At 34.8% G+C, this 288,358-nt stretch overlaps 14 protein-coding genes across 14 annotated transcripts; 5 read left to right on the forward strand and 9 right to left on the reverse strand.

The window, feature by feature from the left end:
* Positions 1 to 5,287: 5,287 nt before the first annotated feature.
* On the reverse strand, positions 5,288 to 6,781 carry LOC131844027 (dolichyl-diphosphooligosaccharide--protein glycosyltransferase subunit DAD1). The gene is made up of 2 exons (XM_059192811.1): positions 6,478 to 6,781; positions 5,288 to 5,418 (listed from the first exon to the last, which is right to left on the reverse strand). The coding sequence occupies exons 1-2, from the start codon at positions 6,683 to 6,685 to the stop codon at positions 5,288 to 5,290; spliced, it is 339 nt and encodes a 112-aa protein (XP_059048794.1). The 5' UTR covers positions 6,686 to 6,781.
* Positions 6,782 to 10,846: 4,065 nt separating this feature from the next.
* LOC131844031 (uncharacterized) lies at positions 10,847 to 15,536 on the reverse strand. Its single transcript, XM_059192816.1, has 5 exons — positions 15,277 to 15,536; positions 13,971 to 14,192; positions 13,061 to 13,198; positions 12,054 to 12,273; positions 10,847 to 11,407 (listed from the first exon to the last, which is right to left on the reverse strand). The coding sequence occupies exons 1-5, from the start codon at positions 15,520 to 15,522 to the stop codon at positions 10,896 to 10,898; spliced, it is 1,338 nt and encodes a 445-aa protein (XP_059048799.1). The 5' UTR covers positions 15,523 to 15,536; the 3' UTR covers positions 10,847 to 10,895.
* A 634-nt stretch (positions 15,537 to 16,170) lies between these two features.
* Positions 16,171 to 17,020, forward strand: LOC131844021 (proteasome subunit beta type-1). The gene has a single exon (XM_059192806.1). The coding sequence runs from the start codon at positions 16,280 to 16,282 to the stop codon at positions 16,976 to 16,978; it is 699 nt and encodes a 232-aa protein (XP_059048789.1). The 5' UTR covers positions 16,171 to 16,279; the 3' UTR covers positions 16,979 to 17,020.
* A 315-nt stretch (positions 17,021 to 17,335) lies between these two features.
* On the reverse strand, positions 17,336 to 20,878 carry LOC131844011 (trafficking protein particle complex subunit 11). The gene has a single exon (XM_059192795.1). It carries the CDS (start codon positions 20,727 to 20,729, stop codon positions 17,415 to 17,417), a length of 3,315 nt encoding a protein of 1,104 aa, XP_059048778.1. The 5' UTR covers positions 20,730 to 20,878; the 3' UTR covers positions 17,336 to 17,414.
* Positions 20,879 to 21,703: 825 nt separating this feature from the next.
* Positions 21,704 to 23,035, forward strand: LOC131844019 (SAP30-binding protein). The gene has a single exon (XM_059192804.1). The coding sequence runs from the start codon at positions 22,015 to 22,017 to the stop codon at positions 22,879 to 22,881; it is 867 nt and encodes a 288-aa protein (XP_059048787.1). The 5' UTR covers positions 21,704 to 22,014; the 3' UTR covers positions 22,882 to 23,035.
* A 1,148-nt stretch (positions 23,036 to 24,183) lies between these two features.
* LOC131844017 (zinc finger TRAF-type-containing protein 1 homolog) lies at positions 24,184 to 38,056 on the forward strand. The gene is made up of 6 exons (XM_059192801.1): positions 24,184 to 24,601; positions 26,854 to 27,092; positions 34,416 to 34,627; positions 35,006 to 35,166; positions 36,448 to 36,650; positions 37,337 to 38,056. Exons 1-6 carry the CDS (start codon positions 24,401 to 24,403, stop codon positions 37,362 to 37,364), a joined length of 1,044 nt encoding a protein of 347 aa, XP_059048784.1. The 5' UTR covers positions 24,184 to 24,400; the 3' UTR covers positions 37,365 to 38,056.
* A 7,825-nt stretch (positions 38,057 to 45,881) lies between these two features.
* LOC131844016 (WD repeat-containing protein 89) lies at positions 45,882 to 52,897 on the reverse strand. Its single transcript, XM_059192800.1, has 7 exons — positions 52,624 to 52,897; positions 50,749 to 50,972; positions 50,306 to 50,481; positions 49,262 to 49,525; positions 48,000 to 48,091; positions 46,749 to 46,851; positions 45,882 to 46,033 (listed from the first exon to the last, which is right to left on the reverse strand). The coding sequence occupies exons 1-7, from the start codon at positions 52,776 to 52,778 to the stop codon at positions 45,890 to 45,892; spliced, it is 1,158 nt and encodes a 385-aa protein (XP_059048783.1). The 5' UTR covers positions 52,779 to 52,897; the 3' UTR covers positions 45,882 to 45,889.
* A 555-nt stretch (positions 52,898 to 53,452) lies between these two features.
* LOC131844013 (translin-associated factor X-interacting protein 1-like) lies at positions 53,453 to 70,493 on the reverse strand. Its single transcript, XM_059192797.1, has 13 exons — positions 70,362 to 70,493; positions 69,956 to 70,090; positions 67,881 to 68,018; positions 65,475 to 65,656; positions 64,048 to 64,223; positions 62,727 to 62,853; positions 61,503 to 61,611; positions 60,500 to 60,669; positions 59,617 to 59,812; positions 57,653 to 57,805; positions 55,857 to 55,922; positions 54,534 to 54,645; positions 53,453 to 53,625 (listed from the first exon to the last, which is right to left on the reverse strand). The coding sequence occupies exons 1-13, from the start codon at positions 70,491 to 70,493 to the stop codon at positions 53,453 to 53,455; spliced, it is 1,869 nt and encodes a 622-aa protein (XP_059048780.1).
* On the reverse strand, positions 68,348 to 69,649 carry LOC131844018 (uncharacterized). Its single transcript, XM_059192802.1, has one exon. It carries the CDS (start codon positions 69,473 to 69,475, stop codon positions 68,459 to 68,461), a length of 1,017 nt encoding a protein of 338 aa, XP_059048785.1. The 5' UTR covers positions 69,476 to 69,649; the 3' UTR covers positions 68,348 to 68,458.
* A 414-nt stretch (positions 70,494 to 70,907) lies between the features above and the next one.
* Positions 70,908 to 135,385, forward strand: LOC131844030 (ran-binding protein 9). The gene is made up of 13 exons (XM_059192815.1): positions 70,908 to 71,129; positions 100,490 to 100,555; positions 114,985 to 115,149; positions 116,484 to 116,674; positions 117,391 to 117,575; positions 119,292 to 119,404; positions 121,331 to 121,482; positions 122,252 to 122,378; positions 123,421 to 123,534; positions 129,213 to 129,290; positions 133,926 to 134,095; positions 134,562 to 134,673; positions 135,242 to 135,385. Exons 1-13 carry the CDS (start codon positions 70,937 to 70,939, stop codon positions 135,373 to 135,375), a joined length of 1,800 nt encoding a protein of 599 aa, XP_059048798.1. The 5' UTR covers positions 70,908 to 70,936; the 3' UTR covers positions 135,376 to 135,385.
* Positions 135,386 to 149,097: 13,712 nt separating this feature from the next.
* Positions 149,098 to 180,384, reverse strand: LOC131844012 (uncharacterized). The gene is made up of 6 exons (XM_059192796.1): positions 180,211 to 180,384; positions 175,770 to 177,055; positions 174,890 to 175,063; positions 165,203 to 165,314; positions 150,146 to 151,410; positions 149,098 to 149,701 (listed from the first exon to the last, which is right to left on the reverse strand). The coding sequence occupies exons 1-6, from the start codon at positions 180,382 to 180,384 to the stop codon at positions 149,476 to 149,478; spliced, it is 3,237 nt and encodes a 1,078-aa protein (XP_059048779.1). The 3' UTR covers positions 149,098 to 149,475.
* Positions 180,385 to 189,369: 8,985 nt separating this feature from the next.
* Positions 189,370 to 213,349, reverse strand: LOC131844039 (juvenile hormone esterase-like). The gene is made up of 4 exons (XM_059192823.1): positions 213,234 to 213,349; positions 201,889 to 202,074; positions 195,057 to 196,342; positions 189,370 to 189,648 (listed from the first exon to the last, which is right to left on the reverse strand). The coding sequence occupies exons 2-4, from the start codon at positions 202,060 to 202,062 to the stop codon at positions 189,423 to 189,425; spliced, it is 1,686 nt and encodes a 561-aa protein (XP_059048806.1). The 5' UTR covers positions 202,063 to 202,074; positions 213,234 to 213,349; the 3' UTR covers positions 189,370 to 189,422.
* A 3,350-nt stretch (positions 213,350 to 216,699) lies between these two features.
* LOC131844038 (esterase FE4-like) lies at positions 216,700 to 232,919 on the reverse strand. Its single transcript, XM_059192822.1, has 4 exons — positions 232,812 to 232,919; positions 221,271 to 221,527; positions 218,842 to 220,118; positions 216,700 to 216,911 (listed from the first exon to the last, which is right to left on the reverse strand). Exons 2-4 carry the CDS (start codon positions 221,442 to 221,444, stop codon positions 216,740 to 216,742), a joined length of 1,623 nt encoding a protein of 540 aa, XP_059048805.1. The 5' UTR covers positions 221,445 to 221,527; positions 232,812 to 232,919; the 3' UTR covers positions 216,700 to 216,739.
* Positions 232,920 to 249,107: 16,188 nt separating this feature from the next.
* LOC131844040 (esterase FE4-like) lies at positions 249,108 to 254,866 on the forward strand. The gene is made up of 4 exons (XM_059192825.1): positions 249,108 to 249,204; positions 249,936 to 250,184; positions 250,570 to 251,846; positions 254,680 to 254,866. Exons 2-4 carry the CDS (start codon positions 250,005 to 250,007, stop codon positions 254,849 to 254,851), a joined length of 1,629 nt encoding a protein of 542 aa, XP_059048808.1. The 5' UTR covers positions 249,108 to 249,204; positions 249,936 to 250,004; the 3' UTR covers positions 254,852 to 254,866.
* Positions 254,867 to 288,358: the final 33,492 nt, after the last annotated feature.

The following is a 288,358-nucleotide window of genomic DNA, read 5'->3' on the forward strand; positions in this document are numbered from 1 at the left end:
TATAGTTAAATGTATCGATGTAATTTATATTATTTATATGTATTGACAAGACGAGGAAAAATGTTGAGCCACTTGATACGGCACAATGATTTCATGAAAATTATTACTGAGGGGAAAATAGAAGGAAAGAGGGGGAGGGGAAGACCAAGGCACAGCTACATCAAACAAATTAAGAAGAAAATGGGAGTTGTGACGTATCAAGAATTAAAGAGCATGATGGAAGATCGCGGAAAGTGGCAAGAGTTGCACCGACAAGAGCGTAGCTCTTATATTATGAATGAATTGACAACACACGAGCGAGTAACGTAAAACTTTATGTGTATATTTATAAGGTTTCAAAATTGTTAACAGTGAGATTAAAACCACAAGTGACTCGTACACGATTTGACGTGGCTATATTATAATCTTTTGTCCGTAGTATTGTCGTTATTGTATCGCCGCATAAGGGCATATTACACTATATGTTGTCGTATAGAATAATAATATGATAATGTAATGACTTTAAAGTAAACGCGTTTACTGACGGCTCGAATTGCCACCCGATTTGCATAATCTCTGCGTCGAACTGTCAACTTTATAAATTCAACATGATCATCAGTCCACTGCAGTCCACTGTTGGAAATTGGCCTCTCCCAAGGCATGCCACTGGGCACGATCTTCAGCCCTTCCCTTCCAGTTACCCGCAACCCTACATATGTCATCGCTCCACCTAGCTGCGGTGCGTCCTACACTACGTTTGCCAACTCGCGGTCTCAATTATAAATTATCTTCTTGACGCCAGGGGTGTCTCGTGCGCATTACTCGACCCTTAAGAAACCTTCAAAATATCCCCACACTCTAGAGAAAAATTTTTCCTGGTATTTATGTATATTACAAATTAATATTTCGATAAATCTATATGCCAAATTATAACCACTTAAATATAAACTGATTATAAAATCTACGAGTTTTGCATTGTATCATAGGTATGGACGTTTTAGAGGTACTCGGGATCTTTCATCCCTTACCCTAAATATGTGGGGGTGGCGTGAAGGAACCAGTCTCGCATGTTATACTCCAGTTAGAGGCATTAAACGTTTGTATTGTGATCCAGTGATGACAGACAGTTACACAAGCAAGCCACTATAACTATCTATATCATTGAAATTAAATTGAAAACTAAAATTACGTAGAAAGCTATAAAGAACTAGCATCCCACTAATCTTTAAATTTCTCGGCTTGTTCTATACTATAACAAGCATGTATTATATATAAAAATCTTCGTCTTGAATCACTCTATCTATTGCTGAAAACTGCATTAAAATCTGTTACGTAATTTAAAAGATATAAACGAACAGACAACGTTTGTCACTTTGTTTTATACTATGTAAAGATACTTGACTCGATGTCCCTTAGCGTTGTAATTAATAATTGTTTTATTTTAATATTTTACAGCCATAATTTAATTTAGTATATATATGCTTCATGATTGTGATATTTTAATTAGAAAATGATTGTGATTTATTGAACACCTCTGACTAGCCCTGTGGGTGTGAAATGGTGAATAACATTGTTTTATAATTAGATATTTAAAGGTGGTAGCAAATTATGTGCATTCCCTGATGTATGCATACTGCTTAAGATTTATTTATTTATTCTTTTGCATACAAAATTGTAAACATGGCGGACTTACTGCCTGATGGCATTCTCTACCAGTCAACAGTAGCGGTGATCAGAGATATGGGGGTGCACTTTAATAATAGATATTAATATATAAATACAGATAAATAAATAAAAAATATTTATAGTAATTTCACACCTTGGTACTGTAAAATTATTTAAAATATGTACTAAAATTTCGTTAATTGTTGTTTATTGATAGTTGTTTAGTTGAAATATAAATACAGATCAATAAATACAAATTATTTATACATTTATACTAATTTCACAAGATGAGTATATAAATATAAGAATTTGTTACATTATTTAGAAAATATACTAACATTTCACACACACACACACGTCACTATGTATGTATATACATAATATATTTATTTATGTATTTATTAGAAATTTATTGCATTGTACAATAGGCGGGCTTAATGCTATTAGCATTCTCTACCAGCCAACCTTAGGGAGTGCAGAGATACTCGAAGGCGGTTAAGTTAATTAAATAATTAACTATAACTAAATTTAATATATTATATATATGTATATAAAATGATTTTGTTGGTTGTTTGGTTATTAAGACTTAGTTCATTCATTCCTTACACATAAGCATGCTATAAGCGAAACAGCTGCAGCTGTTTTTAAAGGTCAGTTGACAAAACTTTTATTTGGAACTAGCTGTACTGTTTCACCCACATGAAATGAATGTGCCTATGTGTTATTCTGATGTATAAGCTATATTACTGTGAAGTCTCATCAGAATCAGTAGTTTTTGCGTGAAAGAGTAACAAACAATCACGTTTGTAATATTAGTAAGATATTGTTTTTTATTTAGAACAATTAGAAACTAAATTCTACCATTTTACATAGGATATTTTTTTTATTTTAAATAATTAGATACCAATTTCCACCATTTTTTTTTGGTATGTTAATGGAATGTGGCACCCGCCTGCGCTAACGGTTTACGCTGGTGTGGCACCAGTGGAGGATGATAAAATGAGCATGAGGTCAGGTCAGTTAGTTCATCGTGACAAATTCACCAGGAATTTATCACGATGGTGTCCAGGGAGTGTGGAGGTCAACCTGACATGCTACCTAGCAATGGGGTCAACAGTCCACATTACTAATGACCCCTTTTCCCCCAATTTCCATCATTGTACTGTACCAAAGCTAACAATACTTGCTCTACAAAAGGGAATGCATATAATTTGTCAGCACACTATATAGTGTAATATATATTTTAGTTACTTTACAATCACGTTGGCGTGCGGTGTACATACCGACGAATTTAAATTTTAAGTTGTATATTTAATTGTTTTTCGACTTATTCTGAAAGCATACGCCACGTTGGAATGCCATTCAGTCGTACTGGGCCCTAACAACAGTGTTGCTTTATATTAGCGAACTCGTTATTTTTATACTATAATACCCTTGAAAATATATTTTTCTATTAATAATACTATAACTATACTAGGTACTTTATAATATTTATAATTAACAATATGTACTTATAATAGTTGAGCTGTAACAAATAATAATGTAATTTATTGTAATGGGAATAGAGCTCATTATTGTATCTTAATTTATTGATGTGATAACAGTGTAAACTATAAATATATATGGCAACTCCATTTTTTAGTGTTACCACAGTTAATAATACTATATACTGTTAAAATTACGTGCAGTGGTGCAATGTTTGAAGTACCCACGTTTTAAGTTTTCTACGTGGGTACCTGCGTCTCAACTATTTCAGCCGAGAAACATCCTGTATTGTAAGGTGTTTCGGTTTGAAAGACTTCCGGAATGACAACGTATGAGAACACCATGTATATAGGCGACGGTTTCTTTTATTGATGATAGTGGAACTTGCTGAGTGAAATGGTATACCTGCCTTCGTTATCAGTTTACTCTGACGAGGCACCAGTGGATGGTAAGACAGACACGATTTCAGGTCAGATAGCCCATTATGAACAAATCACCAGGAATTTGGCATTATGGTTTCCACTTGGAACTGTGTGGAGGTCATGATATGGTACATTGGTAGCAATGTGGTCACCAGTCCACATTACTAACAATCCCCTTTCGCCTCTATAGGCGGCACTTACCGTTTACCATCAGATGGTGCATCATATCTTTGGCAACTCAAATTATATCATTTTCGAGAGTAGTAAGGAACAAGATGGCGGCCTATGAACAGTGACTCCAAGACATACGAGCAGCCCGCGAACGTAGCGTCGTGTCGTGAGCATGTCTTATAATTATATATAACAGAATGGCAAATATCTGGTGGTAAATGCTAACCGATGTCTATACACATGAAGAACGCTACGTATATCACGTCATCACGTTACGACCGTGATACCGCTCATGCAATTGCCATTCTAGAGGTCTTGGATTTTATGACTGTTGTACCCTGTACTATAATTCTGTGTATTATTATATTTTTAGTAGATAGTATATTCTGGATGGTTGTAATAAAATGGACAACATGAGCAGCCAGACAATGTATTATTTATACTAAGACATATGCATGTAATCTGTACATTGGCTACCAGTAGATAATTATTTAATTGAATGTACTTAGTGGATATTTATTATTTGTAACCGATATCATATTGACATTATAACAGGAACTCTAATATCTTATAATAAATCTACGTTGTTGATGTATACCAGACATAATAATTTTAAATTTAATTGAAACTAGTCAAATAAAATGTAACAAATTGATTTTTTGTTTCACTATACATACTTTGATATAGAATAGAAAATCCTTTATTCAAATAAATTTAATTTAAGCACTTTTGAACAGTCATGACAATTTTTTAATCTACCGCTCATTAGGAAAGCTATCTCATCACAAGAACGAGCAAGAAACTTGTGTTGCTCTTTTAAATAATCGTTGTATATATGTATTTATCTATACATGTAAATAAAATTGTAGTGTCTGTCTATCTGTCTGTTTGTTCCGGCTAATCTTTGAAATGTCTGGACCAATTTTATGGATGTAATAAGGAGTAACGTAGGCTACTTTTATTTCAGAAAAATAATTTTAAATTCCACGCGGACGAAGTCGTGGGTACAGCTGGTAGTTAATAAAAATCATGGGTAATTCACACCGCGTTATCTGTGGGCTAATTATCTAACTTCGTTCGCAACGATTTTCGTATGTAACGTAGTGAAAATGACGTCATCTGTCAATAATGCGATTATGTTGACGCCATTTGACGCTGTCAACTAGCATTGCAACGGACCAGAGTTGCGTTTACAACTCTGGTCCCAAGCTCTAAAGTACTAGAGAACTGATAGAAAAATAAAGTATTTTTTAAAATAACAATACCCAGACAGATACAAATTATCACACTCATATATACAAATGTTTGCATTGTGCAAAGAATCAAACCCACTATTGCAAATAAAGTCGTGTGCTTAACCGTTACGTTTCATGTTGGTGTATTACAGGGTCTTATGATATGTCAAATCTACCATCAGTTCGGAATGATCTCGTGATGAGAAGAACTGACAAGAAACTCAACTCGTATTTTTCTTTAAATAAATGTTGTACATGTTTACAATAAAGACAAAACAAAATGCAGTTAAAAAATTATTTAATATTACAGCAAATTAACGTAATGTAAAGTTAACCTATGAAATTGATAACTACAATGTGCAGAACAAGGTGTGCGAAAATGAAATCGGCAAATCCCCGCTCGGCACTCAGCCCTTGGAACTCATTCTTGTTTTCTGGATTCACTTGTAATCTCAAACAGACTGTAACAAAGGATAAAATCAACCAGTAACATGTAGAAACACTGATCTTCAAATCTAATCTAACATGAACATGGTAGTGGAATTATACGACTGCAGAGGTTACAGGAGTAGCTTTGGGGAAAAATGGAGTCTTAAATTGATTTAAACAATAAAAATGTACTATGTAGGACTTGTCCCAAAAGAGGGATTTCTTCCTGTCATTCCCGTTTTTGAGTGACTGAAGGGAATTGTGGAGTGGTGGATACATGTACAATAAATAATATGTGTCACAATGTAATATTATGTTAACAAATAAAGTATTTATATCAGTTGTCTAGTACATAACACAAGCTGCTTAGCTTGGGACTAGATGGTGCTGTGTGAATTGTACCGACATATTTTTATTAGAAACGGTAAAGCATGTCTATTTACCTTTTGATGACTTAACAGACTTCAATGAAATTAGATGAGAAGATAGCACTAGGCGAGGTCTAATTTTTACTCGAAAAAAAATCAGACAATGTCATGTATAACAGGTTCCAATAAATTTTATATAAGCACTTTGGAATAGTGATATATTTTTTAATTACTAGATTAAAGCATATTTATCACAAGGCTCTTATATATAAATGTTATTCAGCATTACATTTTTAAGATTTCGTCTGAATACAAAGTGTGAAATGAAATATAGCTACTAGAGTAACAAAATAAAAGTCATAGTAATTACAGCAGACCAGTCCCTACAAGCAGCACCCATTCACGAGTATAAGAGGTGAGCCAGCAATCACTAACTATATTTTACAGGGCTCCAATGAATCGTGCCACCACGACAGCTAGATATTTAAAGTGAACATGACTCATAACACTCAACCATGTTACAACTCATTACTATGTGAAAGATCTGGTAATTGGTATAGTGAGATAGAGGTATCCACATAAATTACTTCAGACAAACTCCATCAATTACATACAGATGAAAGCCGGCATCCGGCGTTACAAGGGAACCACACTACGATTACACTGTATAAGCGATGTGTAGTTTTTCTATATGATACTAATATTCAAACAATATATACTCACCAGCAAGAACAAATGAGCTGACGGTAGATATGAAGCCGCTCAAGAATGAGTTAAAAGGAAACGTGCCGACCAAGCAACAGTATACGAACTGTATGACGGCGGTCAGAAATATGTAGAGTAGATAAGCATCAATGATTTTCAGTTTCTTCGAAGTTTTACTTGTGTATTCTTGGTACAGTTTAGGAATAACTGATACTAAAGAAGTCATTATGCCAGTAAATTTTATGTAATTTTATAATTTACAAATAATACGGTGTTTTCTAAGATACACGTCAGTAAAAAAGTTTGTGGTTTTAACATGTCAATGTCAACTGACATTTGGGAATTGACAGTTATTTTTTTTTTATAAATTTTTATGGCTTGTAACGAACTGTATTAAACGATTATATTGAGATGGCATAGCATATTTTTACATCTTATATCATACGAAGATTTTGTCATACTACTGTAGAAATTATTTTTTATTTAGTATTCTACGTTTCAGTCATAGTTTACTCTTTAGTGGTAATAGTGGTACCAAAGAGTAAAGTAAATATACCAGAAATACCTACTTGTGGTACATCAAAATACGTATCACAAACTATTTTCAGAAACATGTTTTTATGTCATTTTAAATAATATATTCCATTTAAAAGCTTGGTTTATGACCTAGAAACAATTGTGTAGTAATATTTTATACATTAACAGGATATTTATTACTAGCTACTCACTCCGTCTTGTACCTATTATATATATAAACCTACTTCTAAAATCACAATCTATTTAAAAAACCGCTTCAAAATCCGTTGCGTAGTTTTAAAGATTTAAGCATACATAGGGATGGACAGACAGCGACAGCAACTTTATTTTATATTATGTAATGATTATTTACATTAAATTGTCAGCTGATCATATCTGTTGTTGAACCGATGGTTGCTGGGCTTGGAGTATGTCGTCCACCTAGCGCGGGACGCCCGCTGCTGGGTGGACGCCATACCGCAGAGTTGTGGGTAACTCAGTTCAGGCTGAAGATCGTGCCCAGTGGAGTGCATTGGGAGATCTATGTCCAGTAGTTGTCTCTAGAAGCCTAATGATGACGATCGAATTAAATAAAATACGTGATTATAAAAATATTCTATTTATTATTCAAATTAATACAAACAACACTTAGTTAAAACTGGGCAATATATCACAGATTAAATTCACAATGTAGTATTTTTATTTTAATTATCATTTACCAGCGAAGATGACTAAATAACTATTGTATGTATTTACATAATATAAAGTTATTGATTTAGAAAGGGCCTTTGCTTAAGAATTGCAATGTCAAGGACTGCAGATGTTATGGAATAGCTATTTTTATTATTTACCGAAATATTTGTTTGACTAGATAGCGCTGTAGTTATTTCATGGTTATTAATTGAATATAATTACAATAATTGTGTTAAAATTAAACATAAATTATAAATCATGATTATCGAATAACTCTCTAATTTTCTATACTTTTTTTAATTTACCTTTGCATTTCCCGTGTCTTTTTTTGTAATGGTTGATGATGTAATAATTATAACCATTTATAACTAAACATATGATAATATCACCAGGAATTTAACATGATGGTATCCAGGGGTGACAGCGTGGAGGTCAACCTGACATGGTAGATACCAATACTACCAAGCCATTCCCCCATTTACCATGTGTGGTAAGCAGCATATTGGGAACTCAAACTTTTAAAGTTGTATAACTACTTATACCACATAGCTAGACAGAGGGCGTAGTTAGGGAGTAATTAGTAATGGCGGAATTACGGATACGAATTCCCCTTTGTGGGGGCTGCTTTGATGCCAAAGAAACGGCTCACGTAATCCTAGAGTGCTTGCAGTGGCCACACAACGAAAACAAATCCGCGGAAAGGTGAGGTCGCTCCATAAAGCCTGTGAAGATACCAGACTTCTGCGGTTTTGGGAGGAGCTTGGCTGGCTACTTTAGTAGTCTGGCTCTACACGCACAACGGCCCGAATGAGATGCTAATTGAGGAGACTGGACATGGTCCAATTTACATTACATTACTGTAATGGCGGATAACATAGCTAGAGCGCGTAATGAATCCTCCATTTAGTATCTGAGTTATCCCTCTAATAACAATGTGCCATGTCAGATTAGTCTCCACCTTTTGGAAACTATCAGTTATTTCCCGATAAATTTCTTACCATCCTCTACAGCTGCCCCGCCAGCGCTGGCGAGAACAGTATTCCATTATCATCCATTAAAAAAAGTACTATCCAAAGCACAGTATATTATCGGTATCCTATTTTAGTATAAAAATTAATTACTTTAGCAAAGTTAGTCAGCAATTAAAATATATACGCATAATTGTGATGAAACCACACCTTCTTCACCCTATAGTCTGTTTTTTAATACCGGAGATAAATTTGACGTTTCCGATGTTGCCATGTTTTTGCATTTTTGCACTTAAATAGGGTTATGGCACTATCGGAAATTGATATTAATTAACATGTTTATAGGTAATTCATAAAAAATGTGTGCATGTGTTTATATAAAACGAATTACCACAAAATTAATAAAGTATATGTATTAATAAATTGGTTGTTGTATCAAAATGGATTTTTTTATTTTTCACTAAAATAAAGACTAACTGCCTTTTTTATAATGTCATATATGATAAGACAACAGCAATGGAAACACATTTTCAACACACACTCAAAATTTAAAATTCTGCCGTGGAAACGTCATTAAAAGCTTTAAAACTAATATGTTAAAATAAAAGTTTCCGATTAAACAAATCGGTATCGCAGGTACACCACTACCCCGCTACAGGTGGTATATTCTTTAAAAATTTGACATTTACACCTGTCAATTTAGTCTCCGGGATTAAAAAACAGACTATAATAGGGTGCGGATGATCCGTACGATGTCATATCACAAATTTGTGATAGCTACCAAACTGTATACCTTATTATAACGTGTAAAACAACGTTTGAAAACTTAAGTAATAATAATCTTTTAAAATTATAATTCTCATTATAATCAGTTAACCTGCCACAGGCTTATATTGTAATTAATTTAGAACAGAATCGAATAAATGTATTACAACACACGCTAACAATAAAGAGGGGGAGGAGAGATTTGTTAGTAATGGGAACTAGTAATTCTTATTGCTAGCAATGTACCGTGTTAGGTCGACCTTTACGCGGTTCCTCCTGGAAACCATCGTGATAAATTTCTAGTGAATTTGTCACGATGGGCTAACTGACCTGACCTCATGTTCATCTTATCATCCTCCACTGATGCCCCGCCAGCAATGTACTACGTCAGGTTGACCTTCGCGTAGTTACCCCTGGTACCCATCATTAAACATTTTGGTGAATTTGTCATGTTGAGCTACCTGTCGTCGTCCACTGGTGCCCCGCCAGCATAAACCGTTAGCGCAGGCGGATGCAACATTTCATTATCATCCCCAAAAAAAAAAGATAACGACGCTCACAGATAAAAAAGAAAATACCAGTAAATTATTATTTATTAGTAACAATTACATTTGAGGGCCTCGGTGGCCTAGCGGTTTAGTACACCGCTTTACGTTCGATGGTCGCGGGTTCGATTCCTCGCATGGTACGTCTGGGTGTTTTCTGTGTACATTATGTATGTATTTAGAAAAATAAAGTATTTATGTATTTATATCAGTTGTCTAGTACCCATAACACAAGCTCAGTTTAACTTGGGACTAGATGGCGCTGTGTGAATTGTCCAAAGGTATTATATTAATTTATTAATTACAAAATAAATTATAATGCTTATAGTTATCTACTACTTGCAGTATCGCGACCGCGCGTAATATGTTGTCTATGGATCCCATTACAGCATTATGCCGTGACACTGATGCTCAGTGAATCCCGAAAAAAAAAACAATAATAATAAGTGACTTAGTTATTACAAATCCACAGTTAGTTACATTATTTATATTATTAACTGGGTCTTAACTTCATTTTATGGCAAGCTGTATTCGCGACTTCATCTGTTGTTCGATTTAACTTATTTTTCTAAAATAAAAGTAACTTAAGTTACTCCTTATTACATCAGCTACCTGCCAACAAAAGTCCAATCAAAATCGGTCCAGCCATTTCAGAGATTAGCCGGAACAAACAGACAGACAGACGAAAATTGGAAAAAATGATATTTTGGTGTATGTACCGTATTTATATTCATATGCATGTAGTAAAAAAAGTTTTTTTCAATATTACAAACAGACACTCCAATTTTATTTATATGTATAGATGTATAGATGAAGGTACGGTAAGTTTTACCTCTCTCAACGTTTCATTAATTTTTTTTTTACACGTTAACCTCTTTTATTCATGTTAACACCCAGTTAATAATATAAATAATGTATATTAAACACGAAAGTTTAAAAATAATCACAGTTATTTCTTTCTATGTGCATCACCACTGCCATCTATAGTCCCAATTGTAAACTTATCACATTTTCTTTTAAATCCGCTAGTGGCAGGTTCTGAAAATCTTTTTTCTTCAAACGACATGTTAGGAAGGCGTCCAGTGCTGGCAGATCTGCGTATCACTGGCTCTTCAGCACCACGTGACATTATTCTTGGTCTGTGCTCATTATTATGAATATTTGGCCGCTCGACACCACTTCCTAGAGCACGGCTAACAACATCTAGGAGCTTATCGAGGGTAGCTCCACTAACGTTGTTGCTACTCCCAATTTGTTGCACTTGCTCTGCATTACTCCGTTGTGTGGGGAATATCCTGTTACGTTGCTTTACACCGATACTCAATAAACCAAAACTTAAATTAAATGGAGTGTTTAGAATGAAATTAAATATTACCATTACTAGGAGTACCATCAGTAAAGCATTAAACGATACAATGAGAAGACCATAGACTATTGCGTCAAACGGCGGCCATAGACCATCTGAAAACAAATTAAAAAGCTTTACGATATATGTATTTTTTAATTGTATTATGTTATCTAAGATTTAGAACGACAACATTGGTGGTCTAGAGGTTTAGCACACCGCTTTACGTCCGGTGGTCGCGGGTTCGATTCCTCGTATATTCGTATGATTGTTGATATCTGTCTGGGTGATTTCTATGTATATTATGTATGTATTTACTAAAAATGTATTTCTATAGAATTGAATAGAGAATAGAAAATCATTTATTCAAATAAACTTACATTGAAGCACTTTTGAAGTCATCACATTTTTTTAATCTACCGCTCATTCGGAAAGCTGTCTCATCACAAGAAGAACGAGCAAGAAACTTGTGTGTTGCTCTTTTAAATAATTTATTCTTACTTACAATTTAAGTTTAAGTGTGTGAATACAAACTACCGATTATCACTAATTCAATTAAATAATCAAATAGAAAAATATTGTATACACAACAACTGGTTAAACAATTAATAAGAGGAAATCAGTCATAGTGATTTTAGTTTTTCATCATTATTTACTTGAAAGTGTTACCTGTATAAAAGGGGTTTGTTCAGTATTAGTTAGTATTATTATTATAAAAAATGTGTTACAGTTACTGTCTGTTCATAACATGTTAACTCTTACCAGTAATACCAGCGACCATTGTCTTGACTGTCCCACTGAGAGCAACCATGGGCTCCGATACTATAGACGTGAACATCCTTAAAGCAATTTTAAGAGGATTCATGTGCTTCATAAAGACAATTAGATCCGGAGATGGAATATCACATTCCGATTTCCAGAACTGCCATTTGCAGGTTTCCAGAGCCGATAAAAATTGTTGTACTTCTTTCTGTTCTGCTTCCTGTAATTTTTATTATCATTGTCATTATGCTTACAACTTTGGTGAAGTGCATTAAAGTCATTAACATCATCCAGAGGGCCTAAAATATTACACTCAGAGGACGGTATTGAGTGTCCCTTGGTACATCACCAACAACGAAATTCACAAAGAACTGGGCGTGCTACAGTCAAGGAGGAGCTCCTCAATTGCAAAGCAAAATATAAAACTCTACCCTAAGTGACAGTAAAAATGCGACATTATGTAATGCAGTAATCTTAAGGAACAGATCCTCCCGTTGAGGTGAACACTCCATTCCCAGTTCCCACAACCAAAATATCTGCTCATAGTTCCGGGACTGATTGCACATAGGAAAGGAAAAATTTGTCATTACAAATTTTTTTCATTATATTTTATGGAAAACTAACTCTGACCCGGACTTTGTAGACAAACTTACACCAGTTTATTTGTCTAAATAAAAACAAAATATCTTTATTCAGGAAAATCTATCACAGACTTTTATGATATGTCGAATCTACGGTCAGTTCGGATTGCTTACGAGAACTGACACGAGTATGATTGTATCTGCCTGGGTGTTTTCTATGAATAATATGTATATGTATGTATTTATGAAAAAATATATATCTATGTATTTGTATCAGTTATCTAGTACTCATAATACAAGCTGTAACTTTTTAGCTTAACATGAGTCTAGATGGCTCTGTGTGAATTGTCCTGAGATTATTATTATTATTACGTTTGCTTATAAATAATGGTGACCAATTATTGACAAATATAAATTAATTCATACCTTGTAGGATATAAACACTTCATATACATATACCATAACGAATATTATGATAACCACATGTTTATGGGATATGTGCATCCAAAGCCATATGAACAGGGTCGTCGCCCCCAACGAGCCCAGAACCCATGTTATCTGTGTCTGAAACATGAAACGTTACTGAATAATTCTAAATGAAATTTAAATACTTTTTTATAGCATAGGAGACAAACAAGCTAGCGTCACACTTGTCACACTTGTCAACACTCGTCAACTTTTGTGTTTAATATACATTATTTTTATTATTAATCGGGTCTTAACATGAATAATTTTAAGGCAAAGGTATTTCTACATAATTTCTACATCTCTCAATGTTTCGACTAGATCGCACTTCATGGTAACAAGTTGACTTACTCAAGTTAGTCATTGTAGAACAACAGAGAGGATGGCTTAAAATTATCTTCTGTTTGGAATCTTAAATCTGTATTGTAAATCTTAGGTTGCACTAGTGGTGCTCTCAAACTGACTACATTAAGTGTGACATGCTTTTTGAACCTTTCAGCTATCAAATTGGACTCTTATTTTCTGTGTATTTTTGGTCAATATAAGAGTTACCACAATATTTAACTATATTAATAATGTGCACTTAATATGAAAGTTTAAAAATAAGTACACTTAGCAATAAGTGCAGCCCAGGGTCCCGTGGATATAAAGGGCCCACTTGAAAATAATACATTGAAATAAAAAAAATCTAAAACATTAAAAAGCCTATCATAAGGTTGGCAACCCTGAGATTAATAAACTCATGCTCCTATATAGAACGGAATGGGGACTTCCCCGTAGCTTATTTTTTACTTGAGCAATATAATTAGGTAGGCCCTATGTAGTTTTAGGCCAGGGCCCAACAAATTCAGGATCCGCACCTGCTTATTACCTTATACTCCACAAGATAACATTGGATGTAATCACTCCAGGCCATTTTAATATTATCAAGCAGTGTCGATTTATATACAGCATCTTCTACATAACTCATGGACCGTCGGAGATTTGTTTCAGTGATCACTGTCTCGGGCTTTAAGATATTCTGCAAACTGGCCCATCTCTTCGCATCAAACTTCATTTGCAATATTACATCAATACTACCATCAGTGTTTTCCTGAAAATTGTAGATAATTATTTATTTATATAACATTTTAATTTACAATAACTACTTATGTACTAGTGAGAAGAATATTACTAATAAATTAATTTTTCGTTTTGAATACTGCATAATTGGCAATCAGCTTTTTATATACAACAGCCCAATCTGATGACTCTTTTTCTTTAATTGTTTTTTTCCTTTTAAATGAATGATGAGGCTCAATGAGTCAGTCTTTAGGCATTCTCTGTGAATCTTTCCGCTAGTCCCTGTATGTCATGCTTTTAAGTCGAGGGAATCGTAGACTCCCCAATCAATGCAGTTGTGCAGCCAGTTCATTTCTGTGTCCATTTAGTCTAGACTGGTAGCTTCTACTGTAGGCTTATTCTATTTCCTGTTTGACAGTGTTTAAGTTTATGTCCATATACATAAGCTTGTTATTTATCTATTGCGGAATATTGAACATGCTTCAAAATATTAAAGTAAAATTAAATAAAGAAGTACTTAATTTTAACATACTTATACATATAAATAGTTAGGATTAAGTCAATATCAATAATAAAGTTGTATAATGTTGTTATTGTCACACTCACTATCATAGCTTTTTATCAATTAAGTTAATTATAAGTAGGTACTTAAACATAGTAATGTGTCAGCAACAATATGATTATTCACATTAAAACATGATTCTTATGTGTAAACATCTTTTAATCCATAATAAATACTACCCTAGTATGATTAATCAGTCATTTCAGTGGGTGGCTACATGGTGGCTTTGGAACAATAGGTTTGCCGAACTAATTTATTACACAGAACCAAACACTGTTACTAGATTTATATTAACGGCCTCTGTGGTCTAATAATTTAGCACTTGTACCACTGTACCACTGTACCACCATACTTCCGATGGTGATGAGTTTGACTCCTCGCAGTACAAATATTTGTATTCATGAGCATGATTGTTTGTATCAGTCTGAGTGTTTTCTAAGTATACTTACCGTGGGTCTAGATGGCGGTGTGTTAATTGTCCAGGGTTCTTTATTTAATGTTATAATATATATATAGCAATAAAAGTGAGACTGTACATACTTCATAAGTTTACCTTAAGTTGACCGCCTTTTAGTACTATTCCGAGCATTCTTCTAAAAAATATATCTCCAATTCCAAAATTATTTTCTTTGGACGCATGTTTCTTCGGAACATATCTTAAATCAGGTGGAACATCATCGTTCAGGTCCGGCACATCATTGCTATTATCGTCCCACGGATCCGGACCAGTTTGGTCGTAATTAGTGACACAAGAAACAGAAAAACTTAATAAAAACAACACAATTTCACATTTATACATTATAAACAATTGAATATTTTTTATATTTTAATAATAATATATTATACAATGAATAAAAAACTAAACATATGAGAATATATACAAATTCTGTTATTTTAAATTATTTAACAGGCACACAATATTAGAGTATATATTAAATTAATTTATAATTTATAGAAGATAAAGAGATAAAATACTTAAAAATATAGATAAGTTTTTTAAACTTCTTAGCAAAATATAATTAATACTCTGTAGAAGTAATACAGGTTTGACTTTAAAAAAACATCGCTATTGACTTCGACGTATAAGTATCGATAAACGATTAATTTCAAATTTATCGAATAATAAATATCTACGTGTCTCTTTGGACTATCTGATACAAAGTCATCTTACGTTTTGTCTTTTTTAGTTTTGTTTTCTGTAATTTTACGCATTGAATTATTTCTACTAATACAAGCCTTTTGGCTGTACGCTGTACGGTAAGAGGATATTTTCTCCCTTATACATGTTACGATACTTTGACCTACAATAATTGCTAAAAATGGGAAAAAGTTATGAGAACTTTTTTGCTACGTTTCCACAAACTTTTCGGTACTTATTTTGTTTTATATGTAATCGAATACTCACTATCGATATTTGATGTTACGAAGACTTGCTATCGATGTCTGTCGAACATCCCTATACCATAATAAGCAAATGTGCATGTCATGTCATTTTCTCTGAATCGTACATAATTTGTTTTATTTGTGAGAATCAAGCGATATTGAATAGAATAAAAATGTTGAGTGTAACTGAAAATTTTCCCGAGTATGCCGTACCAGGCGCTAAACAGGTTCGTTTTGAGCCGTACGCAGACAATGGGGGAAGCATAGTCGCGATCGCCGGCGACGACTACGCTGTCATCGGTGCTGATACCCGTTTGAGCACAGGCTTCTCCATCTATACCAGGGAGCAGAAGAAGCTGTTCAAGTTATCAGAGAGCACGGTACTCGGCGCGACAGGATGCTGGTGTGACACTCTAACCCTGACCCGTTTGCTCCAAGCCCGCATGCAGATGTATGAACATGAACACAACAAGTCGATGTCTACGCCGGCCGTCGCGCAGATGCTGTCGACCATGTTGTACTATAAACGTTTCTTCCCGTACTACGTGTCTAACGTACTAGCAGGTTTGGATTCAGAAGGCAAGGGATGCGTTTACAGTTACGATCCAATTGGACACTGTGAGCGTTCTAACTACCGCGCTGGGGGCTCCGCGGGCGCACAGTTGCAGCCATTGCTAGATAATCAGATAGGTCTAAAGAATATGCAGAATGTGACAGCAGCCCCAATCCCCAGAGAGAAGGCACTAGCTCTGCTGAAGGATGTGTTCATCAGCGCTGCAGAACGTGATATTTACACTGGTGACAGTATCTACATACTAATCATTACAGCTAATGGTATTCAAGAAGAGAAATTTGAACTCCGTAAAGATTAGTGTAATTAAATATAAATAATAAAATGTCTATTACTTCTATAACATGGGTATTTTTTATTTCACTTGCATATCATAACTAACTGTGCCCGCGACTTCATCTGCATAAAATCACAGTACTTCCATATAAATTTTCAACCCTTTCTTCGCATTAAAAAGTAGTGTCTGTCCATTGTCAGGGTCTAGACTATCTGTGAACCAAATTTCATTTAAAAAGGCTCAGTAATTTTGGCATGAAATTGAGACAGACAGAATTACTTTTGCATTTATAATATTTTATAATATAATAGGAATAAGAATGAATAATTAAGAAATGATTAACAAATAACCAATTTATTTAATTAAAAATAATTACAAGGTAACCATGATATAACTTATACATTTTGTTCAAAATTATTTACATTTATTTGCAATAAAACAGTAGCAACATATAATACAGTTATTTATTGTACTTAGGCATAACAAATATATTCTGTGGAAAGATTTTCTCAAACATTTCTTGCACTACTTCTTGGATTGAGCTGTCGCCTATCACGGTGGCTTTTAACCTGGGCGGGCTGGTGTTACCGGCTACCAGCGGGTGAATATTATAACACAGCTCCACTTTATCTTTAGGAGGTATTGTCACTGTGAGTTTTTTATACCCAGAGAACATATATGCATCAGTTCCCTCAATGGTGAGACTTAGTCTAATTGGAGTATTTGATTGGCCAATTAATGTACATTTTAGAGACACTGAAGTTTGTAGTTCTACCACTTCTGGATAATTGACTTGGATTGCTATTGGACATACATCTATAGGGAGACCGGACAGTGCTGTGCTGCTCATGACACAATGGCCATCAGTGTTGCTCCTCCGCTTCCAAGTTATATTATATAAACCCACTCGGGTTGGATTGTCTTTTGGTTTGTATTTTGCTTGTATGCATACAGCATCTGAAGCTATATTTTTCTCAGCTACTGCTAAATTATTTATACAAGATGCTGCTTTATCATCATCTAGGTTTATAAAGCAATCAACTACTTCTAATTCTGTATTCAATATTAGCAAATCCCATGGACTTAAAATTTTTAATTGTGGCATAACAATAAATGGATCAGTCACAAAACATTTGGTAATGGGTTTGAAATTCATAGCAACAAAATTTGTGGTTACTTCAAAAGGCTTTATAACAGTTATTTTTGTGGTAAAATCCTTTACACATTCTAACTTTGATATCTCTGGGAGGTCTATATAATATGATACTCTAATTTGGACAGTTGTAGTAACAGTTCTATTGGTTTTTAAATAAAAAGTGGATGCATGAGCTGTTAAGTGAGCAAGATTTCCTACTCCTATTAAAATTGGTTGTGCTTGCGATTGTCCTTCTTTTAAACTCAGTTCTGTCACAGATTCTGGATTTGGATTGTCAGGGGAGCTTAGTAGAGAGAGTGCAATCTTAACATCATACAAAGAGGTAGTTTCATTATTTGTTATTGTAAAGTTTGTTGGGAACCATTCTCCCTGCAGTGCTGGACTAGCATTGTTTATATCTATTGACAATTTGCACTCCCTTGATGTTATAGTTGCTACAGGTAAAGGTACAATACAGTCAAATTCATAATCTGTCTTAGGACTTAAAATGAAATGTAATAGCTCTGGATTTATTGCAGTGTCTGTAGTTTTGTTTTCTCCTATTTTAAAATTCATTATGATTTTTCGTTTCTTATCAGAATCTAGGACAAAAGAAACATTTTTAATAATTAAATCTGAGCCATTGTCTTGTGGATTTGGTTTGAACTGGCACAGGAATCTCTTTACTTTGTGGCCTACTAGAGAAATTAAACTATTTCCATCTTCCGTTATTGGAATCTCAAGAGTCTCTGTAGGACTTGACACCGTTATATAGGCCTGTACTGATTCTAAGACCGTCTCATAAGTTAATCTTACATAGAGCTCCACTTCCACCAATTGATCCATTCTGTATTTTTGCTGTTTGAATTTTGGTTTTACTTCCAAGAAACTGGAAATATTTGACATATCAACAGCCACAGTAAAAGGCTCTTTCTCAATGGATGACTGCCAAGCCTCTAGTGCTTTGTTATGTGAAGAGACAGGCAGGTCTGGTTCTGGGGCAGGAATATTCAGGTTGAGTACTGACATTATATTTCTAAATATTCTGTCCTTGTCTTTATTTGGCACCTGTATGTAGTTTGACAATGCTTCTACAGATAATTGTATGTAATCTTGTATTTTTCCTGATAAATACGCACACTGCAAAGCTCTGTTAAGTACATATGATGCAAGGAACCACCATTTCTCTTTTCTGTAATCCCAAAGCATATGTGTCAGCAATGTTAGAGCCTTCCCGTAATCAGCAGAGTAGAAATATTCATTGGCCATTTCAACCACAAGTTGTTTCCTCATTCGAGGTGAATGGAATGTTTTGAATTGTGAAATAGCACAGCCCAGAAAACCAATAATCATTAAAGAGTGATTAAAAATTCTCTCATTATATTGTAATGCTAGAACTGCAGCCTGCTCTTTTTGAGGGTCATGAGGGTCGGCGCTGAGACGGCCCGGCCGCCACGGTCTCTGTCCATAGAATTCAACATTGCCCTCTAATGGATCAGGAGGTGGGGGGTATTCTAATACTTCAGTGCACACTGATCTCATTGCCTGTCTTCGTTTTACTGTAAACTGTGCTGCATGCTGGTAATAAAATCCAGGATGCTGCGACTGTATTGCTGGAAGCCCGGCTTTTATTGCTTCATCAAACAACTCTCCAAAGGCACTGTATTGTCGCGCTATCCAGGCATAATGTTCAAATAGCAATTCCGTAGATCCTACTCTGCTCTTGTACCTTTCAATGTGTGCCTTAAGTTGTGCTATTGCATCTCGCGGCAAATTTAAAGCAAACAATAACTTGCAAAGTTTGTAGTTAATGTATCCAGCAACAGTTCTCACTTCGTGCATATTGGTGTCAACTGTTCTGGTCTCTAGTAAATTTGTGTATGCATGCATGTAGTGCTTGTGAGCTGTACTCAGATCCTGCTTCAATTCGTTGAGGTACCCCAGCTTGAACTGGTGCCGCACGAACAAATACTGATGTGTGGTTTTATTCAAGTGGTCCCGGTGCTGCTTTATATTTTTTGTTTCATGGTGGTAATAGTTCTGAGCTATATCATAAAAAGCATTTTCTAAACGAATTATGTAACCTATCAGATGATCGCTATGAGGAAGAACAAACAGTGATTTTGATTGTATTTCACAAGCAGCACAGAGAGCTTGCGCCCGCTCCGCTCCGAGCATGTACTCTGACGGTGGGGGCGACTGGCCGCTCTGTAGCACGACTACCGCGACGCGGGTGGCGTGCCCCTCCACTGCTGCACGAATAGACTGCACCTTAGAAGCACACTCAATAATTTTTTCATTCCATTGTGGATCATTCCATTCCATATCGTAAAATATGACGACCACGGCGGGTATTGAAGAAACTCGTTTCTGAATCCAGTTTTTCTTCAGAATACCTTTCGGTATGTACCATTCATATGAGTTTCTTTTAGGCTTTACCACTGGGAATTCAAATGTGTTGTTGAGTAGTTTGAAACGAACTGACGCGCGATCTGGCCGCCTGTTGTTAGCGAAGGCGTCCCATATTTCCTTGTGCACTGCATTATTGACGGCGTCTAGTCCGGACAGGCCAATAAGTGCCAACGGCTTCAAGATTATCTCGGGCGGAAATTCTGTGTAATCACTTGGCTGTGTCGCCATAGTTTATTCTGTACAAGACAGGTAACAAGATATAATTGTGGGATTTCCTTTACTTATTCATATCACAGCACAGACAAAACGAACAACCTCATTGTCTTTATTCTAAAAAGCTGCATTCAACACAAAATTCGTCCATTGCTACAGTCCATATGAAATTGTCAATACGAGTCTGTCATAAAATACAATTGGTAAATGTCAAGTTGACATTTAAACGTATAATTAGAGATGTCCAGACCGATTGTAACTCAAAAAACAAATTGGATCGACGAATTGACTAACAATAATACATATTATTTGCATGTGTGCTAAGAAACAATGAAATTCAGTCGAAATGTATACATTATCTGCGAAAGTTTGTGAGTATGGATGAATGTTCGTTACTCTTTCATACAAAAATTACCGAACGGATTTTAATGAAACTTTGCAGTAATATAGCTATAACGTATAATACAATATATCGTAACCACATCCGAATAACACATAGGCTATAATTACGCGAAATCTAATGATAAATGTTAAGTAAATGTGATGCAGACGTTAAGAAGACGAAGTTATGCGGGGCAGCTAGTTTAATATAATAATACTTTCAACAAAGCTCAAGAATACCTATATACCTATATGAATATATAATAATTATATCTTTAATTTAATCGATATTTTTAATTAATATCGATGATCGATATTTCGGCGCTCTCATGTACACAAGTACTTCACTGTCAGTCAGTACATTTTTGGCAATCAAATTAAATCATTAAGTTAAATTGTCACTTAAGAATAGATGAAAGACCAACATTTCCATAACCTGAAAGTAACAATTGTTTTCCAGATTTTGTATATTGGCAAATGCACAGAAATGCCATGTCATAAAAAAGAGAAAAAAAAACCCCAAGCAAACATGGCTGTAAGGCCAGTTTCCTTTAATGTTTCTTTAAAAAGGTAAACAGAACAAAAAAAAAAGAACGAACGAATGAAATTATGGATGACAGGAAATGTTTTGCATTATAAAATAAATGCCAAATCGAAATTTAATGTAATATTATTATTTATCATTAGTTTAAAATAAATATATACAGTAGGAATCTCTAAAACATAGCTGGAATACAAAAAAACGTGCTAGTTTTATCTGCTTCGTAATTGTAACAATGTTTTTAACAAATCTGAATTATTAACCAAAAAGTGTGAAAATATGAATTTTGAACATAGAGTTCTTGTGATATTGAAATTCGGAGTACTATAATATCTGTCATATTAAATTTTAATAATCAATTGAATAAACTCGAACGCCATGACATCAGAAGCACTAGCGTCACTCACAGCAACCTATACTGATTCAGAAGGTGAGGAAGATATTATTGAAGATGAACAGACACCAGAGAAGGAAGAGCCTAAGGTTATACACTCGGCACCAGCCAGTCCAAAGAAGCCGGATGAGAGTAATAAACCGGCGTCTGCACCTGTGTCACCGAAAAGAAGGTTAGTATCTTATGTGGACGACACTATAGTCTCTGATGAGGAACCTATGTCTCCCGCGGCTGACAATCAGGACGACATGCGCCGCCTGTCCATGGAAACAGATACAGACGAGGCTGTACCGAGATCTGACCCAGACGATTCACAAGATGGACTCAGTATACCCCCAGAACCAGCCGGAAAGTGTCCTAAAGAATTACAAGAAACAATAGCTAGGTACTATAGTAGAATGCTGAATGAGGGACTAGATATGAATAAAATGATTCAGGACAAAAAGAACTTCAGGAATCCTAGTATTTATGAGAAATTAATACAATACTGTGATATAAATGAGCTAGACACGAATTACCCGCCTGAAATTTATGATCCATTGAAATGGGGGAAGGAGTCTTATTATGATGAATTGGCGCGTGTACAGAAAGTGGAGATGGACCGACGAGAGAAAGAAAAGAAAGAAAAGTTAGCTAAGATAGATTTTATAACAGGGGTAGCTAAGAAACCGGAGAGTGATGATGAGAAGAAGAGGAAGTCGAAGTGGGACCAGGCGGCACCGAACATGGGCTCCAAGCCAACTATCAAGCAGCCGGGCCTGGTGCAGCAGCCTCTCACCAGCAATGTCACTGGGACTAAAGGCACCATCATTTCAGCATTTGGTTCACTGCCAAAGAAACCTAAAATTTGACTAGAAAAGAGTAAAAGTAAATCTGTATTGAGTAAATAAGTTGTAAATTATAGTAAGTATATATCTTACAGTGTTTTATTTATGGATTTAATCCATATTATTTAATAATCACCTAAGAACATTTTAACATGTATGGTTTATACAGTATACCACTAAAAAGGAAGCATATAAATCCATTGCAGAACTACATAAAATGAAATATATACCTATATTTTAATTATTTATAATTTTGTGCTGATAATAAAATTAGAGTTGGTTTTGTTTATTTAATATTTCTCTGTCTAGGTTCATAAGCTTAGCCTAAGACATAGGCCCTCTATAAAAGACTCCATGTTCAGAGGAACATGGAGTCTTTTGCCTTTTGCCTGTCTTTGGATAGAGATCCAACACTTTCCTTCTTGCCCCCTTCCCCCTTTCATGTTGGTCCAGTCACTGACTTATCATCCTATATATCATATACCTATACAGTGTAATCATATTATAACATACTAGGTACCAAGTACATTATCATATTATGCAGATGTCTGTTTGTTGTTTTCAGACTTTAAAAAGATTTGTTCTATTAAAGATACATTGGCTATTTTTTTATTAGGCCATAGCTATAGTATGTTTCATTCTGGAGGTCAATACCTCCAGGTTCTTTAGTCCAAGTCCAGGTTCCTTAGTCTATGGAACCTAGTACTAGCAATGTAGCCTAACTTCTTTAGGTTAATCTCCAAGCAGTTCTCCCTGGAAACCATCGTGACAAGTTCCTGGTGAATTTGTCATGATGGCCTAAATGCCCATATTATCATTTACCACTGGTAAATTGCCCCGCCAGCGTAAATTGTTACCGCAGATAGGTACACTATTCCATCGTCATCATTAAAAAATATGTAATTTATGCTTGCTATATATCGCAAGCGTGAACTATTGTAATTATGAGACTGATTTAATACTTCATTTTCATCTTTAATCCTTATCTAAATTTATATAACTCAAAGGTGACTGACGTAGTGATCTATCAATGCACAGCCGAAACCACTGGACGGATCGGGCTGAAATTTGGCATGCAGATAGATGTTATAACTTAAGCATCCGCTAAGAAAGGATTCTACCCCCAAAGGGATAAAATAGGTGATGAAAATTTATATGAAACTGTCAATTTTAAACTCTTCGGGCTGAGACTTTGCATGCTTAAAGCTATTATGACGTAGGCATCCCCTAAGAAATGATTTTGATAAATACCACCTCTAAGGGGAGGGAGCGAGGGAAGCCGCGGGCAAAAGCTTGTATTTAATAAAACTGAATCCCCATACTTGATATTGTAACATTCCCCTAGGAGTTATCCGCCATCATAGAATGAGGTCGGATCGGTCAGTCATTCGTTCTTTCATTTGTTTGTCGATGTCAAAAACAGTTCTGTTTGTGTCTTTGTTTGTGATTCCGATATTTATTTTTGTTCACTGTCGTGCAGTGTCAAGTCGTTTGGTAGTTTTCGCGTATTTTGATATATATTCTTTTATTAATAATATTTACAATGGCCGAAGCGCCGCAAAATGATCCCGTGCCGTCATCTAGTGAGAATGTGATTGTTTGTAATGAACCAGATGACGAAGATGAGCCGGTGGCAAAAAAGCGCAGAATGTCTGACAAAGAGTCCGACAAGCTCGAGCACAGGCTCGGGGGCATTCTGTGCTGCGCAGTTTGCTTGGACCTGCCCCGGGCAGCCGTGTATCAGGTATTTCAAAACAGCTGATAGCAAATACGCTGATCAGCTGTTTTACCATTTATTTTGTTCAATAAATACATAATACGTAAAAGTCAATATTATTATTTTTTTAATTGGCACAGGTCAACTTGTGTGCGAATAAAGTGCGTCGTGATTTTGTCGATAATAAACAACTGCACGACGTATTTTATCGATATAGGTATATTTTATTATTACATAAGGCGTTATTGTATACGTTAGTGAAATATTTGTGTGCCCCGGCCCATTGTTATGGCGGTTCTTTGTGTTCTATAATAATGTATGGGGGTGAACTGGCCACATAGAAAATGTACTTGTAATTTATTCCTGTTATTGTCGATTTGTGATACTTTTATATTTATTTTAAGAATAATTTGTGAGATATATACTTAACTATGTATGATTTAGTGTGTATGACGATGTAGCAAGTAAATAGCTTGTATATACACTTGTAACATTTCACTTAAATAAAGAAATGTTTCAGAGATATAATTCTTTCTTTATTCTGTACTTCCCACAACATTCCCTATCCCACAAAATTAAACAACAAGGTCCTAAAAATATAGACAAAATAATTACTAGTTTTCACTCTGAAATGTCATTACTCATATATTTATTTCATGTATTCATTTGTTTATAAAAAAATTTTATATATTTTAAGTTAATTATTAAGAAATGAAGCTATTACACAATTATTTAAATTATCTTACAATTTACACAAACAATTATTTTAATATTTACTAAACTAGCACATTGGACCTATTAGAAATATATTTTAAACATAAATATACCTCCATTTTATTTTATGAATAAAATTGAAATTAGAATATTAGTAGTTCTTTATTGAAACTGCAAAAAAAAACGATTCACTTATATTGCATAATATTAAATTACATTTGTTTTCTGTTACAGCAATATTTATTATGTAATTAGTTTGTTTACAGGAGCAACATGTGATCACAGTATGAGGTAGAAACATAACAATAATAAATAACTTTTGGTTATTGTTATTGAATATTGCATATTGCAACACAAATTACACGATTATTAGTATTACCAACATGACAACAAATCTGAAAATATGAAAAAAATCCTATAAAAAAATATTTATATTATCTGTGATTAAAAAAAAAGTTAGAACAATATACTAATATTATAAATATATCATGTGTTTCTGTCTGTTTGTTACCTAATCACAACTATCCTGCTCAACAGATTTTTATAAAATTTAATGTAAGGATAGAATGATAAAAGTAGAATAGACATAGTCTGTCTTTTATGTTATAAGCAGTCAAAGTCGCGGGTGAAAGTTTTTTTTTATATTTCTGTATAAAAAGTAACTAAAATAATGATTATTAGAATTTGTTGACAAGAAATTATTTGGAATATTTAATAGCAATATTGAACAAGCTGTAGAATAAATATTCAATAGTAGATTCTTTCTCAATGGTTGCACCTAACCATTCAGAAATATTGAAATTTACTTTTTTTAATTGGTACATAATCCATAGATAACATGTTGTGATACAAACAGTTAAATAGGTATTACTGAAATAAATATTTACTATAATTTAATTAGGTATTAAGCATTAAAATATCAGACTTTCTGGTATTAATAGTACAAATTAATTATAATAAAAATCTGTATATTTAATATTAAAATATATTAAATATACAGTTTTCAGAGTGACATTATATATTTTCAATATTTTTGTTATAAAAAATAATATACATGGTAAGATGTAAAGGGTATATATGTATACTAATTTGAAAGCCACTAATCATAAAAACTGAACAACTTTCCCTAAGTAACAAAGTGGTACAACAAAAAACTGCACCATCACACGATCAGTTTAGTATCATGATTCAGAATTGAATATGTAATGAACATAAGGTTAAGTTGTTCAGTTTAATGAGTCCTGTTCTGAGTTTTTATTTTATACCCTTTATGACTAATCTATCTTATGTATTGTGAATTACACAAATACTGACCACAAATTACTGACCAATTGAATAATTGCAATACAGTTATGATTAAATATTATGGTAATTTGTATACACACATTTCAACTTAAAAATGTAAAGTTGCAACTAAAGTATTTAAAAGAACAACAGTTTCTTGCTCATTCTTCTTGATGAGACAGCTTTCTGAATTAAAAAAAAATAAATGAAGACTTCAAAAGTACTTGAATGTAAGTTTATTTGAATAAATAATTTTCTATTCTATTATTATTAAATTTCAGTGTAGCAATGGGCACCTGATGTGTGCGCCTTGCTTTACACACTTGCTCGCTGACGCGCGGCTTCGTGACGAGGCAGCCACCTGCCCCAACTGTCGCGTTGAGATATCCAAGACATCTGCCTCAAGGAATTTGGCAGTTGAGAAAACTGTATCGGAGCTGCCCTCCGAGTGCAAATATTGCACTAGAGTGTTCCCCAGGCATTCCCTGCAGCACCACGAGGACAACACGTGTGACGAGAGGTAATTATTGCTAACTTTACATTTTACTAGTTGTTTCCGCGGAGTTACCACCGTAAAATTTATAGCCTATATCTTCTTCTGATGTATAAGCTATATTATTGTAAAGTTTCATTAATATCTATTCAGTAGTTTTTGCGTGAAAGAGTCACAAACATCTATCCATCCACACTCACGAACTTTCACGTTTATAATATTAATTAGATGTGATTACTTCGGTGATTACTATAGTGAAGTAATCACCGATGGAGTAATCACGAACATTGTTAACTGTTGATATTCTGGTGAATGCAAATATTGAGATGCTCACATTTCGCGGTGTTACTTGAATGATCGTGTCGAGGTCAGTTTATCTTTACATAGTATAAAATGAATGAATGAAATAGTCGCTTGCGCTGTCTGTTCGCAACTACGTAACGAATTTTAATGCAGTTTTTAGCAATAGTTAGAGTGATTCAAGAGGAAGTTTTATATATAGTATTCAAATTAAATTAAAATTCAAAATATCTTTTTACATGTAGGTCTCATGTAGGTCATTATAGTATGTATAATAAATAATCTGTACTTAGAAATAAATTTGGTTTGATATTGGTGTTTTCATCATCGGAGATTCAGTCATTTTTATTAATGTTAATGAATTGGTGAAATGTCTCTGCTCTAACGACATATGCTGGCGGGGTACGTGTGAGGATGTGGTGAGATAGCCCATTGTGGTGAATTCAGCTTCAATTAACCACGACGATTTTGAAGTGACCATGTTCGTTGACCTGTTAGGACAGATTTTTAGTAATGGGGCTAACTTGTTCCGATTTCTACCAATCCCTCTTAAGGATTGGTATAAATGGTTAGTTAAGGTTAGTCAGTTAGATAAATAAATTAATACCCAATCTATTTAGAATACCGGCCGAATTGAAGCCGTGACCTTAGAAGTCTAGACGATGGCGCGATGGCCACAATGCTCAGAGGAACCAGTTGTTTTTTTATAATCTCGATTTTTATGTTGGTACTACCTGATCTACGTTGTTTATAAATTAATATTCGCGTTAAAAAATTAAGGGTTGATGCTAGAAGGGTAAAAATTTAGGGTTGTATGTATTTTTTAATGTCACATTATAATAAAATAAACATTTCCTCCAAAAAAAAAATGTTAGGAGAGGACAAGCCTTATCGTACATTATAGGTATGAAAAATAGATAGTAGCCGATTCTCAGACCTACTGAATGTGCATATGACATTTCATTAAAATCGGTCAAGCCTCAGAGGAGTATGCTAACTAACACTGTGACACGAGAATTTTATATACAGCTATTATTATTTTAATGCGACGTTTTAAAATAATAATTTGACATGGTCATCATTTATACGTATAATTAGCAAATCACGGGATCTTCACGTTTTATATTTATTGAGTTCCCGATATTTCGGTAATGTTTCAAACGCCATGATCACGGGTAAACTAAAGAGCAGCGGGTAGTAAACAAAAAGTTTTTTTTATACTTAAAAACTTATATAATAAAACGTGGTAAAATCCCGTGATTTACTAATTATAGGTATTATTAGTGCCTATTTTTAGTCCATTAAATCCTGAATCTTCGCTGTATAGTACCCAGATTTTGTATCCATCCTATCCGCGCCGCGCAATCATTTCCTTTGTAACTTCATACATACAATAGGTACACTCAATGAAGATCACCGTCTACTGTATAGCCTTGCCCTAGTTAAATCGGTTGCAGCAAATGTATAATAATATCTTGCAATGTTTATCATATTCACTGCTGGCGACAATCATAGCCAGGTGTACGTTTTAGCTCGTAATTGAATATTGAAATAAATTGACGAAGTGTAAGTGTCAACAGACAGAATTTACTAGTTTTATATAATCTATACATATAAATAAAATTGGAGTGTCTGTTTGTAATATTGAAATAACCGTTTTTTACTATATGCATATGAATATAAATATGGTAAATACACCAAATTGACATTTTTTGCAATTTTTGCCTGTCTGTCTGTCGGTTATGAATACGGTACATACACCAAAATAACATTTTTAATTTGTCTATCTGTCTGGTTAATCTCTGAAATGGCTGGACCGATTTTGATGGGACTTTTTTTGGCAGGTAGCTGATGTAATAATAATAAAGTTAAATTCCACGCGGACGAATAGGTATAATATAATTAATATTAATGCATCGCTTCTATTGGTCATAGCGTAATGTTATACATCTTTAAGCCTTCCTCGACAAATGAACTATCCAACACAAAAATAATTTTTCGATTCGAACCAATAGTTTCTGAGATTAGCGCGTTCAAACTAACAAACTCTTCCGCTTTATAATATTGGCATAGATTTCATTGTTCATTGACGAAGTCTCGAAGACTTCGTCAATAAACAATCAAAATGTACAAATCTAGAATTGAGGCCAAGTATTGATCTAATATTATAATGCCTGCCTACGTCTACAAGTATCTATAGCTACAATCTGCACTGCAGTGATGTCGCAGTGTCACTGATCTATAACGACCACAAATAACGATGTCATACTGGTAACGATCATTGCAATTTCTGTCAGGGTTAGGGACGTTGTACTTGTACACAATCTTTATGATATACTAGCTGTCCCGATTGTCTTGCCACATAAATTAAAATCGTTGTTAAAAATAGTTGGTGACAGAAATTTAGGATTGTATGTATTTTTTATGTCACATTATAAAATAAAAATTTGTCTTAAAATAAATGTTAGAAGTGGTCAACGCTTAACACTTAGAGGTATGAAAATCATATTAGGGGTGGACAACCCGAAAGTGAAAAAAATATCCAAAACATAAAAAAAAGTTAAGGGTGGACACTTAGGGGTATGAAAAATAGATAGTAGCCGATTCTCAGACCTACTGATATTCAGTATCATATAAAATTTCATAAAAATCGATCAAGCCGTTTCTGAGGAATATGGTATTAACATTGTGACACGAGAAATTTATATATAAGATTAATGATTTCAGTATCACTTATTCGATAATTCATAAATTAAATTTATATTGCGTCGTATGAATTTTCCAGGATTATTATTAATATTATAATTATATCCAGTTTAAATCAAATCAAAATATCTTCATTAATGTAGGTCTATTACAAACATTTATATGTTAAAAACAACCGTCAGTTTTGATTCGAGCTAAGAACCAACATGAAACTCAGGTCGTATTCTTACAAATGTGCTTGTACATGTATACAAAAATCATCATTCATCATCATCATTGCCTTGCCTTTATCCCATTATTTGGGGTCGGCGCAGTATGTCATTCTCTTCCACTGCTCTCTATCGGTCGTCATATCTGAACATACTCTTCTTTTATTCATATCATCTTTCAGACAATCCATCCATCTTTTCTTAGGGCGTCCCCTCCCTTTACATCCATCCACATTCATATTATACACTTTCCATAAGACATGGTCCTCATTCCTCCGCATAACATGCCCATACCAGCTCAATCTGTTACCTCGCAACTTTTCTATAACCGGCGCAACTTTCAAACTTCCTCAAAATTACGTAGTTTCTTAGTCAAAGTTTAGTATTATGAGTACTGTACCTGGCTCTTGGCTTGTTGTACCCCTTACAACAGGGATGCCAACTGAACGCGGATACTCTATTAATACGAGATTTTTGGCCTTCGGTAGAAAACCAATTTTGCCCTCTCATAAAAATTTGTATGAAATTTGGACCTACAAAGGTCGATCAAAATACTCTCAGCTAGTGTACGAGATTATATTGTTTTTTATTTCTCATGTACGAGGCCTAGTCTACCTTTAAACTGACACAGTATAGTTCATTTTTTTAATCGTTCTTGTAGACTTTGAGGTTATCCATTACAGATATAAACAAAAAAAACTCTGCTGTTTAACAATATTAGCTAATAATTTGAACCTAATTGTTCTTCTCCAGGTTATACAAGTTTGCGCAAATCGTTGTGAATTTTAGTACTTTTTCATTAACCTTTACAAAGATATAAACAAAAAAACCTCTGTTGTTTAACAGTATTAGTATATATAATAATTTGAACCCGAGCTGTTCTTCCCCAGAGAATACAAGTTCGCGCAAATCGTAGGGAATTTTAATCCTTTTAATTAACAATTACAAAGATATGAACAAAAACTTTGCTGTTTAACAATATTAGTATAGCTAATAATTTGAACCGAGCTGTTCTTCTTCAGGGAATACAAGTTCGCGCAAATCGTAGTGATATTTAGTACTTTTTGATAAACCATTACAAAGATATGAAGAAAAAATCTTTGCTTTTTAACCATATTAGTATAGCTAATAATTTGAACCGAGCTGTTCTTCTTCAGGGAATACAAGTTTGCGCAAATCGTAGGGAATTCTAATACTTTTTAATTAACAATTACAAAGATATGAACAAAAACTTTGCTGTTTAACAATATTAGTATAGCTAATAATTTGAACAGAGCTGTTCTTCCCCAGGGAATACAAGTTTGCGCAAATCGTAGTGAATTCGTCTGCGAAGCGCCCATATGTGGATAGTTTGGTTCGCATTGTGTCGAGCGTGTATGCGCTGCTGGTGCGCGCGTTGCGTATGCTCTACCTCGTGTCTGAGGAGTCGCAAGTTCCTCGGCCGCCGGCCAAGCGCCGTAGGCACCACAGGTGTGTGCCAACCTCTCGCCACATATGTGCTAGATTTTTGATGTATCTATATCTTTAGTTACAATGTCTCTGACAAGATCCAGACATCATTATAATAATAATTTATAGTCATACAACGTAGTCCATTTTGTTAATAACAATTACTTAACCTGTGTTAGGAAATAACAATTGTGGGACAAAGTATGACCTGTCTTAGAATGGGACAGTCTATTGTACAATTGCCTTCAGGACACTGTTGGAATTTGCCGGACTCTGCCTAATATGGATGTTATTCGTTTCTGGTGTATGGTATAGAAGTCTTTGGTGCGCACTTACGCAAACAGTACCCTAACAGTGCTCTCCCAATAGTGCCCTAAAGGCATTGTTATGTTGAACACGAAGAGCATTTTTGTATAAAACTGACCCACAAGCTGCCGGTGTAGAAAACTTAGCAGTGCTTTAAAAAGATTTATTAACTTTTGACGTTGTGATGAGCGAAACATATAACATGCCTACATTTCGCTCGCAATCTTCGCATCCACTCAATATATTTTAATGTGGCAAAGGGCGTGCCTTCAGCCGTCTCTCGTATTAATTTGGTATTTCCGTTAGCGGAGACTCCAAGATGTCAATTGGCAGTTCTCTTTGTGTTGGCGAAATTCGACCTTACGATCTTTACATCGTAGTCACATTTGGGTAGAAAACTGCTAGTCTCCTAATTATTATCAAAAACAATATATTTACACTTATCGGCATTTGCCTGCTTACTCATGCTTTCACGAAATGTACAAAATATTTAAACGTATATATACTTGACAACATATATATGCTTAAGTTACGTTTGATTTAGACATATACATAAATAAGATAATCATGATTAAAATAAACTTTATGTAAATAGGAATAGAAATCGTTTAAATGTTTTGCTGTATCATTATAACAGTCATCTTTGTTTCTAACACCGTCTAATGTTATGTAGTTGGTGGCGTAGCTACTTGATTACAAAAATACAAAGTAATTTTTAAATTCAATCAGGGAGAATGTTGTCTCCACTCATGTGCTATTGCATCCTTGTTCAAAGATTTGTCAAATAACCTGATAATACATTAAATAAATTATGTTATTTTAAATTGAATACCGATTTAAATTTAACTAATATTAATTTATTATGCTCTTTACACCTATTTAAGATCACCTAAATAAGAAACCTTACAGTGCAGGATCACTGTAAGGTTTCTTATTAAAAAACTGACTAGCCAAGTAGGCTTACATTCATTCATCCATAATTTAGTAGCCGCGCTCTTGTTGGTGGAGCTCTTGCCATGTTCCACGATTTTCCATAAATCTCTGCTGATATGAGTCGACTCCAAATGTAGCTGTGTCTTGGTTTTCCCTTCTCCTCTATCCTTCTATTTTTCCTTCGGTAATATTTTTCATAAGTTCGTCGTGTCGTATCAAGTGCCCCAATATTTGTCCTCACGTATTCACAATAATATCTATGACCTGCCTCTTTTCTTTAACCATTTGTAGTGCTTCTTCATTTCTTATTTTATTGTTCCAAAGAATTTTTTCTATTCTTCTTGCACTTGCTTATACCACATTTCACAGGCCAAAGCTGTACTCCAGATGTAGGCCTACATGTTATTATTAAATATATTATTTTATTAAACAATCTGCCACAGTCTTACGAAGCTATAGGTGTCACATATAAAAATCCGCAACACGAATTTTAATAGTATTCCCTAGTTACGCCACTGAACGTAGCTTGATTCACCAGATGCGATGCGAACCGAATTCATCCACGTATTGTATGCATGATGGCCTGAAACTTACTGAACCTGTTACCTAAAGCTGTTTGACACAAATTATTAGCTAACCCTGTTACTGTAATAAGCTTTCTATTTTTGAATTTACTGATACATTGACAAATATATGTTAAGTTTGTTTATTGAAAGTATATTTCACGCAGGGGGAAATGTTTTCTCTAATGATAGAATTGGAATTCCGCATCGTAAATAATTACGAATTAACTACGATAATGGTGATGATGAAAGCGATGCTTTTTAGGATAAACTGACTGTTTTTTATGGATGATGTTGGAATTGTGCTCCTGCGCTAATGGTATTCGTTCGGCCAGCACTAATGGGAGATGACAGTATAAGGAACGGGTCAGTTCAGATCGTGACTTTAATTTGTGGCCAATACGCTATGATAGGTAACATAGTGGATTGATCACGACTGTTTTCAGAGGAGCAAGCTACATAGTGGATTAACCACGAATCAATCAGGACTAGATACTAGAGCGGTCGGGGTATTCTCTCTATATTATTAATGGGGAATAATCAGCTGGCACGCCATTGTTAACAATGTTCTATGGAAATAATTGCGGACAATTCGTAGTGAATTCCCCACAACAATGGTCTGAGTGATCCTCCACTGGTGGGTCCCGGGTTGGATGAATGTGTGATTATACTCTTCTTCCTGTTTGGGCTGCGTAATCCTTGACTGGTGTGATCGCTGGTTCCCTGGGCGCACCAGTCGAGGATCACGCTAGATGAGCGCAAGAGTATAAAAGGCGTGCGGAGTGCACCCTTCTCCCTATATTTCGGCTGCGTGATCTTCGACTGTGTGCCTGTTAGACACCCGGGCGGGGTGAGCGCGAAGTATAGTGGGGGTGCGGGTGCAGGCTGACGGGGTGCCGGTACGCGTGCATCGGGTGCGGGTGGCGCGGGCCGGCGCACGAGGCGGCTGCGCACGAGGAGCGGTGTGCTCTGCCGCGGGGCGCGGCTGCTGACGTGGTGGCCGTGCTCGCCGACCACGAGCGCCGCGCCGCAGACGCGCTCGCCGTACACCGCCAGCTACTCGACCTGCTCTCCTGCGAGCAGATCACTATCAACGGTCAGTACATCTCTAACTGCCCATCCTTTGTAGCTGTATTCAGGTGAGGAAGATTCAATATAGCAGGATACTCGGGCATCACACCTTAGACCTCAAGAATGGCATCACATGATGCGTGGTATCCACATGGAGACGATTTTTTTAATTTAGGATAATAATGGTATTGTGCACTCATTTGCGATAACGATATACGATGACGGGGCACTAGTGAAGGATGACCATGAAGTTAGATCAGTTAGCCCACGGGGCACCAGTGAAGAATGATAGCATGAGCATGAAGTTAGATCAGTTAGCCCAACGTGAATATATTAATAGGAATTACCAACAATAGTTTCTAGAGGAGGTCGTATTTTAAGAGCCAATTTACACAACCTGCAGACCTGCAACTGAAGCCGTACCGCACTGAGGAGTTTGTGCACAAGCTGTACTACGAGACTTCGCGGTTCAACGCATTCAACCTGCAATGGGTGGTGAAGGCATTCGTGAACAAGAACCAGCGCGATCCCACGCAGAGCTCGCAGCGGGAGATCACTTACCAGGTACTCACATTCACGTGCATTCAATCGCTCTCTTGGAACGAGGTCAACCAGTTATTTTTTATTATTTGCGATGCGAGGTCTGCGTTCAATTAATTAAATTTAAAAGAATATGTTTTAGGATAATAATGGTGACCTTCATAATTTTTTTTGATTTTGAAAAATTGATTTTGAAGAGTCAATTTTCATTGTTTATATCTATACATATAAATAAAGTTGGAGTGTCTGTTTGTAATATTGAAATAACCGTTTTTTACTACATGCATATGAATATAAATACGGTACATACACCAAAATAGCAGTTTTTACAATTTTTGTCTGTCTGTCTGTCTCTTTCTTCCGGCTAATCTCTGAAATGGTTGGATCGACTTTGACGGGAATTTTTTTGGCAAGTAGCTGATGTAATAAGGAGTACCTTTGGCTACTTTTATTTTAGAAAAATACAGTTAAATTCCACGCGGACTAAGTCCCGGGGACAGCTAGTTTTTCATAAATATATCGGAATAGAACAAAGAAAACAGAAACGTAGAGTAGTTTCCCTCAGACTAGAGCTAGCGTCCGTCAGGCAGGAGTTGGTTTTCAGTCGCTCCATAAGTCCTTCCGCGTGCGTACTCGTTCCTTATCGTTTGGCAAAGCTGTAAAGACGAACTGCAAGTAGCATTAGAATAATTCGATAATTTTATTAATATAATTACAGATTTTAGCACAAATACTTTGTCATAGGCCGAGTCACCTTATTTGGTTCACATATCCCGTCGAGCCAAATTTTCCACAGTGGCGGTTCTGACTGGTACTGGTCTTCTGCGTTCACTTAAGATGGTGGAGGTTGGGCCTGGGGCGGACCATTTTATCTCGGCTCAACTCGGGGGCAGTAACCCTCGAGTAGCTGGGTCTTCTACACCCCCATAAGGGGATTGGGCTCTCGGGGCCCCTTTTGCACCGGCATTTTGGGGCCGTTCAAGTATTACGAAAGCACTGTTCGTCTTTATTTAGCTTATTTTGGATGGATGGGGAGTCTAGATGATGATTACGTCATCAATAGTTATTTACTTTTTTAAACGAATGAAAACCCTCACATTGTCTTTGTTAAAAAAATATATTAATTGAAAAATGTTTACCTAAGCAGAGGGGGTACAAGTTTTGCTCACTTTTGTTGACAAGGGGGATGGGGGGGTCAATAATTCTAATAAATCTGCTTATGTAAAAGTACCTCGATACGACCCTCGGGTAGCTAGGCGAGGTGGTAGTGACGGAGCGTGTGTATGTGCCGGCGATCACCCGCAGGTGATCCTGAAGAGCAAGCCGTCTTGCGCGGTGGGCGTGCAGTGGGTGTGGCTGCGCGGGCCGTACGGGGAGGCGCGGCTGGTGCCGCGGCCCGTGGCGCACGCCTTCAGCGAGGCCGACCCCGACGCCCCCGCGCAGCCCCTCCCGCTCGCAGACCCCGGGGACACCAACCGCCTGCTCTCCAACAAGGCCATACACTTCAGGTCACGCCAATTTATTTTTGTAACACAGGGCGCGAACCAGCCTGCGGCTCACCTGATGGTAAGTGATTACCACAACTCATGAGCACCCGCAACACCAGGAGAATTGCGAGTACGTTGTCGGCCTTTTAAAAAGGAATAAGCTCTTTTCTTGAAGGTTTCAATATCGTATCGGTTCGGAAATACCATTGCTGGAAGGTGATTCCACAATGTGGTTGTGCGTGGCAAAAAGTACGTTTTTTTATGGATGATAATGGAATGGTGCACCCGCCTGCGCTAACGGTTTACGCTGGCGGAACACCAGTGGAGGATGATAAGATGAACATGCAGTCAGGTCAATTAGCCCATCGTGACAAATTCACCAGAAAGTTTTCACGATGGTTTCCAGGGGGAACCGCATGAATGTCAACCTGATATGGTACATTGCTAGTAATGGGGTTAAAAGTCTACATTACTAACAATCCCCTTCGTTTCCCCGTTTGGTAATGGAGTACGGACCAGACTAGGGGGGTCCTAGGTAATATAGCACCCCTGGGCACATACCCAGTGTACCCAGTGGGGACTTATCCCCACTGGGCATTGAGTACCAGACCCCTTAGAGTCTGGTACTCAATTTAAATAACACGACGCTATGAAAGTACCAAACTCAGTAAAGCAAATATTGAAATGTTATTTTTGTTCTCTTGCAGGCTCACCATGTTTCTGATATCAAAGTGATCTCCCAAGATGACGCCGGCTTCCGGACCCTCACAAGCCAGCCGACTACATCCGCTGTAACTGTAACCAAAGAATGCTATATTACCTTCGTTTTAATGCACTCATTTGCACCACGCTCGCAACGATCTCCAACGAAATTTATATGCTAAAGTACAGCTTTATGACTGTAGATGCTTTTACCTCTTCATGCAAAAGGATGAAAATCTTATATATATAAAATTCTCGTGTCACAGTTTTCGTTCCCATACTCCATCGAAACGGCTTGACCGATTCTCATGACATTTTGTGAGCGTATTGAGTAGATCTGAGAATCGGCCAACATCTATTTTTCATCCCCCTAAATGTTAGGGGTAGTCCACTCCTATTTTTATTTTATTTTAAGGCAAAACAACGTTTGCTGGGACAGCTAGTCTTATATATAAAATTCTCGTGGCACAGTTTTCGTTCCCATACTCCTCCGAAACGGCTTGACCGATTCTCATGAAATTTTGTGAGCGTATTGAGTAGGTCTGAGAATCGGCCAACATCTATTTTTCATCCCCCTAAATGTTAGGGGTAGTCCACCCTTAAATTTTTTTTTTTTTAAAGCAAATCAATGTTTGCCGGGACAGCTAGTTATAAATAAATTTGCGGAGAGAGACGATTTAAACACAAGGAGCAGCTTTGTGTTTCACTCGTCGTTAATCCAAATTCAAATTCAAATTCGATTTTGATGAAATTTTATTATCTTTATTTTGTTTTATACTATGTAAATTCAAAATTCAAAATATTATTCATATAGGTCTATTACAGACTCTTATGATATGTCAAATCTACCGTCAGTTCGGAATGATTTCGAACCTCCTCTCTTCGCCTCTATCTCTATTACTATTGGTGGCGGCATAATCGTGACGTCACCAACATCACGTGACTCGCTATGGTTTTAAATATGAAATGTAAGTAACAAATTAGTCAACGAGTGTTCTTTATGTATTGAAGCTGAACTGTACATTGTGTTGGTATGTCATAATTTGCACATTGCCTCAATGTTGTACAGTAATCGTGAATAGCTTATTTACACTAAGTAGAGTATATATACTGAAGTCATTGAGGTATTACGTACGAAATGTTCTTATCTTCTCTGAACATTGAATTGTAGCGTATAAGCCGCACTCAATTTGATCACTCGTGTAATATCCTAATTACATGCTTAAAAGATTAATAATATGAACAATAAAGGATGCAATTAAATAAATGTATAGAGTAATAAAAATGTTTTTTTTTTTAATTTGTTTATTCATTCTTAACATGTGTCGAATTTAACAAATAATTGAATTATGAGTATTTGAATCTAATTCTAAACAATGTCCAAAAATTTATACAAATAATAATAATTTCCAAATTAAGCTATAGTATTTGTCATTAATTAAAAAAAACTCATCATTGGACTAAAAGGATTTCTTCAATAAAAATTTATGAAGCTTTGTTTTGAAGTTGCTTTTACAAAGTATATCTAATTTCTATTGGGATAAGACCGCAATTCAATAATATGTTTTAATTTCTAACTAGTTTCTTTAAACAAACTAATAGATATGTTATGGTGTTTTATTTATTTATTCTTTTGCATGCAAAATTGTATATTAAACCAATACAGTTATTAGAGATAGTATAGCGTTGTGTATCATCATCGTGTTCTATCCTATGCCGCAAGAAGTCGCAATTAAATCAATTAGTACGCTATAGTACAATCATCTTGTTTCTAACATATGACACAAAAGGTTGGAACAGCGTCTTATCTAGTACGTTGGTTATAATACCTCAATGTATATCCTATGAGTTACATTCATAATCATGTTCCATCACTTTTGTATGTACATTGTATAACTTGACAAGTTGCAAGGATCATTGCGAGCGTGGTCTCACGTGTACCAACGAAACATTATAATTATATGACGTCTTGGTAATATTCTGAGCCTGTACCATTACAGGATAATCATTTATAAGTCTTCTTTAATAAGATACCGATTTTTTAATTTATTTACTTTTCATGTTGGATGATTATGGAATGGTGCACCTGCCTGCGCTAACGGTTTACGCTGGCGGGGCACCAAAGGAGGATGATAAGGGCATGAGGTCAGGTCAGTTTGCCCATCGTGAAATAACCAAGAATTAACCACGATGGTTTCTAGGGGAACGCGTGGAGGTGGTCCTAATATGGTACATTGCTAGCAAAAGGGACACTAAACTCCATTGCTAACAATCACCATGTATTCACGGTGCCGGATCCATCGTGTGGCAGAGAGGGAAACTCCGAGCAGTTCCCGGGACTTGTAACCCGGGTGTAGGTTTAAGGGGCCCCTTGACGACATACGTAGCTCACCGTCACCGCTCATGTTACTCTCCCTGCCTAGGCATCTGGTAGGAGCCTGCTATTGTAATTTTCGATTTTATTATAACAATACTATCTTATGGAAAATAATTTGAAATTTAATAAAACCCACTCTTATTAAAGAAGTCTTAAAGTAAGTATTTGTTCAAATTAATTGTGAGATTTATAATAAGTGGTGGCTCTAATATTAGAAATGTCAAGTTGGCGACTGGATTACGCATTTAGTTAGTAAACTGGCGTTTTCTCAACTATCTACAAATGTAATAATTATATTGTACCGTAAAAAATATTGATTTGTCTATGAACGCTCTGCTAAAAGTACTAATGCCATATAAGGTCATAATATGTTTGTTTTTCGGACTACTCTAATGCTGATAGCCGCAGCTGGCCTTTACAGCTTCACCGGACGATAAGGGGTGAAAACAGATGCACTCCAAACGGACGGACTTATGGAGTGGCTAAAGGTCAACTCCGTCTGAACGCACTAGCAGTGAGGTTCAGATCTCAGATAATATGTTAAACGTGTCTATAGCGTAAGTCTTGTCTATGGTCGCAGATTGACACGAAGGTCCCTAACATTGTCAAAAATTACTGTGGTGTTTATGGGACACAGTCACCTAGATACATCAATTATTATTTTGATGTATCTCGGTGACTGTGTCCCATAGTGTTAATTGCAACTGGAAGATTAGTAAGGTTTATAAGATGAAATAAAGTTTATTTTGTATCATAAGGTTCATATATATATGGGTCATTCACTTCCCCCCCCCCCCCCCCCTCGGTTTTTTGATAGTGGAATGGTGCACCCTTCTCCGCTGACGGTGTACCCTGGCGGGGCACCGGAAATGGAAATGATAAAATGAGGTCAGGTCAGTCAGCACATCGTGACACATTCACATTCGTTTATCAGGATGGTTTCCAGGGGGAACCGCGTGAGGTCAACCTGACATGGTACGTTGCTAGCAATGAAATCAGTCCACATTACTAACAATCCCTTTCCCGCAAGTTAACCTGTATGAAACAGCAAGTGGATTCTATTGACGAATCTATTATATATTTAATTCTTCATATAGTTCAGTCGCCGGCGAATGATTACAATTCCAAACACAAGTGTTCGAGATTATTATTGAGTACAAATTTATATTGTTTTGAAGACATCGATTGTAAATATTGTATGCGATGTCTGTATAGAAATTTGGCTGTATGTGGTAATCAATTCGCATTCCGTTGCTCTCTGCAGGTAGTTTTTAAAAAAGTAACATTCTGTAAGTATCTGTACATCGTCACTGCTCTGTGAAAATCGAGTAATAAACCTGATTGACTGTGAAAAACTTTTTATATTAAGTTTATTTGAATGAAGATTATTTCTATTCATATTTGATTACGCACGGAAGTAGGGTTAAAAAAATGTATAAAAACTGAAGTGTGTAAATGGACTAAATGTACTATATAAATATATATTCGGATTTTCTGAAGAGGTTGAGTTTTCTACAAAATATTGTGTAGTGAATTTTTTTATAATGTATTTTTTCTAATGTATGTTAATTCAATTATTTATGACAAATTTGTTTTAACGTGGAGCTATGAAGTTTTTTTATTAAAATATTTTAATATATTAGAATAGAAAATAATTTATTCAAATAAACTTAATTTAAGCAATAGTCATAACAAATTTTTATAATCTACCGCTCATTCGGAATGTCTCTGTATTGTTTTCAGGTTTTCACAGAATGGTAATGATTTTAATTTCGACTCCACTCTTTCCGTTGATTGATAGTTTAAGTTTTTTTTTTAATTAAATTTGAAAATATCGCAAAATGGCGTAGATTATAACGAGTTTTAAACGACCTCCTTGGCGCTGTGGTAAATGCATAAATGGCGGCTGTTTGTTCTCCGTTATCACAAATTTATACTCTGTGCGCTGTTGCAAGGTGCGAGTGAAAGTTAGTATTTAATCGAATTAGGTGTTATTTTGCGGAAGTCCTGTACACTCATATAAGGTTTATATAATTTTGTTTATCTAAATCTAACAAGATATTCTGTACAACGACCTTCTCAATAGAAAGTCTAACAATGTCAGCACGTTTCGCCTCTTACCATTTAATATTATTTCTTGCAATTATAGATTCGTAGTCACACACTGTTAATTGTAGCGGAATTAAAAAAATAATCTATTGAATAGTGACAACGTTATAATTATTTACAATTGAACATCATATTGCTCTCTTTAAGCAAAAATGTTCTTTGAAACAAAAGTGACAATATCAATATTATACTTTTCTAAAAATAATTGTTAAATTAACTCGCTGCCGGGAAAACTTTGTATGTTCTGATGAACAATTATTAATTCTGATTGTTTTCCCTTTGTCTTTGTGAGCAGTTTAAATAAGTCATAATTTGTAAATCACGGCCACTTTTAGGAGTGAAACGAAACGTTAATCAAACTTTGCTACAGCGCACATTGTATAGTTCATTTAATGTTAGACATAGACACCTATATAAATATACATTGTAAATAAACTGTCTTTAAAAAAAACAATTGAGTTTCTTGCCAGTTCTTCTCAATTGGATCTATATACTGAACTTGGACGGTAGGGAAAAAATTATAATGTAAAAATTTTTACATTATAAATGATTTTTGAATTTGAATTTTAAATTGATGCGAATGAGAATAGAAGTCAGGACTGTCATTACCACCGCGTCACTGGGTTCGTCGATATTTTGTAAATGTATATTTTATAATAATGCGTACGAATGTGTGAATAGAATATTAGATTTATTTTTAATTTTATTAGTTTAATGAATTAATTGATAATTAATTTACCCGAGTGTTTTAAATTAATAAATTAATATTATATTATATTTTTAATGTAAGCCCACCTCGGCGTGAGGTGTGCCATATTTTGAATTAGCAAATTATATTATTTCATATTTGTTAACATTTATTTTTGGAACTCAATAATAAAGAAATTAAGTTATTGTCAATGAATTTGGTATTTCATTTTGAGTGACCACACACTTTATTATTAAACTTAACCTATACCTTATATTGCATCTCTGTGCATTTCCTACCGCATATATCACGGGGAGTGGTCTGAGGAATTGTTCGGATTAATACCGGCTGCTGAGTTTCACCACTGTACCACCCGCCAGAAACTGAAATACCATCCTGATCATCTGGATGAATGGCGGTCCTCCACAGTGCGGTTTTTTAGAAACTTTTTGCCACACACAACCACATTGTGGAATCACCTTCCAGCAATGGTATTTCCGAACCAATACGATATTGAAACCTTCAATACAAGCGTTTATTCCTTTTTAAAAGGCCGACAACGTACTGGCAATTCCCCTGGTGTTGCGGGTGCTCATGGGCGGCGGTAATCACTTACCATCAGGTGAGCCGTATGCTCGTTTGTCCCATGTTATAAAAAAAAATCTTGCTACTACCTACCTGCTTCTGCGCTTTTGCCTTTGGGAGGAGCTCGGCTGGCTACTTTAGAAGTGGCTCTACACGTACAACGGTCCAGATTGCGGAGAATGGAGTCCAATCTACATTTACATTCACAACTAGCTGCACCCGTGACTTCGTCCGCGTGGAATATAACTTTATTTTTCTAAAATAAAAGTAGCCAAGTTACTCCTTATTACATTACCTACCTGCTAAAAAAGTCCCGTTAAAGTCCAGCCATTTCAGACATAAGAATAAGAATAACATTTATTTCATAAAATATAACTTAAGTAACATTGTAACTATGACTCCACACCAGGCTATGCCTGTATCGTGGAAATCAAAGCAGGTTTGACAGTTAACGTTACATTGGTACGGCTATCAGGGTGCATATAAAAATTTAGTGTTTATATAATATTAATACTAGTAATATATGACAAAAAATAAAATAAAATAAAGAATAGAATAATAAAAATTACAGATATGTATTTGTTAGTCGGCGAGTGTGTGTGTGTGTATGTGTGTACGTGTGAGTGTGTATGTGTGTTTGTGTTTGAGTGAGTAAGAATGTTATTTGGAAGTGTTGTAAATTCATATAGAATCGTTAGAATATTTCAGAATTGTCTAAATTTATATTACGGAACAAACAGACAGACAAAAATTACAAAAATTGATATTTTCGGTGTATGTACCGTACTTATATTCATATGCAAGTAGAAAAAACGGTTATTTCAATATTACAAACAGACGCTCCAATTTTATTTGTATGTATGTATAGATTATGAAAGAATTTCAAGGTAATATTATTATTATTCGTGAGTTCTGCCTCCATTAAAATATGCAATCGCCTTGGACAATTCCTGTTGATTTATTCATGATGTGCTAATTGATTTAACTTCATTATAAGTATTAATATTGCCGACCTCGGTGGTCTAGAGGTATAGCACACTCCGATGGTCGCGGGTTCAATTCCTCGCACGGTTTATATTCATGAGTGCTGCTTGTAGGGACTGGTCTGCTCTAATCACTACGACTGATTTCCTCTTATTAGTTGTTTAACCAGTTGGTTGTATATTTAATATTTTCAATATTTTCTGAATTAGTGCTAATTGGTAGTTTGTATTCACACACTTCAACTTAAAATGTAAAGTAACAATAGAATTATTTATAAGAGCAACACGTAAGTGTCTTGTTCGTTCTTCTTGTGATGAGACGCCTTTCCCAATGAGCGGTAGATTAAAAGTGAGGACTTCATAAGTGCTTCAATGTAAGTTTTTTTGAATAAATGATTTTCTATTCTATTCTATGATTGTTTGTATCAGTCTGGGTGTTTTCTATGTATATTGTATATATATTCCTCACGAAAAAAGTATCTAAATATTTATATCAGTACCAGTCCTATCAGTGTCTTCTGACACCAAAGGATGAGACACTTTAAATTATTGAGCTATTTGCGAACAAATTTCTTATTTGACTTTAGGTATATATTAGAGTTCACAGCAATATTATAGAAAAATCTTATATTTTAAAAAGATATTAAAAGTAGTACTAATGAAGTACCCAATGTGAAGATTATTACAAATATTGTAAATAGCGCCATCTAGTATTTATAGACCGAACTACTACACTGACTGGTCTATAAATATGGAGGTCGGTAGTTGAATAATCCTCTTTCGTTGAGTGAGCCCCGGCATTCAGTCGACGAGCGCAGAGCGTGCCGGTTGTTTTGGATACTAAAGTGAATTGTATTAGAAATGTGTTTATCACGGTCTTAGTTGGGCCTGGGGAGAAGCTGCAAGTAGTGAAGGTGAGAGGTGAGAGTTAATGCATTCTAAAAGGGCCTTTTAAACCTACACCCGTGTCACAAGTCACCGGCGCTACTTGGGGTTTCCCTTGCGGTAGCCGGCTTCAAAGCCTAAGTCGTCATCATTCATTAGTGCTTCTGAGTAATGTGGACTCTTGACCTCATTGCTATCAATGTACTGTCAGGTTGACCTCCACGCGGTTCCCCCTGGAAACCATCGTGATAAATTACAGGTGAAATTGTCACGATGGGCTAACTGACCTGACCTCATGCTCATATTATCACCCTCCACTGGTGTCCCGCCAGCGTAAACCGTTAGCGCAGGCGGGTGCCGAATTTCATTATCACATACAAAAACAAAAATTAGTGCTTTTTACTTATATAGTAAGATGTATAACAGAAATAGAAATAGAAATAATCTTTATTCAAATAAACTCATTACTAGCACTTTTGAATAGTCATATTTTGATTCTACCACTCATTCGGAATGCAGATTCATCACAAGAAGAATGAGTAAGAAACTTGTGTGTTGCTCTTTTTAATAGATTTTTTTTATATAAATAATTACAGTATAACAAGTAAGAGGTATGCGATAATCAACATAGAAATCGCTACGCACTCATTATTAGTGTAATTAGATAATATTGTCAGTGCTATGGATTTAAAGTTTTTCTATAAAAACATTATTATCGTTAACGAATTCTTCAATTTTATAGTAATCTTTTTTACAAAGGAACTGTTTTATTTGACATTTAAATCTTTTTTCTGGCAGATTTATAACAGACTCTGGTATTTTATTGTAAAACCTTACGCAATTGCCATAAAACGAATTACTAACTATAGCCAAACGACATTTAGGTTAACGTAAATAAAACTCATTTAATTAATTAACACTCAATTGTATATTAATAAGGTTTATGTCTGTTTGCATGTAGTTTTTTGAGGGAGCTGGTCAATTTGCTGGAAGCTCCGCCGTTCACTGCCGCGGCGGTTGCTCCATGCCATACACTTATCACACCGGACTCTCCAGTAGTCACTAGGATGTCACTCTGACAAATGAGAAGCAATTTATTATTACATATTTGGCGTCGGTCAAGCATTACGTAAGCAGATTTATTACAATTATTTACCCCCCATCACCCTTGTAAGCAAAGCTGTTACCCCTAATGCTTACGTAAACATTTTTCAATTAATGTATTGTTTTTTTACATAGTCAATGTGAGTGTTGCCATTTGTGTAAAAAAGTAAATTACTACCAATGACGTAATCATCATCTAGACCACCCTACCCCCAATGTCATCCAAAATAAGCAAAGTAAAGCCACCTCATAGTGCTTATGTCGTTTATTTGACGACCTCAGTGGTCTAGCGGTCTAGCACACAGCTTTACGTCCGATGGTTGCGGGTTCGATTCCTCGCACGGCACAAACATTTGTATTCATGAGTATGATTGTTTGTAACGGTCTGGGTGTTTTCTATGTATAACATGTGTGTATTTACGAAAAAAAAAATCTATATACTTGTATCAGTTATCTGGTACCCATAAGACAAGCTTTAGCTAGCTTAACTTGAGTCTAGATGGCGCTGTGTGAATTGTCCTGAGATTATTATTATTATTATTATTTTACATATTTGTATTTATTTCTTTGATGAGCTAGCAACTATTTTAATAGACTATCTAAAAGTAAGACATCAACGTTTATTTATTCCCCTGCACCCCGTCTCCCAATATGTTTAGCACTGGTGAATACAGTTGGAAACTTACGTCTTTCTCGTACCAGCAGCACCGCACGATCTGCTTGTTCTCCTCGAAGTTGGTGTTCGGCTGCAGCTTCTTCTCCGTTATTCCCACCGATCGTAATACATTACTGAAATAATTATAAATAAAGTTTTATAAACATCAAGAATTCTGGGTAAGTCAGTTACAGATAATCTGTAATATTGGTGTTATCTGTAGTATAGTAATTGATATATTTATTAATCGACTTCCTAAAAAGTGGAGGTTCAAAATGTTATTGTTTCTATCACTCATTCGAAAAGCTGTCTTAAAACAAGAAGAACGAGGGAGACACTTGAGTGTTGCTGTTATAAATAATCATTATAACTTTACATTTCCAATTCGAAACCTGCTAATACAAATCACCAACTAGCAGTAATTTATTTAGTAATTTATTATTAAATACACAATAGGATTAAACCAGTCGTAGTGTATTCAATTTTATGATACCTAAGGGCACTTTATTTCTTTTTTTTGTACATTTTTTCCGTACCTCAATTATGCTATGTGCTTGTACATAAGTAGTGAATATATCTATCTAGATATCTAACTCTATCTGTCTGTAAGAATGTTATTGTGGAAAAGAGTACAAAGCTCAACCAATAGGTAGGCCCCTCCTCCCCTGGCACGTGCCCAGGGCCCCGCGTCGGATTGGGGCCCCTAATCTATCTCGGGCACCCTTGTCTAGTCTAGTCCCTACTCCATTACCAAACGATAACCGATAATGAGTCTACTGAAAATCAGTCCTAACAAATGCTTACAGACTATGGTCAATTTGTTCGTTTTTCTTAATATTTTATAAATGTACATGAACTTGAACCACTCATCACATAATTACTTTTTAAAATTATTTTTGCCTTAATCTGAAGGTAGGGCATCCCTGTTGTTACGGAAGGATGGACTGTATTAAGGCTGGTTAAAAATGAGACAAACATTTGTATTGAGGTAAAATGTTTGTAATCAGCTCGCTAGCAAAAATATAAAGACAATATGGCATAAGAAAACAAACGGTATATAAAAACAGAACGTCAAAATATAAAATTCAAATATATATAAAAAACATAAAAACTATCAAAAAGGTTGCCATCGGCAACACCTGTATAGATCTCTAAAGACATGTTCAAAAATGACTGTCTATTCTAACTAAATACAGCTTTATTACAATAGTCATAAGGACCCAAGGCCTCTAATAGTTCAGCTATAGAGGGCCCTGCCAATAGGATATGTGTGTGGACTTACCCGTTGCCTGCACAGGAGCCCGCCAACAGAACTGGCGTGTTGTCTGCTGACATAAACGTATCCACCAAGTAGGAGTCGTCTCCTTTACTTCGCTGTGAAATAAAAAAAAATATTATATGGATAATTCTAGTCCATAATACATAATTAGTTTCAGTGTGTAGTTACGTTTGATGTTTATTTATATATGGTAGTATGTCGTAATGCGTAGGAACGAGGATATTATTTTAAGAAAGATGTTACAAATGAATGTGGATGGTTATAAGGACAGAGGAAGGCCGAAAAAGAGATGGATGGACTGTGTGAAAGATGATATGGTAAGAAAGGAAGTAAATAACGAGATGACTGCGAACAGGGATGAATGGAAGCGAAAAACATATTACGCCGACCCCAAATAAATGGGATAAGGAAGAAGCAGATGATGATGATGAGTATGTCGTAAATGTTTACTCTGTGTTATCCGCCTAGATTTATGTATGTATGTGTATTATATTATTATTTTATTATATATGAAGGCATCCGCTGAAAACCAGCGTCGTGGCACCCCGTCACGACATATGCTGTGAGCGGAGACCTATTTGGTACTGTAATTATTAATATAAAAATGTAAATTAAAATTTAAAAAATATTTTCAGTGTACCAAATGAACAATTTTCTTTTCTTTCTTTCTTTCTTATCTTTCTTATATCAAAAGCAGTAATTTTGTAGATCAATCATCGAAAGTCCTTTTTTTTCAAATTTTAAAACAATTTATTTCATAAAGCTAGCATTCTTAGTCTCCGAGATTTATGGCTGAGTGGTTGAGAGATATTAGTTTTAAAATTTTCTATATTTTTACTCTGTAATATGATCAGGGATGTTATGGATATGAAATATCGGATACGGATAGGTTTCGGATATAGGAATGATTATTATACCGGATACGGATGCGGATATGAAATTATTTCGGATCATCCGTCAGTTTCGGATCATTTCGGTTACGGATATGAATTATATTAGGAATTTCAAAAGTAAAATACAAATAGCTAATAAAATGGTTACATAACGTGTGTCAATTAGGCTCCGCTCGTATCTGATATTGGTCTCTTATCCGAAACTTTTATTTCGGATTTACGGTTATGAATATTTTTTTATATATCCGATATAAAAAAATATTCATAACCGTAACCGAATCCAAAATAAAAGTTTCGGATAGTTTCGGTTAGAATCCGATAGTTTCGCTTTCGGTTGCGGAGCTCCGTATCATCCCTGATTATGATACATACCTTGATGCTCTTAGCAATTTTGTCTCTACTATAACTTCTAATCAGGTCCCCAGTATCCGTGTCCCACACCTGCAGGTCATTTGACTGCGTCACACACGCCACCTGCGTCGCGTCCAGCCACGATATCTTTTCAACTGAATTCTCAATATTCAGTGAATATAACAGTGCATCGTCTTCATTTTGTTCCATAATATTGAATACATTTGTGAGACCATCCAGTGATCCTGTCGCCAATATTTCAGTTTTTTCTTTGTGGAATTTGACCTGTAAATTAGTTTTTATTTATATATTTTTTTTAAATAATAATTAGTAAGAAATTTAATTGAGTTTCTTGCCAGTTCTTCTCATTTGAACCTGATACTGAACTGTATGGTAGGGAAAAAAATAATATAAAAAATTTTACATTCATAAGTGGCTATAAATGTCCAGCACGTATAAATGATTTTTGAATTTGATTTAAAATTCAAAGTCTTTATTTATGAAGTACAGGTAACAAAGGTTTAAGTTTAAGAATAGATAGTAAGTTTCACTGTCTGATGTCCTGTCCATTGGTTTATTAACAAATTATTCTACAACTTCAGTGATCACACACCTTAATTTCTGATGGTCGCAAATTCAATTCCTCGCTAGTACAAACACTTGAATTCATGAGTATGATTTTTTGTATTAATCTGAGCTTTTTCTATGTATATTATGTACAAAGAAAATACGGTGTCTATATCAGCTGTTTATGTTTATCAGTGTTTATGGGTACCATAACACAAGCTCTGGTCAGCTTGGAACTAGATTGCGCTGTGTGGCTAACCACCCACACCACACGGTGCAACTGAAATATTAGAGTATTCTAGAGGTATTACTATTATTATTATTTCACTAAATATCATCATCTCAGCCCGGAAGACGTCCACTGCTGAACAAAGGCCACCCCCATGGATCTCCACGACGATCGGTCCTGCGCTGCTCGTATCCAATGCCTTCCAGCGATCTTGACCGGATCGTCGGTCCACCTTGCTGGAGCCCTTACCACTTCTTCACTAAATATACCTGAGATATATCATCTGTGTGGGAGTTCCAGTAACCTCCGAGTGGACTGGTGTTCCTCTGGTCCCAGAATACAAGATAGGCATCGTCCTGCACGACCTGACTGCCGGCACACATCACTCGTCCGTTACAGGACACATCCATACAGTCATATGGCTTTGTGAACTCCTCATCTTCATCTAAAAAATCATTTATTCAAATAAACTTACATTGAAGCACTTTAGAATAGTCATCACATTTTTTTTAATCACACAGATCTCAAATTATATTTTATGTCATCTAAACAAACGTAATTTTTTTTTATCTGTACACCTACTGCTCTTTTTGGATAACTACTTCAATTGAAAAGAACTAGCTAGAAACTTAATTACATACATAATTATATTTTGTATGTGATTATTAACACTTTCCATAAAATATGTTACAAATTCATTAAAAAAAATAACCTTTATACTCCTGTACACAGCTGCCACTAGTCCTCGTGTCCCACATCTTCAGTAGTCCGTCTTGACCTGCTGAATATAATATGTGGTCCTCCTTAGGGCTAAACACCACCTCCGTAAGAGTCTTCTGGTGCCCGCTGAGCCGACAAACCTTCAGTAATGATGTGTTATTCAACTGATACACTTCAATACTATTATCTGATAAACCAACAGCAAATTGTAGAGATCTGAAGTTGAGAATAATATTTTTTTTACTGCACAATATCATCTGCTTCTTCCTTATCCCATTTATTTGTGGTCGTTGTAATATGTTTTTCTCCTCTATTCATCTCTGTTCGCAGTCATCCTGTTATTTACTCCCTTTCTCACCATATCATCTTTCACACAGTCCATCTATCTTTTTTCGGTCTTCCTCTACCTTTATAACCATCCACATTCATATGTAGAGGTCTTTGGAGAAAGTAAGGGAAAGGGCATAATAGATAAGGAGACATGGTGGTGGACTGAAGAAGTGCAAAAGATATTAAAAGAAAAGAAGAATGCTTTCAAAGTTTGGCAAAAGGTAACTATAGAGAATGATCCTCTGAAACAAGAGAAAAAGATAATTTTTTAATGCACAATAAAAGTGAACAAAAGGTGAGCTTAATACGATATGGCTGGGGGAATAGGATTGTTAGTAATGTGGACTGATGATCTCATTGCTAGCAATGTACCATGTTAGGTCGACCTCCACGCGGTCCCCCCTGGAAACCGTCGTGATAAATTCATCGGGAATTTATATTATGTCACAAAGGGGTAACTGACCTGACCTCATGTTCATCTTATCATCCTCCACTGGTGGGGAACCAGTGGAGGATGCCAGCATAAAACATTAACATGCATGCATGCATTTTTTTAATAGATGATATTGGGATGATGCACCCACATCATCCCAATATCATCTATTAAAAAAATGTGATATGGCAAAAATTATTAGAAACTTGTACCTGTGGTGATACAGAAAGCAATATCACAGATTCTATTCATCCATAGGATGCTAGGTAAGGGGTTCTTAAGGGAAAGAAGCAAACTACACCTCTATTCTTACAATTACTAATTTTTTGTCACCAGATTGGACTATTGTATGAAAAAAACATATTGCCAATTAATAATAGAATTCAAAATAAAAAAATAGTATTATTTGTGCCTGCCACTGCAATTTCATTCAGTTACTTAAACATCAAATAAATCAACAATCAAGTTCTTGGGGTTAGATTACTATTGTACTCAGTGTTTAAGATCATTTAGTCACCTAGGGTGGACTGGACTGGCTGGCGTGGACACTCCATTCTTGGTTCCCACATCCAATCAAATCTGCTCATAGTTCTCAGACTGATTGTAGATAGGAAAAAAAAGTATTTATTCGGGCCCGCCACTGCAACTTCATTCAGTTATCATAAAGACTGGAGTTTTAGTTTACTCAGTTTTTAAGATCACTGTTTGGGTTCAGAGGATGAAAAATATACAACAAAATGAGAAATCAATGAAATGCTGTTACTCACACTGACTTTAAAGATACAGATAGATCCTACATGAAGATGTCTGGTTTTCATTTCAGATAATGGTATATAAGTAAATTAATATATTATAATAATTGTACAGACTCCTTACATTCAAGCCGCTGGCTGGTATGACAATTCCTAATTTTTAAATATTTATATTTTTATATGAATATTCGGTTGCTATATTTTTGTTATTATTCCTTCTGTTGTTCGTTGCTTTCTTATATAGTTTTGTTTAGTTTAGTTGGCTGCACCGACCCCAGCGCTCTATACACAGTGCCACACAATAATAATATATGTAATTAAGAGCATTATTTTATCATAATAAAGTACTTACTTGACACCAGATAATTTATTCAGATACGACTTCTTGAGAGATACAGCGGTCTCACACATTAAGCTATATTTTTTATTAAAAATCTGTTCTAAATCCTTCGATTCTACAGTATCCTTGTCAATTTCTTCATTATCTATTATATCAGCCATTGTCATTAATAATTATTAGAATTAATATTATTTATAATAAATATCACAAGTAAAACATAAATCAAGAAGACTGTTCTGCTCTAGAAATAAAATATTTAGCAAATATATCGAGTTTTTAATTTTTAAGAATAATTATAGACGACAAGTGATAAGAAATAAACAACACAAACACGTGTTTAATTGTTTATTCATTGGAATGAGCGAAGATTGACATTTCAATTGACTTAATTATGACATTTATATTCAACTGTCAATTAAATGTACGAAAATATGTCTGTGCAGTTCCCTTTGCCTTATTTATTGAAGGATAAATAGAATAAAAAAAGCGAAGGAAAATTAAAGAATACGAAATTTATTTTCTATTTGGTAAATACCAACGAAACCAACGTGCCAAGCCATTAAAAAGAAAAAACAAACATAAATAGGCATAGCCATGCCTATTTGTTTTTTTTTACAGCCGTATTGGCACAGTACCGTTGTCTATAACCTATGTATTTGGATACTCAAGGCGGGTGATTCCTCCTGGAAACCGTAGTAAACTCGAGAGAACGCATCTTGCAGTAAACAAGTTGCAGTAAGATGGAGGTTTCTACGCATACGACTTTATACAGTCCCTGCACTTCTTTGTTACCTACAATTACTACTTTAATAATATAAAAAGATATCGGTTTGTATATAGTTTATTTATAAATGGTCCGCCTATTAGTGCGTCGATATCGTGCTCCGACGCGCTCGATGTCACCAGCAGCGAGGCGGGTGGCCACCGTGCGCAGCGGCAGCGGGCAGATGCTCCTCAGCTCCGAAGTCTGGTCGGAGAATGCCCAGCGGATGTACCGCTCCATACGGATGTGATCTTAAACAATACGTTATAAAAAGTCTGAATTACGGCATTAAATCTAATTGATTTTATACTAAAACCTAAAACTGATACACAGCCTTCCTGAAACAGTTAATGTAATTCGTTGACAATCGAATGACAAAAAACAAAATGGCGCTAAACCTAGCGCGGGAAAATCAGCGTGCACATTCGTAAGGGATTGTATTTAACTTTTTTTTCGCACATATTTTTCATGTTACGTCTCTTTGATTTTTTTTCATTTTTTTTTCCAAAGTCACGTTTAAAAGATGTAACGAGGTGAAAATGTCTGTTTGCGAAAATGTGGTTTCAAGTAAAAACAGCTGCAGGAATACTTTCATATCTTCAACGGTAGATTACAGCAAATGGACGGATTTTTATCTCAAAAAACAGTCGAAGTTCCAGTACTGAAAGTTTGTTTGATCAGTTGTTTGTAGTATCAGAAACTACTGGTTCGAATTGAAACATTCTTTTTGTGTTGGATAGTCCATTTGTCGAGGAAGGCTCTAAGATATATAATTACGCTACGACCAATAGGAGTTGAGCTGTAATGAAAAGTATTGCAAAAGGTGGAGAAATGAAACGCAAACGGAGTTGCGCGTGTCAGCTAGTCTATACATATAAATAAAATTGCAGTGTCTGTTTGTAATATTGAAATAACCGTATTTACTACATGCATATAAATACGGTACATACACCAAAAAAACATTTTTTACAATTTTTGTCTGTCTGCCTCTCTGTTAGACAGACATTAGTTTCGTCTCTTTCGTCGAAACTTTTTTTGGCAAGTAGCTGATGTAATAAGGAGTAACTTAGGCTAATTTCATTTTTGAAAAATAAAGTAAACTCCACGCGGACGAAGTCGCATGTACAGCTAGTATTCAATAAAGTTTTAAATGTTTTACCAATGGCGGGGTCGATGATAGCAAATGCTCGTTTCACGTTTTCCACTGTGACGATCTTGTTGGCGCCATGTTTCCCGCCCAACTCGTTCACCACCTCGCGTATGTATTTGTCCTGAGGGAGTGCCATCAGATTGAATAGAATAGAACAGAACAGAACAGAATAGAATAGAATATATCTTTATTGCTAACTGTGTGGGTACATTTTTTTGTAGGTGGTATAACAATATATGTAGTTTTTTTTTTGTGGATGATAATGAAATGGTGCTCAGAATATATCTTTATTGCTAACTGTGTGGGTATATTTTTTTGTAGGTGGTATAACAATTTTTTTTTTGTGTATGATAATGAAATGTTGTTCTCCCTGCGCTAACGGTTTACGCTGGCGGATCACCAGTGGAGGATGATAAGATGAATATGAGGTCAGGTCAGTTAGCCCGTCGTGACAAATTCACTAGGAATTTATAACGATGGTTTCCAGGAGGAACCGCGTGGAGGTCGACCTAACATGGTACGTTGCTAGCAATGGGGGTTACTAGTTCCCATTACTAACAATCCCCTTCCCCAATATATATTGTTATACCTTGACGACCTCGGTGCTTTAACGGTCTAGCACACCGCTTTACGTCCGATGGTCGCGGGTTCGATTCCTCGCACGGCACAAACATTGGTATTCATGAGTATGATTGTTTGTATCGGTCTGGGTGTTTTCTATGTATAATATGTATGTATTTACAAAAAAAAATGTGTACTTGTATCAGTTATCTAGTACTCATAACACAAGCTTTAGCTAGCTTAACTTGGGACTACATGGCGCTGTGTGAATTGTCCTGAGATTATTATTATTATTATTATTATATAGTACATGTATCAACAGTTACACCCTATCGGGCATGCAACAATTATATATATAAATATATATAAATTACATTAATTAATTATGTAATGGTATTATTATAAGTATATTGTTAAGAAAGTCTATGAACGATATATTATTACATGTTTTAAAATGATTACGTTATTGTACTAAAATATTCGATTAATTAATATTTACGATTAAGTCCTGTCTGAGACCATAAATGTGTATTAACAATTGAAATAATAAACCCACTGCTAGCAATGTACCGTGTCAGGTTGACCTACACGTGGTTCCTTCTAGAAACTATTGTGGTAAACTCACAATTTATCACGATGACTTCCAGGTGGTAATTGACCGCACCTCATGCTCATCTGATCATCCTCCACTGGTGCCCTGCCAGCGTATACCGTTAGTGCAGGTAGTTGCACCATTCCATTATAAAAAAAAAATATTATAACGAAACCTACCTGTGCCAATTGGCGTTGGCGATATAACTCTCGAGCAAACTCAACTCGATCGAAACCCTCCTCGTTCTGAAATGGCGGTAAATATCTAGAATGTTTTTAAATTTAAAAAAGGGGCTGTTCAAGAATAAGCAGATTTATTTAAATCCCCCTTGTTTAAAACCCCCTCCCCCCATTCGTAAACATTTTAAAAAATCATTTATTCGTGTAAAAAAGTAAATTACGACCGATTCCCCCACCCCCATGTCATCCAACATTATATAATGCCCCAAATCAAATTAAAAAATCATTTATTCATGTTAGACATTATATAATGTCAATTTTTTAAAATTATAATATTTTCCCTACCGTCCAGTTCAGTATACAGATTCAATTGAGAAGAACTGACTAAGAACTCAATTGAATTACTTTTTTTTAAAAGCCAGTTTACTTACAATGTGTATTTATAGTAGAGCAAGAGCCCACGACGTCCAGACATACGTCATATTAGTAAACGTGAAAGTTCTTGTATGTGTGTCCCCAACACAGGTAAGAACGATCCCCAAACATGAAACCTGGATCGTGGCTCCTTTGGCAGGTAATCGGTAACAAAGGTGTAAATAATTTCATATCAAATTCGTGATTTTAAGAAGCTCCATATTTTTATATATTGTTCGTAGTATTATTATAACTTGCGCTGCTTATTGCCAGACATTTAGTGTGGTTCCAACACCCCGCCGGACCCCCATAAACTATACTATTTTATAAATAAACTTACGCCATTTTAATAAAGCTGAACTTTATATATATTATTGAGAGAACTATTAAACTGAGTTTCTTAAATTGCCAGACATTTTTCTTGGTTCTTCATCCTACCAGACTCATTGAAACCGTATATTGGGTAACTACGGTGTATATAATTTCATATCAAGTTCATTAATTTATGAAACTCAATTTTTTCATATATTGCTCGTAACAGTATTATAACAGGCGCTGCTCATTGCCAGACACGATCCAGGTTTCATGTGTGGGGATCGTTCTTACCTGTGTTGGGGACACACATACAAGAACTTTCACGTTTACTAAAATGACGTATGTCTGGCCGTCGTGGGCTCTTGGGCTATATAAGTGTCTATGTCTAACATTAAATGAAAATCCCGTGCATGAACAACTATTGCCATGCACGCTCGTCATTCAAGTAATCGTTTAGTGAGTACAGGCCTTGCTCAGTAAATATGATTTGACAGATGATTTTAATTTATTTAGAGTTAAAAAAATGATACTGTTTTATAACTTAAAATGAACATAAAATAATATCAAATAAAATAAAAATAAAATCAAATAATATGAATTTAACTAGAACATACTATATTTCCGTATTCCGTGACCATTGTTTCAACTTCTACTACTTCTATGAATGTGGATGGTTATAAGGGCAGAGGAAAGCCAAAAAAGAGATGGATGGACTGTGTGAAAGATGATATGGTAAGAAAGGAAGTAAATAACGCGATGACTGCGAACAGGGATGAATGGAAGCGAAAAACATATTACGACGACCACAAATAAATGGGATAAGGAAGAAGCAGATGATGATGTTTCAACTTCTACCTCTCGTGATTTGTCTGCGTTCCCATGGGTATTACCCATTAGAAATGAAATGATTAAAGAATGAGTTGAAAAAAAAACTTGCGTGTTATTCCTTTAAATAAATGTTGTCCAGTTCGGAATTTTGTGTGAATACAAATTGCCAATACTTTGACACATACATTTTAAATTTGGCCTAATTTGAACCGTATTATATGGAAGTTGTTATCACGTACCTCCTGAAACAGCTTGTCCAAGTTGATCTCGTTGCTGGTGATCTTGAGTTTGAGCTGCTTCCTCACCACGTCCATCAGGTTTTTGATGTCCACCTCGCTCTTCAGTGGGAAAGTTACTTTTGCTATTTTCTCAAACTCTTCCAGAGTAATTGTCTTTCAGAAAACAGATAATTTTTGAATTGAATGATGAATATATGGTATACCCACCTGCCCTAATATTACGCTGGTGTCATGGGGAACAACACCAGGGAATTTATCCCCACACGTTGGAACCTAACTGGTCTCGGACAGTGCGGTTTCAGATGAGCTTCCTCCCGCGTACACTTAGATTGTATGAACTTCCTGCCGAGGTTTTCTCACGAGACTACAATATGGGGGTTTTCAATAGGGGTATATTAAGGTTTCTTAAGAGTTGGCAACACGTGACACCCCTGGTGTTTCTTTGAAATAGAAATAATCTTTATTCAAATAAACTCATTACAAGCACTTTTGAATAGTCATATTTTGATTCTACCACTCATTCGGAATGCAGATTCATCACAAGAAGAATGAGCAAGAAACTTGTGTGTTGTTTCGGTAACCATTTACCATCAGATCGGCCGTATGCTTGTTTGCCACCATCATAGTATTAAAAAAAAAACCAAGAAACCAGTGGAGGATGACAAAATGAGCATGCATAATGGCATTCTCTACCAGCCAACCGTCGCGGTAATCAGAGATAATAAGGCGGTGCAATTTAATATTAATTTAAGATAATCTTAAATTTATTACTAGTATTTACATAACCTAATTGTACAACTAAGAACCTAAAATTAAAAAGCTTAAAATAATATAATATGATGACTAAAATATATTATTAAAAGGGGTCCCTTTAGGCAACGTTCCGAAGATACTGGCAGCGTTCCCTCTTTGAATAGCTAAACTAATTCTTTGTCCAAGGTAGCTGTCAGCTCTTCGGTCTTCTGTGATGTCGATTAACCTTTTCGTTATTTCTTTGAAAAGTCTTATAGCGCTAGGACCCCACGGACCAAGGGTCTGAATGGGAATTATTATGAAATGTGTATTGTTACGTCTGTCTATATTAGTTCGAACTTTAGAAATAGCAAAACAAACTAATATATATATCGCGTATACATATACAGTACTAGGAACATGAGGGTCGTAACTGTTCGCCATTCTCGACGGCCTCGGTGATCTAGTGGTTTAACAACCCGCTTGGTCACGCCTTCAATTTCACGTACAGCACCAACTTTTATATTCAACAATATGATTGTTTATCTGGATGTTTTCTATGTATATTATAAAGGTATGTATTTACAAAAAAACTATATCTATCAGTTGCCTAGCCATAACACAAACTCTGCTTAGCTTGGGACTAGATGGTACTGTGATTTGTCTAGAGATATTATTAAATTATCGTAATTTCCATCACATCAGATCTTTTAAATCGGAGAACGGATTACGAAGCTAAGCTTAGTGACAAATAGATGGCACAGGTATGTCATCAGTGACTTTAAAACTACGAAAAGGATTATGAAGCGGTTTTTTTTAATAGATAGAGTGATTCAAGAGGAAGGTTTATATGTATAATACATGTACACCCGTGCGAAGCCGGGGTGTGAACTCAAAGGTGACTGACATAGTGATCTATCAACGCACAGCCCAAAAAACTGGACGGATCGGGCTGAAATTTGGCATGCAGGAAATTTGGCATAAATGTTATGACGTTGGCATCCGCTACGAAAGGATTTCCCAAGGGGATAAAACAGGAGATGAAAGTTTGTATGAAACTTTGTCAATTTTAAACCGATCGGGCTGAGACTTTGCATGCATAAAGCTACTATGACGTAGGCATCCCCTAAGAAAGGATTTTTATAAATTCCACCTCTAAGGGGATAAATTAACGCGAGCGAAGCCGCGGGCAAAAGCTAGTATAAAATAAAGTGTTTAAGGTACCTACTTACCTCTCCATCCTTGCTGTGTTTATACAGCAACTCCTTGAGACTCTGCCACTGCGCTCGATGTCCCCAGTAGATGCGCTCACTGAGGTGACCGTGCAGTACGCCCCAGAACAACTTCACCTGCGGCTCATCTAACATTTGTTCAGCGCCTGCGCACAAATTGTACGCCCATTCTGCACGAACGGATGGTTGTTGATACCTATAGAAATAGAAAGAATCTTCATTCAAAAAAACTCAACACAAGCACTTTTGAATAGTCAATTTTTTTAATGTACCACTCATTCGGAAAGCATATTCATCATAAGAAGAATGAGCAAGAAACTTACGTGTTGCTCTTTTGAATAGATTTTTTTTATATATATAACTGGCTACTCGGCCCGGCTTCGCACGGGTGTGTATCATTACATAGTATAAAACAAAGTCGCGGTCACTGTCTGTCCGTCCCTATGTATGCTTAAATCTTTAAAACTACGTAACGGATTTTGAAGCGGTTTTTTTTAATAGATAGAGTGATTCAAGAGAAAGGTTTATGTATATAAATTATACATGTACACCCGTGGGAAGCCGGGTCGGATAGCCAGTTATATATATAAATAAAATATCTTCATACCTACTATTATAAAGTACCTAAAAACCTACATATAGATAAAGTGACTCAACATGAAGGCATGTTGAGTCACTTTATCTATAAAAAAAAAACCGCTTTAAAATCCGTTGCGTAGTTTTAAAGATTTATGCATACATAGGGACAGACAGCGAGAGCGACTTTGTTTTATACTATGTAGTGGATGATGATGATGATGATGATAGTGATAGTATGTAATATTATGTTATCTGTGGTGATAGTGACACAGAAGTTTAATTAATTTATAGCCATGATACCAGCCTGTCCTCGAAATAATTGGTGACGTAATCCTGCATGGACATGTCCTGGCCGTGCTCCAGCTTCCCCAGCCAGATGTCGTTGATGATGACGCTCACTTCCCGCCGAGACAAGCGCAGGTTCCTCACTTTACCTTCGTGCCGCAAGTACGGGGGGATCACCGGGTCTGTACCCTGAATGTGATAACTTACAGTGATGCTTTATACATTAGTTTTTATTACGGCCCCGGTGGTCTAGCAGTTTAGCATGTTGCCTTAATACCAATGGTCGCGGGTTCGATTCCTCGCACGGTAAAAACATTTGTACTCGTGATTATGATTGGTTGTATCGGTCTGTGTGTTTTCTATGTACATTTAAAATAAAAAATGTATCTATATTTTATATAAGTTGCCTATATAGTACTCATAACGCTGTTTTGCTTAGATTGGGACTACAGGGGATGTGTGAATTGTCCCGGGTTATTATTATTATAAACTAGTTGCAACCGCGACTTCGTCCGCGTGGAATTTAACATTATTTTTCTAAAATAAAAGTAGCCTAAATTACTCCTTATTACATTAGCTACCTGTTAATAAAAGTCCCGTCAAAATCGGTCCAGATATTTCAGAGATTAGCCGGAACAAACAGACAGATAGAAAGACAGACAAAATTTTTTAAAACAATGTTAATTTAGTGTATGTACCGTCTGTACATTCATATGCATGTAGTAAAAAACGGTTATTTCAATATTACACACAACAACACACTCCAAGTTTATTTATATGTATAGATGTCTAGATAGAAAAAAAATCAGTGTTGAGTAACATAATCGATAGTAAATCAAAACAGAATATAATAGAAATATTAATCGACTCGATACTAAATGGTACCAGGCTAGGTGATCGTCGTAATTCAATCGTCTATGAATGTGACCAACCTAAAAGAACGCAATACGTTCTTGGAAGTTGGCCACACTGAGTGACATCCTACCCTGGACACCCAAGGTAAATGAAGACGATAAACTTACAAATCCATCGAAGTGCTCCAACTGCTCACTCTCCGCTGCCGGTCCAAGTTCTTTCAACAGGACTCTCAGCATATCCCTTGAAGACAATCCACTGGCCAACTGCCACCATCTATAGAACAAAAGAAGAATTGCAGTCAGGGGAGGATCTACCTAAGGGCTTTTTGTGCTGCAGCCCAGGCCTACAAAGAACCCCCCAAGAAGAGTCCCCACTGAAACGATATTTAGAATATATAAAAATATCTAGAATGTTAAAAAACCTATCATAAGGTTGGCAACCCTGAGATCAATCAACCCATACAAGTGCGCGTCTATAGAAAGCAACGGGGAATTTCTGGTCGCTTGTTTTTGGTCGGTGTATTTTTTTAGTTGAGTAATATAATTAGGTAGGCCCTTAAGTAGATTAAGCCCAGGGCCCCACAAATATACAATCTGCCCCTGATTGCAGTAGCTTATGCTATTGGTCACTACAATCTCCCTAATTTGAATTTAAAAACGAATATATATTTTTATAAATATGTACAAACTCGTTTGAAAAGAATACGAGCTGAGTGTCTTGTCAGTTCTTCTTATCTCGAAATCATTCAGAACTGACGGTAGATTTGACATATCATTAGAGTCCGTAATAGACCTACATTAGAGTTGCCAACCGTCCTGTTTTCCCAGGACACGTCCTAGTTTTTGAAGTGTTCTAGGAAGTCCTGAATAGTTACTTTTCAGCGTCCTGGCAAGTTTTTAAAATATACGTGCCTCTTAATTACTGATTTTCAACAGTATAATTTTATCAAATAATTTTTATTAAAAACCTGTTGACATTAATTACTTGAATTTTGACGACCTCGGTGGTATAGCTGTCTAGCACACCGCTTTACGTCCGATGGTCGCGGGTTCTTTTCCTCGCACGGCTCAAACATTTGTATTCATGAGTATGATGATTGTTTGTATCGGTCTGGGTGTTTTCTATGTATAATATGTATGTATTTACGAAAAAAAAATCTATGTATTTGTATCAGTTATCTAGTACCCATAACACATGTTTCAGCTAACTTAACTTGGGTCTAGATGGCGCTGTGTGAATTGTCTTAAGATTATTATTATTTTATTATAATGTATTCTGTTTTAAACTGGATGGTCCTGAATTTTTGAATTTTCTATTCTGGTTTTTTAAATTTGGGCTTGGGAATTCTAATGTACATGAATAATGATACTTCGATTTGAATTGTATACCTATCTCTGCCTCCGCCGATGAAATCTGCACACAGTTCCCACTGAGGACGTGGTGTGCCGGCGCGCTCCAGTTCTCTACAACGTTCTCTGGTCTCAATAAGCTCCTCTTCTATACCTTTCTTTAGAGCTAAAAGCATAAAGACAAAGCATTGTTGGATAAAGACTGTTTTTTTATACCACTATGGTGGCAAACAGGCATACGGCCCATCTGATGGTAAATGGTTACCGTAGTCTATGGACGCCTGAAACACCAGGTGTGTCACGTGCGCGTTGCCGACCCATAAGAAACCTTAATACAGTAGACCCCCGGTAGTCCGACAATCATTTTGCAGGGCAGTGTCGGACTATCGAATTTGTCGAATTATAGAGTACTGCCTAAGACCCCTTATAGTCCGAATTTTTTTACAAAAGAGTACCTTGTAATCCGACAAATTATAGATCCAATGATGATTCTTTATATTATATACATTTACAGTGGACCCCCGGTTATCCGACAAACGTTTTGCAGGGCAGTGTCGGACCATCGTATTTGTCGGATTATAGAGTGCTGCTTAAGGGTCCTCTGCTTATAGTCTGGAATTTTTTACAAAAGAGTATCTTGTAATCCGACAAATTACAGATCCAGTGATAAGTTCTATGTTATATATGTATGTATGTATATGCACTCTGAAGTATATTGTCAAAGTAATATTCAATAACAAATGATAGACAATGTCGGATTACAAGGGGGGCCGGATTAGACAGGGGCCGGATTACCGCGGGTCCACTGTATACCCTTCTTGAAGAACCCCATGCTGTAGTCTCGTGAGAAAACCTCGGCAGGAAGTTCATTCCACAACCTAAGTGTACGCGGGAGGAAGCTCCTCTGAAACCGCACTGTTCGAGACCACTTAGGTTCCAGCGTGTGGGAATGAATTCCCTGTCGATGGCGAGCGGTGCGATGGTAAAAGGTGGCCGTAAGCATTATGTTGAACAATTCATCAGATGTGTATGTATGTATTATATATTAAACGATAGCCGCGGTGTTACATCCTATGGTCAGGGATTCAATTCCTCGCACGGTGCAAACATTTGTATTCATAAGTATAATTGCTTGGGTAAAAGTATATGCAGAAAACCAATATGTAATGTTTTCTGCATGTACTAAAAAATGTATTAAAATATTTCTACCCGTTGTATGCTGTAAGTTATGTGTACTAAACAAATTGTGGCTATCACACAAGCTCTGATCAGTTGGGGCTAGTGGCACTATGTTTATTGTTCTAGAGTGCCCATGAAGAAGGGGCTTGGAGAGGCAAAATTCTAGAAGTCTTTTACTTACTGAGTACCCGCTTATGCGTATCTTGAAGGGATTGCAATTCCACGCTCAGAGCGTCTACCTGTTTAGTGGAGTCGTAGTGTTTAGCAGTTAATATATCGTACTCTCTTCTGGGCACAGTGTCTGCATACTCTTCCGTCCTCTTCTTTAAATCTATTTGCGTTGTTGACAATTGTTCTCTAAAAATATTTCGATGCTTTTTAAATTTGGTTGGAATTGACAAAATGAAATACTTTTTCTCTTGCTCTAACCTTAAAAGGCCGGCATCTTAACCGCAATTCCCCTTGCGACGCGAGTGCTTATGAACGGCGACAGCCCCGGAGGGGGAGGGAGGGCAACTGGGGACCCGTGCCCCGGCGGCAAGTTCTGGGGCGACGAATTCGAACTTGGCAAGAAAATAGAACTCATCATTAACGAGTCTCCGACAACTTGAGCACTGAGACGTCAACTAAATTGTTTGTGTTCAATGTATTTGAAAATGCCACAACAATTAACAACAATTATTAATTGTATGTTAATATGTATATTCTAAAAATGTTGGCCGGAAACGGGGAATTTTAGAGGGGCGCCATTTATTAATTTTTCCCCTGCCTCGAAAAAAACGAAGATCCGGGGCTGGGTGGCGGCCATAACCATTCAAATTAAAATATCATTTATTCATGTAGGACATATTAGCCGCTTATAATTTTTTTTACATTATAATTTTATTTTTTCACTACCGTCCGTAGTTCAGTACATAGATTCCATTAAGAACTGCCAAGAAACTCAATTGAATATTTTATGTTATTTTTTAAAAACCAGTTTATTTCCAATGTATATTTATTTAGGTGTCTATGTCTAACATTAAATGAAAATCCCGTGCATGAACGACTATTGCCATGCACGCTCGTCATTAAAATAATCGTTTAGTGAGTAATAGGTTTTGCTCAGTAAATATGATCTAACAGATGCTAAATCATATTTACATTAAGTAATGCTCACTAGAATGTCCAAACTTGTGGCGGCGTGGTGGGCCGGCTCATTGGGCTCCCTAAAATATGGTCGAGCGCAGTGATGGCTGGCTCATCCGTCATACTCGTGAACGGGTGCTGCTTGTAGGGAGTGGTCTGCTCTAATCACTATGACTGATTTCCTCTTATTAATTGTTTAACCAGTTGGTTATATATACAATATTTTTTCTATTTGAGTATTTAATTGAATTAGTGCTAATTGGTGATCTGTATTCACACACTTAAAATTAAAAATGTAAAGTAATAATAAAATTATTTAAAAGAGCAACACGCAAGTTTCTTGCTCGTGCTTCTTCTGATGAGACAGCTTTCCGAATAAGCGGTAGATTAAAAAAAATGTAATTAACTATTCAAAAGTGCTTCAATGTAAGTTTATTTGAATAAATGATTTTCTATTCTAAAAATTTGTAACTGCTGTACCTGCAACGATCTAGAGCAATTCTCAGTACCACTGGGTCGCCATACGCATCATCCACAGGGTACGAACTTCCATCCAATTCCTTCAGCTTCATCTGTAGCCCCAGGTTCTCGAAATACAGCGTGTATCGTGCATCTCTCTCGCGCATTAACGTGAGATACTCTGAGAATTTGTCGTCTTTCAACTAACCGTTGTACAAAGACGACAAGAAAATTAATTTAAGAGTAATAACATGAAACAACGTGCTGTCACAGGCGAAAGAGTGATCATCAAAATAGTATAATGCAAACGCCCACGATTGCGCGCACTGTCTTTCCCGCGCTGAGTCACGCGGGAAAGAACAAGGTTTTTTCCGACTACTCTAAAGCACTTGGCCACAGCTTCACCGGACGATAGGGGGCGAGTGCAGATGGCACTCCAAACCCGCGGAATGACTTATGGATCGGCTGAAGGCCTGACGGATACGACTTTACACACAGACAGACAGACAGTACACAGTGACGCGGTGGCGATGCTCCGCAGTGGTGGATAGGAAATGCATTTTTTACTTTATTATTATTATTGGTTTTTTTATTATTTTTTTTTTTTTCTTTGTATATAATGATTTCATCTCTAATTTAATGAATTGTTTTTATTTACGTTTATCTTATATAATAATTTATATGCAGCTGTCGGCATCGTTTTTATTGTGTTGAGATGTGTGATGTAATAAATGTAATAAATGTAAATATATAAATAAACTTTAGTCTGAGGGACCGCTAGGGGTTCGAACCGTCATACTCAGGCCGTCGTAATTTCGATCCCCGTTTGAATTGGACGGGGGATCGATCGGAGGGGGAAAGAACAAGTGTAAAGGTAACTATTGTAATAGATATAAATCAATACGGAGTTAGTAACTCGAGTTGACACATCTCTAGTATGCGTACGCGATCCCCCGTCCAAATTCGAACCCCTAGCGGTCCCTCAGACTAAAGTCGTATCCGTCAGGCCTTCAGCCGCTCCATAAGTCATTCCGCGGGTTTGGAGTGCCATCTGCACTCGCCCCCTATCGTCCGGTGAAGCTGTGGGCAAGTGCTTTAGTGTAGTCGGAAAAAAAACTTAAAAAAAACTTGTGCGTATAGTTGTTGAGTAACCCATAACACCAACACTAACAAAACCATAAACAAAAATACAATACTTACGAACATCCACAAACAAGAAGCTTGTAATTACGAAGAATTAATGAATACAAAAATAATCATATTTAAGACAAATTCAAAATTCACAGTTCGCTATCTAGTCCTAAAATAAGTAGAACTTAATAATATGCCTACTTTTTAATTGTACCTATTGTTATCAAATTTAAATTAGAATATAGAACTACAAATAGCAATGTAATATTACTGGAGGGATAACGAGTCCAGCCATTATAGAGCCAGCCAGATAATGGGTCTAGCCATTTCATAGATTAGCCGGAACAAACAAACAGACAGACAAAAATTGTAAAAAATGTTATTTTGGTGGATGTACCGTATTTTTATTTATCTGCAATTGGTAAAAAACGGTTATTTCAATATTATTATATTACAAACAGACACTCCAATTTTATTTATATGTATAGATGAAGTCACGTAAATCAGCTAGTAGTTTATGTTTAACAGTTGTTTAGATCCAAATATCTAATAGAATTAGTTTCAAGGGCATATTAACAAAACACCATTAGGCGCGGCATACAATTGGCAAAACAAATAAAACAACGTCTGTACAGCACAATAATATAATTATATCCTGATAACAGTGAAGCTCAAGATAAAGTCAATAAACATATAAATATATGTCACTATTTGTCTGTCTACCCAGTTAGCAAAAATACTGCTATATTTTTTTTTTAATTCTGCCAATTGGTATCAGATACAGGCTCAGAGCAATAGCTGTACATTTATTAGATTGTAGATACTATATTACATAATTTGTATAATTTATCTATGGCATATACATTTTAATTTCATGCAGCACAGCTGTGTAATAACTTATCTTAACAAAGCCTCATGGTTCTTTTAATAAGAATAAGTGTATTTAATTTACTCTCATATAATATACAGATTATATATTATTATTGTAAGCTATGTACACAGAATTTTTAGATATCTGTGGTTCAAATTTATAGGAATATAATTTATTTATTTATTTATATTGTGTAATTTACATATATTTACAATTTTGTATTAACAGATTGCTATGAACATTGTTATGCATACATATATATATATTAATATAATTATTTCCACTCTCTCTTGGTGTTGCAACTGTGTTGATTGAGATCACTTTCTGAGACTTTTCAACCAGTCTTCACAACAATGGCTCCAATTATAATTATTATTATAGTTTTATAGTGCAATAAAGATTATATAAATAATAACAATACACACCTTGCCCATATCTTTCTTTACTTTTGATAATTCAAATGTCAATTTTAAATTTCTCTCTCTAAGGTCCTCATTCTGTTGCAACAAACTTTTTATTTTGTCGTCTCTCTGCTTTTTTCTAGCTGACAATCCAAATACTTTCTGAAATTCATAAACAAGCAGTCTTATCCTCTATGGTTAAAGCTTAATAATTTTTGCACCATTCAAACTTTAAGTAAATGTTTAAGAGTTCTGGTAAATAACAATAACTGAGAGCACCATCTAATTCTAGGAAGAGTTCAGGACATGTCATTCTAGAATATTCTATAACAATATAACAATGATAAAATTTTGAGAATTCCACTTTTAATTGAGTATATGTCTGGCATATTAATGAAATATCATATATAAATTCTATGACATTAATGTAACAAAATCAATGTTGACAAAGCCAAAGAAAAGTTAGATAGTAATTATTTGTGTATGGCTCACAACTTTCAAAATAACAATTAAAACTTAATATAATTATAATAAACTTCCAATTAGCTGGTTAATAAACAATTACAATAACATGACTAAAACCATATTACTTTGTCAAGTTCCTAAATGGGACCTGACTTTGATTGTGCCTCATCAAACTTCTTACGGTCGCACCAGCTCGTAGCCTGTGTGCGGATGCAAGAGATATCAGCTCCGTATGTTCTGCAACAGCCTCCTACATATTTAACACCTAAATCTAACCACTCGTGGACAAAACTATCCAGTGCTACACATTTATCTCTGTCTATCCACCCCAATTGGGGGTTATACTTCTCCCCTGAGTTGGGGTATGTTATGAGGGGTATTGGGGCATGTTTCCTATCATCATTGAAGCCTTTAAATAGCCCGGCGACAATTAACGGAGAGCAACAGTTAACGCCGATGGCTACTAAACGGTTAGGACTTGCGTCCCAGCATTTTTTTGCCACCTCTTGGAAGTTCTCGCCATGAGCTAGTGTTTTGTCATCTCTACAGCTAAACGAGAGCCATGCTTTGACTAGAGGGTAGTCGTTTAACATGTCAACGAGCATCTCTGCTTCTTTCTGACAGGGTATGGTTTCAAAAGCGAGCAAATCAACACCAGCTTCAATTAAAGCCTCAATTCGAGGTGTATGCCATTCCCTCAGTGTTTCTGTTGGCGTTTTATCTGCGTAGCTACCGTCGTACTCAGATCCGTCGTGTAGGTGAGCTCCGTATGGACCTACCGACCCTGCGATTAGAGGGCGTTGTATAACGCTGTCTTGGCATTCTTCCATATATGTATCACAGGCACGTTGCGCTAGTTTTACAGCTCGTTGTATAAGCGAAAAGCCTTCCTCGGGAGTGACACCGAGGTACTTGACGAAGCCGCCGACGGATGCCTGGTAAGTATTGGTCATGATGATGTCGGCACCGGCGCGCAGGAAATCCAAATGAGTGTTGACCACTTCCTCCGGATGTGTTTCCAAGAAGCGGGCACTCCACAGCGGGTCGCCGTCGGCGGTGGTGCCCACGTGGCAGGACAGTTGAGAGGAGAAACCACCGTCGAGAACTAGCACCGAATGATTAGCATCCGTAAGAGAAGACGGCGACGCTGCCATTTGCTCAATTTATTAATACCTCTTGTTAGTAATTTGTTACAGAATTTCACTACCACACATCCATATAGGCAAGTGAGTATTAAATAAAATTAATATTACAATAACATTAAAAATAATCAACAAGTTTAAAAAACAAAAAGTAAAAATCAAGAGTGGACAGTCACTCCCGCTGAAGTCTTGTTATTGTTTGTTAAGGCAAGTCTAAATGTCAATGTCAGTGTCACTGTATGTCATCGTACTATAATTGTCAATTGTCAAATCCAGCTGTGTCACAAAAATATTATGAAAGTAATAAAGCCTAGTATTCACTATCAATTATAACCAACTACAATATATCTCCGAAAAAAAAAATCAGTATGGATCCCGAATGAGTAGAGTAATAAGGCAATTCATAAATATGAACTGGGAAGGAATGGAAACGAATTAAATATATTATTAGAATGTTTTAATTCACAGCCAAATCTAATTGTACATACTTACGTCTTGTGTAATAAATTGTGAAATCCGCTCATCTCTTATATCAATAGCGTGGTCATAAGCTTGCTTAATTTCACTCAATATTGAGGAATATGTCGCTGTGTTTTCAATCAATGCTTTTAAAGACTCTCGGTATATCTGTAAAACAGGTATAGAAATTATAAAAAGCCCCTATATTACCACACATATTATAAAATTTTACTTAATTAAGTAGAAATAATAATGTCTAGCTAATAGTATTATATTAATGTGAAATTAAGTAATTTAAAAAAACTTTGATATGTGAATTGTTGTAATAGAGAATACACGACCGCATTTGTACTGAGCGAACTACTGAATAATAAACTTATGACTGTATTATCCCTGAGTAAACAATGACTAAAATGTTAATATCATTATTATATCTTACCTCTAATATTTCATCATAATACAGCTGTTGTGTTTCTAAGACCTCACTTGAAGTTTTCTTCACTTGTTCAACTTTTTTCCTAACTGTCATCATTAGGTCTTTTAAAAACTTGGGGTAGTTATTTTGGGTCATGATAATAATGGGTGAATTTGAGATTGATTTGTTGCCTAATTCGTATATTCTTTCCACTAAGTAGATTCTAAGAATATATTCTGCTAAAATCGTTATCTTTGAAGTGGTTAGCATTAGTTTCTGTGGTGATTATCTTTTCAGGGTAGGTATGGAAGTCCGAAAAAAAATGCATAGATATATTGTGATTTCTATTACTTATGTCTTAATTAAATGACTTTTACAGAAATAATATGTTCTATATAATTCTAATCATTAATTTTGTTGTTTCTGAATATTTTGCAATAAGAAGTTAAATAAAAAAAATATATTGTTACGTTTTCTGTATGTCTATGATTCTACGATTTTCTAGTCTGTGATTCCTTGAATTTCAAGTGCTGCCACCTATGTGTAAATATAGTAACTAGTGGATGTGACGTCACTGACATGAAATACAGAAATTAGAAATGGCTGCGATAGGTAGTGGACGGGGGACGATGGATTCCCAAAATCAAGTGCAAAGTGATACTGTAGATCGTTTAAAATTACTTTATCCTAATGTAAATGAAGATGAAACTCCATTGCCGAGATCATGGAGTACTAAGGACAAGTTTAGTTACATCGGTTTATCGCAAAATAATCTTCGAGTCCACTATAAAGGTAAGAACCATCAAGGTTTGTTTTTACGTTAATATTTTGCGAAACTATATGTTATATAAATGGACTCGATTTTTAAGGGTATGTCAATAGTTCCGTGGTTTACGTAATACGGGAATTGTCTGACGTGTCATAAACATTTCGTAGTATGGTGCTATTTGCTGGCATAGTCAAACAAAGAAATCAGCTGATCGTATATTTTGTAACAACAAGAAAAAATAAATGATTGCTAATTATATCGTTCTAAAAACGTAATTTGAGTATATAACGTGACGAATGTCGTTAAATTTTATAGTAAACAAGGTCTCTTCTCCTATAAAATGGCAGACTAAAAGAGTGAATAAAGTACGTAATTAATTATGAGTAGTCTTATCTTTCGCTGTTAATTGATCTGCACGTAATATTTAAGTTATAATCATAGAGTTAGTACTAAAATTAACAATAATACTAAATGCCTTCTATAAATATTATAACTTTTTGTTTATGTTATAACAGTTGTATTCCCACGGCTTTGTCTGCGTGAATTCGTTTTATAACAATCATATTTGTTAATACAGTATATGGTCTATACGTGTACCAAATTGCATTATAATCTGCCCTCTCACTTACGAGTGATTGAGTCCGAAAATGGTAAACATTTTAATATTTGATATTAAGATTAAAAAGTAGGTACATTTTAAAAATAATTTGGATCGATCTTTATGTTTACCTATATATGAAGTTATTTGTGTTTTGTCTCATTCCTTCAAATTAGGAAAATAGCTAGAGTGAAAGGAACAGCAGAGTTAATACCAAATTATTACACACTAGTCATATTATGTGACATTGCTTGTTTGGAATACAGCCCATGTTATTCACAAATAATGTCACTATTATATACTCACTAAAACGCGTATTGAGACACAAATCTGTATAATTATCTAACCAATTTAGTACATAACAGCAGGTTTTATAGCTGTAAAAAATTAAAAATCAGCCTAGGATTTTATGAGCATATCTATGATAAATGAGCATACACAAATAAGATGTTTTATTTCACCACTTTAGCACATTATAGTAGCGTTTTATAGCTGTAAAAAATTAAAAATCAGCCTAGGATTTTATGAGCATATCTATGATAAATGAGCATACACAAATAAGATGTTTTATTTCACCACTTTAGTACATCATAGCAGCTTTTATAGCTGTAAAAAATTAAAAATCAGCCTAGGATTTTATGAGCATATCTATGATAAATAAGTGTACACAATTGAGATGTTCTATCTATACAATATTGTAATAGATTTGAAGTATTTTTTTAAATATGAAAACATACTGCCAAGACTTTTATCTCAGATGGGGTTGTTCAACACAACATCAATGGGGGGAAATGGGATTGTTAGTAATGTGGACTGATGATCTTATTGCAAGCAATGTACCATATCAGGTCGACCTCCATGCGGTTCCTCCTGGAAACCATTGTGATAAATTCCTGATGAATTTATCACGATGGGCTAACTGACCTGACCTTATGCTCATCTTGTAATCCTCCACTGCTGGTCCGCCAGCGTAAACCATTAGCGCAGGCAGGTGCACCATTCCATTGTCATCCATAAAAAAGGAAAAACACCACATTAATAGATAGCAATGCCTCTGCATTGCGGTGGATGGAATTTCACTTTATTTACTGGGTATAAATGATGGCTATGGTAGGGGCAAGACTTTCACATCCTTTCAATATATACTTTTAGGTTTATATAAGGAAATCCTTCATGGGAGACTCATATTAAGAATCTGTTAATTTTCTTTTTTCTCTATATTTACAAGGTAATGTGGTACCTGTAAAAATATGTTCATTTTTTTTTAAATTTTGTAATTTATACATCTATGAATATAAATAAAATTGGAGTGTGTTTGTAATATTGAAATAACCGTTTTTTACTACATGCATATGAATATAAATACCGTACATACACCAAAATATAATTTTTTACAATTTTTGAAAATCGCCTAATCTCTGAAATGGCTGGACCGATTTTGACGGGACTTTTTGGCAGGTAGCTGATGTGACAAGGAGTATCTTACGCTACTTTTGTTTTAGAAAAATAAAGTTAAATTCCAGGCGGACGTAGTCGCGGAAACAGCTAGTTATAAGATATATTAACATCAGTGGTCCCCGAAATATCTTGAATGCTGTTATCAGTATTTATAGTAACTTTGGTTTGTAAGTGATATCTTGTCACAGACATATCAGGTCAGGTCAGGTGTAACATGTATACTTGAATAGTGTTGTTTAGAATTTTACTAACTGTCTCATGTTTCTGTATCACAGTTAGTTGACATTTATCATTATATTTCGGCCAATTTACATAATATATTATTAAATTATAGCCTATATGTTATTCTGATATATAAGCTTGCTTACTGTAAAGTTTCATCAAAATCCGTTCAGTATTTGCGTGAAAGATTACCTCCATCCATATTCACAAACTTTCGTGTTTAGTAAGATATTATATTATATTAGTAAGATAATTCTCCATGTATTGGTATGTTGGATGGCTCCTTGGAATATCAATGAATAATGTTATCAGATTCATTGTTATATCTTATAAAATGTACACAATAATAAGTCACTCCAGTCTCTACAATACAGGCCTGCGAGCCTAGTGTAGAACTACAGTAAATTAAAATGTAAATGTGTATCAAGAATAAATATTATTATTATTTCTTTATATATATATTATATATCTCCCTTTGATGGGGTAATAGACTGATCATTATGGGTAAAATATAAATAGAAATAATCTTTATTCAAATAAACTCATTACAAGCACTTTTGAATAGTCATATTTTGATTCTACCACTTCGGAAATGCCGATTCATCACAAGAAGAATGAGCAAGAAACTTGTGTGTTGCTCTTTTTAATAGATGTGTTAAAAATCACCAAACAATGATTATTATTTTTATAGACTAACATACATGAGAAATAATAATAAACTGTAAATTCAAATTGTCTCATTAAATTAATAAGGTAGTAACAATGTAACTGAATTACATTTGAGTTCTTGCATATTTATTGCATTGTCCCGTTTGGTCCTCCACAAGTCCTGTAGGAAGATCGATGCATAGTAAAAATATTCAGTATGTACTAAAGATTGTATACAATAAATATTTATGGTCCAGTTTGCTTAAAACTTCGAATCACTAGCTTTTCAAGGAAAGGATGACTAAAAAGGAAATATACAGCTGTAACAGCGCTACATGAGCTATCTATACATACATATAAATAAAATTGGAGTGTCTGTTTGTAATATTGAAATAACCGTTTTTTACTACATGCATATGAATATAAATACGGTACATACACCAAAATATTTTTTTTTTACAATTTTTGTCTGTCTGTCTGTTTGTTACGGCGATTCAAAAATGACGATTTTTGAAACTATAACGAGGAATCTTTACCGAGGAGAACCCTTCATCTCCCCTTTCAACCCCTTACACCCTTTATTCGCATTAAAAAGTAGCCTATGTCCTTTCTCAGGGTCTAAACTATCTGTGTACCAAATTTCATTTAAATCGGTTCAGTAGTTTAGGCGTCAAAGCGAGACAGACAGACAGACAGAGTTACTTTCGCATTTATAATATTAGTAAAAAAAAAAGGTCATTGTCGTATATGCACTATAAGTGTTATCAACCCCACAGGACCCCTAGTCTAGACCTATGACAGACAAAGGTACCGTCAGCAGCCGGGTATCGACCCGGGCAGACGGTTGTTGACCGGGTGCATGGTCTGCACTCCTAATTCCACGTCTAGACTTAACCAGGGGTGACTGACTATTATGACCTTTGTTATTCATTCCCGTTTGGATAGCGAAACCAAGGTGAATATATTATAGATGTGATATAAGTAATTCAATTGGGTTTCTTGCCAGTTCTTCTCTATTGGATTATTTAAAAGAGCAACACACAAGTTTCTTGCTCGTTCTTCTTGTGATGAGACAGCTTTCCGAATAAGCGGTAGATTAAAAAAAATGTTACGACTATTCAAAAGTTCTTAAATTAAGTTTATTTCTATAAAGGATTTCCTATTCTATTGGATCTATATACTGAACTGGGTGGTAGGGAAAAAAATATATTATAAAAAATTTGACGTTCATAAGCGGCTAAAATGTCCTATATAAATAAATGATTTTTGAATTTGAATTTGATGGTAAATTGTGGGGTTTGCGGGAGTTAACTGACTGAATTTATTTATTTATTTAATTCGGTTTACGTCCATATTGTGTTAGTAAACTTAAACTTAAAGTAACTTATAAGTTGTTTGCTAAATACAATATAACGTATATACATATAGTAAACAACTTAAAGTTACTAATAATATATATTAGTAACTTTATATTATACAGATATATACACTTAATTCATATTTGACGACCTCGGTGGTCTAGCGGTCTAGCACAGCTCTTTACGTCCGATGGTCGCGGGTTCGATTCCTCGCACGGCACAAACATTTGTATTCATGAGTATGATTATTTGTGTCGGTCTGGGTGTTTTCTATATATATTATTTATGTATTTACAAAAAAAAATATCTGTGTATTTGTATCAGTTATCTAGTACCCATAACACAAGATTTAGCTAGCTTAACTTGGGTTTAGATGGCGCTGTGTGAATTGTCCTGAGATTATTATATTATTATATATCTGTGTCCACGTCTAGTGCTTCTAGCACTGGGTCCACAATGCAACGATATCCAGTGCCTCTGGAGCGGAGAATCAGATATATTTGCTACAATTGTTAGGATGCTGTTTGCGCTCCCCCGAATTCTAGACATCAGTGATGCAGTTCTTCTGCGCATTATGGCTGGAAACCCTTCTACCCGTACCCGCGCTGCTGCAAACATCTCTCATGCGCTACAGAACCGAGAGAGCCTCAACAACATCCTAAAACTTATTATATTGTATACCAGCTGTTCCGGCTACTTCGTCTGCGTGGAATTTAACTTTATTTTTCTAAAATAAAATGATTTTTTAAAATTACTCCTTATTACATCAGCTACCTGCTAAAAAAAGTCAATAAAAGATATACTATATCTATATATATATAACTCAAAGATGACTGACATAGTGATCTATCAGCGCACAGCCCAAACCACTGGACGGATCGGGCTGATATTTGGCATGCAGGTAGATGTTATGACGTAGGCATCCGCTAAGAAAGGATTTTGATTCATTCTACCCCCAAGGGGATAAAATAGGAGATGGAAGTTTGTATGAAACTTAATCAATATTAAACCGATCGGGCTGAGACTTTGCATGCATAAAGCTACGATGACGTAGGCATCCTCTAAGAAAGGATTTTGATAATTTCCACCCCTAAGGGGCTAAATTAACGCGTGCGAAGCTGCGGGCAAAGGCTAGTAACAAAATATTTTGTTATTATGGTAATATACTTTTTGTGTAAGAATCTCTTAATATTTTTCTTTCATCATTGGAATCAATGACACCTATTTGTTTTAAAACCGGTTAAATAGAGAAAAAGTAAACACGGTTTTGTGAATAAACGCTTTGTTTAAACTATTTTGGCGACGCAATCGTGACTTGTACGTTATAACTGGATTCTATAGTATGCTTTGCCCTAAGAATGTACTATGACGTTTTTATAATAGAATTCAGCTCCAACATCTATTAAAATAAACCTAAACCTTTTACGGTGCCTTTAAAATTTCGAAAACTATTTTAAAAATTTTTATAGTTATATAATTCGCCTTAAAAGTGCGTTTTTAATTTCATTACGTTTCGTCATATTTCATTACGTGTCTTCATTTTTCATTACGTTTCTTCATTTTTCATTAGGTTTCTTGCTTGTTCTTGTATTAGTGATATCCGAATCAGCAATAGATTAAAAAAATAAGTAGAACTCTTTAAAAGTAGGTACTAAAATTTATTTGAATATAGAATTTTCTATTTTATTATTTGTAAGATTTTTTGCTCGTTCATCTAGGGACAGATTTCCAAATGAGAGTAAAATATTAAAAAAAATATGTGGCTATTTAAAAGTACTTTAATTTTATTTTTATAAAGCATTGTATATTCTATTCTTTTTAATTCGGGAATTCTGGTAATAGAATATCTATTGCTGTTTGTTTAATTAAATTAATTTAGGCAAGGTTTCCTGTTACTGTGGTTACGCTAACGGTATACGCTCGCAAGTATATGGAGTAGGCTCGCAACTATATACGTTATATTTTATAATAGAAACTCAAATAAAAATAGTGTTTTGAGTGGCTGGTTAAATTTATGATTCGGTTTCGAATAATTGGTTTATTATTAACCGAAATAATGGGCTGGGAAATCTTTTATTTAGATGAACTTAATTTATCTGAATAAAGGATAAATAAAGGATCTGAATAAATTAAGGCAAATTTTGAATAGTTATCACATTTTTTAAAATCTACTCTTCATTCGGAAAGCTTGCTCATCTCAAGAAGAATGAGCAAGAAACTTGTGTGTTGCTCTTTTAAATAATCGTTGTAAGTTTACATTTTTAAGTCGAAACGTGTGAATACAAACTACCAACTAGCACTAATTTATTAGGGTCAAATGTAAATACACAGTAAGATTAAATCAGTTGTAGTGATTAGAGCAGAACAGTCCCTACAAGCAGCACTCGTTCACGAGTATGACGTATGAGCCAGCCATCACTGTGCTTGATCATATTTTAGGGAGCCCAATGAGCCAATGTAATCTACATTGGAAAATAAGTTAATAAGGCATGGAGTTAACATGTTCATTATTGTGATCCTATACTTATCTATACATACATATAAATAAAATTGTAGTGTCTGTTTGTAATATTGAAATAATCGTCTCTTACTGTATTTCTTCTCTTACTTATGAATATAAATACGGTACATACACCAAAATATCATTTTGTACCATGTTTGTTTGTCTGTCTGTCTGTCTGATTGTTCCGGTTAATCTCTAAAATGGATGGACCGATTTTGACGGGACTTTTAATGGCAGGTAACTGATGTAATAAGGAGTAACTTGGGCTACTTTTTTTTTAGAAAAATAAAGTTAAATTCCACGCGGACGAAGTCGCAGGTACAGCTATTAAATGAATAAAGGGAAAGAAAGAAGAAACTTAAATAACAGTAGAAAATTTGAAATCGTTCGTAATATAATAGTTGTCAGCATTTTGCAATGCAGTGGTTCTGTGATAGTTGAAAATCAATACGAGCTACAATTCCCGGTATACGCTACTTGTGCATTACATATACATGGTATATGTGTAAATTGTCATACGATTATGCCCATTGTACGTATTGCATTAATTACTTTATATAATCACTCCTTAATATTAATATTATAATCCAAAGCAATGTTATGGATATGAAATTTCGGATTCGTATAGGTTTTGGATATAGGAATGATTATTATACAGATACGGATGCGGATATGAAATTATTTTGGATTATCCGTTAGTTTCGGATAATTTCGGTTACGGATATAAATTTTTTAAGGAATTTCAAAAGTGAAATACAAGTAGCTAATAAAATGGTTACAGGACGTGTCTCAATTAGGCTTATCCGATATTATCCGAAACTTTTATTTCGGATTCGGTTACGGTTTCGAATATTTTTTTTATATCGGATATCCGACAGTTTCGGTTACGGAGCTCCCCACATCCCACCGGCCCCAGCTTCACACATCAGCTAGCATGATGCTGGGGCCGGTTGCTAGGGAACATCTGAAATTCTTTTATTTCTTCATTCTTTGTTCTGTCTGATAGTTTTTATTGTAAGAACAATACAAAGTCTATTATTTTTTGTAAATAGAACGTCTGATATTGAATTTCATACCCATTGTTGTCGGCTGAAATTTCATTCTGAATGAGGCGAAAGAAAAAATAAATATTATTCAGAAGTGCTTATATTATAAAGTTTATTTGAATATGTTGTAGATAGTTTCTATTCACAATAATGCTCTTTACCTCACGAACTACGCGCCAGCTCTAGTATTGGAAAATTCAAAAGCTGATTAAAAACGTATTATCTTTCGCAATGCTTACGTATTTTTATATTTATTTATATATTATAATTACATTTTAACTTATGTCTTATAATTTATTAATGTACTATTTAAGTATGTCTATATATTCATATATATATATGTGTCTATTGATACAGTTAATATCATTATTTATTCTATTTAATACACTATCCTATAACATTTTCTAGGTCTGCTGGAAGAAATCTCTTTTTAGATATAAGCTCGCCCTTGTATTACATTTATTGTTATAATTTTATTTACTGTGTGTGTGTACAATAAATAATAAAGAGTAATGTCTTCATTAGTTATCCCTTCATGAGTCTCTGTGTTGTGTTGGTACGGTTTCCCGTTTTTCCATTACATCTTATCATTGTTCGCATTTTACGTAAATTTCCACTTATAAAACAATATATTCCCTCCTTACTTGACTTGAGGGCGTTTTCACATTTTATAAGTCGTTTTACTTTGTTTCTGGAGTGCAGTGTCAAGTGTAGTGGTACCTTTAGAACGCTCTTATATTTTGTGTTGCACAAGGTCCTCTGCATAGACGTGGATCATAAATAATAATAATAATCTCAGGACAATTCACACAGCGCCATCTAGCCCCAAGTTAAGCTATCTAAAGCTTGTGTTATGGGTACTAGATAACTGATACAGATACATAGATAATTTTTGTTTTCGTAAATACATACATATTATACAAGAGAAAACACCCAGACCGATACAAACAATTATACTTATGAATACAAATGTTTGTGCCGTGCGAGGAATCGAACCCGCGACCATCGGACGTAAAGCGGTGTGCTAGACCGCTAGACCACCGAGGTTGTCATAAATATATCTTAGGTTTTGCTGAATTTAGTCTTTGGGGTTCCTTCGTCAAATTATGTTAAAGACGTCTAGGAGAATGATAAAAAATCCATTCATCCATTGTTAGCGGTTGGATCACCCGCACCCATCCTCGGGGAAGAAACATAGTCCCCGCAAAATTCCATCTTTGTCAGCGGTAACTTCACCCTCAGTGTCGTGGAAGAATCATATACCCACGTCCAGACCCACCATGAACTGAGAGGTACCATCAGGTTTTTATCCGGTAGGAGTACGCATTCGGCGAAAGGGCCTCTATAACGGAATTTCCTGATGTAAAAATCAATGAAACGAATACCTAATGTGGGCGTGTCAAGCGAAGCGTTGGTCACGACGACATCGACTGTTGACAATACCTCTGACTACCTCATCTGCTATGATAGACTTGAAGGAATATTTTAGTGAGTGTAGTGCTATATATTTTTTTTATAACAAAGGCTACGCAAGTTCCAAATTATAGTCAAAAACTACTTACCGTTTCAATATTTACCTGTGTTCCCCGTTTCCTAGAAATAGCGTTCAGTCTCCCGGCTATTTGAGGCGAATGACCCTAGGAACCAGTTAGGTCCAGGCTTCAGCCTGACCCGACCATGTTGGGACGGCTTTTTGTTACCACTTGATTGTTATTCTTTCATCACCTATATTTTTCTGTTTACTATGATTTGTTCAACAGATAAAAGTATATACAGCCGGAACAAATAAACTTTGTAGAGGAAATTGTCTGAAATTTCTGACGAAATTTTGACATTAGTCATTTCTTAGTTCGTTACATTCGGATTTCTAATTTCAGACGTCGCTTTAGTTTCTACCGGAATGCTAAAAGTAGCTGAAATCGTAATTAAGCTAATTTTTAAATTTGCTAACTAATTAAAAAAATATATATTTAAACAAATGTCTGGCCTAGAAGGGATTACAACTATCATAACTGTAATTGTACAAGACGTAGCAAGAGTCTCGGGCCACTATTGACGTTGTTGTAGATACAACACTTGACCTGCCCATATATTAGTTTTACTCTTAGGTTTGTTTGGTTTGCCATTATAGTGTTTCAATCACTAGAGTCTGATATATTAATTGGCACAGATTGCCACCAGATCCGAATTTTATATATCTAAAAGGTTCTTTTCATCCAAGAAGATGGAATAGGCCACCCGCCTGCGCTAACGGTATTTGCTGGCGGGGCACCGGTGGATGATGAAGTCAAATTAACAAACTCGTCAGACTTTAGCCACTACGATTTTAAGGGAGACCGAGTTTGGTTGATCTGACATGGTGCCAGCAATTGACCACTAGTTTCCCATCCTCAGGAATGTATGTGAGGTAGTATGTTAACATTTGATTCTATTAATACAATATACTTCGTGTGTAGAATGTTACTGTTGTGGTTAAAATAACACATAATTGTCTACATAAACTGCAAGTGTTTCCGCTTAACTTGTTTTTATCTAAACGCCTGTTTACGTCGATCCTCGCCGCCGTTGTCCGGATGAGTTGTTTTACTAATAACCATTGCAGTTATACACTATAAATCTTGTTATTACATACCACATACGTTTTGATTTGCACGTAACTTCCTGTTACTTGTGATTTCATCTACACACATTTTCATCACCCTTTGACATTGTTTCGAGATAAAAGATTGCCTATGTACGTAGTATAAATACCATTTATTTTCGTATCAAAGTTCATTAAGATCCGATCAGCTGTTTAGTAAACCGTGTGGTAAAAAGGTAACAGAAAAACTTTCGGATTTAGCTACAATATTAGTATCGATAGAATAGTTCTATTCGATTATAATGTTTTAGTATTAATTCAGTCTCAATTCTAGTTGCTACACCCACAGGTTTGTTGGCGTGACCTTAGTTTGAAGACTCCTTTTATTAAGTAAACGGAGAATTGTAGGCTCGTAAGATCGATTTATATTGTTATCTCAGGAAAATTTTGTTGTAACAGCGTCCATATTGTTCTCATGGTACATGGAGTCTAAATTCCATATATATACATCAGATCTCTGCTACTGAAGTTTGTTTGTGTGCGATTTGAAATTGTTTAGATCGAGCTCTAGAACAGCAGGAAAATAGTCCATCGGTGGTGCTAAAACCGTAATGTTTGCTAGCATATGACCTTTAATATCTATACAATTGTACACAACGTCTAAATTAATCCTAGTTGCGTTTCTATGGCGACGCCCATAATATTTTTTTGCCTTCTCCGGATGAAGTAACCTTCGAATAAATTAGGCGCGAGTTAACGACTGAATATTAATGAGTGTACAGGCGAATTTAGCTTGTATTTTATGTTACATTACGTGCAGATCTCCGTGCGAAGATGAATAGTAATAATAAGAGTCAAGCTATTATCAAACTAGGTCCTTAAACCAGGATACTGAGGCCTATCTATACGCCAACAGGGCCCAAAACAAGCAAGGTTGAAGGTATTTAGAAATAGTTTGATCATTTCTTATATAAAAGTATATGGATAAATTTTTCGTTTGTATTTTGCATAGGTAGCTATGCTTATTTGTTTGTATTTAAATCCAGTTATCCGCTGATATATACTTTTAAGTTTATGAGAAAACCCGGCCCTCAATTTTGCTAAAACTCCAGATTTTTTTGAGAACAAAAACAATCCAATATGGTTCAAGAGATTTTTCTAATCGATTGAATCTATGCCTGTTTTTGTACTATAACAATGTCGTCACGATAAAAGTAGTTTCCTGGAACAAAGCGAATTCCTTTGACTTGTACCGAGTTCCCTTCTCGTTCACAACATATTAGGGTCGTAGCTTATGAATGAAGGGACCCATTCACAGTCCTCGGTAGGGCCAATTAATTTCATGCATAAGGACATTGAACCGATGACCCCTCTATATCCACGTATGCTATTTTATAGGGGGAGGGATGGGGAATTGTTAATAATAGGGACAAGAGACGATGTATCCTGCTGGGCCGTCAACGCGGTCTGGTGTGGGAATCATCGTGGTTAATTTCTAATGAATTTGCTACTTTGGTTAATTCGTATACTTTAACCTGATCTATACTTGAACCATCTTTGACTGATGTTATAAGGTCATGTTTTATTGATGGATTACAATGATGATATTCCTTTAGGAAGGTGTTTTCGGTCTGTCAGCATCAAAAATAGGCCCTAAGTAATGATGAAGTAAAGATCATTTGAATGATTGGAATTCTTGTTATATATTTATTTTACCTGTGTTAATATGTATATCATTACATAGTATAAAACAAAGACGCTGTCGCTGTCTGTCCGCCCCTATGTATGCTTAAATCTTTAAAACTACGCAACGGATTTTAAAGCTGTTATTTTTAATAGATAGAGTGATTCAAGAGGAAGGTTTATATATATAATGTACACCCGTGCGAAGGGTGGGTAGCTAGTGTATTATAATGTTAGTACCTAAGTATCTGCGCTTTGGTCAACTGTTCTCTTTGTCTCGAAAAATAATCCGATTAAATTTTTATGGTAAATCGGTAGCGTTCGTAAAGTTACCTCGTAGACTTATCACGTAACTTTCCGCTAATATCCAATAGCAACAATTTAAGTATCTCAAATATTAGAGAGAGATATCGTTATACAAAATTATATTATTATGTAAGTTACATATTTTATAGAGAAACGAAGCAATATTTTTTTTATATAAATGACGATAAATTTGTTCCAAATCGTTAGAAACGTTTCCCAGATACACGACATAAATATACTAGTATTGTTCTTTTTGAATTAATTAATTGCACCTGAGTTAATATTTGTGTTATAACGATATTATCAAGAATAGTTGTTGATACGTACAATTTACAATGTTAACGGTTAACACAAGTGCTGATAAGCTGAATAGGAAAACTATACTATAAAAGTTACTCCGAAAACTATGACAACAAACAATGTAACACGAGATGAAATTGTTTCTGTAGAAGTTGTGATGCAATATAAAATCATTTCAATTTAAAAAATGCGATCAAGTAAGGTCGAATGACCGCAACATAAATCATTTCTATCGATATAACACTACTATGAATTATCGGAATATTGTTTGACCAATTTATAAACATTAGATAGCCTATACCTTTAGAGGATACTTTGAACTGTTGACGTCGTTAAACACATAGTTGGTTAATAGGAAACATTTTGTAACCCGCGATTTTTTTTAATAATAATAATAATAATTTTTATGACATAAAAGACATTGCCAATAAAAGTCCCGTCAAAATCGGTACAGCTATTTCAGAGATTTGCCGGAACAAACAGGCAGACAGACAAAAATTGTAAAAAAATGTTTTGGTGTATGTTCCGTATTTATATTCATATGCTTTTACAAACAGACACTCCAATTATATTTATATGTATAGAATTACATTTGAATCCAATAACAAGAGCGAGCCTACCTTTGTCCCTGGACAATATTTATTTAAGTATTTTAAAAAACAATATAAAACTTATATTTTTATATGGTGGAGTGCGAGTTTTCTGAAGACGATGTTTGGGACAGGGAAAAGTGGCGGAGAAAAACAAGGAAAGCTGACTGGTGGTCAGCTTTCCATGTGGGGTACATAGTTAGGAATAGAGAGAATATAAAACTGATATTTAATTTTTGATGGTGTAGGTGTGCTATTATTAGGCACATTGATTGAAGTAGAAAAAGTATAATCCATCACATTTAAAATAAGTATTGTTGCTAAGTAACAGTCTGTGTGTAACGTGCAACTGCAATCGGAACGAAATAAATTATATTTACAACTGTATACGTAATCCACTGAATATCTCTATCACATGATAAAATACTAACAATTTCTGTTGGACCTATACCGCCCCCTTAACAGAATAATTTTGGATATGTTTTTTGCTAGTAGTTCTATTGTTTACTCTTCTGTATATTGTTTTATATTATGTATGTTATTTAAATGTAGAGATGTAGAATGTCTTAAATGTAATGGATTAAGGGACCGTATTAGGCACATTGATTGAAGTAGAAAAAATATAATCCATCACATTTAAAATAAGTATTGTTGCTAAGTAACAGTTTGTGTGTAACGTGCAACTGCAATCGGAACGAAATAAATTATATTTACAACTGTATACGTAATCCACTGAATATCTCTATCAGCTATGCACACACATACATATTAAATCGTTTGTACTTATTATGCATTTTTTTTTTTTTGTCTCAGGACAATTCACACAGCGCCATCTAGACCCACGTTAAGCTACCTAAAGCTTGTGTTATGGGTACTAGATAACTGATACAAGTACATACATATATTTTTTTTTTCGTAAATACATACATATTATACATGGAAAACACCCAGACTGATGCAAACAATCATACTCATGAATACAAATGTTTGTGCCGTGCGAGGAATCGAACCCGCGACCATCGGACGTAAAGCGGTGTGTTAGACCGCTATACCACCGAGGTCGTCATAGTACAGAGATTGAATTACATCGCGTTGCACAGCGCACCTACTACACGTCCCTCCCCAGTCAGATATACGATGTACTCCCGTATTGTCGTATTACAATCGTGATAAAATATAAATGTGTTTCTATTTGGTAAAGCTCATGACACCACACCAGAACACGCAATATATATAAATAGGAGAACCTTCCATTCATAGTACATAAGTGATATCTTAGACCTGTGAAAGTGGTGACCCCGACGTGATATGAACTTCTTTCTTTCTTCTTTCTTTTATTATCAGAAGGTTGCGTACCTTCGGATAATAAAAGAAAAGACTAATGTTCATAATTGGCTAAAATGCTAAGTCGCAGCAGGCTTCAGTTTCGGCCTCAATCCCAGTTTCCAAGAAACGTTAATATACATATGTTGTGAATAATGAAAGTATTTTTGTTAATTGACCAAATTGCCTATTCTATTAACCCCCAACTGATATCACTGTCATAGTTTTTCCTATATAATTCATTATTGATAGATTGAGGGTGTAAACGGTATTGAGGTATGGTATATAAAGGGACAAATATGGAAGATGTGTATAGAGTATTCAGAAATCTTCCACTAATTATGAATAGAGATGTGTCAACTCGAGTTAACTCGAGTTGCGGTGAATTCGAGTTAACTCGAGTTGAATTCTGCCAACTCGAGTTGGAAGAATTCAACTGGTAAATGAACGAATCAAGTGAAAGAGCGAGAGCATGATTCTGTCGTCGAACCGACAATGACATGAAATTTTCCGATCGTTCATATCATACAATTTTCACTCGTTTTCAAAATTGATTGGAGGTTGTTATAATTTTTTTTCGCATATTCATCCGGTTATGTTAGCATTAAAATGATTATGCGTTCCATAAGTCCTTCCGAGGCTTTGAAGTGCTATTTCTACTCGCCCCCTATGGTTCGGTGAAGCTTTCAAGGCTAGCTGCGGCCAAAAATATTAGATTTGTTCTAATAGATAAATAAAATAAAAAAAAACTATACCAGGTAACTCGAGTCAACTCGAGTTATGTTTATTACGAGTTAGCACATCTCTAATTATGGATGTTCCAAAATAAATTGTTGCTTCTTATTTGTTCTTAGCTCTGTAGAATACAAACAAGTATTCTACAGAGCTAAGAAAAACGACCAAAACGTCATTCTGACGTTTTGGTCGTTCACCTGTCCTAACGTTCTAGTTCGCATTAGTTTTGTAAATATGTTTTGCTATCTCAATTACCGTTTACTGCATATAGAGAACAGACAACTGGCGGCGTGGCGTAACTTGGAACAACAATGAATTGGATCAATTCGTATTAACTGCAAATAGATATTGTGTGGAACTGTTTATAGGAGGCTGGGGTCGGTGCAGCCAACGATGGCGGTAATTAAAGATGCAATATGTAACAGTAATAGTATATTATAAAAATATATCGTAACAAACTATATGAAATCAAGAGCAATAGCAAGAATAATAGAAGGAATAACAAAACCATAGCAACTGATATAAAATATAAATATTTAAAAACTACCTGTTTCCGCGACTTCGTCCGCGTGGAATTTGACTTTATTTTTCTAAAATAAAAGTAACCTAAGTTACTCCTTATTACATCAGCTACCTGGCAAAAAAATCCCGATAAAATCAGTCTAGCCATTTCAGAGATTAGCCGGAACAAATAGACCGACAGACAGACAGACAAAAATTGTAAAAAATGTTATTTTGGTATATGTACCGTATACACATTCATATGCATGTAGTAAAAAACGGTTATTTCAATATTACAGACACTCCAATTTTATTTATATGTATGCATAGATAAGGAATAGTCGTACCAGCCAGCGGCCCGAATGTAATGAGTCCTGTACAGATATTATGTATTTACCATTTTAATGTTTTTGTTTTGTATTTGTAATTGCAAACAAGCTGTCGATCCCTAGATGGAATCTGGAATGTAGTAATTGCCGTCTATATACATGAACAATATCATACCTTGATATTGTTCTGAAAATAATTTGTGACGCCCGCGTGACTCATGTGTTGCAATTCCTAGGCACAGCTTGGTATACCTAAGTAGTTTGTAAATTTACTGCCTTTTAAACCAGAACACAGCTTGTAAAACATACTGCTGGCAGCAGAATTAAGTGAATAAATTTAGAGTAGGTTTCCTCGCAGAAATCTTTGTACAAATTCACTCTCTGTTAACATTTTCTTACATTTGAATGTACCATGTTCATGAATATACTTTGACATCTTTTATTTGATCACATTCAAGGATTCTGCTGATGTAGACATTTTCTATAAGACGCCATTTTGAAATTTTAGTGTAATATTAGTAGTGCTCTTTATCTTAGCAAATGACATCAAAAAAACAAAATCAAAATTCAAAATATCTTTATTCATGTAGGTATAGACCTATCTGTAATATATATAATATCTGTAATATATATATCTGTAATAGTACAGACTCTTATGATATGTCAAATCTACCGTCAGTTCGGAATGATATCGAGATGAGAAGAACTGACAAGAAACTCAGCTCGTATTTTTTTCAATAGTGAAACATGTTTATAATAATACACAGTCATTAAAATTCAAATTTGGGAGAATTGAGCGACCACCAGCATATGCTATCACAAAGCACAAAAAATTTAATCAGTGTTCGCAACCTGAACAGACCAGTCCCCACAAGCAGCACCCGTTCACGAGTATGACGGATGAGCCAGCCATATTTGAGGGACACATCGACCCGGCCCACCACGCCGCCACAATTCCGAACTTTATAGCGAGCATGACTGTTTCAGATTACTCCACAACGTCAATTATATTATTTACAGCATAGGCTGTACCGATCACAGTTTTCACCCATTACAATATGTCATTACAAAATTTATAATAAGTTTGATAAAATAAGTCGTTGAGACTCAGATATCGGGGTATATAATGCACTTGAAATGAAACAAAGCAGAACAATGAGTGGGAATGTAATTCACCGATCGGTAAGGGCGGGGTACACGATGCAATGCACATGGTTCATCGACTGCGTACAATAGAAACGTCTACAGTCGTACGCCGCGCCATATTCTTAATTATATCAGACAAAGAGTATCAAAGGTATAAAAATTTCAAGTTATTCTCGAACGGTATTAAAATATTGTTTCTTATTTTTTTATAGTTGTACAACTTCGTTAAATTCTTTTTCGATGCCTTTTGACGAGCAATTCTTTGTAATATATTTCTTTATAATCTGTCCATGGTAAGAATGAATATTGAATCTGTGGCAAGAAGAAATTATAAATCTATTGTAGAACGAAGTTAATTTTGTTGTTGGTTAATTATTATATTATTAATAGGGTTTGTAAAACTAGACTCATGCATAAACAAAATATCTCCTTAGAGGACACTACTACACATCCTATGTGGTTGTATGGGCTGTGTTTTTTTGCTTAAAACGTCAAGCTAAACCCTAGTTTTATGTTTATTTTTTAATTACGACCGGTGGTCTAGCGGTCTAGCACACTGCTTTACGTCCGATGGTTGTGGGTTCAATTCCTCGCACGCCACTACATTTGTATTCATGAATATAATTGTTTGTATCGGTCTGGGTGTTTTCTATGTATAATATGTATGTATTTACGAAAAAAAAAATATCTATGTACTTGTATCAGTTATCTAGTACCCGTAACACAAGCTTTAGATAGCTTAACTTGGGACTAGATGGCGCTGTGTGAATTGTCCTGAGATTATTATATTATTATATACTATAGGTACAACGATATCGTGGAGCGGACAATAGAATATATTTTCTTTATTTTAGCCTATGAGTAGGTTTAGTTTATGATTCATTGACTGAGAATCTAATCTAACAATACTTGCTTTTGAAAAATAATATTTGTATTTTCAGTAGACATTATTAGAAAGCTACTATTTTTATATTCTCAATATGCTGAACCTGTAACGTCACAATACTTGCTTTGTATGTTAATGAGAATAAACATTGTATCTATTTGTCAGTTGATAAATGATTCCTACAATGTGATTGTAAAAATTAATAGTAATAACGTAAACACTAAATTATCAATAAAATTTATTATTATAAACATTTCTTTCATGATCGTAGACAATTTATAAGGTATTAATAATAAAGAAAGAGAATTAGATAGTAGTCAATCTGAAAATTATGTTATTTTAATGTAATTCGATATTATATCTTAATGGGAATATGATTTCATTGTTAGCAATCGCGGCATGCGTGTTATCAGTGTACTGTTGATATAAACATGCAAACGAGTTCCTTTATTCCTATTATTATTTATATTGCGCAGTAAATCTTAGATAATGGCATGGTAACCAATTTTATAGAGTTGTTCTATAAAAGTCCTTCTTTCCAAAAAAGAATATTTGACGGAAAAATGTTGCAGAATTTTTTTATAGAAGTCTTTATTTGCGCAAATGAAAATTTGCGTAAAGAGAGTAGCAGATAATTTTTCTAGAGGTCTTTATTTGCGCAAAAGAAATTTGGGTATGAAAGTAGCGGAACATTTTTGTAGAAGTCTTTCCGCAAAATAAAATTTGTGTAAAGAATGCAGCAGAATATTTTCTAAACAAATAGCCAAATTGTTTTTCAGCGCCCACGACGACAACACGAATACCTACAATATTGCATTCTTTGCAATCTTTGTTCTTTGATACCAATTGCATTCTTTGTTCATTGATACCTAGATATAGTGAAGGTTAGTTTAAGATCGATTTCGAGTCTGGATGTCTGTGAGATGTTATTAAAAATAATGTTTTATTTGTAAAATGTAGAAGTTTACTAATATCTTGATGAGTTATGATATGATATTATTACCTCATGTGTAGATTTTGTTTGGAAGGTACTGTTGTATTACGTCATTACATGTATTGTTATTATTAATATTATCTGTTTCATCGTAGTATTGTCATATCTTCAAATCAGCGAGTATAGTAGAAACTTCTAGCAGAATCGATATTTGAAATTATAAAAACGATGAATCTTTACTTAAGAACCTGAGTTTGTCAGGTTACTAATTAATCTTTATTATCGATCTCTTATCGATTGTAATTGTTCTCTTAATTGAGATCCCAATTTGACCCTGTAGTTTTAGATCATTGAATATTTTGTCTGTAATGAAATACGTCTAAGACTGTACAAGTTTATTATGACTGTATAAAGCTTATTTACAAAACTCACATTAATTGCTATTCACATCAGCTCTAAATCAACTAGTGGGTTCCGTTAATAAACTACGAATGACGGTAATTTAATGGACGTCCTGTATATTAGGGGCGACGTCTAGATCTAGGCAAGTTGCCAGCTTGCAAGATTAGATGCTACGTACATAATATGTTCCAAAGATGTTTTTAATATTTCTAAAATAAACGTTACAATTAGAATTTACATTGTAGTCTTTGTACTTGTTTTAATTATTGATTCAACCGGGCGTTTTACGATCAAGGTCTTTTACTCGGTGTATTTAGTTTTATATGTTTTTAATGGTTTCAATAGCCTAACTATTATTAACTGCCTTGTTAAATACATTATAGAGAATTAGTGGAGGTGTCTGATTTTGTAATAAAGCAGTAGTGGTTTTGATTTCGTCTTGAAGCGCCACTGGACCAGCGGGTCGTCATAGGACAAAGGAATATCGCTTCGCTGAATTAGAACCGTAGGACCGCCCTTGCTTTCGAAACGGGACCGAAATGGTGCATCTACTAACTGGGTCAAGCTCGCCTGTGTCGGGTCGCCACGTGCTCCCCCCCCTACAACACCGCTCCTCTCCCACATCACTCCCAAACAAAATTATGTCTTAACTCGATTCGACAAGGTTTACATCGCTTGCTCATATTTATTCTATCGGCCTTGTCATACTATACAACAACGTTCTCCTGCGTTTCAATTATGAGCATTATTATCTGTGGTTAAAGTAACTTTTTAAATGTTTTCCTTACATTGAACAATAGTCGTAGTAAAGGCTGTTTGGGTGCTCGTTGAATTTTATTTCTATCCAACATGAATATTTGCATTTTAAATTCACGTTGCGGAAATTGTGGCTGTATTATGTTCCTGTGGGTGGGTAAATGTTTGTAATTAAAAATATTTAGTTATTTATAAACAAGGTAACGCTTTTTCTGTTTCCTACAATCCCAAAATTAAATGAAAAATTAAGTAAACAAAGATCTTAAAATATCATGAAGTTTAGCATTTAAGTATAATAATATAAAAGGCAATGCCCTTATTGATTCATTCGGTGACTCAGACCACACAGCTAAGGATAAAAGTTATAAACTTAGAGGTCATTGTTTTTATAATTTTGCTGGAATGTATGTAGTACATTTCTGAAAAAAACATGTCTCTTTATATATTTAATTCTAATGACCTCCAAGGTACGTAATGTAACAAACACAGCACAAGGCAATTGCGCACTCGAAGCCAAGCATTTACTAAGATAATTTTGTAATACTAAGTGTAATTTTTGACCCTGAACATCAAATATATGACATTGTCTCCAGATTTCTTAATAATCTTCATCTAGCAAAGAATTACGCAGCAAAGAATGCCGTTTGACACTATAAAATTATGCAAAAATGTAATAGTGAAAGTCCGAACCGTAAATTCTAAAGGTCCGCCCATTGTAGGTCTGATAATTTGTTACCTCGCGTTTAATACGATTGGCTGGTACAGGCTTGCCAGGTGCTTTTCTGATTCATTTGGCAGTGTCTCATAATTTAAATTTAACTAGTCTTTGGCTCATATGATTAATGTTTTTTCCGTAATCTTGATTAGTATTTCACTGAATTTGTTATACCATACAAATTCAGTGAAATACTAATTAGCATAAGGGCATTATCTTGTCCACTTAACTAAATATTTAGATAGTTGGTTACTCGGAAATAGTTGGTTCTTAGAAATTATTTAATACTAAGCCCAGTCCACTAGTGTCTAAACTGGCTGACCCTGTGTCTGCATCTGTTTTGTTCTTCAAGTAGGTGTTTACTCTTTGCTTTGTTTACATCTCGATTATTATGAAATGGTATATAAATAAAAATTACTAATTACTTATATTATGATGATATTTATAATTATTCTGTTTCAAGATTTCGGAAACCTTAGATTAACTTTGTACCTAAGTATTTGCATCTTATTTTGGACTAGGAATTTCTCAATCAATGTATTTGATGCGATCAATATCTAACGCGGAATAAATCTCTCTATTCCCATTCACAGAAGCCGTTTCTGTTTCAACCCTAGCCAATAAATAAGGGGGTGTTTTCAAAAGTTCTCATAGCGTTTGATTTATAGACGGAATTGGAAGCGGAAAACGACATTAAGTTACTTAGTTTTAGGTGTAATTTTGGTAAACAACTTACTCGACTTCTTTTAGGGTTTCACGGATAAAGGAAGCCCTATTAAAACATTTCAACCTCCCTGCTTACCAATCTGACACACACAGAATTATGTATAGTGATGACGATTAGACATTACTTAAAAACAAATTAATATTTTTGTTTATAACACAATTACTTGCGTATCTTTCTTGTACTTTGCAATAGATAGAAAAACAAAGGCTGTCAAATAGATTGCGTTGTGTGGTTTGCATGTTACACGATATCTGCGATAATTCCCTGCAGATTTAAATAAATTACTTCTTCCTTCTGTCCTTCTGTTCTCTATTAATTTCGTTATTACTGTTGGATTCTGGTGGATCGTTAATCTTGAATTTAAATTCCGGTCTTTTATTTCGTATACATCTTTAGATATAATCTGTTGCACTTTATTTACGTGAGTAAATATGATCTGCTGGTTGATATTTTGGCTTTAATTACCTCGTCATGAATGGAGCTGTCGGTACAATAGTATTTGTTTGTTTGTTGTTTTTACTTTCGGCAGACACGACATTTGTGCTTTAGGTATATAGAATTTATAGAATTGCAATTGGTTATATTGTTATGTATTTTTTATCTATGTACTTTTTTTTGCTTGATTTATTACAGATCCTAGTTATTGTATTTGAAAATTGTAATGTTTATCAACAGAATCATAGCTTCTTTTAAACTTTCGCGTTTACTACTAATTAGTCTAGTAGAGAGGTAAAATAATTTACTTATACAAACACTGATTACATTATTTGCTTTTGCAATAGTACATGATGGTTACTCTATTCTCCCAAATTTGAATTTAAAATTAATCTGTAATGTTCTAAATATGTACAACATTTCTTTGTAAAGAATACGAGCTGAGTTTCTTGTCAGTTCTTCTCGAAATCATTCCGAACTGACCGTAGATTTGACGTATCATAAGAGTCTGTAGTAGACATACATGAATAAAGATATTTTGAATTTGAAATTACAACCAAACTATTTCCGTTATGACTTAACAAATTATACGTTAAATAAATGTTATTTTACACATATCAGCTAGTACGTAGAGCTACATAGGCAAGTGCAATCTGTTGCATTAACAATCGTATCGGTATTGCAGGGTACAACATTGCGATATCTCTTCGCGATAGTGTGTTGAAAAATATTGTTCCATTAATTTAAATGAGCAGCAATCAAGTTTCTTGTTGATTCTTCTGTATTATATCTGGACCTGAAGCTGTAATAAGCAAGTGAATTATCGTCTTTGGTTTGAAAAAGTATCTACTGTAAGAGGTACAGTTAATCTTAAACAAAAATCGCCTTCGGTTTAAAAAATGTACTGTAAGAGGTACAGTTAATCTTAATAATATTATGGACGCGAAGCTTGTGAGTTTGGATGGATGTTTGTTACTCTTTCACGCAAAAACTATTGAACGGATTTTGATGAAACTTTACAGTAATATAGCTTATATATCAGAATAACATATAGGCTATAATTTTAAAAGATATTATCTAAATTGGGTGAAATATAATGATAAAGGTCATGTAAGTGATGCAGATGAAGTTCCGTGGGTCAGCTAGAGGTACATAAAAAAGGCAAGTTTAAAACTACCTCTTTTATTGAAATCGATAGAAAACAGCTTCAATTAAAAATTTGTTTGTTAAAGTTTATCATCATTACATAGTATAAAACAATGTCGCTGTCGCTGTCTGTCCTTCCCTATGTATGATTAAATCTTTAAAACTACGCAATAAAATTTGGAGCGGGTTTTTAATAGATAGAGTGATTCAAGAGGAAGGTTTATATGTATAATTCATGTACACCCGTGCGAAGCCGCGGTGGGTAGCTAGTGTAGTATATTTTATTGAGTTCACTGTGACCTTAAAGTGAAACCAGACAGTTATACCTACAATAGATAGATATTCAAGCTTACTATAAAATTTAAGAATTCTTTAACGACAATAATGTTTTTATAGAAAAACTTAAAATCCATAGCACTGACAATATTATCTGATTACACTAATATAACAAACAAACTAATATAAATAAAAATAATGAGTACGTAGCGATTTCTAAGTTGATTATTGCATGCCTCTTACTTGTTATAGTGTAATTATTATACAAAAACACGATTATTCAAAAGAGCAACACACAAGTTTCTTGCTCATTCTTCTTGTGATGAGTCTGTATTCCGAATGAGTGGTAGAATCAAAATATGACTGTTCAAAAGTGCTTGTAATGGGTTTATTTGAATAAAGATTATTTCTATTTCTATTTCTATAAAGAGTAATCTGATAAGATATCAAACTCACAATATATGTACACCCGAGAAAAGCCGGGGTGGGTAGCTAGTAATTCTATAAATATTAATCGAAATGAATACGATTTAGTCACGTAGCGAGATATATGAAATGAGATTAAAGAAAGGTGTTCGTAAATGATGGCATTCGAGAAAGTGGAGAGATATCGCCGAATGCGTATAGGTATATCGACCAAATTGGGAGTATTTTTAAAGGGCCGAGGTCAGTGTCAAAATATAACAGAAGAATTATATCTATACGCGTAGATACGGTGAAAGTGGAAGGATTGTATCTGGTTATTTGACAGCCTCGGTGGTCGAGCGGTTTAGCACGCCGCTTTACTTACGATGGTCGCCGGTTCGATTCTTCGGTGCAAACATTGTGTATTCATGAGTATGATTGCTTGAATCAGTCTGGGTGTTTTCTATATATGTTGTGTATGTATTTACATATAGGTTATATATAGGTCACTGTATTCTTCCAAATTTGAATTTAAATGAATCTGTATTATTGTAAACATGTACAACATTTATTTGAAAAGAATACGAGCTGAGTTTCAATCATTCCGAACTGACGGTAGATTTGATATATCATAAGAGTCAGTGATAGACCTACATGAATAAAGATATTTTGAATTTGAATATACGACTAAGTGTTTATATCAGTAGTCTAGTACTCATAACACAAGCTCTGCTTACTGTGGTACTAGATGGCGCTGTGTTAATTATTCAGGGTTATTTACTAGTATTATAACGAGATGGATATGCCCTTGATATAACAAGGTTTTGCGTGGACCACGTTTTATATACCATTATATATGTAATGTGCCCAAAATTATTTATAAACACAATTTATTATTATTATTCTCATTGTACATAGAAATATCATAGTACATAGTCTCAGTAACTCAGCTTTTGCTGGTTTTTTACAATGATTGTTTTTTGTAATTGTTAATATAGAAAATTGATATTGAGGAATTATGTATATTTGTATGACATGAAAGTTAATTTATTATTATTATTCTCATTGTTTTTATTGTTATTAAAAATAAGTCTATATGGTCTGTTTGCGATCGCAAATAGCCATTTAATATATTTAAAAATAAAATTATATAAATTCAAATTTGGAACGTCAGGCATGGAACATCAATGTTATTTTATATACAATTTTGCACTCCTTCTAGAACATTCCGTGGCGTCATTATTAAAATCTGTGTACAATATATTCTGAAACAAATTAAACAATGCAATATTCCATCAGCAAACATGGTCATTTGAATGGATAAATATTATTACATAATATTATTGTTCTCATAATGTTTGTATTTAATGAAGATGTAATGGATTTTCATTACAGCAGTAACCTCGTCCACTTGTGCAAGGTTACGTTCGTCGTGTACTGTACACGTCTCGTAAATGCAATCAATTGTAATACGGATAGTATTTCAATTGATTGCATTTACGAGACGTCATATAGGTAATGGATGCTTTGAATTATAAATTTATTTTACCACTGACCACCTGTTTTTGACTAATATTGTCACATGCCTTCCCGGAACCTCTCTACTTACACTTGAACTTTATGGTATGGTATTAAAGTTCAAATTGACTTTTAAGTATCATTAAGAATCGTTTGTATGGGATTACAGAAAAGCGTTGTTTTTAGGCATTTTTAGGCAATTTTTAAAATTTTTCTCTCCGTAAGAACCATCCTCGTACCTCAAGAAATATTCTAAAAAAAGAATTATCGAAATCGGTTCAGTAGTTCTCGAGATTAGCGCTTACCAACACATTTAGTGATTCATTTTTATATTATAGATATGTATCTCTATACTAATATTATAAAGCTGAAGAGTTTGTTTGTTTGAACGCGCAAATCTCAGGAACTACGGGTTCGAATTGAAAATTCTTTTTGTGTTGGATAGTCCATTTGTCGAGGAAGGCTTTAAGCTATATAACATTACGCTACGACCAATAGGAGCGAAGCATCAGTGAAAAATGTTGCAAGAATGGGGAAAATTATTCATATTTGAAGGCTTTCGTTACGTGCGCTGTGCGAACGAACTTGCGGTCACAGCTAGTATATATATATTTGTATATAGTGTATTTTAAATAAACTGGCATTTAAAAAAAATGAAGAAATTCAATTGTGTCTTGCCATTACTTCTCAATTGGATCTGTATACTGAAATGCATGGTAGGGAAAAAGTATATATAAAAAATTTGACATTCATAAGCGGCTAAAATGTCCTCCAGAAATAAATTATTCTTGAAATTGAATTTATATATACTGGAATTACCTTTAAATAAATTCAAACACATTTGTTAAATCATATTTATTGAGCGTTAGCGAGCTATCACTGGCTTTGTATACATTCATCACGTTATCATGTAGATAACGTGATGAATGTATATAACGGTTACTGCTTACCATCAGGTGGGTCGTCAAAGCCTAATAAATTCATAAATACATATAAACATTCATACTCATGAATACAAATCTGTACCGTGCGAGGAATCGAACCAGCGACTAACGGAAGTAAAAACTAAACCGCTACACCACGTCGGCCTATCTATTCGCAAGTGTCACATGAATACAAAATATTGATTTGTTGAAACTGTTTTGCATTTCAAGTCGTGACTGGCTGTAATTGACGTTTCGCATGTCGGCCCGACTGTTGCTAGCGGATGGCTTGCAATGCAGATTACTATCGATGTAAAATGATACAGATCCCTACAGAAACTTCCTTTATCATCTATACATATAAATAAAATTATAGTGTCTCTTTGTAATGTTGAAATAATCGTTTTTAATTACATGGTTATGAATATAAATACGGTACATACACCAGAATAACATTTTTTTTACAATATTTGTCTGTCTGTCTGTTTGGTCCGGTTAATCTCTGAAATGGCTGGACCGATTTTGACGGGACTTTTTTGGCAGGTAGCTTATGTAATAAGGAGTAACTTAGGCTACTTTTATTTTAGAAAATAAAGTTAAATTCCACGTGGTATACAGCTAGTAAGCACATAGAATGTTATGGTATTCTTTTGGCCTCGAAAATACATAAACCAAAAATTTTGATCTATCTTTCGTCAACCACTATTTATTATTCATTAATGGCAATATTAATAATTTAAGTTATGTATATCAAAACATGTTTGCCGTGTCAGCTACTAAATATATATAAGTCGGTGGAAATTAAGGGAAATATAACTCAATTGACTGATCTAGAAAAGCGATTTTCGAAATGAAACACGTATGGTTAGTTGTATTTGGAATAATCGGTTAGTTGAAACTCGGGCCAAGGCCGCGCCACAATCTTATAGTGCATTCTCAAGTCAATACTGAGTTACCCTTCCAACAGACGTTTAGTCCATATAACCTTATAGTGAATTCTCAAGTCAATACTGAGTTACCCTTCCAACAGACGTTTAGTCTATACAACCTTATAGTGAATTCTCAAGTCAATACTGAGTTACCCTTCCAACAGATGTTTAGTCTATACAACTTTATAGTGAATTCTAAAGTCAATACTGAGTTACTATTGCAACAGATGGTTAGCCATTGAAGAATAGATCTTATTGTCACTTGAATACGGTATAGATTAAACAGAAGAATAAAGAAACATGTATGGTTAATTTTATTTGGAGTAATCGGTTAGTTGAAACTCGGGGCAAGGCCACAATGACAGCGCTGCAAGAGCGCTAATTATGACTATGAGACCGCACACTTATGGCTGCAGAAACAATGGGTCGATAATAACTATCGCATCGTCCACTCTTGTAAATGAATTTAATTAAAAAGATTTCAGTCCAAAATATCTTTATTTATGTAAGCCTATTACAGGCTCTTATGATATGTCAAATCTACCGTCAGGTCGAAATCATTTCGAGATGAGAAGAACTGACAAGAAACTCAGCTCGTATTCTTTTCAAATAATGTACATGTTTACAATGATACAGATTTATGTTAAAATTCAAATTTGGGAAAGTGACCACTAGCATATGTTATTGCAAAAGCAAATAGTCTAATCAGTGTCCCCAGAAGCAGTGGTAGTAAACTATAAGTGTACGAAATTATAATGATTCTGTAATAACTATGACTATTCAAAAGTAAAGGCTACGGTAACCATTTACCATCAGATGGGCTGTATGCTTGATTGCCACCATCGTAGTATAAAAAAAAGTGCTTAAATTAAGTTTATTGAATAAATGATTTTTTTTCTATTCTATAACAAAATTGTCTAGGTATATTTTTTTCCAATGAATTATTAGACGTCTTTGTACTTGCAAATCAAGCCTAGACTACACTAAGTCTATTAATAAAATATAGAATGAGGCAAATGTCGATAAGGAAATATCACACGAATATACAGTAGAATTTGTATATTAAAAAAACATTACACGTCTGTTGATCGAGTCCACGGTTTTTTCTTTCAACAAGCGCCTTATCTTATCTTAATGTGCAATAGATCTTTCAGCAACTCGTGGTTGCTGCACGTGTGATAAATCGTTGGACATTACGTACAACTGGTGTTTTTTAAATATAACATTTACGTTATCCTATCTAATAGATTTGACTTATCATAATAGACCTACATGAATATAAGATATATTTAGATTTATATTGATTTGATTAGGCATTTATATTTAAACGTTATACTGATGACCATCGTAAATGTGTAATTGGTAGTTACTACCTCATTTGTTTCCAATTTGAACTAAAGATATAAAAATACTAGCACAAGCGTAGCTGCCTTTATATGGATCGTTTTAAATTCTATTACAACGAATTGCTTTAGGAATAAATAATCAACTTTTATTTCCATTTTAATTAATTTATTCGGTAGGAGAGGAGACCTTCAAGTTTTGTACGATAATCGCGTCCTTAATTTTCCTCAGACTATTTTAATAATGCGGTATTATACTCTATTTTTAGTAGTGTTCATTTAAGAGCATTAACTTTATATTTGTAATTTGCTTAGATTTGTAAGGTGTAACAGATAGTATTAGTATAGTGTAGTATTATATCCGGCTCCATAGCACCACTATGCTCTAAATGCTCGTATGCCAGCAGTCAGGGTTTGCATGACGTTCACAAGGCACCAATTCGATGCCGTTTTGCAGCTTTCCGCACAAGAAAGCTTCTTGGAACCAGAGAAGTAACAATCGCGCTTAATCATTCGAATTCTTGCACATATGTGGCATTCGTCTCGAAGTTTCCAGGGATCGTACGAAGATCCTATCTGCGAGCAGCCAGAAGCGTAAGTGGTGTATGGGGCCCGACTTTGGACTGTTTAATCGAAGGATGTTTTCTCTATTTGTTATAAGGTGGGATGCAGGGTCCGGGCCGCCGACCCCACCTGCCCTACCTCCACTTACGCCTCTGGATGTATCGTACGTGTACACATTCACACACACTTGTATAATCGGTAATCCGTTTCGTGCTAATGAACAGAGCTCTCGAAATTTCGATTGAGACTAGGATAAAGCAACTACGCCAAACGGTAAACCAAACAATTTGGTTTTAATAAATAATTCCTTTATGGTATTACCAAATCGTCCATGCACAATATGAACGCTCTGTTTATTAGCACCGAGTTGTTTAATTACGATGTTTATGTGTTTATTGTCCACTAAAGAGCGTGTTGCGTATGACTATTTCTGTTCTTTATTCTCCAAGTCACTGCGCCTCCATTATGTGTAAATATAGTGCTCGTGGAGACGATGCGCCGGTGAATCCTGTATATTTAACGTTTTTGCTGTACCACGAGCCTCATGCACCTGCCACGTTTCAATTGTTTCACTATTTATAGTGCTATTTGCTATCACATCTCACTCTTCTAACTTGTAGCGGTTATTAACGTTTGCTAAATCTTTGTGTGTGGCTTCTAATGTGTTCTCCTTACCTGCTGTCTATAATTCTTCTAATGCATGTTATATTGCAGTAATTAGATCTCCATTAAGCAGATTACGTTTCCATACTTATTCTATACCCTTACATAAATTTTCTTTCAAATAATCGAGCTGGTTTTCTATATTTGTTTTAGAATATAGAGTTTATTGTTCGTTTAGAAATAAGGCGGCGTGTAGCTTTAGTATTTTGAACCGTATTGTTAACTATAAAAGGTCCCGATTGTACTGCACGTGTGGGCCATTTGACTAATTTAGTAATGATATCATATTCACAACCGCAATTTGACAGCATCGTGAGACGACTGGATTTAATGTTAAAAAAATTATGAAATTAGGTACTGTGCTATATTCTTCATTTGTTTGTGTTTTGTAATTAATATATTCAATAAAATTAAATGTTATAAATAACAGTATATGTTACTCGTAAACAAGCAGAGATATATCGATTGGTCGTAATATCTGTCATCAGTTCAAATTTTAGTGTGTGCCAAATTTCTTAGTTGAGACGTTAAATCTACAATTACCAGGGAAGCAAACGATCTTTGTTTTTATATTGATAGTGTAAAAAAACAGAAAATATGCCAGACAATCGTTACATAAATACGATTTAGTAATTTAAACAGTATATATTACAAGGTCTTGTAATTCAAATTCAAAATATCTTTATTCATGTAGGTCTATTACAGAGTCTTATGGTATGTCAAATCTACCGTCAGTTCGGAATGATTTTAAGATGAGAACTAACAAGAAACTCAGCTCGTATTTTTTTCAAATAAAAATTGTACATGTTTACAATAATACACAGTCATTAAAATTCAAATCTGGGAGAGTAGAGGCATAATTCTAGAGATCTTTTGCGAAATTATACATTTGAAAATGTCGATATAAACCATATGCGATGATCCGTGTATTGCTTTGAGTCATATTATGGATTTAATAAAAAATATTTGGTTTATAACACATTGTAATTTAATTCTAATTGAATGTCAATGTGTTTCGTATTAACTAAACAATTTAATATTAGAAAAGATCATAATTTTCCTCCTACATATATATTATTGTTTCCAAGCAGACCCCTTGGTTTCAACCATGACATAACTGGTAACTGTTGTTTTAGTAATATGAACATGTATTTGATATGTACATTACTCATTTACACAATGCCAAGTAAAACGTTGTGCTATTACCGTATTTTTATTTATTTATTTATTCTTTACTAGCTGCAGCAACTTCGCGTAGAATTTAATTTAAGTTTTCTAAAATAAGATTTTGTCCAAAATAAAAGTAGCCTAAGTAACTTAGGCTTAGCCTTATTACATTAGCTACCTGTCAATAAAAGTCCCGTCAAAATAGGTCCAGTCATTTCAGAAATTAGCCGGAACAAACAGACAAAAATTTAAAAAAACATTATTTTGGTGTACGTACCGTATTTAAGTTACTAAGAATATGGGTAAAAACTTGACAATTGCACTAAACTTTTGAATTGAAGAAATCCAAAATAAAATTAGATGTCAATGAGCAATTACTTTAGCAGTTCACATGGTTGAATCTGCAACATAATCCAAGTCAAAGACCGGTTGGCGTGAGTCACCGGAGATCCAACAGTAGCAGATATGTACCAGAGCGGTGTGCAGATAAAACGCATGTATTTCGCAGGTGCAGCACGACTAACGCCCGTCGGGGGCAACGGTCTGCTAACAATTGTTGCTAATTCCGTACATTTACTGTGTTGTATCTAGATCGGTTGAGATGTTCCTTGTGGATTAAGATAGTCTTAATCTACAAGGAGCATCTGAACCGATTATAGTCGCGTAGTCGTCGTCACGAATTAACTTCGAGGTTAAATAACTTTTTAACAAATGTTTTGAATATACTAATAATATACCGTTTCAGTTTATTGCCAGTTCTTCTGAAATGATGCCGCAAGCTGAAATGTACAGTACGGTTAAAAATAATTATAAAACTGAAGTGCATAAGTGGCCAAAAATATTGTCCTGTTACGATTATTTGCTTTGGATTTTTACGTTTATTATAATCGACCATATAGTTGGTATCGACGGGGAATACTATACTATTTCTTAATTAAGACATGACCAATAAATACCCCTGTAAGAACATTCGAGTGAAATTTTGGATGTTGCAACGTACCAGTATTCTATGATCACAATTTAGGGTTTTAATTAGGTAACTCGCCAAAGTCCAAATAGCAATTAGAATATTTATGTCTTCAAAAGCAATTTGAATGTTAATAAACAATTACTAATTAGAATTGAACTTTATCATAACGTTGCTAAAGATAAAAATGTAACCAACACTTGATATTAGTTTTTGTAGGATGCCGTGTTAGTCTGCATTTTGGTTGTGTTCGTTATAATTCTGTAATTAGATTACAGATTGCTCACGAACCGAATCTTTTGTTCTGGGGAAGAAACTTGAAAGTGTGTCGACCTCGGGCGCGCCTTGACATTTGCCGAATATTTGACGGTCTTGATATTGGGCATACGCCAGCGGTACGTGTACGGTCATCAGCGAATCCGACATGATTGCATCCTACTTATTTTTGAACCTTATCGTAACGCGATAAAGTTCTAATCGCGTATTTTTTGGTTGTCTCGCCACTCGTTTGTCGTCGATAGAGCTAGCTTTTTCTATGCTATTTGAATAGCAGACAATCTGACGGCTTTCCTGTTGCTAAATGGTTCTAGAACACCACTATGGACATTGTGTTATCATGATTCGACTGCATTGCCATTCCAGAGCATAATGATGTAATGCTTCTCGTTCTGTATTTCACTGCCTAATTGCACCTTACAACGAAAACACATCTTACAAAGCAAGCTGCTTGGTGACTGAGGTACCCAACGCACACATCATTTTACACTCTACCTCTAATAATTTGGTAGTTTCTCTACGATAATAAGAGTCATAGACGTACTTAAAACATTCCCTCTTTTTTTTTTTATAAAAGCGAAGTCACATCGCTGAATTTTGGCAATGTCAACAGGAAACAGTAATCTTGGCCGATTTAGTCTTTAAATCGCGTAAACAAGTTCATGTTAATCATAGTTCATTGGTTGCTAACTGTTGCGTCGTAGAATAATAGTTAATTTTAAACGCGTCATGGTTCTTATTTCAGATATTGCGACTAAAATATGTGGCGATGAATTTTACTCGGTAATCATCTTAATTTCCAAGTACGTGAACGAATTTTTCCGTATCCTTAAATTTGATGAGTTAAACGCCTTCTCATCGTAAGCCTGACCTTTTTTTATTTCAACTTTTTTTGTTTGTACTTATGATGAATAAACACAATTTGTCTATATGTCTATCTATTATAGATAGGTTAGTTTGATAACTTGATTTTCCTTAACATATTTTTTTTTGTAATAAATATAAGGGACTTCGGATCGGATTTAAGATTCGTGTGTGTCGACTTGAAGTTTTTACTTGCATCATCATCAAAGTGACTTTTGTTTTATTCAGTGTCATGTAATTAAATGATAATTACTTTTTTATTTCACACATTGCTAATTTGGCATTTGAACAAAATTATACGCAAATATCAAATATTATTGCATCATCTACAAGTGTTTCTTACTTATAGTGAATAGTGAAGATTGTACAATACAATACGAATACAAGTGCAAAATAAATTACTGAATATTATTATAATACTAGATGTACCCGTGACTTCGTCCGCGTGGAATTTAACTTTATTTTCCTAAAATAAAAGTAGCCTAAGTTACTCCTTATTACTTCAGCTACCTTCCAAAAAAGTCCTGTCAAAATCGGTTACGCCATTTCAGAGATTATCCGGAACAAACAGATAGACAGACAGACAAAAATTGTAAAAAATGTTATTTTGGTGTATTATATTCATATGCATGTAGTAAAAAACGGTTATTTTAGTATTACAAACAAACACACCAATTCTATTTATATGTATAGATGTAAATAAATAATTATGTGGAATCTTTGTTTGACGGTCTAATATCTATTTCTTGATTTTTATTAATATAAAGATTTTAGTGAGGTCGTGAAAACAAATGAAAGTATGGATGGAATTTTTGTTACTCTTTTACACCAAACTCCGAACGAAATGTTGTACACATATAGATCCCAGATTTACAGATAGGATAGTTTTTAGCGGAACATACGCAGGTAGCGCTGCTAAGTATAATATATCGTATTTAAATAATATAATATAGACGGTTTTGTGGTTTGGCAAGAATGGGTAAGATAAAGAATGAATCATCAGAGGAAACATTAAAGTAGTGCAGAGCAAACGTCTGTTTTGGTACGGCCATGTAATAATTTTGTTCAAATGCCAAATATGTAGGTATTAAGAGAATATTTTAAAGAAAGTGTTATATATGATAAAGGGCAAAAAGGGCAAGGCAGGACAAAGGTCTTAAAAGGAATGGATCCATGCAATGCGTAGGAATTAGGAGTTTGTTTTAAAGAAAGTGTATATGAATAAAGGCAGAAGCTCTTAAGAGATATGGATGGACTATGTGAAAATAAGGCAAATAAATTTTAATTAAATAAAATCTTACTCATAAAAAGCCGTTAGCGAAAATGGGTAATCAGAAATAACTTAATACCAGGATCAGAAATAATTCTCTACGCGTTATCGAAGGTCAAGTGGTGTGCAGATCGACCGTTGAACTGTCTGTTTGTACGGTTATCTATCGCTAGTTAATTAGTAACGTCGGTATTTGCAAACAGTACGTTATCAATGTTAGCAACGTTGGCCCATTTTGTCTGTATGATTGCCTTTTCTTTATCTGTGTCATCCAATGCTTCAACCATGTTATGAATGGTCTACAGTGGTAAATGGTATACTTACCAAGCCGAAAGCTGGTGATGGTATTCGTGGGATTGAAAAAGAACCTCAAGAAGTAAAGTAAAAATTGTAAATATTTGTAATATTAATAATTACAAAAAATCATTCGCTATCTTTATTACCATTGTGTCAATTTGCTTATTAGGAATTGTTCAAAATTTTTTGAATCTCGGCGTCAGTTTATTTTGGGGTATAAAAAATATATTATCTGAACGTTAATCTGTCAATTCATATTCATTTATAATTATCGTCCCTACTTTAGACTTTTTTAATTACGTTTTATTTGTTTATTCTAATTGTTTTTAATTCATTTATATATTTATCAATATCAATAACAATATATATTGATGAAATTTTTTTTAGGAATTATTTAGCCCAAATTTTCCTTACCTATTTGTGGTTTCAGTGTAATTTTTCAAAATACTCTTTCATATAAACCTTGTTTTGCCATTATCAAATGCAACAATGGGGGGGGAAGGGGATTGTTAGTAATGTGGATTAATGATCCCATTGCTAGCAATGTACCATGTCAGATCGACCTCCACGCGGTTCCCCCTGGAAACCATCGTGATACATTCCCGGTGAATTTGTCACGTTGGGCTTACTGATCTGACTTCATGTTCATCTTATCATCCTCCACTGGTGCCTCGCCAGCGTAAACCGTTAGCGCAGGCGGGAGCACCATTCCATGATCATCCTTTAAAAAAAAAAATGCAACAATGGATTAACTGCTATAAGTAGATGGAGCCATTATGATATAATGACGTCACATACAATCATGAAATATATTAAATCAAACACCATTTGTTTTACAAATGAAATGTTTGCTATTGCGTCTTCAATCAACTTAGCAACTATTGCGTTTCATCTGTAAACAGACTGTTAACTGGACGTTAGTTTCAACTAGGGTTGCCGTCTGTTCTAATTTAATCGGTATGTCCCGTGTCCTGATGATAGATTTACCGGGACACCTATTGTCCCTATTTTTGACATATATATTTGTTGTTGGTTGGACACATCACTTGGACAACTCTAATGTATTGAATAGATTGCACCTAATTCGAGAAACGTAGATTAATGAGAGTTCATTATCGAAACGACCTCGTTGGTCTACTGGATTTACATACTGCCTCACGTCTGATAGTAGCAGGTTAGATTCATCGCACGTTAAAATTGTTGCCATGGGTATGATTGTTTGAATTTTACAAATCAGTTAACTAATCGTGCAAATTTACCAGAAATTTATGATGATGGTTTGCAGGCGGAATCGTGTGGAAGTCACCTTACATTACAAACAATTCCATTCAGACAACTTTAGCACAACTTTGCTTTGTTTGTTCAGTGTTATTATTATTATGAATAGTAATAAAAGAATAGTAAAACGTCGTTTCAGAATCCGGATTCTTAACATTTCGATAAACTCTTTAAAAGAGTTGGCCAACCTAGTGTGTAACCAAATTGAATTAGATTGCCAACTGCAGCACCGAGTCCGTGTGCCAGTTTACAAAGGCTGATTCAGCAATTAAAATGTTTATCAATTTGACTGATCTATTGGACTTGACCGTACAATTTGAACAATCGTCTCGTTTATTTTGGTACCCTATAATAAAATGGTAACAGTTGAACAGTGCTGTTAAATTGCAAGTACGTAATATTGTATCACTAAAATCGGCAAGTAGGTAGGCAATAGTTCTGTTTCATCTATTTCTGACGCGAAGTAGCTTGTTTTGGAAGTTGCGTTTGGAGATATAAGGCAGTGTCAAAGTACATTATTCATATAAATATTCCAGATGAATATTTCTTTAGGTTAAGCTACATATATATTGCTTACTTCGGTGAAGTCTAGACTATCCACTAGTAAACTAATAGAATTAGAATTATTATATATAAATCTTAATGTCTTCCTTTCCCTTTTTTTTCTTTTCTCGTAAACGTATGTATGGCGATCTAGTTCCATCTCCACATTATACTATAACATTTTCTAGATTTGCTGGAAGAAATCTCTATTTAGAGATAAACTCGCGCTTGTACATTGCATTTACCTTATTACTGTTATTTTTTTCCTATGTGTGTGTACAATAAAGAATAAAGAAAGAAAGAATTAAGAATTCGTTGTATGCTATAATATCATTGGTAATTTTTGGATGGGCAATATAACAATCAAACCAAAAGGTTTGATATTGTCGGGTCGATCAAAGTCGCCTGAAACTATAATACTTGATGCCCTATGAATTCGCCACATTGAGCCAACTGCTTCATTCTCGTTCCATCATACTTTGCGCCATCATCAGCGTAGGCACAGGAGGGTGTACAAAGCCGTGATCCATACAAAAATTTGTGATATTTTAATCTTCCTGGATTAGTATTAGTTTGTCAAAACAAGCGCGCATCACCACGCGGACGTGCACACCCACACTGACTGTTGTTGTGTAAACTGTAAACACGCGGCGTGTCGTTAACCTGCGCCATCTAACACGCGCCCACCCGCCATCAGGGCTGCCAACCGTACGAAAATCTCCTACATATACGAGATTTTTCGTCCCATTGTCCAAATTCATACTGGGTGCGAAATGACGACCTGAGCCAAAGTTGGCACTCATCTCGCACAATTACGAGATTTTTGGCCCTTTCCGTTGATCTCCCGTCTAATTCAAACGGGGATCGCAATTACGATGGCCTGAGCCGAGGTTCTAACCCATCTCTTACAGTTATGAGATTTTTGACCCCCTCCAATTGATCCCCTGTCTAATTCAAACGGGGATCGAAATTACGAACTATTTGTGGTGCCCTCAGATTATAGTCTTATCCGTCAGGCAGGAGGTGGCCTTTAGCCTCTCTATAAGTCCTTCCACGGGTTTGGAGTGCTATCTCCTATCATTCTGTGAAGCTGCAAAGACCAGCTGATAACAATAGCATTAAAATAGTCCGATATTTTTTTTTATACTAGAACGTTTTTATCCTCGTACAAGTTTGTACGAGTTTTTATTGATAAAAATACGGCAATGTTCGAGGTTAGAGAGCCAAATTGAGCTAATATACAGGATTTCACACCCACTTGAAAAAGTATGTTTTTATTTGTTGGTGGGAAGTTAATTTTGGCAGCCCTGTTTGCGCCTGCGTACGCGCAGCTCGTATGCTCTTGCGCAGCATTCTAAATCCGCTACATGCGGCATCGGGGAATAATCCACTTAGCTGAATTAAAACTCATTGTGAGTTATAACATAGATTATATATTTGTCTGAGTGAGTGTCACTGCACAATCAAAACCAGTAAGACTACAGTTATGGAATTTGGAAGGTTAAGTTTATTTTATAAGGCTGTATTCTAAGGAATCTGCTAAGGAAGATATTTTAAATTTTAACGTAACTATACCTCAGAGTACATAAGGTCAATACATACATACAAATGTTGTAAATACGAAAGCATGTGTCTGAAGGGAATGAAACTAACGATGAAAGTTTGTATGGAATTCGAGGAAGTGATATTAAAACTCATATAAATAGAATATTAATAGTACTTATTCTAAGCAGACGAAATTTCTGTCTGTCTCAACAGTATTAATATAGATAATATAATTTATTAACTCTCTTAACATAAAATAATAATGAAATAAAAAAAGAACAATAATATACACATATTACAACACAAAGTCAATGTGAAACAACTCAGCATTAATGCCTTAAGAAGTTAAGTCTTAATGACTATTATTAAGCGTTATACTGAGTTGAAAACTTAACTTTTTAAGGCATTATGCTGAGTTGGAGACTTAACTTCTTTAGGCATTATACTGAGTTGAAAACATAACTTTTTAAGGCATTATGCTGAGTTAAAGACTTAACTTTTTAAGGCATTATGCTGAGTTGTAGACTTAACTTCTCAAGGCATTATGCTTAGTTGTTAAATAAATAATGCTAGAAAAATGGTTTCCAGCGCTGATTTTCAGATCTACATTACAGCAGATCTACGTTTGAAAACAAATTTGTTACGTCGTTACGCCCATGTTGAATATAACGCAATTCTTTCAAGTTGTGACCTTGGTGTACTCTAATCGTTTCTAACCGATGTATCGGCTGACACTGATCAATTTGAACCATAACACTAACAGAATAAGTGTGTGTTTGATTTACTAGCGGTTGTGGTAGATTTATGTATTTGGTAGCGTTACTGCATCCCATGTTTGTACGGATGGTAAGGTCGTCAACACCACTGATGACCTTCGTTTTGTTAGATTATTGGTTATAGGATTGCCAGCTTGTCAAACTTAGTTAAAGTTGAAATAGTTTATTTATATTCCGATATTAAACTACTTAAAACAACATATTTAAAAGAGCAACACACAAGTTTCTTGCTCATTCTTCTTGTGATGAGTCTGCGTTTCGAATAAGTGGTAGAATAAAAATATGTGACTATTCAAAAGTGCGTATATTAAGTTTGTTTGAATAAAGATTATTTCTATATTTTTGTTGCATATGTTAATTTATATTAAACGCAAAACTGTGTTCTATTTGGTAGCTTTTCAATCATTTTGTATGAGAAATATATGACGTAATAAACTCAGCACATTTCACACAGTGCTATCTAGTCCATAGCTAAGCACAGCTTGTGCTATGGATATTAGACAACTCATATAAATACTTAGATATTGTTTTTACATACATAATATACATAGAAAATCTACAGACCGATACAAACAATCTTGAAGACAAATGTGTGCACCGTGCGAGGAATCGAACTCGCGACCATAGGAAGTATTAAACCCCTAGACCACCGAAATCGATATATTTATTTTTTATTTATTTATATAACTTCAATGCACAAAATACCAAGGTAAAAGTACATATGGCGGACTTAACGCCTTACGCCATTTTCTATCAGTCAACCACAGGCTGTGCAGAGAAACTGTAGCCGGTGCAAATGTAATCAATATGAAAAATAATACCTATGTCATAAATAATATATATTTACTAAAAGTAAGTACATGTAAATATCCATATACATACAATATACATAAAGCTACAGATAAATATGAATAAAATATATACATAAATCAAATATACCATATAACATACTTAAGAGTCTGACAATGAAATAGCAACAGCAGATAGAACGTAACAAAAAAACATGTATGGTATGTCCTTTTAAATAAAAAAGGTAGGATTTGAAAATTGAGGATAACTCGAAATGAATAAAATCGCGACTATGGGAAAAGATATGATTTTTCTAACGTTAGTTATGTGAATGGCTAACCGACACCCAGAGCCAATTTAGAAAAATCGCGTTTAAATTACAGCCGGCTCTTATTACTCTTGCTTGCGTAATGGTGACTAAAGGGTGTAGTACACTATCAAATAAATAAATATGAGCCGTAAGCTGAAGTGCCACCGTAGTCGTATATATAAATATGTATATTTATTAGTTTTTTCCTAGTAATGTTTTTTTTTTATTCTAATCGATTACTTAAGTCGATACTAATTTTGAGCGTCGTGTTTGAACCGAATAAATATCGTCATTTTAGGCCTCCGTTCAGGTATTTAGTCTTTTAAAGGTAAAAGGTTAGAAGGATGGAAAGAATTAGTTGGATATGGATGGATAAGGATAAACTAAGAAAAGAAGTTCTACACAGAGTAAAAGAAAAAAGGCAGATATTGAACACAATAGAAAATAGACGAGGAAATAAGTTGGGACACTTGATACGGCACGATGATTTCATGAAAATTATTATTGAGGGGAAAATAGAGGGAAAGAGGGGGAGGGGAAGACTAAGGCCCAGCTACATCAAACAAATTAAGAAGAAAATGGGAGTTATGACGTATCAAGAATTAAAGAGCATGATGGAAGATCGCGGAAAATGGCAAGAGCTTCACCTACAAGAGCGTAGCTCTTAAATTATGAATGAAAGAAAGGTAACAGACAGTTAGACACATATTTTAGTGCGGATTGTGGCACTGGTTGCGTAAATACGGTGCGTCAATAGTGCGGTAAACTGCGGCCGGAGACGAGACGCAATGTCGAACCAATGTCGCATCGGTCGTAACGCAAGAAAGGTCACTCCTCAGGATTTTATACCCGCTCCGGCGGTGAAAGGTCGATGGCACCCACTCTTTGTAATGTATCGATATTTTTAAACATTATTACTATTTCTTAATTTACTAAAAATTAAGAAATGGATATAATCTTTATCCAAACAAATTTAATATACGCACTTTTGACGGCCTCGGTGATCCAACGGTATAGCACACCGCTTTACTTCTGATGGTCGCGAGTTCGATTCCTCGCACGGTGTAAATATTTGTATTCATACAAGATTTACTTTAACTTGGGTCTAGACAGCGCTGTGTGAATTGTTAAAATAAAATTAAATAATAGAAATAATCTTTATGCGAACTAATTTAATATAAGTACTTTTGGATAGTATTTTTTTTTATTCTACCACCCATTTAGAACACAGACTCATCACTTCTTGAGCTACACGGAAGAGTTAGATTTAATTAAAGAATGAGCAAGAAACTTGCGTGTTGCTCCTTTGAATAGTCATATTTTCTCACTTTCCACTCATTCGACCATCACGCAAACTTATCAGATGAAGAATGAACAAGAAACTTGCGTGTTGCTCCTTTGAATAGTCATATTTTCTCACTTTCCACTCATTCGACCATCACGCAAACTTATCAGATGAAGAATGAACAAGAAACTTGCGTGTTGCTCCTTTGAATAGTCATATTTTCTCACTTTCCACTCATTCGACCATCACGCAAACTTATCAGATGAAGAATGAACAAGAAACTTGCGTGTTGCTCCTTTGTATAGTCATATTTTCTCACTTTCCACTCATTCCACCATCACGCAAACTTATCAGATGAAGAATGAACAAGAAACTTGCGTGTTGCTTTTATAAATAAACGTTGCTCTAAATAAATACGCATTAACAAGGATTAGGTGTGCGGAAATCAACATAGAGCACTCAATCTTTGTGCAATCAGATAACATTGTCAGCGCTATAATTTTAAGTTAGATTTTTTGTATATAAACATTATTATCATATATAAACTCTTCATATACAATGTATATTTATATAGGTGTCTATGTCTAATATTAAATGAAAATCCCGTGCATGAACAACTATTGCCATGCACGCTCGTCATTCAAGTAATCGTAGTGAGTAATAAAAAACGGGTTTTGCTCAGTAAATATGATTTAACAGTTGTTTTGAATTTATTAAAAAAAAAAGAATACAGCTATCTAACAATATAATTTGTTATCATTAATTTATTAATGATAACATTAATTTATTAATTTATTAATGTCTCACCTCGTATAATAATCACGTATAATCGTATTCATTTCCGTACACCTACACAAGTGTTTGTTTGTTCTACACATAAATTATATTCATAAGTGAGCTAGTGTTTCTGAATCATATTTAAAACAATGCATATGACACTTGCACGTGTATGTAAATATATAACATACCTGCTGTTACTAATGTTGATAAATGCGAGATATATGTTCCGATCGATCCCTCCAATTATATTTTATTACTACGATGGTGGCAACAAGCATACGGCTCATGTGATGATAAATGGTTGCCGTAGCCTATGGACGCCTGAAACTAATTCAAACGGGGATCGAAATTACGACTGCCTGTGCCGAGGTTCAAACTCCTAGCGGTGCCCTCAGGCTGAAGTCGTACCGTCAGGCCGGAGGTAGCCTTCAGCCGCTCCATAAGTAGGTCTCCACTCCATGTACGTTACATACGTACATCGTTTGACTCACGGAGAGTGTTCTGAGGAATTGTTTGGATTAATACCATCTGCTGAGGTTCACCATCTCACTAACCAGGGTAGGCGAACCAATGGCACGTGTGCCATTGACGGCACGCGACACAATATTTTGGACACATCGTCGATCATAAAACTGCTTGAAGAAGCTGGCTCATGCTATTTTAACAATATTTTTACATATCTATGCCTGCGAGTCATTATTTTCAGAGGTGAATCACATTAAAAACTCGGTTAGAAACCGTTTGATAGATGAATCCAGTTCAGCATGCATTTTGCTAAAAGTAACATAGTACAAACCTGACATAAATTATTTGTCATCTAACCTGCAGCAACACAAATTTTACAGTAATTTAATTTATGCGTGTAATGAAAACAATCCAAAATGTACTTCTTTTGTTTACTTTAATTCATAGAGATTTTGATAGTATTTATCATTATTATTTTCCAAATAATCAGAAAGTAAAAATTATTTGATGGTACGTCAATGACCCCATTAAACATTTTTTTTGGAAAAAAATGGCACGTTGATGCATAAAGGTTCGCCTACACTGCACTATACTATTATAAGAAATACCATCCAGATCATCTGGAGGATTGGTAGTCTTCCACGTGCGTTTTTTTAGAATTTTTGTCCACACACAACCACGCTGTGGAAGCTCTTGATTGGTAATCAAGAGCTTATTTTGTGTGCATTTGCTAATGCGTGTACTTGCAATTACCCTGGTGTGTTTCTCTGTTCATAAACACTTATATATTCACATAAACATAATAATGTGTTTATGTGAATATATATGTATGTATGTACATTATATATTCACATAAACACATTATTATATTTGACGACCTCGGTGGTCTAGCGGTCAAGCACACCGCTTTACGACCGATGGTCGCGGGTTCGATTCCTCGCACGGCACAAACATTTGTATTCATGAGTATGATTGTTTGTAACGGTCTGGGTGTTTTCTATGTATAATATGTATGTATTTAAAAAAAAATCTATGTATATGTATCAGTTATCTAGTACCCATAACACAAGCTCTAGCTAGCTTAACTTGGGTCTAGATGGCGCTGTGTGAATTGTCCTGAGATTATTATTATTATATTAGTATTAAGTTAAGCGCTTTCGCTGCAGACAAACTGCTGAGTAGTTTTGCGGCTTGATATTTATATTTTATTATTGTATAAATTAGTACGTAAATAAATAAAAAAAAAAACTTTACATCTGTGTTATGATAATATAATTCTTTAAAATAATTTTAATAATCTGTATTATCAATTCGCAGGACATGGCAAAACACACAAGGACGCGGCGAGCGTGCGCGCAACTCACCCCATCCCGGCGGCGTGCGGCCTCTACTACTTCGAGGTGCGGATCGTGTCGAAGGGCCGCGACGGATACATGGGCATCGGGCTCTCCGCACACGGCGTCAACATGAACCGCCTGCCTGGTCAGTTACAACTATCTATTATTAAAATTAAAATTCAATATCTTCATTCATGTAGGTCTATTACAGACTCTTATGATATGCCAAATCTACCGTCAGTTCGGAATGATTTCGAGATGAGAAGAACTGACAAGAAACTCGGCTCGTATTCTTTTCAAATGAATGTTGTACATGTTTACAATAATACAGATTCATTTTAAATTCAAATTTGGGAGAGTAGAGTGACCATCAGCATATTATTTAGCACTTCAAATTGATTACGTGGGTGCTAGAGAATGCTATCAGGTATACATATACCTGATAGCATCCTCTAGCAGTTAACCGTCAGGTTGGTCAGATAACAATAATAAAGGCGTAATTTATTTATTCATTTGTAACTTGCGAATCTGTCGAGTCTCGCACGAATGCATTACAAATCTTTCTCGGTTATACATTTAAAAATTCCTCTTGAATCACTCTATCTATTGCTCAAAACTGCTGTGAAGGATGGAGATCAAGATGACGAGCAAAAAACGGCACCGTTGTAGTTGTAGAATATTATTTGTATTAAATTGACTTATGTCATATAAAAACAATATAATATTATAAAAAATATAGACAATAAAAAAGGTATATAAAATAGTTTCCAACAACTGCATTAAAGTCCGTTGCGTAATTTAAAGGATATAAGTGAATAAACAGCGGTGGCGACTTTGTTTTATACTATGTAAAGATGCTTTATAGCAACATTAAAATTAGATACAATGAATAATGAAACAAACGGTTGAAGAAAGAAAGAGGAAAAAAGGCGTTCTTGTCGCTCTTCCAGACAGAGAGAGAGAGAGTCACCTTAGGAAAGAGATTGTTAATGAAAAAACAAAGTAGTAATAAATATAATAAATAAATATATATGTAAATAATTACACATATTATACACATATAAAACATACATTTAATGCTAATAATCGATGTCGAGTGAGAACTGTCGTTCTGCAAGCTGCTAAGAAGCAAACTGCAATCCAAATCTGCGCAAAGGCTCCACAGATTTGAAGTGCTACCTCCATAAGAGTAATTGAAGGCCAACTTCTGGCTGACGGATACGACTTAGTCTGAGAGTACCGATTGGGGTTCGAACCTCGTCTCAGGCTGTCGTACTTTCTAAGCTCGTTTCAATTGGACAGGGGATAGATCGGAACATATATCGTGCGTTTAGCATTAGTAACAGCAAGTATCCCCGTTCCATCCCCGTTTGAATGGGACAGGAGATCGATCGGAAAGACAAACTACCAAGTAGTGCTAGAACGTATGCTAAATGATTGTTAATTATATATTTTTTAAATGGTGTATTTTACCTGTAGGCTGGGACAAACACTCGTACGGTTATCACGGCGACGACGGCCACTCGTTCTGCTCGTCGGGCACCGGGCAGCCGTACGGGCCCACCTTCACCACTGGCGACGTGATCGGCTGCGGTGTCAACCTCGTTGACAACACCTGCTTCTACACAAAGAATGGACACCATTTAGGGATCGCATTCAGAGGATTACCGGTGAGATTGATGCATTCTATACGTCATTCCATACGTCATTCATACGTCATTCATACGTCATTCCGTACGTTGTGGAATCATCTTTCATCCCAGCAATGGTACAATGGACATTTTTGTTATGGATGATAATGGAATGGCCCACCGCCTGCGCTAACGGTTATGCTGGCGAGGCGTCAGTGGAGGATGATAAGTGCAATAGGTCAGGTCAGTTGACTCAGTGCGGTAAATTCAGTAGGAACTTATCATGATGGTTTACAAAGGGAACCGCGTGGACGGTCAACCCTGATATGGTACATTGCTAGGAATTGGATTATTAGTCCACATTCCTAATAATTATATTCAATCGGTGTCTTTACTTACGACCACGTTTGAAGTCAGCAAACCAACATTTTATTGGTAGTGTCATTTATGTGTTAGACTCGGGAATTCTCAGCCCATTTATTATATATTTATTACATTATATACTTTAATCCTGGATTACTTTAATTGAAGTAGCTGTGGCCATGCAACATACATAAATCCTCGGAACGGTGAAGGTCTCTCCGTGAAGTCTGTGAAGACCCGAGGAGGCTTCAGCGCTTCTGAAAGGATCTTGGCTGGCTACTTTAGTAGACTCAGCTCATATTGTCTTCATGCACAGCGGGCCAGATGAGAAGCTAAATGTGGAAAACATAGTCTAATATGCAATATAATATAGTATGTTATGCGTTCGGCAGCCGAACCTGTACCCGACGGTGGGACTGCAGACTCCTGGCGAGGTGGTGGACGCGAACTTCGGCCAGCAGCCCTTTGTGTTCGACATCGAAGACATGCTGCGAGAACTGCGTGCCCGCACACGGCTCGCCATCGACGAGTTCCCGCTGCCCGACTCACAGGGCGAGTGGCAACAGGTGCTGCACAGGTCGGTTCCCATCACGGTCTCTGTAACATAGATATAGATAGATGAAGGTGAACTTCAGGCAGAAGATGTTCCTGTTCGACATCGAGGACATGCTGCAGGCGCCTTGCGAATGTCGAGTTCCTGCTGCCCGACTCGCAGGGCGAGTGGCAGCAGGTGCTGCACAGGTCGGTTCCCATCACGGTCTCTGTAACATAGATATAGATAGATGGAAGCTAACTTCGGGCAGAAGACATTCGTGTTCGACATCGAGGACATGCTGCAGGCGCCTCGTGAATGATGAGTTCTCGCTGCCCGACTCGCAGGGCGAGTGGCAGCAGGTGCTGCACAGGTCGGTTCCCATCACGGTCTCTGTAACATAGATATAGATAGATGGAGGCTAACTTCGGGCAGAAGATGTTCCTGTTCGAGGATATGCTGCAGGCGCCTCCCGAATGACGAGTTTCCGCTGCCCGACTCGCAGGGCGAGTGGCAGCAGGTGCTGCACAGGTCGGTTCTCACTGTGGTCTCTCCATATAGATAGATAGATAGATGGAGACTAACTTCGGGCAGAAGATGTTCCTGTTCGAGGATATGCTGCAGGCGCCTCCCGAATGACGAGTTTCCGCTGCCCGACTCGCAGGGCGAGTGGCAGCAGGTGCTGCACAGGTCGGTTACCATCACGGTCTCTGTAACATAGATATAGATAGATGGAGGCTAACTTCAGGCAGAAGATGTTCCTGTTCGAGGATATGCTGCAGGCGCCTCCCGAATGACGAGTTTCCGCTGCCCGACTCGCAGGGCGAGTGGCAGCAGGTGCTGCACAGGTCGGTTCTCACTGTGGTCTCTCCATATAGATAGATAGATAGATGGAGACTAACTTCGGGCAGAAGATGTTCCTGTTCGAGGATATGCTGCAGGCGCCTCCCGAATGACGAGTTTCCGCTGCCCGACTCGCAGGGCGAGTGGCAGCAGGTGCTGCACAGGTCGGTTACCATCACGGTCTCTGTAACATAGATATAGATAGATGGAGGCTAACTTCAGGCAGAAGATGTTCCTGTTCGAGGATATGCTGCAGGCGCCTCCCGAATGACGAGTTTCCGCTGCCCGACTCGCAGGGCGAGTGGCAGCAGGTGCTGCACAGGTCGGTTCTCACTGTGGTCTCTCCACATAGATATATATATGGGAGGCTAACTACAGGCAGAAGATATTCCTGTTCGAGGACATGCTGCAGATGCCTCGCCATCGACGAGTTCCTGCTGCCCATAGTTCCACCAGCGTGTTTTATAAATTTCAACATAAAATATAGCCTATGTGTTATTCAGATGCATAAGCTATATTAATGTAAAGTTTCATCAAAATCCGTTCAGTAGATTTTGTGTCAAATACACTTTTATCAACAAACATCCATACTTACAAACTTTCGCATTTATATAATATTTATAAATTAATATATGTATAAACAAAAAAAATCTTAAGTATTTATATCAGACAATGTGTAGTTGCGAACTATCAAAAGGACAATAATAGAATAATTGAAATGTATCAAAAAACATGACGTATCAAAAGATCTGTTCTAAAAATGTAGATTTAAAAATAAAAAAAATATCAAAAGAGGTTGCGCGGCCGCTAGTACCCATAACACAAGGTATGCTCACCGTGGGACTACAAGCGCTGTGATAATTGTCCAGGGTAAAAAAAATTGTATAAGGTGATGACGTGATGAGTGTTGTGTTACAGAATGGTGTCATCGTACCTGGTGCACCACGGGTACTGCAGCACTGCGCAGGCGTTCTCCCGCGCCACCGGACAACCTATAGACGAGGATATAGCATCCATTAAAAACAGACAAAGTCAGTATATGTCTCCACATGTTTATAACTAGCAGTAACCGTGACTTCGTCCGCGTGGAATTTAACTATATTTTTTCAAAATAAGGAGTAACTTAGGCTAAGTTACTCCTTATTACATTAGCTACCTGCCAAAAAAAGACCCGTCAAAATCCGTCCAGCAATTTCAGAGATGAACCGGAACAAACAGACAGACATACAAAAATTGTAAAAAAAATATTATTTTGGTGTATGTACCGTATTTATATTCATATATGCATGTAGTAAAAAACGGTTATTTCATTATTACAAACAGCCACTCCAATTTTATTTATCTATGCTAATATTATAAAGAGGAAAGATTTGTATTTTTGTGTGTATGTTTGTATTGAATAGGCTCCGAAACTTCTCGACCGATTTGAAAAATTCTTTTACCATTAGGAAGCTACACTCTCCCTGAGTGGCATAGGCTATATTACATTTTAAAAAAAATAGGGATCCGTACTATAACAATAATGTAACCCAAGTTGTAAAAATATTACATAAAAAATACCTAACACCTCGTGCGCTGCAAAAAGTATTGATGATAGAACAAAACGATGTACTACGACATTGCTAGCAATGTACCATGTTAAGTCGACCTCCACGCGGTTCCTGGAAACCATCGTGATAAATTCCTAGTGGATTTGTCACGATGGGCTAACTGACCTGACTTCGTATTCATCTTATCTTCTTCCATATGGGCCCCGCCAGCGTAAACCGTTAGCGCAGGCGGATGCACCATTTCATTATCATCCACAAAAAAAAAACTACGACTTTGTAGAACACATCATTATCTACAAAAAGTGTTGCGATGGCATGTGTCCAATTATTATAGTTATGTCACAATAACTGTTCTTTTAATTTATAAATTTAATTAAATTGCCGCCGCTAGATAAGCTCTCTATTTTATTTATATTATTAACCGGGTCTTAACACGAATAATTTTATGGCAAATAAAGGTATTTACCTCTCTCGACGTTTCGACTAGGTTGCACTAGCCGTGGTCACGAGCTGACTGGAGTAACAGCGATGTCAATGTAGATAGGTGACAGCAGTTTTTTCTTCATCTACCGTCACTAGATTGTTTAACGAAAGTTCGCGACACACAGCACTCACGGTATCCGTACACTTATCGACTGTTGATGCTACTGAACTTTGAATTTATTTATGACTGGATTCCACGCAGATGAAATTTTTTTATGTCATCTTCTTTATCTTAAGACCCGGTTAATAATTTAAATAATGTATATTAAACACGAAAGTTTAAAATTAACTAAGCCCTTTATTTGTATCTTGCTATTAATCCTTATCTAAATTACTTCATATTCACGACTGGTTCAGTACCTTTACATAACATTTTGAATTATTCAATTTGGAGATTCGATTCGAAAGATATCACGTATTTAAAAATATTATTCTTCTTAGTCGGTACACTCTTGTCAGGATGGTCGTGGTCAACATTTTGAATCATGATGTGTGAGGTTTTTGGTAATACGGCGCCATTCGTCGCGGACTGTAGCTTTCCGGGTACATTCGTAAACTGAGCACTTAGTTGCCTAGATCTGATCTGTCCATCTCATTGGTGATTCGTAAACTGAGCACTTAGTTGCGGCCTTGATCTGGTCTGTCCATCTCATTGGTGATCTACCACGTGGCCTGGTGCCTTCCACTTTTACCTGCACTACGAGACGCTCTATGGAGTCATTACCACGGCGAGATACGTGGCCGAAGAAGGTCAGAATTTAAAAATATTAAAAAAACTAAAGTATAAAAAAAAACCCCATTAAGCTTTTAAAAAAATTTAAGCCCACGGAACGTGTGCAATGGGACGAGGCTGTTACTAATTCCTAGTTACTAATACTACCTACTACTAATAACTGTGTTAAATATTGATTGTAATGTCTGCAGAAGTGTCAAAGTTGGTGGTGTCGGGCCGCATCGGCGAGGCCATCGAGCTGACGCGGCGGCTGTACCCCGGCCTGCTGGAGAGAGACCACGACCTGCTGTTCCTGCTCAAGTGTCGTCAGTTCGTCGAGATGGTCAACGGCACAGACTCCCAGGTGACGCCCGCCACTCGTAGTCTGTATTTTAATTCCGGAGACTAAACTGACAGGTGTAAATGTCAAACTTTACAAATAATGTTGCCACATATAGCAGTTTTTTTGTGTTGGCTATTGCCATATTGGCCATGTTTGTAGCACCTGTAGCACTGCGATCACATAGATCTATTGTGGTCGTCCTTTTCAAAGTTCGATACCTAGACCCGTCAGGGACAAGATTTGAAGGATATTCTTAGGAGCTATGTTTTTATCACTACGACTGATTTCCTCTTATTTAGTTGTTTAACCAGTTGGTTATATATTGAATATCTTTTCTATTTGAGTATTTAATTGATTTAGTGCTAATTGGTAGATTGTATTCACACACTTCAACTTAAAATGTAAAGTAATAATAGAATTATTTAAAAGAGCAACACGCAATTTTGTTGCTCGTTCTCCTTGTGATGAGACAGATTTAGAAATTAGATTAAAAAAATGTGATGACTATTCAAAAGTTCTTTAATGTAAGTTTATTTGAATAAATTATTTTCTATTCTATTTTGGTGCCAATGAACACCAGCTGTATGTTCACATAGGACATACATTAAAGCTGAGTGGAGCCATATCAGTGCATATATGGATGTAAAAACGACGGAGTGGAATGGTCATATTGATTCTATCTATCGCATGCCTAACCCTTATTAATTTACTTATAACAACATTTATTTATAACAATATGCAAGTTTATTGCTTGTTCTTTTTGTTTATATGAAAGGCGGTTGTATTGCAGGCGTGCGCGGATAAGGCGTGTGCGGCCAGCAACGGAGTCGCCACCTCAGTCATCTCACACACGTCACACTCGTCACACACGCACATGTGCGTCGCCAACGGACAGGATATACTTCCCCACACCAACGGTTAGTGTGGCTATTCAATAATTTATTTTTTTCGTAATAGCTTCATATCTACAGCTCACTGCTGGACATAGAATCGACGTGAATTTTATTGTCTATGTGTTATTATAATGTAGCAGCTACAGGAGTGTCTGTTTGTAATAATGAAATAACCATTTTTACTACATGCATATGAATATAATATTTATATTCATATTCATATACCAAAATAACATTTTTTACAATTTTTGTCTGTCTGTTTGTTTCGGCTCATCTCTGAAATGGCTGGACCGTTTTTGACGGGACTTTTTTTGGCAGCTAGCTGATATAATAAGGAGGAGCTTAGGCTACTTTTATTTTAGAAAAAGTAAAGTTAAATTCCACGCGGCCGAAGTCGCGGGTAATGCTAGTATTAAATAAGATTACTAATATCAATTAAGATATATATGCCTACTATCGAGATAGTAAGTTATCTGTGTATCCATCCACATTCACAAACTTTCGCTTTTATAATATATGTTATTCTGATAAGCTATATTACTGTAAAGTTTCTTTAAAATCCGTTCAGTAGTTTTTGCGTGAAAGAGTAACAAACATACATCTATTCACTCACAAACTTCCGCGTTTATAATTGTCCCCCACAAATATAAACGCGGAAGTTTGTGAGTGAATAGATGTATGTTTGTTGTTATATATGTATGTTTATTCAGTTCCGTGATAAATATTGTTTGATGACGGGTTTTAGGTAAATAAAACCGTCTCGGTTGAATGTTACTCGAGCACCGATTTTATTACATGTACAGTAATCTTACTAAGATTAAATTAAAAATTAAAAATATCTTTATTCACGTAGGTCTATTACAGACTCTTATGATATGTCAAATCTACCGTCAGTTCGGAATGATTTCGAGATGAGAAGAACTGACAAGAAACAATAATACTATTTCATTTAAATTCAAATTTGGGAGTATAGAGTGACCATCTGCATATGCTAAATAAAAAAGATAAACAAATAAGTGAATAAAATGGTATGGTAGGTAGATTGAGTGTGCGGCGTGTGTTGCAGGCGTGCGGGAGAGTGATATTGCGGCTGCGGGAGGTGCGGGGCTCGACGACGACCACCGGCCACGTGACGTGGACATGGCCCCGCACAACGGCGCCCACACACACCCACACACAGGTACCAACGCACTCACACACATTACAAAATTTAGAAATTGAAATAGTTCAGATTTTAACTCATTTATGAAGTTGTAAGAAGTTAAAAATAATATAAAAGAAGATTTATTTAAAAGAGAACCACACAAGGTTGTCACATGTTCTTTGTGCGATGAGTATGTGATCCGAATGAGTGGTAGAATAAAAATGTGACTATTCAAAAGTTTATATTAAGTTTATTTAAATATCTAAATAATTGTACTTTCAATATATTTATAATTTGACTTAAAAACTGTCTGCCTTATTCTGTTCAAACGGGAATTATTAGCAATTGCTCTACTTGATATAATGCTAGGTGAAGTGATTGTATTGGGTTCGATTCCCAACATTACACATAAATGTCTATTTTATTTGATATTACTTTTGTATTTATTTACATAGTGGGTGCTAAGAATGTTAATTCCGTATTGGTATGAAACAGGTTCGACTCCTGCCCTAAAAATCGAATTGGACAATTGTGCCACACAAGTATAAATAATATTTATATGAAATGATATATACATAAATTGTACTCATAATTTGTAATTATATAATATCGTATTATATCAATAATAATTATTATTTAAATTTATGTAAGTAAATAAACATGTGCCTAATTTATCGTGCCACATACACAATATATTTTTTATGTTTCATCGTTATGATTTGCACTACACCTCATTATGTTTAGTGATCAACATACATCATAATATCTGAACATTATTGTTTATTTGCTATTAGCATTTTAGTTTTGCATGCACATAATATATCTGATATATTAACATGGTCAAATCTATATATATTTGAATATATATCAATTAGAGGGACTTTAAACAGAGTCATCCCATCCCTGATGGCCAGGGACACTGGTCAAACGCTGAATTCATAACATATGAAGAACTAACAACGGAAATTTTCAAGTGTACTTCAATATAACAATGTACAAGCTTTTCTAGATGTAGTATATGCGAACAATATTGTGGAAATCAGAATTATCAGTAAAATTACAAGATATAACTGTTAGTTTAAGGTTTAAGTACTTAGTTCTGAGGAATGGCAATGTATGAGCGGTACCGCTGTTGTCAACGTCTATTTTGAATGAATGAATGAATGAATAAATGAAAAACTCTTTATTGTTCCTCTCACAGAAAGAAAATAACAATTACATAAATTAATATCTACACTAAATATAAAAAAAAAACAATGGGCGGCCTTATCGCTAAATAGCGATTTCTTCCAGGCAAACATATATATTGTGACATACATGATTGTATGTTGGGATTCATCATTAGGTGGACCGGCAGCTATGTTGGCCATTTTAATTTCATAAAGTTTAAAGCGTCCATAGGCTACGGGGCCGAGTGAATGGCACTCCAAACCAGCGGAAGGACTTATAGAACGGCTGAAGGCCAACTCCGGCCTGATGGATACGACTTTAGTCTAAGGACACTGCTAGGGGTTCGAACCTTGGTTCAAGTCACTGTTATTTCAATTCCCGTTTGATTTGGACACGGGGTCTCGGAGGGGGTCAATACTTCGTAATTGTACGAGATGGGTTTGAACCTTGGCACATGCCGTTGTAATGTGGATCTCCGTTTGAATTGGACGGGGATCGATCGGAGGGGTCAATAATGAATGCAATGTAGGGTCAGTAACGCTGTTGTCAATGTGTATTTTGTGACGTTCGTGGTGGTATATTGGTATTTATTATTAGGTGGATTTGCAGCTATATTTGCCATTTTAATTTCATAAATTTTCAATTGTCCATAGAGTACAGTAACCGTTTACCATTGGGTACTGTTGTTATAATCCTAAAAGTGGTTAAAATTACATACTATCATTATAAGAAACAAAAGCTGTGAATTTAAGCTAATGTATTGTTGGCAACACTTTTTGTCAGTCCTCAGTGTCAGTTATTTTTATTGTCAAACAAAATCCGGCTCGAAGGATGAGAAATGGCAGAGAAAATACCAGGGTACGGAGACAAGTGCTCATTAGTCCTCAGCTGGCCTTTGCAGCTTCATCGAACGGTAGAGAGCGAGTTCAGATGGCAGTCCAAACCTGCGGATGGACTTATGGAGCGGCCAACTCCTGCCTGTCGGTTGCGACTTTAGTCTGAGGGAACCACTATGGGTTCGAACCTCGGCTTAGGCCGTCGTAATCTCCTCGTTTGAATTGGACGAGGATTGGTCGGAGAAATCAATAGTCTTGAATGGCAACGCATGAAGGATGCTACGGCCGTCACTAGACCTGATCCGTAACACTGTTCATGTATATAGGTGACAGTTGCAACATTGATCAGATTGGCCGTCAGTCTGTTAGCAATTTTAATTATATAAAATAAATAGCAGACCCGGCCACGCGTTGCTGTGGCTAAGGTTCTTGAAATAAAATAATATTGCGACTATAAATTGAGATGTAAGCTATCCTATCTCTCAAGTTGGATCAAATTGCACACAATGTTCAAATCAAATTTTCAATTGGTTCTGTAGTTTAGGAGTCCATCGCGGATAAACAACGTGACACGTAACCTATACATCTATACATATAAATAAAATTGGAGTGTCTGTTTGTAATATTGAAATAACCGTTTTTTACTACATGCATATGAATATAAATACGCTATATACACCAAAATAATATTTTTTACAAACTTTGTGTGGCTGTCTGTTTATTCCGACTAATCTCTGAAATGGCTGCACCGATTTTGATGGGACTTTTACTAGAACTTAGCTGATGTAATAATGAGTAACTTAGGCTACTTTTCTTTTAGAAAAATAAAGTTAACTTCCACGCGGACGAAATCGCGTTTTCAGCTAGTTTTTATATATAAGGTTTCCACGGTATTGTCCTAGTTAATTAGTTATTAACAAGAGGGTGCATGTGTCGTTAGTGGTGGCTTCTTCGTCTTCTTCACCGCTCCTGTGACCACCGCATTAGAGCATCCCACACACGCACATTGTCGCGTTTTTTTTTGTCTCGTCGCTAACGCATGCCGCCGGCCGTATGTCGTCCTACTCATACTGTTAGGGGTGTATTACACTGTCACACTAATATGATCATGTATTGTATAACAGAATACTGTACGCAAGGAATAAAGCTACTGTTTAGATTTATTTATTTAGTTTTAAAAGATTAACGGTGTTACATGTTGTAAATGCGTGAAACGAAATGTTTCACGTTTATAAATTAATGTGTATATGTTTAATGCTAAAAAACGTCATTCTTGAACTGATAATTAGACAGACCTCGGAACTATAAATACGGTATTTACACCAAAATATTTTGTTTACAATTTTTGTTTGTCTGTCTGTTTGTTCCGGCTAATCTCTGAAATGGCTGGACCGATTTTGATGGGACTCTTATTAGCAGGTAGCTGATGTAATAAGGAACTTCGGATACCTTTACTTTAGAAAATTTCTTTTATTTTAGAAAAATAAAGTTACATTCCACGCGGACAAATTCGCGTGTACAGCTAGTTTAAATATAATTTATTTACATTATAAGATTCCATGTGAGCAGATTATTTTTATGCTATGACATCACTTAGTGAATTGGATAAAGAAATTTGTTCTGTTACACGTTATATGATCTATAGAAATTTTAAACTGAACTATATTGTAATTTTTTTATTAACATGAAAAGTTTCTAACATCTTTATCGATGACTAAAAATTATATATATTTGACAGTGTAATATATACCGTAGTGCGTGTTTACACGTACCGTGGTGAGGACAGCGGCCCATTGGTCCATTTACATAACAGATGGTGATTTAAATATATAAACTAATGTTTGAATGTCGGTCATTTTGTTAAGTACATTTATTGTTAAATTAAGTCGTAACATTAGAATTATTTACGTGAGAGTTACATTATTGGGTGTAGTGAATAAAAATAATGAGTAATGGTTTCAAGTCAAGGTATCCGACGATCTGGTCAAGATCGCTGGAAGGCATTGGATGCGAGCAGCGCAGGACCGATCGTCGTGGAGATCTTTGGGAGAGGCATTTGTTCAGCGTCCACTGCTGAACAAAGGCCACTTCCGGGCTGAGATGATAAAGTCAAGTTTTACTTACTATTTGTTCTTGGTTAGCATATGCTGGCCACTCTATTCTCTCAAATTTGAATTTATAATGTACTAGCTGACCCGGCAAACGTTGTTTTGCCCTAAAATAAAAAAAAATTTAGGGGTGGACTACCCCTAATCTTTAGGGGGATGAAAAATAGATGTTGGCCGATTCTCAGACCTACTCAATACGCTCACAAAATTTCATGAGAATCGGTCAAGCCGTCTCGGAGGAGTATGGGAACGAAAACTGTGACACGAGAATTTTATATATAAGATAATATTAATTTAAAAAGAATACGAGCTGAGTTTCTTGTCAGTTCTTCTCATCTCGAAATCATTCCGAACTGACAGTAGATCTGACATATCATAAGAGTCTGTAATAGACCTACATGAATAAAGATATTTTGAATTTTGTATTTTTTGAGTTATATATTATTTGTGATGTAATGTTTATTTACGATTAAAACTAAAATGGTCGCAAAAATTTCGTATGACATATATTAAAATTTGTTTTTGTATGTTATATACTTTATCTTTATGTTAATTTAATATACTTGTAACATGATATACAGTTTTAATTTGATTTTTTCCTGTTTTTAGTTTATTCCTTTTGTAGAGTTGCATTAATTTTGTTAAATATATTTTTTTTTTTTATTTATTTATTTAGGATCAAAAACAGGTTCACAATTAGGAAACTTATAATTATTTTACATTTTCTACGTACTATGTTATTGTAAACCCAACATGCATGATCACAAATTATATTAAAGTATTAAGATATGTGGGTCGCATACATACTAAACGCATACAAGCTAATATATATAATTAAACAAACTGACGAAGAAAAAATGTCTTTGTTAATGTTTGTTTGTATTGAAATTTTGACATTATATTGTCAAACGTTGAAATTTAACAGTATATTGTATATAAGACAGATTTGGAGTCGTGTCGTATCAAGGCTTAAAGAGTGTGATGGAAGATCGTAGAAAGGGGCAAGAGCTCCACCGACAAGAGCGTAGCTCTTAAATTTATAAATATATTTAAGGCAATTAGTTACTATAAATGTTATTTTTATTCACTACAACCACTCTCCAAGGCGTCAGTATGAATATATAAGATATTGTAGATTAAATAATTATTATAGAATTGCGAAATTTATTAGTCTATGCTTCTAATGTGTTTTTTTTCTAAAATGTACATAATAAAGTAAATGGGCCGCTATACGCTTTTGGCTAACAATGCATCTGGATCGCTTGCGATTTTCGGTCACGCCGCCGGTCCGGCGTCCGGAGTACAATGTCCGGAACCCGGTATCTGGTCCCCGGCGTCCTTGGTCCGATATCTGGTGTTCGCACTCCGAGACCCGGTGTTCGATGTCCGATATCCGGTATTAAGTCATCCGGTACCCGATCCCCGGTGTTCGATACCCGGTATCTACCATCAGGGACCCTGTGACCGGTGTTCGATATCCGGAATCTGTTATCGGATACCCGGTGTCCGGTGTTCGATACCGGAATCTGTCATCCGGGACCCGGTGTCCGGAGTCCGGTATCCGTCGTCCGGCGGCGGGATGACTCGCGCGTGGTTGTAGGTTCGGAGCAGCTGCCGCTGAAGGGCATGCCCGGGGTGACGGCGAGCGTCGCCGCGCTCATGGCCCAGTATCGCGCCGGTGGGTACCCGCGCCCCATACGCCCCCGCATCCCCCGCATCCCCTGCATCCACCGCCCGCTCCCCTCTCACATCCTCACACCCATACACACATCCATCTCGTGCCATCTCTCTCGCACTTGTATGGTCATCATGAGATTGTACCTAGGATGGTTGAGTTCGAGTGAGAGCAAGCGAGACAACGATATAAGTTTTTTGTGGGAAGACAGAGTAAGATATAAATGTAAAATGTTAATTGGACTCTATTCTCCGCAATTAACCTCTCATTTGAGCCGTTGTATTAAGAGCCGAGACTACAAAAGTAGCACAGCTTCTACCATAAGCGCAGAAGAGTAAGAATAAACCATTTCTTTTCATCCCCAAAATGTCGAGAGAGTCGACTAGGGCAATCAGAAAAGAATGAAGAAGTTAGAAAAGTATATACCAAGCTGGCTGGCCAGCTTAGTAGTAATAAGCTAAATCTTTCTCATACAAAGACCGTAGAATACACACTTAACATTCGTATATTGTCGATGCTTGTATTTATTTATGTGATCCCATTCCGCTGATTACCAGTTACAATGCTAACCTAGAGAAAAAGAAAGAATTATACTCTGTTGAGCTATATAGTTGGATTTTCTCGTTTTATGATAATAATGATGAAATAAATAGATTTTATATTCACATGTACTGTCAATTAGTTAATTTAAACTGGATACAGTACATATTACCTAAAAAGTTAAGACACGTATTAGATAGTACTATTGTCTTGGGATTGAAAAAAAATTGACTAAAATCTTCCCTTTCCATCACAACAGAATGTGAATATTATTGTGTATGCCGTGTAGAATCATACTCATAAATACGTTTGTATCGTACTGAGATCTAGGTTAAGTAATTAAGACCTAATGATGACTAAATATATAAGATAAGTAATAAAATAAAATACATACAAGACCGGAGAATACATTGTTAACATTTATAAATTGTTGATGCTTGTATTCATTTTTACGATCCATTCCTATGATTAGAAGTTACAATACTAACCTAGAGAAAATGACAAATACTCAGTCAGAAAATCCTCGGTATGATCTCTAGAATAAAATAAACTACATACAAAACCGGAGAATACATTCTTAACACTCATAAATTGTCGATGCTTGTATTTATGTTTGCGATTCCATTCCTCTGATCACAACTTACAATGCTAACCTACAGAAAATTACAATACTCAACAAGATAATCCTCGGTAGGATCACAAGTTTGAAATAAAATACATACAAGACCGAAGAATACATCCTAACATTCATAAATTGTCGATGCTTGTATTTATTTTTACGATCCATTCCTATGATTAGAAGTTACAATGCTAACCTAGAGAAAATGACAAATACTCGGCCTGAAAATCCTCGGTATGATCTCTAGAATAAAATAAAATACATACAAGACCGAAGAATACATTCCTAACATTCATAAATTGTCGATGCTTGTATTTATTTTTACGATCCATTTCTATGACTAGAAGTTACAATGCTAACCTAGAGAAAATGACAAATACTCAGCCAGAAAATCCTCGGTATGATCTCTAGAATAAAATAAAATACATACAAGACCGAAGAATACATCCTAACATTCATAAATTGTCGATGCTTGTATTTATTTTCACGATCCATTCCTATGATTGGAAATTACAATGCTAACCTAGAGAAAATGACAAATATTCAGCCAGAAAATCCTCGGTATGGTCTCTAGAATAAAATAAAATACATACAAGACCGGAGAATACATTTCTAACATTCGTAAATTGTCGATGCTTGTATTTATGTTTGCGATTCCATTCCTCTGATCACAACTTACAATGCTAACCTACAGAAAATTACAAATACTCAACAAGATAATCTAATCCTCGGTACGATCACAAGAATAAAATAAAATACATACAAGACCGGAGAATACATTTCTAACATTCATAAATTGTCGATGCTTGTATTTATGTTTGCGATTCCATTCCTCTGATCACAACTTACAATGCTAACCTACAGAAAATTACAAATACTCAACAAGATAATGTAATCCTCGGTACGATCACAAGAATAAAATAAAATACATACAAGACCGGAGAATACATTCTTAACATTCATAATTTGTCGATGCTTGTATTTCTTTTTGCGATTCCATTCCTCTATTAACTTGGATGTCCTGCAAATTTGTGTCCTCTGCCATAGGTTTATTTTTAGCTCGTTTTCACCCCTCAATGGGTCCTGTTCTATTATCGTATCATTGTTAACATCACCGATCGTCATCATCATCACCACACGATGATCACTAACATTCATGTAACAAGTCATGCTACGAGAGGCGTGTAGTAAGTACGTTTTATTACATTAATGTTTTATGTAAGCAAGCTCGACGCGATGTAGGTAAGTCCATGTTGTTTGTTTATATTAATTTTGGACGTTTTTTAACTCGTTGATTGTTACAGTCATGTCACACTTTTTCCCATCCATCAAACACTTCATCCAGAGAATTTAGGAGTATGTATTTTTGGTGATAATGTGATTTTCGTTGAAATACAATACAAATTATGTTGGCGTGAGTAGAATTATTTAACTATTGTTGTATTAACATACTACCTGTCAAGACATATAAAAGGCTTAAATATGTGGATATATTAATAAATAAGTATCTCTGAACAACTCGCACAGCGCTATGAAGTTAGGATGAGACTAACCAGAGATTTGTGAGAGTTGGGTGTAAATCGAGAGGTTGAAGATTTTTTTATAGTATTTAGGTATATAAAAATTCCTTTTGTATGTCTGTGTGTCGAATTGTATTGAAATCTGCCAAGTTACTAAGTTTAGCGTAATAGGTTATCAAACGTAAAAGAATACCGAAAACGAGCAAGGAGCGTGTTGTTCTCGTAAGATTTTTGATCGTTCTTTTTGTGATGAAATTGTTTTGTGAATGAGCGGTTAATTAAAAAAATATGTATAACTGTTCAAAAGTCTTATTTGAATAAAGAATTTTCTGATCTTTTCTATAGTCCATTGCATTTGTTGAGATTGCTTTCTTTAAATATTTATACAGAAAACAGCATCCTTCACGTTGTCGTAATTTCACTTGTTTACACAAAACAAATCGAGTTAAGAAACGTCAATATAACTAGCATGTAGTAAACACAGTTATGTTACTTGATATTGTTTTTTTTAATATTTGATGGCATGGTCTCCGCGGATTGGCGCGGCCTTGGGTCGGGGGACGGGGGACGGGGTGGGTGCATGGTCACGGGGTGGTTTTGGGATACGCATGGTATTATATGAACGTATCGCTTTTTATTTATTATTGCGTATATTAGTAACTTTATATATTACATTTATTATATATATATATAATGGGGTTAACAGCATGTTCCGACGCGCCAAGTCACAGTGTTATGTATGCGCGCACAGTTAACTCACTGACGCGGGTGATGCGCCGCTCGAATACAGAATTTTCTTTTTTTTCCAAATATAACTGTTTACTAAACTTTAATACATGTGGATGAAGGTGACGCGAATTGTGCTCGCTAGGTATACTATCCGATCTCATATCAGATGTATCTTTACATATCCTTTCAACTGTCAGCTGTCAAAATGATGTTAACGGTCCATCTCTGAGACCAATTACAAGACTTCTCACAGATGACGCTATAGTGTCCGAGTACCATCATTGGCTCCTTCGCAGACGAGAGGATAAAATGAAGTCGCTGTCTGTTCGCTTAGGTCTTTTAAACTATGCAACGGATTTTCATGCAGTTGTTAGTCATAGAGTGATTCAAGAGGAAAGTTTTTTATAATACATGTACACCTGTGTGAAACCGAAGCGGGTAGCCATATATATATAATTTGGGTTTCAATGTAAAATGTGGTAGATTATTGGTCAGCCGGACAGGAATAGGTCGGAGTCACCAGTTTCCTTCCGGTTTAAAACTTCTTTCTTCCGAGAGTATATAGTTCATGTAAAAAGCTAGTTTCATCACCGAGTCCGTTAGCCAGAGATCTAGCGGACTCGGTGATGAAACTAGTACGGTAATAGTAAAATTAATATATCACTAACTCCAAGAAGAAACTCTAGTTATAAATAATCTTCGTGATTTGATAACACCTCCTTTATTAGTGTAAATTGATAACGGTTTTTACATTTTATTTTCTCGTCTAAAATTTACATGTTTGTTGTAAACATTTTCAGAAATGATAAAATTTCTATGCATATAACAATAAATAGCGTATAGTGAGCATGATTCTAGTCACTTCCGGCACGCGCGTTGCGTTGCGTAGCGTCGCGGTACGTTGCGTAGCGTTGCGTAGCGTCGCGGTACGTTGCGTAGCGTTGCGTAGCGTCGCGGTACGTTGCGCAGCGTCGCGGTACGTTGCGTAGCGTTGCGTAGCGTCGCGGTACGTTGCGTAGCGTTGCGTAGCGTCGCGGTACGTTGCGTAGCGTTGCGTAGCGTCGCGGTACGTTGCGTAGCGTTGCGTAGCGTCGCGGTACGTTGCGTAGCGTTGCGTAGCATCGCGGTACGTTGCGTAGCGTCGCGGTACGTTGCGTAGCGTTGCGTAGCGTCCCGTCGCGGTGCGTTGCGAAGCGAACGCCCGGTGAGGTTGTGTTGTGTTGCATGGAGGCGGCTGCGGGTGTCCGGAGTGCGCGGGGGAGGGCGCGGGCGGCGCGGGGGGCGAGGGCGAGGGCTGCGGCGCGCGCGCCTCAGTCGAACGCATGCTGGCCTTCGGACGCGACCTCTACGCCATGAGCCAGAAGTTGCAGCAGGATCCCTATCATAAGTCAATGTTGGAGGTCAGTATCATTGTTCAAAATATTGGGTAATCATACAGCGCCATTTAGTTTTAATTAATTTGAAACTCAAATTTATCACAGTTTTAGTAAGTAGCGGTTTAGCACACCATAGTGGTCATAAATTTATTTACTTGCGGTGTTCGCGGGATCGATTCCTCGCACGGTACAAACATTTGTGTTCTTGAGTGATTGTTTGTATCTGTCCTGGTATTCTATGGATACTATGTATGTTTATTTCTGTGATGATAGTTGCGTATATAAATAAATAAAAATGTGTAAGTATTTATAAAAATTACTAGCTGTCTAGTGGGTACTACACTAACACAAGCTCTGCCTGCTTCCTTGGGAATGAATCGTGAATTATCCTAGGGTATTATTATTATAAAAAAAGTAGGCAATATTGCCTATATTAATTGTAAGTATGCACAAGTTATTGTGGGTGAGTGTACGAGAGTGTGTGGTACAGGACGCGTTCAGCCTGCTGGCGTACAGCAACCCGTGGGACAGTCCCGTGGGGTGGCAGCTGGAGCCCGTGCGCCGCGAGGCCGTTTGCGAAGCCCTCAACTCTGCCATACTCGGTATGTTTACATACTGTGATACTTCTAATTACTATGGTAATGCATACTAATTACATTAAATTAATTATGATTAAAATAATCGTTATTAAAAAAAAGGAATATGGGACATACCTAGTAGATGTGAAACTTTAAGGCACTGCCATTGTCCTTTCTCTATCGGTACATCGATGATGGTGGTGGTGATGATCATAATGCCTGATGTGGACGACAATGATGATATTATCATCATCAATATTAAAATCATGATTATTATCATCGACATCATCAAAATCATCGTCGAAATCGTGTTTGCCAATAATGTTATCGACATATTTTTGGAATCGCACGATCGAGTAGAAGTTACGTGGATTGATCTCTATCTCAACATCTTCGGTATTTCTCCGATGTGAACAGATAGGGGTCCTTGAGGTCCCGTCCTTTTGGGCACCGGGCACATATACTACACCAGTTTCTAAAACGACTAGGTCTTTGGAACTGGCGATCGTTTTCGATGGCAGCTATCTTTTCATACGTAGCTCAGCTCGGGGGTCGTACTTGGGTTTTTGTATATCGACTGGTGGCGTTGCAGAGGCGCAGGGCATGGCGTGGGTGTCGCCGGTGGAGGCGAGCGTGGCGCACACGCGGGACCTCCTCCGGCGCATGTCCCGCGCCGCGCTCGGGGCCTGCGCCTTCGCGGACCTGCCCGCCCTACTGCGGCGCTGACCTCGCCCGCGACACACCCGCGGGGCCCGCCCGGGGCTCCGGCGCCCGGCCCGCACCGCGCCCGGGGCCCCGCCGGCCCTGCCGGCGCTGCTGCGGCGCTGATCTCGCCCGCGACCCAGCCGCGGGGCCCGCCAGGCCCGCGCCGCGTCCAGGGCCCTGCCAGCCATGCCGGCGCTGCTGCGGCGCTGACCGAGCCGCCCAGTGAGTCCTCCACTTTCTAAACCGACCGACTGATCGTCGACTAGGAGAGGACGCGTACGTGTACTCGTAGCGAGGCGGGTCGTCCGTGAGGAAGCGGCGCCGTGCCCCCGAGCCGTGTATATATGTATGTCATACGCACATCCGACGCCTTATGTGAGCTATAGTCAGTGTGAGCGCGAGTGTGGTGTATCCGTGTGCCGATTCTCTAGAGAGTGCTACTAGTGGACCTTCAGGTCCCGAGCCGTCGTGTCGTGGGAGTCGTGGAACGGTCTAATGTGCGATTTTTTTATGACCTCACGCTGTGATGTTGGTATGTCGAGTTATTGAAATCGAACGTTTCTTTTTATATTAAGTTTATGACGTAGCGTATGTGAGACTTTTTTTATGACCGCGTCGTTTGTATCGCTCGTTCGTCGCCGGCCGGCGCTCGGCCGTCACGCTTTGCCGAGTCTTTTTTATATTTATGAAGTGTACGAGATTTATATATGTTTAATATAAATGATTATTTAAATTGTGCTCCGAGATGACTTCGACGGTACGGACGTTGTAATGAAATGAGTTGTATTATCGAATCGAATATAGTTATAGTGATGGGTTGGATTCACGGACTGTGCGTTGTATATTGTGTTTCGAGTTATGTAACAATAGATATATCGATATAGTTATAAATAATGTATCGGGCGACGCGGGGCACTGTTGCTCTGAATATATTATCAGCATTAGTGCTTGTAATGGCGCACTTGCGAATGATCTATATCAAACGAGGCGTGGACTAGACGCTATAATCTGTAGCATTCGTGATAAAAATGTGTTGTCTCTGATTTTATGATATTACTCTGTGGCCTGATTTCGCGCGCTTTTCGCTGTCAGCCGCTTGTCCCCCGTCCGCGCCTCAGTGTTGCCAGTTTAAATTATATTAAATGTGATTATGATATAAAAGACTCTTGGGTATCAACAGTGCCACCGATCTTAGTATGTAGCTGTACGGTTATGTGAGAGGGAAATAGTTCGCGTGTAGAGATAGTAAGTAATACAGGTATGTGTCCGCCGTCATTGCTGATTGTTACACGCGCCAGTAAAGACGGCGAGTACGTACGGCCGGTGACTTCGGCCGAGGCTGGTTGTATGGGACAAACAGACTTGGATATATATATAATTATATATATGTATACATATATAATGCCCTTCAATAGCAATATATGATTTGTAATAATTATTGTCTTGAAAGTCTTTTAGGCTAAAGTAATCACCTAGTTGGTTATGATATTTATGTATCGTTAAAAATGTTATGATTTATGATCTATGTTATTTCAAATGCAGGATTTAAACATAGACAAGGTGTTTAGTTTTTCTATGTGATATTCGAACAGCTGTGTCGGTGGGAGTGCTGGAAAAATTAAGTACTGTATTTGTATTGCGTTTCAAAAACGAACAGTTTTGTATTGATTTGGAATAATGAATAATTATAGAAGATTGATCAATCTCAAATGTTAGGAGTTATTACATTATAAATTATGTTATTTAACAGACACTAGAATCTGTTTATTTCACAATTTTTTATATCACTACGATGTTGTAATTATAATCTGTCAAATTATTTTCATTTTTATTTTAAAACCTTAATGTCGTCTGTATATTGTATAACTAATATTGTTTTATATCCTATTTTTTCTAAATACATTAATGTAAATATAATTCTATATATTTGAATATGTAATACACCCTTCTAAGTAAAAAATCGTTATAAATATATTATGTCACAATTGTATTCTAAAAGATGTTAACGGATATAACGCCTAAATATTGTCCTGCATATACAAGTTTGTTTGTCCTAGCGGTTACGTGATTACTTGTAACATTAGAAACATCAATAAAGACGAGCAATATCTAATAGACGTCAGATGATAATCCATTTGTAAATATGTGAGGATTTGTGTGAATGTTACAAGTGCGTACCCGTGGAACGTGAGCGAGCGTGCGCGCACGCTGAGTGACAACGCCTCCGAGTTGCGAACGTTGCGGGCGGCGATGACTGTATTTTTTATTAAATTGATCATATTGGTAATGGTACACTTACCTGCTCCAGCGGTATACGCTGGCGGGGCACCAGTGGGAGATACTAAAATGACCATGAGGTCAGTGGCGGCGGATGACGGATGAATATTTTTTATTAAATTGATCATATTGGTAATGGTACACTTACCTGCTCCAGCGGTATACGCTGGCGGGGCACCAGTGGGAGATACTAAAATGACCATGAGGTCAGTTAGTCTATCGTAACAATAAATTTGTATATAATGGACTAACTGACCTCACTTATGGATTTCCCTGGCGGGGGACCAGCTGGTAGGATGGCAGATATAATGACAATGAGTTTAGGTCAGTTAGTACATCTTGACAAATTGATTAGCAGTTTATGGAGTTCACTGGGGACACCAGCTGGTAGGATGGCAGATATAATGACAATGAGTGGCCTCATGGTTAGTTAGTACATCTTCTGATGGTTTCCAGTAACCTGACGTGGTACATTGGTAACAGAGTCATTAGTTCATATTATTAACAATTCAATATACTAGTCGATCATATAACAAACAAAGGATGATGCGTTGTTCAGTGTTGAGATTTGGCGTTCAATGCAGGACTGAAAGTGACAAAATTGTATCATCATTGCCCTGCCATTATTCCCGATCATGACAAATTCACCAGCAATTTAACATGATGGTTTCCACGGAGAACCGCGTGAAGATAAATCTGATATGGTACCTTGTTAGGAATAGGGTCATCAGTCCATATTACTAACAACTCCATTCCGGGGGAAGGGGATGCTATGGGTGTGGATTGCAAACAATATCCATTTAGCAATATATTGTCATTTTCCGGTTTCAGAAAACATTATGATAAACTCTTAGTGAAAACATTCATGCTCATTTTATCATCTTCTACTGGTGCCAAAAAACATTCATTTTACGCAAGTGTCACCATTCCATTATCATCCATAAAAAAAAACAACTCCAAACGTAGAAAGATCATATCACATTAGTCGACTTGATATATGTATAAAAAAAACAATGCGTTGTTCAGTGCAGGACAGAAAGTAACAACACTGTATCATCATTGCCTTGCCATTATCCCATTATTTATGGTCGGCGCTGTATGTCATCTTCCACGGTCGTCATATCTAAGCTTACTCTCCTTTACATATCTTTCGTACAATCCATTTTATTGTTTCCTTTCCATTCATCCACAATACAAACTTATAAACATTTCCTTTATTTCTCCCAAAAAACATTCATTTTACCAAGTGTCTCGCCTATTTACCCGTCGATACAATTCAAACGGGGATCGAATCGATAGCCCGGGCCGAAGTTCGAACCCCTAGCGTTGCCGTTTGAAACTCGTATCCGTCAGGCTGGAGTTGGCCTTCAGCCGCTCCATCAGTCCTTCCGCTAGTATCAGTTAATGCATACTTACTATTCTAATTATTTTATATTTAGTGCAACAAAGAGTATAAATAAATAACTCAATCCCCCTCCATCGATCCCCCGTCCAATTCAAACGGGGATCTAAATTACGACGGCCTGAGCCGAGGTTCGAACCCTTAGCGGTGCCCTCAGACTAAAGTCGTATCCATCAGGCTGGAGTTGGCCTTCAGCCGCTCCATAAGTCCTGCGTATTTGGAGTGCCATCTGCACTCGCCCCCTATCGTCTGGTGAAGCTGTAAAGGCCAGCTGCGGTTAACAGTATTAGGATTAAAAAAAACAGCTTGCTTTTGTATGTTCCGGTTTAAAATATGAGGTTTTTTATTTGTTTAAAAATTTAAGGACTTTCATATAATCTACAAATAAAAGGAGGATGGGGTAAGGTAAGAAATTTCAGTGTACAGAGGCATGACGTCATAGTCCTCAGTAATCACTATGCATGAGAGATATCACGGGTATCACATGATAACGTGATATCCGTAGTACTGTTCATGTATATACACGATGGTAATCGCTTACGAGTATCACATGATAACGTGATTATTGTAGTGCCGTTTATGTATATAGATGTAGATGATGGTTATCGCTTACCATCAGGCGGGACATAAGTTAAAATAAATTGGTTATATCCGCTCGGAGTGAGTTCGCCGTCCGCAACTGTCGCTAAACTCTACTGTAAACATAATTCTTACAATATTGTTCTTATATTGTTTCGTTTTCTTTTTTAATAATATATTGTGTTTAAACGGCTCTTGTGTTTCATTTCCTTTGTATTTTCTAAGAAAATAATTCAGCTCAGTTTATTTACTTGTATATGTGTATATAAAGGACTTAAAATTTGATTAAATAATATTATTAATCTTGTTTCCAAACTAAAATATATAAATAAAACTACGCACCGGATTTTGAAGCGGTTTGTTTTAATGGATAGAGTGATTCAAGAGGAAGGTTTATAAGTATAATACATGCACACCTGTGCGAAGCCGGGGTGGGTAGCTAGTGTTTTTTTATAGTATAGAGGATAAACGAGCATGCGGCTCACCTGATGGTAAGTGATTACCGCCGCCCATGAGCACCCGCAACACCAGGGGAATTGCCAGTACGTTGTCGGCCATTTAAAAAGGAATAAGCTCTTTTCTTGAAGGTTTCAATATCGTATCGGTTCGGAAATACCATTGCTGGAAGGTGATTCCACAATGTGGTTATGGGTGCTGAAAAATTTTAGAAAAATACATGGTGGAGGGCCGCCATTCATCCAGATGATCAGGATGGTATTTTAGTTTCTGGCGGGTGGTACGGTGGTGAAACTCAGCAGCTGGTATTAATCCGAACAATTCCTCAGAACACTCCCCGTGATATATGCGGTAGAAAATGCAGAGAAGAATTTCTCGCCGCAAAGCCCAATGGTGTCGAGTATAAAGACGTTGATTCCCAATCAACATCAATAAATATTTATTTAGAAGGCAACGGAAGGGGAATAATCTATACATACAAATAAAATTGGAGTGTCTGTTTGTAATATTGAAATAATCGTTTTTTACTACATGCATATAAATACGGTACATACACCAAAATAACATTTGTTACAATTTTTGTCTGTCTGTCTTTTTGTTCCGTCTAATCTCTGAAATGGCTGGACGGATTTTAACAGGACTTTTTTTGGCAGGTAGCTGATGTAATAAGGAGTAACTTAGGCTACTTTTATTTTAGAAAAAATGTTAAATATGACGCTGACGAAATAAACGCAAGTACAGCTAGTTATAATAATAATAAGAAAGAAATAAAGAAAGAAAAATATTTTATTCAGTGCAATATCCCTCTACAACTCACATAGCGGCATCTAGTCCCTATTTAAGCAGTGCTTGCGATATATTTAATTATTTATGTAACTTCAATGCACAAAATACCAAGGTAAAAGTACATACAACTCATATAAATACTTAGATATTGTTTTTACATACATAATATACATAGAAAATCTATAGACCGATACAAACAATCTCGAAGACAAATGTGTGCACCGTGCGAGGAATCGAACTCGCGACCATAGAAAGTAAAGCGTTGTATTAAACCCCTAGACCAGTGAAACAGATATATTTATTTCTTATTTATTTATTTATATAACTTCAATGCACAAAATACCAAGGTAAAAGTACATATGGCGGACTTAACGCCTTACGCCATTTTCTACCAGTCAACCGCAGGTTGTGCAGAGAAACTGTAGCCGGTGCAAATGTAATCAATATGAAAATAATACCTATGTCATAAATCTAAATATATATAACTCAAAGGTGACTGACATAGTGATCTATCAACGCACAGCCCAAACCACTGGACGGATCGGGCTGAAATTGGCATGCAGGTAGATGTTATGTCGTAGGCATCCGCTAAGAAAGGATTTTGATTAATTCTACCCCCAAGGGGATAAAATAGGGATAAATAATGAAAGTTTATATGAAACTTTGTCAATTTTAAATCGATCGGGCTGAGACTTTGCATGCATAAAGCTACTATGACGTAGGCATTCCCTACGAAAGGATTTTTATAAATTCCACCCCTAAGGGGATAAATTATCGCGAGCGAAGCCACGGGCAAAAGCTAGTAATATATATTTACTAAAAGTAAGTACATGTAAACATACAGGCTATAGGCACTAAAGAACTGATAGAAATACTTAAGCACCATTTTTTTTGTAAATACATAACAAACATAGCGGCCGACCGTTATGAACACTCGTGAATCTACACTATAGCGAGTAAAACTGAGTTCCTTGTCAGTTCTTCTCATCTCGAAATCGTTCCGAACTGACGGTAGATTTGACATATCATAAGAGTCTGTAGTAGACCTACATGAATAAAGATATTTCGAATTTGAACCAGTAAAGCGGCGTGCTAAACCACTGGACCGCTGAGGTCGTCAAAACCTATAACTGGAAAAGTAAGTGAATTTCTTTTTTAATCTTTTTCCACTTAAACATGGGCACATCATTAGTAACGGAGAATGAAATTTTGACATTTGACACTATCCTGATAAATACAAATGTCTTGGTCACGGATAGACCCGTGATTTCTTCAACAATTGCTATATGTACAATGGTAAATAGATCGTTTATATTATGTAAACAGAGATTTTACTAAGAGCGCTAAACATCTGTTAGAAACACTTAAATAAATTATAATTTGTATAGAATATATTTTATTGACTCGTGTTGTGTCAATAGTAAATTACAAAAAATAACAATTTTTAATGTTTGTAAATGGCTTATATATTTACTGAGCAAAGCTTATTTATTACTCACTAAACGATTACTTGAATGACGAGCGTGCATGGCAATAGTTGTTCATGCACCTGATTTTCTTTTAATATTAGACATAGAGACCTATATAAATATACATTGTAAATATACGGTCTATAAAAAAAAGTAATTCAATAGATCAAATTGAGAAAAACTGGCAAGGATCAGTTCCTTGCCTCTATCTATATACTGAACTGGACGGTAGGGAAAAAATTAAAATTATGTAAAAATTTGACGTTCATAAGCGGCTAAAAGGTCCTACATGAATAAATGATATTTGAATTTTGAATTTTGCATTTCATGTAATTATAAACAATAATAACATAAAATGTACAACCATTTACAAACATTAAAAAAATAGAGTAAATGTGGACCGCAACTCAGCATAATGACGGCCTCGATGGTATATCGTTTAATCATTACATAGTATAAAACAAAGTCGCTATCACGGTCTGTCCGTCCCCATGTTTGCTTAAATCTTTAAAACTACGCAACGGATTATGAAGCGGTTCTTTTTAATAAATAGAGTAATTCTAGAGGAAGGTTTCTATGTATAATACATGTACATCCGGGCGAAGCCGGTGCGAGTAGTTAGTATATTTATTTTTGCACCGATAACGAGGAAAATACCATAAAAAATATTTATTCTCAGACAGATTTATGAATCAATACACACATTCAACATATCATATAGCAACAGGGGGCATCGTCATAAAACAGCATACAATAATAACAAAATTAATGCACATGGGAAAACGAATGGCGCGCGATGACGGCGCTCATAAAATAAAAAGGCGAAATTAAATTCAGTCAGGCCGCGAATTTAATGATTTTATCAAAACCGGTTGGCGACATAAATTACCGATAATCGACGGTTTCGGCCGCGAGGGGACGGGGCGGGGCCCCGTGTACCCATCCCCGTGGATTTATAGAATTTGTTCCTCAATAATTTTTCGACAATTATCATAATTATTCAATGACTCGTTGTCTGCGGGAGCGGTTCAATAATTTTAATGATGCATTATCTACCCGCGAGGGTAATGGAAAGAATAACATAAAAAAACGTACTTTCTGTGTGCATTTGTGTAGTATATATAGTCTGTGGTATAATTAATGTTCTTGTTTATAACGTACTCTGTGCAGTTGACAGAGTCTGTATTGTAAAATGGCGGGGACGGTCAAACTAAATGTGAAACGCAAATTAAGTTTTTATTTAAATACAGTACAATTTGCCGGTTCTATTTATATATTTTACATTATTGTTTATTAAAATCAAAGACATGTGAATATATTTCAATTGTTTTTAAATATTTTTATATGTAAAAGAAATTAAACACTTTCTACCGTACCTATGTTTTTATTTGCCTCTTTATATATGGATACAATGCTAGGCTGTGTATCTGTGAGAAACAACTGAAAATCAGCCCTGGAAACTATGTTTCCAGCATTATAAATACATAACCCTGGACAATTATTACTATTTATGATAATATAATAGGACTGATTATAAGCTGTGGTCTTGTAAATACGTCCTTGCGTATGTCTCTGGGCAGTGCCTGAACATCACTGGTTTGCGGCTTGTAGGCTGCAAACAATACACTGAGGTGCTGCTTTTTTGCGTATGGGCTATGAACACTAGGGATGTTATGGATATGAAATTTCGGATACGGATACGGATGCGGATATGAAATTATTTCGGATAATTTCGGTTACGGATATTAATGTTTTAATGAATTTTTAAAGTTATATACAAATAGCTAAAAAAACGGTTACATAACGCGTCTCAATTAGGCTTCGACCCTATCCGATATTATCCGAAACATTTATTTCGGATTCGGTTACGGTTACGGATATTTTTTAAATCGGATATCCCATAGTTTCGGGGATACTCCCGTAGTTATGGGTATAAAACAACTCATATAACTACTTTAGATACTTGTAAATACATACATAATATACATAGAAAACACCCAGACCGATACAAACAATCATACTCATAAATACAAATGTTTGCTCCGTGCGAGGTATCAAACCCGCGACCAACGGATGTAAATCGCTAGACCGTAACCACTAGACCACCGAGGCTGTCAAATCTACAACTATTTAAATAACTAGAAACCAAGTTTAAATTTCATGGAAATAGTTTTAGGACTGAATTATACGTAACAACTATTCGTTTACGTGAAATATTAGTTCCAGCTAGCTGTACTTGCGACTTTGTTCGCGTGGAATTTTATTTTATTTTTGTAATATAAAAGTAGCCTAAGTTTATTTATTTATTCATCCAAAACAATACAAATTGTGTAGGATAACAGAATAGTAACATTACAGTAAATTTTTGTCAACAACATAACAGCACAGCTAGCACAGTGCAGTAGGTGTCATAAGTCTTTATGTTAAGTTACTCCTTATCACATCAGCTACCTACCAAAAAAGTCCCGTCAAAATCGGTCCAGCCATTTCAGAGATTACCCCGAACAAGCAGACAGACAGACAAATATTGTAAAAAATGTTATTTTCATGTATGTACCGTATTTATATTCATATGCATGTAGTAAAAACGGTTATTTCAATATTACAAACAGACACTCCAATTTTATTTATATCTGTAGATGTCAATATAGAGCTGTGCTGTATTATTGCAGTATTAGAGAGTATCTGTGTTTCAACAGGGCATAGATCTGAGGTCCGGAGTGCTAGGGAGCCGCGAGAAATTGAATCAAAACATTTAATATTTATTTTGTGACGGCGCACTGCACAGCGGCTGCCATCTCTCGTATGCGACGGATGGGACTCGGCGATTTGTTAGAGATGCATCAACTTGAGTTAACTCGAGTTGAATTTTGCCAACTCGAGTTGGAAGAATTCAACTGGTAAATGAATGCATCAAGTGAAAGACCGAGAGCATGAGTCTGTCATCGAATCAACAATGACATGAAATTTTCCGATCATTTCATATCATACAATTTTCACTCGTCACAAATATTTCAATATTGATTTGAGGTTGTTATAATTTTTTTTTCGCATATTCGTCCGATTATGTTATCATTTAAAAAGATTATGCGTTCCATAAGTCCTTCCGCGGCTTCAAAGTGCCATTTCTACTCGCCCCCTATAGTTAGGTGAAGCTTTCAAGGCTAGCTGCGCCCAAAAACTTTAGAATTGTTCGAAAAAATAAAAAAAAACTTTTTATTCCAGATAACTTGAGTCAACTCGAGTTAACTCGAGTCATGTTAATTACGAGTTAGCACATCTCTACTATTTGTTGCTATATTTTTTTAGTAGAGCGATTGGTTTGAATTCGGTATATATAGTCTATTATTGCTTAGACAATAGGAATTACTGTTTGTTTGTAATATTGCATTATTGTACAATACTTATCTAAATATATATAACTCAAAGGTGACTGACTGACTGACATAGTGATCTATCAACGCACAGCCCAAACCATGAAACGGAGCGGGCTGAGATTTGGATTTTGAAGCGGATTTTTTTAATAGATAGAATAATTCTAGAGTGTAAAACTACTAAAGTTTTATATGTATAATACATCCATGCAGGTAGATGTTATGACGTAGGCATCCGCTAAGAAAGGATTTTGATTAATTCTACTTATTTTTAAACTGTTAAATAAAAAAAAAAGACATTCAAAGTTTGTAAAAATTTTACCCTAATTTATACTACGATGGTGGCAAACAAGCATACAACTTATCTTTTTTTTTCGGACTACTCTAATGCTGTTGGCCGCAGCTGGCCTTTACAGCTTCACCGGACGTTAGGGAGCGAGTGCAGATGGCACTCCAAACCCGCAGAAGGACTTATGGAGCGGTTGAAGGCCAACTCCTGCCTGACGGATACGACTTTAGTCTGAGGGCACCGCTAGGGGTTCGAACCTCGGCTCAGGCCGTCGTAATTTCGATCCCCGTTCGAATTGGACGAGAGATCTATCGGAGGGGGCAACTCATCTGATGGTAAGGTTAGTTCAGACACAGATAACATAATGTTACATAATTTAGACTAGGTTTAAATTTTTTATTTTCACGTATTTTTCGACATAGAATAAGAAAATTAATTAATTTTTTAATATACCGCCACATTGGTTTTACAGATTAGCGAATAAGAATAGACAATGGACAAGAAAAAAAATCCCATATTTTTTTAATTAATAATGGGTTTGCGCTTGGTCTTACCTCATCGGATGGTAAATGATGGTAAGGAGGATGGGATGTAGGATGTAGCGCGCTTACCCAGAAGATATTATATATATTCGTCCATCTCCTTTTCAATGATGGAAAAGGCAAAGATTCTTAGAACGTACAGCTTACAAGAAACTTGGCTGGTGCTCGTTTTTTTCCTCTTTATTTATTTTAGGAACTTAGTATCACAGCATATTAGTTTTAGTGTATGTTTGAATAAAAATATTCACATATTTAAATAAATAATAATAATAATCTTAGGACAATTCACACAGCGACATCTAGACCCAAGTTAAGCTAACTAAAGCTTGTGTTATGGGTACTAGATAACTGATACAAATACATAGATAATTTTTTTCGTAAATACATACATATTATACATAGAAAACACCCAGACCGATACAAACAATCATACTCATGAATACAAATGTTTGTGCTGTGCGAGAAGACCATCGAGGTCGTCGGTAAATGTATGCTATGTTTTTTTTTTTAAATCTATGAAAATGGATTATAAAATTAAGTCCTTAAGGTATTATGTAAAGATTTCCTGAGACATAAATGGCGTATTTGTGTACTGGCCCCGCTTGCTGTGTACAGGAATCATCTGGTATCTCTTCTATTTGATCTGCATATTTATAAATCTTGCGCGGAATGTTTGCGGAGCCTCTCAGTCGGGCCCCTCGAGCATGTTTGTAGATTTATAGTTTATTTCATTTCGCGTGAAGCTCCCGATCCACTCAGATCCCGAGTTATTGTTTCTGAAGGGAGATATAACTGGGGTTTTGTTGGGAGGAAATTGTAACGATACTTTTATTTTATCTGTACGGCTTTGGAATAACGGTTATTGGTGCTTTTGTTAAGCACTTGAAAGACTATTTTAAAGTTTAACGCCTATATTTATGAAATCACTAAACGCTAAGCTATTTTAGCTATAAAACTTTAACAGGTTTTTGTCCCTTTTCTATAAAACTGTTTTGTCCCTTTTCTTTAGAATAATTAGAATTTAAGTGACTATAATCCGTAATCATTATTATAGTATTTTACATTATTTATTTGGTTTGTGTATAAAGGGTATACAAATTACATGAATTTATTTCTCCAATACAGCACTGATTTTGATGATTCTTTTACGTTTTTTTTAATGGACATTGATTATCCTCCGTGTTAGCTCCGTAATTATTATGGTAATTTATGATACATACCCTTAATACCACCATAATATCAAATTCACATAGCTACTGTAAAAATACCATAAATAAAAAATAACACCCAGGTGTATTTAGTGTAGAAATTTTGAACAATTGTTCTTATTTGAAAAGCAAGAATTTTTATTTATTCTAAATTTATATTAGTTCTAATAATATGTATTAATTTATTTAAATTTTTTTATGTTCTGAGGATATTCAAATTCAAATTAAAAAATCATTTATTCATGTAGAACATTTTAGCCGCTTATGAACGTCAGGTTTTTACATTATAATTTTTTTCCCTACCGTCCAGTTCGGTATATATATCCAATTGAGAAGAACTGGCAAGAAACTCAATTGTGTTACTTTTTTTTTTAAAAGCCAGTTTATTTACAATGTATAGGTATTTATATAGGTGTCTATGTCTAACATTAAATGAAAATCCCGTGCATGAACAACTATTGGCATGCACGCTCGTCATTCAAGTAATCGTTTTGTGAGTAATAGGCTTTGCTCAGTAAATAAGATTTAACAATTGTTTTGAATTTATTTAAGGGCAATTCCAATATATACTTGTTCTATTGTTATAATTCCAATATATAATGAGTTTCTTGTCAGTTCTTCTGATCTCGAAATCACTCCGTACTGACGGTAGATTTGAAATATCATAAGAGTCTGTAAGACCTACATGAATAAAGATATTTTGAATTTGACTTCTATAATAACACTTCTTAATATGCGTTAAATGTATTTAAACTTAACATTAATCTTGTTATTTAATACGAGATAAAATAAACAACACCCAGTAATCCTATTCGTCTTGTTATTTAATGTGAGATAAAATAAACAACACCTAAATTATTAGTTAAATACCAATATTGTCATAAGATTTGTACATTTAGTGTTAACACTAATTTAGTATAATATAAACTATATAACAACTAGTTTAGTGTAATATAAATAGTATAACAAAGTCTCTGTGTTGCTTGTCTTTATCACACACTATATTTAACACACAAACGTTAAATTACAATATTTGATGTATTCGTTTGCGTTACCTAGAATTATTATCAATTTTGACAGCCTCAGTGGTGTAGTGGTTTAACACACCGCTTCACTTCCGATGGTTGCGGGTTCGATCTTCGCACGGTACAAATATTTGTATTCATACGTTGTTTTGTATTGTATAAGTGTTTTGTGTATAGTAAACACCTATACATATATTATGTATTGACAAAAAAATCTAATTAAATTATTCAGTTGTCATAACACAAGCTCTGTTTAATTTGAGATTAGATGTCGCTGTCTGAATTGTCCACGAATATTATTGTTATTATCATTATATCTATTTATCACAGTTATATTAAATTTAATTAAATTATATATATATACAAATAAATAAAATTGATTTATCTGTGTAATTTCAAATTAACAGCTTTTTACGAAATGCGTATAAGGGAATATATATACGGTATTTACATCAAATATATTTATTTTTTAAACATTTTGTCTGTCTTCTTGCTAATCTCTCATAAAAATAAGGGACTTACATTAAAAATATTAAATTTTAAACATTTTGTCTGTCCATCTGTTTCTTCTTGCTAATCTCTGAAGTGGCTAGACCAATTTTGACCAGACTTTTAATATATGAATATCTAATATTATATTAGGCTACTTTATTTTATAAAAAAAAATAACTTTTCTAGGCGGATAAAGTTGCCTTGTTAATATTAAAAATTACCCTATATTTTGTTATTTTGTTCTACATTACACTGCTGGCTGCTGTCGCACGGTACGTATCCCTTATGTCCGTATGTGCACAGTAGATCCAGGAAGAATCCTCTGGAGCTTGGTCGCGGGTTCCTGCTCACCGACAGTCTGTGGTCCAGGTGCATCACGTACGACGCGCTGCCAGTAGACGCTGGCCAAATCACTGGCAGCAACTTGGTGCGCCGTGGTGTTGGATTTCTAGGAGATAAAGAAACGACAGTTATTTTATCAAGATAATAACAATATCTCAGGACGATTCAAGCAGAGCTAGACCCAAGCTAAGCAGAGCTTAGTTATGGGTACAAACAACTGTTAGAAATACACAGATATTTTTTTGTAAATACATATATAGTATACATAGAAAACACCCAGACCGATACAAAAGATCATACTTATGAATACAAGTGTTTGTACTTTCCGAGGAATCGAACCCGCGACCATCGGAAGTAACCCATTGACCACCTGGCCATCACATTAAAAGAAAATTCTAAAATATATATTAATAATATATATAAAAAAAATATCCTACATTTAGCAATATAAATGTAAATAAAATATACACATAAATAAAAATATAGATATGTACATACAGAAAATAACTTTAGTATGATTTAACTTTGAAATGTCAGCATAATAACATACCCGTGTTTCATAAAGTTTGTTAGCATTGCAGTGAGCCGGTCGATGAACAGCTTATCAGAGTTTGACAGCAATAATGATAGTCCTGCCGGCTTGAACACGTAGAAAATGTCATCTGAGTGGGAAGCACCTTTCAGTTCCACGCTTTGTCCTAATAAAGCCTTTGCGAAATTCCTCCCCCCTTGATACGAAAATACATAATTATATACTGGCTGTTCAGAATAATCAGTCATCAGATCAGAAAAGGCGTCTGTTGTAGACTCAGCAATCCAATCCGAATAGAATTTTACTACACCATTTATAGAGGAATCCACTCTTTTCTTCCCAAAGTAATGAGATCGAAATTTGTTAGAGATTACTTCTTTATCTTCTTCTGAACACCACGAGAAGACCGAGGGTAGTCTCTCTACAAAATTCTGTTCCCAATCCTCCAATGATTTCGCATCATTAAGTCCGTAGAACAGTGAACCCTCCAGATCTGTAGCTCCAGCCAAAATTGGTACTTTATTGAAATCACCAGATTTTATAATATTGTAAGGTGTATCATGAAAGAAAGGATCAGTGAAGTTATTATCTACACAAGGAGTGTACTTGAAATATCTAGTATTGTCTGAAGTACCAACAGTCGCAGTTAAAATGTCAGGTACAGACGCCTTAAAGAATATGTTGAAAAGGTTTTCTTCACTATTATCTGTTATCGGTGTTGACGTTAGTTTTTCGGCATCCTGAACTGCTGGTCTGGTAGGTTCTAAATTAAAAGCCCATGGACTTAAAGAGTTACCACTCATTAGAATTATTTTATGAAACAATCCTTTGCTTTTCTCTGATAGCATATGCATAGCAGCCGAACTGGCGCCTGCACTTTGTCCAATTAATGTGACGTTGTCCGGATCGCCACCGAACGCTGCAATGTTTTTCTTTATCCATTTCAGAGCTGCTACTTGGTCCTTCAATCCAAGATTTGCGACATCGTTCAAACATAAAAAACCCAACACTCCAAGTCGGTAATTTACTATAACTGCCGTTACATTTTTAGTGACTAAGAATTCAGGATCGTAGTGACCCTTGCTGCCGTAGTAGTAAGCTCCTCCGTGGATGTACATTAAAACCGGGAAATTGTCACCGACCTTAGCATGGTCAGGTGTATAAACGTCTAGTTGAAGGCAATCTTCATTATAAGTTTGGATAAAGGAGAATGCTTGAGCGCAGCATCCGAATATATCAACTGCATTAAATATCCCTTTCCAGTTTTCTGGTTCTTTTGGTGGCTGAAATCATAAATAATAAAAATTTCTGTTTATATATTTGTCTATTTAGGAAGAGATAGACTATCCTTTGCGAAAACAGTTTAAAAAAAAATACTTAAGTCTATAACTATATCTATACTAGACGTATTGTATGTACAAATTTATATGAAGGGGAGACCTGGTGTCTAAGGTACAGGCTATGGCATAGTTTGGGTTCTAGATTTCCCACAAATTCTATTTGTTATTTTTTATTGTTGGCATTTATATAATAAACTGTAATTATGTAATTTGTGGAGATTAAATAAAATTTATTATTATTATATTATTCATACTTGTTCAATAAGAATATTCATAAGAATTGTGAATATTACATCTCCATCTAATATAGCAACATCACAAAGGGAAGTGCCACAAGGTACACTACTAGGACCCGTCAAGGTATTGGTAGATTTTGACATAAATTCTATTGGTAATGTTAATTTATAGATATACTACTACTATTCCAAATGACTGACTGTACAGACAAATATAATATTAATGATAAGAAGTAGAGAATATGAAAATGTAAATCAAAGAAGATAAGATAAGGTACGGGGGGGGGGGAAAGTGGTACGTAAGCACTGTGCGGGGTTTCACCCTGTAAAGGGACCGTTCGGAGGCACTGTGCGGGTGATTCTTTACTTTGCGTATTTTGGATGACATGGGGGTAGGGGAGTCTAGATGATGACTACGTCATCGGCAGTTATTTACTTTTTACACGAATCGCAACACTCACATTGTCTTTGCTAAAACAGCAATACATTAATTGAAAAATGTTTACGTTACCATGAGGGGAGGGGTAAAAGCTTTGCTAACTTTAGCTAACAAGGGGGATTGGGTAAATATTTGTAATATCCTATTACAATTATTTTAATACTCCGCTATTTAAAAAAATATAAATTATTTTTAAAATATTGGAGTGGCCAAAGGGCGAATTGCGCGGTACTACGTATTACTAGAGTTGCCAGATTTTATTCAGCCTATAAGGGATAAACGCTTAAATAGACAAAAAAATACTTGAATTTAGTTTTTTACCCGGGACAAATTATCAGAAGACAAATTGTTTAGCGTAGATCGATCGATTTAATAATAAAAAACGGAGCACGATTCGAATACGGGACAGAGTGAGTCCCGCCGGGACATTTCAAAATACGGGACGTCTGGCAACGCTACGTATTACCCAAATACGTTATAATTTTTAAATAGTCACTCAGTAGCTATTACACAATATTTTTTTTAAATGACTGAGTGTCAAAAGGCAAATTGCTCATTGTTATACGGCTATGTATATGAATATTCAAAGCACGTTTGGATTTATTATAGTCATTCATCATCCATCCATAGTAGTAACATTTTAGAAGTAAAAATAATTGCACTTCACATTTAACATAATGTATTCCATTGAGGATTATACGTTTACATAGTATAAAAAAAGTAGTTGTCTGTTTATGCTTAAATTTTTAAAACTCAGCAATGGATTTTTTGGATAGAGTGATTCAAGAGGAAGGTTTATATGTATAATACATGTACACCTGTGCGAAGCCGGGCGAGTAACTAGTATAGTATAAAACAAAGTCGCTGGCGCTGTCTGTCCGTCTCTATGTATACTTAATATTTAAAACTCAGCAATGGATTTTTTGGATAGAGTGATTCAAGAGGAAGGTTTATATGTATAATACATGTACACCCGGGCGAGTAGCTAGTAATATAAAAGAGACATTTAAAGAACGTCTGAACATAATATTAAAGAAACAGAGGATAAAAAAAATATTTATTTAATGCTCATGTACGTTCAAATTATACGTGAGTACAGAAATAATAAAATAAAACTAAATTAAATTACTAAAATATTATATAATTAACAAAAATATGGAGCAAACAAAATGGTAATCAACATAAAGAAGGAAAAATGACAAAACATAAATAATTAACAAAAAAAACTCATAAGTATTAAAATCATAACGCTCCCTTTTTACTTAAATATAATAAATTTTAGGAACTAGACTTTAAATATAAAACTTTGGGAGGTAATTTCCTAAAATATTTAAGTTAATGCAAGAAAAAAATCAATTTTTTATACAATATAAAGTAGTCCATTTGAGTGTCATAATAATATTTTCCTTGGACAATTAACACAGCGCCATCTAGTCCCAAGCTAAGCAGAGTTTGTGTTATGGGTACTAGCCTGGATAATGCACACAGTGCCATCCCAAGTCCCAAGCTAAGCAGAGCTTGTGTATTTATGTGTATTTATTTTTATCAGTTGTCTAGTATCCATAGGTACTAGACAACTGATAAAAATAAATAACCCTAGAAAATTTACACAGCACCATCTAGTCCCAAGTTAAGTAGAGCTTGTGTTATTTGCTAGACAACTCATAAATATTTCTTTAAATACATACATAATACACATAGAAAACATCCAACCGACACAAACAATCATACTCATATATCTCCAAAATTTGAATTTTCATAACTGTGTATTATTGTAAACATGTACAACATTTATTTGAAATGAATACGAAACAATACGAGCTGAGTTTTTGTCAGTTCTTCTCATCTCGATATCATTCCGAACTGACGGTAGATTTGACATATCATAAGAGTCTGTAATAGACCTACATGAATAAAGATATTTTGAATTTGAATACAAATGTTTGTCCTGTGTAAGAAATCAAATCCACGAGAATTTTAAGTAAAGCCTCTATTTCATTGAGTCTGTCAAATAAACTATTGAAAGGTACTTAGTTTTAAAAACGAAAAACATCTGATTTGACGTCGTTGTAATAAAATATTAATCTAATAGTTGATTTTAACAACTAACATACAAATATAACATCGTCATTGCCTTGTCTTTATCTATATAACGTTGAGTAATAAATATTACACGTTTCTAAAAGGCAGGACCAAAGTTCAAGTATGTACCAGTACAGTAGGTGAATACATTTTTTTTTATTTTTTTATTTTGATACTGTTATTGTAACTGATTTCGGTTTTTGTGAGCATTGAATATTGTAATTCATACTATATATATTTATATTTGTGTATCCTAGATCTTATTTAATATATTTTTTTTTGTGTTTAAATTATATGATCTGTATGTAGTAAAAAACCCGCATCTTAGTTTTTTTTTTTTGAGTAATAACATGCCTGAAAACCAGCGTGTATAGGTGCACCTCACTAAGGTTGTGCTTATATAACCGCTGAGGCAGCTCCTATTGCCAACTTCCATGTTATTATTTATTTCTTGTTTTGTGTCTTATTGTAAATTGTATTATGTGTGTTATGTTGGCAATAAATGAATTATCTATCTATCTATCTACATAATACCGGTGTATCAGTTCGGTAGAACCGATGATGCTTTGAGAGACCCAGCTTATGTAAGACGATCACACACGCCAGTCTCTGTGGAAAGATAACCAAGCACTACTTACATATAGCCGAATCGTCGTATATTCCCCTGGAAGGGCCGGTGACCAATTTTCCCTTGTTCCGTTTTGCTCTTCGGGTTTCCACTTCGGATCTGCTGTCCACTTCAGGTTTGACATCTTGAGGAATGATGATGGTTTTATAACACTTAGCTACGTTGCAACCGCCGTTCCCATCGAATCGAGAGACAAGAGTTCTGATCACGAAAATTGCGTGATCAGCCGACTGCTGTTACGATTGGTATAGTACGACCAGTCAAGAAACTGGTCAGTGATTGGTCATTTCAATTCACTCAGACTGCGTGTGTGAAACGTATATATAAATTAATAAAAATGATGACGAAATAACAGGATTCGATGGTTTAGCGGATGAACACTCCGCTTTACTTTCTGAAGGTCGCGGGTTCGATTCTGAATATATTTTTAAATAGATTTATGTAGGTAGGTATATAAATAGTCTAGTTTCTATAGTACGTTTTAAGTGGGAGTACACAGTATTGTTAATAATAAATCTGGACAAATCATACAACGCCATCTAGTCTCAAGCTAAGAGCTTGTGTTATGGGTACTAGAAAATATATATAAATACTTAGATACATTTTTTTAAATAATATTCATACATTACATAAAAAACACCCTTAATGATGTAAACAATCATACTCATGCACACAAATGTTTGCAACGTGGAAGGAATCGAATCCACGACCATCGGCAGCTAAGCAGTGTACCAAACCATTTGACTACCAAGGCCGTCAATAAAAACAACACCTTATTGTGTGATCTTCAGAATTCTTTATTCCTTTCAGTAGAATAGAATATAAAATTATTTATGGAAATAAACTTTTTAATCACTTTAAGACCCGTTAGGGACAAGAATTGAAGGATATTCTTAGGAACTCTAGGATACTTTCCAAAGGAGATATTTTGTTATTTTTAAACTTTCATGTTTAATATACATTATTTAAATTATTAACCGGGTCTATTTTTTTTATTGGGTTGTTCAGGCTATTGTCAGATGTTTGTAGCACCTATAGCACTGCGACGTACGTAGATCTATTGTGCTCGCCCTTTTTCACAATCAGGTCTAAGTGTACGGATACCGTGAGAGCTGTGTGCCGCGAACTTTCGTTGAACAATCTAGTGACGGTAGATGAAAAAACTGCTGTCACCTATGTACATTGACATCGCTGTTACTCCAGTCAGCTCGTGACCACGGCCAGTGCAACGTAGTCGAAACGTCGAGAGAGGTAAATACCTTTATTTGCCATAAAATTATTCGTGTTTGGACCCGGTTAATAATTTAAATTTTAAGATATTTCGTTTGTGCATGAGTGGGACTCATGCATAAACACCTACATCCTATATGGTTGTATGGGCTATGTTTCCTCTTCTGCTTGGCAAAATCTGCAAATTGTTGTCAATTCGCCATGTGTTTATTTAATTTGATGACGACCTCGGTGGTCTAGCGGTCTAGCACATCGCTTTACGTCCGATGGTCGCGGGTTCGATTCCTCGCACGGCACAAACATTTGTATTCATGAGTATGATTGTTTGTATCGGTCTGGGTGTTTTCTATGTATAATATGTATTCACGAAAAAAAAAATTATTTATGTATTTGTATCAGTTGTCTAGTAGACATAACACAAGCTTTAGCTAGTTTAACTTGGGTCTGGATGGCGCTGTGTGAATTGTCCTGAGATTATTATTATTATTATAATTTGCAGTGTCCAGTGAGGGCCCTAGTCATGATGCATGTATTGATTTAGTATTTTATATTATATTATTATTTTTATATTATATTGATTGTAGTATTTATTCGAGTAGCCCGTTATTAGGGCTTTTGAACTTCCTGGCATGTTCTGCCATTGATTGAGTGCTTCCTGTTTAGTTATTATTTCAACTAAATAATAATAATAATCTCAGGACAATTCACACAGCGCCATCTAGTCCCAAGTCAAGCTATCTAAAGCTTGTGTTACGGGTACTAGATACCTGATACAAGTACATAGATAATTTTTTGTTTTCGTAAATACATACATATTATACATAGAAAACAGACCATACTGATACAAACAATCATACTCTTGAATACAAATGTTTGTGCCGTGCGAGGAATCGAACCCGCGAACATCGGACGTAAAGCGGTGTGCTAGACCGCTAGACCACCGAGGTCGTCATATATAAATGAAATCAGTTGAGTCAATATATAAATTCCTCAATTCCTAGAGAGTGGTATCCATCATGTTCTTCTAAATTACACTGCTGCATGCTGTCGCACGGTACGTATCCCTTATGTCCGTATGTGCACAGTAGATCCAGGAAGAATCCTCTGGAGCTTGGTCGCGGGTTCCTGCTCACCGACAGTCTGTGGTCCAGGTGCATCACGTACGACGCGCTGCCAGTAGATGCTGGCCAAATCACTGGCAGCAACTTGGTGCGCCGTGGTGTTGGATTTCTGAAAATTATACCATCAGGCTTTAATATAATATTTATTCTGTCTGTATACCAGAGTCTTATAAATCTGCCAGAAAAAAGATTTAAATGTCACATAAAACACTTCCTTTGCAAAAAAAGCTTACTATAAAATTGAAGAATTCGTTAACGATAATAATGTTTTTATAGAAAAACTTAAATCCATAGCACTGACAATATTATCTGATTACACTAATAATGAGTGTGTAGCGATTTCTATGCTGACTTATCGCATGCCTCTTACTTGTTATACTGTAATTATTTATATAAAAAAAAATCAATTAAAAAGAGCAACACACAAGTTTCTTGCTCATTCTTCTTGTGATGAATCTGCATTCCGAATGAGTGGTAGAATCAAAATATGACTATTCAAAAGTGCTTGTAATGAGTTTATTTGAATAAAGATTATTTCTATTTCTATTTCTGTCTGTCTGTTTTTGATAATCTCTGAAACGGCTGGACCGAATTCGACAGTCCTGTCATTTGCAAATAGCTAATGCTATGATAAATAATTAATAATAATAAGAGTAACACTACTTTTAATTTAGTAAAACTATTCGCAAATAGCTAATGTTATAAGGAGCAACTTAACTTTTAAATTAGTAAATTGATTAATTTTAATAAAAGAAAAGTTTATATCCACGCGGACGAAGCCCCGGGTAACAGTTAGTGTTACAAAGAAGATATACTACACAATTATGATAATTTATCACGTTTATTTGATACTGATATCGTGCGATATTAATATGGGATAATTGGTGAACTAGCCTTCATTAAAAAACAGGTAGGGAAAGATAATTAACATAGCTAAATACAGGCTTTAAGGATTCAGCGTCTACCGTAATTGCTCTAGTAATTTAACTAAATTACATTAATTATTTGTTGGTACATCCTATGAAAAATGGTCAGTTAACGGATAATGAGTTTGTAGTCTAATCATTCCTATAACATTGTATTTTATTCACTACTAGCTGTTCCCGAGACTTCGTCCGCGTGGATTTAACTTTATTTTTCTAAAATAAAACTACCCTAAGTTACTCCTTATTACAGCAGCTACCTGCTAAAAAAGTCCCGACAAAATCGGTCCAGCCATTTCAGAGATTAGCCGGAACAAAAAGACAGACAAAAATGGTAAAAACCGATATTTTGGGGTATGTACCGTATTTATATTCACATACATGTAGTAAAAAACGGTTATTTTAATATTACAAACAGACACTCCAATTTTATTTATATGTATAGATAATAGTTAAATAGTTTACTTTCTAGATAATAATCATTCGTATTGATGACCACGGTGGTCTGGTGGTTTATGTTGCCTCACTTCCGATGGTTGCGGGTTCGATTCCTCACACAGTACTACGTTGTTGGTGTTTTGGTCAGGTTGTTAGCCCATCGTGGAAAAATCACTAATAAATTTATAACGATGGTTTCCAAGGACAATGGTGTGGAGATTGCTAGCAATGGCGTAGAAATAGAAATAATCTTTATTCAAATAAACTTAATATAAGCACTTTTGAATAGTCAAGTTTTTTTATTCTACCGCTTATTCGGAATGCAGACTCATCACAAGAAGAATAAGAAAGAAATTTGTGTGTTGCTCTTTTAAATAAATATTAAGTAGTTAATCTACATTACAAACAATGTTTTGACCACTGCATTAATAAAAAACGAATTTAAGAATGTGTAACATTTGTTTAGTAGCCATAACACAAGCTTTGATTAGCACAGGTTTTGGGGTTATTATTTTTATAATATTTTTCCGTGTTTTAAAATATCATACAGGTTTGTACGAGGATGAAATTACCTTCTACCGAAGGTCAAAAATCTCGTTCTGTACAAAAAATCTCGTATGGCGTACTTGTCAGGGGTCAGCAGCCTCCAGGGAAACCGGTGCTGTGCTAAATTGGTCTATATTAGTACTCAATCAGATGAGATTCATAATAGATTTATGATCATGTACACAAGAATCCTGTGTCGTAACTCAAAATCTAGGTAAAGCAGCAAAGACCATACTTATACTAGGCATACTTGTCAAAGCTATTGTTTACAGGTTTGCGAACAAATTGAATAAAAATGTAATGACTCACCCGTGCTTCATAAAGTTAGTCACCATTGTGGTGAAGCGATCTATGAATAGTTTATCAGAGTTTGTCAGCAATAACGGTAGTCCGCCCGGCTTGAACAGGTACAAAACATCATCCATATGTGCAGCACCTTTCTGGTTTAAGCCTTGACCGGATAATGCTTTGGCGAAATTTCTATTTCCCAGGTACGGGAACACATATTGATATACCGGCTGGTTAGAGTAAATAGTCATCAAATGAGAAAAAGCGTCCATTGTGGATTCTGCAACCCAATCTGAATATAAATTGATGGCACCCTGAGCAGAAAACTGCACTTTTTTTTTTCCAAAATAATGAGCGCGTAATTTCGCAGCAATTCTTGCTTTGTCTTCTTTCGAACACCATGAGAATACAGAGGGTACTCTATCGATAAAATTTTCCTCCCAATCTATTAACGATTTAGCATCATTCAGCCCGTAGAATATTAAACCCTCCATATCCGTGTTACCAGCTATTATTGGCACTTTGTTAAAATTACCAGATTTTATAATATTGTAGGGCGTATCGCGAAAGAAAGGATCGGTTAAGTTGGTATCTAAACAAGGAGTGTACTTGAAAGATCTAGTAGAAACTACAACACCAGCTGTAGCTGATAAAAGGTCAGGCAACGAAGCATTAGCAAATATATTGTAAAGATTCTCTTCACTAACACCATGTTTCGGTACCTTTGTAAGTTTTTTAGCATCCAGAGTAGCTGCTCGTGTTGGTTCTACGTTAAAAGCCCATGGAGTTAAAGAGTTACCACTGAATAAAATTGCTTTATGAAATAGGCCTTCACTCTTTTCTGATAACATGTGCATAGCAGCAGAGCTGGCGCCTGCGCTTTGACCAAATATTGTGACGTTGTCCGGATCGCCACCGAATGCTGCAATATTTTTCTTAATCCATTTCAGAGCCGTTAATTGGTCTTTCAATCCAAGATTTGCGACGTCGTGCAAACATAAAAAACCCAGCGCTCCGAGTCGGTAATTTATTATAACTGCCGTCACATTTTTGGTTACTAAGAATTCAGGGTCGTAGTGACCCTTGCTGCCGAAGTAGTAAGCTCCTCCGTGGATGTACATTAGAACTGGTAAATTGTCGCCAGGCTTGGCATGTTCAGGAGTATAAACATCAAGTTGAAGGCAGTCCTCGTTATGAGTTTGGATAAAGTAGAACTTTTGAGCACAGCATCCGATTATATTAATTGCATTAAATACTCCTTTCCATTTATGTGGTTTTTTTGGTGGCTGAAATTATAAGATTATAAAATCAATATAAATTTTATCTAAGAGTTTTATAAATGAATAACTTTACAGTATGCAATAACTACATGAAATCTGATTACCGTTATTCTAATTTAGTCAGTATCAATACTATGTTTTATTATTGTGGATATAATAAAGATAAAAATAATTCTATTTTACTTTTCTTCGCTTAGTCAGGGTTGGCTGAATTAATTATTACAATTGCATAAATTATTATTTTGTGATATAACTTTTAATTAATCGAGTATGTTCCTAAAAATCATTGTGCAAGCAATACAATTATGTGCTGCCTTTTTTTTAATAGTAGCGATGCACACACTACGTTACTCACACGTTTTTTGTACATGTATTTTATTTCGTTAACTGACCAATGCAACTGTGTATCTACTTTTTATATTTGTTTTTATATTACTGTGCCTTGTGTGTGTGTGTGTTTAACCCAAATAAAAGTGTAATCTATCTATCTAAATTAATATAAATTTTCACAATTCTATATCATCTATGTAATTTCACAGATAGTTATTTTCATTCACAGCGATCTAATTATTAACTATTTGCTAATCCCTTATACATAAAAACACTAAACCTGCAATAAAGCTATTTTAGCATTTGAACTATTTTGTCCTGTCTGTCTGTCTTTTTATATACTCTCTTAAAATATCTTATAGTTAAAATAGATTTGTAATACATACATTTCTTTTAATATTATGCCTCTGTGATATGAATTATGATTTTGATGATATATATGCTACGTCATGAATGAATATGTATTTGGTAGCACTGGCAATCGCATGCAGCATGCATTGATGCATGTGGGGTGAAGTTTGAAACGAAAGTGCATTTTATAAGCTTTAACAAACATTTTTGGCAGACTTTTCTATAAAAACTATTTCATATTAGGACAATATCGTAGGACAATCGTCCTATTTACATGGACAGTAATATGACCATTCATGTTGGTAACTGTTTTAATAACCGTAGTAACAGTACTCATATTATATGGACAGCAATATGACCATTACGTCAACATGTGACGTTTACAAACCACTTATTGTCATTCCGGATGACTAAGATGGCATCATCATCATCATGACTAGTTAGTTAGTCTACAATTAAATAGACTTAAAGACCCTTTGTAATTTCATTTAATAAAATGACAGCTTCTAAAATGCATATGACAGTAAAAACGGAATTAACATCAAATAATTGAAATAATTGTTTGTCTGTTTGATTTTGTTAATCTGTAATCTCTTGCTAATCCGAATTTGACAGGACTTTTACTAGTGATAGCTAATCTTATAAGGAGTATCTTATCTAATCCTTCAACCGAAATATAGCTTCAACAACAAACTGCTTACTGATTAAATGTGTGACAGACGAACATACACATATAACTTACTATCTCGATAGTAGGCATATATATCTTAATTAATATTAGTAATCTTATTTAATACTAGCTGTACCCGCGACTTCGTCCGCGTGGAATTTAACTTTATTTTTTTAAAATATAAGTACCCTAAATTACTCCTTATTACATCAACTACCTCCCAAAAAAAGTCCCGTTAAAATCGGTCAAGCTATTTCAGAGATTAGCCGGAACAAACAGAGAGACAGACAAATATTGTAAAAAATGTTATTTTGGTGTATGTACCGTATTTATATTCATATGCATGTAGTAAAAAACAGTTATTTCAATATTACAAACCGACACTCCAGTTTTATTTATATGTATAGATTATAAACGCGAAAGTTAGTGAGTATGGATGGCTGTTTGTTACTCTTTCACGAAAAAACCACTGAACGGATTTTGATGAAACTTTACAGTACAGCTTATACATAATAGCACATAGCTATGAAATTCATGCGTGTGAAACCGCGGGAAAATAATATATACAAGTAATGAGGTAGGAAATTGACTAATAATAATATTATGTATTATAAAAATAAAATGAAAAAAAAATAGAAAAAAAACACAAAAGAGAAAAAAAGAAAGGAAAAAAAATATCTGTAAAAAAAAAGAAAAACAAAAAAAATATTAACTGCGGGAAGCCATAATGCATATTATTCCCGGAGCAATAAAGGCATGGAAAAAATAGAAAGTAAAGTTTAAAAAAACTTGCAAAAAAGGGCATGGACCTTCAGTCTATGGACATAAGGGCGTAACTATATAAAAAAAGTAGTGAGATATAAAAAGAACAAAAAATGAATTACCTTACTTTAATTCAGTTACATTAAATCTTCGATCCAGCATGCAATCTCGTACAGTTCAGGAACATATAAACACAAACATACAACGTGAATAAAGTGAAATACACGTGCAATTCACAAGCGTGGATGTGACGCAAGTATTTTCCAAAAAATCTTTATTTTTTTTATACCACGTAGGTGGCAAACAAGCATACGGCCCATCTGATGGTAAACGATTACCGTAGCCTATGGACGCCTGAAACACGGGGTGTACGCGTTGCCGACCCTTAAGAAACCTTAATATACCCTTCTTGAAAAACCCCATGCTGTAGTCTCTTGAGAAATTATTGAAATTAACTTAAATTTAAGCACTTTTGAATAGTAACGCCTGAAACACCAGGGGTGTACGCCGACCCTTAAGAAACCTTAATATACCCTTCATGAAAAACCCCATGCTGTAGTCTCTTGAGAAATTATTGAAATAAACTTATATTTAAGCACTTTTGGATAGTTATACTTATTTGTTTTAACCTACCGCTCATTGGGGAAGCTCTAGAAGAAGAACGAGCGAGAAACTTGCGTGTTACTCTTTTGAATAATTTTTGTAACTTTTCTTTGGTGTACAATATTATTTGGTATCATTATCACTACATAAAACAAAGTCACTATCGCTGTCTGTCCGCCCCTATATGTACTTAAATATTTATAACTATGCAACGGATTTTGAAGCGGTTTTTATTAACAGATAGAGTGATTCAAGAGCAAAGTTTATGTGTATAATACATGTACACCCGGGCGAAGCCAGAGCGTGTAGCTAGTATAGTATAAAACAAAGTCGCTGTCTCTATCTGTCCGTCCCTATGTATACTTAAATCTTGAAAACTACGCAACGAATTTTGAAGCGGTTATTTTAATAGATATAGTGATTCAAGAGGAAGGTTTATATGATCATACATGTACACCCCAGGCGAAGACAGAGCGAGTAGCTAGTTTAAATATATTATTTTATCTATGTTGATCGGAAACGCAAGCATAATCGTGGTAAATGTTTTATGTATTTCATTTTGTATTAAAATAAAAATGCGCTAAAAATGCAAATAGTTCAATGTATCAGGTATTTTCTATAGATTTAACCCGTAGTCAAAACTGTATGAAGTGTAGATAATGTTACAATGATCAACTTGAGTGTGATTTCTTATACATGCAACTGTGATTTCATGATACAAATGAATTCGACTGACGATGAAACAAGTTGATATTTTATGAAACAATGATATATTTAGTTTTGTCAATGGCTCGCGTGACATTTACAGTCTGTTCTGTTTCAGTTGAACCACATATAACATAATATTACACAGTTGAACCAAGAGTTACCAAGTTGTGATCACAATCTGTTTGTTAACTAAACGTCTAACTTGAAATTTGACTTTACCAGAATATATGTATACCTACAGAGGATTTTTTAACTCTAAAGAGATGATAGTTACAGTCAACAAATTGATTTTAATGAAATTGACTTTACTTTTAACTCCAAACCGATGTCTTAGTTAACAGTAAAAAATTTACAGAATAGAATAGAATACAAATAATTTTTATTCAAATAAACTTAAAATAAGCACTTTTCAATAGTTAACTAATATTTGACCGCTCATTCGGAAAGACTCATCATAAGTTAAATTTGTTCAGCATTCCATATTTAACTTTTGGTGTGAATACAAACTGTCAAATGGCCAAGTTGACAAAATTAAATAAACATAATAATTACTTGATATTACCTAAGAACTCACTCAATAACATGATTGGTGTAATCAATGAATCACTATGAAGCATGCTTTTAAATGTATATTTAATGGACAGCAAACGACGTGAAAGAAAATGAACACGTAATAATAATAATAATAATCTCAGGATAATTCACACAGCGCCATCTAGACCCAAATTAAGCTAGCTAAAGCTTGTGTTATAGGTACTAGATAACTGATACAAATACATAGATAATTTTTTTTCGTAAATACATACATAATATACATAGAAAACACCCAGACCGACACAAACAATCGTACTCATGAATACAAAAGTGTGCCGTGCGAGGAATCGAACCCGCGACCATCGGACGTAAACCAGTGTGCTAGACCGCTAGACCACCGAGGTCGTCAAATCGTCAAACACATCTAAGTACTTTGGCGAAATGAAATGCATCCCATGAAAGAGGGCATAGATCCTTTCTCTGAGTGAAAATATTTAGTTAAATAGGAACGTTCATACATACAAAACATGTTGTTGTTAATAACAATAATTTAAGTTGATACTTACTTGAAATCTTTCACAAGTCGCATACGGTATGCCGTAATATTTATTCACGCCAGCTACACTCCGTATGCCCCGCAGCTTGCCTTGACTTATTTCTAGTACAGGCGTGAAGTACAGACAGTAGCCCGAATGTAGAATAAATATAAAATTTACAATACATCTCTTATAGAATTTCATTTTTGTATTACTGAATCTTTACAAATTTGTCACCGCTGTCTGTACGCTTAGATTTTTAAATTACGCTGCTCATTTTGATATACTTTTCAGCAATAGATAGAGCAACTCAAAACGAAGGTTTATATTTGTAATACATATATATTGTAGTACAGAAAACCTGAGAAATTCAAAGATTTATAATAAAAAGCCGTGGCGTCCCGCCAGTTAAGTATTTATTCCTTGTATTTACACTTATATGTTTCTAGGATGCAACATGATTTCTGCCCAATTGCAGTTTCATATATGCTCAATTATATATGAAGTGCGGCTTTATGCTCCTTGCATGCATTATGCTAATATAATGAGATAATTCAATGCCTTCATTGTAGTGCTGTACATATACATTCGAGTGATATATGTTTCTTCATATTCTACTGAGTCGTAGCTAGGTAACGTATAGTGAACTAGTTCATGAATTTTTTTTATAATTTTTAATAAATTTGATCGGTTTTCTTTTCAATTTAAGCAAACAATTATTTTTTATATTTTTCGTTTACTTTTTACTTCCTTACTTGTATTTATTTGTAGAAATTAATAATTTATTTTATAATTCAACGAAACAATCCCGAAGAATAAAATAATTTCGTATTGTCCTTTATTTAACATCAAATATTAATTAAAAATAGAAATACATTAGTAAATTAGTTTAATAATTCCTATTAAATATCTATTACTTCACGATTATGCCAATCAATTAAATACAAATATATTTAGATACTTACACTTTTTTACATTTAACTACCTATTTCGTTTTACTTATGATTTATAGTTTATTTTTTATTTTTCCACAGGTTTTTTACTATTTGTGTATATATATATATAAATAGTTTTGAACGTGATATTTATAATAATTTTACGACTATTACAATATGTGATAATATGATTTATTTATTTCTCGTCACAAACATGATGGTAACAATACATGTAGTATTCTTTATAGTAAAATACTTAAATTTTATTATTTGAATCGATCTGCTGTGAGGAGCTGGCGTCTGAGATAGGTATAACCTAATACAGATCACCGGGCTCCCAACTGAAATGTGATATAAGTTAAACAAATTATGATGCTCATAATGTAGTAAATATGAAAAAGACATTTAAATTAAAACATATAAAATGTAACCAATATTTGTAATATTTATATGAAACAAATTAATTTGTAATGTTCATGTCATATGAAGTTTACACTATTATAACCTAATACGGTTATGATATGTTACAATAATTGTGAAAATTGTGATAATTGAATTTTAAATTATTATTATAATTATTAATTTATTTATTGTTATTTAATCACTTGATATCCGGTTATGTTTTAAATTCTTTATTCAAACACATTTGACACAAAATATTTATGACACTGTATTCCCATATAACACAATTTATGGACATGTTATTAAAAAAATACAAAATAATGCAAATTAGACGTGTAACTGCCGCTGGTTTTGTTTATAAACTGAGCATGCGTGTATTCAATGTTTATCCATAGATTGTATCATAATGTATAAGCGAAGTTAGGCGTGGATGGCGAAAGTAGCAGATCGCGAGACTGACTCTTGCGCAAGTACGAGACGCTGTCGCTCGGCTCCTCGGTGACCTTCGAGATTCTAGTGGCGACCGTGGAGTGGTCGCAGGGGTGCCAACCGTACGAGGACTCTCGTAATCTATACATATAAATAAAATTGGAATGTCTGTTTGTAATATTGAAATAACCGTTTTTTGCTACATGTATATGAATAAAGTAAGTAAGTACCCTAAGTAGATTTAGCCCAGGGCCCCACAAATTCACGATCCGCCCCTGTTTAGTGAAATTCTCGACTGTCCATTTTGTGAATGTAACACTTGACATGCTGACATTTAACTGAGTCCAGTGAACGTGGCAGGAGGCTACCGTTCTAACAGTGTTCTTTCACAATACGCAATTTGGTTTGTTATCATTCTCTCCATGATAATTCAATTTCAAATTCTTTATTTGTGAAAGGTTTTAAGCGTCTTAAGGTCTCAAAAACATACTGCACAAATAACATACTGCAAACTTTTTTGATGTCGAGCAGATTCAAACTCACTAACTTTAGGTTTATATCGGTGAAGTACTGGTGATTTATTTCACCGATTTAAACCTCAAGTTAGTGAGTGAGAATCAATAATAGTTACGACGCACTTAAGTGATTCACTTATACGACGCTTTTTACAGATTAATGAAATTTAAAAAACGATTAAGTATTTCGAACTTCGATTATAAAAACTAAATGTTTAGACTTTCAAATCAAATCAAAATATCTTTATTCAGGTAGGTCTATTACAGACTTTTACGATATGTCAAATCTACTTAGGTAGAGCGACGACATACGTAAGGTTGCGGGTAGTAACTGGATGAGAAGGGCTGAAGATCGTGCCCAGTGACGTACCTTGGGAGAGGCCTATGTCCAGCAGTGGACTGAAGTGGACTGATGATGATTAGAATAAGAATAGAAGAATAGAATAATATTTATTACTACACACTATATTATTTATGATTGACAGTTTTAACTACGAAGAACTGACAAGAAACTCGGTTATTCTTTTCAAATGAGCTTATAAATGTTTACAAAAATATAGATAAATTTTTAAATTCAATAGAGTGACCAAAAACATATGTTACAACAATTTTGTCAAAAGTAAATCAATCTCAGGAAAAATCAATGGATGTTTTATTTTACAATATTTATATAGAGAGGTACAACTATGTAACAAGCTGCCATGTTTCGCCGTATGGATAACGAGCGGCGAGCACCAATCATGGCATAAATTATAAGGCACAATTAAACGAGTGCAGTCGACGCACAGAGGGCACTGTTAATCCGGGTAATAAAGAAATATACCCAGGAAACGACGGCTAATTGTTATAAACTGTGCAAACATGCAAATTGGACGAGCATCGGACTTCCTCCGGCTCTTAATTCAGAAGTTATCTCGTTTTGTTTCAGACGCACAACCCCTCCCCCGCCCTACCCAGCATCCCGCCCCCTCCCTCCCTAGTCTCTACTTTAATGGACATTTCAACTGTCTATTATTTTAATATTATAATGTCTAACTGTGCCGTAGAAATGTTCTTGTATATGGTATATTACGGTTGCAAAATAATTATGTGTTAGTAATGAATCGAATATTTTTTATATTATATTATAATAATAATTGCGAAACTGAGGTGGCAATGGGCAAGGCACATAGCTCGTAGGACAGATGGCCGTTGGGGCAGTAAAGTCCTCGAGTGGCGACCACGGACCGGAAGACGCAGCGTGGGAAGGTCTCCAGCAAGGTGGACCGACGATCTGGTCAAGATCGCTGGGAGGCGATGGATGCGAGAAGCACAGGACTGATCGTCGTGGAGATCTTTGGGGGAGGCCTTTGTCCAGCAATAGACGTCTTCCAGGCTGTAATGATAATGGCGATGATTATTCACAGAGGAGAGCTATCGGACAGTATTGGAAACATGTACAACATTTATTTCAAAAGAATACGAGCTGAGTTTCTTGTCAGTTCTTCTCATCTCGAAACCATTCCGAACTGACGGTAGATTTGACATATCATAAGAATCTGTAATAGATCTGAATAAATATGTTTTGATTTTGAATTTGAATGAAGTAAATATTATCTATAGTAAATATATCTCTGTGCATTTTCTACTGCATAAATCATGGTGAGATTACTAGATCTCATAATACCAGGATTATAGGATTACTTGGTTAGTGAATTTGTGTGTTATAATGCTCGAAATAAAAAATATGAATAAATATACGTAAATTTTTGACGTATATTTATATCATATTCTCAGTCGTGTAGGTATTTAAAATAGAATTGTATAAATAAAAAAACATATCTACACATATAAATAAAATTGTAGTGTCTGTTTGTAATATCGAAATAACCGTTTTTTATTACATGCATATGAATATAAATACGGTACATACACCAAAATTACATTTTTTTAAATTTTTGTCTATCTGTTTGTTCCGGCTAATCTCTGAAATGGCTGGACCGATTTTGACAGGTAGCTGATGTAATAAAGAGTAACTTAGGCTACTTTTACTTTAGTAAAATAAAGTTAAATTCCACGCAGACAAAGTCGCGGGAACAACTAGTAATGTAATAAATATAAATATTTAAGAATTAGTTAAAAAATACTATTACAGCTAGTGGAGCCTTCTGGCACAAGCATTTTTATGCTTAAAAGGAAGCTTCAATAACTATACAGAACATAGAAAAAATTGTGTTACCTAAATGAAGAATTTTGATTTTATTTAATAAATATGACAAAATTTGTTAATAGAAATAGAAATAGAAATAATCTTTATTCAAATAAACTCATTACAAGCACTTTTGAATAGTCATATTTTGATTCTACCACTCATTCGGAATGCAGATTCATCACAAGACGAATTAGCAAGAAACTTGTGAAATGTTATATTAACAAATTATAACACCCTATTAGGTCCATGTATTTAATTACACCCATATCAGAATCTCTGATTAAAACCTACATACATTGAAATAGTATCTTGTACGTGCAATGTTTATTACATCGTAAATGTGGTTTGCAACATTTCTTCATGTAGCCATCGTCGCTCGAGCACAATACATTGATGCACTAATATCGTGCAGGGATGTTAAGGAGCTCCATAACCGTACCGAAACTATCGGATATCCGATATAAAAAAATATTCGTAACCGAATCCGAAATAAGTTTCGGATAATAGGATAAGGGCGGAGCCTAATTGAGACATGTTATGTAACCATTTTATTAGCTATTTGTATTTTACTTTTGAAATTCCAAAAAAAAAAATCTGTAACCGAAATTATCCGAAACTCCGAAATAATTTCATATCCGTATCCGTATCTAGTATTCAAATTCAAATTCAAAATATCGTTATTCACGTAGGTCTATTACAGACTTATGATATGTCAAATCTACCGTCAGTTCGGAGTGATATCGAGATGAGAGGAACTGACAAGAAACTCAGCTCGTATTCTTTTCAAATAAATGTTGTACATGTTTACAATAATACAGAGTCATTTAAATTCAAATTTGGGAGAATAGAGTGACCACCAGCATATGCTATTGTTAAAGCAAATAGTCTAATCAGTGTTCGGAACCCGAACAGTCCAGTCCCCACAAGCAGCACCCGTTCACAAGTATGACGGATGAGTATAATAATCATTCCTATATCCAAAACCTATCCGTATCCGACATTTCGTATCCATAACATCCCTGCGGGCTATCTCGCAAGTTATAACGCCCTGGGCGGACGAGCAATCGTCCGATAAGTGTAAGTTGCACTCAGGAGTTAGCCCAATTTGTAGACTTATGCTTTACCGTTTGAAGTTGCCGCTGGAATATGTAACTATGTGATAATGATCCGAGAATGCATTTCCCGATAGTTCTCTGTTAAACATATACATTTATATGTATACTAGCTGTCGGTTATAGAATACGCTACGAGTAAAATTTCTTTTAAACATAAACTACGGGAACATTATCTCAATTTGTAACTTTTTACTACTCTCTTCTATTTCTCTTTCTTTCACTATTTTTCTATTCTACTCTCTATGGTTCTGTGACTGTCAGACTATTGAGTATCTAGTATGTATTTATTTTATATAATATTTGCATATATTTATGTAATTTATGATTGTATTCCTTAGATATATATTGTATTTATCATTCTGTTTATATTTTGTTGCTTTTTATTTATCATTTATTATATTTGCACCGCCAACATTTACTCTCTGCACCACCAATGGTCGACTGGTAGAAAATGCCGCATGGTGTTAAGTCCGCCAAATGTACTTTACTATATTTTGTATATTGTGTGCATTGAAGTTAAATAAATAAATAAAAAATAAAAGTTGCGAGGTAACAGATTGAGCTGGTATGGGCATGTTATGCGGAGGAACGAGGACCATGTGTTATGGAAAGTGTATAATATGAATGTGGATGGATGTAAAGGGAGGGGACGCCCTAAGAAAAGATGGATGGATTGTGTGAAAGATGATATGAATAAAAGAAGAGTATGTTTAGATATGACGACCGATAGAGAGCAGTGGAAGAGAATGACATACTGCGCCGACCACAAATAATGGGATAAAGGCAAGGCAATGATGATGATGATGTATACTAGCTGTCCCGGCAAACGTTGTTTTGCCTTAAAATAAAAAAAAATTTAGAGGTGGACTACCCCTAACATTTAGCGGGATGAAAAATAGATGTTGGTCGATCCTCAGATATACTGAATACGCTCACAAAATTTCATGAGAATCGGTCAAGCCGTTTCGGAGGAGTATGGGAACGAAAACTGTGACACGAGAATTTTATATATAAGATTTATATATCTTGTAGGGACTGGTCTGCTCTAATCACCACGACTGTTTTGAACCTTTTTTGTACTTAATATCTGAAGCTAATAAATTTGTGATAATAAGTGCTAGTTGGTGGGTTGTATTCGTACGTTTTGAATTGGAAATGTAAAGTTATAATGATTATTTAAAAGAGCAACACACAAGTTTCTTGCTCGTTCTTCTTGTGATTCTTTTTCAAAAACCATTTATTCATGTAGGACATTTTAGCAGCTTATGAACGTAAAAAAAATTATATTATAATTTTTATACAGCTTCGGTAGTCTAGCGGTTTAGCACATCGTTTTAAATACTTTCAATGGTTGCAGATTCGAATCCTCGTATGATTAATCAATCCCATGATTTTATACCACGAAGGTTTTATGTATATATTTACAAACAAAAAAATAAGTATTTTAAAAACTTACAAAAAAAGTAAGCTAGTTAGCGGCTAGTGTAGACAATTTAAATTTGGATATTACAGTATATAGTATAACAAAACTCTTTATTACGCACAGAAAAATATAAAAAAAAAATTATTCAAATGTGTTAAACAAAAGGCTTATTGCTTAATGCGATCGGTTACAATTAATATTTTCTCATATTAAAACTTACGAAGTGTCGCATCTGAGCAGTTACAAATCCAACATGAAGCTGCAATATCTGTTTAATTTACTTGAAACGACGAGTTCCAAGTGTCCAAGTTTTCGCTATTAGCATAGCTGACAGACAAACAAACAGCGTCGCAACTCTTTATGCGAGTTTCAAACTCTTTCATGCTCTTGAATTTATGTTTAGTGTTGATTTTGAATTGCAATGAAATGTTGTGTTGGTGTTGGCCATCTTTGTATATAGCATTCTTTACCTGCTGCTTGATTATGTAACTTTGTTACTAACAATTCTTGTTTGAAACAGATTTCAATTATTGATGACGCAGCATATTTTGTAATTTATGATAATAAATATTATGTAGGACTAACTGTACTCGCGAGTTCGTCCGCGTGGAAATAAATTTTCTAAATCAACAGAATTTTTCTAAAATAAAAGTAGCTTAAGTAACTCCTTATTACATCAGCTACCTGCCAATAAAAGTCCCGTCAATATCGGTATTTCAGAGAATAGCCGGAACAAACAGATAGACAAAAATTTTTAAAGGTGTTATTTTGATGTATGTACCGTATTTATATTCATATGCATGTAGTAAAAAACAGTTATTTCAATATTACAAACAGACACTCCAATTTCATTTATATGTATAGATAATTCATACGGTGATATCTAGTCCCAAGCTAAGTAGAGCTTGTGTTATGGGGACTAGACAACTGATATAAATACTTCGATTTTTTTGTAAATATATACGTAATGTACAAAATAATGATAAAGTTGTCTAGTACCCATAACACAAGCTCTACTTAGTTTCAGTCTACATGGCGTTTTGAGAATTTTTCATTTTCTTTTCATAATTTAAGAGCTGTGCTCTTGTCGGTGGAGCTCCCGCCACCTTCCATGATCTTCTATCAGTCTTTTAGCTGTTGATACGATACGACTCCAACTTTTTCCTTAGTCTCCTTGATCAGGCTGTGTCTTCCCCTTCCTCTCTTTCCATCTATTTGTTATCACTACGTAGTATAAAACAAAGTCGCTGTCGCTGTCTGTCCCTATGTATGCTTAAATATTTAAAACTACGCAACGGATTTTGAAGCGAATGAATAAAGAAATAAAATGAATGAAATTTCTAAAATAAAATAGCCTATGTTACTCCATACAACATTAGCTATCTACGTAAGTGAAAGTCCCGTTAAATTAAAAGTCAAAGTTTCAAAGATAAGCAAAACCAAAAATACAGACTTTTTTTAACTGCGGTTTTAAGTACCATATATACTATCACGTGAATTTAGTGAAAATCTATTAATATGAAATTATAACAGATATTTAAATTTTATTTATTTATCATCATCATCTGCTTCTTCCTTATCCCATTTATTTGTGGTCGTCGTAATATGTTTTTCGCTTCCGTTATTTACTACTTTTCTTACCATATCATCTTTCACACAGTCCATCTGTCTCTTTTTCGGCCTTCCTCTGCCCTTATAACCATCCACATTCATATGTAACATCTTTCTTAAAATATTATCCTCGTTGCTACGCATTACATGTCCATACCATGATAGACGATTACTCTTCAACCTCTCTGACACCGGCGCCACTTTCATACTACCATTAGAGGTAGTATGTATTCATTCTTTATCTTATCCATTCTTGTCATACCACACATCCACCTCAACATTCTCATTTCAGTTGCATGCAGTCGTCTTTCATCCGTCGCCTTTACGGGCCAGCACTCTGATGCATACAAGACAGCAGGCCGGATCATGGTCTTGTAAATTTTCCCCTTAAGCTTAAGGGGAACACGCGAGTCACACGTCGTTGCCGTAACCTGCCGCCACTTCATCCATCCAATTTTATTTATTTATATAGATATATAAATAGTTTATATCTCAAAATAATCTCGAAAATTATTACAATAGTAATCAAAAGTATAATACATTATACCTTCACGCGAGTTATAACAAATGGGGTAGCTAAGATAGGGTATTCTCAACTAACAATTCCTTTGTGTAAATATATAACTAATATATACATACAAATTACCCATTACCAACAAAACACTGTTGAATACAAATGTGTGTATTATGCGGGGATCGAACACGCGACCATCAGAAGGTGAGGCAGTATGTTAAACAGCCAACCACGAAGGTCATTAACATTAATAAAACACCTATTATATTCATGACTAGCTGATCCCGTGACTTCGTCAGCTTGCAATTTAACTTTATTTTTCTAAAATAAAAGCAGCCTAAGTTAGTTCTTATTACATCAGCTACTTGCCAATAAAAGTCCCGTCAAAATCGGTCCAGCCATTTCAGAGATTAGCCGGAACAAACAGACAGACAGACAAAAATTGGAAATATGTTATTTTGGTGTATATACAGTATTTATATTCATATGCATGTAGTAAAAAACGGTTATTTCAATATTACAAACAGACACTTCAATTTTATTTATATTTATAGATTATTTATTTTAGTCGTCCAGTATTGTCTGTAAGTTTTCTTTCCATATTTTGCATACAGTTCGTTCCAGAGTGCGAGCGAGCGGCGGTCCCAGATGGGCCCGGTGCTGAGCTGTGCGTCGATGATGAGAGCTGTCGGCTCGGAGCCGCCGCTCGCCGGCCAGCGCACCGGCAGCAGCGGCGACCGCGCCGGAGTCGGGTCACTGCAAACCAGACAATATTAAAAAAAAAATCTTCCCGCGTACACTTAGATATTGGAATGAACTTCCTGCCAAGGTCAATGTGTCACGAGATTTAAACATGGGGTTTTTCAAGAAGGGTATACGCGCACGTGACACCCCTGGTGTCTCAAGCGTCTATAGGCTACGGTAACCATTTACCATTAGATTGGCCGTATGCTTGTTTACCACCATCGTAGTATAAAAAAAGTGAAAAATTAAGCAAGGCAGTGTTACCTGTTACCAACAGCCAGAGTTACCTTGTGAGCACATCTCAGATCACAATATCTAAGTGTTTATATTAGTTGTCTAGCATCCATAATACAAGCTCTGTATAGTTTAGAACTAGATGGCGCTGTGTGAATTGTCCTGGAACTTTAATAATAATATAATAATCACAGGAGAATTCACACAGCGCCATCTAGACCCAAGTTAAGCTAGTTAAAGCTTGTGTTATGGGTACTAGTTTTTTTTTTAAATACATACATATTATACACAGAAAACACCCAGACCGATACAAACAATCGTACTCATGAATACAAATGTTCGTGCCGTACGAGGAATCGAACCCGCGACCATCGGTCGTAAAGCGGTGTGCTAGACCGCTAGACCACCGAGGTCGTCATATTAGAGTATTGGCAACTATTTCCTCCTGTTTGAATTTAAAAAAAAAACAGACAATTGTAGTTACCTGTACTTCGCAAAGTTAGTCCACATTGAGACCATACGGTTGATCATATTCCTTTCCAGATACCTCAATGGCAACGGAAATGAATGTGGCTTGAAAAGATAGAAGAGTTCGTCAGCGTGAGATGCTCCAGGCTTGTCCCATAAATTCATGGAAATTTTCGCCATGTTTATATAACCATTGTACTTGAAGACGTAATAGTAAACGGGTTGGTCACTTGTCTTCTGATACAGCTCCGAGAAGACAGCGGAAGGATATTTAAAGTGTACATCAGAGTAGTAATCTACCATATCCATGACATAATCATCTTTCCCAGAAGAGAAATAATGTCCCATAACCTTCTCTGCGGTTTCATTCCTATCAAAGTCAGTGAGAAATTCCAAATCTGGTTGTAACGGCATGAAAATCAAAGTGGGAGCTACGTTTTTCAGACTCGTCCCGTAATCCATAGCAACGAAGTAAATACCTTCATTATCATTAACTCCTATTATCATAGGAACTTTGGTATGGTTTCCAGACTTTATAATGTCCATGGGATACTCTGTTAGCATCGGTTCCACGCTTGGTATACTTTTTTCTACACAGGGTACAAACAAAGTTTCCGCAGTTATAGAAACTTTATGTTCTAGGTATACTATGGCATTAATTAGTTCTTCAGCTGATTTATTTGCAAGTATACTGTAAATTTCATAAGGATTTTTGGTATCGTATCCAAATTCTTTGACTAGAGTACTGGCTGTTTTCAAAGGGTCGTGTTGCAGACCCCATGGGACAATGGGTGAGCCGCTTTGCAATATAACCTTATGAAAAAGTCCTTTCGCTGCTGGGGACAGGAGAAGGAATGAAACAGATGCCGCGCCGGCACTTTCGCCGAACAAAGTGACCTGATTTGGGTCTCCTCCAAAAGCTTTAATGTTTTCTTGAATCCATTTCAAAGCGGCCACTTGGTCTTTAAGTCCAGCATTTCCTGGTGCCTCTTTTATACCTAAACATAAAAATCCTTCGATATTGAGCCTGTAATTGATAGTTACGAAAACAATATTTCGATCCACAAAGAAATCTGGTCCGTATAAGGATGGACCTCCCGTGCCCATCAGAAAACATCCTCCGTGGATGAAGACCATGACAGGCAGTAATTGATCAGGTTCAGCGTTGGCTGGTGTGTATACATTTAGTTTGAGGCAATTGGTGGTGCCCATAATGATGGAGCCTATAGCCTTTTGAGGACATGAAGTATTTATATCGACAGCGTCAAATATTCCTTTCCATCTCGGCGGTGGGAGCGAGGCCTGAACAAAAATGAGATAAGATATAAAAAGATTTATTACACGAAAATTATGTACAATGTCTTCTATGTCTATGAGGTTCTACGTCCTCGTATCACCTATTTCTCTTGCTAAGCAGCTTGCTTTGTTAGCTTTGCTTCCAGATTCGATTCAGACTCGATCCATTGGCTTTGCGACGAGATATTGCATCTCTGTGCATTTTCTACCGCATATATCACGGGGAGTGTTCTGAAGAATTGTTCGGATTAATACCAGCTGCTGAGTTTCACCACCTTACCACCCGCCAGAAACTGAAATACCATCCTAAACATCTGGATGAATGGCGGTCTTCCACAGTGCGGTTTTCTAGAAACTTTTTGCCTCGCACAACCACATTGTGGAATCACCTTCCAGCAATGGTATTTCCGAACCGATATGTTATTGAAACCTTCAAGAAAAGAGCTTATTCCTTTTTAAAAGGCCGACAACGTACTTGCAATTCCCCTGGTATTGCGGGTGCTCATGGGCGGCGGTAATCACTTACCATCAGGTGAGCCGCATGAAATTTGTGATATGGGTGGAGTGATGGATATCTACCTTGTTACTCATGTCTATGGACCACGATGCCCATTCCATGTATATAAAAAATGTCTATAAAGACGTATCGTCAATTGTATATGTATCGACTATGACATAAGTTTAGACAATGACAAACAATTATTTTGGTGGTTATTTTAAGCGAAAAATTATATACGTAATTGATCTTTTTTAACGCGAACGACGAAATTGTGAGAATTTACTAAAATTCTTTCTCACCTTTGCCTCTGAAATGTTTTACACGTGTAGGTACATACGGAAAAGTGACGTTGGTACTGATATTATTATATTTACCTAAAACATTTACATTTTTGACTGTCATTAATTATTTATATACATTTCTTGTAGGTTATATAATTTTTCTTTAATATATTAACTCTCGATCATATCAGATATATATTTTTACATAAATAAACATATGTCATTTGACGTACGATTATTGTAGCTTTATAAATTTATAAGGCAATATTATTTTATATTAAATTAGATTTTATATTCTGGACAAAATCGTAATCACATATTATTAATATTTTTGAAGATTAAAACAATATATAAAAATAAATGAACAACATTTCCTTGGAAGACACAACATCTACCGTTCCATCCGAGCTATTCTCGGAAATTCATTCTGGCCAGTAGAGTCAAAATATATGCAATTTAGAATATCACATCTATTATTTTGATTTAACAAATTTTTATTATGTTATTGGCCAATGACCACCAATTTACAAAAGAAGTTAAAGAAATTTTTAGACTATACATTAAATATAAATAAATATGACATTTTTTGTAAAAATGTCACCATTCAAGGGGTAAAGTAAAATAGCAGATAATAGTTTTTATGGAAATCAAATTTGAAGCTAGAACGATGAAACTTTTTCATTCGCTTTTTTGTCAAAAGTTTAATAAATCATTATCATTAAGTCTGTCTCACTTAAATGCCAAAATTACTGTACTGATTTAAATGAAGTTTAAAATCTAGATTGAGAAAGGACAAGTTACTTTTTAATCCGAAAAAGGGTTATAAGAGATTGTTATATATAAGTATCGTCATTTTTAAAGGTCATTATTTTTTGCGTATTGATTAAATATAATTAACTATTATTAAATGAAAATTATGCAAGTATTGACATTTTTTTCAACTACTTATTTTTTAGGCTGTTGAGAAAATATTAGTACCTACCTTTTTTTAAATCTACGATGAAACTTTTTTATTGGGTTAGATTATTAATATATATATTTTATTAGTTGTCACTATTTTACGCGGACGAAGTACAGCTAGTTATTTAATTTCTTGTTGACTCTCGATCATATCAGATATATATTTTTACTTATCAGACGTACGTGTAGCTATAGGAAAATATTATTAGATTTCATATTCTAATATCAACTTATAACAAAATAAAGAGCGAAGTCTAATTCAAAATATATTTTTAAAATGTATGTATATTTAGGTTATTTTGAATCTCTTTTAGTTAATTATCATAAACTATTATTAAATAACAATTAGCTGTCTTTGAACTAGATAATTTTACCGTTTCTGTCTTTATTCTACCGTTTCTGTCTATATTCTATTTCTTAGCTGGACAAACAAATAATACTGTCCAAGCAATTCTGGATTGTAGATTGTACTATACTGGACTTTTTTTTTATTTATTTTATTTGTTTCACTGACATTATTATTATTATTATTTTTTATTAACATGTATTGACTTCAGCTGCGATTTGATACAGCAGAAGTTTTCGTAGGGCTAGTTGTGTTTCACTAGGTGTTTATCATATATATTTATATAGATGACTCACATACATATTTACATTATTTATATAATAAATAGTTTATGTTTATATAATATTATATTTTATGTATTTACGCATTTATAGTCTTATGTGTTATTTATCTTTTTTAAATTAATCACACTTTATAAATATTTTTCACTTTCCATAATTTTATTCATACAATATCTTAAAAATGCAAAGTTGAAGAGAATCTATACGAAAAGAGCAACAGGTAAGTTTTTTGTTCATTCTTCTTAGTCGTTTTGACATTTCAGAATAGAATAGAATAGAAAATCATTTATTCAAATAAACTTAATTTAAGCACTTTACTTACTTACATACTTACTAAGCACTTTTGAATAGTCATAAGAAATTGTTTTTTATCTACCACTCGTTCGGAAAGCTGTGTCATCACAAGAAGAACGAGCAAGAAACTCTTTTAAATAATTGTTGTAAGTTTACATTTACAAGTCGAAACGTGTGAATAAAAACTACCAACAAGCACTAATTTTTTGGGTCAAATATAAATATGCAATAAGATTAAATCAGTCGTAGTGATAAGAGAAGACTACTCCCTGCAAGCAGCACCCGTTCACGAGTATGACGGATGAGCCAGCCATCACTGCGCTATTTTATTTATTCAATAACTAAATATTACTTATATTTGACTAAAGTTTTTTATATTTCAATTCTTCTTTATACTAATTGGTAAGTATAAAAAAGAATTGAGAGATAAAAAAACAATTATTCGCTTATTACGATGATAAAGTTGTTAGTCGTTTATAGGTGTTTGAAGATGGTATCACCTGGAACCGGTTGGTGTGGTCGACGGTGGCGTATGGTATGCCGAGGTACTGGTGGTAGGTGCCGTCGGCGCTGAGTGACCCGCGCACTCGCCCGCTCCATGTGTTCACCACCGGCGACCGCTGCTGCACCAGGTTGGCCGCGATCAACGATGTCAGCGCCACCCACTTCCACATTGCGGCCCACCTGACCACTGACCGACCAAAGACATAAAAAAGCCATATAAAATTAGTCTCCGAGTATGAAACTACTCTTTAAGTTAGGTTAAATATATTACAATTGTATTAACTTGCCCTAAGAGGCTAAAATATAGCTACCAGGAGTTTGTTGCTACTGAAGTAGATGCCGGGGCAAAAGGGTTCGATCTGAGGCCCCAACCTACATTCCCTGGGGGGAAAGGGGATTGTTAGTAATAAGATCATCAGTGTACACTGATGATCTTATTGCTAGCAATGTACCATGTCAGGTTGACCTCCACGCGGTCCCCCCTGGATAAATCTTGTTGAATTTATCACGATGGGCTAACTGACCTGGCCTCATCCTTATCTTATCATCCTCCACTGGTTCCCCGCCAGCGTAAACCGTTAGCCCAGGTGGGTGCACCATTCCATTATCATCCATAAAAAGAACCTACATTCCCTTGAGAGTTTAAGGACAAAAAAAACTTCAAACCTTAGTCCTCAAGTATGGCACTACTTCCTAAGTTAGCTTAAGTTTACTTTAATTATATCTCTGTTAGTTTTCAAGTAACCAACCTTAAGAGGCTTAAACCCAGCTACCCGGGGGTTGTTGATCTTGAAGTAGATGCAGGACGTCGTTCCGAGGCCTCAACCTTCACCCCCCTAGGGGGGTGCGGATGACCAGAGTCAGTCAGTTAGTTGATCGCTCCCGTACTCACAACATCACACACTTTTTGCACGAAAAATAGCGCTGTTTTCAGAACTGCCATGAATTTTTAACCTCTCTTCTTGACTTCACTGGTTTAACAGATTTAAATGACTAAGGTATAATATTAAATATTCCTCGTATTGTAATAGGTTTTGTTACGTCATTAAAAAACATGTCTGCAATCGAAATACAGCGATGTTTTGAGATAACTACGAGTACTTATTGAAAAGAGCAACACGCATTCTGAATGAGTTGTAGAGTCTAGAAACTATTATGTGACTGGTAAAAAATGCCTACATTAAGTTGATTTGAATAAAAATTATTTCTATTTTTATTTGTTTACCTCTATCTACATATAGTATACTTTAACTATTGCCTATATATATGAATAGACACAATATGGATATCTCTCAAGCGTTGCCATCCTTGAGGAACTAAGGCGTGATGATTCTAGATATAGACTCAATTTTTTTTTCTAGAAAGTTTTTGCCTCGCACAACCACATTGTGGAATCACCTTCCAGCAATGGTATTTCCGAACTGATACGATATTGAAACCTTCAAGAAAAGAGCTTATTCCTTTTTAAAAGGCCGCCAACGTACTTGCAATTCCCCTGGTGTTGCGGGTGCTCATGGGCGGCGGTAATCACTTACCATCAGGTGAGCCGCATGCTCGTTTGTCCCCTGTGCTATAAAAAAAAAAGGATAGAAATAGAAATAATCTTTATTCAAATAAACTCATTACAAGCACTTTTGAATAATCATATTTTGTTTCTACCACTCATTCGGAACGCAGATTCATCACAAGAAGAATGAGCGAGAAACTTTTGCAGTTTTTTTACGCTTTATATTATATTATATTATTCTTATTATAAATATGACAAAACTAGTTTAAGGGGTTTTGTTTGTACAAAGTCACGGAATTGTACAAGCTAAACTAAGTGATTTTACCTAAATGTCGTTTAACTAAAGTTAGTAATTCGTTTTATGGCAATTGCGTAAGGTTTTACAACAAAGTACCAGAGTCTGTTATAAATCTGCCTGAAAAAAGATTCAAATGTCATATAGAACACTTCTTTTGCAAAAAAGCTTACTATAAAATTGGAGAATTCGTTAACGATAATAATGTTTTTATTGAAAAACTTAAAATCCATAGCACTGACAATATTATCTGATTACACTAATAATGAGAGCGTAGCGATTTCTATGTTGATTATCGCATGCCTCTTACTTGTTATACTGTAATTATTTACATAAAAAAAACATCTGTTCAAAAGAACAACACAGAAGTTTCTTGCTCAATATGTGATGAATCTGCATTCCGAATGAGTGGTAGAATCAAAATATGACTATTCAAAAGTTACAAGCACTTTTAAATAGTCATATTTTGATTCTACCACTCATTCGGAATGCAGATTCATCACATAATGAGTTTATTTTAATAAAGATTATTTCTATTTCTATTTCTTTCTAGCTGTATTCAGAGACGTTGCGTCTCTCACTCAAATGCGATAGCAATATTTTCAATCGAAAATTTCCCGTAAATATTTACGTTCCGCTATGCTCAACTTTCTCTATTATTACAGTAAATATAGAGGTATTTTTTTTCATTATTCTGAAAATTCATTATAATAACAATGTTTTGCACATTTGTCCATATTTTTATACTGGATTGGATTGTTCATGCAAATGGGGTAGAAAGATAGGTTCTTTATTTGTGAAAATTGATATTTCCAGCTACGTGTAATTACATGCAATTACATACATACATAACCAGAGATAAGACAATATGATAAAATAAACTTTTTAATGAAATTTTAACCTAGTTTTGTTGTTTGCGAACAAAATAACTTTATTTTTTGTTCTTTGCAATAGCATATGCTGGTGGTCACTCTATTCTCCCAAATTTGAATTTTAATTACTGTGTATTATTGTAAACATGTACAATATTTATTTAAAAAGAATACGAGTTGAGTTTCTTGTCAGTTCTTCCCATCTCCAAATCATTCCGAACTGACGGTAGATTTGACATATCATAAGAGTCCGTAATGGACCTACACGAATAAAGATATTTTGAATTTGAATTATAATATAACATACTTTTTCAAAGAAATTATAACTAGTCTGAAATATTTATATTAATTATACCTTATCCTATGGACAAATTTTCATTGAGTTTTTGTTGAAATTTTTATATTAGCTAGTTTTGGATGGAGAGAGGTAAGAGATATGTAGCCTCAAAATCAGACTGTCTCAAGGGAATTTATTGTTGTATTTTATTATATTTGTACAGGTAAGAGAAAAAAAAGATTTGGTATACCGAGAAAATATATATTCGGACTAGCTTTTGCCCGCGGTTTCGCTCGCGTTAATTTATCCCCTTATGGGTGTAATTTATTACAAGTGTAATTTATCAAAATCCTTTCTTAGGGGATGCTTACGTCATAGTAGCTTTATGCATACAAAGTCTCAGCCCGATCGGTTTAAAATTGACAAAGTTTCATACAAACTTTCATCCCCTATTTTATTCCCTTGGGGGTAGAATTAATCAAAATCCTTTCTTAGCAGATGCCTACGTCATAACATCTACCTGTATGCCAAATTTCAGCCCGATCCGTCCAGTGATTTGGGCTGTACGTTGATAGATCACTATGTCAGTCACCATTGAGTTATATATTTAGATAATTTTATTTACTATGTGTGTATAATAAAGAATAATGTCTTGTTGATAGATCACTATATCAGTCAGTCAGTCACGTTTGAGTTATATATAGATAGATAGACTACTGACATATTAGAATTAAGTGTAGTAACAATAAAATGTACAATAAAAGGAATTACAGAAATTAAATATAAATTTAGAATACAAAATACATTTGTTATAAATACATTATCCAGTTATAACGTTTATCATGATACAAACAAACCTACTTATAACTAAAACGTGGTATTGTTAAAATTCCGAAAGGTGTAATGAAAAAAAAAATTCAGTAATTAATTTGAACAATTAAGATGTAAATAATTTTCCATCGAGTTTAGAACCGCGACAATCTGTACATATAAATAAAATTGGTGTGTCTGTTTGTAATGTTGAAATAACCGTTTTTTACTACATGCATATGAATATAAATACAGTACATACACCATCGGTCGGTCCGTTTGTTCCGGGTAATCTCTGAAATGGCTGGACCGATTTTGACGGAACTTTCTTTGGCAGATAGCTAATGTAATAAGCAGTAACTTAGGCTTCTCTCATTTTAGAAAATAAAGCTAAATTTCACGCGAACGAAATCTCGGGAACAGCTAGTAGTTAATATAAACTGTAAATATGTTAACTGGGACTTGGTTATTTCTCGTCTCGTCTTTAACAGATGATAGGGTGTAAAAATTATACATTTTGCTTGTATTTATTTGGTAAATAATTACACAGTATAAAACGAAGTCGCTGTCGCTGTCTGTCCGTCCCCATGTATGCTTAAATCTTTAAAACTACGCAACGGATTTTGAAGCGGTTTTTTTAATAGATAGAGCGATTCAAGATGAAGGTTTATATGTATAATACATGTACACCCGTGCGAAGCCGGGGTGAGTAGCTAGTATAATATAAATTATAATTTCTTTTACAAATTTATAAATGTTCTTATAGTATGCAAGAGTGTTCATCATTTTGTATTCCTCCTTTTGGTTAATATACTTACTGAACAAATTTATGTTAACTTGTGTAAGTAAAACAAACGTAAAAGATTCTGCCGTGCATTTTTAATGAGAAAATCTATAACTCATTCACAACCGAGCAGCCAGAATCATTGGTAATCAACGTCTATGTGACAGACTCGACCCATTGGCTTTGCGGCGAAATATTGCATCTCTGTGCATTTTCTACCGCATATATCACGGGGAGTGTTCAGAGGAATTGTTCGGATTAATACCAGCTGCTGAGTTTCACCAACGTACCACACGCCAGAAACTGAAATACCATCCTGATCATCTGGATGAATGGCGGCCTTCCACAGTGCGTTTTTCTAGAAACTTTTACCAGCACACCGCTCGCCATCGACAGGGAATTCATCCCCACACGCTGGAACCTAAGTGGTCTCGGACAGTGCAGTTTCAGAGGAGTTTCCTCCCGCGTACACTTAGATTGTGGAATGAACTTCCTGCCGAGGTTTTCCCACGAGACTACAGCATGGGGTTTTTCAAGAAGGGTATATTAAGGTTTCTTAAGGGTCGGCAACGCGCACGTGATACCCCTGGTGTTTCAGGCGTTCATAGGCTACGGTAACCGTTTACCATCAGATGGGCCGTATGATTGATAGCCAGCATCATAGTATAAAAAAAATATTATTCTCAATAACCCATTAACAGAAGAGGCCATCAATATAGTCAAATAGGACATTAACGAAAGAAATGTATCATAATTTAGATATTTTGTATTGTTGCACCGATGGCATATCCTTCGGAATAAACCCTCAATATTTTATATAAAAAAATAGCATTTTGCTCGGGGTCATCGAGACACATAGCCTGAAAGTGGGACTGTCCTGCCTAATGTGTCACGTATGGTCATATTAGTCAACCAGGCGGCATGCTATGGGCTGTAAAATATAAAAACGAAACTTAAATACATGTTTTTATTATCATAAGTTTATTAAAACAACACTATTAGACATATACCCATCGATTTACAAAAATAAAAACTAATAAACATTTCGTCTCCTTTCAAAATACTTTTATAATTTAAAAAATAGTGATTAAAAATTGTGATACATAGTTAAAATTTAGATTATATGCATAAGCAAGTTAATATATAATACATTACAACACAACACGTTATAACTATAAGAAGAGTTGAGTTTCTTTTCAGTTTCTTGTCAGTTCTTCTTAGCTCGAATGCACTCCGAACTGACGGTAGATTTTAACATATCATAAGCCTGTAATAGTAGGTCTATTACAGTAGTCTTATGATATATGAATAAAGGTAATTTGATTTGATTGATTCATTGAAGAACCTTGACAATATCTACTTTTATATATATATAAGATTTTTGATTCTCACACAATACTAACATTTCTATTTGCTCATCCTTCATTATACTCCTGAACAGGTGCTGCTTGTGGGGACTGGTCTGTTCGGGTTACGAACACTGATTAGACTATTTGCCTTAGCACATGCTGGTGGTCACTCTATTGTCCCAAATTTGAATTTAAAAATGAATCTGTATTATTGTAAACATGTATAACAAATATTTGAAAAGAATACGAGCTGAGTTTCTTGTCAGTTCTTCTCATCTCGAAATCATTCCGAACTGACGGTAGATTTGACATATCATAAGAGTCTGTAATAGACCTATATGAATAAAGATATTTTAAATTTTAAATTATTGTGTGTATATATCAATATAAATAATATTGTGTGGGAATCGAACGGTGACATTGTAAGTAATGCAATTAGCATACAAGAGATTATTTTACCACAGAGATATTTCCATATATATATATATATGTTGCCAGCCATATTGCCAACCATATGTAGAAATAATATAAGATGAATTATTGTAATTGTTCTAAGTGTGTATGTATGTATATATGTATATGAGTGTGTGTGTGCATATGTGTATGTATATATATATATATATATATATATATGTGTAAAGTGTACAATTGTCAAATGTGTATATGTAATAATGGTTGACAATAAATGTTTTTCTTTCTTTCTTTCTGCATATATATATAAAAATAGAGTTTTTATTTTTAATACATTTGTATCTTATATTAATACAATTGCTAATATCTATATTAATGTTTGTTACTTGTTAATTTCATGTGACTGTCTGTACGTATGTAAATTATAAAATACCTTACTGTTTAAGACTAGAAAGACTATCACCTGAAATAAAATATTTTTGGTAACATTACATTTTTTTATTTCCACACCTCCTTCCCAGGAAAATATCATAAATAATAAACACTTCCGTAATAAACCCTATTCTATTTATACTTATTTCATGCATTTTTTTAATAGATGATAATGTAATGGTACCCGCCTGCGCTAACGGTATACGCTGGGGGGCACCAGTGGAGGATGATAAGATGAACATGAGGTCAGGTCAGTTTGCACATCGTGACAAATTCACCAGGAATTTATCACAATGGTTTCCGGAACCACAAGATGTCAACCTGACACGGTTCATTGTTAGATATGGGGTCGACAGTCCACATAACTAACGATGCCCTTCCCCCGGTTTAATGCATTTGTCACAATGGACTAATTGACTTTGTCACAATGGACTAATTGACTTTGTCACAATAGACTAATTGACTTTGTCACAATGGACTAATTGATTTTGTCACAATGGATTAATTGATTTTGTCACAATGGACTAATTGATTTTGTCACAATGGACTAATTGATTTTGTCACAATGGACTAACTGATTTTGTCACAATGGACTAATTGATTTTGTCGCAATGGACTAATTGATTTTGTCACAATGGACTAATTGATTTTGTCACAATGGACTAATTGATTTTGTCAGAATGGACTAATTGATTGTGTCACAATGGACTAATTGATTTTGTCACAATGGACTAACTAATTTTGTCACAATGGACTAATTAATTTTGTCACAATGGACTAATTGATTTTGTCACAATGGACTAACTGATTTTGTCACAATGGACTCATTAACCATTGCTTCATTATAAAAAAAAAGAATTATAAATTTTAAAAAATCTTAGCAATTTCTAACAATCTACTACATCGACTATATTATACTAAACTAGAGGTTCGTCCTGGCTTCGCATGGTTGGCATTTCTGCTCTTTTTGGATGAAATATTTTATATGTATTTTTTTTATACCTAAAGTTACATTATTTAAGTTTTTGTCGGGATACAAATTATTTTCTTGTGGTAAATATAGCCTGTGTTACTCAGGGATAATGTATCATTTTAATGCTGAAAGATTTTTTTATATTGGTCTAGTAGTTTTTGAGTTTATTTATTACAAACATACAAAATACAAATATTTTCTCTTTATAATATTAGTGTTCACTAGGCTACATGTTTTTCTGATGTATAAGTTATAGTACTGTAAAGTTTCATAAAAATTCGTTTAGTAGTTTTTGCATAAAAGACTAACAAACATCCAACTATCTGTCCATCCATGCTCACAAATTTTCGTATAACATTAGTAAGATTAGTGACTCTCCTTAGTTTCTATTTTGCCATTTATAAGATTTTCGTTTTAATTATTGCAGTGCCTTCCTATTTTATACCAATAACTCATGAAATTAATTAGTTACTTGCATGAAGTCAGTGTTAATATAAACGCGTCATGATTTCTAATAAAAAAAAATACCTGAATGTCTTAACTAAAGTTAGTAATTCGTTTTATGGTAATCGCGTAAGGTTTTATAAATACCAGAGTCTGTTATAAATCTGGCTGAAAAATTATTTAAATGTCATATAAAACACACCTTTGCAAAAAAGCTTACTATAAAATTGAAGAATTCGTTAACGACAATAATGTTTTTATAGAAACACTTAAAATCTATAGCACTGACAATATTATCTGATTACACTAATAATGAGTGCGTAGCGATTTCTATGTTGATTATCGCATGCCTCTTACTTGTTATACTGTAATTATAATATAAAAAAAAACATCTATTCAAAAGAGCAACACACAAGTTTCTTGCTCGTTCTTCTTGTGATGAATCTGCATTCCGAATGAGTGGTAGAATCAAAATATGACTATTCAAAAGTGCTTGTAATGAGTTTATTTGAATAAAGATTATTTCTTATTTCTTGTTCTAAATAAAATCATTGCATTGCACTATACAATGAAACGCCTGCTCAATTAGAAGTAGCAAATATTTAAGTTCTCAGATTAATATTATTTACAAAAATTTCAAGTGAACGGTGTTTGTCCCTGATGTAGTTTATAACTCTGTTATTTGTAAACACATTAACAAAAATATTTTTTTATTTGAAAGAGCTTACTTACAGATTGTCGTCTTTTATTTGCTTTTTTGAAGTATTTTTTTATGAAATTTGTAATATAACGTAAGAGTGGCCAGCCTACCGGCGTGACTCGAATTTTCGTTTTCTATCACCGGAGTGTCAGTCAGATATTAATTGATATATTTTAGCCTTATCCAAATCGAACCCAACACCTTTCAGTCTAAGTCGTTGCTACAATAATTTTTATATACTGGCTTTGACCTGATCCTCACTTTTCTTTACTATCTTTAAAACGTTTTGTTTCATACATTTTCTTATTTTATAAATGTCGTGTACCAAGTATCTTCAGTATAAACACTCCAACTCTATTTAGAACTAACTGTGTTATGTATATTAGAATTAACATGCTTATGGAAACCATAGACTTTTCTTCTATATTTCGTATAAGTGTCGTTCCAGAGTGCGAGCGATCGGCGGTCCCAGATGGGCCCGGTGCTGAGCTGTGCGTCGATGATGAGAGCTGTCGGCTCGGAGCCGCCGCTCGCCGGCCAGCGCACCGGCAGCAGCGGCGACCGCGCCGGCGTCGGGTCACTGCAAACCAGAAAACATACCAATAAAATCAAAATTAAGGATTCATTGGACTGTATTAGGATATTCACCTAGGTGAACTTTGCATTTTTTTTTAAATTATTCTACGTATGTATGTGTGCATACATATATATATGTAAAATGTACCTATGTCAAATGTGTTAATGTATATTTATATCAATAATTTTTCTTTTTTTCTTTCTTCTTTAGTGTATATGGGAACGTAGCTACCAATCAAATCAAAACAAATCATGGTTTCATTTGACTGGATTAGGAAATCCACCGAGGTGAACTTTGGAAAAGTTAACTGATTAGTCTATGTGTGAACGTAGCTACCAATCAAATCAAAACAAATCGTGGTTTCATTTGACTGGAATAGGAAATCCACCGAGGTGAACTTTGCAAAAAGTCAGATTGAATTTATATACAGAACTGTAGTGGGGAAAAACTGTATTTATATCTATTATCGCCTTGTCATTTGTGTACTATCTCTATTTTAGCTAAATGTGTATTTATGTATATTAATTTATATCAATTTATTATATATTAAGTATTGTATCATATCATAAATCGTGTACAACACGGCAATACACCACCCCAGGTCTTGTGCTGAAAAACAGCGTTGCAGCGCTCCAGCCGCTGCAGCATTATGCTGAGCACGGACCTATTCAGTGGATGCTTCGACAGACATACCTACACATGCACGCACACGCGCACATACGTAATTTGTGTACTGTTATTTGTATGTAATTGTTCGCACTATTTGTTATTCTATTTTTTGTTTGTTAATGTGTGTTTAATTTTCTACTGAATAAATATCATTTCATTTCAAAAAATAAAAATACAAAAAAAAAAATGTTCATAAGCGGCTAAAGGTTCATAATGTGCTACATCAATAAATTATTTTTGATTTGATAATATTGTTCATACGCTTACGATATTTCCGTTTATATAATGTATACAAATAAGCGGCTAAAATGTCCTACATGAATAAAAGATTTTTGATTTCATTTGATTTGATAATACTGTTGATTTGTTATACACTGTGTACCATTGTAAACAACCATTAAATAACTTTATAAAATTAAAATACAATTTCTTGTCTGCAAAAGTACAAATGAATAAATATTGGAAAACTGAGTCTTGTTTCACAAAGTTCACAATTACTGGCGTAACTTAACGAAGGTGAATCGAAAGCAGAAGGTTGTGTTGTTGCAATACTGCATGACATTGGTAATTTCAGTTAAAAATAAAACCAACTCGACGGGCGATAATTACCGAACAATTGCAATTTCCTTGTACTACAGGTATTTAGGTTTGTTCCGTATTCCGAACCTCCTTAGCCTAACCAGTATCACCGGCTTGATTATTGAAGCAAAGGGTGCTTGGTGATACTGGACACAAATAAAAACAAGTGGCCACTTAAACTTCGAAAAAATAATAAAAAAAACAATTGAAAATAATAACTGGAATAAAATGGACGCTCCGTATTTTTAACTATATAAAACAAGATAAATAATGATTTATTCGATATAAAAAATGAAAATAAAAAAAAAAAACAATTTTAACTATATAAAACAAGATTAATAATGATTTATTTGATATAATATAATTGTTTTTATGAAAATAAAAAAGAAACTGGAATACAAAGGACGCTCCGTATTTTTAACTATATAAAACAAGATAATTAATGATTTATTTGATATAATATAATTGTTTTTAAGGAAATAAAAAAGAAACTAGAATAAAAAGGTATTCTCTTACTAATATTATAAATGCGAAAGTAACTCTGTCTGTCTGTCTGTCTGTCTCACTTTCACGCCAAAACTACTGAACTGATTTAAATGAAATTTGTTACACAGATAGTCTAGACCTTGAGAAAGGACATAGGCTACTTTTTAATGCGAATAAAGGGTTGTAAGGGGTTGAAAAGGGAGATGAAGGGATATGTGGAAGAATCGTCATTTTTAAAACTAGAAATTTGAAATTTATTTTTAGGTTGTTCATTAAATACTATAAATAAATATGACTAGGTTTGTAAAATTGTTACCCTTAAGGGGGTAAAAAATAGGGGATGAAAGTTTGTATAAAAAGTCGTCATTTTTGAAGCTATAACGAGGAATCTTTTTCCTTATCTTTTGTCGCGTTTGTTGCCATCGCGTTTGGCCCCACGTTGGGCGCCACTGTCGCGTTTGTTATTGTTAAAAAAAAAAACAAATACGGCAAATTAAGTTTATAAAAAAAATGTATTCATAGTAAAATAAAAAAAAATAAAAGAATGGTTGTTTAAAGTCAGGGTTGGGTAAGCCTTGGGTCACAAAACATATAGTCCGCTCAGTCCAAGAATAAACACCACTATCCTCGGTCTCCTCGGTTTTCCAGCAATCCTCTCCAGCAAAACGGCTAAGTCGGTATGCAGTCTCACGAGTATATATATGTATATAGTTTCCAGTCGTCGGGTAGGTGGTTATATTATATCAATATCTACGGTGTTCCCAGTATGGGAACACTTTAAGATTCTATTTTCAATTTATATAAATATTTATAGTGAATTTAAATTCACTCGAAGAAAATAATTGCACACTGGCTGTAGTAGGTAGGTATATTAGCGTTAAGAACGGCGACGTATATGCGCTCGTAAGTCTATCACAGAAGTGAGTGCTGGTGAGGTGAGGCAGGGGGCAGCAAACGGACCACGGACCGGTTGTCGAGCGTTGCAATACAATAGACAACAAGTACCTGCTTGACGAACGCAATAACTATCATATTTGTATATTTAGCGATGCTACACTTTTTTGGGTTAGATTATTAAATATTTTTTCTATATTTGGTCAAGGTTACTACAACACGCGGACGAAGTCGCGGGCACAGCTAGTAACTATATAAAACAAGATAATTAATGATTTATTTAATATAATATAAATGATTTTTATAAAAATATACACTGTAGAGTGCGTGGCCACTAAACAGTACTACACATCGGGATGTTCCTGAACAAAGGTGAGTAAGTTTGGTGTTACATTGCTTACTTTGGGGTGTTCGGAGTGTGGAAGACGTTCTTCCAGGTCAAATCGTATTTCTTCTACCTTTTCCATTAATTATTTTCTTTTTAATAAATATAGTCCACTCTCTATTTTATTACTTTATAAGGATTCGAAATCCAACAAGGTTCAGGCATAGATTCTTGGTTGCTAACTGCAAATCGCTCAAAGTACTTATATACTTATTTCCGGAAAGTGTGTGTTTATATTTGACTAATATTATAAACGTGAAAGTTTGGTAGCATGGATGGATAAGTGGATGAATCTTTGCTACTCTTTCACGCAAAAACTACGACACGAATTTTGATGGAATAATCATCTCAGCCCGGAGGAAGTCCACTACTGAACACAGGCCTTCCCCAAAAATCTCCACGATGATCTGCCCTGCTTTGCTCGAAATGTAACAATACATCCTTACTTAATATTATAAATGCGAAAGTAACTCTGTCTGTCTCGCTTTAACGCCAAAACTACTGAACCGATTCAAATGAAATTTAGTATATAGATAATCTAGACACTGAGAAAGGACATAGCCTACTTTTTAAGAAGAAAAAAGGGTTGTAAGCGGCTGAAAGGGGAGATGTTTGAAGGTTGTATGGAAGTATCTTCATTTTTAAAGCTTGAAACTTATTTTTTAGTTTGTTGACTAAATGTAAATAAATATGACATTCAAAATTTGTATAAATTTTACCCTTAAGGGGAATAGAATAGAATAGAATAGAAAATCATTTATTCAAATAAACTTACATTGAAGCACTTTTGAACAGTCATTACATTTTTTTTTAATCTACCGCTCGTTCGGAAAGCTGTCTCATCACAAGAAGAACGAGCAAGAAACTTGCGTGTTGCTCTTTTAAATAATTTTATTATTACTTTACATTTTTAAGTTTAAGTGTGTGAATACAAACCACCAATTAGCACTAATTCAATTTAATACTAAAGAAAAAAATATTGAATACATAACCAACTGGTTAAACAATTAATAAGAGGAAATCAGTCATAGTGATTAGAGCAGACCAGTCCCTACAAGCAGCATCCGTTCACGAGTATGACGGATGAGCCAGCCATCACTGCGCTCGACCATATTTTAGGGGGTAAAATAAAATAGGGGATGAAATTTAAATTCCTCATTCGTGGTCTATTCTATGAGAACGAAGTCGCGGGCATATCTAATAGACTATAAATTTAATGTGGGTGAAACCACATGCCCAACTAGTAATATAACTAAATGAATTTACCGCTGAGGCCATCTATGGCTTACCGTGCGCCAACCAATAAATGTTATCATTTATGCGGGTAGTTGTTGCTTAGATTTTGTTACTATACCATCTGCATTATATATATAATCGTATATACTTTCTTTTATATTTCCACTACCATTTAATTTTGTATAATTTTATGCTTTTATTTCTCACGTTAAGTGAATTATTTGTAATTCTTAATGAGTATAAATATCTAAAACCTGAACCTAAATGAATTTATATATTTTTAAAGTTAAACGACTGATGAAAAGGAAGAGTTTAAAAATATGTAATTAGTTATATATATGGTGTTTATATGTATATTAGATACTTCCGAAGGCCAAAAGCAGCTCTTCCGACTAGCAAAAATGAGAGATAAGAGTACAAACGATGGAGTATATGTAAAATGTATAAAAGATGATAAAGGAAAGGTTCTAATGAAAGAAGATGATATAAAAGATCGATGGAAAAATTACTTTGAAAACTTAATGAATGAAGAAAATTCATGGAATAAATCGATAGGAGAGGAAAGAGTGAATGTGGGTTTAGTCAGAGAAGTAAGAATGGAAGAAGTAAAACAAGCTGTGCGAAGTATATGGTGTCGTTAATCTGTTGCGACGGTCACCATTTTCCATCGACTGAGCCTTCAACGGTAGTGGGTCAAGAGCAAGATGGCCATTATTACCGTACAATACACACAACAATGGGCAAGGTTGAAATAATAAATATTTAGAAGCCTATACTGGAATTACCCTTAAATAAATTCAAAACGTCTGTTAAATCATATTTACTGAGCAAAGTCTATTACTTATTAAACGATTACTTAAATGACAAGTGTGCAAGGCAATAGTTGGTTATTGGAGAGATTTTTATTTAATGTTAGACAGACCTATATAAATATACATTGTAAATAAACTACTTGTTATAAATAAGCTACTAAAAAAAGTAATTCAATTGAGTTTCTTGCCAGTTCTTCTTAATTGGATCTATATACTGAACTGGACGGTAGGGAAAATTTTATAATATAAAAAATTTTACGTTTATAAGCGGCTAAAATAGCCTACATGAATAAATGATTTTTGAATTTGGATTTGAATTGCAAAAGTGAAGTACTATTGTATACACTTACCTGTATTTAGCAAAGTTGGTCCACATAGTCACCATGCGTTTTATCATATCGTTCTCCAAATATCTGTGAGGCAGAGGAAACGAGTGCGGTTTAAACAGATAGAAAATTTCATCAGCGTGCGACGCTCCAGGCTTGCCGGCAAAATTAGAGATGACTTTTGCCATATTTATGTACCCATTATACTTGAATACATAATAGTAGATCGGCTGATCACTTGTCTTCTCATACTGCTCCGAGAAAATAGCAGAAGGAAACTTGAAGTGGACATCAGAGTAGTAATCTACCATATCCATTACATAATCATCTTTCTCAGATGAAAAATAATGACGTATAATCTTTTTTGCGGTCTCATTTTTGTCCAATTCCGTTGGGAACTCCAAATCTGATTGCAGCGGCTGGTATATTATAGTGGGATCTACTTTCTTGACACGTGTCCCGTAGTCTGCGGATACGAAGTAAATGCCCTCGTTATCGTTGACACCAAATATCATAGGTACTTTGGTATAGTTATTGGATTTGATTATGTCCATGGGATACTTTGTTATAATCGGCTCCACGCCAGGAATATCTTTCTCTATGCACGGAACGAACAATGTCTCAGCAGTAATGAGGTTTTTATGTTCGGAATATCTAATCGCATTTATCAGTTCACTAACCGTTTTATTTGATAATATATTGTATATCTCGTGTGGATCTTTGGTGTCGTATCCGAATTCTTTGACTAGAGTACTGGCTGTTTTTATAGGATCGTGTTGTAGTCCCCATGGTACTATAGGTGAGCCGCTCTGCAAAATTCCCTTATGAATCAGGCCTTTAGCAGCCGGTGATAAAAGAAGAAATGCTACAGAAGTTGCACCAGCACTTTCGCCGAACAAAGTCACTTTATTTGGATCTCCACCAAATGCTCTTATATTCTCTTGTATCCACTTTAAAGCGGCTACTTGATCTTTGAGTCCTGCGTTACCTGGTGCTTCTTTAATGCCCAGACATAGAAAACCTTCAACACTAAGTCTGTAACTGATTCCTACGTACACTATTCCTTGTTTTACCAAGAAATCTGGTCCGTATAGGTAAGGCGCACCAGTTCCGTGCAGGAAACATCCGCCATGAATGTAGGCCATTACAGGTAGTAGCTGGTCGGGTTTGGCGTTGGCTGGTGTGTATACATTCAATCTTAGGCAGTCTGCATCGCCAATAGTCAGACTGCCGATGACTTTTTGCGGGCACCATGTGTTTATATTGGTCGCTTCAAATATCCCATCCCAGCTCAGTGGCGGTAACGGGGCCTGAAATATAAATATGTTATTGATTGGTCTTACGAATATTACAAACGCGAAAGTTTCTAAGTATAGATAGATAGATGTTACTCTATCACGCAAAAACTACTGAACAGAGTTTGATGAAATTTTACAGTGATATAGCTTATACATCAGAATAACACAGGCTATAAATTTCATGTGCGTAAAACTGTGGGCACATTGGTGTATGTAAATAAAAAAGTAAGGAACCTGGAAATTGACATCCGGGCATCAGTGTTGTATATATATGATAAAAAAAACCGTGGGCACAGCTAGTTTATGATATGATTTTCATTCATCATCATCTAGTATTTAATGTTCGATGGGTTTTCATTGCTATATATTTAATGTAACAATGGGGCTTCTATAACAGAAAATAAATAGAATAGAACAGAAATATATTTCGTTGATTAAATATAAAAATTACATTTTTCAAAATTAGAAGCTACTATTGCCTCCTTTTATATAAGTTAATTAAATTAACCACGCCGTCTTAATCATTATCTAAATACTTTTGAAATGATATATAATACTTGTGTATATATTTTTGTTAAAAATTTAAAGGAAAAAATAATAATTTAAATAAATTTAAAAACTTTAAATGCTTGTATTGTAAAAAATGTACATTTTGTATAGTGCCATTTTTCTATTTAACCGACGATTTATTAGTCATACAAATGCTATATATAGGATGATGTATTCAAATATGTTATTGTTATATAATAATTGTTAAAATTTATTCGCTATAAGAATTTATAAATTTGCCCGTCCCTGTATCACATGAGTATTTAACAAATATTTCAAAAATTATGAATATAATTTTTCATAATGTAATTTCTATTCAATATAAACAATCAAATCATTCCTCTTTAATAATAATAACCAAGAATATAATTAGCTGACCAACTATTAGTTGACCTCGCAAATGTTGTTTTACCATGTGAATTAAAATCGCTATTAAAAAATAGGGGTTGACAGTAGAAGGGTGAAAATTTGGGGTCATATCTATTTCAAATGCATGCACACTATAAAAAAAAAGAAATGTTAAAAAAATAAACGTTACACCTAAAATTTTTTTTTAAATATATTTTTTGTGTTTTTCATGCTTCTAAGTGCCCTTATCACTTAGGAGTATAAAAATAGATAATAGCCGATTCTGAGACATATTGAATATGTAAAATTTCATAAAAATCGGTCAAGCCGTTCCGATGATAAATAACATTGTGACACGATAATTTTGATATATATAATTAAAGTTTTTAAGTAAATTAATATATGTTTATATATATATTAATTTACTATATAGAGACAAAAGAATATTTATGTGCTTTATTACGGGCGGATGCCGCATCGCGCCGCGGTTGGCGCGTACGCAAAATGTAACAGTAGGGTCAAGGTAAGCAAGTCAGTATGTACGATGTCATAATACATATATTGACACTGACATTGTTTGGCGCGGACCGTGACATTGTTAATTACGTAATTATCAATCTATTCAATCTATGATCAATCATTAAAATATGGTTGAGCGCAGTGATGGCTAGCTCATCCGTCATACACATGAACGAGTGCTGCTTGTAATTTTTTTATTGGGTTGTTTGAGCTATTGTCAGGTTTTTTTTATGGATGATAATGGAATGGAGCGTCTGCGCTAACGGTTTACGCTGGCGGAGCACCAGTGGAGGATGATAAGATGAGCATGAGGTCAGGTCAGTTAGCCCATCGTGACAAATTCACCAGGAATTTATCACGATAGTTTTCAAGGGGAACCGCGTGGAGGTCAACACTAACATGGCACATTGGTAGCTATGGGGTCATGTGTCCTGATTTCTAAGAATCCCCTCCCCCTTATTGTCAGGTGACTGTAGCACCTGTAACACTGCGACCTACATAGATCTATTGTGCTCGCCCTTTTCAGAGTTCGCTACCTAGACCCGTCAGGGACAAGAATTGAAGGATATTCTTAGGAGCGATGGTTTTTATCTCCTCGGGAAAGAGTGTAAACTTTCCAAAGGAGATATTTCGTTTATGCATGAGTAGGCTACAACCACATAGGATGTGTAGTGATGTTTGCTTTTCAGTTTGGCAAAATCTGCAGATTTTTGTTGCCTAGTTTAGCTATATGCTTGTTTAATTTGCAGTGTCCTATGAGGGGTCTAGTCATCATGCATATGTTGTTGTTACTCAATAGCAGTAGTCTATTGGAGTATTTGTTCGAGTAGCCTGATGTTAGGGCTTTTGAATGTACCAATCCTGGCATTTCCTGCAAGTGATTCAGTGCTGCTTGTAGCGACTGGTCTGCTCTAATCACTACGACTGACTCTTATATAGTTCTCACCCAGTCGATTGTATTTTAATATTTTCTCTATTTGAGTATATAATTGAATTAGTACTAGCTGGTAGTTTGTATTCAGACTTCAATTTAAAAATGTAACAACAAAATTATTTAGGGGAGCAACAACCAAGTTTCTTGCTCATTTTTCTTTTGATGAGACAGCTTTCCGAATGAGCGGTAGATTGAAAAAATGTGATGACTATTCAAAAGTGCTTCAATGGAAGTTTATTTTAATAAATGATTTTCAATTCTATTCTATTCATAAGATCCGGTGTATTTCCCTATATATCCGGTATCCTATTTTATATAGGACGACCTCGGTAGTCCAGTGGTTTGGCACCCGTACATACGATGGTTCGACTCCTCGCACGGTGCAAATATTTTTTTTTTATCGTTAATTTCAAACAAACAAACACAAACCAAACACAAACCTGTTTTTTTATTAAACTCTACGTTTAAAAGAAATTGAATTACTGTATCTATTAAATTTTAAAAACCCCAAAATGGAGTATGTCTGACAATAAATATTATTATTATTAAAATCCGTTCGCATTAATGTAGTCCATATAACAAGATAAATAAACAGAATAATTAGACAGTTCACTAATAACGCACCAGTATACTCATTATCACCTCATCACATCATGCATGACGACAGTGGTGAAGTGACATCGCGCTACAATTGTTTGTATTATATTACTAGTTATATTAATATAATATAATATAACTACTATCCACCCAGGTGATAATGATATATCGTTGCGTAGTATTAAAGATTTAAGCATAATCGACAGACTTTGTTTTATACTATGTGATAATGATATATCAGGACAATCACAGCGTTATCTAGTCCCAAGGTAAGCAGAGCTTGTGTTATGGCTACTAGACAACTGATATAAATACTGAGATATATATTTTTTGTAAATACATATTATACATTGAAAACATCCAGACCGATACAAACAATCTTACTCATAAATACAAATGTTTGTACCGTGCGCGGAATTGAACCCGCGATCTCCGGACGTAAAGCGGTATGCTAAACCGCTAAACCACAGAGGTCGTCAAAAATTATTTAGAATAATGTAACCAAACATTGCTCAATCATTTTGTTCACAGTCACAGTATTGTAAGACGCTTGATGCTGCAGACTTCGAATTCGCATTGCATAATCAGTTTTAGTGTTGATAGACAGGGCCGGATTGATTAAGTAGTCAACTACTTAGGGGCCCCGCATAACCTAGGGGCCCCTAGGCGGTTGCATACTTAAGTATAAAAGAAATATGATCTTTGAAAAAAATTATAACTCCTTTTTAATTAGCATATGGTACAGACAAGCTTGTGGTAGATGGTAAGTGATCACCCCCGCCCATGAGCAACAACACCAGGGGAATTGCAAGTGCCTTGCTGGCCTTTTAAGAAGGAATAAGCTCTTTTGTTAAAGATTTCAATATAGTATCGGTTTGGGAATACCATTGCTGGAAAGTGATTCCGTACTGTGCTTGTGAGCAGCAAAAAGTTTAGGGGAAAACGTGTGTTGGAGGACCGTCTTTCATCCAGATGATCAGGATTGTATTTTAGTTTCTGGCGTGGCTCATAGCTTATCTTTGCATTGAATTCTAATCATTGCCTTGTTTTTATCCCATTATTTGTGATCGGCGCAGTATGTCATTCTCTTCCAGTGACCTCTGTCGGTCGTCATATCTGAGCATCCTCTCCTTTTATTCATATCATCATTCACACAATCCATCCATCTTTTTTTAGCATTGAATTATACAATACGCTTATGTATTATATTTTGAGGACGGATATTTATAGGACTGCTCTGTTCCGGTTCCGAATACTGATTAGACTATTTCTTTTGTAATAGCATATGCTGTTGGTCACTATATTCGCCCAAATTTGAATTTAAAAATGAATCTGTGTTATTGTAAACATGTACAACATTTATTTGTAAAGAATACGAGCTGAGTTTCTTGTCAGTTCTTCTCATCTCGAAATCATTCGAACTGACGGTAGATTTGACATATCATAAGAGTGTGGAATAGACCTACATGAAGAAAGATATTTTGAATTTAGATGTACAACGTCATCTAAGGCTCTATGCTCTAAGGTACGGCCAATTAGGGTCCAAGTCACTACTCTTTATGGTGGTCTTGTTACTGATATGGTTTTATAGACAATAAATAAAGTTATAATTGCTTAATATCGACGCATGTTGCTTGTTGATGTAATCCTTACTCCTTAGTAATATTATAAATGAGAAAGTAACTCTGTCTGTCTGGGTGTCTAGCATTGACGACAAAACTACTGAACCGACCAGTGTTCGAATGACATATTTATTTATATTTAATCAACACCCTAAAAAATAAGTTTCAAGTTTTAAAAATGACGATACTTCCATGCAACGCTTAATCTTCTCTTTCAACCTCTTAAAACCCTTTTTTCGCATTAAAAAGTGGCCTACGTCCTTTCTCAGATTGGATGCTTCCATTACAACCCTTCATCTCCTCTTTCCAACCCTTACAACCCTTTTTCGCATTTAAAAGTAGCCTATGGGTCTAGACCATTTGTGTACCAAATTTCATTTAAATCGGTTCTGTAGTTTTGGCGTATAAGCGAGACAGACAGACAGACAAAGTTAATTCCGCATTTATAATATTAGTAAGTATAAAATAATATTTAGCGACATCTATTCAGTTTTTATTTTAAACAGGGAGTGGTTCCGAGGATTGCATTTACTAGGGGCCCCGACATGGTCAATCCGGCCCTTATCCGGCCCTGTCCATAGGTCATATTTTATTATAATTTCTGTATATTCTATAATATTCTACGAAGGTTAATAGATACAAATCTAATAGTGGGTTTAGTTATTGATGAGTTGTGATATTGTGTTAAAAATAGGCATGCATAGAAATTTAGAAACTATTTTTAAATCTACATTAATCAGATCTAGCTATGGGTACTAGACAACTGATATGAATAATTAAGTATATTTTTAATTCATACATAATATACATAGAAAAAAACAATCGTACTACTATTTGAGGAATCAAACCCGCGACCATAGGAAACAAAGCTGTCTAGACCACTGAGGCAGTCAAAGTGATGCGTGAGTGAATTTACAGAGGACAGAGGCAGTTTAGTCTTTACAGAGGTACCATGGGAGTTACAGAATAAAAGAAACAATGAGCATCACCTGGAACCGGTTGGTGTGGTCGACGGTGGCGTATGGTATGCCGAGGTACTGGTGGTAGGTGCCGTCGGCGCTGAGTGACCCGCGTACGAGACCGCCCCGCGTGCGTACTGCTGGTGACCTCTGCTGTATCAGGCCGGCCGCGATCAGCCACGCGAGCGCCGCCCACTTCCTCATCGCGGCCTCTGGCTATGGTCCGAAGAGATAAAATAAAAAAAATAAAGAGAAAAATCTTTAAAAATTTGTCAAAGTATTACTTAAGTGCTACCGTCCAAAAATATAAATAAAAAAAAAAGATTTTTTTTTAATTACTCAAAGTATGACACGACTTCTTAAGTTAGGTTAAGTTAAACAGTTGGCGATCTCGATCAGCCACGCCAGCTTAGCACATTTCCTCATCGCGGCCTCTGGCTATGGTCCGAAGAGATAAAATAAAAAAAATCTTTAAATTTTGCCAAAGTATTACTTAAGTGCTACCGTCCAAAGAGATAAATAAAAAAAAAAGATTTTTTTTTAATTATTCAAAGTATGACACGACTTCTTAAGTTAGGTTAAGTTGAACAGTTGGCGATCGCGATTAGCCACGCCAGCGTCGTACGCTTCCTCATCGCGGCCTCTGCCTATGGTCCGAATAGATATAATAAAAAAAAAAAAAGAGAAAAAATCTTTAAAAATTTGTCAAAGTGTTACTTAAGCGCTACCGTCCAAAGAGATACCTAAATAAAAAAAAAAGATTTATTTTTAATTACTCAAAGTAGAGAAAATATCTTTAAAAATTTATCAAAGTTCAAAAATTTATAAAAAAAAAGTTGTTTTTACACGACTTCTTAAGTTTGGTTAAGTTAGACAGTTGGCGATCGCGATCAGCCACGCCAGCGTCGCACACTTCCTCATCGCGGCCTTCCCGCTACTGTCCGAAGACATAAAATAAGAAAAAACTTTAAAAATTAGTCCCTCACTATGGCATTACTTCTGAAGTTAGGTTAAGTTTAGTCGCGCGTGATCACCGCCGGCGTGTGATCACAGCTGCTGTACCAGCGCGATCAGCGACGCTAGCGCCAATCCCATTTCTGCATCGCGGCCTACCCGCTACCGTGCGAAGAGATAAAAAAACCGCCCCCCTGCTCATAACTTAAAATATCTGTACATCTCCATTTATAGTATGGGTTCCAACGATACTTTGCGACAGCAGCTTTAAGGAATTAAATATCCTCACCGGATATACAACAAATTACCGACCCCTTTAAAGGAATTGCCATCGACACAATTTAAAATACAATTATTTAATTTATTAGTTGACAAATGTCATTACACAGTTAATGATTATATAAACGATGTTTAACTAATTATTAGAAAACATAATATATTGACAATTCGAACTTGTCATAACTTTAACATTCCTAATGAATATATAACAGTTTTATAAAAAATATTTTATTACTTTCATAATAATAATAAATGTATAAGATGTAATTTAATTGAATTGTGTAAAGAATAATAATAGATTAATTCAAATATGTATTTGCATGTCTGTAAAGACTAAAAGTGAGAGCTATATAACATAAATAACCATACCATCTATTATGTACTACTTTTATAACAAATAAATTTCATTTCATTTCATTTCTCACTGTTGATTCTTAATACATTTATGAAAATATCATGTATACCAGGAAAGATATAGACAGTGTCTAAACAGTTAGTTATTACACAAAGAAATACTGCCTAAATAATAATAAACTGATTTTACATGATGGCGCTTTAAAGTTAGCAATTCGTTATATGATACTTACGTAAAGTTTTACAACAACTACCATACTCTGTTCTAAATCTGCCTGAATAAAGATTCCAATGTCGTGTAAAAATCACTAACAATATTAATAATAATAATAATCTCAGGACAATTCACACAGCGCCATCTAGACCCAAGTTAAGCTAGCTAAAGCTTGTGTTATGGGTACTAGACAACTGATACAAATACATAGATAATTTTTTTTTTCGTAAATACATACATATTATACATAGAAAATACCCAGACCGATACAAACAATTATACTCATGACTACAAATGTTTGTGCCGTGCGAGGAATCGAACCCGCGACCATCGGACGGAAAGCGCTGTGCTAGACCGCTAGACCACCGAGGTCGTCATTAATATTATCTGATTACAATTACATAAGTGCGGAACAGTTTTAATTTTGATTACAAGCCCCTTAATTGTTATTGTGTAATTATTTATTTAAAAAAACATCTATTCAAAAGAGCAACACACAAGTTTCTCACTCATTCTTCTTGTGACAGATCTCCGTTCCGAATGAGTGGTAGAATAAAAAAATACGACTATTCAAAAGTACTTATATCGAGTTTATTTGAATAAAGATTATTTTTATTTCTATTTCTGTGGTCTTTCTGACACATACCAATGAAATTAAACAAATTGACATATTGTCAAACAGCCGTATCGAAGTCAAACACGCTGTTACATTAATGTAAGTTCTAATTTAATTCCCATACAAAGTCCGGTTGGGTTTTTCATGGTAAACAAAAACTTGTGACGTACTTTGTGATTCGTTGCCGTCACTTGACTCTGAGTCACAGGTCGAAGTCATTGTCAAAGATCACATAAGAATCATTCAGTACATAGAGTTAGTGAATTTACACAAATGCAGTTTATTTAAAGTTACTAATTACTTTTTGCGTAAGGTTTTACAACAAACTACCAGAAGAGGTTGCCAACAATAATAATGTTCTTCTAGAAAAAACTCGAAATTCATATCGCTGACAATTCTATATGATTACACTAAGAATGAGTGCATTGCGGTTTCTTCTCGATTATCGCCAAAAATATTCAAAAGAGCAACACACAAGTTTCTTGATCATTCTTCTTGTGATGAATCTGCGTTCTGTATGAGTGATAGAATAAAAAAATGACCATTCTGAAGTGCTTGTATTGAGTTTATTTTAATAAAGAATATTTCTATTTTTATTTCTGTGGTCTCTCACATGAATGAAATTAAATTAATTCATAGTTAGATATATCTATACTAATATTATAAAGATAAAGAGTTTGTTTGTTTGAACGCGGTAATCTCAGGAACTACTGGTTCGAATTGTAAAATTCTTTTTGTGTTGGATAGTCCATTTGTCGAGGAAGGCTTTAACCTATATAACATTACGCTACGACCAATAGGAGCGGAGCTGCAATGAAAAATATCGCAAAAGGTGGGGTAATGAAGTGGGTCAGCTAGTTGTCATTAACAATATGCTGTATTACATTAAGTTCTAATTTAATTCCATATAAAAACTCCGTTTGGTTTTTTTTCGTAAACAAAAACTTATGACGTACTTTCTAATTTGTTGCCGTCACTTAACTCTGAGTCATAGGTCGAAGTCGTTGTGGAAGATCATATGAGATCCATTTAACATGAGTTGGGCCCAGGGTTGTCCACTATGCAGGCAGTCCCCCAATCCAAAGGCCCCGGAGGTGTGCGCGTACCCCACACAACATGAGGGCGAAATAGGTCGTAACCACAAAACGAGATGGAGCCTGCCCTACAACATCATAGGGCGGGCCGTCGCCGTCGGAGCTGGGAAGATGCATTGCGAATCCCCTGGCTCCGGCATAGGCGCTCGTAGGTTGTGGCCCAGGGTACAAGTCCCACACACCACCTCGCCAGCCCTCCGGCGGGGTGACGGTCTTTTGAAGATTTTTCCACACGTTAAAAAAAAAAAACCAGGGTTGTCCACTATGTATAAATCTGCTGTCCACGCAACAGGACCCGAGGGGGCGCATCCCGTATTCCGGTGCGTCTGCCCCACGGTGGGGGGAAGCAGGAGAAGTGAGAAGAGTTCCCCTCGCGCGTTAAGAAGAACCTATTTGCGGGCTACCACAGCTAGGGTCGCGGTTGATTGCGAACTCGATCCCGGCACTATGGCCGCGAGGAGGAACATCGTGGGGTTCTTGATGAGTAGGAGTCTGACCCCTGAGATGTGCGGGTCTCCTTGAGAGATTTTATCAAGTTAATTTTAAACTTTCCTGTTTAATATACATTATTTAAATTATTAACCGGGTCTTAACACGAATAATTTTATGGCAAATAAAGGTATTTACCTCTCTCTCTCTCTCTTGCTCGTGACCACGGCTAGTGCAACCTAGTCGAAACGTCGAGAGAGGTAAATACCTCTAAGGTTATTTGCCATAAAATTATTCGTGTTAAGACCCGGTTAATAATTTAAATAAAGATTTTATCAATTATTGAATTAATTTTATAGACACCCAGACTGATATAAACAATCATACTCATGAATACAAATGTTGCACCGTGCAATCGAACTTGGGATTAAAACTAACCACTAGACCACCAAGTCCGTTAATGCTAAGAAACATTTGCGACATTGTGAACGGTCAGTTTTGCATTTCATCATTTCAAAACGGACGGATACACTTCCTCTGATAATGGAATCATTTCACAAACCGATTCTCACATCCTCTGGTTTCTGCAGACAAGGAACTGGCTTTCCTAACAAATAAAACTTATCGGATAACCTTACCATTTGTTTTTTTTTATACCACTTAGGTGGTAAACAAGCATACGGCCCATCTGATGGTAAACGGTTACCGTAGCCTATGGACGCCTGAAACACCGCACACCAAAAGGGTTGTTTTGACAGCCCCTGTGGTCTAACGGTATAGAAAACCGCTTTACTTCCGATGGTCGCGGGTTCGATTCATAGGTATAAAATTTTACAATAAGATACCAAAGGATATATTGGAATTACCCTTAAATAAATTCAAAACATCTGTTAAATCATATTTACTGAGCAAGGCCTATTACTCACTAAACGATTACTTGAATGACGAGCGTGCATGGCAATAGTTTTCATGTTCGGAATTTTCATTTAATGTTAGACATAGACACCTATATAAATACCTATGCATTGTAAATAAACTGGATTTAAAAAAAAAGTAATTCAATTGAGTTTCTTGCCAGTTCTTCTCAATTGGATCTATATACCGAACTGGACGGTAGGGAAAAAAATTATAATGTAAAACGTGACGTTCAGAAGCGGCTAAAATGTCCTACATGAATAAATGATTTTTGAATTTTGAATTTTGAATTTTTGATTCCACGGTACAAAATATTTTAGTTGTGAGTATGATTGTATGTATAGGTCTCGGTGCTTTCTATGTATAACATGTATATATTTATGAAAGAAAAAATATCTATAGAAAGAAATAAATAAATATATGTATTTACAAAAAAAAAATACGTAAATATTTATATTCGATTTCCAGTACCCATAACACAAGCTCTGCCCAGCATGGCACTAGATAACAGGGGGAGGGAAAAAAATTGAAAAAGAAGCAGTACTTACTTAATAGTTATTTATTGCTAATACTTATTTATTTAAATATGTTATATATAATAAACATATAAATAAAATTGGAGTGTCTGTTCGTAATATTGAAATAAACGTTTTTTATTACTTGTATATGAATATAAATACGGTATGTACAGCGAAATAACATTTTTTACAATTTTTGTCTGTCTGTCTGTTTGTTCCGGCTAATCTCTGAAATGGCTGGACCGATTTTGACGGGACTTTTTTTGGTAGCTGATGTAATAAGGAGTAACTTATATCAATTTTATTATATCGAAGGGTCTAAAGTACGATTATTAATTGGACATTAATACAGTAAAATGACAATATTTTGGTATGATACATTAATATTAAACACCCATGTCGATACAAACAATCTTATTTATGAATAAAAGAATAGAATATAATAGAAAATCATTTATTCAAATAAATAGACTTAGTCATTACATTTTTTTTAGACATGCATTCGGAAAGCTGTTTAACATTAGTGTTATCTTTTAAATAATTTTATTATTACTTTACATTTTTATTATGTATACATTTAATAAATACTCAAATAGAAAAAATATTGAATATATATTAAACAATTTAAGAAATATGGAACTTACCAGCATATTAAAATTTCTCACATATTTTACAACATTATTACTAAAATGCTGGGAAATGTATAAAGAGATTCAGAGGAATTAACACTAGTTGTTTTTATTTATGTTTATAAATATAAAGCAATTTGATATTTAATACAAAAAAAAATCTGCTTCTTCGACATTTAACTTTCAATTGTTAAAACTTCCATTCATGTTCCACATCACTATTTATTTGGGAGTAAAAATCTTTCACACAGTCCAAATCTCTTTTTGCTGACTGGAATTAATAATCTTCTTTAAAAATTGCAACGTTCTACGACATGTCCATACCATGATAGACGATTGTTTTTACTTTATATTTTAACACTAAATGTTACATTCTTTATCTTATTTACAAAAATCAATACCAGGTAATAATGGGGGGTCTACCCAAAACCGAAAAATATGGGTCTACGACACAAAAAAGTTTGGGAACCTCTCCGCTGGACCATCGAGTCATATGTATGTTGTAATATTTCAGGATTTATTATAGATCCTTATAATATATTGATCCTTTGAAAAGAACTCTTTGGACGTTTCAAATTAACACATTTTATGTAACTGGTTCGTCACGCAAGCTGACAGCCCTATCACGTCATCACGTGATACGTACATAAAAACGTGATGTCTTTGTGCAAAGTCTACTTTGATAATGTAAGTAGGTTTAGGAGAGACAACAAACAGATAGTATTATAATAACCTAGAGATGTGACAACTCGAGTTGGGCATAATTCGAGTTAACTCGAGTTGAATTCTGCCAACTCGAGTTGGAATAATTCAACTGGTAAATTAATGAATCAAGTGAAAGAGCGAGAGCATGATTCTGTCATCGAACCGACAATGACATGAAATTTTCCGATCATTTCATATCATACAATTTTCACTCGTCACAAATATTTCAATATTGATTTGAGGTTGTTATCATTTTTTTTTCGCATATTCGTCCGATTTGTTATCAATAAAATGATTATGCGTTCCATAAGTCCTTCCGCGGCTTTAAAGTGCCATTTCTACTCGCCCCCCAAAGTTCGGTGAAGCTTTCAATGCTAGCTGCGCCCAAAAACATTAGAACTGTTCGAAAAAATAAACTTTTTATTCCAGGTAACTCTAGTTACCTGAATTTTAACTCGACTTAACTCGAGACATGTTAATTACGAGTTCAGCATCACACATCTCTATAATAACCGTTTGATATGCTATTTAAAAATGGGTCCTATTCATATAGCGCTAGATTCTTACCTTGCCGCAACACAGTTATCTAACTAACACTGATTTTTAACTCTATACACTCGGAAATATTTGTTTATTTTATATAGTTTATACAATGTGCATTTAATAAGGACTTAATTTTATTTATTTACCGCACTATGTCGTTTTTATTTGTTTAATGTTTAATATTATTTGAATTGTTAATATATTCTTTATTGCACAGATAATACAGAGATATTATAATTTAGAGACAATGTGAGTAAAGTTGGACTTATTACTAGAAGAGATCTTTTTCAGTCAACCTAAAACAGTGGGATATGTGGTACTGAGTGGGTAATAATTGGTGCAAACAAAAGGATGTACTAAATATTAGTTCAATAAACATTATTATTATATATATATGTTTTATATATGGGAGATATATTATTTATTATTATTATTAGAGTTGTTGTAGGATGTAACTATTAGAATTCTAGCGAAATAGGACCAAAATATAGGTGATAGAATGAGTGGACTGTATGTGTGATGTAAATCAAACAATAGACAGAAAATAGTAAATACTTATAATGAAGATACGAGTACAAACGGTTGTAGACAAAAAGTGACAATAAAAATATATGACAATTCTATAAAGAAAATACATTTAAATATGGTAGAAATATAAATATATACAAATGTGCAAAGAGTTTGCAACAGTTGTATTGAAATATATATGTATATTGAATATTTATTCATCATTATTATACGCTTATATGTATTAATTACTTGTACATATAATAATATAATATACATATAATTGCGTGGGTTACCCAACAACTTGTTTTGTTCATAATTGCGTAGATATTATCATTTATTTAGGGTTATCTGTAGTTTATAAAAACTAAAAAATAACAAATTTAATAAAAATAATAACTTAAGCATTTGTCATAATTATTAAACAAAGGATATATTTTTTTATAATGTATATGATATGTCCAATGATATGTCAAATCTACTGTCAGTTCGGAATGATTTCGAAATGAGAAGAACTGATAAAGTCAGATGGACGTTAGTTTCTTTACCAATCCTAATCTATTCCACTCAGATCGATCCCCCGTCCAATTCAAACGGGGATCGATATTACGATGGCCTGAGCCGAGGTTCGAATCCCTAGCGGTGCCCTCAGACTAAAGTCGTATCCATCAGGCGGGAGTTGATCTTCAGCCGCTCTATAAGTCCTGCGTATTTTGAGTGCCATCTGCACTCGCCCCCTAACGTCCGGTGAAGCTGTAAAGGCCAGCTGCGGCCAACAGCATTAGAGTAGTCCGAAAAAAGACCTAATATATTTTTTTATGAAAGATATATAATCCTATAGATATCTTTAATAAAAACTACTATATTTAGCATATTTAAAATATATATTATATTTATATAACATAGATTTTATTTATTTATTTATTTAATTTTGTTTAGCTATTTATATATTATAGTATTATTTTAACAAATTTTCGCCATCACTGCCCTACAACGCTTTTAATTCTACCCAATGGCAGCTGGTACAGAATGCCATATAGCATTACAACATATACAAGAGGCGAGCTGCATCTTGTACACTCTTCATAGTGTAATAAAGAATAAAAAAATAAAAAATAGTATAGTTACTATAAAACTTTCGCGTTTAGCATGCATTTGTCGTGTCATTGTACGTTTTAAAACGAATGATTGGATGGTAAATAAAGTATTTACCTCACTCAACGTTTCAATACTATATTTACCATTGAATTATGTGTGTTAATGAGAGATGAATAAATGTGAGCCCACTAACATGTGCTAATAGCGAAAGTTTTAAAGTAACAGATGTAATCATATTAATTTATATTTTACTAGCTACTCGCCCGGGCTTCGCACGGGTGTACATGTATTTTATACTAGCTGTTCCCGCGACTGCGTCCGCGTGGAATTTAACTTTATTTTTCTAAAATAAAAGTAGCCTAAGTTACTCCTTATTACATCCGCTACCTGCTAAAAAAAGTCCCGTCAAAATCGGTCCAGCCATTTCAGAGATTAGCCGGAACAAACAGACCGACAGACAGACAGACAAAATTATAAAACATGTTATTTTGGTATATGTACCGTATATACATTCATATGCATGTAGTAAAAAACGGTTATTTCAATATTACAAACAGACACTCCAATTTTGTTTATATGTATAGATATAAACCTTCCTCTTGAATCACTCTATCTATTAAACAAAACCGCTTCAAAATCCGTTGCGTAGTTTTAAAGATTTAAGCATACATAGAGACGGACAGACAGCGACAGCGACTTTGTTTTATACTATGTTTATTTGGAAACTTACGAGAATAACTGGCAAAGACTCGACCCTTGCTCTTAACATAATAAAATTGATGTTTACTTATTTAGAAATACATGTACCTATATTAACACACAATAGGAATTAAATTAACTGTCAGTGGACTGATCGGTGGACTGTCTGGTTGTCTATATAATGAAAACACGTAGTTTATATTATACTAGCTGTTCCCGCGACTTCGTCCGCGTGGAATTTAACTTTATTTTTCTAACATAAGGCTTTAGGCTACTGTCTGTCCGTCCTTATGCATGCTTAAATGTTTAAAACTGGGGTAGGGGGATTGTTAGTCCATGGTCAGGTCGACCTCCACGCGGTTCCCCCTGGAAACCACCGTGATAAATTCCTGATGAATTTGTCACGATGGGCTAACTGACCTGACCTCATGCTATTGCATATTATATTGCACCCAGAGAAAGAGAATAGTTATGGGATCTATAATAGCCCTATTAGGTCCCTCAAAACGTGATCTCTTCTGAAAATTATCTTAGTTAACTCCAGTTGAAGGAAAGATGCACTACATAACCCAATTTCACGGGGGGAAAGGGAATTGTTAGTAATGTGGATTTATAACCCCATTGCTAGCTATGTACAATGTCAGGTCGACCTCCACGCGGTTTCCCCTGGAAACCATCGTAACAAATTCCCGGTGAGCTTGTCACGATGTGCTAACTGACCTGACCTCATGCTCATCTTATCATCCTCCACTGGTGCCCCGCCAGTGTAAACCGTTAGCGCAGGCGGATGTACCATTCCATTATCGGATTTTTTAATAGATAGAGTGAATCTAGAGGAAGGTTTATATATATAATGATGTACACCCATGCGGAGCAGGGGCCAGTAGTTAGTTTCTGAATAAATTGAAAAGTACTAGCACAGATAACATAAGTACTAGTAACTTGTAGTCAAGGTCATATTTTTTAAATTGTATTTTTGATAGCATTGAGTTTAACGTCGGAATTCACTTATAGAGACTTTACCAACAACTCAATAGTTTTTTTTTTTTAATACAAGAATAATCATTATTATTTATTAATGAACTAGCTGTACCCGCCATTTCGTCCGCGTGGAATTAAACTTTATTTTTCTAGAATAAAAATACTAAGTTACTTCTTATTACAGCAACTACCTGCCAAAAAAGTCCCGTCAAAATCGGTCCAGCCATTTCAGAGATTAGCCGGAACAAACCGACAGACAAAAAATTGTAAAAAAAAATTTTGGTGTATGTACCGTATTTATATTCATATGCATGTAGTAAAAAAGGGTTATTTCAATATTACAAACCGAAAAGTCCCGTCAAAATCGGCCATTTCAGAGATTAGCCGGAACAAACTGACAGACAGACAAAAATTGTAAAAACAATATTTTGGTGTATGTACCGTTTTTCATATTCATATGCATGTAGTAAAAACGGTTAATTCAATATTACAAACAGACACAACAATTTTATTTATATGTATAGATTTAACACTAAAAGTTTAGGGTCGGTCATTTAGATTGAAATAATTTTTGTATAAAATCGTGTAAATACATTTTTTAAACATTACATTTTGCAAGTCTCTCTTAGCATAGATTAAGTTTGAAGGTTTAGTCCTAATAAGGGCAGTGTTAACTCTACGTTATGTATAGTATTTCCTTACTTATTGCATTAGAATGCATTTTTAAATTGCATAATATTTACATTAAAACTTCACGATATGATAATCACATTTACACAGATTGTATCACAAACATTAAAAAAAATAAACCATAAACACTGATCTGTGAACTGCATTTACCTATTAATCTTGATTACAACAATGATCCATAGATAATCACTTTTTAATTCATGCACAAACGTCAAAACTTCGCGCGTATTTTTGTCGGATATAAACAAATGTTTAAATATAGAATACGTTATTTGCGCGCGTGCGCTGTGAAACAACTGAGGGCTAGTACTATCAATGTTGCCTTTCACAATACTCAAGGTCTGACGTGATCACTATCGCGTCTGTCCTATACGTTTGATAATGTAACCAATTTGTATAGATCGGATGCTCATCTATTACGTATAGCGGAATTATCTTCTTAATTTGTCAGCATAACATTTAATAGTAAGTAATTAGTTTCAAATAGTTCAGATACATCGCGAATATAAGTGAACTAACGCCAAATCCTTGACACTTACGCATTTCGGTTGAAGGCCAAATATTTTGCATTAAAATGTGAAGATGTTACTTATAAATTAATGAAGGTCGACTTTAATATGCAACTAATTAAGTAAGAAATTCATGCTGCACTATGAAAGTATGTATTTATAATTTATTTTATGAGAAATAAATAATCTCAGGACAATTCACACAGCGCCATCTAGACCCAAGTTAAGCTAGCTAAAGCTTGTGTTATGGGTACTCGATATCTCATACAAATATATAGATATTTGTTTTTCATAAATACTTTCTTACAAATTATACATAGAAAGCACCCGTCCTGTAAGCAGAGCTTGTTTTATAGGTACTATGTAGATAACTGATACAAACACATAGATTTTTTTCGTAAATAGGTACATACATATTATACATAGAAAACACCCAGACCGATACAAACAATCATACTCATGAATACAAATGTTTGTGCCGTGCGAGGAATCGAACCCGAGCATCCGAAGTAAGGCTGTGTGAAGAAATGTTTTGAATGTTTTTTTTAATGATATTAAATTTTTCTATGATAAATGAGGCAAAACGTAATGGGACTTTTTTTCTCTTTATTTTTTTTTGTACACAAAATGTGACTTTGACTATCCCATCGTACGTATTCTTATCTTTATTCATGTTACCTACATGAAGTTAGAATTCACATCTTTATTGTAGAAAAATCCGATATTTTAAAAATATATTAAAAGAAGGTAGTTTGTTTTTAGTACTAATGAAGTACCCAATGTAAGGATTATTACGAATATTGTAAATAGGGCCATCTAGCATTTATAGACCAACGTACTGCACTGACTTTGGTATATAAATACGGAGGTCGGTAGTTGAATAATCCTCTTTCGTTGCGTGAGCCACGTCATTCAGTCGATGAGCGCAGAGCGTGCCAGTTGTGTTTTGGATATTAAAGTGAATTGTATTAGATATGGGTTTATCCCGGTCTTAGTTGGGCCTGGGGGGAAGCTGCAAGTAGTGAAGGTGGCCTTTTAAACCTGTTAATGCATTCTAGTGCCCCAGTCGTCCATCATAATTAGTGCTTCTTACAGGTATAATACAGACTGTTATGATATGTCAAATCTACCATCAGTTCAGAAGAACTGAAAAGAAACTAAGCTCGTATTCTTTTCAAATAAACGTTGTACATGTTTAAAATAGCAAAATCGGTATGTTTATATTTAGAACTAGCTACTCGCCCCGGCTTCGTCCGAGTGTGTACTTGTATTATACATATAAACCTTCCTCTTGAATAATTCTATCTATTAAAAAAAACCGCTTCAAAATCTGTTGCGTAGTCTTAAAGATTTAAGCATACATAGGGACGGACAGGCAGCGACAGCGACTTTGGTTTATACTATGTAATGATTCTGAGAATATATATAATTCAGAGAATGATTATGTAATTTTATTTTCTTAAAGTAATCTCTCATTTGCCTAATAATTAACAATAAATTAATGGTAGTAAATTAATGAACTGAACATATCTTCCTTAATTGCATCAATTACGAGTGTCATGGAAAAACACAATGGTCGAATTAATTGGTATTGTTCTATAATTTATTTGCATCAGTCTACTAACATAGGCTTTTTTCCGGCTTGCCATGACTGTAGGGGCATGTCAACATTGTAATGTTTAAATTTAATTTTATGGCAAACGGAGATCCGTGCAGACAACAACATTGTGGAATCGCCTTCCAGCAATGGTATTTCCGAACCGATACGATATTGAAACCTTCAAGAAAAGAGCTTATTCCTTTTTAAAAGGCCGACAACGTACTTGCAATTCCCCTGGTGTTGCGTGTGCTCATGGGCGGCGGTAATCACTTACCATCAGGTGAGCCGCATGCTCGTTTGTCCCCTGTGTTATAAAAAAAAAAAAATGTATCCGTCAGGTGGGATTTGGACTTCAGTCGTTTCATAGGTCCTTCTGCTGATTTTAAGTGCCAATTGCAATCGCCTCTTATCGTTCTATGAAGCTGTAAAGGCCAGATACAGTTAATAGTTTTTTTTTCCTTTTATTTCTTTCAGTTTTCTATAACGTATATATTTTGATTTATTTCAAATCTTAAGCTCCCGCTGCGATTTGATACAGGGGATGTTTTTAATAGAAGTTTTCCCTGTAGGGTATATATATTATATTATACATATTTTCATAATTACACATATATTATATATACACAATATTATATTAAAGTATATAATAGATTTAATATTCAAATATAAAATTTAATCATAAAAAGTTTTCGCATGTATGTAGTGTACACTTATGTATTGTTAATCTGTTTTAACTTATAAATAATACTTTTAGCCAGGGCATCATAATAAGCAAGAGTTTCCGGCTTCTTAATGAGGCTCGTCAAATTTTAAGGGGAGTCAATCCCATACAGGCGACACGTTTGCTCGTGCTCATGCCGGGATCTTCCAAATATGGCGCAGCTACTGAGCAAAAGAATTGTTCGATAAAATGCAAATGTCCTTACCTGCAGCCTGCAGCCTCTTGTGGATTTTCTGGGGACTGGTCTTGTCGTCGTTTTGTTTGCAACGATTTGATCGCATCTTTTTTTATTATTTCTGCTACATTCACAACAAAGGGCTGAAGTAGCCATTAGCCTATCATTGAAGTTAATTGTCATTATCTGTTGTTAATCATCAGTTGTCTCTGAGTAGGACATTTTTTAAATCTACAGTGAGGAACTGCCTTAATAACCATTTGATGTATCTGAGAGCGGCGGGTCATAATAATAATAATTTCAAAACAATTCACACAGCGCCATCTAGACTCAAGTTAAGATAGCTAAAGCTTGTGTTATGGGTACTAGATAACTGATACAAATACTTAGTATATTTTTTTGTATATACATGTATAGAAAACACCCAAACTAATACAAATAATCATACTCATGAATACAAATGTTTGTGCCTTTCGAATAATCGAACCCGCGACCATCGGAAGTAAGGCGGTGGCTAAACCACTAGATCACCGAGGCCGTCCAATGTTATTTATTTGTGGCAAATGAACGAACAACTAAAGAAAACTAAAACTCAAACTTACAAACGTTCAGATTTTTTTAATAAGCCTCAAACATACATTGACAATCTGTTTATATTTTTTTTCTATATCTCGTATAAGTAGCGTTCCAGAACAGCATTCTCTCATCTTCCCAAAGAGGTGTTGTTGTGAAATCCGTGTCTATGATCAGAGAATGTGGATTATTTTTATCTGCAGGTAACCATTTATGTGTTAACAATGGTGTTAGCTCCGGCGTGGGGTTGCTGGAACAAAAATTTTATTATCAAATGTTTTACGATTAATATTTAAGATTATTAATATATGTATAATTTTACTTTTTATTATTTATATACTTTTTCTCTTGACATTATTATTTTTATTTTAATTGTATAATATCTGATTTATTAAGTTAATGTATACGTATTTTTTAATTGTAATATTTGCGCGTCCGTACCGTGGGGCCAACTAAAAATCATCGCTGGAAACTATTTCCAGCATTATGCTGAGTTGTGCTCCACATTGACTCCGTTTTTTAATGTGTAAATTATTCTTGTATTTCTTATGTTATTAAAGTAAAAAAAATAAAAACGAGTTAATAAAATTCTATTCTATTCTAAAATATTATAGCAAATAAACAGTACAAAAACAGACAATTCCAAAATGTTTGACAATGTTTTTTGCCGTGGCATGTAAAATATAATATTGTTTTGAATTTAATATACTTATGATAAGTAAATGACAGACCTATCTATATATCTATATGTCAATTGTTTTATTCAAATATATGTGTTTAATATTTAATATATGTCAGGATGGTCGTGGTACATTTTGAATCATGAATTATTCGTCGCGGACTGTAGCTTTCCGGGTACATTCGTAAACTGAGCACTTAGTTGCCTTGATCTGGTCTGTCCATCTCATTGGTGATCTACCACGTGGCCTGGTGCCTTCCACTTTTCCCTGCACTACGAGCCGCTCTATGGAGTCATTACCACGGCGAGGTACGTGGCCGAAGAAGGTCAGAATGCGTGATTGCACTGTGGTTGATAGGCGCTGTCTGATGTAGAGTTCTTTTAATATGGAATCATTATATTATAATCATTATATTTAATATATGTATACACAAATTAATTACATGGGTAATATTCTAGCTATGTTTACTTGAAGCAGAGGTCGCAAAAGGTTTGCGAGTTGTGACATATGTTTGACGGCATCGGCGCGGCGCGGTGCAACGATCTAGCGGTTTAGCACACCTCTTTACTTCCGATGGTCGCGGGTTCGATTTCTATGTATATTAAATGATTTTCTATTCTATTCTATTCTATTATGTATGTATTTAGAAAAATATATATCTATATATTTATATACACGTTGCAGATTGTAATATTTGGGAGTCGTGATATATGTATCTGCTGGCCCCGATGGTATAGAGGTGTAACACGCCGTTTTACTTCCGTTGATTCGATTCCTCGCAACGGTACAGACATTTGTATTCATAAGTGTATCGGGATGAGTGCTTTCTATGTATATTATGTATCTAAATAATGCATTAAGTATTTATATCAGTTGTCTAGTAACCATAACATAAGCTTAGCTTGGATTTTGGCTAACTACATGGGCCGTATGTGGATTGTTCTGGTTTATATATTTATTATTAATTTACATTTATGATTACAAATGTAAATTAATAATAATTATTATAACTCTCCGACGAAATACTAATAAAAAAATCGAAACTCATCGACTAACCACCTGAATAGAATAGAATAAAAAAATCTTTATTCAAATAAGTTTAAATTTATGCACTTTTGAATACTATGTTGCTTCTATAATGAAACTAATAATATAAAGCTGAAGAGTTTGTTTGTTTGAACGTGTTAATCTCAGAAACTATTGATTTGAATTGAAAAATTATTTTTATGTTGGATAGTCCATCTGTTGAGGAAGGCTTTAAGCTATATAACATTACGCTACGACCAATAGGAGCGAGCATCAATGGCAAATGTTGCAGAAACGGGCAAAAATTATTCATATTTGAGGGCTTTCGTTGCGCGAACGAAGTCGCTGGCACCGCTAGTTAAAATATTAGAACGAATTGTGGACACGTAACTAGTGCGTTGATTACTACTATAGTAGACAATACCTCTGATCACAATCTGGGATTACACATCTAAGAAGACTTTGTTCTCTTACCTGTATTTAGCAAAATTGGTCCACATCGTACATATCTTCCTAATAAATTTCCTTTCAATAACAGCATTTAGCAGAGGAAGTTTAAGCTTAAACATGTAGAACAGTTCATCAGCATGAGTTGCGCCAGGTTGCCCACGGAAGCCATACAAAAACTTGACTATATTCAACCATCCATCATAGTTCGTTTTGTAAGAGTACACGGGCTGATCAGAAGTACTTAGAAGGATTTCTGTTGTTGATATTACTGGATATGTTATACGTGAATCACCTTCAAAGAAAGAGAACCTTATTATAGTCTCTTTGCTAACTTCCTCATCACCCATATAAAGTTTCTTTAGCTCTAATGCTATTCGTTTCTTTTCTTCAACTGTAGGGAATGCCAAATCTATTGGGGTCGCTTGTAGGAAATCTAAATTTGCAATTGTTGTATCATTCTCTCTACTAGCAAACATATAACCTTCAGCATTGTTATAACCTATCATTACCGGTACCTTATTGTACAGACCTTTAGTCATTAAGTTATGTGGTGCTTCTAATAAAAACGGTTCTGTATTAGGTAATTTTTTCTCAATGCATGGTGTGAAAATGTTTTCAGATAGTAGAACATCACCTTTTGGTCTGGGTACTCGCGTTGCAAGCAGCTCTTTTGCTGATTTATTCATGAATAATTTGTAAATTTCATATGGATCTGTAGTTTCTGATCCAAATTGATGAGCTAGTTGACTAGCGATTTTTAAGGGCTCAGTTTGCAAAGCCCAAGGACATGTAGACGAACCGCTTTGCAAGATCGCTCTGTGGAATAAACCTTTAGATACTGGCGAGACTAAATGATAAGAAACCGATGCAGCGCCAGCGCTTTCGCCAAAAATAGTTACATTATCTGGATCACCACCAAATGCCTTTATATTTCGCTTCACCCATCTCAGTGCAGCTACCTGATCTTTGAGACCTGCGTTGCCTGGTGCTTCTTTGATTCCCAGGCAGAGAAATCCCAAGTTTTCAAGTCTATAATTAATCGTAACAAGGATTACGTCGTGCTCTATCAAATAATCCGGTCCATAAAGGAATGGCGAATTTGAACCATCTCTGAAACCTCCTCCGTGAATGAACACCATGACAGGGTACAAATCTGAAGGTCTATCTAGAGGTGTGTATACATTCAGAGTTAGACAATTCTCTTGACCTAATACTGAGTTTCCTGTAAACCTCTGTACACATCGTACATTCTCGTTGATGGCTTCGAAAATTCCTGCCCATTTAGGCTCAGGACCAGGTTCCTGGAATGTCAATGTCTAATAAAATATACAATCATTAGGAAATACTAAATAAACTTCATTATTATTAGCACTTTAATACTAGGCTTCTGCTTACTCATCATCTCACTGAGTACCGTTACCCTCTGGTCTAACGACAATAACAATCCGCAATTCAAGCTAAGCAAGCTCATGTTATGAGTACTTTTTTTTATATTATATAATAATCTGTTACACGCAAGTTCAAATAATGCCTATTCACTCTTGACTTAAAAGACCCAATGTTGTAAGAGGCAGGAAAAATAGACGCTGGTAGAGAGTTCCACTCCATAGCTGCTCGCATAAGGAAAGATGACGCAAAACGGTTAGTTCGAGCAGCTGGGATGTCAATAGTGTAGGGGTGGAGCCGCTGTCTACGTCTTGTTGTACGTTGATGGAACGGTGCATGAGGTTGTGCAGTTCTTGAGCACATTCGCCAAAATGGAGCCTATAGAACACCGATAGACAAGCTACTTTACGTCGGTGATTAAGACTTTATAATCATTGAAATAGAAATAGAAATAATCTTTATTCAAATAAACTCATTACAAGCACTTTTGAATAGTCATATTTTGATTCTACCACTCATTAGGAATGCAGATTCATCACAAGAAGAATGAGCAAGAAACTTGTGTGTTGCTCTTTTTAATAGATGTTTTTTTTTATATAAATAATTACAGTATAACAAGTAAGAGGCATGCGATAATCAACATAGAAGTCGCTACGCACTCATTATTAATGTAATCAGATAATATTGTCAGTGCTATGGATTTAAAGTTTTTCTATAAAAACATTGAGAACATAAATAATCAGTACAGAAACCAATTAAAATCATTTATGTTGCGTTACCTTCCCTACTAGACAACTGATAAAAATACATAATTACACATTTTCTGTAAATACATAGATAAGATTGATAGAAATCACCCTATGGGTGTAGATTCATTAACGGTTGAAAATTGATCACTAGTTGGGAAGGTAACGTAACATAAATGCTTTTAATTGGTTTCTGCACTGATTATTTATGTTCTCAATGATTACAATGGTAGTGGACTTAAATAAAATCATATAAATCCAGTAAGAAATAATCAAATTACATAATTATCCACTACAGGTATTAATATCAAATTAATCAACCTGGAACCTCTGTACAAGAGTTGCGTATGGTATGCCGAAGTATTCAGCATGCATTCCAGAATTGGCGATTGTTCCTTGTACCAGTCCAGCGCTGATCTGCAGCGGTACTGTCGGCTGCCGGACCACCCGGGCTGCCCACAGCGACCACAGCACCAGCCACTTGGAGCTGATCATCTTTGGTGATTACGGTTGAAATTGCTGGTGATGATTCTTGCCAGACTGTACATGCCACCGCTCCATTTAATATGGACTGTTCACTGAAAAATAAGATTAACTTAATCATTACATAGTATAAAATAAAGTCGCTGTCGCTGTCTGTCCCTATGTATGCTTAAATGTTTAAAACTACGTAACGGATTTTGAAGCGGTTTTTTTAATAAACAGAGTGAAGTTTAAGAGGAAGGTTGATATATATATACATATAATACATGTATATATATCAATCGAGTAAAGCCGGGGCGAGTAGCTAGTAATATTATAAACGCAAAAGTTAAGCTTTCAGTTCGTCGCGACTGCCATCTGGAGGATGATAAGATGAGACTGAACAGAGGTCAATAAGTCAATCGTAGCGAAATATAACCACCTAGAATCCAGTGAGGGGGTCCATAAACTACGTGACATGTTTAAGGACCTAAAGATCTAAGAATACAGTTTGTTATTTTATAGATGAGCTGACTTATGCAACTTCGTTTGAAACCTATCTACATTGGCGTCGCTGTTACTCCGGTCAGCTCGTGACCACGGCTAGTGCAACCTAGTCGAAACGTCGACAGAGGTAAATACCTTTATTTACCATAAAATTATTCGTATTAAGACATCGCAAATAGACCTTAGAAACCTCAGTTTTTCACAGCAATTACAAATCCTTCGGGGCTGATATTTAGGTATATCATTTTTCACATCTTTGACATCATATACACTTCTCGTTACATGATTGATTAACTTTTGTAGCAGAGAAAAAATCTCAAAGATTAGTCTTATAAGGGTTAACAATAAATACAAATGTTTGTGCTGTACGCGGAATCGAATCGCGACCAGGGATAAAGTGGTGTGTAAAACCGCTAGACAACCGAGGTCGGCCATAGTAACTTTATATGCATTTATATATATATATATATATATATATATATATATATATATATATATATATATATATATAAATATCCCCTTGGGCACTTTGTGGCTCAGACGTGCCGTATAGGTAGTTTTTTGTTGATCCTTTTTCACTTGTTGATCCGGAGGCCTTTTGTTGATCTAATGCCAGATGACCATATATAAATGTTGATCCGTTTTGAGCCACAACTGTCACGACGAGTAATAATAATAATTAAGCGATTTATACACGATTTTATACAAATCCACCTTTTTGGCATACGAGCAGTTCTTGATCCAATTCAAACGGGCCAATCAGGGTGCAGCATTTGCCAAGGGCTTCCTCATTGGCACGTTTGGGCTACTACATTATGGCTACAGTAACTTAATAATGTCTAGCTAGTATTTCAAGAATAATAGTCTATCTAATCTAAATATTTATAGAAATCAGTCTGGAGTAACGTGACTCCAGATCAAACCTCAATACTTGTTATTTTTTGGACGGGAATCTTTTCTTTTGTAACAACGTTACTGAGCGAATAAAGAGATGACGCAACGGCGGATCCAGGGGGGAGCGTCATGGAGGTCATGGGAGTCATGGGGGCGTCATGACTCTCCCCCCCCCTTAGCCCAGAACTTAGGTAGACCACTAATTGAACTAAAAAATAATGAAACAGCAAATTTTTTTGCACGATCGGAGTGTTGGTGCAGTAGTATTAATTATAATTAAACATTGTTACTTAAAACATAACAGTTAAAGTACTATAACACTAAAAGCAAAATAGGTATTTTCAAAATACTTTTTCAAAATAAATTACCCTTTGAGTTTTTGTCCAAACCTCAGATATTTTATTTATTTTAGGTATATCAATCAATACATAGTATAGCATAGTACAGTCTGTCTGTCTGTCTGTTTGTTCCGGCTAATCTCTGAAATAGCTGGACCGATTTTGACGGGACTTTTTTTGGCAAGTAGCTGATGTAATAAGGAGTAACTTACGCTACTGTTATTTTAGAAAAATAAAATAAAATTTCACGCGGACGAAGTCGCTGGGGCCAGCTAGTCTATAGATATACCGAGATTTAATGTTTAAGTTGCTATTATGTTATTGACAAAATTTTACTGTAATGTTTACTACATGCATATGAATATATATAAGGTACATATACCAAAATAACTATTTTTATAATTTTAGTCTGTCTGTCGGTCTGTTTGTTCCGGCAAATCTCTGAAATGGCTGGACCGATTTTGACGGTACTTTTTTTTGGCAGGTAGCTGATTTATAAGGAGTAACTTAGGTTACTTTTATTTTAGAAAAATAAAGTTAAATTCCACGCGGACGAAGTCGCGGGAACACCTTGTTTTTAATAAAAACATCTTTTTTGTGGTACTTGAGAATGTTGAAGCCTGTTGTTTGTAATATTGAAATAACCGTTTTTTACTACTTGCATATGAATATAAATACGGTACATACACCAAAATAACATATTTTACAATTTTTGTCTGTCTGTCTGTTTGTTCCGGCTAATCTCTGAAATGGCTGGACTGATTTTGACGGGACTTTTTTTGGCAGGTAGCTGATGTAATGAGTAACTTAGGCTACTTTTATTTTAGAAAAATAAAGTTAAAAACCACGTGGACGAAGTCGCGGGAACAGCTAGTGTATAATATATTAGAGATACCTACGTGTTTTTTTATTGATGACTAGCTGTACACGGGATTTCGTCCGTGTTGAATTTAACTTTATTTTTCTAAAATATAAGAAGTTAAATTCCACGCGGACGAAGTCGCGTGTACAGCTAGTTGTCGGTAGTCTAGCGATTTAGCTAGCACACTGCTTTGATTCCTGCTTGGTGGTCGAGGGTTCGATTCCTCGCACGCTGCAAACATTTGTATTCATGAGTATGATTGTTTGTAACGGTCTGGGTGTTTTCTATGTATAGATAATATATATGTATTTACGAAAAAAAATCTTTGTGTTTATATCAGTACCCATAACATAATCTTCAGCTAGCTTAACTTGGGTCTAGATGAAGCTGTGTGAATTGTCCTGAGATTACTATTATTACTATAATAAATCTTTTCAAATCAGCCGATGTTTATTTTTGCCATAATACGTGCTGTTACCATGTGATAATATTACGTACGTACTTATTAAACTATTAACTTATTATTAAATTATTAACTATTTATACTGTTTTAAATGTGATGCGTTCATTATTTATATTTCCTTTGAATTAAAGACAAATGTATATATATATATATATATATATTTATATACACTTGCACACTTAGTTGATCCAGCCACGATCCGTAGATATTGCTGATCCACTGTCTCTCTCTTTCTATCACTATCTTTGTATTCTAATATGCGATGTTGCCGTTCCGGCCGAGACCATGCGTTGTTGCCAAATGTATTCGTCGATAGTAGTAGATACTTATACTCGATATATATTTTTTTATTAATCAACAATTTCCTGCAATAGTGAATCCGTATCGGCATTTTTTTTAAATGCACAAAGATTTTTTGGCTCTGAATATATTTAAAAATCATTTACTTGTGTGTTGATGAATTTATATACTAGTACATGAAGTACCTAATACTTGTTTTGATTTGAATAGGTAGCGATATTATGAATTTATTATACGTAATCTAAAGATTTTGACGAAATAAAAGTAATTAGTTATCTGTTAACCTTGACTTCATGCTGGCACCAGTATTATCAGATGATGAACATACTCTTCGAAAACTTACAGCAGAAATATCGTGTTTGGACTCATTAGATAGGTCTCGATGAATAGAGTTTAAAAAACTTAAAATAAATGGTAAATTAGAAATAATGTATAAAAACCCCTTACGTAAAATTCAACCACTTTAAACTTAATAATAATAATAATTAGGAAAAGAGAAAAGCTATACATGCACTGAAAGTAATTGATGCCTTCCACACAATATTTTTAGTATTAAACAACTCTGTTTGTTCAGTAAAAGTGTAAATACACTGGTAACCTTTAATCATATTTTATATGCAAACATTACATATACAAACACTAAAGTTTTATTTCAGAATAGCCAGTAGTTTTCAAGAAATAAGTCTTTGAAATTGTACGTGTAACTTATATATATACCTACTAGTTTTTTCACCATAACAAACAACACCAATATGACTTAGTTAGTAGTTTACCTGTGTACCAATTAATAATAATAGTAATCTCAGGACAATTCATACAGCTTCATCTAGACCCAAGTTAAGCTAGCTGAAGATTATGTTATGGGTACTGATGTAAATACAAAGATTTTTTTCGTAAATACATATATATTATCTATACATAGAAAACACCCAGACCGTTACAAACAATTTAATAATAAGTTAATAGTTTAATAAGTACGTACGTAATATTATCACATGGTAACAGCACGTATTATGGCAAAAATAAACATCGGCTGATTTGAAAAGATTTATTATAGTAATAATAGTAATCTCAGGACAATTCACACAGCTTCATCTAGACCCAAGTTAAGCTAGCTGAAGATTATGTTATGGGTACTGATATAAATACAAATATTTTTTTTCGTAAATACATATATATTATCTATACATAGAAAACACCCAGACCGTTACAAACAATCATACTCATGAATACAAATGTTTGCAGCGTGCGAGGAATCGAACCCTCGACCACCAAGCAGGAATCAAAGCAGTGTGCTAGCTAAATCGCTAGACTACCGACAACTAGCTGTACACCCGACTTCGTCCGAGTGGAATTTAACTTCTTATATTTTAGAAAAATAAAGTTAAATTCAACACGGACGAAATCCCGTGTACAGCTAGTCATCAATAAAAAAACACGTAGGTATCTCTAATATATTATACACTAGCTGTTCCCGCGACTTCGTCCACGTGGTTTTTAACTTTATTTTTCTAAAATAAAAGTAGCCTAAGTTACTCCTTATTACATCAGCTACCTGCCATTAAAAGTCCCGTCAAAATCGGTCCAGCCATTTCAGAGATTAGCCGGAACAAACAGACCGACGGACAAAAATTGTAAAATATGTTATTTTGGTGTATGTACCGTATTTATATTCATATGCAAGTAGTAAAAAACGGTTATTTCAATATTACAAACAACAGGCTTCAACATTCTCAAGTACCACAAAAAAGATGTTTTTTTATCAAATAAACAGTTTTTATTAAAAACAAGCTGTTCCCGCGACTTCGTCCGCGTGGAATTTAACTTTATTTTTCTAAAATAAAAGTAGCCTAAGTTACTCCTTATAAATCAGCTACCTGCCAAAAAAAGTACCGTCAAAATCGGTCCAGCCATTTCAGAGATTAGCCGGAACAAACAGACCGACAGACAGACAGACAAAAATTATAAAAATTGTTATTTTGGTATATGTACCTTATATATATTCATATGCATGTAGTAAAAAACGGTTTTTTCTATATTACAAACAGACACTCCAATTTTTATTAAATGTATAGATGTATAGATTATTATTTATTTATTTATTTATTCATCCAAAATAATACAAATTGTGTAGGATAACGTAATAGTAACATTACAGTAAAATTTTGTCAACAACATAATAGCAACTTAAACATTAAATCTCGGTATATCTATAGACTAGCTGGCCCCAGCGACTTCGTCCGCGTGAAATTTTATTTTATTTTTCTAAAATAACAGTAGCGTAAGTTACTCCTTATTACATCAGCTACTTGCCAAAAAAAGTCCCGTCAAAATCGGTCCAGCTATTTCAGAGATTAGCCGGAACAAACAGACAGACAGACAGACAAAACTTGTAAAATATGTTATTTTGGTGTATGTACCGTATTTATATTCATATGCAAGTAGTAAAAACGGTTATTTCAATATTACAAACAGAAACTCCAATTTTATTTACATGTATAGATGTATAGATTAAAAAAAAGTAACAGTCATAAGGCTAGTCGTATGCCTAATATATATAATAATGTAATAAATTCATTTAAACAGAAATTGCGGGAACATTATTTAAATTTGTAACTTTTTTACTGTCCTTCTCCTTTTTTCACATCTTTCTGTTATATCCATATAGTTCTCTCTATATTTTCTGTTTTTCTTACTTTCAATTTGAGACTGTACTTATAATTTGATTATCGGATCATTATGTATTTACTTATATATAATATTTATACATTTATGGGTTATATTTACATATATATTTATGTATGTATACTGTTATTTTTTTATAGAAATGTATATTTTGCTTATCTTTATTATCTTTATAAATCTTTTTTTGACATTTCTTATTTATATTAGTGCACCGCCAATAATCTTTCTCTGCACCACTCATGGTTGCCTGGTAAATAACGCGGCAAAATATTAAGTCCGCCGCATGTACAAATTTTTTTGTGCATTAAAGTTAAAGAAATAAAAAAATACAATACTGTTTAATGAAAATGCGTGTTGTCTAGTGCTTTGAGATGTATCAAAATAAGGTCAACAAAAAAGTCCGTGATGGTATATGTCTATCTCTTAAGGATAACCAACAATAACCATTTTTTATCTTTTACATTTTACGGGATTTTTTTTTATCGTATGTTTCCCTTAAAATCATGTAAACTATGTTATTATGTCATAATCTAAAGAAATAATAATATTTTATAGTGACATATCCACTATAAAATACCAAAAAGTAGCAATGTAATTCGTTACGCGCGAATCAGGTGTTATAAGGTCAAAGGTCGGTGCACCCCGCGTATTTGATAAATAGTGCTTCTCTGGATGTCTTTAAGAGAAAATGGCAGTATGTACGTGTATATGTACAAGTCCTTAAGTGTTAAGTTTTTCAAATGTACAATAAAGAATAAATATTTTTAAGTACAGTACTTACGTACATTAATATAATACCTACTTTTTACTTGTATCTATTGTTATCAAAATTAAATTATAAGTTCTTAACTTGACCACGACTATGTGACCCTCTCTTGGCGCCAAAACGAGTGAAAAAATGAACAGCATACGACGACGACGCAGTACCTATAGAGTGGAGCAACTGCTTATTCAGTTTTATTCAACTATTTAGTCCCTCCACCGTTACAATGAATGGAGGCGGATATTACAATGTACGTAGCATTGCGAATATAAAATATCTAGATTAGGTATAATAAATTCATAATTCATAGGCCGTTACGGTATCAGAGCCAAAGTCTTCTTTCTTTGTTTATGTACTGTTAGATGCGACAGCGACTTTGTTTTTATATTACTATGTAATTATTGATATACCTAAAATAAATAAAATATCTGAGGTTTGGACAAAAATTCAAAAGGTACTTAATTTTTAAAAAGTATTTTGAAAATACCTATTTTGCATTTAGTATTTGAAATACAAAACACAAAACTATTTTTGTTTTTAGAGTGACATTTCTATGAATTCACTGTCGATAGCGAGCGGTGCGATGGAAAAAGATAACCGTTTATAAAAATATAATAAATAACCCTGGACAATTAACACAGACTGATACTGAACTGATATAAATAGATATTTTTATTTTGTAAATACATATATAATATACATATAAAACACCCAGACCGATGAAAACAATCGATGACCGATGAGTACAAATGTTTGCATCGTGCGAGAAATCGAACCCGCGACCATCGGATGTAAAGCGGTGTGACCACCGAGGCAGTCGAAATATATAAATAATCTTATGAATTTAATTTATTCTAATTTGTTTATGTGCGCGGGGTGCGGTGTACGGTGCTCCCCCTGCCTCCACCGTTGCTGGAGCTTGCATGTATGGAGCATTGCGAATATAAAATATCTAGATTAGTAAATTCATAATTGATAGACCGTTACGGTATCTATATATATTCGGATTAAAATAAGTATCGCAGTAAGGACCAGTATATAAAGTGATCAACACAATTAACTGATTTTTGAAATATATATACAGAGCCAAAAAGTCTTTATGTATTCAAAAAATATCTAATTTGTTTGTGTGCGCGGGGTGCGGTGTACGGTGCAGGGGGACCCTGCCTCCACCGTTGCTGGAGCTTGCATGTATGGAGCATTGCGAATATAAAATATCTACATTAGTAAATTAATAAATTCATAATTGATAGACCGTTACGGTATTTATATATATTCGGATGAAAGTAAGTATCGCAGTAAGGACCAGTATACATATAAAGTGATCAACACAATTAATTGATTTTTGAAATATATATACAGAGCCAAAAAGTCTTTGTGTATTCAAAAAATATCTAATTTGTTTGTGTGCGCGGGGTGCGGTGTACGGTGCTCCCCCCTGCAACGGTGGAGTTACTATGTATGGAGCATTGCGAATATAAAATATCTAGATTAGTAAATGACTAAATTCATAATTGATAGACCGTTACGGTATCTATATATATTCGGATGAAAATAAGTATCGCAGTAAGGACGAGTATATAAAGTGATCAACATAATTAATTGATTTTTGGAATATATTCAGAGCCAAAAAGTCTTTGTGTATACCAAAAATTTAGCCGTTCGGAGCCATTCAGTCACGAATTATTAGTAAAAAAAGTGTCGAGTATATCGTACTATCGACGAATATATATGGCCGCATCGCAAAATAGAATGCGACGTTGCCATACCGCCTGAGATATACGCGATAGGAGTCAAGTTATTCAGTGCAAAAGGTGGAATCGGCAAGTGTTTAGGTTGTGGCGTGATCAACAAAGTGCCCAAAGAGGTGTTTATATATATATATACTTGCAAACATGGAATAATCTATACATATAAATAAAATTGTAGTGTCTGTTTGTAATACTGAAATAACCGTTTTTTACTACATGCATACGACTATAAATACGGTACATATACCAAAATAACAAATTTTACCATTTTTGTCTGTCTGTCGGTCTGTTTATTCCGGCTAATCTCAGAAATGGCTGAACCGATTTTGACGTGACTTTTATTGGCAGGTAGCTGATGTAATAAGGAGTAACTTAGGCTACTTTTATTTTAGAAAATAAAGTAAAATTCCTCGCGGACGAAGTCTCGGGAACAGCTAGTAGTGAATAAAATACAATGTTATACGAATGATTAGACTACAAACTCAATATCCGTTAACTGACCATTTTTCATAGGATGTACCAACAAATAATCTATAAAAAAAAAACGGTGTAATCATTAGAAGAATTATCTAGAATTAATTGAAACCGTAGTCATATGGTAATAGTTGTTTAGCTATTCGTGTACCTAAACATGGAGGATTGAATAATGAATATTAAAATGAAGTCTTTATAATAGACAACCAACGACAATACTGTCTATTACGTTAGGTATTTACAAGTGTTTTTTTTTATTTAATTTTTACTAGCCGTTCCCGCCACTTCGTCCGCGTGGAGTTTAATTTTATTTTTCTAAAATAAAAGAAGCCTAAGTTACTCTGTATTACATCAGCTACCTGCCAAAAAAAGTCCCGTCAAAATCGGTCCAGCCATTTCAGAGATTAGCCGGAAGAAACAGACAGACAGACAAGAATTGTGAAAAATGTTATTTTGGTGTATGTACCGTATTTATATTCATATGCATGTAGTAAAAAACGGTTACTTTTATTTTAAAAAAATTCTGATGTTTTAGTAAAATAAAGTTAAATTCCAGTACAGAGTACAGCTAGTTATAAAATAATTGTTAAATAGTAAAGTGCCTATAATTTGAAAAAAAAATGTGATATAATTGTCTGTAATTGTGAATAAAGAATTTATCTATCTATTTATTTATTGATTTATTTATTAATTTTTTTATTTAATTAACACAATATAAACTTACAGCTAATTGCCAAAACGTTTATATTTTAAAACTATTTATACTACTTAAAATTATACGATCATAAAAATATTCTTATTTTAGTTTATTCTATGTATATAATAGTTGCATTATAACACGTAGAATAATAAAATGCCACGTAACGTTAGATAAACACTATTACCACTTCATTTAACGTCACTTAATTCACGTAGTCGTTAATACATATATATAATTACTAGCTGTCCCGGCAAACGTTGTTTTGCCTTAATATAAAAAAAAAATTGGGGTGGCCTACCTCTAACATTTAGGGGGATGAAAAATAGATGTTGGCCGATTCTCAGATCTACTCAATACGCTCAAAAATTTCATGAGAATCGGTCAAGCCGTTTCGGAGGAGTATGGGAACGAAAACTGTGACACGAGAATTTTATATATAAGATAATAATTAGTACTAATTGACATCTACACCTCACTAGGGGGGTCAAGGTTGGGGGCAGACCCCTTTAGTTGTTGCTATTGTTGATCCCCGGGGTTGTTGATGGGGACCAACAATCCTGAGTAACTGGATAATGAGCATCTTAAGGCGGATTTCTTAAAAAACTAACTTAAGCTAGGGATGTAACTAGATTTTTTTTATACGGAGTAAATCTCCAATAGAAGCGAAAAAAAAAGGTACGTAACTATCAACATATAATTAACTAAAACTATCAATTATAATTAAATATCACCGATATCAATGGCTTTATGGGGGGAGTTCTTTTGCCTTTCCCTAAAATGGGAAAACCGAATAAAAAAAATATAAAATCAAATGTCAGTCATGGCTGTATGGGTTCAAAGAATTTGCCTTTCGTGTCAATGAAAAATAATTTTTTTTTTTTTACTGAGAACAATGACTACTTAATGCTGGTTATTGTAGAAATAATGATAAACAAAATTGAATAACAATATTGACGCTGCTAATAATAACTGTCGATAATAATCAAATGTCATATGGCTGTATAGGATCGTTAACTTCGCCTTTACTAGCGATGAAAAAAAAATCAAAGAGAACAATAACTAATGCTAATTAATTTAAGATGTAATGGTAAAAAAAATCGAATAACGATGATTGTTACTCGTGATTATCATTGACAGTTCTTATAAGTAACAATTGTCAATAATAATCTTATGGCTGTATGGGTACAAACATTTTGCCTTCCCCATCGAAGTCAAAATAAAACAAAAAAATGCAATCTCCGAACAATGCAGGTTAATTAAGAAACAATGGTAAATAAAATCGCATAACAATATTGACACTGCTTGTTAATTAAATTACGTTTAAAAAAACATGAGATAATTCGCAAGTAATCCGAATGAGTTTGTACCTTTACCTCTCTTTGATAAGGCATATTAATAAACAGAATGTAAATTACAAAACTATTCCACTATCAAGTACTCAGATCATTTTATAATTTAACTACCCACCCCGAATTCGCCCGGGTGTACATGTATTATACATATAAACCTTCCTTTTGAATCACTCTATCTATTAGAAAAAACCGTTTCAAAATCAGTTGCGTAGTTTTAAAGATTTATATGTATATAGCGTCAGACAGCGAAAGCGACTTTATTTTATACTATGTAATGATTTAGTAAGTAAATTATATAAAAATACATATACCTTTTATATTTATACAACTTTTAATGTATAAATAACTTATTTTATATGTTTTAAACTTATAAACAACACAGTTCATATTATCACTTTCACACACGTTTCTCCGGTACCAGCCGCTTGTTATGACTGACCGGTTTGAAATTCCTTACCTCATTAACAACGTACATATTACTAAAACAGTTCATTTCCAACGATTACTATTACGATCGCGTTTATAAATCGCAATGAAACAGACGAAGTAGGGTTAAGTAACTGTATTCTGTCGGCTTAGCGTATTTAAAAAGACCATATTATGACTAACTTCGTCCGTGACTTCGGCCGCGTGGAATATTGACCTTGGATCTGATATCTAATATTTACATATATATAAAAACTAGCTGTCCCAGTAAACGTTATGCCATATAAATTAATAACGCTATAAAAAATAGGGGTTGCTGATAGAAGGGTGAAAATTTAAGATAGTATGTATTTTTTAATGACACAATAAAAAATTATAAAAAAAATTTAGCCCAAAAATAAAAAAAATAATGTTAGGGGTGCACAACCCTTATCAATTAGGGGAATATGAAAAATAGATAGTAGCCGATTCTCAGACCTACTGAATATGCCTATAAAATTTCATAAAAATCGGTTTCAGAGGAGTATGGCAACTAACATTGTGACACGAGGATTTTATATATAAGATTACGTATCACGTTGTTTGTCCGCGATGAACTCCTAAACTACTGAATCGATTGCAAATTTGATTTGCACATTGTATGTAATTTGATCCAACTTGAAAGATAGGATAGCTTACATCTCAATTTATAGTCGCAATATTATTTTATTCAAGAACATTAGCCACAGCAACGCGTGGCCGAGTCTGCTAGTCCAATATATAAGACACACTTTCGAAGGTAATTTATATTTGACAATTGAAATAAACAAAACGCCTTTTTTCACATTAAAATATACAGTGAAAAATTGAAATTCTGACTCCATATATATTTTTTTATACTACGATTGTGGCAATCAAGCAGTTATCAATAAATAGTACATTTTTTAAATTGCTTCTTAACAGTCAAATTGTTCCACGTGATGCTCCATGGTGCATGGTCCCCACGTTGGGAAACACTGGTCTAGACTATCTGTGTACCAAATTTAATTTAAATCGGTTCAGTAGTTTTGGCGTTAAAGCGAGACAGACAGATTGAGTTCCTTTCACATTATTAATATTAGTAAGGATTATTACCCGCTACATGATTTTTTTTTTATTAAAATTAAAAAGTCTAAAATGTAAATAACCTAAGTTACTCCTTATAACATTAGCTACATAGTCCAGTAATATAAAATAAGAAATTAAAAAGCGCCTGAAAAACCAACCTGGCAATTATGTAATATTGCAACTGATATAATTATGAAACTAACAGTTTCCTTGTTTCTAGAAATTTATAGCGTATGTGTCATTCTGATGTATAAGTTATATTATTGTAAAGTTTTATCAATATCTAGTTACTATTTAGTAGTTTTTGTGTGAAATAGTAACAAATATCATGTTAGACATAGACACCTATATAAATATACATTGTAAATAAACTGACTCTTTTAAAAAAAGTAATTTAATTGAGGTTCATGCCAGTTCTTCTTAATTGGATCTATATTGTATTGTAGTGGTGGGTAAAAATTAAAATTATAATGTAAAAAAAATTACGTTTATAAGCGGCTAAAATGTCCTTCATGAATAAATGATTTTTGAATTTTATTCACAAACTTTTTTATAATGTACTTGTATCTAAGATCAACACGATTTGGTAAATTACAATGATTGTAAATGTCTGTCTATCTGACACACATTTACACTGCTGAATGGATCCGATTGAAATATTCCGTGAAGATCGATTATATATACAAGAACTAACATCTTTATCTAAAAAGCAAACAATGTGATGAGACAGCGCTCTGAATGAGAGGTAGATTATAAAAAAAACTAGTTACCCACCCCGGCTTTGCACGGGTGTATATGTATCATACACATAAACCTTCATCTTGAATCACTCTATCTATAAAAAAAAACCGCTTCCAAATCCGTCGCGTAGTTTTAAAGATTTAAGCATACATAGGGACAGACAGCGACAGCGACTTTGTTTTATACTATGTAATTATGTATAATTTATAACATTACTCAATATGGAATTATACACGTATAGTTTTATGTCATTTGACGCAATTACAAAAAGAATTGCCCGTCCCGGGCTCCGACCTGTGGAATCGGAAGCGAGATGAGTAGGTACTACACTCAACTCTCGAGTGGCATTCACCCGAGTAAATCAGTACAAGTTTCACTCTCAAAACACAATCCGGCCCCGGTCCGTTGAACATTATCAATATAACAAGTTTTCTGACCGACCAACCCCCTCCCCCCCTCATCATCCCCCTCCCCCTCGCCCCCTATCGTCAACAAAGTAGAAATTCCCAGATCATTTCCGGGGTATGGCCGTTTCGGAAAGTTCGCGTCGTATCCACATGGACTTTGGGGGATCTTTGAGTGCATCTCGCTAATTAGGGGTTGGACGGCTGGCCGTATGTGGCACTTGAGTGGCATTTCACCCGAGGGTAACTCATCTGGTTTGGTCATAGGGAATCGTCGAGTCAATATTATTATTACATAGTATAAAACAAAGTGTCTGTCCATATGTATACTTAAATCTTTAAGACTAAGCAACGGATTTTGAAGCGGTTTTTTTAATCGATAGAGTGATTCAAGAGGAAGGTTTATATATAATACATGTACACCCGTGCGACGCCGGGGCGAGTAGCTAGTTACAAATAAGTAATAATAATAATCTCAGGACAATTCACACAGCGCCATTTAGACTCAAGTTAAGCTAGCTAAAGCTTGTGTTATGTGTACTAGACAACTGATACAAATACATAGATATATTTTTTTTTCTTAAATACATATATGTTATACATAGAAAACACGCAGACCGATACAAACAAAACAATCATATTCATCATACTGTTGCAAACTATTTTTATACCTTTTTTATTATTTATGTTTTTTTAATAATATTATATTGTTTTTACATAAGTCAATTTAATACAAACATATTCTACAACTAATACCAGTGCCGATTTACTTTTGCTCGTCATCTTGGTCTCCATCCTTCACAAATACAAATGTTTGTTCGTCCGAGGAATCGAACCCGCGACTATCGGAAGTAAAGCGGTGTGCTAAACCGCTAGACCACCGAGGTCGTCAATCAGTAATAGAAATAATCTTTATTAAAATAAACTTGATGGAAGCATTTTTGATTAGTCATATATTTTTTTATTCGAAACGCAGACTCATCACAAGAAGAATGAGCGAAAAACTTGCGTGTTGCTATTCTAAATACATATTATATACTCAATAGAAACTGCTCAATAGATAGAAAGATAGATAGATAGATAATAGTTTTTTTTTGTATCTTAGTACACACATATGGGCTTAATTATAACATCACATGACAAGTACCTATAATATAACAATTCAATAAGGGTAAATCTGCATGTGTGTGCTACAGCAATACAAAACTGGTACATAACTCAGTGTGGAGAATCACTCAAGGAGCAAAACACTGAATTCGAGGGTGAATAATGTACTTTTGTTTATAAAATAAAATGATCTGAATGAAATAATGTGAAATAAATGTATAGGATATAATATATATGATATAACAGCAAAAGTTGACGTAAATAAATAGCTAGTTGAGTAACAAAATAAATGAGTCATAGATATCAGATCAGACCAGTAGAGTGGAAGAATATTAATCACTTATTATTACAAACAATTTACTTGACTGTCAGTGGTCAAATTGTTAAAGGTGCGTCAAAAATGATGAGTTGTGTATTCTAGAATTGTATAGAATAGAAAATCATTTATTCAAATAAAATTTATTTAAGCACTTTTGAATAGTTACAACAATTTTTTTTATCTACCGCTCATTCGGAAAGACTAAAGTGAATTGTATTAGAAATGGGTTTATCCCGGTCTTAGTTGGGCCTGGGGGGAAGCTGCAAGTAGTGCAGGTGAGTGTAAATGCATTCTAAAAGGGCCTTTTAAACCTACACCCGTGTCACAAGTCACGGGCGCTACTTGGGGTTTTCCTTGCGGTAGCCGGCTTCAAAGTCTCAGTCGTCCATCAGAATTAGTGCTTACACAAGGGAGAAAATAAAGTTAAATTCTACGCGGACGAAGTCGTGGGAACAGCTAGTTATTTATAAACATAATAATAATGAGTACCTGTTGTATTACTAAAAAATTTCTGACTTCCTCAATAATATCTTCACACAGCGCAACATGTCCCACACTTAGCCAAGAAGAACGAGCAAGAAACTTGTGTGTTGCTCTTTTAAATAATCCTTGTAAGTTTACATTTACAAGTCGAAACGTGTGAATACAAACTACTAACCAGCACTAATTGTTTTGGGTCAAATATAAATATACAATAAGATTAAATCAGTCGTAGTGATAAGAGCAGACCAGTCCCTACAAGCAGCACTCGTTCACGAATATGAAGGATGAGCCAGCCATCACTGCGCTAGACCATATTTTAGGGAGCACAATCACCAATGAATCAATGAAAACATCTGCCCAGTTCGAATTTGCCTCCCCCAGAACATGCCGCCCGGGGTACGGGATGCACCCCCCAGATCTGGGGCTGCTCCTAGGCAGTGAAATTACAGAATATGAGGTTTGATCTTAATTTAAAGCATTTAATTAGAAAAAAATCACGGGATCTTACCACGTTTTATATTGCTCTTCAGTGTTTCAACCACCATGATTACTGAAGAGCAGCGGGTAGATGGAAAATAAAATCTTTTTATGGGCAGACATATGCGTCTACCTTCACACGTCTTCGTTTGTTGCTACTACTTAAATATACGTAAAGATACTGTGAGTACAGTTTGCCGAGATGAATATCGAGCGAGTTCCAGTAGTAGCCCAGCAAATAAATATAAAACGTGGTAAGATCCCGTGATTTTTACTAATTATACGTATAAATAATGACAGCGTCAAGTTTAAAACAGTATATAACATTTAATTAGACCATCAAGGACGCAAAATAAAATGAAATTTAAATCGGATGAATTGCCGACCACTGTGACCGAGCGAAAGTGGACCGATGCCGAATGAGCCGTACTCCGGTTCAATTACCATTGGTATTAAGTGTAATGAAAATTTTGAATATCATTACAGATCGTGTTTAGTTTGCGTGGTAGGGCCACCTCTTGTGGTAAAGGGCTTAGTTGGTTAAATAAGTTTGTTGGACTACCGACTTCGTTATTTGCAAACTTCTATAAGAGCGTAAATTGTGCTGAGTTGAGTTGCCTTCATCAATGCAACACATAAAGCTACCTCCATTTTTTTATTTCTAACATTTATATTTCTGCATTTTTAATTTGTAAACTTTATTTCTATTTATAAAATGTATCTCATGGATGCTGTGTATTGGTAATCATCTAAATATTTATAACTCAAAGGTGACTGACATAGTAATCTATCAACGCACAGCCCAAACCACTGGACGGATCGGGCTGAAATGATTTTGCTAAGAAAGGATTTTGATTAATTCTACCCCCAAGGGGATGAAAGTTTGTATGAAACTTTGTCAATTTTAAACCGATCGGGCTGAGATTTTGGATGCATAAAGCTACTATGACGTAGGCATCCCCTAAGAAAGGATTTTGATAAATTCCACCCCTAAGGGGATACCTTAACGCGAGCGAAGCCGTGGGCAAAAGCTACATAGTATAAAACAAAGTCGTTGTCGCTGTCTGTCCCTTCCCTATGTATGCTGGAATTTTTAAAACTACGCAACCGATTTTGAAGCGTTTTTTAAATAGATAGAGTGATTCAAGAGGAATCTATCTATCTATCTATTATAGAATTCTTGGAATATCTGTAGTGTTTCAATTTTCTAAAATTTAAAATCTGTTAATTTTGGCTTATTTTTCTTAATGGATAGACAGAGAAACCTGAGGAACGTCAGTTTGTATCCTATTTATAATTTACTAGCTACGCCCGCGGTTTCGACCGGCATTAAATTTCAGTAAAAAATATAGCCTATATGTTATTCTGATGGAGTTCATCATATATATATATATATTATTATACTATGTACATTATGTGAACAATTACAAAAAAAACTATCTAAGTATTTATATCAGTTGTCTAGTCTAACACAAGCTCTGCTTAGCTTGCCATTAAATTCCAATAAAAAATATATGGTATGTGTTATTCTAATATACAAGCTATATTACTGTAAAGTTTTATCAAAATACGGTGCGTAGTTTTAAACATTTAAGCATACATAGGGACTGACAGACAGCGACAGCGACTTTGTTTTACACTATGTAATGAAGATTGAGATTTAACGGTGTAACTGTTCAGCACACGGGGCGGGGAATCAAACCTGCGACAATCTGTGTTTAAGAATATGATTGTTTGTATTGGTCTGAGTAAACATCCAAGCCAGACCGATACAGGTACTATTATATGTACTAATATATTTTTAATCTATGTACATTATGTGAATAATTACAAAAAAATCTATCTAAGTATTTTTATCAGTTGTCTAGTACCTATAACACAAGCTCTGCTTAGCTTGGGACTAGATGGCGATTATTATTACTATTCTCGCATTTTCTCAGCCTTTTATTTTTATTACTTATTTATTATTATTATGTATGTATATATTTTATATACCCTTGGATGGGGTGTTTTTTTTTTGTATAATATAATGAAATGGTGCACCCGCCGTTTCGTCGTGTCGAGTGCCCCAACATTTTTCCCCGTCCCCCTCCATTTCCCTCTTCTAAATAAAATTAAAACAATATAGTCCGTAAAATTATAATGAAACTTAGTTGTTTGTAATTTATACATATAAATAAAATTGGAGTGTCTGTTTGTAATATTGAAATAACCGTTTTTTACTACATGCATATGAATATAAACACGGTACATACACCAAAATAACATTTTTTACAATTATTGTCAGTGTGTCTGTCTGTTTGTTCCGGCTAATCTCTAAAATGGCTGAACTGATTTTGACGGAACTTTTTATAGCAGATAGCAGAATAACTTAGGCTACTTTTATTTTAGAAAAATAAAGTTAAATTCCACGCGGACGATTTCGTGAGAACAGCTAATTACAAACATAAATAAATTCAATATAGTCCGTAATTCAGAGGTCTTGATAACCTTACGGTCCCGGTTTTAGTAGTGATAACGGTCGTCTGCCCTGCGCTCTGATAATGGAATAATAATAAATAATCATAATGTCTTACAAAAAGCCAATATTAAATACCTGTCGCATAACTCGAAGATTTTTAACCTCCTCAATAATATCTTCACACAGCACAACCTCTCATACACTAGGCTAAGGCTCGTGAGTACTACCTTCTTTTAAATGTATAAAAGAAGACAAAGAAAAGCCAATAATAATAATAGAATTAAAAAACAATGGAAAGCACACACCATCCACATAGTAGGTACCCATAGTTTTGTCATCCACAGGAATTATACCAAAAAGTCAAAACACCTAGACACGTTGCAGATCCCCTCATCTACAATAGACCTATTACAAAAAGCCGTCATTCTCAACACATGGTGTATTGTACGGAAGTTTCTGTCGTCTTCACTTTCATCATCCACATATAAGTTTTAAACTCATCCACGCTTGGCTAAGGCCCGCGTGTTTGAATGTATTACCCCTGTAAGAAGGGAGATATATAAAATATATGTATATAAAGTAATAATAATAATAGAGTTTTCACCCGTAATGACAACCCCATCAAGGGGGAAAAGGGGGGATTGTTAGTAATGTGAACTCTCGACACCATTACTAGCAATGTACCACGTCAGGTTGACCTCCACGCGGTTCCCCCTGGAAACCATCGTGATAAATTTCTGGTAAATATGTCACGATGGGCTAACTGACCTGACCTCATGTTCATCTGATCATCCTCCACTGGAACCCCGCCAGCATAAACCGTTAGCGCAGGTGGGTGCACCATACCATTATCATCCATAAAAAAAAATTGAATTAACAGTGCGAAACCGGTACGTTACTCTAGTATTACATACAAATATAAAAGAATATTCAGACCAATATGTAGGAAAATTAAATAATTTATAATATTTTCTTATGTTATCTTTGTATATTGATATACATATATATACTACTGATATGATACTACAATTACCAATAGTTATTAATAATATATTAGTTTCTATTTTCTTCGTATAAAAAAAATAGTACACGTTTCTTTCCTTACTTCTAGACTATACGTGTATTAAATTCAGTTGGTAAAGTATAACATAATATAATAACAGGTCAGTGTATGTTCCACTATACATTATGTAATGAACGACTTCATTAGAACAGGTTAAAATGGCGCCTTATTGCATGCCGTTTTTACTAGAATAACCAATTTATTCGTGTTAGAGGCTAATGGACATCGGACGTGTTTACCGCAAAGAGGTTATTCGTTTAAAATTATATTACGGTACGTTATTTTATTCGCCAGTTTTGGCGCCAATTTTGACACTATAGCTGTATAGTTGTGTGTCTTTGACGGCCAGTGGAATGTTTATTTTTTTATGTGCTCTATGTACAGAGTAGGCGTTGGCCGCAGTATCAACGGTTTGAATGACGCAGATTATGTAATATTGTGATATTTATTGTGTCAAAGACGAGTCAAGGATTGGTGTTATTGTTTTTGGCGCCATTACTGTAAGTACTAGTGCTCTGTGAGCTATCACATGAATTAACCTGTGCATTTCATAAAGAAGTATACAGTAAACTTGTTAATATGAAACATTGTAATATTATTATTACTAACTCGTCTTATTACAAAAGTGCAAAATTAATTTAATTGTGAAAGACCAACTTTATCTTTACTATTTATAAACGTGAAAATATTTAAATATGTATATCATCTGGTAAGTGGGTATAGTGCTAGCCATAATTAATTTGGTACTAGATTATGCTGTGTGATAAAAAAAAACCTAATTTGCATAGATGAAGTAATTAAGTTACAGAATTTTCGTAGTAAAGTTCATAGATGGCGCTTTTTATACAACATATTTTTTTAATAATTTATGATTGTACAATTTTTTTTATACCAATTATGTTATATATGTAATATGTACGATACATACAAAAGTTACTCATTTGCTTTTTGCATTTTTATGTTAAAGTTACTGCCACATATGTATAATAACGATATCAAATTATATTATTTAGAATTTGTGAAACGAATATTTCATTAATATGTATTATAATGCGTAAGTTTGTGAGTATGGATAGATGTTTTGTTACTCTTTTACGCAAAAACTACTGAACCGTTCTTGGTGAAGCTACAGTAATATAGCTTATACATCAGAATAATACAGGCTATAAATTTCATGCCCAAAATCCGCGGATACAGCTAGTACATACTATGTTGAAAATAATTCACGGTCATTCAGTTTCGGGACAGGTAGAGGTCAGAGTTTCCTTACGATTACGATACTATAAAATTCACACCACTTTCTTCATAGTAAAGTAGCATATAACGAACAACTATATATAATTAATATGTAATATTTCCTATACCTATATATACATACATCTAACAAGCAGTGTCAATTCACACGTCAAAATAGTGAATACATTAAATGTCTAACAATAACAAAATAATTCATGACAATCGTACATATTTATGAAAATGTAACCAAATGTCTGTCAGATTATTCATAGGTATTTAGAAGTTATCTTCATCAAGTTGTTCTTTTGTCTTCTTATATAACTTGTAGGTGCGTTTAATGCGCTTTGTATTTTTTTTTATAGATAAAGGGACGAAGCGAGTTTAATACTCGCTTCGTCCCTTTATCTTCTTTTTCTTAAGGGTCGGCAACGTGTACGTGATAACCCTGGTGTTTCAGGTGTTTATAGGCTACGGTAACTATTTACCATCAGATGGGCCGTATGCTTTCATAGTATAAAAAAAACTAACTATCTATCTATATACTATATATAAAAATGAATTGCTGTTCGTTAGTCTCGCTAAAACTCGGGAACGTCTCAACCGATTTGGCTAATTTTAATCTTGAAATATTCGTGGAAGTCCAGGGAAGGTATAAAAGGTGATAAAATATGAAGAAATTGTATGTAAAATGATAAAAATAACTATTATATTCTCCCATACAAACGGGTAATAACTGTCAAACAGGGTGCGTTTAGAAATTTATTGCGTAATTAAACTACAAAAAAACTTTGCCATATTTCATTTTGAGGCGGAACGGAGTTGTATATATATAAACCTTCGGAGATCGGGGTCTTTTTAATTATTTGTATTATTTGTATAGAATAGAATAGAATAGAATAGAAAATCATTTATTCAAATAAACTTACATTGAAGCACTTTTGAATAGTCATTACATTTTTTTTAATCTACCGCTCGTTCGGAAAGCTATCTCATCACAAGAAGAACGAGCAAGAAACTTGCGTGTTGCTCTTTTAAATAATGTTATTATTACTTTACATTTTTAAGTTGAAGTGTGTGAATACAAACCACCAATTAGCACTAATTCAATTAAATACTCAAAAAGAAAAATATTGAATACATAACCAACTGGTTAAACAATTAATAAGAGGAAATCAGTCATAGTGATTAGAGCAGACCAGTCCCTACAAGCAGCACCCGTTCACGAGTATGACGGATGAGCCAGCCATCACTGCGCTCGACCATATTTTAGGGAGCCCAATGACCCGGCCCACCACGCCGCCAGAAGTCTGGACATTTTAGTGAGCATGACTACTCAAAACACTAGACCACGTCAATTAAAAAACAGCTTCAAAACCCGTTGCGTAGTTTTAAAGATTTAAGCTTGCATAGGGACAGTTAGCGACAGCGAGTTTATTTTATACTATGTAATGATATCTTTTTATAATAAATAACTAAACACATTACTCATTTGATATGAATCTGATAACATACAAACATATATTTCAATGAAAAATTTTTACGCAATTTGATAATGATTATAATTTGCGATTTATCTTTAATAACTTTATTGCTTTGACTATAGTATTTACGTCCTGATATATGCTTTATCTTTATTAACTTTATTGAATGTAATATTTTTTTATATAATTGAAATAATAATAATAACTCTATACAATTCATATAGCGCCATATAATCCCAAACTAAGCAATGCTATTGTGGGTGGGACAACTGACATAAATACTTAGATATTTTTGTGTTAGAATATTTTAATCTGTGTCTTAATGTCAAAATAGTAACCTACTCTGTACAAATTTTATGTGGCCTCTGTTTTTATATTAACTGTGATTTTTCTCTTCGATCTTCCTTCTTCCGTTTGTCTATTAGAAATGTCATATTTTGTTCTGATACGGTCTTTGAAATAAATAAATACATAAGAACAAAGTAAATCATTTCCGCAAAAGCGTCATGTTTTTTTAATAAATACATAATTATTATACATGGGAAATGAAGCCACGACCGTCCAAAGTAAGATGGTGTGCTAATCAGCTACACCACCGGGGTGACAAAACAAGCAGATATTGTTTTTAGCTATAATTTATGGGAGTTTATCTTTTAATCAAGTTACTTCGGATTTTTAGTAAACGTTATTACTTTTTTTTCTTTCTATGGGTCTGGAGAACTTGTTAATTTTCATTTTAAATTGATAACATAATAGATCTGCGACGTCTCTGTTATGTTCTCAATTTAAAATGAAAATTTTAAACGCTGCGACGTCTATGACTCTACTTGCTCTATGACCATAGTTCGTTTTTTGTCAACTTCCGCGTGTGAGCAGGTCAGATATATAATTATTACTATTGACCTTGTCTAGACCTTGTAAACGTAATTCTTCAGCCGTCTGCCTCGGCTCATTTTCGTCTCTATACAATTTTTTAATGGATGCTAATGGAATGGGGCACTTGCCTGCGCTGTGGGAGGCTGGAGGAGTTTTTTTTATGGATGATAATGGAATGCACATGCCTGCGCTAACGGTTTACGCTGGCGGAGCACCAGTGGAGGATGATAAGATGAACATGAGGTCATGTCAGTTAGCCCATCGTGACAAATTCACCAGGAATTTATCACGATGTTTTCCAGGGGGAACTGCATGGAGGTCAACTTGACATCCTAAGCTCCATTGCTAGCAATGGGGTCATGAGTCCATTACTAACAATCTCATTCCCCTCGCTGGAGGAGAGTCAGTTTAGGATGATAGGATGAACATAGAGTCCCGTCAGTTAGCCGCTTACAGATATTACGTCGACAATTTAGGATTCACATTTAGGAAAACTGTTGTTGGGTCATAGTCTTAAAGTATTTCACTTTTATAGTATAAAAGCTGTGCCCGCGATTTCATCCGAAATCCATAGCCAATATGTTATTCTGATGTATAAGCTATATTACTTACTGTACAGTTTCATCAAAATCTGTTCAGTATTTTTTGCGTGAAAGAGTAACAAACATGCATCCATACTGTGAGTATGGATGCATGTTTGTTACTCTTTCACGCACTTTTATCAGCGCACAGGCCAAACCACTGGACGGATCGGGCTGAAATTTGGCATGCAGGTAGATGTTATGACGTAGGCATCCGCTAAGAAAGGATTTTGATTAATTGTACCCGCAAAGGGATAAAATAGGGGATGAAAGTTTGTATGAAACTTTGTCAATTTTAAATCGATCGGGCTGAGATTTTGGATGCATAAAGATACTATGACGTAGGCATCCCTTTAGAAAGGATTTTGATAAATTCCACACCCAAGGGGATAAATTAACGCGAGCGAAGCCGCGGGCAAAAGCTATTTAAGATTATAAAATACATTTCTGATTAGCCAGTTACAACATTTTTTTTTACTTTTAAACGCAAGGTTTAAATATTTACGGCTTCGATGGTCTAGTGGTTTAGCACACCGCTTTACTTGCGATGGTCGCGGGTTCGATTCCTCGCACGGTGCAATAATTTGTGTTCATAAGTATGATTGTTTGTATCGGTCTGGGTGTTTCCTATGTATATTATCTATGTATTTACTATAAAATATATCTTAATCTAAGTACTTATATCAATTATGTAGTATCTCTGCTTACTGTAGGACTAGATGGCGCTGTGTTAAATGTCCAGGTTTATTTAATTAATATAGAATTATTTAGGCAACGACCGACCGATACAAACAATCATACTCATGAATACAAATGTTCGTGCCGTGCGAGGAATCGAACCCGCGACCATCGGAAGTAAATCGGTGCGCTAAACCTCTAGACCAATAAAATTTAGCAGCCATACTGTTGGTGCGTTAGTTTGCCGATCGTCGTCACCAACCGGAAGTGGACTGATGGTAAATGAGCCATACTCCAGATCAATTTCCGTTGGTCATATGAAATAGAAATAGAAATAATCTTTATTCAAATCAACTGAATATGAGCACTTTTATAATATTAACCACAATATAATTCTACCACTCAATATCATTCATATATTCAATAAATATTTACGTATAAATTATGTTATATATATAAACATATTATGTATAGATATAATTTATAGTCTCAATATTATTTTATTCAAGAATCTTAGCCACAGCAACGCGTGGCCGTGTCTGATAGTGCTACAGAAGCCTTGTCTTCCATAATTACTAAAATAAGAATATATTTATCATCGCATAATTTTAAGTAGTAAAAATAGTTTTAAAATATAAATGTGTTGGCAATTAGCTGTAAGCTTATATTGTGTTTATTAAATAAATAAATAAATAAAAACCTCTTGTCACAATGTTAGTTACCATACTCCTCCGAAACGACTTTATATGCAAATTCAGTACGTCTGATCATCAGCTCTTATCTATTTTAAGTGATAAAGATAGACCACCCTGTTTTTTTTTTAATTTTTTTTTATAATGTAGAACACATTCAACATAAATTTTTCATTTTATTTTTAAATCAACCCCTATTTTTTAATAGCGATTTTAATTTATATGGCATAACAACGTTTGTGGTCTCAGCTAGTAATATATAATACTCAATAAATAATTACATATAAATTTATAATTTATAATATAATTTATAATAATTTATAATATCATGGTCTAGTGGTTTCACACAGCACCATCTAGACCCAAGATAATTTGTGCTAAAGCTTGTTTATGGTGTTTACTAGATAACTGATACATATACATAGATCAATTATGTAGTTTTTTTTTTTTTGTAAATAAATACATATTATACATAGAAAACACCCAGACCGATACAAACAATCATACTCATGAATACAAATGTTTGTGCCGTGCGAGGAATCGAACCCGCGACCATCGGTCGTAAAGCGGTGTGCTAGACCGCTAGACCAATTAAATTTCGTCATTATGTTATATATATAATATTATACTGCATCTAATTAGTTTAATTGTGGTTCGTTTAATTAGAGCGTCGGTACAAGCAATTATAGTATCTGGGTTTGTTACAATGTATCCCTTTACATTTATTGATCAGTGATTATAGTAACTATTCCATCATATAACTATATCATAATATATCTCTATGATAAGATTAAGTTTGTTAGTTACGTATATGTATGACTAATTAATATTTTAAATAGTGCTCTCTCTCCCCCTTACTAATATTATAAATGCGAATATATATATGTCTGTGAAATATGAGAAAGGACATAGGCTACTTTTCAATGCGATAGAAGGGCTTTTTTTTTTTGGATGATAATGGAATTGTGCACCCGCCTGTGCTAACGGTTAGCTGGCGGGGCACCAGTGGAATGGACTTATCATCATCATCATCATCGCAGCCCGTAAGACGTCCACTGGTGGACATAGGCCACCCCCCAAAGATCTCCACGACGATGTCCTGCGCTGCTCGCAAAATGCCTTCCAGCGATCTTGACCAATCGTCGGTCCTATTTTTGGAGGCTTTTTAATTTATATGGTCATTCCGGTCCGTGGTCGCCACTCGAATATATAATACTGCCCCAACTGCCATCTGTCTCTATATATAATGTGCCCTGCCCATTGTTTAATTGTGGTTCGTTTAATTCTTCGGGCTATGTCGGTACTCTGGTTCTTCTGTATCTCCTACATTTCTATTCGATCACGCATAGCAACTCCGAGCATAGCCCTCTCCAATATATCTCTAAGATGACTCTAAGCTTGTTGATGGGGCGTATAGTCAGCGACCACGTCTAAATGTGCTCTCTCTCTCACTGGCAACACATATATATATATATATATATCGTCTTGAGACACTGCGGAAATTGGACGAAAAGATATATCGGAGCTTCGAACGCTGCCCATCCGAGTAAAAAAATGAATATTTTCGACGATTGACCTCTTCTCGAAATTGGATTTACCTAGCTGAATGGATATTTTTCCTAAGTACACGTTTTTTTCGACAATTTCGAGTGTAGAATATCCGATTTTTTGTAAACGACATGGACTTTTGACATAATTTTCGTCTTGTCCATGTTCATTTTAAGACCTACATCCTTGTGAGACTCTACTATTTTTAGTTAGCCCTTAGTGACAAATTTATCAGGAATTTAACACGACGGTTTAAAAGGGGGAACCGTGTGGAGTTCAACCTCATATGGTGCATTGCGTAGCAATGAGATCATAAGTCTTTACAATACTAACAATTCTTCCGAAGACGTTTTTTTAATAGATAGAGTGATTCAAGAGGAAGGTTTATATGTATAATACATGTACACCCACGCGAAGCCGGGGCGAGTAGCTAGTTCTCTATAAAAAGAAATTACCCATGCTAATACCGGTTTTTTAGAAAATTTTTAGTCTCTACGTTGGTATTATTAATATATATTCTATAGGGTTATATTACCACTTTCCATCAGACGAGCCATTATATAGAATAGTATAAAATAGAATAGAAATAATATTTATTCAAATAAACTTAATATATATGTAACCCGTGATCATGGCGATTGAAGCACTGCCGAAATATCGGAAACTCAATAAAAAAAACGTATTTTGCTGTCTAGCCGTCCTAAAACTATACCAACGGATTCTGAAGCGGTTTTTTTAATAGATAGAATGATTCAAGAGGAAGGTTTATATGTATAATACATGTACTCGTGTGAAGCCGGGGCGAATAGCTAGTGTAGTATATTTCATTGAGTTCACTATGACCTCAAGTGAATCCAGACAGTTATACCTACAATAGATAAAGAGAAGTCTGATAAGATATCAATGCTCGTGCCGTTTCACTGTAATATATATTTTATTCAACTTGTAGACTTTGAAGCGAGTCCACGAATATAATGTGCAAAGTGTAATAAACTCTCGTGTGTTACGATAAAACATATAATGGACTGTCATTAAATTAATACTGGTACGTAAATTGTATTATCAAATTAGCTGTATATAACTTTATTTTTCTAAAATGAAAGTAGCCTAAGTCACTCCTTATTACATCAGCTATCTGCCAATAAAAGTCCCGTCAAAATCGGTCCAGCCATTTCAGAGATTAGCCGGAACAAACAGACAGACAAAAAATGTTATTTTAGTGTATGTACCGTATTTATATTCACATGCATGTAGTAAAAAACGGTTATTTCAATATTACAAACAGATTCCAATTTTATTTGTACGTATAGATAATTTAATTTTTATATTAATATTAGCAGACCCGGCTACGCGTTGCTGTGTCTAAGGTTCTTGAATAAAATAATATTGCGACTATAAATTGAGATGTAAGCTATCCTATCTTTCAAGTTGGATCAAATTGCATATAATGTGCAAATCAAATGTGCAATCGGTTCAGTAGCTTAGGAGTCCATCCCGGACAAACAACGTGATACGTAATTTTTATATATAAAGATATAAATATTAAATTACTAGCTGACCCGTGTAACTCCGTCTGCATCACACTTATTTGACATATATCATTATATTTCGCCTAAATTACATACTTAATATCTTTTTAAATTATAGCCTATGTTATTCTGATGTATAAACTACATTAAACTGTGAAACTGTGAAATTTCAGCAAAATCTATTCGGTAGATTTTACGTGAAAGAGTAAAGAAACATATATCCAAAGAAACAAAAAAATTTCCACAGGTTCCTAAAGTTCATCAGTCTGACATTTGACATGTAGTTACCGTGACATTGTCACTAGCGCACAGCGACATGTCACGGGTCAAGTGGCTGGTGCTGTGGTCACTGTGGGCTGCACGCCTGGTGCGCCAGCCGACCGCGACAGTACGGGTCTCTGGGGGCCTGTTACGCGGTTCCATTGCACCATCCGGTACGCATGCAGAATACTTGGGGATACCGTATGCTAGCCTTGGGCCCGAGTACAGATTTAAGGCAGGTATTTTTTTAATGGATGATAGTGGAATGATGGACCCGTCTGCGCTAACAGTTTAGAGTACAGTGGCACTAGAGGAGGATGATAAGATGAGCATGAGGTCAGGTCAGTTAGCCCATCGGGGCAAATTGGTCTACGCTGGCAAAGCACCAGTGGAGGATGATAAGTCTAACATTAGATCATGTCAGCCACTCGTTGAAAATTTACCAGGAGTTGTATATTGTATAAATTGTCATGTTGGTTTCCAGAAGCAACCGCTACAATGAACCTGACGTGGTAGATTGCTAGCAATGGGGTCAACAGTCCACATTAACAACTCCCTTACCCCACAAACATATTTTATATTGCCATATTGAGAATTAAAATAATAATGTTATGTTTTAGGCCCCAGGACCAGAGACAAAATGGCAGGGAGTCTACGAGGCTGTCGATGAGAACATAAAATGTCAACAGAATGCTTACATAGAAGCTCCTTTTGTAGTTGGCAGGGAGCATTGTTTAATTTTAAATGTATATACACCATTAAACACAAATAGCAATAGTTCTTTACCAGTGATGGTGTTCATTCATGGCGGGGGATATTTCGAAGGGTCTGCAGGCGGTTTTGTGTATGGACCCCAGTATTTAGTTAGCAAAGGAATCATACTGGTAACTATTAACTATCGTCTCAATATCCAAGGATTTTTATGTTTACGAACCAAAGATGCTCCTGGCAATGCAGGCATGAAGGACCAAGTAGCCGCTTTGAAGTGGGTTCAACGAAATGTTAAGGCATTCGGAGGAGATCCTGACAATGTGACATTGTTTGGTGAAAGCGCTGGCGCTGCATCCGTTTCCTATCATGTTGTTTCTCCAATGTCAAAAGGTCTCTTCCATAAAGCTATATTGCAAAGTGGATCGTCACTTAGTGCTTGGGCTTTCCAGTATAGACCAGTGTACATGGCCAGTTTGTTGGCGAAAACAATGGGTTATACAACTCAAGATCCCCATAAGCTATTTAAGATATTTTCTGATAAATCTGATTCAGAATTAATCGTCACAAGAGTACCAAGGAAGGAAGGTAATCAGGTTGTATCAGAAATACTTTACACGCCATGTGTTGAAGATGATCTAGAGGGTGAAGAACAATTTTTAACAGTATTGCCATATGATGCTTTAAAACAGGGAAAATATAATAAAGTCCCAATGGTAATAGGTTCAAATAATGAAGAAGGATATTTGTTTATGGGAATGGAAAACGGCACTACAATTCCCAAAATAACAATTGAAAAATCTTTGCCAAAAGATTTGGTGTTCCCATCAGAAACAATACGAAAGGAAGTTGCTGAGAAACTTAGAAAAATGTACATGGGTGATGATGTAATATCAAAGGAAACACTACTAAAACTTTCCAGGTTTACTGGTGAAATGTATTTGAATTACCCAACTATGGAAGAAACTGATTTAATAGCTAAAACGAGTGATAAACCAGTGTACAGTTATTTGTTCAGCTACAGTGGTTGGAGGAATATCGTCAAATTATTGCACGGGTATATAGACCCTGGGGCTACGCATGCAGATGACTTGTTTTATTTGTTCAGCCAACCTTTAGTATCATCGATGTTTGAGATGGAAATGATCAACAAAATAACAACATTGTGGACCAACTTTGCTAAATATGGGTGAGTTAATTTAAGATACGTTACATATTCTGCTATAATCTTTTTAATATGGTTAATCGGGCTTTAATAGAATAGAATAGAAAATCATTTATTCAAATAAACTTAATTTAAGCACTTTTGAATAGTCATAACAATTTGTTTTTTATCTACCACTCGTTCGGAAAGCTGTCTCATCACAAGAAGAACGAGCAAGAAACTTGTGTGTTGCTCTTTTAAATAATTTTATTATTACTTTACATTTTTAAGTTTAGAATAGAAAATCATTTATTCAAATAAACTTAATTTAAGCACTTTTGAATAGTCGTAACAATTTGTTTTTTATCTACCACTCGTTCGGAAAACTGTCTCATCACAAGAAGAACGAGCAAGAAACTTGTGTGTTGTTTACATTTACAAGTCGAAACGTGTGAATACAAACTACCAACAAGCACTAATTTTTTGGGTCAAATATAAATATGCAATAAAATTAAATCAGTCGTAGTGATAAGAGCAGACCAGTCCCTACAAGCAGCACTCGTTCACGAGTATGCCGGATGAGCCAGCCATCACTGCAACACACTTTAACGCAATTTTATGATAAATACTTACCTGATTAAATAAATTATTAATTTGTATTGAACGCATATGCTTAACAACGACTTTAATCTTTTGTTTTATTCGATTAATAAAAAATAAATAGGATTGTCATAATTTCATTAAACTCATCACAAAATTTAATTTTTAATTTAACATAAGCTGTGTTGTTATCCGTTGTATCTCCAGATAATTAAATGTCATTTGATTTAATTACAATCTTCTAAAAATATGTATTTCCTTAGTGTTTATGGTCATTAGAATAGTTCCAAAGATATATATCATTTCTTTTGTAAAATGTGAATACTATAACTATCAGATAGCAATTGTAAGTAGCTTTGACGTAGTCTAGTGTTTTGAGTAGTCATGCTCACTAAAATGTCCAGACTTGTGGCGGCGTGGTGGGCCGGCTCATTGGGCTCCCGCACGGCACAAAATATGGTCGAGCGCAGTGATGGCTGGCTCATTTTCCGTATTTCGAAAAAAAAATATCTCGTATTTGTTTGCTGCTTGTAGGGACTGGTCTGCTCTAATCACTATGACTGATTTCCTCTTATTAATTGTTTAACCAGTTGGTTATATATTCAATATTATTTCTATTTGAGTATTTAATAGAGTTAGTGCTAATTGGTGGTTTGTATTCACACACTTCAACTTAAAAATGTAAAGTAATAATAAATTATTTAAAAGAGCAACACGCAAGTTTCTTGCTCGTTCTTCTTGTGATGAGACAGCTTTCCGAACGAGCGGTAGATTAAAAAATGTAATGACTATTCAAAAGTGCTTCAATGTAAGTTTATTTGAATAAATGATTTTCTATTCTATTCTTTTGTGGCACTTAATGAATATTGTTTAGACATTAGAATATTGTTTTTACAAAAATTCGAGCACTATCGTTGCCTGCTAACTACCACTTCTGTTACAGCGTTAAGTTAGGAAGAGATCTCTATCAGAGATAAGTCCATCCTTGCTCACATTTTATATAATCATCTTCATTTGACGACCTCGGTGGTCTAGCGGTCTAGCACACCGCTTTACGTCCGATGGTCGCGGGTTCGATTCCTCGCACGGCACAAACATTTGTATTCATGAGTATAATTGTTTGTATCGGTCTGGGTATTTTCTATGTATAATATGTATGTATTTACGAAAAAAAAAATTATCTATGTATTTGTATCAGTAATCTAGTACCTATAACACAAGCTTTAGCTAGCTTAACTTGGGTCTAGATGGCGCTGTGTGAATTGTCCTGAGATTATTATTATTTATTAATGTAACAAAATAAAGTATATTATATTATTTAATTAAAAATACTGATTGAGTTGAGAATTTAAATTCCTTACTATTATCAGTACATAATACAAACTTCAGTCAAAGGCCGTACAGTAATCTACAAAACATTACTTAATCGATGTATAATTTATCACCATTCTGTGATTTGTTGATAAATGCATTTCATAAAATATAATAAATTAAATAAATCCTTATTAATATTATAAATACGAAAGTAACTCTGTCTGTCTGTCTGTCTCGCTTTCACGACAAAACTACTGAACGTATAGGCTCTTAACAATTTCATTTTTTCGGACTACTCTAATGCTCTTGGCTGCAGTTGGCCTTTAGTTTCACCGGACGATAGGGGGCGATTGCAGATGAAAGAAGGACAGAAAGAAGGACTTGTGGAGCGGCTGAAGGCCAACATCCGCCTGACGGATACGACTTAACAATTTCGAAAAGATCTGTCTGCACCATGTCTCCATTAAGCTTGATATCATTTGAGCACAATCTATTTTTGGTTTTCATGCTAGCATCAAATATTTTACGTACTGGTGTGGTTTTATTGTTAGGATTAAAAACTGGATCCTGCGATTAACAAGTATTATTGTTTAAACTCAAATCACTATTGCCAATAGAATAGAATAGAATATAAATAATCTTTATTCAAATAATCTCATTACAAGGACTTTTGAATGGTCATATTTTGATTCTACCACTCATTCGGAATGCAGATTCATCACAAGAAGAATGAGCAAGAAACTTTAAGCTTTAAACAAGAACAAGAAACATTAAGCTCATTTGAATAAAGATTATTTCTATTTCTATTAAATAAATTATGCTTTAGTCCTAATGATTTATCATATTTTAAGCTACTTTATTCTTTGACAGGAACCCAACATCATCTGGTATAGAATCCTTACCTGTAAGATGGCCAGCCGTTCTAATGATTTATCATATTTTAAGCTACTTTATTCTTTGACAGGAACCCAACACCACCTGGTATGAAATCCTTATCTGTGAGATGGCCAGCAGTGGACCTCTCGTCACCTGTCTCTCTAAACATAGACTCAGAGCTTAGTATTATACCAATGTGGCACAGAGAGAGTCTCAAGTTCTGGAAAGAAATATACAGGAAATACAGAAGAAAAGAATAATTATTTTTATATGTATTAGGGAATTAAATTAAATTATTTATTATTTAAATTATATTGATTTGATTTTACTATATCTATCTATCTATCTGCTCTATGATATAATAATAATAATATAAAAATCAATAAAGAAGTATACCATCCACATAGTACCAATAGTTTTGTCAAACACACACAATATACAAAGCAGTCGTCAATGAAATACTAACAAAGTATACAGCATCTAGTAATAGACCTATTAAAAAAACAATGGAATCCACACACCATCCACATAGTACCAATAGTTTTGTCATCCATCTATATTATACCAAGAATTTCTTATCAAACACGTAGACACGTTGCAGATCCCCTGTACAATAGACCTATTACTTAAAAAGCCGATATATAAATTAACACATAAAATTTATTAAGCTTATATATTTCGCTTATTTATGTAATTATATAATTTTAGAAGTATATTTGTACCTTTTTTTCATATATATATAGGTATATATACATATATATAAATAAAAAAAAAAATACTTAAATTTATTATTTTAATCGATGGAGCTGGTGTCTGAGATAGGCGTAACCTGTAATACAGATCACCAGGCCCCCAACCGAAAATTGATATAAGTTAAACATATTATGATGCTTATACTACACTAAATAAATTATAATTATATAACGTTTAGAGATATAAAGAAAAAAAAACGAAAAAAATAGTATAATAAAGTAGAGAGTACGGTTTATATATATATATATATATATATATATAAACTACATATATATTTTTTTCTGTATTAATCTATTTTATACTTGTAAAATTGCACCGCCATACTATCTCTGATCAACGCTACTGTTGACTGGTAGAGAATGCCATCAGGCATTAAGTCCGACATGTTTACAATTATGTGTGCAAAAGAAAAAATAAATAAAAATATAAAACATATATATATACAATAATAATAATAAATTGGATAATTAACACAGCGCCATCTAGTCCCACGGTAAGTAGAGCTTGTGTTATGATGTATTATTTACTGAGCAAAGCCTATTACTCACTAAACGATTACTTGAATGACGAGTGTGCATGGCAATAGTTGTTCATGCACTGAATTTTCATTTAATGTTAGACATAGACACCTATATAAATATACATTGTAAATAAACTGGCTTTAAAGAAAAAAAGTAATTCAATTGAGTTTCTTGCCAGTTCTTCTCAATTGGATGTATATACCGAACTGGACGGTAGGGAAAAAAATAAAATTATAATGTAAAAATTTGACGTTCATAAGCGGCTAAAACGTCCTACATGAATAAATGATTTTTGAATTTGAATATGAGTACTAGACAACTGATATAAACACTTAGATATATATCTTTTTGTAAATACATACACATACATACAAACCATCATACTCATGAATACAAATGTTTGTATCGTGCGATGAATCGAACCCGCGACCATCGGAAGCCATTAATAATACAAATAATGTGTATGGGATGAGAGTTTAAAAACATAGATAAATGAAAGATACATAGGTAACAATCTTTTCAAATAAACTCAATACAATCACTTGTAAATAGTCATGTTTTTGATTTAATCACTGGAACGGAGAATGAATTTGGAATGGAAACCACATGAAAATCTGTCAAGTAGTTTTTGAGATAATCGCAAACATTATTACATAAATTGTAGGTATATATTACATTATAAAAACTACAAAAATGTATATATACAATAAGGCGCTATTGAGATTCTATTCAGTTTGCAACTAAATTTCCGGCGCGGCGGCCCAATGTAAGCCGCTTACCGTTGCCTAGGGTTGCCAACTTATTGACAAAAAAAATCTATAAACTGGTTTGGATAGAGAAAAAAAAGGTATTACAAAAAAAAAAAAAAATATTTCAAATTTTAGGTTCTCATTTCTTTAAAAACGTGATTTTGTGTACTTCTGGCACATCCTAAGAATTTTCTGTTATTAGGTTTATATATATAATTGGTTTTATATTTCGATTTTGATGCTGTTTTTTTAATAGATAGAGTGATTCAAGAGAAATGTTTATATATATAATACATACATATAGTACACCCGTGCGAAGCCGGGGCGAGTGGTTAGTAAAGTATAATTACCAAAAATAAAGTAGGATACGTGATTATAAAGTACTAGCTACTCGTAAAGTAGTAAACCTTCAAACTCAAATTCAAAAATCATTTATTCATGTAGGACATTTTAGCCGCTTATGAATGTCAAGTTTTTACATTGGAATTTTTCTCCCTACCGTCCAGTTCGGTATATAGATCCAATTGAGAAGAACTGGCAAGAAACTCAATTGAATTACTTTTTTTTTAAATCCAGTTTATTTACAATGCATAGGTATTTATATAGGTGTCTATGTCTAACATTAAAAAAAATCCCGAACATGAAAACTATTGCCATGCACGCTCGTCATTCAAGTAATCATTTAGTGAGTAATAGGCCTTGCTCAGTAAATATAATTTAACAGATGTTTTGAATTTATTTAAGGGTAATTCCAATATATCCTTTGTTATCTTATTGTAAAATTTTATACCTATTCCTATAAAAGACCTATTGACTTTTTCTAAACGATACTTGGGGACATACTAACGATACTTCGTCTTGAATCACTCTATCTATTAAAAAAACGTCAAAATCCGTAGCTCAGTTTTCAAGATTTAAGTACACATAGGGACAGACAGCGACAGCGACAGCGACAGCGACAGCGACAGCGACTTTGTTTTACACTAATGATGGTTGGCAACCCTACAGTTGCCTCTTATTAAACCTCGTCGTGAATGAGAGACCCGCCGGCCCAATGAATGAACTGAGTGGAACTATCCGGCCTAATCCGCCCTTTTGGTGGATGAACGGTTTTAAGGTAAGTCCCCAGTAAATAGAGGAGTTGACTGTGTTCAGCGGAGCGCGCCGTTTGACGAGTTATGATTTCAACAGTTTGCAAGTACTTAGTTTAATTTCGCACCTATTACTTCATGAGATACGAGTCTAAAATATACACATAATGAGTATGAGGGTGTATAAAATAAATTAATAAAATTATTTTCTTAAATATTTTTTTTGTTTACTCTAGTTTAATATCTCACCTATTACTATAGTTCCTGAGTTACGAGTCTAAAATATACACTTAATATACGGGGGCTGGTATGAAAAGTTTCAGACTTAACAATATTTTTTTTTCTTAAATATTTTATTTATTTTTCTGCAAATACGGCAATTTCTAACTAAAGTATGATTATACAATACAAGATGGATGAAGGAAACTCTAAATCACTGGTAGAAAATGCTAAAAGATCTAATAACGGCAACTATAATCAATATTTAAAAGACTAATGTCATATATATATTTATACTACGATGGCAAACAAGCATACGGCCCATCTGATGGTAAATGGTTACCGTAGCCTATGGACGCCTGAAACATCAGGAGTGTCACGTGCGCGTTACGAAACCTGAATATACCCTTCTTGAAAATCAAAATAGTTGTCACCACCTCCTATCATCATACCATCCTACGTGGTTGTAGCCCACTCATGCATAAATAAAATACCTCCTTTGGAAAGTACATTCTCTAAAGTGTTACTCACTATTTTAGAGAATTTGTTTATCTGTTTTGTCACTGTTTGTTTGATTGTTTGAGGGGTAATTCGAAAATGAACTCTTTATTAATATTAAATGAAAAGTGAATTAAAATTTTTCATTGTACGATTGAAAATTAACAATTTACTAGTGATTTCTTACTAAAACTAAACTAAATTTCGTAATGTTACAAATTATGTACGTTACATCGCCCCCCCCCGTGAAACAGAATTTTAGGGCTAAGTTAAGGGGCATAGTACTAAAGGTTGTTAAATACTAATCTAAAATGTTTACTATGAATATTTATGTTATTTTTATTATTTTTATTTATTTAATAAATACAATATACAGCTAATTGCCAACACGTTTATATTTTAAAACTATTTATACTACTTAAAATTATACGATGACAAAAATATTCTTATTTTATTAATTATGGAAGGCAAGGCTTCTGTATAAACGTCAGCATCTTGGACCTTACCTAAAAATAAATTTAATAATTGCAATGCTCTCATAGTGAGAGAATTGCTAGCGTGGCTTGTGTACCGACGCGGTTACAAACAGTCGGACACGATGACGGGTGACACTTCTCACGTAATTCGATGGGATATTGAATCCTATCCGTTCTACAACTGCGGGATTGTCTATTTGGTTGCGCAGCAGCAAACAGAATGGACAGCGAGTACTAGTTTCCTTCTAAGTAGTAATGAATCTATGTCTATCATACCTATTACAAATAAAGATAGGAAAAGGAATGGGTAATAACCATGTTTTTTCTTATATAAGAAGCGAGCAAATTTCTTTTGTACTTTTTCTAGAAGTTGTGAATATTTTGTAGTACTAGGATCCCATAAGTGAACCATATTCCGCTTAAATTCATATAAACAGATCGATCACAAAGGGACATTCAATATTAATCTTTAAGTGCGTATTAGGTACATTTTGCAAAGAGCTTAAAAAGCGGTCAGTGAAAATATTATTCTATTAAGCACTGCATAATATATGCAGAGGTTTTGCATTAAGCCTTTTTAATTGAGCCTATAATTTAGAAGACCCTTCGTTGGGAATTAGCTATTACAAATAACTCTCTCCCTTCTGTGCAAATAAACGTACATACCAATTATGGTGTTAGTAGGGGTAGTTTTTGTTGTAGTAATAAGAAAAAAGACTAGGTAAACGGAGAAAATTTATTAATATACACTACTTACAATTAGGAATAGAAAAAAGGAATTGAAGTATCAAAAACAAGAATGTAATATAAAAGAAATATAAATTCAAATACAAATTTAGAATATAAAATATATATCTGATTAGCCAGTTACAACAGTTTTAATAATAGGGTTGTAATATAACATCCTCTCCAATCGATATCCTGTTCAATTCAATTTTTTTTTTAATGGATGATAATGGAATGGTGCTCCCGCCTGCGCTAACGGTTTACGCTGGCGGGGCACCAGTGGAGGATGATAAGATGAGCATGAGGTCAGGTCAGTTAGCCCATCGTGACAAATTCACCAGTAATTTATCACGATGGTTTCCAGGGGGAACCGCGTGGAGGTCAACCTGACATGGTACATTGCTAGCAATGAGACCATCGGTCCACATTACTAACAATCCTCTTTCCCCCTCGGAGCCGAGGTTCGATCCCCTACTGGTGCACTCAGACTAAAGTCGTATCCGTCACGCGGGAGGTGGCCTTCAGCTCCATAAGAACTTCCGTGGGTTTGGAGCGCCAACTGCACTCGCCCCCTATCGTCCGGTGAAGCTGTAAAGACTAGCTACAGCCAACAGCATTAAAAAAGTCCGAAAAAAAAAATTAAAAGTTTGTTACAAAGATAAAAATATAAAGAATAAAAAAAATAACAGAAATCAGAAAGTATGAGATGAAATTTTTAACATTTCTTTGATTCACTGCGCAGGTGCCGGGTCCATCATGTGGCAGAGAGATAAACTCCGAGCAGTTCCCGGGACTAGTAACCCGGGTGTAGGTTCAAGGGGCCCTTTGCCGAAGTACATTGGCAAAGGGCCCTTCACCGCTAGTGTTTCTCTCCCTGTCCAGTCTTTTGTCCAGTGTGTTTTTTTACACAGGGGCCCAACGAGCATGCGGCTCACCTGATGGTAACTGATTACCGCCGCCCATGAGCACCCGCAGCACTAGGGGAATTGCAAGTACGTTGTCGGCCTTTTAAATCTGGTAGGAGCCTGCTAGTCCTGTTTTAGATACATGTTCTAGTATGAAACCCAATGCAGATCTAGATAGGCCAAGATATTTTAGAAGATTCTAGAGAAATCAATAGTTTTGCATGAAAGAGTATCAAATATTCTCAGGAAATTTGGGTTCGTGTACTGTTTAATTTCTATTCAATTCTAAACTTACTGTTGTCATCAAATAGAGATGATATTTGCACGTGGATAAGGAAACTTTATTATTTACATTTAACAAATTAGAAAAACAAAGCAACATATTTGAGAATCCAAAACGAAAACGAAACAACATCGAATTGAGCAAATCAATTCATAGCCAACGTGAAATTAATTTGCCTATGAAATGTTTGAATAAGATGGACTCCAATTTGAGTTGAACAATTTCCGGCCCTTTGGTTTGGCCGCGGGCTGCAAACAATCCACGCAGGAGTTTGGGCTAACCTACCCTCCTATATAATGCATATGACTACATACCGATACAGAGCGGAAACTTATCAGCCAGTGCTTTTAATAATCGTTGTATAATAATACTAAAAATAATAAACTAGTTTACAAACAATGATATGATATAGACTTTAATACCTTGATTTGTGTATTCTGTGGATACATCGCTACTTGTGGGTATGTTGGTCTATTTACTTGTACTGTATAACTACAATTGAAACACTGTCACGTGATTACTTCAATATGTTAAAATTGGCTAATGAAAAATTTAATCTGGTAATACTATTGGCGAAGATTATTAATTGGCATAGAACAATTTTATATGACAAGTAACATGTAAAATTACACCGTTGATCATCCTAAATAAAATAAAATAAAATAAAATACCTAACTTACTTATTACCAGTTAAAGTTACAGTTAGTTATGGCAAATCAATTTACATGAAATTTATTAATTACAAATGATATATATTTCTATATGCTTACTAGGAAGCAGAAATAATATTATACTGAGATGGGTCCCCGGGCATTCAAATATTGAAGGCAATGAGAATGCCGACCATCTGGCAAAGTTAGGGGCAAAAACCGTCCAACTGGGCCCGAACCCTTCTGTAGTGTGCCTCGTTGCCTAAAACTGGGACATCTCAAATTAATAACCAAACGAGAAGCACTGAATCACTGGCTGGCTGGCCAGGATTAATACATTCAAAAGACCTAATATCGGGCAGGACACTGCAAATTGAACAAGCATATGGCTAAGCTAGGCCTATGCACGACAAGTATCTGCAGATTCTGCCAAACTGAAGAGGAAACGCCGCTTCACATCCTATGTGGTTGTAGCCCACTCATGCATAAATGAAAAATATCTCCTTTGGAAAGTTTACACTCTTTCCCGAGGAGATAAAAACGATCGCTCCTAAGAATATCCTTCAATTCTTGTCCCTGACGGGTCTAGGTAGCGAACTCTGAAAAGGGCGAGCACAATAGATCTATGTAGGTCGCAGTGCTACAGGTGCTACACATCTGACAATAGCCCAAACAACCCAATAAAAAAAAATATGCTTACTATAAGGATGTTTGTTTGCTTATAAGGGCTAAAGTCATAATCTACTTGTTAGATTTGAAATATTATTTTTATGCCGTACCCATAATTAGATAAAGGCTATATAACATTACGCTATGACCAATAGGGACAGAGTAACATTAAAAATGTTAAAAAAAAGGGGAACACAAACATTACAACGTGGTTTCACTGTATTTTAGGTGTTTTTTTGAGTTAAAGTAGTATATATATATCCTGGCGATAATCTAAAATTACACCAAGTTTCATTAAGACAATATAACAAATGGATTTATAAAACACATACTTATGGATTGGAATAATATTAATAATTAGAAGTAGTTCATTTAATTTTTTATTTTGTTCTTCCCACTTTATCGTATCGTTCCCGAAATTTTACAAAGGATCTTAAGCGGGCACTACTGAGTACTGAGTGCTCAAGTTCCCACTCTGTATGATACGTAGTCATGTGCAGTGAGTAGTGGCCAGGGGTTATTCTCTTCTGTTTACTTATTGTAACATCATTTCAGCAAAGCGGATGGGTTCGAAGTATACAGTACAGTTATTGGTTGTAGATAAACGCGTGGTTTCGCCCTCGACTTTCTCTGACCTCCGTTTCAATATTTTGGGAGGACTTTAACCAATAGATGCATAGATATTCTTAAAATAAATACTTAACTTAGTAGTGCGTTGGTTTAATATATTTCCTCGCACGCTGCTTAGGGTACGGGTTCGTTTTTTTTATACTACGATGGCGGTAAACAAGCATACGGCCCATCTTATGATAACCGGTTATGATAGTCAATAGATGTCTGAAGCATTAGGAGTGTCACGTGCGCGTTGCCGACTCTTAAGAAACCTTAATATACTCTTGAAAAACCCGGATTTGTTCCTGGTATACCATTTCATACTTGGAGAGTAGAAGAGATTTTAAAAATACTACGATGACGGCAAACTAGCATACGACCCATCTGATGGTAAAAGGTCGGCGGTCGGTCGCCAACAGTAATTTATTCTGTAATTGAAACAACAAATAATAGCTTACCTGTCACGTTAAAAGCAACATATAGTTTATTGCATTAGATGCTATTTTTTGCAAAATGTTAAATTCTTTATGGTTCTGCGGATTTCTTTTAGGGTCTCTAGGTATCTTCTCTAGCTTTCCAGTTTCACAGTAGGTTCACAGTAGGTTTCACAGTTCAAATTCATTTCATTACTTAATAGATTTATTCGAGGTTCGAACCCCTAGCGGTGCCCTCAGACTAAACTCGTATCCGTCAGGCGGGAGTTGGCCTTCAGCCCCTCCATAAGTCCTGCGTATTTGGAGTGCCATCTGCACTCGCCCCCTATCGTCCGGTGAAGCTGTAAAGGCCAGCTGCGGCCAACAGCATTAGAGGAGTCCGAAAAAATAACAAATTAAGTTTTTTTTTAGTTCAACAATCCAACATCGCTGGTTGTTTTATTTATTTATCACCAGAGTTAACCGTAGAGTTTAGGGTTGGGTTGTGCGGCCTTAGAGGAGTCCGAAAGAGTAAAAAATAAAGTTTTTTTTTAGTTCAACAATCCAACATCGCTGGTTGTTTTATTTATTTATCACCAGAGTACTCTGTAGAGTTTAGGGTTGGGTTGTGCGGCCTTAGAGGAGTCCGAAAGAGTAACAAATAAAGTTTTTTTTTAGTTCAACAATCCAACATCGCTGGTTGTTTTATTTATTTATCACCAGAGGACGCTGTAGTAGTCCAGAGTGTAGTGTTGGGTTGTACACATATTATGATATATGTGTATTATTATATGGACTGTATTGTATATAACATGTAAGTATGTATGTGTTAATTATCATTTATCTTACTAATATTATAAACTGTAAAGTTTGTGAATATGAATGGATACATGGATGGATGTATGTTTGTTACTCTTTCACGCAAAAACTACTCAACGCATTTTAATGAAACTTTACAGTAATATAACTTGTATATCAGAATGATACAGGCTATAAATTTATGCGAGTGAAACCGAGGGCACATCTAGTATTATAAAAGACAGAAAACAAGAGAAAATATCTGATTATGGATCACGATGGATGAAATGTGGGGGTGATGTCCACACAAAATCATTCCAATCGTTATGTTTATGAACTCTCCTTAAGTAATATAGATGACATAATTTAATAATAATAATAATAATAATATTCACACAGCGTCATCTAGACCCAAGTTAAGCTAGCTAAAGCTTGTGTTATGGGTACTAGATAACTGATACAAATACATCGATTTTTTTTTGTAAATACATACATATTATACATAGAAAACACCCAGACCGATACAAATGTTTGTGCAGTGCGAGGAATCGAACCCGCGTCCATCGGTCATAAAGCGGTGTGCTAGACCGCTAGACCACTCGTCAGGTCAGTCACCAATTTATGTATCAGATTAATATATAGGCTATAAATTTCATTATGATTAGGCGGATAAAACCGCGGGCACAGCTAGTAATCAAATCCTGGAATTCTGTTACATCAAAGCGAATTTCCACCGAGGGCAGTTTGCCTTAAGGGACACTCTGATAATATTAGTTAAAATATAACGCACGTGCATTTGTTAAAGCTTAATAGTTTAACCCAAGAGCGTAAGGTTTTAACCCGAAGTCCGGAGATAAACTAAAAACTGGAGCGGATACAGCGGAGCGACAATAACGCGACCGCTCACAAATCTGACCAAATGGCCGAACGGACCCGTCCGGTGTCACAAGTCATGGGCTTAAGCGATTTACGTTCTAAAATATAGATTTTATGTTTTTTTTTTCTGTTATCATGTCTTATATCTGCAGACTGTAGTCGTATATTCAAATTTATAGGAACAGTCAAAACTTCCTGCCAATTTTACATACATACATATGTGTATGTATAGTTATACAGGGTTACTGTGGACCTTTCTTTTTTTATAACACAGGGGACAAACGATCATGCGGCTCACCTGATGGTAAGTACGTTGTCGTTGTCGGCGGTTAAAAAGGAATAAGCTCTTTTCTTGAAGGTTTCAATATCGTATCGGTTCGGAAATACCACTGCTGGAAGGTGATTCCACAATGTGGTTGTGCGATGCAAAAAGTTTCTAGAAAACCGCACTGTGGAAGACCGCCATTCATCCAGATGATCAGGATGGTATTTCAGTTTCTGGCGGGTGGTACGGTGGTGAATCTCAGCAGCTGGTATTAATCCGAACAATTCCTCAGAACACTCCCCGTGATATATGCGGTAGAAAATGCACAGAGATGCAATATCTCGCCGCAAAGCCAATGGGTTGAGTCTGTCACATAGACGTTGATTACCAATGATTCTGGCTGCTCGGTTCTGAATGCGGTCAAATGGAAGTAGTTGTGGATAGATCGTGTAGTAGATTGTGTAGTGTGTATAGTGTAGTAGATTGTGGTGCTCCCGCCCAGAGATGAGAACAGTATTCCACATGCGGCCGGATCTGCGCCTTGTTACACTTTCACACAAAAACTACTGAATGGATTGTAATGAAATAGATTATTTCTGTGACTATAATTTTAAACCGCTATTCTTGTGCACTTGCACCACAATATTCAGATGTTAGTACGGGCAAAAATGCCCCTCTTTCGACCCGCATTAGTCACGTTATCTACCTGCGGCTAATGCCCCTTAAATATTACAATATGATAACTGGGAGCCTATCGGCCGGAGTTATGGTAGGATGCCTTATCTTAGGGTTACTACCGCCCTGTTTACATAGTTTGGGAACTTCTGGCTCATTTCAGCCGCTGAGTTGCTTATAAGATGTTTAATAGTGCAATTACACGATACGCTTGACGTTTTGATTTTCCTGAAAATCTCTTACAAATCTGCCTGAAAAAAGATTTAAATGTCATATAAAACACTTTCTTTGTAAAAAAGCTTACTATAAAATTGAAGAGTTCGTTAACCATAATAATGTTTTTATAGAAAAACTTTAAATCCATAGCACTGACAATATTATCTGATTACACTAATAATGAGTGCGTAGCGATTTCTATGTTGATTATCGCATGCCTCTTACTTGTAATTATTTATATAAAAAAAATATCTATTCAAAAGAGCAACACACAAGTTTCTTGCTCAAGCTTCTTGTAATGAATTTGCATTCCGAATGAGTGGTAGAATCAATATATGACTATTCAAAAGTGCTTGTGACGAGTTTATTATTTATTTGAATAAAGATTATTTCTATTATAGAAATAGAAATAATCTTTCTATTTCTATTTCTTATCTGTAATAATAATCACTCTGTACAATTCACACATCGCCTTTTATTGAGCATTATTCGCTCAAATAAATAAATAAATTAACTAAATATATTATATTAGTTATAACTAACTGCCGCGTTTTAACTCACGAGACTACAGCATGTAGTTTTCATGAGGTTTCGTAAGGGTCGGCAACTCATACGTTACACCTGCTGTTTCAGGCATCCATAGGCGGTAACCGTTTACCATCAGATCAGCCGTATGCTTGTTTGCCACCTATGTAGTATAAAAAGTAGATACATCTCATACTCGTGAACGAGTGCTGCTTGTAGGAATTTTATTGTGTTTTTATATTTCACACGTTTCGACTTGTATATGTAAACTTACAAGGATTATTTAAAAGAGCAACACACAAGTTTCTTGCTCGTTCTTCTTGTGATGAGACAGCTTTCCGAACGAGCGGTAGATAAAAAAATTGTTATGACTATTCAAAAGTGCTTAAATTAAGTTTTTTTGAATAAATTATTTTCTGTTCTATTCTATTCTATTATTTTTAAATACTATTCTTAAAAAACTAATATATTTGTAGTATTAAGAAATGTTTTATGAATTTAACAACAATATTAATATACTAGCTACATATAAACCTTCCTTGAATCACTCTATCTATTAAACAAAATCGCTTCAAAATCCGTTGCGTAGTTTTAAAGATTTAAGCATACATATGGACAGATAGCGACAGCGACTTTGTTTTATACTATGTTATATGAAATGATGATGAAATATCGTATGATCATTTTGGCTTGTAATAATATTCTATAGAACTAAAAGCAACCCCATGAAAACCATGAAAAACATAAAACAGTATTATTCCTGTACGCCGTTATACATGATGTACATACCCCATATCGAGTTGATGGGAAAAGTCCAGAAAAAAAGTGCGTCATAAAAAGAGATCTTGGTTTTACCAACACCATAGAATGGTTATAGACATCGCCAATTACGCTCAGTAAGAAAATGCATTAAGACCCAAATGTGTTATTGGAGTTTTAACTTTAAAAGTTTTAATATGAAAGTCTATTTTACAATATTTATTTCGTCAAGTTATACAATGACAAATACAAATATCTTTATTTTGCCTGAAAAGTGGTTTACAGGATTTTAAAAATTATAATTTATGTATCACACTTTTCACCAGAAACTGGCATGCAAAATTAACAGGGTCCATTTATTATTATAAGAGTATACATATTTCTCAGTTTCATTTTTATTTTCGTCATTATTAAATTAAATTTAAATTTCTGGGCAAAGTACTACGATTACCTACTTCATGAATTAAAGTAGTAAGTCTTTTTAACTTCTCTTGAACATATTTATCGGTAGTATTTTTATATCATCCCGCAACTTATTGTAAATTTTTATTGACATACAATAGGCATTTCTGCTATACAAGTTTGTAGTATTGTATGGGAGAATGAGATTATTTGGATTCCTTAAGTTAAAATTACAGTATTCACCTTTTTTTCTAAATAATTTGATATGCATTCTTACAAATATGCACACTTCGTAGATATACTGACATGGAACAGTTAATACATTTACAGTTATATGTGTATTTGTTGCATCATAGTATGTAGAGGAAATCACATCTTAAATGGAAATATAGCCGTTACCACGCGTTTCCGAAGCAGTTCATCCGCGTATTGTGATCACTAATTAAACTAATTAATTTATCACTATGTAATAGTACGTTATATTCTATTATCTATGGCTATATTGTGGCCTATTTATACACATATTTATACATAATAATATAGTAGAATAGAATAGAATAGAAAATCATTTATTCAAATATCTCGGCTACCGTGTCTATCGGCGCTACCGTGACAGATTGCCGTCGTCAGTGCCGTGACCATAGAGACAATTTTATTTTTCATATTTTATTATTATTTCTTATGTATGTTAGTCTATAAGGTATTTATAATATGGGCCATGTAGCCTGAATTAAATAAATAAATAAACTTACATTGAAGCACTTTTGAATAGTCAACATTTTTTTTTTAATCTACCGCTCATTCGGAATGCTGTCTCATCACAAGAAGAACAAGCAAGAAACTTGTGTGTTGCTCTTTTAAATAATTTATTTTTACTTACAATTTAAGTTTAAGTGTGTGAATATAAACCACCGATTAGCACTAATTCAATGAAATAATAAAATAGAAAAAAAAAACATTCAGTACACAACAACTGGTTAAACAGTTAATAAGAGAAAATAATAAGAAGTAACTTAGGTTACTTTTATTTTAGAAAAGTTAAATTCCAACGTGAAAGTCGCGGGAACAGCTAGTATAATAATAATATTTCAGCACAATTCACACAGCGCCATCTAGTTCCAACCTAAGCACAGCTTGTGTTATAGGTACTAGAGAAATGATAGATATATTTTGATTTCTTTTGTAAATACATACATAATATACATAGAAAACAGCCAATACAAGCAAACATAATTATGATTATAATAATAAATGTTAGTACTGTGTGAGGAATCGAACCCACTACTATTAGATGTAAAGCAGGGTGTTAAACCGCTAGACAATCATGATCCGAAATGTGTGTAGATTTAGAGATTTTTAACATATGGAAGCGAATTCTATAACATAAAAAAAAAGTATGCGCAATGATGGCTGTCTCAACCATCATACTCGTGAACGAGTGCTACCTGTCTTGCTCTTTCTGCTACTGGTCTGCCTGATAATTAGGACTTTTATTTCGTTACTCAAGTAACAATTTATTTACTTATGTCAACTTTTTGTACGGACTGGTCTGCTCTCATAACTAAGACTCTTTACTCAAGTAACTATTTTTTATTTACTAATGCGTTGCTATTTACCAGTTTGTAATCACACAAAATCTTAAATATGTAATTCTGAACAGCATGTATTTAAAAGAGCAACAAGCAAGTTTCTTCTTCATTTTTCTTGTAATGCAGGATATATTTAGATAGCTAAATAAACTAAAATATTTAATAAATTTCAATTATAATTCTCTTACTAAACTTTGTATATAATGCAGCAAGAAAGAGTCGACTCGATGAAAATGCCAAGACATTTTCAATGTAGGAACTACAAGAAACTCAGTTGCCTTTAGTGTTTTATTATTGCTTCGTTCAAATGAATATTGTAATATAACGCCTGCGAGAATATTGATAGCAAAATGTTGCAGTTAGGGGTTAGTTGCAGTTGATATTTCAAAGGAAATCCAATAAAATCCTTTGAATGTGAACTTATTGTAGATATGGCAAGTACAGAAGTAAAACACTATTTATTATGGTACTTCTTTCATTTATTAAGTTTATAAAGATATGTGTTAAGAACTATTTGGTTTTATGTAAAAGAAAATAATATATATATCATTTGTATTCATGAGTATGATTGTTTTTATCGTTCTGGGTGTTTGACATGTACAATATGTACGCATTTAAGAATACAAAAAAAAACTATATATTTGTAAACAATTATCTAGTTACCCATAACACAAGCTGCAGCTAGCTTAACTCATAGCGATTCTAGATTTTTTCTAGATGGCGCTGTGTGAATTGTCCGAAATGTGTGTGATATTATTATATATAACTAGCTGTCCCGGCAAACGTTGTTTTGCCATATAAATATAACGCTATAAAAAAATAAGGGGTTGATGATAGAAGGGTGAAAATTTAGGATTGTATGTATCTTTGTATATAGTATCATAAAAAAACAGAAACTAAAAATTTTGTCTAAAAAATAAAAAAAAAATTTAGGGGTAGACTACCCTAACATTTTTAGGGTGATGAAGAATAGATGTTGGCCGATTCTCAGACCTACTCAATACGCTCACAAAATTTCATGAGAATCGGTCAAGCCGTTTCGGTGGAGTATGGGAACGAAAACTGTGACACGAGACTTTTATATATAAGATTTAAAAAAGTACATTTCTTGTTTGAAAATTAAAATAAAAAAAAAACCTTCATGAATAGATCTAATTATTAATGCTCTATCTAAAGGTTACAAGTTTCCATCAGGTGTATCATCAGTTTGTTTCCATTCCAATTACATTAAAAACATACAATTGTATTTAAATAGTCAAAATGTAGTTGCTATTTAAAAAAGCTTTCAATATCCTTTTACGATGTGTTGTTAAAACGGCACGTTAAAAGCAATTCTAACTTTGTTGTAAGCAATACAATTTAAAGGTTATTTAGTGTCGGTTGGAAGTGTTTAATGCTCAAAATAATCTTAGGTTCTCACACACTGTAAAGCAACCTTTTATGAGTTGCTCTCCTCTGTTTATAGACTTAGCACTGTAAAAGGTTTAGATAACCGAGACTGTACGATAGCAACTGGGTAGTTGGGTATCCTTCTAAAATTTATTTCAACATTATAACAACATTACTATATCAAATATGATGGATTGTCCGCTCCAGAGACACTGGACATCGCTGCACTGCTGCGGCCAATGCTTCTGAACGTACCCACGATCATAAATATATGCACTAAATTAATAAAATTGTAATTTACTAACATAGTTTATAAGTTTACTAACATAATATGGATATAATCCGAAATAAATAAATAAATAAATAGATAATAATACCTGAAACAATTAGATATACAAAAAACACTTTACATCACCCTTCAAAAGGCTGCCATCTTAAATACCTGTCGTACAGTTCGAAAATTTCTCGAAATCGATGAAAAGGATATAACACCAGTCACACCAGGCACACAATAAGTACACACACACTCACACATACACACACTCTGCACTTACTTGGTTTCGGCCCGTAAGTTTGGAGAAAACCAGCAAAAGCTGAGAAAAAAAAAATCTCAGGACAATTCACACAGCACCATCTAGACCCAAGTTAAGCTAGCTGAAGCTTGTGTAAAAAAATTTTTTTGACGATATTTTTTATTATATCATAATTGTGCATTTAAAATCTATACAACCCTAAATTTTTACACTTCTATCTACAACCCCTATTTTTACATTGCGCGTTCAGCTAGTGATATTTTATCTAAAGAAGATACAAATTTAAGAAGAAGAATTAAAGAAGCTACAGATATTTTATCTAAAGAAGATACAAATTTAGAAATTAAAGATATATATATTTTTTAAATAAACATAACAAAATATAATATATTGTGTGTGTCTTATGTGCAAGTATGTTTATATGTATGTATTAGCTGTACCCGCAACTTCGTCCGCGTGGAATTTAGTTTTTTTTTTTTCTAAAAATATATATATAAAAGTAGTCTAAGTTACTCCTTATTACCTCAGCTACCTGCCAAAAAAAGTCCCGTCAGAATAGCTCCATCCATTTCAGAGATTAGCCGGAACAAACAGACAGACAGGCAGAGAGACAAAAATTGTAAAAAATGTTATTTTGATGTATGCACCTTATTTACCTGTTATTTCAATATTACAAACAGACACTCCAATTTTATTTATATGTATAGATGATGGATATGTATGTGACTGTGTATGTATGTATTTGTAGGTAGTATTATTCTATTTTTCTTTTCAATTCTACAAATGTACTGGTATAGCATGGGGTTTTTCAAGGGTATATTAAGGTTTCTAAAGGGTCGGCAACGCGTATGTGACACCCCTAATGTTTCAGGCGTCCATAGGCTACGGTAACCGTTTACCATCAGATGGGCCGTATGCTTGTTAGCCACCTAAGTGGTATAAAAAAAAACACAGACCATCTTAAAAGCATCTGGCACAAGACACCGTTATAATTGGCTGCAGTGGTACACATAAATTATGTAGAACAATCAAGCATTTGTCCGTCCGTTAATTGGTTTGGAATAGGGTCAGAACTAAGCTGACCAAATCTTATAGTAAAATATTCGGGATATAATATATAAAAAAAGTAGAACACTGTTTGGTAGATTTTTTTAATACGACTGGAAGGGCTATCTTAGCTGTGCTCGCGATTTTACCGGTCAGAAAGAAGCTGACCAAATCTTATTGTAAAACAATCGGGATATAACAGATAAAAATGTTGGAGTAGTTTCGCTAATTTTTTTTAATGCAACTGGAAGAATCAAGGAACGGCAATTTTTTTTACTATTTTTTATTATTTACATACTAACTATGCTCGCGGTTTCAATCGCGTGAAATTTATACCCTATATGTTATTGTAATATATAAGCTATAGTATTGTAAAGTTTCATCAAAATCCGTTGAGTAGTTTTTGCGTGAAAGAGTAACAAACATCTATAATCACAAACTTTCGCGATTAATAATAAGATATATTTTATTTATTTATTCATTCTTTAATGCATAAAAAACTTGTACAAAGGCGAGCTTAATGCCATATGGCATTCTCCATCAGCTAACCTTTAGGTATACAGAAAGCGTTGTGGGGCAGTTATGTCAAAAAACAAACACAAAGTTACTAATAAATATTATATAATATATATGAAATGCAAATAAATATATACAAATAATAATATATATAGTATACCTGATATTATATAATGTCATACATTAATGTTAAATATAGATAAATATAATACTAATGCAATGCAATACAGTTATAACTCATTTTGGTGATTCAGAAGAAAATTAAATAATTTCTTTTTCAAAATGGGCTTACTCGATGCTTTACGCAGGTATATAGGTATATATAAAAACTTAATTATTAATATTGTAAATAGTAAATAAACTTTTAAAAATTGATTATTGATATCTGGCGTGATGCGTGATATTGAAAAACATTTGGACTAGCCACCTGGTTGTAATTGCTAACCGTCTCCTATATACATGAATAACATTGAGTGATCATTATAATAATAATAATCTCAGGACAATACACACATCGCCATCTAGCTAAAGCTTGTGTTATGGGTACTAGACAAGATACAATTTAGCTAAATCTCGATATCATTGTGTAGATTTGACATATCATAGACTGTAAAGCATGAATAAAGATATTTTGATTATTGAATTTTTTTGAAATATAGATACAAATACATAGATAATTTTCTTTCGTAACTACATCTATATTATACATAGAAAACACCCAGACCGATACAAACAATTATACTCATGAATACAAATGTTTGTGCTGTGCGAGGAATAGAACCTGCGACCATCGGTCGTAAAGCGGTGTGCTAGACCGCTAGACCACAGAGGTCGTCAAATTATGTGAATTATATAGTACCACTCACTTGTTACCATTCCGTAAGATTAAGGTATCATTCCTCTTGTGTGTAATTTAACTGCCTTATCTCCCCTTCTGACCGAACCACATCTTTAACAAGCTGCTGGAAAGCAAAAAATGAGCGAGTCTCAGGCATGCAGACGATATTTGACCACATTACATGTTTCAATTGTTTGGTATAAAAAAATCAACTGAACAGGTATAAAAAGTGAATAATGAAATACGCTTTTAATACCTTGTCATTAATAATATATATATATGGCAATAGTAGTTCATGCACTGAATTTTCATTTAATGTTAGACATAGACACCTATATAAATATACATTGTAAATAAACTGGCTTTAAAAAAAAAAAGTAATTCAATTGAGTTTCTTGCCAGTTCTTCTCAATTGGATCTATAGACCGAACTGGACGGTAGGAAAAAAATAAAATTATAATGTAAAAATTTGACGTTCATAAGCGGCTAAAATGTCCTACATGAATAAATGATTTTTGAATTTGAATTTGAATTTGAATTTGAATTAACTATTGAATGCGTTTCGAATTTAAGCATTTCTTGAGTAATTAACTCTTGTGGTTAGTTAACACTAGTTGCTGGGTGACGATCTTTTCTTCACTTTATTTTTTTATTCATTTATTTCAGGCAACTAGGCCCAAATACCTTATAGACTAACATACATATAATATAATATTTAAAAACTAATACATTGATATTGTCTGTGTGATCACGGCACTGAAGACGGCATCTGCAACGGTAGCGCCGATATACCACACCTTTCGGCCAGTAGTCCTCCTTCATAAAGGTGGGCAGCAAGTTGGTGGGGACCAGTGCCACAAACGCTTTGAAACTCGCATTGTGACTCGACTCGAAATGTATAATAAACAAATACGTCAAAAGTTAGGATTTCTAGTCTACAGTCCTTTCTTTGGGACACGGGACATAAGTTTTTGAAATCGGGACATCCTTATTATATAATGAATCGAGTTTGATGGAAATGTTAATAAACAAATACGTCAAAGTTAGGACTTCTAAAGTCTACAGTCCTTTCTATGGGACATGGGACAGACGTTTCTAAAATTGGGACATCCTTATTATACAATAAAACTAATTTGATGGAAATGTTACTAAACAAATAGTATACTTCTAAAGTCAAGTCCTTTCTTAGGGACAGACATACATTTCTAAAAGGACATCCTTATTATATCGAAATTGATGGAAATGTTACTAAACAGTCCTCTCTCTACAGTCCTTTCTTTGGGACACGGGACATACCTTTCTAAAATTGGGACATCCTTATTATACAATGAAACGAATTTGATGGAAATGTTAATAAACAAATTGTATACGTCAAAGTTAGGACTTCTAAAGTCCTTTCTTTGGGGCATGGGACATACCTTTCTAAAATTGGGACATCCTTATTATACAATGAAACGAATTTGATGGAAATGTTAATAAACGAATACGTCAAAAGTTAGGACTTCTGAAGTCTACAGTCCTTTCTTTGGAACAGGGGACATATGTTATTGAAATCGGGACATCCTAATTATATAATAAGAGTTGGCAACCATAGCCAGAAGGGTCACCCGCCTTGTTTCTTCGTGTTTCTTAGAAATCGCATGATCCGACTTTCGTGTCTAGCTTTTTAGACATTCCTATATGTCTGCAGGCCCGAAATCTATTTGAAATGTGTAGATATTGTTTTTCTAGAATTAAATGCATGGTTCTCTTTGTGGTTAGGTTGTTGAACTCCGACATGGTTTCATCCGATTGTTATAAGAAAAGGGTTCTTAATTCGTGTGTATTTCACGAACGTATGAAGAGTTTTTTTTTGGGATGACAATGGAATGTTGCTCCCACCTGCGCTAACGGTTTACTCTGGTGGGGCACCAGTGGAGGATGATAAGATGATGAGGTCAGTTAGTCAGTTAGTCCATTGTGACAAATTCATTAGGAATTTATCACGATGGTTTCCAGGGGGAACCGCGTGGAGGTCAACCTGACATGGTACATTGCTAGTAATGGGGTCATGAGTCCACATTACTAACAATGTCCTTCACCCCAACATATAAAGAGTAAATTTAGTACGGTAGCCTTCCATATATTTATATTAGTTATATAAAATTAATTATTGTAGATTTAATAAATTAGTAACTGTAATAGTCGATTGATGGTTAAGTAGAAATAATGTTTATTCAAATAAATTTGATACATTTTTGATTTTATATACTCAGATAATAATTTTATAACATTTTTATAAAAAATATTATTTGCACATTTTGACCCACTCAACACTTCCTATGCCACGCTCTATTGGGTTGACTGGAAGAGATCTCTTTTAGAGATAAGTCCTCCTTTGTTAACATTAGTTGTAATTAATATACTTACAAATGTATTTAAGTGCAATAAAGAATATTTATAATAATAAAGTAACTCGGGCTGTCTGTCTGTCTTCCACGCCATAATTTAATTGACATTTGATGTACAGATAGTTTAGACCCTGAGAAAGGACATTTTATAACACGAAAAAAGGGTTGTAAGGGGTTGAAAGGGGAGACGAAAGTTTGTATCGAGGTATCGTGATTTTTAAAATTAGAAACTTATATTTTAGGCTGTTGATCAAATATAAATAAATAAGAAAGGGTTGAAGGGAAGAAGGTTGTATGGAAGGGTCATCATTATTAAAATTAGAAAATTGAAACTTAAAGTTTACGCGTTTAATTAAATATAAATAAAACCAAAGGGTTCAAAAGGGAGATAAAGGGTTGTATGGAATTATCGTCATTTCCAAAGATTGAAACTTTCTTTAGGCCGTATGTTTGGTTGCCATCATTGATGTGTGAGTGACAGCCTCGGTGGTCTAGTGGTAGCACACCGCTTTACTATGCGATGGTCGTGGGTTCGATTCCTCGCACGGTACAAACATTTGTATTCATGATTGTTTGTATCGGTCTGGGTGTTTTCTATCTATAATATGTATTTATTTACAATAAAAAAATGTATCCATGTATTTATATCAGTTGTCTAGTACCCATAACTCAAGCTCTGCTTAGCTTGGGACTAGATGGCGCTGTGTGAATTGTCCTGAGATATTATTATTATTATTGATGTATGAAAAAAAAAGATTTTTTGTAAATACGTGATTTAGTAGTAATAAATATTTATTTTATATATATTTATATTATCTATTTCTATATAACTATGTGCTTCACTATGACAGCGTTTTTCATAGTGCAACAGTTTTGTACCTGTACAAGAATGAGTTTAAATTAATTAAAGCTCAGCAATGACGTTGAACGTCCACTGTTGGAACTAGTAATAGAAACAGATGTGGCATTATTAGAGAAGAATAGAAGGTAGAATCTAAAAAGGAATAGAAGGTACAATAAAATTAAAAGTATCATTATCATTACATAGTATAAAACAAAATCGCTGTCGCTGTCTGTCCGTCCCTATGTATGTTTAATTCTTTAAAACTACGCAACGGATTTTGAAACAGTTTTTTTAATAGATAGAGTGATTCAAGAGGAAGGCTTATATGTATAATACATGTATACATAGGCGAAGCCAGGGCGAGTAGTTAGTATATAAATAATTGTATTTAAGATTTTTTATCAGTATTAGTTATGCCCGCGATTTTATCCGCGTGAAATTTGTAGCCTACGTGTTTTTTTTTAGTTTAGTTTAGTTTCATTTATTGACCAATGTAAAAAACATCTTTACATATATGGCAAGTCATAATATACAATAATGATATTTATAAAATTTAAATTCGATTACAATTATATTATTAAATAAAATAAAATAAATTAATTACGTACACAATACACCGTATAAACAATTATAATAGGTCATAATAATGTTTAAAAATCATAATTACGGTATAATTATATAATTACATTTTGAGTCATATATTCTGTTATATTATAAAAAAGATGTTTTTCAAAATAATATTTTATTTTCAATTTAAATTCTTTTGAAGGTAATTGTCTGATAGTAATAGGTAGCTTATTATATTTGCATTTTTATTTTTAAAGTAATGCCATGTTTAAACGTTTTATCGAGTCTTGTTTTTGGCAATTGTATATTATTTTTTTGATGCATAAGCTTTCAACAAGTTCATCTGTTCAATAGTTGCTGCGTGAAAGAGTAACAAACATCGATACTCACAAACTTATTAAATATTAGTAAGATGGTTGTATGAAAAATTCCCTAAGTATTTATATCAGTTGTCTAGAAAGAGCAGTCATAATACAAGCTCTGCTTGCCGTGGGACTAGATGGCACTGCGTTCGTAGTCCAGGGGTACTTATTTATTTATTATAAGATAGACAGGCTCGTCCGTTCTGGAACATTCTAACATTGGTGGCGCGTAATCAACTAACAAAGTGAAGTAATTTGATTGCCTCCAATGGCCGGTGGAAGAACAGGAATTTATACAAATCATTGACTCGCTCGCATTTGACGTGGGTACCCGATAGTTTTAACCTACGTCACAAATGATGGTCCTCCTTCTCGGCCTCGTTAGGGTCAAGATTAGGGATCATTCTGATGGACCCAGAACTGTATTCAGTTCTGTTTTGTTCAAATTAAAAAATCATTTATTCATGTAGGACATTTTAGCCGCTTATGAACGTAATTTTTTTTATATTATATTTTTTTCCGTACCGTCCAGTTCAGTAAATAAATCCAATTGAGAAGAAGAAGAATTGGCAAGAAACTCAATTGAATTACTTTTTTTTCTTTAAAAGCCAGTTTATTTACAATGTATATTTATATAGGTGTCTATGTCTAACATTAAATGAAAATCCGATGTATGAACAACTATTGCCATGCATGCTCGTCATTCAAGTAATCGTTTAGTGAGTAATTGGCTTTGCTAAGTAAATATGATTTAACAGTCATAAGTACAATTGTGAAGTTAATTTTTGTTTGGGTTTACATTTTTATTGGAGAAATATTCGGTTATTTAAAATAATAAAAGGACCATGATCCGGCCTGCTGTCTTGCATAGATCAGAGTCCTAGGCCGTAAAGGCGACGGATGAAATACTGCATGCAACTGAAATGCGAATGTTGAGGTGGATGTGTGGAGTGACAAGAATGGATAAGATAAAGAATGAATACATTAGAGGAAGTATGAAAGTGGCACCGGTGTCAGAGAGGTTAAAGAGTAATCGTCTATCATGGTATGGACATGTAATGCGTAGGAATGAAGATAATATTTTAAAGAAGGTGTTACATATGAATGTGGGTGGTTATAAGGGTAGAGGATGTCCGAAAATGAGATGGATGGAGTGTATGAATGATGATATGATAAGAAAGGAAGTAAATAACGAGATGACTGCGAACAGGGATGAATGAAAGAGAAAAACATATTACGACGACCACAAATAAATGGGATAAGGAATAAGCAGATGATGATGATGTTTTAAAATATTAAAAAGGAGGTACAAAGGGTATATGTCGGTCTGAGTATTTTCCATTCATGCGGGGAAAGGGCATTGTTAGTAATACAAAGAAAGTACATTGCCAGCAATGGTTGCTGGCAATGTTGATATATCAGGTTGAACTTCAAACGGTACTCCCTGGAAATCATTATTAAAAATTCCTGGTAAATTTGTCGTGATGAGCTAACTGATCTGAGTTCATGCTCATCCTATAAACCACCACTGATGTTCCTCTGGTAAGAATGAAGTTAGGTCAGCTATACCATCGTGGCGAATTCACCAGTACTTAACAACGATGGTTTCAAGACTGCTGGGTGAAGTCTACATTGTTTTTTTTTATTGGTGGGTTTGGACTCTTGTCGGGTACTAAGACCTGTAACACTGCGGCCTTTATAGATCTTATGTGCTCGTCTTTATTCAAAGATTACCACTTAGATCCGTGAGGGACAAGAATAGAAGGATATTCTTAGGAGCGATGGTTTTTATCTCCTCAGGATAGAGTGTATACTTTCCAAAGCAGCTATGAGTGGGCTACAAACACATAGGATGTGAAGTGGTGTTTCTTCTTCTCGACAAAATCTAGAAATTCCTTATGAATTTTTTTGAGGGTTGATAATGGAATGTTGCCAACGTCTGCACTAATCGGCACCAGTGAAGATAAGATATATGATAAGATGACTATGATGACAGATTAGTTAGCCAATTGTGACAAATTCACCAGGAATTTACTTTGATGGTTTCCAGGGGGAACCGCGTGGAGCTCAACCTGACAATGGGGTGATCATTCCACATGACTAACACTCCCCTTCCCACTTCGTCGTAAATTTATCCAAACTAAAATGTAATACTATAGTAAAGGCTACAGAACCCTCGGCTCGAATGACTTGTCTCGTTTAGAGTTAACATTCTAATTAGCTACAAAGATATTTCAAAGTAAACACGCTTTGTACTTTCTGTAAAGCAATCGTTGAATTGAAAGGTACCAAATTGCCTACGAGACTTTGCTCTGTTCTGAGATATTGTTTGATAATGGAAATATTGTTGTTATACAAAGATGTACTAAGAAAGCTGGGAAATTTTCTATTAGTTGACAAATCTTTGTACAGGAGGGGTGAGGGTGTATGAATGGAGGCTTCCAGCTTCTGCTGCTAATTATGTTATTTGTTTCTGTAAACCGTTATATATTACTATAATGTTAGACCACCAAGAGCGTAGCTATTTAAAAGAACAAGAAGCAAGTTTCTTGCGCTTTCTTCTTGCGATGTCTGCGTTCCGAATGAGTGGTAGATTAAAACATATGCCTATTCAAAAGTGGTCATATAAGTTCATTTGAATAAAGGATATTTCAAAATTCAAAATATCTTTATTCATGTAGGTCTATTACAGACACTTATGATTATCAAATCTACCGTCAGTTCGGAATGATTTCGAGATGAGAAGAACTGACAAGAAACTCAGCTCGTATTCTTTTCAAAAATAGTTGTACATGTTTACAATAATACAGATTCATTTAAATCCAGATTTGGGAGAATATAGTTACCACCAGCGTATGCCATTGCAAAAAACAAAAAATCTAGTCAATGTTCACAACTTGAACAGACTAGTCCCCACAAGCAGCACCCGTTCACGAGTATAACGGATGCGCCAGCCATCATTGCACTCGACCATATTAGAGGTAGCATATCGACCCGGCCCACCACGCCGCCACAAGTTTGAAGTTTATATCGAGCATGACTGTTTCAAGTTACTCCACTACTTCATTTATATTATATACAGCATCGACTGTACTAACAATGACTGTTTCAAGTTACTCCACTACTTCATTTATATTATTTACAGCATCGACTGTACTAACAATGACTGTTTCAAGTTACTCCACTACGTCATTTATATTATTTACAGCATCGACTGTACTAACAATGACTGTTTCAAGTTACTCTACTACTTCATTTATATTATTTACAGCATCGACTGTACTAACAATGACTGTTTCAAGTTACTCCACTACGTCATTTATATTATTTACAGCATAAACTGTACCAATAACAGTTTTATTACAATATTTCTAGTTCTATTAATGGGATCACAAATTAATTTTCAACTAAGACAAAGCCACATCTCCGAGGAATGTAACAATTACGACGGTATGACGATAATAAAACTTGTGACACTTCCTTACAAATTGCGTGTGCTCGCTACACTAATCTGACATAACATAGGAATACGTAATATCTCACACAACGCAGTGGCTTCGTGAAATATGAATTCCTTCTAATTCCAGTAGCGTGACCCCATACATCATGCTGCGGGGGGCCAGATTTACTCAACACGCGCCCTACTCGGGCCGCGATGCGTTTCTTCCCTCGTAAAATGTAATGATTCATTATTTATAACCGTTTTTGGGGATAGATTTATGTAGGTATCCAAGTTGCGAAAGAAACATAAAAGTAAACAGAGTTTGGACACGGGTAAATAGCAAAAATTATCAATACTATATCAGGAATAAGATTTTAATATCACGGTCCCGGTGGTACACCGTTTTGCTTTCCGATGGTCACTGATTCGATTTCTCGCACGGTACAAACATTCGTATTCATGAGTATGATTGTTTGTATCGGTCTTGGGTGTTTTTTATGTATATTATGTATGTAGTTACAAAAAAGCAAGAAAAAGCAAGCACTCGCAATACAAGTGCGTTGCCGGCATTTTAAGAAGGAATAAGCTCTTTTCTTGAAGGTGTCAATATCGTATCTGTTTGGAAATACCTTTGCTGGAAGGTGATTCCACAATGTTGTGTGAGGTTGTGCGAGGCAAAAAGTTTCTGGAAAAATGCACAGTGCCGGTGCTGGACCGCCATTCATTCAGACGATCAGGATGGTATTTTAATTTCTGGCGGGTAGTGTGGTGTTGAAATTCAGCAGCTGGTATTAATCCTAACAGTTCCTCAGAATAATCACCCTGATATATGCTATAGAAAATGCATAGAAATGAATTGTCTCGCCGCTAAGTCTTGTCTCTCACAAAGACGTGAGTTACCAAAGATCTATCATATAAATAACATTTAAATACTAACTTCAGGTATAGAATTAAGTATTGTACAGAAAATTACCTTGCGAAGGTTTAGTGCAGACTTAACTAGTGTCTACCATTTGTTGCGTCTTAGCGAGCTAGCAGCGAATGAGTCTCGGCCCATTTGCCTCAAATTGCCCGTAGCGAGTTTATCTCTTGTTGCTTATGTGAGCCTGGTAACTCGACCGTTTGACCGAATTCTGTTTAGGGCAAAATAAACAGCATATATACATACATACACCAAGATATATGATCTTTTTTATATTACACTAGCTTTTGACCGCGGCCTCGCTCGCGTTAATTCATCCCCTTAGGGGTGGAATTTATCAAAATCCTTTCTTAGGGCATGCCTACGTCATAGTAGCTTTATGCATGCAAAGTCTCAGCCCGATCGGTTTAAACTTGACAAAGTTTCATACAAACTTTCATCCCCTATTTTATACCCTTGGGGTAGAATTAATCAAAATCCTTTCTTAGCGGATGCCTACATCATAACATCTACCTGCATGCCAAATTTCAGCCCGATCGGTCCAGTGGTTTGGGTTGTGCTTTGATAGATCACTATGTCAGTCACCTTTAAGTTATATATATTTAGATTGGTCGCAAACAAGGATACGGCCCATCTGATGGCAAATAGTTACATTTTTTTCGGACTACTCTAATGCTGTGGGCCGCAGCTAGCCTTTTAGCTTCACTGGATGATAGGGCAGATGGCACTCCAAACTCGCGGAAGGACTTATGGAGCGGCTGAAGGCCAACTCCCGCCTGACGGATACGACTTTAGTCTGAGGGCATCACTAGGGGTTCAAACCTCGGCTCAGGCCGTCGTAAGATCTCCGTTGAATTGGACGGGGGATTAAGGAGGTAAAATAAATTAGGGGTTGAAGATTTGCATGGAATATCGTAATTAACGAAGCTAGAGAAATGAAACTTTCTTCTTAGGTTTTTTTAGGTAAAATTATTGAATATGTTTTCTTAATTTGTCAAGTCCACTAAACACGTGGACGTCCACGTGTTTAGTAGTAGTAGCTAGTACTTTCATATGTATTTAGTGAAAAGTTGTTAATTTAAAATTATAAACAGATATTTCAATTTTATTCAGTACTAGCTGTACCCGCGATTTCGTGCGTGTGGAATTTAACTTTATTTTTCAAAAATAAAAGTAGCCTATGTTACTCCTTATATCAGCTACCTGCCAATAAAAGTCCCGTAAAAATAAGTCCAGCCATTTCAAAGATTAGCCGGAATGAACAGACTGATAAAAAATGTTATTTTGGTGTATGTATCGTATTTATATTCATTTGCATGTAGTAAACAACGGTTATTTCAATATTACAAACAGACACTCCAATTGTATTTATCTGTATAGATGTATAGATATAGATAGATAATATTATCGAATCCAAAATCCTCCCTACAGGTTGCCATACCTACAGGGTGTTATTATTAGCCACGTTAGGTCCCCGGCGAGGGTTCCATAGAGGGAGATTTGCAATTCGATATACTCGCTCCAGTCATTACCGTTATGAATGGGGATCATGTTAAATCCCTCGATCAATTGATATTATAACATGTAATGTTGACTAGTTTTGCCGCCGACTTTGCCTATGTTATATAATTTACGGGGCACGGGTGTACATGTATTATACATATAAACCTATATCTTGACTCTTCAATCGCTCTTGCTTGTAGGGACTGGTCTGCTCTAATCACTATGACTGATTTCCTCTTATTAATTGTTTAACCAGTTGGTTATATATTCAATATTTTTTCTATTTGAGCATTTAATTGAATTAGTGCTAATTGGTGGTTTGTATTCACACACTTAAACTTAAAAATGTAAAGTAATAATAAAATTATTTAAAAGAGCAACACGCACGTTTCTTGCTCGTTCTTCTTGTGATGAGACAGCTTTCCGAACGAGCGGTAGATTAAAAAAATGTAATGACTATTCAAAAGTGCTTCAATGTAAGTTTATTTATCGTACACGACCGGTACTGATACCTACCCTCAATTATTTTACCTCATCTGAACTCACCACATGCCCACTCAATTACTAATAATTGTTCAAATATTATTCTAGATTGTATTGCTTTACTAATCATAAAAGCATTTGTTGGCAGATTTAAAAAGTAGTAAATTAAGTTGTAATAAGATTTGTATACCTGTCTTAAATCTAGGAGATAAGTAATTATTGTATTATATACGGCCCTGTGTGCGCACAAAGCATTCATGCTTTTTAGTACACAGTCATAATTTTGTAAGTCTATGTTATTTTTAAATTAAATAAATAAAAAAAAAAAATTGTATAAATGATTTTCTATTCTATTCTATTCTCTATCTAACAAACAAAACCGCTTCAAAATCCGTTGCGTAGTTTTAAAGATTTAAGCATACATAGGGACGGACAGACAGCGACAGCGACTTTGTTTTATACTATGTAATGACTAGTTCTTTTAAATATTATTAATTTTGAATACATCTAGTAAACTTCTTTATAGACTTTTATTTGAGATCATAGAAGTCGTCAATTTATTATCAAATATTACTTTATAATTCGTACAGTCGTTAAGTCGTGAAAAGGTATAAAATAGATAAATATAATTTTGTCTTTCAAATCAAATCAAATCAAAATCTTACTATATAATATAATAACAAATATCTTTATTCCTGTAGGTCTATTACAGACTCTTATGATATGACAAATCTCCCTTCAGTTCGGAATGATTTCGAGATGAGAAGAACTGACAAGAAACTCAGCTCGTATTCTTCTCAAATAAATGTTGTACATATTTATAAAAATACAGATTGATTTTTAAGAAAAAATACAGAAGCCGGAAAGACCTCTTCAATTAAAAATACAGTACAATTACAACAGTTGATCTTTTAAGTAGGTAGCCTATTTTGGACAGACAAACATTCGCAATAATAATATTAGTATCAAATCAAATCAAAATATATTTATTTATGTAGGTCTATTACAGACTGTTATGATATGTCAAATCTACCGTCAGTTCAGAGTACTTTCGAGCTAAGACGAATTGACATGAAACTCAGCTATTATTCTTTTCAAATGTTCAAAAATCCATATTAATTTTTAAATAGGTATTTTGTAGGTTAGGTTAGGTTAGGTAGGGATTCCATGATTTTTCCAGATTTCATTTCAGATTCCAGGTAGGGAACTATTGTAATTATTTAATTCTATTTAAATAAAAATGCACAAACATTTATATTCATGAGTATAATTGTTTGTATCGGCCTGGGTGTTTTCTATGTATGGTATAATATGTACGAAAAAAAATCTCTTTATTTGTATCAGTTATCTAGTACCTATGACACAAGCTTTAGCTAGCTTAACTCGGGTCTAGATGGCGCTGTGTGAATTGTTCTGAGATTATTATTATTATTACATTCTTAATACGAAATTTTTACTTGGGCTTCTTCCAAGTCCATAATAATTTAAGTGAAATAAGAATATATTTTTCGGGTAGACACTGCAGCAATCTGACCGTAAAAGGTATCTCACCCTTCACCAAAACGGTTGTAATTAATAACGACTCATCTAACAATTAATAATAAAACCACAGCCCTATCGCCACTCGACATATTTATTAAGAAAACGATAAATCAGAGCAACAAAACACCCCACCATCTCACCCCCTTCGGTCTGCGACGGGATTTACCCCCGTTGCCAGGATAGCGGGCTATTTCGAAGAAATTACTGGCAATACATCATTGAGATGTTTTTAATAAGCAATTGTGTTGCCACAATGCTGGGAGAATATTACTGATGCGATTGCAAATATTTTATAGATATTATTACTGTAACAAATTGGATTAAACATCAAATAATTGAAATGGTAAACAAACTGACGACCCATCTAATGGTAAGTGATCACTATTTTATTGGGGGGAAGGGGATTGTTAATGTGGACTCATGACCCTATTACTAGCAATGTACCATGTCAGGTTGACCTCCACGCGGTTCCCCCTGAAAACCATCGTGATAAATTCTTGGTGAATTTGTCACGGTGGGCTAGCTGACCTGACCTCATGCTCATCTTATCATCCTCCACTGGTGCCATGCCAGCGTTAGCGCAGGCAGGTGAACCTCAGCGTAAACCTATGAAAAACCATTTTATTTATTTATTAATTCTTAACAATAACTATCTTGTCGATTTTAAAACACATTGTCTATAGACAAGCAGATAGCGGAAAATCACGTTATCATGTAATGACCGTGATAACAATCTTGCATTACCATTCTGGAAAACTGAGATGTCATGCCTGTTATATTATTTATTTATTTAAAACTTTATTGAATTTTGTACAATAGGGTAAGAGCATTCTCTACCTGAGAAGGGAGTGCAGAGATACTCGGCGCATAACTTAACTAAAAATTAACGTATCTTGTAGTATAACTGCCATATGACATTTATAAGACCATGATTCGACCTGCTGTCTTAAGGATCAGAGTACTGGCCAGCAAAGGCATAAGATGAAAGCATGCAATGCAAGACTATGATCCGGCCTACTGTCTTGTGGATCAGATTCTGGACCATAAAGGTGACGCGTGAAAGACTGCAACTGCAGGACCATGATCCAGCCTGCTGTTTGGATCAGAGTGCTGGCTAGTAAAGACAAGGAAAGTAACACTGCATACAACTGCAGGTCCATGCTCCCGCCTGCTGTATGGATCAGAGTGCTGGCCAGTAAAGGCAACGGATGAAAGACTGCAGCAACTGCAAGACTATGATCCAGCCTGCTGTATGGATCAGAGTGCTGGCCAGTAAAGGCAACGGATGAAAGACTGCAGCAACTGCAAGACTATGATCCGGCCTGCTGTCTTATGGATCCGAGTGGTGGCCAGTAAAGGCAACGGATGAAAGACTGCATGCAACTGAAATGTGAATGTTAGGATGGATGCTGTAGATGATGATCATGGGGATAGGTACGGTCAACATTAGAATTCCAAAAGATATAAAGTCTATAGGTTCCTGATACAAGCTAAGAAGAAACCGTTACAGTTCGACGTGCCAAATTATCGACATCCAAAACACGATGAACTTACAATTCGTCGAATGCGGCTATTCCTCGAATATACGAGTATAAATTGTAGAATGCAGACTGACGTCCGTTTGCAGATCCAGTTTTTTAGATTCTCTCTGAATCGAATAGTTTAGGAGACCGAGTTTGAGAATGTCAAAAAATATGTCCAAATTTTTCAGGCTAATTTTCAAAATCAACAAAGACAATGTTTTTATTAAATAGAACAGAATAGAATAGAAATTTCTTTATTCAAATAAACTTAATCTTTTGGAGTAGTCAATATTATGTTTTTTATGTACTCATTCGTAAAGCTAACTCGTAGCCCATTCACGCCCGAAACACCTGGGGTGTCACGTGCGCTCTGTCGACCCTCATGAAGCTTTGATATTCAAAATCCCCAAGCATGGGTCTCTCGAGAACACCTCGGCAGGTAGTTCATTCCACAAACTAAGCATGCGTGTGAGGAAGCTCCTCTGAAACCGCTCTGTTCAAGACCACTTAAGTTCCAGCATGTGGGGATGAATTCTCTGTGGATGGCGAGTGTTGCGATGCTAAAAGTTAGGCGTAGGCATCGCTTTTTTCGGACTACTCTAATGCTGTTGGCCGCAGAAACCGCCTCTGAAACCACTCTGTCCAAGACCACTTAAGTTCGAAATATTTTTTATTTGTAAACGCGTGCAAAACCTGATGCACCAGTGACGCGGGACGAAGCTCCTCTGAAACCGCTCTATCCAAGACCACTTACGTTCAACCGTGTTCCACATTTTCTTTATTTCCAAACGCGTGCACAAGTGCCCCAGTTAAATATAAAATAGTGACACGACTCCTGCACTATAAAAATATTTAATATCAATTGCTAACTTCCTTTGCTTTACTGCATTAATGATAACAATTAACGAAATTAACGCAATCTGACGTATTAAACACAGGTGTTCAATAATTGGTGATGGAAGCGCGGGTGAATGATCAAAAAGGATTAATTACAGCCTTTGATCAGGGGCCCGTTCTAATTAGACACATTTGGCTGTACCACATTTTGTATGGATGAGGGGTGGGGTGGGACGAGAGGGGGGTACACACGTGTCCTTTTGATTTTTCAATACCCGTGTAACTAGGGTCTTGATTAAGTAACCGGTGGCTATTCTAACGAGATATCGATAGTCGTGGTTGTGGGTTCGATTCCTCTC

The sequence above is a fragment of the Achroia grisella genome, unplaced genomic scaffold (assembly GCF_030625045.1).
Source record: "Achroia grisella isolate CSIRO2021 unplaced genomic scaffold, CSIRO_AGI_Agris_v1 utg3654, whole genome shotgun sequence".
In the NCBI taxonomy this organism is placed as follows: domain Eukaryota; kingdom Metazoa; phylum Arthropoda; class Insecta; order Lepidoptera; family Pyralidae; genus Achroia; species Achroia grisella.

Bases quoted from the DNA above. Each gene is read 5' to 3' on its own strand.
- LOC131844027 (XM_059192811.1), bottom strand. From the start codon at position 6,685: ATGACTTCTTTAGTATCAGTTATTCCTAAACTGTACCAAGAATACACA. The intron at 5,419-6,477 runs GTGAGTATATAT...CCTTTGTTACAG, and splicing joins CAGCTCATTTGTTCTTGCTG to TCTGTTTGAGATTACAAGTG.
- LOC131844031 (XM_059192816.1), bottom strand. From the start codon at position 15,522: ATGTATAAATGTGAAATTGTGTTGTTTTTATTAAGTTTTTCTGTTTCT. The intron at 13,199-13,970 runs GTAATAAGCAGG...TTCATGTTTCAG, and splicing joins GTTATCTTGTGGAGTATAAG to ACACAGATAACATGGGTTCT. The intron at 12,274-13,060 runs GTATGAATTAAT...TAAAAATTACAG, and splicing joins AAGTGTTTATATCCTACAAG to GAAGCAGAACAGAAAGAAGT.
- LOC131844021 (XM_059192806.1), top strand. From the start codon at position 16,280: ATGTTGAGTGTAACTGAAAATTTTCCCGAGTATGCCGTACCAGGCGCT.
- LOC131844011 (XM_059192795.1), bottom strand. From the start codon at position 20,729: ATGGCGACACAGCCAAGTGATTACACAGAATTTCCGCCCGAGATAATC.
- LOC131844019 (XM_059192804.1), top strand. From the start codon at position 22,015: ATGACATCAGAAGCACTAGCGTCACTCACAGCAACCTATACTGATTCA.
- LOC131844017 (XM_059192801.1), top strand. From the start codon at position 24,401: ATGGCCGAAGCGCCGCAAAATGATCCCGTGCCGTCATCTAGTGAGAAT. The intron at 24,602-26,853 runs GTATTTCAAAAC...ATTAAATTTCAG, and splicing joins CCCGGGCAGCCGTGTATCAG to TGTAGCAATGGGCACCTGAT. The intron at 34,628-35,005 runs GTCAGTACATCT...CACAACCTGCAG, and splicing joins CGAGCAGATCACTATCAACG to ACCTGCAACTGAAGCCGTAC.
- LOC131844016 (XM_059192800.1), bottom strand. From the start codon at position 52,778: ATGACAATGGCTGATATAATAGATAATGAAGAAATTGACAAGGATACT. The intron at 50,482-50,748 runs GTTATTTTTTTT...ATGATTTTTTAG, and splicing joins CTGTGTACAGGAGTATAAAG to ATGAAGATGAGGAGTTCACA. The intron at 46,852-47,999 runs GTAAGTCCACAC...TAATTATTTCAG, and splicing joins GGCTCCTGTGCAGGCAACGG to TAATGTATTACGATCGGTGG.
- LOC131844018 (XM_059192802.1), bottom strand. From the start codon at position 69,475: ATGGCAGCGTCGCCGTCTTCTCTTACGGATGCTAATCATTCGGTGCTA.
- LOC131844013 (XM_059192797.1), bottom strand. From the start codon at position 70,493: ATGACCCAAAATAACTACCCCAAGTTTTTAAAAGACCTAATGATGACA. The intron at 70,091-70,361 runs GTAAGATATAAT...CCTGTTTTACAG, and splicing joins ATTATGATGAAATATTAGAG to ATATACCGAGAGTCTTTAAA. The intron at 61,612-62,726 runs GTATACAATTCA...TTTGTTCTATAG, and splicing joins ATCGGCGGAGGCAGAGATAG to ATGGTGGCAGTTGGCCAGTG.
- LOC131844030 (XM_059192815.1), top strand. From the start codon at position 70,937: ATGGCTGCGATAGGTAGTGGACGGGGGACGATGGATTCCCAAAATCAA. The intron at 115,150-116,483 runs GTCAGTTACAAC...TTTTACCTGTAG, and splicing joins CAACATGAACCGCCTGCCTG to GCTGGGACAAACACTCGTAC. The intron at 117,576-119,291 runs GTCGGTTCCCAT...GTTGTGTTACAG, and splicing joins TGGCAACAGGTGCTGCACAG to AATGGTGTCATCGTACCTGG.
- LOC131844012 (XM_059192796.1), bottom strand. From the start codon at position 180,384: ATGTGGAAGTGGGTGGCGCTGACATCGTTGATCGCGGCCAACCTGGTG. The intron at 165,315-174,889 runs ACAATACTGGAC...GGGCTACTGTCT, and splicing joins TATGGAAAGAAAACTTACAG to GTACTTCACGCCTGTACTAG. The intron at 149,702-150,145 runs GTATGTTATTAT...TTTATCTCCTAG, and splicing joins ACAAACTTTATGAAACACGG to AAATCCAACACCACGGCGCA.
- LOC131844039 (XM_059192823.1), bottom strand. From the start codon at position 202,062: ATGAGGAAGTGGGCGGCGCTCGCGTGGCTGATCGCGGCCGGCCTGATA. The intron at 196,343-201,888 runs GTGATGCTCATT...TTTATATTTCAG, and splicing joins ACCACACCAACCGGTTCCAG to GCCCCGTTACCGCCACTGAG. The intron at 189,649-195,056 runs GTAAGTGTATAC...TCTGGTTTGCAG, and splicing joins ACCAACTTTGCTAAATACAG to TGACCCGACGCCGGCGCGGT.
- LOC131844038 (XM_059192822.1), bottom strand. From the start codon at position 221,444: ATGATCAGCTCCAAGTGGCTGGTGCTGTGGTCGCTGTGGGCAGCCCGG. The intron at 220,119-221,270 runs GTTGATTAATTT...TTGACATTCCAG, and splicing joins CTCTTGTACAGAGGTTCCAG to GAACCTGGTCCTGAGCCTAA. The intron at 216,912-218,841 runs GTAAGAGAACAA...TTTTTGTTCCAG, and splicing joins ACCAATTTTGCTAAATACAG to CAACCCCACGCCGGAGCTAA.
- LOC131844040 (XM_059192825.1), top strand. From the start codon at position 250,005: ATGTCACGGGTCAAGTGGCTGGTGCTGTGGTCACTGTGGGCTGCACGC. The intron at 250,185-250,569 runs GCAGGTATTTTT...GTTATGTTTTAG, and splicing joins GGCCCGAGTACAGATTTAAG to GCCCCAGGACCAGAGACAAA. The intron at 251,847-254,679 runs GTGAGTTAATTT...ATTCTTTGACAG, and splicing joins ACCAACTTTGCTAAATATGG to GAACCCAACACCACCTGGTA.